The 288,358-nt window shown below is 44.3% G+C and overlaps 2 protein-coding genes and 1 long non-coding RNA gene across 7 annotated transcripts; 2 read left to right on the top strand and 1 right to left on the bottom strand.

Moving 5' to 3' along the window:
• The first annotated feature begins 23,878 nt into the window (after nt 1-23,878).
• On the top strand, nt 23,879-111,769 carry Cd44 (CD44 molecule (Indian blood group)). 4 transcript variants are annotated; one of them, XM_059261011.1, is made up of 19 exons: nt 23,879-24,138; nt 57,768-57,933; nt 61,220-61,353; nt 66,916-66,984; nt 69,482-69,703; nt 74,371-74,496; nt 76,378-76,494; nt 77,875-78,000; nt 80,361-80,474; nt 80,948-81,064; nt 83,768-83,887; nt 85,323-85,445; nt 89,122-89,223; nt 90,909-90,998; nt 91,801-92,007; nt 94,508-94,576; nt 98,782-98,853; nt 100,853-100,931; nt 108,759-111,769. In XM_059261011.1, exons 1-19 carry the CDS (start codon nt 24,066-24,068, stop codon nt 108,961-108,963), a joined length of 2,331 nt encoding a protein of 776 aa, XP_059116994.1. In that variant the 5' UTR covers nt 23,879-24,065; the 3' UTR covers nt 108,964-111,769. The 4 variants fall into 4 exon arrangements, with proteins under 4 accessions (XP_059116994.1, XP_059116995.1, XP_059116992.1 ...); XM_059261012.1 differs by lacking the exons at nt 74,371-74,496; nt 76,378-76,494; nt 77,875-78,000 and having other exon boundaries at nt 23,882-24,138; nt 108,759-111,766; XM_059261009.1 differs by lacking the exons at nt 74,371-74,496; nt 76,378-76,494; nt 77,875-78,000; ... (2 more) ...; nt 83,768-83,887; nt 85,323-85,445 and having other exon boundaries at nt 23,889-24,138; nt 108,759-111,765.
• A 30,469-nt stretch (nt 111,770-142,238) lies between these two features.
• On the bottom strand, nt 142,239-266,015 carry Slc1a2 (solute carrier family 1 member 2). 2 transcript variants are annotated; one of them, XM_059261008.1, is made up of 12 exons: nt 265,862-266,015; nt 188,700-188,839; nt 186,818-186,970; nt 184,770-185,020; nt 179,936-180,101; nt 175,453-175,579; nt 167,853-168,086; nt 162,182-162,376; nt 156,233-156,367; nt 147,064-147,295; nt 143,694-143,764; nt 142,239-142,998 (listed from the first exon to the last, which is right to left on the bottom strand). In XM_059261008.1, exons 1-11 carry the CDS (start codon nt 265,876-265,878, stop codon nt 143,729-143,731), a joined length of 1,686 nt encoding a protein of 561 aa, XP_059116991.1. In that variant the 5' UTR covers nt 265,879-266,015; the 3' UTR covers nt 142,239-142,998; nt 143,694-143,728. The 2 variants fall into 2 exon arrangements, with proteins under 2 accessions (XP_059116991.1, XP_059116990.1); XM_059261007.1 differs by lacking the exon at nt 143,694-143,764.
• On the top strand, nt 216,605-223,677 carry LOC131909400 (uncharacterized). Its single transcript, XR_009378837.1, has 2 exons — nt 216,605-216,678; nt 222,988-223,677. It is a non-coding gene; the product is annotated as an uncharacterized LOC131909400 (long non-coding RNA).
• Nucleotides 266,016-288,358: the final 22,343 nt, after the last annotated feature.

The following is a 288,358-nucleotide window of genomic DNA, read 5'->3' as shown; positions in this document are numbered from 1 at the left end:
ATATGCCAGGCACTGTGATCGGTCCTTTGTGTAATATCTCTCTGAATTCTCACAACAGCATAGAGAAAATGCTCTCTCCAGAGGCCCAGAGAGATGAACTAATTTTCTCAAGGTCCCACAGGAGTTTCAGAGCACAAGTGATTAATCAAATGTCACCATGTTGTGTCTTTAGTGCCCTCTGTCCACCCTCCCATCCACACGGGAGCTCATAGCCTAGACAAGACACCACCGTCCTGCAGACCAATTAGACAAAAGGGCAAGACAGCGCCTGCTGGAAACTTTAACACTCAATTATCATCCACAGGTGAGCATGGGAATGAGAAGTTGGGAAGAAGTGCCGAGCCTGAGGCAGGCACAGAAAGGGCTTACCAGAGACAGGGGTCATGTCCAGCCTGGGGGGACGCAGAATCAGGACCTGCAAGAGGTGGGAAGGCAGGACAGTGGAGAGGGGGGTAGAGTGAATAATAACCTTTGTCAGCTTTCTTCCAGGGGATCTAGAGTAGCCTGGTTGGATTTAGTCACCATTTCAGGACTGCTCAGAAAGGAAACTACCAGAAGAATTGGTCTTAATTGAGGTAGGAGGCACATGGAGCTGACACCATGGAGTGGAAGGGCATGAACTATTCCTTAGCCATCTCATTAGAAGAGTGTAGGAAGCAGTGGCTGAAAGGAGAGTCTACTCCTAAAGGGAAGGCAGTCACTAGCTTCCAGTCGGTGTGGGGTGTAAGGTGATTGGGAAGCCATTGAGAACAGGATATAAGAGGATGCTGCATGGCTTTGAAAATGGACAGGGATTTCTTCCTTATGAAGAGAAAGCAAGGAAGTAAAAATGATCCAGGCAGGGCTGGATGTCACCCTACAAATGTCCCCTCCCCATTCAGGTACTGCTACACTGTAAGGCCATTATTCCAAGAAATTCAGATTAGTTATGCCATCCTCTTCCTTCACAATAAGCTTGCATGCCATCCTCTTTCTTCACAATAAACTTGCACGACTATACAATTGTCTTAAAAAGTGTTCAAATTTCTTTACAACACGGAATAGAGGTTTCTCTTCAAATCAAATAGTAAGACCACAATATGATTCAGCAACCTTATTGTTGGGTGTATACCTAAAACACACAAAATGCGTATGTTGAAAGAGACATCTACAGTCTATGGTCACTGCAGCATTAATCACAATAGCTAAGATTTAGAAACAAGCTGTGTCTGTCAGTGGGTAAATGGATAGAGAAAAGAACACAGAGAGACAGAGACAGAGAGAAATTATTTTGCCTTGAAAAGGACAAGTACTTGGTGACATAAGAAATGTGTCATGTTGAGCAAAGTAAACCAATAAACTAGGCCCTGGACAGATAAATACATTCAATCTTACTTATCTTGAAAAGCCAAATCCATCTGGTGGACAGAATCAACCGCATGTTCTCCTGCCTCCTGGTTACGATTCTCCAGATGACTTTGGTAAACTGGGATTACACAAACTGAGTCTACCTGACTAATTCTGGATGGATGAACTTTCCTCCACAACAACCGTGGAAAGTTGGGCTCACAGAAACAGAAACTAAAATGGTCATTACCAGAGAGAGGGAGTTAAAAGGGTTGGACCGACGTTGGTCAAAAGGTACAAATTTCAGTCAAGAAGAGCAAGATCAAGAGAGCCATTTACAATATTATGGCTATCAGTGGTAGCAATTTGTATACTTGAAAATTGCTGCTGAAGAGATTTTAAATACTCTCACTTCAAAAAACATGAGTTAACACGTGGTAGGTAGCTTAATTTGGCCACCCTACAAAGTATGCATATATCAACACATCAATTGAAGCTGGGTATGATGGTGCACACCTATAATCCCAGCACTTGGGTGGTTAATGTAGGAGGATCTTGAGTCTGAGTCTAGCCTGGGCCTTGGCTTCTGTTTTTTTGTTTTGTTTTTTTGTCCTTGAAGGATGATGGCATAGTTTCCTCACAGAACTGCAGGGGTTAAATGAGTTACAGGTGTGACTGGAGTAGTGTCTAGCCTTCCACATGTGGTACACAAACATTAGCCATGATCAAAATCCCATCTTATAGATGAGGAACACTGAGACTTAGAGAGGCAAGACAAGTTTCTCCAGGTCACATGACCACTTGGCAGCAGAATGATTTCCTTTCTATGGCTCGATCCTATGGCAAACCCAATGATGACATTTGCTCCTGGGCACACACAATCCTCCCTGGTCTCCACAACAGTGGTAATCTTAGTTGCTTCCCAGTCTTTTAGACAAGATAAAAAGGTATCCAGTGAGCAGGAATTGAGAAAAGGTGATCAGAGCCGTAGGAGAAGGGGATGAAACGTTTGCTAACACGTGGGATCCAGAATAGGTCAGGACTCAGCCACTCTTTTCCGTAAAGGGCCACACAGTACATAGCTGGCACTTCGCAGGTCATGACAACCATTCATCTCATCCATGCTAGCACTAAAGCAGCCATAGGGAATAAGCAAACAAACAGTCACTGCTGCATTTCAATAAAACTTTATTGTGGACAGTAAAATTTGAATCACACAAGATTACAATTCCTGTATTACAAACTATTGCTCTCGTCCTGATTTTTCCAGCCATTTTAAAATGTAAAATCGAAGTAAGAGGATGTGGCATAGTGTCCAAACACTTATCTAACATGCATGAGGCTCTGGGATTGATCCTTCGAACACACACACACACACACACACACACACACACACACACCCCACATACACACGTGCACACACCATAGCTTGAGGATTCTACAAAAATAAGCAGCAAGCTAGATTCTCAGGACATGTAGCTCCAGGAAGCAATAGATCCCAGCTGGAACACGAGGCCGGCAATACCATAGGAAAAAAATAGGCTTGTGGCTTGGGGAGATAGTCCCGTCTAAACAAATTTCTGATCTCCACAACAATCCTGACAAAATCCACCCTTCCCCAGACTGGCCATCAGCTTTCCATTACAATCACACAAACCAGGGCGTTGGGGGGGGCAGTCAACTTATAAAGAGGGAAGGTTTACTTCAGCTTGTGGGTTTGAAGATTTCAGTTGGTGAATGTGGGTTTATTTTTGCTTTTAGGCTTTGGGGTGTTGGCAGTGCAATACATCAAAAGAGTGTGGTGTGAAGCAAAACTATTCAGTTCATGGCCAGGACACACATAGAGAGACACGAAAGAAAACAAGCCATTACCCCATTAAGGACATGCGCTCAACACATTAAAGACCTCCTACCAGAGCCCACCTCTTAAGGTTCTCACCACATCCTCCATACGGCCGAGCTGAGGAACATCTAAGACCCAAACTTCACCTCACCTCTGGTCAGCAAAAAGAGTTGGAAGCCTCCCACACAGAAGTAGCCTCCATGGGATAGGCAGAAAGGTGGGCCTGCCTTGAGGGTCTTGGCATTGTATTAGGCAAGTGGCAAGGAAGTACGAATAGGATGTGTGTGTGTCTGAATGGTGACATTTGGCCAGGAAGTTCCTAGACGGGACAGCTGGGGACTTGGAGAGGCTTCTCTCCCTCTCCCCACATACTGTACCTCAGACCTCAGCCTTGGCTTCTGCCTCCAACTATCCCACACTCTCAGCTGAGCAGGAGTTCATACTGGGGCCTGGGATGCATCCCTTTCCTGTCCCAGAGGACATTGCAGACCCAGGAGTGCCCAGAACTGGAGCCACCACCTCCAGGCTTTGGCGGAATCCATGTGGTTTCCCGCCTTCAGGTCTGAGCTTGTCGCTCTTCACTGGAAAGGAAAACACCCCCATCTCATGCAATGGGCACTGTCTGTCCTGCAAGCTGCAGCAAGCAGCCAGTCTTAGTGGCCTAGAGGGTGACAACGGACCCAAGTGCTTGCCTACTTATTTCGTATTCTTTTAAAATTGTTTCCAATCAAGCAGTCTCAAAGTAGAAAATACATGTAAGGCAGGGGAAAAAAAAAAAAAAAAGGCCAAGACTTCCCTTAATCCTGCCTTCTAGTAGCAACTGGTTTTCCTTTCCCTCCAATCTTTTTTCTATGCATAGGCATATTCCTTATGCAAATGAGTCCACCAGATGACTTCTGCCTTGCACATTTCCTTCTTTCTCACAGTTGAGCATGCGTCTCTCCGCATCAACATGCATTTTTCTTCGCCGTCCTTTTGTCCATCTGTTTTCTGGTAGGTCTTCTGTCAAGGGTGTGCAGCCCAGGGAGAGCTCTGCTGTGCCCTGGGCTCTCAGGCCTCAAGTGGATCACAGGCTAGGTCCATGCCCGTAAGACTTGGGGTGACCTCTGGTTTCGCCAAATGAAACAGCCCCAGGCTCACTGTCTGCAGCAAGAAGTTCCTGCCCAGCCCTTCCTGACTCATGGACCATCCTACACTAGTCATCTCATCCCTCCAGGCCTCAGTTTCTTTAGCTGTAAAACGGAATGTTTCCATGGAAGGCTTTGCCAGCTCCGTGTTCCGTGACTAAGCACCCACAGGCTCCCAGGCAGATTCCAGGAGCAGCTAAGAGCCCGGGCTGCTGAGGGGACTCTGCTTCGCCTAGGGAGTCCCTGGGTCCAGCTGGAGTCAGGCAGATGATGGCATGTCTTGATGTGGACATTTGAACACCACTTTGGCAGTCAGCACCCTGTGCTAGCTGTGGTTCCCAGGGCTCTGCAGGTGGTTAAGCTGTCTCAGGCTTCCTGCCCTCCCCCACCCCCCCCCCCGCCCCCCCCACCCACACACTGAGAGAGGGAGGTGGCTGCTCCAATAACCAGCCTTGAGCTCAGTGCTGCTCCGCTTCTCAGTCATAGTATTAACAGCCAGAGCCAGTGGCCAACAGCTGGTGTTTACAGCCTTAGATGCAGAGCCACTGGCTGGTGCCTGGGGAACTGGGACCTGGGGTTGAGGTGGGGTTCAGGCTCTGGGAAGGGCCTAGAGGAGGCTTCCTTCCCTGTCTCCCTTTTCCCTTTCCTCCTTTGTTTCAGGGACAGCAGCAGGCTTTGGTAAATGCGTCTTGAACGGCCCATTGTGAAACGGAGGCTAAGGCAGCTGTTGCCAGAGGCTTCAAGGAAAGAGGAAATGCCTAGAGCACGAGCAGCAGATGTCTTTCCCAGAGCTGGCCTGCTAGCCTCTTGCATTCTCCTGTGGGAGCAGCGATGATAACAGCAGCAGCAGCAAGAGCAATAAGGGCCCCAGGCCACCAGCATCCACTCCACACCAGACAGTTGAGCAGGATCCTTTATTTAGATTTTCTTGGTCTACTGGAAAGAGCTCAGACAGGGTGAAGCCCAACTGGTATCAGCCTCATTTCACAGACAAGGGAACTGAAGCTCAAGTAGGTGAATCTAGTTGCTCAGAATTCTCTATCCAGTGAGCTGCAGGGCTACAGAAAGGACCCAGGCCTATCCGCCCCGCCGCCCCACCCCCAGCTTGCTCTTTTGAGGACAACACCCTTCCACCTCCCTGAATCCCCACTCTTCAGTTACCCAGGAATGGAAAGTCTCCCACTGCAGCTCTGTCCTGTTACACACAGGCAATGCCAGAAGCTTTACCACCCTGTCAGTCCCCAGACATCTATGTGCTAAGGACCATTCTCACCAACAACACATGCAGAATGGTGACTTGGTCCCCGAAACAGAAGCTTAATATTTCATGGATGAGACGAATGACAGATCCTGTGGGTTTGGCATACATCAATCACTGCTTCCAGGAAAGGATGAGTAGATTTGGACCACGCCCACTGCAGTGTGCGCTTCCTCTCCGGGTAAGTGTCTCATCATGCCTGTGTCTCTTCCCTCATCTTCAATAAAGTAACGCTGTCTCCTTCACAGAGTAACTTTTAAAGGCAGAAGAGCCGGTCCATGAAATGCCATTGCGTAGTGTGTGCTTATTCATGTTGGCAATTATTTTGCTATCTGGTCAGCGAGGCACTGGTCAAATGGCTTGAATTTTATTCTTTCTCTACCGACCAGGTGGCTTCCTTTTCTGACTCTATTCCCAAATTGAGAACAGTGCTATTGTAAGGAGCTAATACATTTATATACTAAGATCCTACTGTGTTCCGGATCTGTATTACCATATTAACTGTTCAGTATATACTAATGGTGGTATCTCACTGTGATTTTGTGATTTCCCCCCTGTGGATCGTCTTTACATGTTTGTTGGTCTAATGTGTTTCACTTAAATATCTCTCTCTCTCTCTCTCTCTCTCTCTCTCTCTCTCTCTCTCTCTCTCTCTTTCTTGTATGTGTGTGTGTATGTGTGTGTGTGTGTGTGTGTGTGTGTGTGTGTGTGTGCATAAGAAGGGCAACCCACTGTCCATCACTCTTCATCTTACTTTTTTGGAGATGAGGTCTCTCAGGGAACCTGGAGCTTACCCTTTAGACGAGGCTAGTTGGTCACTGAACCTCTGGGATCTGTCTGTCCCCGATCCTCCAGTTCTTGGATTACAGCTACACACCACCAGCACCTAACTTTTTTGTGGGTGTCGAGGATCCAGCTCAGGTCCTCACACTTGTGCAGCAAGCACTTTAGTAGCTGCTGCGCTGTCTCCCAGTGCCCTGCTTTACCTCTTATTTGCCATTTTTGTTGTATCTAGAGGTCAAAAAGGAACTCCTCTAGCAAGCGGAGGCTTCCAGTTTCCATGCAGGAATTTCTGATCTCAAGTCTGAAGTGTGCTCTCTTTAAACATGATGGGGAAAGCTCGCGTGTTGGGAGCCATAGCCATCAGGTGCATGGTCCACAGCACACTTACAGTTTAAACTCATTATCCTACTTGGTTATCGGAGCATCCTAACAGGGTAGAGAAGGCAGGTGAGGAAATGGAGGTCCAGAGACGAGGAAACAGAGATCAAAGGACATCTTCAGATCATGAGCCCTGAAATCCGTGCTTAGTGATGCTCAGCAGAATCGAGGGCTTGCCCACTCAGCTTCTGCTTCCCTTTTCTCTTCTTCGGAGTCTTGGTTTGTTAGGATGTCCACCCTGCCCATCCTAGCTTCATGAATGTGTCGGAGACAGCGATGGTGGTGCTGTCCCCCTGCTGAGACATTAGGGTGGCAGTCACTTATGCAGAATGAAAGGAGTCTTAGAAAATAGCTCCTTATTTTTTTTAAAAGAAAGCAGAAGCCAGCTGGCATGCCCCCTCTTCTTTAACTGGGACATGTGGTTCCTAGATGGAGTGCCTAGAATTGCAGCATCCTAGGGCCGTGTGGGAACCAGCCTTAGGACCAAGCCAGCAGCAGATGACAGGACAGAAAAGAGAGGCAGAGCCTGCGCACAACATCATTCAACAGCTAATCATTGCCCGATGTGTCTGTCCTTATTTCTTGTAATGTGATTTGAGATTGAGAACTTTAAAGTTTTTGAATATAATTGAATTAATCTCATTGTATGGAGAATGAGATCACAAATTGATGAGAACAGGAAAAGTGAAAAAACTTGATCTAAGAGAATAAATGTTAAAGTGTTACTTCTCTACTGTGGGGATGCCACCTGGTAGGTCAGCCTGGTGTCAGGTATAGGGAATGGCCAGGGGAATTCTGAGAGGGAGACTAGAGAAGAGGAAGAACGAAGGAGAAAGCAACAAAGTTCAAACAGTGAGAGTGGGCCTTTTGTCATCGTCCTGGCTAGTTTTATATCAACTTGACACAAGCTAGAGTCATCAAAAAGGGAGAAAACCTCAACTGAGAGAATGCCTCCAGAAGATTCAGCTGTATGGCATTTTCTTAATTAGTGAGCGATGGGGGAGAGCCCAGCCCACTGTGGGTGGTGCCATCCCTGGGCTGGTGGTCCCAGGTTCTATAAGAAAGCAGGCTGAGCAAGCCATTAGGAAGCAAGCCAGTAAGCAGCATCCCTCCATGACCTCTGCATCAGCTCGTGCCTCCAGGATCCTGCCCTGTTTGAGTTCCTGTGCTGACTTCCTTCAATAATGAACAGCGAGTTGGAAGCATGAGCCAAATAAACCTTCCTCCCCAAGTTGCTTTGTTCATTCATGGTGTTTCGTCACAGCAATAGAAACCCTAACTAGGACAGTCATCATTTCCAAACATGCAGATACTGAGCTCAGAAAGGAACCCAGCCCAGCCCGGCTTCAGCGCTACTGTCCACTCAGTGGCAAGTGGGAGAAACTGAAAGCGAGTTCTTTTGCAGTGGATAGAGGAGCTATTAGTTCATGTCAGGGACAATATTGGGAAGGATCAGGTGGCTACATGTTAATGTTCTTTTCTTCAGCTTCTCAGAATAATAAAGCCAATATTTATTTCCATGTATATGACTCTGAATATATTTCTTATTGAGTTCTAAACTCAGAAAGAGAGGTGAAAGAAAGTAGTCATTAGATCCTTAAACATCATCCTGATAACCAAAATTATAACACCAATAAAAACATTAAGATGAAAATGTTAAGAGTATATATTAAGAGTATATATTGAGAATCAGGAACCTTTAAAAGACTCCTAAAAGAAAAGGGATATGGACTGAGTTCTGACTCAGTTCTCTGACTGTGTGAGTCAACATTCTGATCCTATAGCAAATAACTGAAATAATTGGCTAATAAAGAGCAAAGGTTTCTTTTGGAGGTCTCAACCCATGACTGATTGGCTTTGTGTCCGTGACAACACAGTGTATCATGGTAGGAGCAAGTGTCAGAGGACCGGTCATCTCATGGTCAGGTGAGAGAGAGAGAGAGAGGGAAGACCAGCATCTAATATTTTCCTCTGAAGACATGACTTGAGACCTGCCACAAGGTCTCACCTCTAAAAGGCTCTGCCTCTTACCAATAGCACCCATCTGGAGGCCAGGACTTTATCACGTGAGCCTTTGAGGGACAGTCACCCATTCAAACTATAGTACTGACCTTGCAAGGATGAGAATCATGAGTGAATTAAGAGGAACTGCTGAGCCATTGATTCCAGCCTGGACCACATTTGCCTCCAGGAACTATGTTAAATGTCAGCCATATGCTGTTGAATCAGCCTAGTCTAGAAGAAGCCACAATTAGTTTAACACTAGCCATAATCACAGCATCAATAATACTAGGAGAGACCAACATATTTTCGAATACATTGTATTTTATTCAATTTTCATTAAAACCATATGGATTGTGTATTGTATTAGCTTTGTTCTTTATTTAAAGCAAACGAGGCTTTGAGAAATTAAATATTTTTTCCAAAATCACAGAGATAGAACAGGCCAGCTCTGGGATTTTAATCAAGTTGTTGGCTGTTGACCTGTGTGTGTGTGTGTGTGTGTGTGTGTGTGTGTGTGTGTTGCACACGTGCCTCTGTGTTCAGAGGTCAACCTCAGGTATTATTCCTTGGGAGACATCTACTTCGTTCTTTGAGACAAAGTCTGTCATGGGACCTGGAGCTCTGTGCTTAGGCTAAGCTGGGTGCCCAGTAAGTCCTGGGGGCCTGTCTCTGCCTTCCCAGAGCTGAGATTGCAAGCATGTACCCACAGCTAGCTTTCCTCAGTACCCTTAGCCTGTGCCCACAGCTAGCTTTCCTCAGTACCCTTAGCCTGTGCCCACAGCTAGCTTTCCTCAGTACCCTTAGCCTGTGCCCACAGCTAGCTTTGGAACTTCGCTCCAGTACTAACTTTATTGGCTGTGTGGTTGTAGCTATTCATAACCATGCCCATGCCGAGCAGCTGTCTGAAAAGATAATCTAAAGGAGGCTCTAAGCTGCATGCATAAACATTTCCATTAAAGTTTTTTATATCATTGTAGCTAAAGGAAACAACTTCAGTGTATGTCAGCTAGGATCTATTTAAATAAATTATGCCATATATGGTCAATGGGAGGCTAGATACAAGTAAAAATGATAATTATAAAACTTACATTGAAAAATAAACAATGATGGCATTTTGGAACCTGCTCCCTATGGTGGGATGCCTTGCTCAGCCTTGATGCTTAGGGGAGGAGCTTAGTCCTGCCTCAACTTGATATGCCAGGCTTTGTCGACTCCCATGGGAGGCCTTACCCTCTTTGAGGAGTGGATGGGGGGATGGGGGGATGTGGGAAGAAGGAACGGGAGGAGAGGAGGGAGGGGAAACTGTGGTTGGTATGTAAAATAAATAAACAAATAGAAAAATAAGGAATGAAAAATATAAATAAGCTAAGTGTGATGGCCTGTAATCTCAACACTCAGGAGGCTGAGGCAGGAAGATTATTCTAAGTTTGAAGCCAGCCCTGACTACTTGGAAAATTCCAAGCTGGCTTGAGAAAGAGTGTGATACTTTGTCCCACTTGGTGTTCTGCTTCTTTTGTTGTTGTTTTGTCCACTTGGCACAGGTCGGGCCATCTGGGCTGAGAGACCCTCGGTTGGAAAAAACGCCTTCATTAGAATGGCCTCTAGGCAAAGTTGTGGAGCTTTTTTTTTTTTTTTTTTTAATAGATGATTGAGGTGGAAGCCTCCAGACTACTGTACACAGGATGGTTCCTGGACTCGTGGTCATGGGTCGTATAAGAAAGGAAACTGAGTAAGCCATGTGGTGCCAGCCAGTTGGCACCGCGCCTCTGTGGCATCTGCTTTGGTTCCTGCCTCTGAGTTCCTGTCTTGAGTTCCTACCCTAATTCTCTTTGATTGTGGCCTGTGATACGGAGGTGTCAGCTGAAATAAACTCTTTCCTCAAGTTCCTTTTGGTCACCGTGCTTTATCACAGCAATAGAAACCCTAGGTGGGACAGACCTGTCTCAAAAAAAAAAAAAAATCCAAACGAACAATAAAGGAAATAAAACAGTTTGTACACTTTGTAGATACAGGACAAAAAAAAAAAATCCACCCACATGTAATCAAAAACTGAAAGGAGAAACATGAAAATAAAGCATTACCCTTTAATAATAAAGGGATCTCAGATAAAGGTTTTCATTCTACCAATAATATTTTCATCATTGTAGAGGTATTAAGTTGTAAGAAGAGAATTGGAGGTATGCTGGGGTCACTGTGAATAAAAGCTGGTGTGTGGGAGTGAGGGGTGGGGGAAAAAAAAAGCTAGTGTGTGTGTGTGTGTGTGTGTGTGTGTGTGTGTGTGTGTGTACCAGTTAGTTCAGTGGTGGCAGAAGGGTGACTGTGTATGTAAAGAAGACTTGTTCTGCCTTGGGCACAGCTCAGCCCAACAGACCTGCAGACATTAGCCAGACTTTCAAGAAATCTGAACTCAAGCCAGCTTCTTCTCCTCATCCTCTCCATTTTCCTTTCCTGGACCAACTCACTTTTCAACTTGAATCAGACAGCGGAGCTCTGAGAGCAGCTTCCCACAGCATTATAAAGAGGGAAACCTTGACCCTGACCCTGGACCACTTGGGTCCTGAGATTCCAGGTAGTCGTGAGGGTTTCTGTATCTTGATCAGGTCATTGTAGCATCCCCAAGGTGCAAGCAGAGACACACATGGGACAGGATGGAGAGGAGGTACAGACACACACCACAAACACTCCTTTAGGGGAAGTGAGGTACAGATGAGGAAAGGACAGGAAGAGAGAAGCAGATGCTGAGGTGTGGTGGAGTGAACTTCTTGGATGGCTCTGCCAGAAAAAGGCATCACAGTAAGTTTGTCTCCTTCTGTTCTCCGTCCATAGGGGCATCGTGACAGCGGCATGAAGGGGACTTTTAGGTGACGTCAGGTTCTACTGCTTCTGTCTATTTGAGTCTGGGCAAGCCACTTAACCTTTCTGGTCCTCTGATTCTTTAAGTAGCTTTAGCCAATCCTCCATTACAGAATTCATTGAGATACCCTGCGACATCTCTTCTCTGGGTGTCTGGCTGATAGCATCAACAATGAACTCCATGTTCTCCATTGCTTATGAGATGGGGCTCTGTAAAAGCACTCACGGTGTAGGCCTAGTCCAGGCTCTGCCCCAGAATGCACGGCATTAGCAGCATTTACCCTTAACCCCTGTTATTCTTTCTTCCTGCTCAGCAAAGGGGTGAGAGAAACTTGCTTGTTTTTTCCCAGAGAGTGGTGGGAAGGGACTGCCCTGACCCTCCACCAGAGCCACCCAGCCAGTCACCTGGTTGCGTGCAGTGAGAATAGAGACACTTCTGGGGCCCGGAGGAAGCCACTAGGAGCTGACACTCTGTGGGTGGGGGAAGAGAAAGGGACAAACCCAGGCCGATGAGGTGGCAGGCTGTGCAGATGAACCAAGGTGCGGAAGAAAGGGAGAATTTCAACCCCCCAAAGGCACATATAGTCTGTAACTCATGGGAGGGATCCCAGTCCAGAGACAGGTCTGCAAGGAAAGAGAGAGGCTGAGGGATGGTGATGAAGACCAGGGGTGGGGGGGGGTGGGAGGGAGGGGGGGCAGGGGGGGATGGATTACTCTGATCATCTCCACAGGATCCAGAGTCCCCTAGAAAACAAACCTTTGCTCACATATCTGAGAAAGTTTATAGATTGGGTAAGTTGAGGAAGGAAGACCCACTCTAACTGCAAGCGACACCATCTCACAGGCCAGGGTCCCTGGCTGAATAACAACAGCAAGAGAGTGAGTTGAGCACTTCCCGACTACAGATGTGAAGTAACCAGCTGTTCCACACTGCTGCTGTTGCCGCAGCTGGAACTGTCCCGCTGCCACACCTTCCCAGCCACAGTGAGCTGCATGCACAAACCATGGACCAATGCGAACCCTTTCTTGCTTAGGATGCTTCTGTCAAGTGTGTGGCCATGGTAACAAGAAAGGCTGCTAAAAGAGACAGAAGAAAAGTTGTCTGATAGAGGAGCAGTTTCCGGAAAAGTGAGAGCACTTTCTTTCTCTTGCCTCCGACATGTTCAGGACCTCCCCTATCCTGGGTATTCCTGCTTCCCAACACCAGAGCAGAATAATGTAAATTTTCTACACACAAATGAGGGCAGGCAGTGGCAGGGACAGGACATAGCCTCCTAGGGCTGGAAGGGGGGCGGGGCGGGGCGGGGCGGGGCAGAAGCTACTCTGAGAAGGCCTGGCTTAGGTAAAATTGAAACAAAACTAATTTTGTTTTGGGGGGCTTTCCCTCCGTTTTCTCCTAGTTTCCATGGTCTCATTGCTGGCAAGGAAAGATCAACTAAACTTACTGACCCATAAGCAAAGAGGACTGGTCCTTTTTAGACACACTGTGCGGCACCAGCCAGCAGAAAATGATAGGTAGGACATCCTCTGAAGGACATCACGGTAGTAGCTCTTTCACCCTCTTCCTAGGCTTTGTCACCTTCCCCAACTGGGTCACTTGCAACACTGATGTGAGCTGGATGAAAGGCAGAGGAAGCCATGCCTCAGCTCCCACTCACAGAGAATCTGCAGGGCCTCCTTTTCTGGTCCTGTAGGCAAGACCACATGGGGCCACCCAGCACTCAACAGAGATCATCCTCCAGGCCAGAGTGTGTCTCCAGAGATCTGCCAGACACCTGTTGTGTCTCCTGCTGCTCAGTGTGGTTGTCATGCAGTACTGGGGACTGAAGCCAATGTTCATCCATGGTGGGCACAGGCGCTGCTACTGAGCTACCACAGCCTTTTGGTATACTTTACTTTGAGACAAGATTTCACTAAGTTTCCCAGGCAAGCCTTGAACTCATTCTATAGCCCAGGCAAGCCTTGAACTTTCAGTCCTCCTGCCTCAGCCTTCTGAGCTGGGATTAGAGACCTACACCATTCTTGGCTTTAATGTGGTATTTAAATGAAATTGTTGGATTCAAAAGTGGTCTATTTTTATGTTACTTATATAAAACCTCTAGCTGAAAAAATTTAAATGACAGTAAGAGTGAATGTGATCAAAATGTACATGTGCATAAAATTATCAAAGAATGGATTTTCTAACTAATAAAAACTAAAATGACCAGTGATGTAATGATGAGATTGTGATTATGTTATTTTCAAAAGCCTTTATCTCACAGAGACACATACTGAAATATTACAGATCAAAAGATGTGGTGTTTGTGAAGCCTTTCAAAATAATCCAGCTGTGAAGAAAGAAGCAGAAGATGCTCACAGATAAAATGGGCCAAAATCATTGTTGAAGCTGGTGGATGAGCGATCCAGAACTCGTTATACATTTCTCTACCTGTATAATTACTGAACTTTTCCATCCTTACAAGCCTTTCTGTTCAGTTTGCATCTGCTTTTGGTGTCTTGTGGACTCTCCCATTAAATGTTCATTTATTTGGGGGAAAATTTCATCAACAATCCCACCCTGTCTGCTTTCAGTTTTCTGTCCCCTTGCTCCACACCCCTCCCTTTTCTCCTTCCTTCCTTTCTTTTTCTGGTTTTGGAGATAAACCCTAGCTTGTCTTGCATGAGGCTGTGGCTTAGTGATCAGGTTCTGGCCAATGGTATGGAAGTGGCAGTCTCACTAACAGACATAGCCCATGGAAATGTCACAAAGAGCATCTCAAGGCTCTTTTTCTTCCGCCACATGAATGGAAATGACTTCAGAGAACTTGGAAGCCATCTTGTGAGTTGTAGAAACTTCTTAAGCCTAAAGTCACCTTCCCAACTACTCAGGGGTGGTGATGGGTGTTAGGTGACCCCAAAATAAAATCTCCACATGCCAAAGGCATTGTACATTGTTGAATCGAAATTCGCTGGTACCAAAATTAGATCCATCACACAAAAAGACAAATCCATCTGAAAAGTGAGATGAAAGAGGGAAGAGGATGTACACAGAAAGTCACAAAAAGATTGAATTTGGAGGAAGAATGTGTCAAATACCCACTATATTTTGGACCCTGTTATATTCCAGATCTTACAGTAGATCGAATATACACATTGCTGCATTGTATACTATGAATCCCTCAATGAGTATAAAAGGCATTAAATGAGGAACTTAAGCTCAGAAACAGGGAGTAAACAGTCAAGGTCACTTACCGAGTATGTGACGTTTGGAGTTAGTTGATACATTGAGAATAAGGAGTCTTAGTCTTAAGAGACAGTTAAAGTGACTTCCAGAATGAGGATGGCCAGGAAAGGGGGAAGGTGAAAGAAAACGGTACAGGGAGGGAAGGATGACTGGTCAAACTCTGCTCGACCTTCAGGACCTGGATCAGGTGCCCGGATGCTACAGAGGCTTTCTGACCCATACTAGTTAATATCAGCCCTCTGAATCTCTTTATTATCTTCTCACACCTCTTTACATTGTGGGGTGTGTGTGTGTGTGTGTGTGTGTGTGTGTGTGTGTGTGTGTGGTGTGTGTGTGTGTGTGGTGTGTGTATATGTGTGTGTGTGTGTGTGTGTGGTGTGTGGTATGTGTGTGTGGTGTGTATGTGTGTGTGTGTGTTTGTGTATGTGTGTGTGTGTGTGTGTGTGGTGTGTGGTATGTGTGTGGTGTATGTGTGTGTGGTGTATGTGTGTATGTGTGGTGTGTGTGTGTGTGTGTGTGTGTGTTTGTGTATGTGTGTGTGTGTGTTTCATGTGCCACAGTACCTGTTGGGAGGTCAGGGGACAATTTGGAGGAGACTGTCCTCTCCTTCCACCATTAGGGTGCTGGAGATTATATTCAGGTTGTTAGGCTTGGCGGCAAGCGCCCTTACCCACTGAGCCCACTCACAGGCCCTGTACACTGTTTCTCATCCAGTACATTGCAAACTGCCTTAAAAAGTTGGACTTTTCTAAAGTGCTATAGTTTTATCCCTTTTTTACTTTAGGTTCTTGACTATATTATGCTAATGGGATGCTTATGCTTCCCTAGTCCACGCATAACCCACAATTGCTTTAGCATGACAAGAATCGTCTTTTGTTGTTGTGTTAGATGACTCAAATTTTATGGTTGTTGTTATTGAGGCATTGCCAAGACTATTGTAACTAATATAATTTAATTCCCTCTCATGATCAGATTATTCATTATGCTCAGGATTTAGCTCTGTGATAACGCACACCAGGCTGGGTCTCTACCACTGAGCTACCTACCTAGCACTTGTGTTACTGTTTTTGCATCCTGTAGACCTAATGTACACTATGACTCCACCAAGGAGCCTTTAGCCATTGCACAGGAAAACCTTGGTGTCCTTCGTATCACCGTGACCTAAGCAGTCACTATGAGCTTTTCAGTGTCACCCATTTAAAGTCATTCCATTGCAACCGTCATTGAATCCAATCTTCTCACTGTGACCTGCAACGCTGGGCAAAAGCTCATTTCCTAACATCTGTGCCTCAAATCCAACTAACAACCTGCCCAGCCAGCCTTTGCATTTGCCGTGTACTTGGATAAACTTTTCTCTCATATTTGTGCAAACGTCGCTCAAATGTTACTTCTTCAGACCAACCTTCCCAAACAAGAATTAAAGTTACCCTGGACCCATTTCCTCAACGGTAAAGAGAAGCTAGCCTGTCTTTGGGCTGTTGTAGCAATAGTATCCAGAGTAGGGCCTAGAATACAGAGGTGCTTATGAAACACTCTTGAACTAATGAAGGTAACTGATTTGCCAACATGGATTCCAGCCACTCTCTCTTTGAGGAGAGAAGGCAGGCCTTGTTCATCTTTGTCTCTCGGTGATAGTCTATGCACTGCACAGAGATGGCATTGATTGCACTCCTGGTTGGTGACAGGGTCTGTCACATTCCTATTTGGTGATTGGAAGGCTTTGTTTTCCTTCATGTCATGGTGATTATATCTGTGCCTTTTATCCTTCATATACAGTCACAACCACACTCATTGTAGATGTCTTCCTCTCTCCTTCCCTCTCCCTGCCCACATTCTCTCCTAATCAAGTTTAGTTCAAAAAGACTCTTTGTCAGCCATGGAACACCATCTAGAATCAGTCTTCTGTAGTCAGGGAATGGTATGGCTTTGGCCTGGCTTCACCTGCTAGTTCTGTACCTGTTCCTTTTCCGTAAGTATTGATGTGAAGCCCCATCAGGACTTGGCTGGAGGCTCATGACTCTGCATCAGAGCCCAGAAGTTTTCCCCTTTGGGCGTTTTGAAGAGAAGCTGTTACTGTCTGCCAGCTGGAAGGTTTTGCCTTTGAAATAGATTATCAGGCATGTCCAGGCAGAAAGGGGCTCTCTGACAAAGACTTTGGAAGACAAGCCTTGGAAGACCTGCTACTCATTTGGATCGGTTCGCAACTGTAGGCAAATCACTCAGGAATCTAGTTTCTGTCACAGTACAGGAGATATAATTAGATTCTTTGGGTAGAATGTCACAACGTTAGGAGAACTGAAAGGGGGCCAAGTCACAAAGGGAGCAAGAGCAAGAGAAGATCTAAGCTATACAGTCAAATCCTGAGGTCTGGACCAGGCGGTGGGCATCTCTACCATCCACTAGAGTCTCTCTACTGTTCTTTAGAGTGAAGTGATGGTCTTATATTCATTAAGTCTTTATGGTTGTAAGTAACAAAAACTAGTGGGGGCTAACAGAGGGAAAATGAAGGAAATTGGTGATAAGGGTTTGGGTATCTCACAGCAGCCAAAGAACCACAAAGTGTCAGAATGGAGGGCATATTGTTTTGCTTGTCTCTGAGTCTCTACCTTATTTTTCTTTCTCCTGCTTTTCCATACAGATAGACAGAGGTGTATGGCTGTCCCACAGCCTGTAAATTTGCATTATGTATGTTCAGCTACATTCTACTCCCAGATTTCCTGAGCAGCTCTAACAGGCTAGGCTTGTATCAGGCTGTGCCACTGGGATCATTTGGTCACACTCATAGGAAGTGCAGGATCACATAGTAAAGTTACCAAGTCAAAAACTAAATTTTAAGGTAAGAGAAGGAGTTGTGTCTTGTGGGTTAGGCAATAATAATAACAACATCACAAAAAGAAAAAAATAAAAGCAAAAGAAAAAAAACACAAAAAACTAACTAACGAACCAACCAACCAAACAAACAAAACCAAAGAACCCAAAAAGCATCCTGCAAGTATAGGAACTGAATAAGCATACAGGTACCATGACAGAGAACAGTGTTCATTTCTAGTTAGAACATACAGCTATCTCATGATGATTCCATAGAGAAAGAGAGATAGCACTCCACAAATTCAGATTGTCCAGTGAGCAGTCAATGTAGAGTTGCTATTAAGTCAGCTTTTCTCAATTTAAGAAAACTGTGAAAATCAGCATGTCCTGCCCTCCACCTTACTAACCCCAGTCTTTCTTCCCAGCAAGTGAGCAACAGCTTTCAAAGGAATATCTCTTTATTTTTATTGAAAAAAAATCCATACAATATATTCTAATCATGGTTTCCCTTTCCCACTTTCTCTCAGATCCTCCTTACCTCCCCATCCACCCAACCTCATGCCCTTTATTTCTCTCTCTCTTTAGAAAACAAACAAGCAAACAAAGACAACAGCCTACGGTACAGGAAGGAAAGAAATAAAGAACACATGAAGCACACACACACACACACACACACACACACACACACACACACCATAAAAATACAAGATAGAAAATCATAATATATAAACCAAAGGCCAGAAAGACAAAAAAAAAAAAAAAAAGCCAAACAAAGCAACATGAGACAAAATTATACAATAACACCATTGAGTTCCTTTTGTGTTGGCCTTCTACTTCTGGGCAGAGGGCCTAACCTTAAACATGATTAATACACTCAGTGTGACTCCATTGGTGAGAACTCATTTTTATCTATCTTAAATGAAACTGAGTAGAATAAAAATAAAATACTAATTTGGACTCCATTGGTTTGGTGTTTTTGCCAGATCAAAAATTATGAAGGAACAAAAGATTTCTATTTTTATATTTCTTAATAACAAGAAATTTTATTAAGTAAAGTGAAAGCATGACTTTGGATCAGTCACCTGACTTTCCAAGCTTCAGGGCTGAACTTTCAATAAGGTTGCCGTGACAATCAGATAACATTGGGTTGACACGAAGTAAGACTAACTTCTACAACGCTGGCAGTAACAGTGTTTGTGGTTACAGCAGATGGTGGTAATGGTAGTGGTAATAATGGCAATGGTATTGTCAGTGATGGTAAGGACAATCTTTATGGTGGTTGTGATGTTAGATTTGTCAACTTGATTCACCCTAGAACCACCTGAGAAGAGTCTCAATGATGAGTTGTCTACATCGATTTGCCCTTAGGTATTTCTATAGAGGATTTTCTTAATAAGTTAGCTGATGTGGGAAGACCTAGCCCACTGTGAGTGACATCGTTCCCTAGTCAAGGAGCCCTGACCTTCATAAGAGTGGAGAAATCAAGATAAGCAAGAGCATGCAAGCAAGAAAGCGAATGAGCATGTACACATTCATTTCCCTCTGCCCTTGACTGTGGAGATGATGTGACTAGCTGTTTGAAGTTCCTCTCTGCTCCAAAATGATGGGCTATAACCTGAAATTGTAAGTAGAAATGAACCTGTTTCTACCCAGATTGCTTTTTGGTCAGGGTATTTTATCACAGCAACAGAGACAAAAGCAGGACAGTGGTGATGATGATGATGATGGCTGTGCTGGGAGAGATAGTGATGACAGCATTGGTGGTGCTGCTGCTGATGATACTGGCAATCATTATGGTGATGGTGGAATGGTTATGGTTAACTATTTCAAAACCAAGAATGTGTAGAATTCACCCAGTATTTATTAGTTGTACAATGTATGCATGTGTGCATGCATGCATGAATGGATGGATGGATGGATGGATGGATGGATGGATGAAGAGAATAATCAATTTAAATTCCATACTCAAATAATCACATTTCTAAGTTTGTTACCAACCAACTTGTGGGCTGGGTGCTATTTTGTTAGCCTCCAAAGTTCTATGTGAAAACCTCTTTGTGACTGACATGGCTGATAGAGAATCTAGGCTCCTCTGTCCCTTCGGCATTCCAAGGGTGCAGCAGTCTGAGACACCCCATAAGCTGTGATAGGAAAAAAAGAGAGTAGGAGTCACTCATGCATTTGTACAATGCTTATTTATGGTACATGATAGATAAAGCCAGAGACTGAGATATGTCAGCCACTGCAACTGATATACTGGTGCCCAACACAATCATGTCCCTGAACTCAGGCAGCTTATAGGGTGGTGATTGATCTTTCCACCAAGCAGGCACCCAAGCGGTGGATCCTTATGTCTTCCTTTTCTTAGTATTCCTAAACTACGAAAATGGTCCCCTTACCCTCATTTTGAACCCAAATCTCCCAGAGGTTAAGTCACTGATAACAGCCGAGCCAATGCTCAGATTTGCGCTTTCTCAGCTCAAGGCTGATGACGGCATTCTGACTTCTTTCCAAATCCTGTGATCTCACATCAAGCCCCACCAGTTCAAGCTCTCCATTCCAGTTTCCCACATTCATGGTTTGATTTACAGAGGTGACTGACAGACTGCACAACTGACACCCAAAGCCTGAAGTAAATTATTTTAAGGATTTTCACCTTTATAGAGGCACAAAAAAGATGACGTGGAAGGACTTGTGGCCCGTGGTGTGGGCGAGGTGTTTGAAAAGGGGGATGACAGGGGGCTCAGAGATAATCCAGGAATTCCCAAGGACTAGCCTGACTCAGTAAGTCTATTATTGAAAATGAGTCATTTGTGGCACCGAGGCAAGCGGTCTCAGCCCCTCACTGAGCTATCGGGAAGAGACAGCAAGCCCTTCCCCCCTGGGAAAAGAATCCTAATAATAATTTCTAGCGAATTTGCATGTCTCTCTACAGCTTGCAAAGCCTTTTCAGTCAGCTCCCCCTTTTCTCCCACCACGCACCTTCGGGCAGTATTGTTTACTGAACTAATCACAAAAGAGTCCAGCTGGGCGGGGTCTGAGGTTATCTAGTTTGGTGTTTTTCATTTTTTTTTTAAGAGTAAAATTTTTGTCAAAATGAACTCTCTGATGGTATTCTAACTTATAAAAATGACCATGTGGAATTTCTACTGTAGGACGAGAACAAGGTAGGACGAGAACAAGCTCACTGTGAATCCTCAGCTTTAGACTCTACATCCTTTTCTGAGGGGCTCCCAAAGGAACCCCCAGGATCCACAAAAACAAACATCATTCCTGGTGACTACCTATTTCTCTCCGCACCTCCAAAGAAAATCTTCCCTGTCCATAGTTCAGCAGACGCACTAGGATGTTTATCCAAATGGTGGGCCTTTAGAATCTGAAGTAAATGGTCTCTGGGTCACAAGCAGCAGGGTGGCCTGCTCTTCCCAGCTACTAGCAGAGTCTAATGCACTTGGCATTCAGATGAGGCCAGGAGGTACCTTCTTCATCTCAGAAAGACAGATCCTTGAGTCATGCCCCGCCAGCCACAGACTGGCCAGGGAACTGGTTCAGTGATTTTGCAGATCCATCACTGTCTCTGAGAACGCTAGTGTAAGGCTCTCTCTAACTGTAAAACCTACAAGGAAGTTGTGAAGGGGGCATAATACTGTGAATTAACTAAATGCCATCTAACTGCACCTGCATGTGGATAAACAGTATGTTTGATGCTGTGTGTATTTCCATGTAAAAATCATTTAAAAACTTAGAGTGGCTCTTGGTTTTCTACAGGATCAAGTTCAAAGTTCCTTGTCATCTGCAGCATAGCCCCTGCAGACCTCTCTAGTCATCTGTCCTGCGGTACCCCATTCAGTCTCTACGTCTGATCTAGTATTCAAGCTGTTCCAGTCCATCTATGTATATGCATGTGTACGAACATACACGAATATACTTATCTAGAGTTTAAGAGATGCAGGACTTTCAAAGTCATTCCCTTCTCATCAATTCTATGAAGTGAATACTATTATTAAGCCCATTTTACACTTGGGGAAATGGAGGCACATAAAAGCTCCTTACCTATCTTGATGCCATAAAGTAGTAAGCAACCAGAACAGGACTAAGATTAAGTATTCTAGTCTTGAATCCCAGCTATTCCTTGACAGGAAAACTCCCTATGGGTGACATGTCCCTTCAGTTTCTCAAGAATTCCTTCTCTTTCTACATTTGGCTCAAGTATTGCCTCTCTTGGGATGTCTCATTGGAGTTCCCCCCCAAAATTATGATTTCCTTCTTCATATTGCAGGGCTAGTGGTATCCTAAACACACACACACACACACACACACACACACACACACACACACACACACACTCCATTCCTCATCAGCAGGATATCACTCCCAGAACACCCAAACTTCATACTAAACCTTTTGCTGATGAGTTCTCTTACGTAAAATGATCCAGAATTTACATATAAGCCACACATATTCTTCTATTCTCTGCTAGATAACTTGTAGTACCTAACACAATGGAATGTTGTGTATTATGTATGTGATGCATAGATGTTAAACTGTGTAATGAAAAAAAATAATGAAAAGCAAAATGCTTGTAGTTACTTGGAACAAAATGCAATTCTTATGAATATTTTAATCTATAGATGTTGAATTATTTTCTAAGCATTGTGACAGTTATTAATTGTGTGTGTGTGTGTGTGTGTGTGTGTGTGTGTGTATTTATGCCATGGTATACATGTGAAGGATAGAGGACTACTTGAGTGAGTCATCATGTGGGTTCTAAGGATGGAACTTGGGTCATGTGCTTGGTATTAAGCACATTACCACTGAGCCATCTTTCCAGTCCTGGCCGTATTTTATAGTATATTTCTTCTTGTAGGCAGCAGCTGGCTTGTGACTGTAAGCTAGTGCCTGGGAACAAACCAGGTTTGGTTTATCTTGCTACCCTTGGGCACTTGTTACATGTTTGATGAAACAATGGACAGACAGGTGGCTGGGTGTATTTCCCTCATTTTTTTCCACTTTCTTTCAATAAATCCCACTTTCCTTCAGAAATTCTGGCATGATTCCTCCAGGGTCCGGCCACGGGTACGTTTTCCATGTGTCTCATTCGGCAAGAAGTCCACTCAGCTTTACTTTCAGTAGTTCACATTAAAAATAAACACTGCTTTTGATGTCCAAATTGTAACTCACAGGATATTAGAGAAGATAGGGAATTGTGATTTAAAATATGATTTTTCCTGTTTTCAACCTTGAAATGTCTCCCTTGAAGAAAATGGCAATTGTACATCCTTCTCTGAGATTTATCAGGTAAGACATAAAGGGGGAGGGTATTAAAGTTTGTAGAGAAGGAGCATAGATGCAAACAAGAAAGAAGTGGTAAATGTGTAAGTAGATATGAGGATAGATAAAATTATGGAAGGGGAATGTGTACATGTATCACCATGTTGGAGGATGGATTGGGAATATGATGGAGGGATGTTAGCTTAGGAGAGCTGGGAAAAAGATTTATGGAATGGTAAATGAAAAGTTGTACAGATGAATGAATGTACATAGATAGAGTATGGCTAGGTTAGTGCATATATAGGAAGATGGGTGGACAGGGGAATAAATGGATGGGTGTGTGAGTCCTAGAAGGATGTAAAGAATTGGTAAATCAGTAGATATTTGAGAGCATGAAAGAAGTGTGTTGGTGGGTGGGTGGAAGGATAGCGGTACCATCCTGGGAAAGGAGGCTGACAGCATGGACAAATAGAGTCAGATGGGATTCCCAGAGCTGGCCATCACTAGGTCTCCCTGAGCAAAGATCCACTGAGCATTTTGGACTTTTCTCAGAGGGAAAGAGGAATGGGCACTCCCACAAATTCCCCTCTTTCCAATCCCCAGCCTGGTCTGGAAGGCACCATCCTTCCAACGTTATCTTCTTCTGGTCTCAGCTCCTCCCTAGGATATGTCCAGCTTCCTGGGAAACCCAGACAGTCGTTCCCAAGCCAGGTTCCCAGAAGTTTAGCTGCAAAGGAGAGGCCTGAGGCTGAACACGGAGGAGTGAGGTCACAGGACCCAGTCATGCTCCTTGTCGCAGGCTGTGCTCGCAAAACGCAGGGGGGCTCGCCAGAGAAGGAAACCTGTGGAGTAGCCTGGCGGGTGGGACGTGGGCAGACAGGGGCGGCAGTAATTCTCAGCTGCCGGGGAGAGCAGGGCTTAGGAGCAGCCGCGAAAGCAGGCTGGTGTGTCTTTAAACCTCCCGTTGGCTGCTTAGTCACAGCCCCCCTCGCTTTGGGTGTGTCCTTCGCGCGCTCCCTCCCTCTTAGGTCACTCTTTCAAAGCCTGGAATAAAAACCGCAGCCAACTTCCGAGGCGGTCTCATTGCCCAGCGGCCCCCAGCCTGTGACAGGTTCCATTCATCCTCCTTGCCCCGTTCTCCGCGACCCTCTTTAAGAGGCGACTAGATCCCTGGGTTCCATCCCGCACACCATGGACAAGTTTTGGTGGCAAGCAGCTTGGGGACTCTGCCTCTTGCAGCTGAGCCTGGCGCAGCAGCAGATCGGTGAGTGGCCCCTAGCCGGGGCGGCGGGATGCGAACGTCGAGTGTGGGAGGACTCCCCCAGGATGCCCCTGGGTTGAATCGTCCCGGGAGGGAATACAGTGAAGCGGGCTCAGCAAAGCAAAGCTGGGTTTCGGGGCTATGCTGTTGGAGAGAGTTTGTTCTTGGGAAGCGCCGCTTTGGTGAAAGGAAAAGAGAAAGGGAGAAGAAAGTTGGCTGGGCAGGTTGCCCACCGCAGATTTTGGGCGAGGTCGCTGGCGCTTGCCGGAGCACATGGCGCAAAAGTAACTGTACTCTTGGATGCACGCTGCCGGTGTCCGGACTTACAGGCTCTGGTGCCCTAAGGCTCCCCAGCACCGCTGGGCTTGCCGTGGGCGTGCATCAGAGCAGATCCCGGGACTGGGGCAGAACTGGAGCAGGGACCTGTTGAGCAGTCCTCAAGGTGGCTACAGAGCTGCAAGCCAAAGAGCTGGCAATGAGCTTTTCGGAAAGGTGCCCCGGAAAGCTGAAGTGAGTCCCAGGCTTAGCCTGGTTTTCTGTGCCCTTACCGTCTGATTCCGTCACCAGCTGCTTTAGCTTGTGGGAGCTTGAACCGGTTCTGTGTTGAGGCTTTGAGCGCCCAAGAGGTTCCAGCCTGGGCCAAGGAGAACACATAACAGAAACAATGATTAGACCAGTGTCCAGTGCTTGCAGCCCCCTGGTTCTGCCAGTCTGGGCAAAGTCAGAAGGCAACACGGTTCATACTCGCTGCCTGGCAGCTTCAGAGCAAGAGGGGACCTGTATCAGGGTAACACACGAACTTTAGTGAAGAGACCTTAATATCCTATCTAAATAAGGTTGGTGACTTTGGTGGCTGTGGCGGGGAGGAGTTGGGGTCAGGTATTCCGTATGGCTCAATTCCAAGCATTCCCTTCCTTTGTCTATATATGAACAGATAATTCCACGATGGCTTTGTTTAGCACCAGCATGGTTGAGTTTTCTTTTAAGAAGTGCCAGCTAGGTCGTTAAGTCAGCTCAGCCTACAGTGAGTTCCTCTCAGCAAGAATTTATTAAACCTAGTTGGGTGGGGGTGTCAACTTGGGTATTTTACACATGCTAGATGGAGATCATAAATTTTGAATTCTGATGCAGAAGTAATATAAATAATAATAATAAGAATAGCAACATGACTCTATTGTCCATTTACTGTACCCCTTTACTGTGCCAGGCTCTGTGTTAGGTATTTTACCCATGCTATCATATTTTTATTCTCGTGGTGATTAAGTGAGAAGTGTCCACTATCAAAACACTTTTTGTTTTTAACAGTAGGGAAACAGCGGCTGGGAGAGTTTAGGTGATTTCTAGTATTCACATAGCAAGGCGTGCTGGGTGTGAACTCAGGTTCATTAAGTTCCATAGCTTAGGCTGTCATGAGATATCTGAATGTATGTGCTGGACAAAGCCAATAAGACTTAAGGGGAAAGAGGCGTTCTGGCCAGTGGAGGCGTTCAAAGGGAACCAGAGCTCCAAGGGGCCCTTGGAAAGCAGAAACATCCAGGATGGGTGGGGGAAGGGCAGGGAGAGCCCTGGACGTGGCCTCTGAGGAGAGGAGAAAGGTTCAACACCCACATCTTTGGCTGTGGCTGAGGAGTTGAGTGCCTGTATTTTTCCTAGCCTGTCCCGGGGCTATTCTAAAAAGTCTACTCCTAGGTCTTTGGTTCCCTTCTGACCCCCGGGGGAGTCAGGTCCGTGAGATCAGAAGGTCCTCTCCTTCCTTGGGGTTTTCACCTTCCTGTTGTATACTGTGGCACCAGGAGAAGCAGGGCGGAGAGCCAGTAGTAGTGACTGCCTGGGTCTGGCTTTCATGCCCTTGGAAAGTGGTTGGAAAGGAACTGAGACTCGGAAATGAGATGTGACTTAGAGGATGTGGGCCTGGGTAGGCAGAGGGGAAGGAGAAAGGGCGGAGAAGAGAGACATCACAGTTGCCCCACTCTGGGAGCGACTGGTTTTGGAAGATGAGGAAGCTTTGAGAGCAGGCAAAGTTTCAGAGGGCAGAAGTGGAGTGACAGGAGAGCCTGTCCGAGGTTGTATCAGACGTCAAAAGGAAGTGTCCCTAGAGAGGCAAGCAGCGCCAGGTATCCTGTGCAGTGGGGAGAAAGTGTGGCCGGGGTGGAAGGCAGAGGGAAGGAGTCTCCATAAGCACGTGTCCTTTCCTCCATAGCCAGAGAGCACTGCTAGGAAATTACACCTCCATTGTTGAGAAAGAGGGGAGCATCTGAGAGTCTTGGGGCTTAGGGGCAGCAGGCGTCTTTCTGCTGACTCAGAACATTCCAGAATCCTCTTTCCACTGGCAGTTAGAGCCCTGGCTGAGTCTTCCCATTTGAAGAAATAAGGAAGCCAACTCCATCCTGGCTGAAGTTAGTCTTGATTCATTCGGTTATTCCCCGGCACACATAAGGACATCTACTTCCTCCCAAAGCAGTGATGAGTTGATGTGGCGGAGACGCTGGCAGCTGAGGGAAAAGTTTCTATTTTCTGTCAACTTCCCCCTACACAGGAGGGGATGCTGGAACACATGAAATTCCTGGTCTATGACAGATCTCCTCCCATTCATTCCAGAAAAATGCCCTGATTCACTGTCATAGACTCAGAGATGGGGACTTTAAAGATCATTTAGGAAAAAAAAAAAAAAAAACCCTCCTTTTTCCCAAGAGGAAGCAGACCATGGGAGACAGGGATTGGTGATTTCCCCTCTATGTTAGGGTATGAGGACACCCCTGAAACACTCTAGTCTCTGGAGGACTGAAGGGGTCCCACCCTCTCCCCTGCAGAGCAGAGGAGGAGGGTGTGGCCAATTGGGGGTGTGGCATAATATTGTTTTAGTACCTTCAGTACTACCTAACACACTCACCACAGTCCTATATTTTATGGCTCAGTATACCCAGTTTAAGAATAATGATCATTGTTATCTTCCCTTAAAGGAAATGGATGCTCAAGACAGTTCCACCTTGTTTTAGGGCTTCTGAGGCCTCCTGCGCATCACTGAAAAGCTAGGAGTACCCATTTTAAAATCATGGCATGTTGCTATTGCCATTTAGCATATGAAGTCCTTAAGAAGCACCACCCACTGCTCAGATTCAGTTGGAGTTTAGTGGTAGGTTTTCTTACATAGCCTTGCAATAGCCACTCACATTAGTACTTTCCTAACACCATTTTCTTGATAAAGATATAGAAGCTCAGAGATAATGGGACTCACCCAAGGACACAGGGGTAGAATTGGGGTGCCCCATCATCTAATATCACCCATCACAACCTTTGGAGGATTCCGGAAATAGTGTGTTATCTCTCACTGTTCCTGTCCCCTGTAGTCAGCAGAGTGATCATAAACACTTCTCCTGCCACCCTCCAGCAGACTGTAGATTCTTGGCAGATCTCTGCCTTACCCTCCTCTGCCCCTTTCCCCGGACTCAGCCACAGCTGTCAGAGATGCCAACCTAGTTATTTATTGCTGGAATAAGTCAATTCCTTTATCAGAGGCCGGTTGCCCCTTTAGACATGCTCTCATTTGTAGGCTTGGCAAAAAGGGAGAGGTTGCTCCTTGCCTAAAAGACAAGTCAGGGCAATATCCTCTGCCTGCAAATTAAGAAAGGCCCCACAGACGCTCTCATGATTCCCTCACAGGCATTTCAGATGCAGTGACCCAATGAGAACCGTTGTTATGTACTCTTTGGATGGTTATATATAACCCATTTGAGAGGAAGTCTTGAAATCCCAGGCAGTGGGTTGACACTAGAGAAGTCACAGATCTTGAACTAAAATCCACTGAGCATCTCCAGGAGACACGTGGCCACCCAAGTGGGCAGACTCAGCTCCACTAATGAACAGGAGGTGGTGGGAGGAGAGATGGCTTCCCCAACAGCCTGTCCTGGGGCTGGGGACAAGGTATGAGCTGCAGTCCTGTTTCCTCAGTACCTCCATTTTAGCAACCCCACCCAGAGCGTAAGAGGGAAATGATTCTTGTGAAAGAGTGAGCTGGAGCAGGTGGCAGCAGCTTCCTGGCCCCGTGGAGTTTTCAAAGGGGATCTTCGCTACTTCACAGAGAAGTTCTTGGGGTTTGCACAACCAGAAGCCAATGACTCAGTCTTCTTTGTGCCTCTGCTTGAATGAGGACACAAGTTGTTTCTTTTAGGAGGGGCTTAAATTTGAGCCCCACTTTTCCCTCACTGAGCAGGTTGACATTCTTTTTAAACATATACTCCTGGGGCCAATGTGGAACTCAGTGACAGAGTATTTGCCTAGTATTCATACTAGCTCCAAACTGGCCAGCAAGGGTTTGGGGAGCTAAGGCCATTAGGGAGAAATGGGAAGAGTTCCTCTGCTGTCAACTTTCTGCAGGCCCATGGACTCCCCTAATGTCAAGGATTATATCTCAACCATCTCTGTGGCCCAATACCCCAGTGTTGGACCACAACGAGGGCCAGAAGTGTTGAACTGAAATAATATCTCAAATAGAGAACTATGAGTTTTCATGTATAGAGGCATGCTGACTGACACACTGAATGTGCAAATCTGTTTATGTGTATGTGTTATATGTGTCACCTGTGACAGCATGCTGATGGCCCTGTTGCCATCCTGCACAGGGTGAGGAGAAGGCTTGGCTGGCCAACTGCTTCCAATAGGGCTTACATGTTGTTTTCCCAAGCAGAGAGTCTGTCTGTCTGAGGCTTTGGTGGCTGCTGGCCATGGGGTCAGTGTAAGGAGAGGGTTAGTGAATGGCCGGATGACAAGGGAGTGGGGTGCTGACACCAAACCCACACTTAAACCTCAAAATGAAACACTCTCCAGTAATGGCTGGCTTTGCTAGTTGCTGGCCTGAGACTTGAGTCCTTGGGGAAGAGGTCCACACAACCTCTGACCCACACTTGCTTCTAGCAGGTGGCAGCAAGCAGGGAGAGAGGCAAAAACACTTCCCAGAAGATTCTGGTATCTTCTATGGCCGGCTATCCAAACTGACACCACTACTCCCCCAAAGCGGCTAATCTGCAGGAAGCCTGGCAGCTAACAGGACACCCTATCGGCTTCCTTTGCATAGAGCTTGTCCAGTACAAAACTGCTCACAACTGAAGCAGGTCCGGCTTTCCCTTGGACCACCTTCCCACCAATGCTCAGAGACAGAGAGTCAAACACAGAGATGAGGGGATGATACTGTGGGGACTAGACTCACTGAGCCAAAAACTCCACAAGGTTGGGGTGCATCAGCTGCCTGGGTGTGCCCTCCTGAGGCAAGTGTCCCTCCTTTGTGCAAGTGTGTGCAGACAGATTCTAAGTGGGTGGGGATGGCTTGAGTCACCAAGGAGGAGATTTGCAAAACTCATGTCCCAAGAACCTTCCTCAAGCTTTCAGCTTCTGAAAGTAAAGGTTAATTGCAACACCCCAGGAGGAAGGACTCAGTCACAGGAGCAGTGATTTTGAGCATCCGTACCTTTGACAATGGCTGGAAGGTCATGCATTTTGGGAGTTCTTACACCTTTTGTATTTGCTTTTTTGGTGGCTAATTATAGGTTTCTGAAATATTGTTTACCAATGTTAATAATCATAATAAACAGAACTGACGTTCTCTTTGTTTTCTATATACTAACTTGTTTAAATTATACACCAATCTCATGAAAATCGTTCTTTTATGACCCCCTTTTCACATATGAGGTAACTAGGCACAGAATTTAAGTAAATGGGCAAAGGCCGTATGGTTGTAAAGCGAGGGAGCTGAGATTCAAGGTCCTGTGAGTACAGGTACCCAGAGTCCAGAAGAGAGTGCCAGATGCCCCGATCTAAAGTTGCAGCCAACTGTAAGCCCCTGATACGGTGCGGGGAACTGAACTCTGGTCCTCTGGAAGAGCAGACGGCGCTCTTACCCACTGAGCCCTCTCTCTAGCCCCTTGCCTTTCATTTTAAAACATGATGTCAGAGGAGAGGACTCAACTTGCAAAAAGTGAAAGGGAAAAGATCATGTAATGAAAACTTTTCCCCTTTCACCCTCTGAGTGGCTCACTTATTCTAATACCTGAACAGGAGTCTAGTCCCTTCTTTGTGGTGAGGGGCTGGGAAGGATGATGTAGACTTGGTGAGGTAAATTAATGGATGGTGATAGGGGTATTTGTCCAGATCGCTTCATGGTTTCTCACCTGGGTGAAGGTGGACTTTGCTGACTGATATTTTTTCGTCATCTAACACTGTGGCTTGTGGTTAAAGAAAACTGAGGTGAGAAACAAATGGATAGAAACGAAACACTTAACTCCTTGCTTTAGAGCCTTTGAGTCCAGGTCTTCACTCTCCAAACTGGAGTTGATGGGGAAGGGAGGAAACCGAGAAAGGAGTGTGCCAGGAGTTATGTTTTACACATCCGGGGCACTGAGCACTTAGCTCATAGTAGCCCGTCTTCCCAGCTCCACGGCAAACCAGGTGACCTGGAATCTGTGTGGTGCAGTAGGTGAACATCACTCAGGGAATAGGATCCTTTTCTCTGGGACCTCTGGCTGAGAAACAAGCCATCCAGGATGAGAAGATGTGAAGCCCTTTAGGCACATGTGACTGAGTCCGTAGGAAGGGCTGTATAGGCCTTTTAGCCTTATGACAGGAACTCAGTCAGGATTCCCCATCTGTTTCAATGCGTGCATCTCTATACTAACTATCAAGCAGGTCTGCAGTGCCTTCCTAAAGCACCCCTCCTCCAGTCACAAGCTAGGCAGCACTGTTCCTTACTTCATTTTTAAAGAATAGTAGTGAAGCCTTTTTGCAAGTGTTCTTATTAGAATAACCAGTGCACGAGGGAGAACAGAGTGGTTGCATGCAGCTGGCACTTGCCTTTGGCCTTGACAGTCATTTCACTGTAATCCTAACCCATCTCTGTAGGTTCTGAAAGCATCAAATAAGTATGTCAGGCACAAATGTTGCCAGCGATGACTGCACTCACCCCGTCCAAAATGCTAAGTCTAACAGAGATGAGTTCCAACTTGAAGTCTAGAGAGGACTATTTGCATTGTCATTTATGTAGCTTCCAGAAAGTTGTAGAGTCTCCCCACTGGCCAAGGGAGGACATGGGCTCAGGAAAGCCCAAAGAGTACTGGTGATGCTTGCATGGATGAGGTTTGGAGAGGAATCTGCCAACAGTTTGTGTTTGCTTTGGATTCTCTGTGTTGGGGCTACTCAATTTCATGATACCTTAGAGGTCAAGCTCATCCATTTAGACACTCCAAAGTGCAATTACTCTCATCTATTGCTCACTAGTTGAACCTCCTGATCATTCATTAAAAATCACTTAGAGTGATGGCTTAGTCAGTAAAATGCTTGCCTTGAAAACACAAGGCTTTAAGCTAAGTCATCAGCTCCCATGTAAAAAACCAGGAGTGGCAGTGTGCATTTGTACTTCCAATGCCAAGGAGATGGGAAGATCTCTGGAGGTCTTGGGGCAGCCAACTAAGCCTATTTGACAAGTTCTAGGTCAGTGGGAGATCCTCTCTCCAAAAATCATCCAAGACTACTTCTAAGAAATGACATGAGGTTGTCCTCCTGCCTCCATGTGCACCTGAACACACGTAAACATGCATATACAGTACATGGGTGTACAATGTACACAAAACAATAAAGACTTGATTAAAAAGAAGCAGAAGAGATGCTTTTTAGTTGTAGTTGTGTATCTTCAAAGCTCCTGATGGAAAACTCCTGGCTTATGAACATTTCTGCATATTTATAGCTCTCAGCTATTGGCATATTTCCCCAACTGTAGTAAGCTCTCATTAAATATTTAGACAGTTAACTGAATAAAATTTCTGGACTTAATCTGGAAGAAATCATCATCATTAACTATTTGAGATCTTTTTTGTAAGTTCTGGCTATCTTATTTTCAGCTTTGCCTTTTCTTTTCATTCTATAGAAAACATTTTCCTCCCTAGTGTTCTTTGTAGCAAATCTCAAACTCCTTGAAGTTTCTTTTCTGGTCACCCTCTTCATCTTAAGTGGATCTTTCTTCAGGTTTGATGTGTCAAGCAAGGCAAGGAGGTTAAAAAGCCCATTAGATTTTGTCCACTAGAGTAGGCCTCTTGATTTCCTTTAGGTCTGGCTACTTCTGTGACTCAGACCTTACCTTAAAATCTGACCTTGTAATAGCGAACTCCCAGCATCCAAATCCTGTTCTCAGCAACACTCCAAGAGAAGATGTTGGCTTTTTGATCCCTATGTTAAAAATGTGTGGTGGGGTGGAGGGAATGAGTGCTATTCCTTCCCATCGATGATTTCCAGATCAAGGAGTTGCTCCTTATAACCAGACATTTGTTGTTGGAATAAGGAACTTGCTTTTGGGGAGGTTGGTGTCTAAGACTCTGTGGCTGGGAAACAAGAGAGATTTTGATCCATTCTCTCTCTGTCACGCAAGAGCAGGGTGAGCTCAGGCAGTTGTGCCCAGAACAAGATTCAGCTCATGTGTTCTAAAGTTTCACAGCATACAGAAACACCCTCAGTATAGAAACAATTCTTTTATTTTGTTCTTCTCTGTTACTAATTCACGATACAATGTCTCGCCACCACTTTCCTCTATTTTTTCTGTATGTGGAAGGAGAGAGTACGACTCTAGGTGATCTCACAGTCCTTTACTGGCCTCCTGTGCTGTAAATTCATCTCTCTGAGTTCCCTGATAGGCATGCTTCATAAAATTTAGGGGAAACAATAACAATACTATAATACTATACTATACAGTACCAAAAATGTGGTGCCCAGTATAGATTAAATGTCAGGAGTGAATTATTAATCCATGCCAGAAACAAGCACAATGACCCAGTTGCACTTCATAGACACCAGCAGGCAAAAGGGACTCCTAGGTACAAGGTACTTCCCTCCTTTTACACCATCAAATTCTCCCTTCTTCTTGGAAGTGGGCAGATGCAGCAGTCCAGGACAGAGAAGTTAATAATGCCTCCCAGTCACAGCTTCCACTGCAGAGAACCAGCTCTGGGATCATGGGCAGGATTCGAACAACAGTATACCAAAGGTCCTGGAAATCCAACTTCTGAAGAGAAGAAACAACTATGTCCTTTACTCTCAAAGCTTTGTGAGCATCCTGGATTTCTCAACCTCCCTTAAGAAGTCTTTACAGCATGTTAGTGCAAAATGATCCATGCCCTCGGCGAAAGCATCCACTATAATATATGTATATATTGGCTGCAATGATGGCTCAGAGGTTAAGAGCAGGGATTGCTCTTCCAGAGGACCCGGGTTCTATTCCCAGAAGCCACATGGCAGTTCTCAACTGTCTGTAGTTCTAGTTCCAAGGGCTCTGACACTTTCTTCTGGCCTCGGAGGATACTAAGCTCAGGCATGGCACATAGACATACATGAAGGCAAAGCACTCACATACATAAAGATGATGATAATAGCATATATGTACATATTACACATATTATACATGTATATAATATATAAACTTAAGAAAGGCACTGGACAACGCAGGCCAGTGAGATGATGAGTTTACTGTTTCTACCAAGAGATTCCTAGATCCTTGTTAAAATTTTCTTCTTATCAATCCAGAGAAATTCTTGCTCGGTGGGGGGAAAACAAGAAAACCTCCACGGTGTTACTGTGGAGGTTTTCGAAGTAGGACAGAGACTGAATACCCTGTCTGCTTCCAGCCCTCTACCTGTCCCTGAAGGTCTTCAGTCAGGTTGCAATCCTTTTGCTTGTCCCCACATCATACTCACCTGGAATCCACCAACCACTGGTTGAAATAAAATCCCAGCTAGGTTTATGCCTCATGTCATATTCGTGCCCTTAGCTGTTGACTATGGCCCTGCTGGCTGCAATTCCAACCAGTTACACAGAAGTTGTGTTACTCTAGGAGAAGTGAGAACCCACCTGCAGCCAGCAGATGGCCTTCTCCTTGGTCATAGAATGACTGGGCATGGTCCTTCCTTCATCATTGCTTCTGTTTCCTAAATTGTGTGACCAACAACTGGAAAGGAGGGAGGGAGGGAGATGGGTTTTCCTCAGACATCTGCACATTAGTAGAAGAGCTAAACAAGACGGTGGCGTGTCACTGAGTGGTGATCAGGAAAAGCAAAACTTGTCCCTGAGCTGCTGCTGGTGTGTAGAAAGGTCTCGGGGAATTAGAAGATGTGAGTGTGGCAGGAGAAAGAACACGGAGAAATGAGAGGCAAAGAAGGTAAAACATGAGCAAAACGGCACGGAGAAAAGCACAACTTCATTGGAGTTAAAGGGCTCAGCTATCTGTGTGAGACAGTTCACATTGAAGGGAGGAGATGCAACAACTTCCAGATAGCAGGGTAGTAGTGGCATTGTGTAGAAGGTCTGACTGCCTTAGAGACTCAGAGGAAGTCCCCAACCCTGTCAGACAGGGTTGACAGAATTTGGAACAAGGTGAACGCCAACGTGGTAGTGAGAACTTCAGTATCTTTCCCTGGTTTGAAGAGTGGCAGTTCAAGTGACTCCCAAACAAGTCCCCTGGCATCAGCAACAGGTTGATTTCTGCTCATGTGACATTTATTACTCATCAATAGAGGCTGCCTGGGGTGCTATGTTTAAAAGCCCAATCTTATACAAAGAATGCTGTGATCTATTAGTGATGTCTGCCATGGACAAAAAATAGAGCATTTGGCTCTCTCTTGTCACACCAACGTCACCATACTAGAGCACCAGACTTTTCTAGTTTATGTTTGTGAAAGTCATAAGTAGAGTCCTCCGGGAGTTTAGCCGTTCTTGAGTCTAGATGGGGAGCCATACTGGTGACCCCATCCCCCGCTTCTAGAACAGTATAAAAATAGTCTTTTACCCAGAGGACAGGTTCAGTCACTTGTGCCTTCTCTTTTGATTCATGCTCATTCTGTTTTCCCATCACCCCATGTCAAGTCAGATGCTTGGAGCCAGGAATCTCCTGTTTGAACCAAGGCCAGACTTCCTGGCAAAGGGCCCTTTCTTCACATCACCTCCATCTGCAAACTGAGAAGACAAAAAAAAAAAAAAAAAAAAAGGCGATGCCTCACCCATGAGGGTGATAGGAGAAATAACTGGCTAATGGGAAGAAAGCCTTTGAAGATGAAAGGGTTCTCCATGCATGTTAATTACAACTTTTATCAGCCTGGAGCCTCTGCATTCTCAGCTGCCACTGGGCACTCCTCTGTGCTTCCCAAATGGAAAACAGCAGCCACATTCCACAGACTGGCCCAGCTCATGGCATCCAAGTCAGGAAAGCTGAATTCTAAGCTCAGGCTAGCCAACCTGCTCTGGCCACTCAAGTTTCCCACTACTTATCCCCAAGGGAAAAAGTAGGCTCACTACCTGGGAAGGTAAGATAAGATAGAACCAAGGTATAAACAAAAGGCTCCATGGAGAGTCTACTAGAAATAGCCCCTGGGTAAGATTAGGACACTCTGCTCTAATTCCCAACCTGTGAAAGCTGAATTGTGTGACCTTGGGCTATTGGCTTTATCTGTCTAATGCTGTGGTATACTGTGTGAACTGCCCAGGATAATAATCCCTCTGCCTCCCCTTGACCTCTGCACCTTTGCTTGCTGGAGTGAAAGTAGGTTTGTTTTTGTTTTTTTCTCCTGGTCAGGCTGAAGCACGTGAATAAAACTACAGGGTGCTGTTATTACCCGGGTTAACTTTCACCTTCATCTGTGTCTCCTGTTGCTGGTTGACCCCAATAGTTGAAACTATATTCATCGGAATGCTCACCAATCTTCTCAGAGCTTGCACCCCCTTCTTATCTAAGACTTGGGCTCCGTATTGGCTCAGGCTTCTTAGGTATGCCATTTCCTGAGGCATGAGAATGAATCCAGGCTGGCATAGAGGACTGAGCTGTTCTACACAGATGGGTCTTGATGCTTTTGATGGGGTAACTCAATCACAGCCCTGGAGACAGGTGGGACAGTTATTGTGTGATTTTCTAGTGCTGAGAGTCAGCTTGAAAGGTCCCAGCTGAACTGGATTCCCACAGCAGCACCAAAATATGACTCCTAAGATGGATAAATGGAGAACGAGGAGAAAGAATCTAAGAGAGAAAGTACTGTGGCCTAGGCACTATAAGCCAAAGATGCTACCACGTCAGAAGGAAGTGTTGCAAAGTATATAGCCCCCTTGTCTTCTTTGACATCTTAAAGAAGGAAACCTCAAGGCTTCAAGTGACTTGCCCAAGGTCACATAACTAGTTAGTTAAACCCAGGTCTTCCGATTCCTAGACAGGTCTTTTTTCATTTCTCTTCTTTGAAATAGTAGAGGAGTTACTTAGCACTGAATGACTAACCGAGAAGACCTAGACTGTAAACAGGGAGGCAGCCAAAGGAACAGTGTATTAGTGGCACAACAGGGAACGGTATAGGTGACTATACTCTTTGGGGACCATGTGTTACATTAGAGCTGTGCACTTCCTTGTTTGTCTTATTTGGTGTTCTTTGGATCTTTTCTGACTTATGGGACAACTGGAACAAAAGATCCAGAGCAAGCTAGCCTGACCTTTGGAATTCTGAGTGGAGTCAATGGTCATATGTTCCATGGGTTGAGTCAACAAGATGTGTGCAACAATAGTGTCTGTTAGCCACTGAGAATGTAACTTGAGATGAGAAGCACTTTAGGGCTTCCTGGAATCAACAGTGTGTCTGGGATATAGACACCAAACAAAAAAATGAGCCCTTATTTAATTACACGTGTCCTGTGTTATGAAAGAGATGCCCACAATCTAGTGAAGGCATATAGTAAAGGGATCCCATCTGCTCCAAACCTCTTGAGCCCCATAAACTGACCAGCATTAACTGTGCTTGCAGTATCCCCTGTTCTTTGAGGTCCCTTATTTGTTGGATTTCTCAGAAGTCCACTAGCTCTGTGTGAAAAATACAGTCTGATGGGTGTGGTCAAAGTTCCCCTTTGTGTTATCAGCCAAACCAAGCCCCACTTTGGCTGCCTCACTCCTGGGTTGTGTAAAAGAACAAGAAACGTAAGCTCTCCAGACAGCAAAGCTTCTTGGTAATCATGTCTGCTCTGCAATGGACCGTGGTGGAAAAGAATCATGGGAATCTATGAAATGACTTGAACTTTCAGCAGCATGTGCCAGGGTGGCAAAGGAAGGCAAATTTGGAGAAGCAGAAGGTGCCACATAGTGTAGCAATGGGGAAATTCATAATTCACTTTCAGGTTGTGATGTTCAGCCTGAGTGTAGGATTAAAACTTTTTTTGATAGCATATGTGTTTGAGATAGCATGATGAGTGACTTCCAGTGGTCATGCAGGTACATCTTTTGTGCTCAGACAAGAGGAACAGCTATGCACTCTGGGATATGAATGTCAACCCATTTGGCAACAGGGTCCTAGCTGCTTTCTCTTCTTGGTAATTGCTAACTCATTTAAGATGACAGGAGTAGATTCTTCCAGAATGGTGACGGGGATGCAATGAGAAAACATCCAAATGCAAACACAGGTGATGATAAAAAATATTTACCAGATGGTATAGGCAGCGGCTGCTCTGAATATTCTACTGTCAGCAACCATGTCTGATACAAGAGAGAAAACTGAAGGGTATCTGCTCCATCATGATGATAACATCCTCTCTTATTCAGATGTATCTCCGTTGGTAGGTGAGATAAGGGTGAAGTTACAACTATCACAACCCACCAGAAGCTATACCCCATCGAGGCAGCAAACCACATGCTTGTTATCCACCACCTGCATCCGGGTCCACACTTGTCAGCACATCTCAGTGAGTGACAGAACAATTCAGCTCTCACAGAATAACTCCTCCCAGTAAGAAACGTGGGGGTAGACGATTTCAGGAGCTCAGTGATGTTGCCAAGGCCCATGGCACTCTCTTTCTACCTTTGCACCCTACTATTCTCATTGTCCCTAACAGCAGTTAGTCTTCTTCATGCTGCCCAACTGACATCTGCAGTTCCAAGCATGAAAACTATCCCGGTGTCCATCAGCAGAAGGGATGCTTTCTTCACAAGTGTCTCTCATTTAAAATGCAGAAATGCCTTTCCCAGAGGGCTTTGATGGACTCCTCTTTCATTGGACCAATGGGATCACATGACTGTCAAGGAGCACTCAGGCCACAGTGATTGACTTAAGCCAATCATGATCCATCCATTGGAGATGGGAGTCTGGTCCTTCCCTCTCCAGCACAAGTTCTAGCTTTCTACGCAAATTTGAGTTCAGTTAGATCTATACTGCCATTGTAACAATGTCTGCTATGATGTGTAAGGCCCCAGAAAGTTTCTATCAATCTGGTAGAAGTGTGGTTTGAGACTCAATACGGGATGAAACAAAGAAACAAAGACAATTTCCTATTTTTCTGAGCCACACCCCTCAGGTTTTTCGGAGAAGCTGCACACTTATGGAAGACTCATTACAATTTGAAGCTCACTGGGTCTATGTTTTTTCTGATCCCAGTAGCTAAAAATGTATCCTTTCTTTTCGCCCATAAAAAGAAAAACCATTGAGAAATAACCTTAAACTTGTTATAATTTATAAGAGATAGATTCTGGGCTCATCTTTTGCATGCTTGAGCACCTTATTACTGGAAACTCATGACTTGCAACCCATCTTCGCACTGCTGGAGCTGCCCCCACACGTGAAGACCACTTCTCTGCAGTGGTCCATTAAAAGGGAATTATCCTGACCTTGGATGAGCATCTCTTCCTGTAAGTTCTGAGATGATGACCCCCAAGGGAGATGGCAGGCTTCCCCCTTCTATTACATTTTTCCATTGGAGTGTTTTAATGTGTGTGAAGTGTTTTCAGCTCCATTATCTAGTCTAGTATTCCCATTAACTTGGTGGTTAGCATTATTACACTTTTTTCTAACCATAGCAAAGTTTTAATGCTTTTTCCCAAGTTCACTACAAGTCAAGGTCAGAGTTAATTGGTGTACTTTGAGTATTAGAATCCTAGACAATTCCTTCTGAACTCGTGTCTGTGTCTCCATACTACATGAGCACCCATGGGTCCCTGACTTAGCTTTAGAGAGTCTGGAACTGACTACTAAATTTTATACTAATATTGTTCTGTCACCAGTGGGAGGGACCCTTCCAACTAGTTTCTTTGAGTTCAAAGATCAAGGGTTCAATAAATTAACCTTTTAATATACCAGAGAACAGACAAGAGGATTTTTTTCTGGGCTAATCCCCTGCCCCATGGCATTTAGCTTATGAGACGAACATCCTAAGAGAGGCCATCAGGATTTTTAAAAAATTTAACTGTTTCACACATGAGTGTAATGATTTCGAGTCATTTTTAGTCCCGTCCCCTTCTTTCTTTCCCATTCTGTCTTCTACTGAAGTCTTTCTTTTTCCTAATGGGTTCCCTCTTGCTCTCAAGTTCGTTTTTGTGTGTGACCTACTGGGTTTAGTTACAGTTGCTTACATGAGCGTGGTTGGGAAGTTATTTACTGGGACATCAACAACTTGTCCGTGGCTACAGCACTGAAGAAAGTGACTCCCTATCTCCTAGCAACCACTGACTGCTGACGGTTTCTCAGGGAGGGCTGGGGCCACATTATCGTCTCCTCTATCCATGATGAAATGTTGGCAGGCCCAATCTTGTGCAGGAGGTTACCACAGCCACAGTGAGTTAATGAGAGTTACAGCCCCGTCATGTCCAAGATGTCTTTTTCAGCACATACCCCCATCCCCCAGCTCTTACATCCTTCCCTTCCTGTGGTGATTTTCCATTCCTTTTTGACCACCTAAATAAAGTTCAAGGATGTATGACCCTATCCAAGGATGTTTAGAGATGGACCTCATGGATGGTTTTGTACTAAGGAAGGAGGCTAGGTTTTCCTCTAGTGGTGGAGCTAGAGGAAATGGGTTCTCTGGAGCCAGCATGACTTCTGCTTTACTTTGAGGTGAATTTCCTGACTGTACACCTTGCTGAACTTCATTCAGCTTGGTTAATTAGTTCTTAACTCATCCTTTAGTACTCAGCTGAAACTACGTTCAGCAGGGACCTTGCAGAGCAAAGGCTTGCTGCTAGAATCAGTCTTGGATCCTACCACACCTTGTGCTTCTATCATGACTCATTGTGCTGTGGGGTTGACTTGTCTAATGTCTGGCGTTCTCCACTGGGCCACAACTTCTCTTGGGATTGTGACCCTATGTGCCTTGTTTATTTGTCCTGACCCCAGTAGCACAGTGCCCAGCATGTAGAATCATTGGAAGAATCCGTGCTGAATGAATGAGGTTGGAACTAGAATTCCCTTCTCTGATGGCTTGTGATTTACTTTAGTATTGGAGAGGTTTGGTTGAGATTATGGTTAGACATGGTGAGTTTAAGCTAAGTTTGAAGTTCAATTTTTGGAAAAAAAATCTCTCTCAATTATCTATCTTGCTATGAGTCTACCTCCATATCTATCTATCAGTCGCATATCTATTTGTATTGTTTATCTTTCGCCTCTATTTGTAAGTCTATTGCTTATCAATTAATAGCATCTGTTTAAACCATTGTCATAGTCTCTGTCTCTCTGTCTCTGTCTCTCTGTCTCTCTCTCACACACATACATACACACATATGCACACACAAGTGCTTATGTGTAGGAAGCTCATCTCTCTCCAACCTTCTTTTTTTCTGGCCATCTGTCACCCTAATTCTCCAGTCCTTCCGTGGGTGGCATCATTGAAGAGATTCTCTTCTGTGGTTTTCTGCAAGGGTACCAACTGGGGATCTGAATGTGTGCAGACTTAGAATGGATGTGAACGACAGAGAAGAAGCATTCTTCCTCCAGAAACAGGGTAATTGGGGTGAGGTTTGCAGAAGAAAACTGTGGATACTCCAGGCCCGTCTTGGTGGAGTAGAAAGAGAAGTCCCCAAAGATTGTCTTCAGGGATGCCTTTGGAACAGTTCTCTCTCCTTTCAAACAAGTACATTAGGTAACCCCCAGGCTTCCTTCAGGGGTTCCCTCACGGCAAGGGAAAAAGTGCCCTATTCAGAGTGTGGGCTTCCTACTTCTGCTTTGGAGTGTTACAGTCATCAGCCACCTCTGGATTCCACATTGTTTGCATTGTTGAAAACTTTGGAAAACTCATCTGGTTTTTCCAAACAAGTTTCCCAGACCCTCTGGAAGACGTTCAGAAACAGGCCCCAGCTTCAATCAGGTGGCTATGAAGCAATGTCTCTTAAAGCCAGGCGTTTTGTCTTTTTCTAAAGGCTGGAACAGAAAATGTTTACTCCAGACCACATAATTAAGTCTGGACTGTCAGGATCATCCGGTGTCATGTATATTCAGAAAGCAATGTGGGTCTTGGCGTCATGGCTGGGTTCGAGTCCTGCCACATACCAATTATGCTGCCTTAAGTGATCACTTAGCTTTTCTGTACCTCTTTTTTCTCTTCTCTGAAACAGAAATTTAATTCCTACGGCTTAAGGACTGATGTGATGCTATACACGGAGCTCTTGATAGAATTTCTGGCATGGAACAAGCATTCAACAGTAATAATTATGATCATTGTTATGATCCTAAGGATCCTAGGCCTCTCTCTTCCCCCATTCAGTCCTAACTGTGCTCCTGGAACATTTGAGGAACACTTCCAACCATCCTGGGAAAAATTTTCATTCCCTTTCTGAGCACAACGTTAGCCAATGACTTCTCATTTCATTTGGTGAGGTCAGTACCTCAGAGTGCTGACACTCGCATGGGCTTACTGGAACACTTTCTGGGCAGATGAAGCAGCCTGTGAAGTTCCGGGAACCTTGGCTGTAGCTGGTGAAAGCGAAGTGGAAAGCACACTTTGGGTCCTGTCTTTACTTGCAAAATTACAGTCAATCTCGCTGGCTGCTTGTCTCAGCAGGATCAGCCTTTCCTGCCTCTTGTTCATCCAGTTGGTGGTGGGGCTGGAGGAGGAGTGGCATTTGCCTGTGTGTGTGTGTGTGTGTGTGTGTGTGTGTAGTGTGAGCATGGGATGGGAGCATGCTTGTGTACAGGTGTGCATGTCGAGGCCAGAGGTTGACGCCTGCATGTCTTTATCTTCCTCTGTCTTCCTGCTTTGAGACAAGGTCCCTTAGGAAACAAAATCCCTGGTGACTTCCAGAGATTTCCCCCCCATTTCTCCCTCCCCAACATTGGGGTTACAGGCACAGGCCTCCTTCCTCACTTCTTAGTGGATGTTGGAAGTCTGATCTCAGTTTCTCATGTTTGTGTGGCAACCGCTTTACCTATTGAGCCATCTCCAAGCACTAGAAATGCTTCTTTGCAGTGTTCTGTGGTCTCCAAGCACAGAGGAGCCTTTAGGGGGTAGTTTAATGCAATAGCTTCCTCCTGCTGGAGTTTCTCAGGGCCCACACCCTTCCCACAAGTCCCAGCTTGGGGGCTAGTTTCTAAGTGCATAAAGTCAATGCCTACCTGTCTGTCATTGGGATGTTCAATTCTTTCACCTCCAAAAATACCTGTAATTGCCTCTAACTGCTTAGTTCTGCTCTCCTCCAAAAGCCACTCCCAGCCACACCCCAAAAAATGAGCAAGGCTTTTGCACCTTTTAATAGGAGTATTTGTATTTGAGTCAGCTTCCCATCTTCCTTTTAGTTCATGAGAATTTGGCTCAATTATTTTAGACTCTTGTTTGTAATGAAACAACAGATTATCAAAGCAAAGATGACTTTCCATTATATAAAGACATAATAGATTCAGAGCTCATAGTTTTCCTTGGTATCTGGTGGAGTCAAGGCCAGTTGCTTGCGTTTTTCTCTTTGTGTTGGGAAAGGACATTTACTGAGCAGGTACTATGGTCTACTTCTTTGCTGGCAATTTGCATGCATTTACTTATTGTCTTATACCCATCTATTTTTCTGAGTAAATACGTATTGAATAAACAAGTGACAAAATTTCATCAGAGTCCAAAGAGACTGAGAAGTGGAGGCTCATGGGTAGGAATTGCTTGTTTAAGATGTCTCAGATCCTATGGGCCTGGGTTAGCATCTAATTCCCAGTTGCCTTCCTGCTCCAACACTATCCCACTAGGTCCCATTCCACTCTGAGGGGTTAATTCTATTCTTCTGCTCTCAGGACTCAGAAGCCTAGAAAACCCAAACTTGTCTTTGAAGAATTTAGATTAAAAAAAAAAAAATTCCCCACTGGATCTTTGAGTCAAGAGGCCCATTTCAACAACTCAGAAAGACTGCTAAGGAAGAAAGGAGAGAATGGGAGTTTCCTCCCTTTTCTTGGAGACAATGAGGCCTCTAAGACCACCAGAGTCTAGGGAGCCAGCCCAGGGTGGGGACAGTTCCCCATTGTTCCCGCTGAGCAGCTCCTTAGGCCAGGATTGCCCCAGGACTGAAGAATAGTTTGCATTGGCCCTGAATCCCGAAATTCACTGCAGGGAATTCTGGGGATGTTTGTGGTAATTCAGGAAGATTCTCTCTAAGGAAATTAGCAACTTTGTTGTGTTTCGTGTAATTGAAACCATTCTTTGCCTGCAGCTCCATTGATGGGTGGACTCTGTGCCCTGTGTGCAGCAGGCTTCATTTACTGCAATTCGAGAACAGGATGCTGTTCACGCTATCTTTTTGTTTTGTCTGCTCTTTCACTCGGCAGGCCAGTCCACCCTGCTTGAAATATTCATTACACCCTAGCTGTCCAAGATAGCAGAGCAAAATGCCACTACCCAGCAGGCAAGAAAGAGCCACCCAGGTCCCTGGAGCATTGGGAACGTTACGAAGAAGAGGGCTGGGTTGGAACCTAGAGATCCTGGACTCCACCCACTTCTTTGATGAAAACACTAAGGTCTAGAGAGCTGAAATGATGCTTCAAGCACTCACAGCTTATCAGTAAGGAGACAAGTGCTGAGCTCCATGTCAAATTAATGCGTCCCTCCACTAAACCAAAGAGGCATTTATTTGGTGCCACACTCTACGTCCACCACTGTGGATATAAAGATAAATGAGGCTGGCCCCAATGGGACCCTGGCTGGTTGGATGGGCAGATTTCTTCTTAAAGTACAGTATAGCTACCAAGTACTTTGCCAAGACTCAGGCATTTTGCCAAGTGCTATAGCTGTGTTTCTTCACTTCATCCTTCAAAGCACTCCATGAGGAAAGCATTACCTTCACTTTACTGATGAAGAACCTGAGGCTTAAAGCTTCAATATTCCCTGCATACTATAGCTGCTGAGAGTAGGGCCCCACTTCAGGACAATGACCTGTCTGTTACGATCTTACATTTCACATGGTTAAATTCCTGCCATTTCCAAGTACCAGGAATTAAAATAAACCTGGCACAGATGAGCAGAGTCACACTGTTGGGCTACTCTGGAACCCTGCATTGCCTTGGATCTCTGGCTAAGATCGACAAGGGATAGATACAGCCCTGCTTTCCCCAATCCTGTAACCAGCTTATGATCCAAATGGAATGGCTTGTCCTCAAAGCCAGTTGTCATACACTTACCTTCCAAGTCTCTCTTGTCTACCTTACGGAGTCCAAATTCTAGGGGCATCTCCTCTTGAACTCTGGAGGGCAAAGATGGATTCCAAATTTAGTTTAATCTGGGGATGGGGTAGGGGAGAGATTTCCTTTCGTCAAGTGTATTACATTTCTCATGGCTGCGACAGAAAGAGAGTTGAAGGAAAGAGGATTTCTTCTGACTTGTGGTTAAGGAGAGTCCAGTCCACTATGACAGGGAAAGTGTGACAGGGTTTGTGGCGGCTGGAGTGTGCAGCTCAGGCTCCTCACATTTGGGAAGAAAACAGGGAACTGAGAATTCTGGCATTCCTTTCACTGTTTTCATTTAGTCCCGAACCCCAGCCCATGGGATGGTGCCAGCCAAGATCAGGGTGGGTCTTCTTTCCTCAGTAAAGCTTCTCTGGATAAACCTCCCAGGCATCCCCAGGAATGTGTCTCCCAGGTGACTCCAAGTCCAGTCAAGTTGACAATGGAGATTAGTCGTCATTCCAGGTGTCAGAGCCCATCCAAATTCAATAAACAAACAAACAAATAGAAGCAGCCCCTGGTTTCCTAGGAGACTGAGCTTAAGACCACTGATCACCCGCCATTGCAGCCCCACCACTGTGTCATGCAGTGCCCTCTTTTGTTTTCTCTATGGCACTATTGGTACCTCATCCATAGGTTAGTGGCTTATCTGTTCGCTGTCTGTTCCTCATACACACTTTGATGGCAGGGATTTGTCCTTATCTCCTGCATTCAGGATCATAGCTGGCACGTACATCCATATTTTATGTATGGTCCTCTGAGTCAACACCTTTCACCACGCCCTTATTACAGCATGGTGAGTTCTTTGGGAGGTACAGATTTTATCCCAAGTGACAATTTGCTCTCACCCAGAACTTTCTAGAGCTCTCTGTAGTGAAAGAAGAGCCCCTTGGCAGGTGTGCTCCCTTGTCATGTTGAATGGTCATTTATTTGAAGGGAAATCAACACCTTCTTTTCTTTTGACAACTTGATAGAGGGGTTATTTGTATCTTCCTGTGTTTCCAGACCTGTAGGTCTTCGCATGAGCCATATCCCTTAATAGTGGGAAGTTATGTTTGGCCCACTCTGTGTGAGCGTGTAACAAGTGCTCAAGATTCTTGTCCAAACCCTGTGGCTTAACTTGGCTGTAAAAGCTTATTAGAAATGAGTTCTGGGAGCTTGGCATTGAGATCAACGTTGCTGTCACAAATGTAGTTTTCCAGGTTGAAAGCGCAGGAAGAAGTGTGAATTACAACCCCTTGGTTTACCGGGTGATTGGAAAAGTCCTAATCCTGGGAATCTTTCAGCCCAGAATTTAAAACTCTCCCCACGGAGCAGCCTCTGTTTTTACAATGTTTATGTATTCAAAGGTGTCTGGAGAGTGAACAGCAGCCAGGCTCTTGTATAGGGACAGACATCTCCACACACACCCCTCTCTACCTGTTCACTTTAGCACCCGGCACAAAAAAAGAAAATGAGAAAAGGGAGATAGCAAGTTTGAAATGTGACCTGATCATTTCTGTGCCTTCAACTTTGAAATTGGTGGGGACCTAGAACTCTGCCTATTCGTTACAATGCTTTGTTGTTGCAAATACATATTTTTGTAGCTGTGTGACTTTACTGTTTGTTGATATACTTGAAGACAGTGAAAAAGTAATCTAAAGGCATAAATCTTGCTTTTGTATTTTTGGTTTGAGATGAGGTCTTTCTGTGTAGCCCAGAACTCATTATAATTCCCAACTGTGCTGGCTAGTTTCACGTCAATTTGACACAGCTAGAGTTATTTAAGAGGAGTGAACTCCAACTGAGAAAATGCCTCCATAATATCAGACTGTAGGGAAGTCTGTAATACATTTTCTTAATTAGTGATTGATGAGGGAGAGCCCAGCCCATGATGGGTGAGACCATTCCTGAGCTGATGGCATCTGCCTCCAGGTTCCTACATGGCTAGAGTTCCTGCCTTGATTTCTCTCAATGGACTGTGACTCAGGATCTGTAGGCCAAATAAACCCTGTCCTCCCAAGTGGCTTTTGGTCATGGTGTTTTTATCATAGCAATAGTAACCCTAACTAAGACACCATCTTAACTTCTGGAGTTGTTCCAGCTTAACCCACCTTATTGGTTACATGGTGAGTTACAGATAAAGGGCTGCTGGCAGATAAGTGTTAATATTTATGGGCAACTTAATTTTATTCCCAAACTCATTCAGATAAAGCTTTTGAGTAACAAGCAAAGGTTACTGGAGGTGGAGAGCTAGTAGTCACTAGAGTATGGCTGTCATGATTCCTCCTATGAACTAAAGTGACAATGTGGAGGGACGGGCTGATAATATCAACCTAAGTAAGATCTGAACTAGGTGAGTTTTTGTTTGTTTGTTTGTTGATGGTTTTTTTTTGGGGGGGGGGAATCGTGGCAGAGTAGAGGTATTGACCTGCTTACCACTCCAGCTAAGAAGAAATCCAATCTGTAAGATTTTCCTTTTCATGCAGGTCCCTAAAAGGTCCACCTTGTTTAGGCATAGATCTCTGCCTCTTAAGTCCTAGTGCAGTGCAGATTTCTGTATGAAATTATCTAAGCTTAGGGGAGAAAGTAGTAATTAGCTCCCATCCACCAACTCCATTTGCATGGAATTAGAATATTGAGTCCATGGTCTCCAAACTGTCTAGGAAGAGACATGACTCCACTTCTCACCTGGGACTTCTGGAAGCCAGAGTACAACAGTAAGAGACAGCGTGGCTGCTATAACAAGACAGGAAGAAGCTTGCTTGACACCTAATGGTGCCACCTTGAGCAGGGTGCTTAACTTCTCAGTCCCCGTTTTGTCATTTGCTGTCTGCAAAAAGGCTTGTGAGGGTCACAGCACTTATGTCATAGGACTGCTGTGAGATGAGGGGCACACCATGTGCCCCTTGTGTTAGCACAGCTGAGAAGCCCAGCCAAGGGCTCGGCTGGAGTTATTGGAGCCAGAGTTCCCCAGCCTACTCGGTCCTATGGTTGGTCTGCGTCTTAAGTGTGAATCTCCATGTCCCAAGTAGGCAGCTGTGGCTTTCACACAGTCTCGGCGTTAGCCTGGCTTCTAGCCACTTTCATAAGATGTTGGGCTAGTTGTACCTCACTTACCTCTCAGATGAGGAAGGTTATTTATTCAATTTCCAGAGGTTGTTCAGAGAGTCCTGTGATGTAGACTATTTAGGACATCTGGGCTACCATCCCACACAGAGTAGCAGCTCCATACATTCTGGAATCTTTGCACTTTCACTGGAAAAGAGACAGATAAAAGACAGGACATTCAAAATAGGAACTACCCTTGACTGTAGCTGCAGGTTGTAGCTGAGCTTTATAAGAACTGGCAGTGGTCCTTACATCCTCTTCTAGATGATTCCATCTTAAAGGATAATAAGCCTTACTTCAGTTACTGGGTCTTCAAATTCCATCAGGCCCACATTTTACCCAGCCATAGTCATGGTAAAATACACAGAGAGTTCTGATTTTGCTATTTCCTCTCTGCAAGGTCAATTCATGGTGACCTTTATAGAGGACTTTAAGTTGCAAGGTACTTTTATGTTTCATACAAGGGGAAAAATACAAGTTATAAAATACGAGGTCTACTATTTCTAAAGCATTTTTTTTTTTTGCATGATATATTTTATGTGGGACAACCTTGGAGCTTCAGGACCCTGTGTTAATTGTTCACTGCCTGTTTCTATAGACATCATGTGGGGTGACCCATTTTCCTGGCACATTTCATTTTAAGACTGACCAAATGATGATTATCATTTAATGACTGGCCTTTACCACAGACTTTTCCAGACTGGTTTAGATATTGCCTTAGGGAGTTTTGGGAGTGTCTGGGTACTGGGGTGGGGATGAACAGCAGGCAGATTCAGGCTCTAGGTCTACCTCAAAGCACTCATTCTGGCCCCACCTCAAGCAACTGTACTTTCACTTGTCTGATCCATCATGATTTTTATGAAGACATCATGGCAGTCAGGGGAAGAAGCTGAACACCACTTCTCTATGACTGCTAGTGTTGACTCTCTTTGCCCTGGTATCGACCCAAAGCAAAGGGCAACAGAAACCAGTAGACCCAGAAGATCTGAGGCAATGTCTGTGTTCATTAAACTCTCCCTGAATCTCTCATTCCTTCAATTTTCCATCTGTAAAATGGGTGCATAGCACCCACCCTCCAGGCTTCACAGGACTGTTTTTGGTAATGCATATTTGGTGAGATAAATTCCTACTTGACAATAAGATAAAGATCTCAAAAGTACTTTGATACATTCTGTTCTGCAGAGAGTGAAACCAAAACATGTCTTCATTTCTGTGAGAATTTTGAAAACCTTTCTGAGATTTGAATGTGCCTCAAGTGTACATACCCATACTCTGAAGCCTTTTATCTCGCAAGTCCCAAGGATGTCCTAATGTTTATGCTACCAGATTTTATTTAGACTTGAGATTCCCAATGATTATACTGTTTAGTTAGTATTTATGATTTATAGTCTTCTTTTAAATAGTTTTTTCCAATTGACGTGTATGCATTGTGCATGGTCCTAAATTACATAAGGCCATTTCCATAAAAATATTCAAGGTCTTTTGAGCATATTCTTATTTTATCCCAGGAGGGAGGAAGACTAGATGTGTCCAGGTTGCTATTGTGAGTTGTTCAAGGTCACATAGCTTATAATGAGCAGGTTTGGGTGTGGCCAGGGCATCCTGCTCCCAGATGGAAGTTCTGTCCTACCAGCGTGTCAGGACCCACCAATCTCTTCTGGAATGCAGATATTAGCAAGCAACAGCTTCTCATTCTCCCTCGTCTCTTATGACGTACTTCTCTTCATCTATCATACTCTCCAAGTGCTGCCTGTAGACTTGAGCAGAAACTGTACTCTAATTAGATGATATAGACGTAATTACAGCGGCCCAGAAAAAATGTAATTGCAAGACAAAGTGGAGGTATCATTTTTTCTTTTCCTAACTGCAGCAGGAAAAACCCTGTGTGGGTTTCTGATGCTTTGTCAGTTCACTCACCACATCCTGGGTTTGTGCTAGTCAATCTGCTAAATCAATAGAGAAAAAAACAAAGGTGTTGAGGCCAGAGGACTTCCTGGTTGTCATGGCGACATGCGAGAGCACACACTGTGGTTTCTTGCTCTCATCTGTGTTCCTGGAGGCTTGTTCTCCCAAGGAGGACTTGACTTTACAGAACTCTTGTGTAATGAGGTAATACCAAAGGGCGTTGGACCGAGATCCAAGGGTGGGATCTTCAGCAGGTTCTCACTGCCCATGTTCCCAACACTGAAGCAAAAGGCAAGAAGAAGGCTTCTCCCCAAATTCTGAAAACTACGCAAGGTATTTCTAGACTATGCAATGGTTTGGCTATTTGGAGGACTTGGCAGAAATGGCCAGGGTGACAGCTTCTGAGAGGGTTGTTCTTTCATAGAGCCCCATTGGCTCATGATGGACTCCTTGTTCCTTAGACAAGAGACTGAGAGGTCAGGGTGTTCAGCCAGGCCCCCAGACATTGGGGTGCCTTTCCTCTCTAAGTGCCAAGAGATGAATAGCTCAGTTAAAAGCTCCCCAGACAAATTCTGGAGGAAATTCCCTCTCTCCGTATGATTGTGCATGACTGTTTTCTCTGCTCATTAAACCCTCACCCGCCTTGGGGGCAATTCCGGGAGAGACTGAGTCACTAGGGACTCATGGTCTGCAGTGGGCAGCCAAAGGCAGTCCAGCCACTGACAAGGATTCTGGCCTCGTTTGGAAGTGGATGTTGAACAATATGCTCTTTCATTAGGCACCCATCACATGGGAGTCAGACGATGGGACGAGTGGTGTGGGGACAATGGGAAGGCTGCCAGCCTTCTTCTGCCCTGGCAGGCCTGGTGGAAGCAGGGGCTATCCTAGCTTGAAAGGCTCCCAGATGGAAGCCTTTCTGGGCTTTGAACACATCAAATGAGTGGAAAAAAGAACGACTTGGTCATGATGTGCTTCAGAATGATGCTTCATGACCTCGAGTTATGGATTTATTGGGAACAGCTTGCTCAAAGCTCTTATAAAAAAAAACATTAGGTGACAGGAGCACTGTGGCAGGAGTCAGAATTCTGCAAGTAAGGTCCCCCGAGGTTGTGCTTTCCTCATCATGGTCTAAGTCACCATGCTCAGTCACTAGATTTTATTTTCTCTTTTCTCACAGATAATTTGTTTAAGGCCCTGCATTGTCCTACCTCTAATCATGGATGATCTAATCACCAATACAGTTCTCAAAAAATGATGCTTTCCCTCCCTGCTCCTGATCAGACTTGGCTCCGTTAGGCTCAGGGATTGCATCATCTTCTGCAAATCAGAGGGCAGTATTAGAGCCTTGGATTTTCAGTAACGGACACTGTGAAAGTGAAAACCATGGGATGTGCTCACCAGGGCTTTGGGCTGCCACTCCCTGCCCAAGAGGGTGGCTGTCTCCTAGGAGCATCATCCTGTTGAGGACCATCAATCAAGGGTGTCAGGTTCCAGCTAGATCAGTCTAGAGTATCTACCTGGCTGGTGTAGACGTACTGGGATTGGCAGTAGACGTCTCAGAAGATCACAAGTGTACTCTCTGTCGTGGTGAACCCAGCTGTGGGACAAATCTGAATGGCAGCTCTTCTCCCTAGCTCTGCCTGACCATGGCTGGAACATTTGGGATGTAAAGGACAGAAGACCGGAACTGCAGCTGGGGACTAGACTATTCCAATTCCCGAGAGTCTCTTAGGAAGAGAAAAGGGTAGAATCAGAGACAGTAAGATAGATACCTGGGAGAGGGTAGAAGTCCCAATAGTAAGATGATTCTTCCCTGAAGTGACTCATACCCATGGGGTGAAGGTCTTCCCCTTCCAGCCGGAGTGAAGGACACTAAAACCATATTCAGTAAGCTTAGGGTCTCTTCTCTAGAGTTCTTTTAATGACTACCTCTCCACACTTTAAAAAGTATGAATGGCAAATGGGATTCTGATAGTGTTTGGATTCCTTCCATGTCTAAGCTACCGCTCAACACTGTGACGGGATCAGTCTAACTGTTCCGTCTGTGCCCGGCTCTACCTGTTCCTTAAGACATCTCAATGTATTCGTCAACTCATATGTGAAATGGGGTTAATAAAAGAGCCCATTGCATAGGATTGTCATGAGAGGGAAATGAATTATTAGGTGTAAAATTCCCAAAAACGGAAACCTTACCCAGAAGAGGTGTACTGCCTTTTCTTGTCGGTGTTCTCACAATCCATGATAAGTGAACCGTGGGAACTGGGCAAGTCACTGAGCAGTAGGCACTGGCCTGTCTTCTATTTCTACTGTCTCTAAGATAGCACCTTCTCTCCACACACAGTCTACTGTGAGCCAGATCAACAGCAAACTACCCAATTCTGCCTCATAACCCGTGGAGACATGGCAGAAAGAAAGCAGGCACATGGTTGTCTCATGCTGGCAAGCTTGAATTCTTTTGGGATCATCTGGGGAAGAGATCTGAAGAGTTATCCACCTCTCTGGGGCACAATATTTTTGTAAGTGTCTCCTGGTGGTCTTCAGGTGTGATATACAACTATCCACTTTTAGGAGGTGTAGCTTCATAAATGACTCCCTAAACCTGTGTGAGTGTGAACAGATAGTACCCATTACAGAGGTGCTGACTTCATTGTGTAGACAGGGAAATCCAGCCACGAAAACACAAGTAGTCCTTGGGAACAGTTTCTCTCCTGGAAAACAACAAGTGTTCACAGGAACAGAGCTCCAGGCTCAGCCATTTTTAGTGGCCAGTAGGGAATTCTCAGCAAAGCCTGGCTGGTGGTTCTTAGTAGATATGGGAACCTATCTGCCTTCTAGAGCAGGAACCACCCCCACACATCACCTCTCAAGCAACTTTGGGGAGATGCCCATAATGGAAACTTGAGTGGAAATTACATAGTGGCTCCCTTTCAGATGGTGTTATGATTCTGCCACTTAAGAAATGACTGGGTGTAGGAAGAACCCATTTCTCCCTGACTCTCCAGTGTAAGCAAAGTGTTAAATCGCTTGGGTGATTTCCCTAGTGAAATCTGTCTTTCTTCATCTGAAAGGCTTAGGAAAAACCAGAGATAATGTGGATGGTGCCGTAGGTCAGTTGTGGCTTTTCAGAGAGTGATTTTTAGTCTAGTTTACATCAGGTTAGAAGTCTGGTCCTTCTGTCCACATCAAGTTAGAAGTCTGGCCCTTCTGTCTGGATGACTCCAGACTCCACTTTCTGCTTTGGTGTCTTCATCTCTAAAATGGATTTTCCAGAGTTATTACGTGGTCAGCTCTGAAATCATATACATAAGAAACATTAAATGGAGTGTGTGTATGTGTGTGTGTGTGTGTGTGTGTGTGTGTGTGTGTGTGTGTGTGTGTATGTGTGGAGAGAGAGAGAGAGAGAGAGAGAGAGAGAGAGAGAGAGAGAGAGTGTGTGTTAAAAGGGCTTTGAAAGGGAGCAAGGATGTTATGGGAGAGTCTGGAGAGATGGAGAGATGTAAGGGGGGAAATTATATAATTATATTTTAATTTCAAAACAATAAATTTTTTAAAATGGCTTTGCCAGTGTGTTGGAGAAGTTTCTAAGGCAGTAAACAGGTGTGCAATACCCACAATTTTAATTACTATAAGTTCCACTTTTACCAAGTTTCATTTAATGAGTCCCACAGACTCTGGCAGGCTGGTACTGTGATTGCTTCCAGAAGGCTGAACATCAGAGAGGTTAAGCAGCTACCTAGCCATGCCACCTGCAAAGCGCGGCAGAGGCTGGGAAGACCAGAACTAGGGAAGCTATTGCCCTTCCCATGTGGCCATGGAGACACTCATGTGGTCTCCTTTTCCTGGTCTTCCTGGGGACAGGCAGATCAGACTTAGATGATGGGAGAAGGGATGCCTGTGCCCTGCTCGCAGCCTGCCGTAATGAGCACTCCAAAGGAGTGGCATGACTCCCTGGAGGCTTCTCTCTGAACCAGAAAGTAGTCTCAGTCTACATCTTTCACTGAGCCCATTCTGCCTTTCAAAGGGAGGGGCTTCAAACAGTTCAAGTCATTGCAAAATAAAGGAGACTTATTGGAGACCAGAGGGCTCAGCAGAAAACATTCTTAATGGATCTTCATAAGGAAGGACTTGTTTGAGAGGGGCAATTACCATTTAATATTAGCTTCTTTATGTGCACACATATGGTATATGTGTTCCCATACATGTGCATGTATGCATATGGGTGCACATGTGTAGGTGTTTAGGTGTTTGCACATATGTGGAAGCCAGAAGACAACATGTCTCCCATTCCTCAGAAGCTGTTCATCTTTTTTTTTTTCTTCTTTAAGACAATGTCTCTCCCTGACCTGGAGCTCACCATGAAAGCTAAGCTAGCTGGCCAGTAAGGCCTGGGTGTCAGCCTGTCCGCATCCCCAGCGCTGGGTTCCGGGAGTATAGCACCCGGCCGTCTTTCTTACAGGACCTCATGCTTGTTCAGCAAGCTTTATATTGGCTGAGTTATTTCCCAGCCCTAATGTTTGCCTCTCAAGTCAGATACCTGAGGCTTTTGTTTCTGAAGAACCAACTGCAGATAGATACACCAAAGCTCCTCTTCCCTGCTTGAAGCTTGGCCGGCCCATCATTGCCATGGATACCTGTGCTCTGCTAGAGATGTTCTGTGGTCCATGCTACTTCCACCTCACTCTTTTCTCGTGATACCTGGGAACAGTGTTGGCTATGCATTGGCGGAATAAGGAAGCCAGGAGAGTTACCTACCTTGGGGTTAAGAGAAGAAGGTGACAGTGAAGCTTGTGGGTCCTAGAAGCCCAGTCCAGGTGGCTTTGAACATCTGCTCCACCACCGTAGCTCTGTGGCCTCGGGCATGTTTCTATAGTTTCTCCTCTCCTCCATGCCTCAGTTTCTCTATCTGGAGAGTGGTGATTAATATTACCCACCTCTCAGAGTTGTTTTAAGGAGAAGATTAGTTAACACTTGTAAAATGCGTGTAAGAGTGCTTGGCATCTACAGAAGTACTTACTACTGTTATTGTTCTTGGTATTGTTAATACCCTTTGGGGTAAAAAAAATTAGGGTTTGTGTAAATATAAGGAAGAGAGTTAGGATGTCTTCACAAATTATCAGGGCTTGAATAATACACAGGCCTGAAGGTTTGGCCCATTTTAAGGCCAGAGTGATCCAAAGCTAAGGGATTATCAACAACTCACATGATAGTCGTATTGGAAGTCTGGGGCAACATCATTGCAATTCTTAACTGTCCAGATGCCATTGGGGTTAGGAGCTGGATTCCTTCTCACAAAATTAAAATAAATAGAAATGTGTACTTCGTATTTACTGAGAAATCTTATTCACCCAGTAGCCATAGCAGATGCCTGTAGTATGTCAGGCCTCTGGCTCCACTAGCAAGATGAAAGCTGAGTTACTCTGTCTTGTGCTGTCCTTGATGGCCCATGCACACACACAGTCAAGTTCAGGCACACTTACTGAATAACCACCATGTATGGACATCCTGTCTCTAAAGTGACATTGGTTACTGCACATGGAGCTCAAGGGATTTTTACTCAAAAGTCTCAGCTTGTGTCGGTTTCTCTTGCATTTGCATATTCCATCTGCCAGGTGGCAAGCTAGAATTGATTTTCATAAGAAAGAAACTGCCTCTCATCTCCAAACCATTGTCCAAGCCTCGGCCTTTATTTTGAAACTAGGAGTTAACAGCAACCACCTGGGCCGGGAGCTGGCAGGTGTCATCTGACTGAAGTCACCCCAGCAGCTTCAATCTACAAGAAGCTGATTTAGATGCTTCTCTTTCCTCTTGTATGCTAGACCAAGGAGAGGCCTGGAGGGCCATCTCCCTCTGAGGGACAGGCTCCCTTTGTGAAATTGGCCAACTGAGACCTAAGCTGTAAATGTCAGTAAAAATAAATAGCATTTCAAAGGGACTTTGTGCATTTCCTTCCTGTGTGCTCTCATTGCTTGATCAGCCAAGAGCTGCATGAGTGGTTTCGGAGAGCACACCGGCCCCGTAGATAAGGAATGAGCCATACAAAGCCTCTCCTCATCATTGCATCTGCTTCCAGGGTTTTGTTTTTGTTTTTAACGTACCTGCTTGCTAATGACACAAACCAAGGAGAAGAAACCACCTTGCGTTGGCTTATGCCCTCTCAAGGGTGACTTCTTGTTTCTTTGTTTTCCATCTGTCTGACACTGCTTTGTGGTGTTCAGAACCCGCTTCCTGCTCCAGGAGAAGACAGCTCTCACCTGTAATCACCATAATTCCGAATAATGGGCCCTCTTTTGTCATCATGAAGCAGTGTTTTTAGGTGTGCCTCCTTCCTGTTCTAAACATGATGGACCTTGGGCCAGTGGAAAGCTGCTTCAAAACCCTGTTTGAGGGAATTCAGCACATCTGACAAGAGTTCCTACCTCAGCCATCTAAAAGCTGCAGCCCTGTGGAAGTCGCTCCCCTTTTTCCCAGCTTCTTTTTCTTGACATTTAAATAGATATGCAAAGCTTACGTTTTAGGGTACTGGTGACAATTATGTAACACAGAACTCCAAAGGTTCAAGATACCAAAGAACAGTTCAGGGGGGAAAAGTCTTCCTCTCCTGCTACAGCCCACTTTGAAGTGTAGGACAAAGCCAGGTTCAGGAGGAGCCTGTGGTTCTAGAAAGAAAGAGTCCAGTCACTTCCTTCAGCGTTTTGCTTCTCTGGCTTCAGCTTTCTTGTTGGTAAATGACTTGAACTCTGGAGGGACCAGAGTCTGGGTTAAAGCCACTGCTTTCTGATTCCAGACCTGGTTTTTAAGTCCTAGCCTGGTACCTTAGACTGCTGAGAGAAAAATGTTGTGACGTGACAATTGAGAAGAAAAAGGAACCATCCGTGACTATAGGACAGAGCATTCCATATAGAGAAGAAAGCAGGTTTGTGCTCTCAGGTCTGGAGGAGCTCAGAGTGCCTGATGAAGTCCAGGGAAAACTTTGTAATTAGAGCAGAGCCAGCAATTCCCAGGCTGGAGAGGGAGGGAGTCCATAGCCTGATCACATTGGTCTTGACCAGAAGGAAGTTTATTCTGGGTGTAGCTGAGTACATAGTGTTAGAAGTGATAAGGTAAAGAGCAACACCAGTTGACTGTGAAAACATGCTCATAGTATAAGAATAAGTGGGGAACAGAGTCCCAAATACTGTATATACAAATAGTGTATATTTAACACTATTTCTTCTTCTTCTTCTTCTTCTTCTTCTTCTTCTTCTTCTTCTTCTTCTTCTTCTTCTTCTTCTTCTTCTTCTTTTCTCTCTCTCTCTCTCTCTCTCTCTCTCTCTCTCTCTCTCTCTCTCTCTCTCTCTCGTGTGTGTGTGTGTGTGTGTGTGTGTGTAATTTTCTTAGTAGTTGATATGTGTTTCATTCATTACTTCCCTGGATTTTTGTCAGTTTCTCACGAGTTTATATTAAAGAATAGGCTTAAAAAAATCTTTGCCTATGGAGATACTTTAAGGATGGGGGTCCTTTATGATGTCATATCTCAGATTTAAGCTTGATGTATCTTTCAAAAGCCAGAGTGAATTTTGAAGGCTACATCAGTAGAGATGTTTATTTGGATTTTTGTTGATGCTGTTGAGATAAGGTCTTACACTGTAGCTGTGGTTGATCTGTAACTCATCATGGAACCCAGGCTGGCCTTGAACTTAGGCCTACCTCAACATCCCAAGTGCTGGGATTTCAAGTGTGAGATACCATGTGCAATTATTTGGCTTTTGTGAGCGTGCATGTGTGTGTAGGTTGACATTCATATGTCTGTTCACACATGTGCACATGCATGTTGAGGCAAGAAGAAAACATTTGTTGTCATTCCTCAGGTGTCATCCACCTTGCTTTTAGACACAAGGTCTCTCATTGGCCTGGAACTCACCAAGAAGGCTAAGCTGCCTGGGGAGTGATCCAAGCCTGCCACATCCAGCCCTAGTATTACAAATGCTGGCGGCCATAGCCAGCTTTTTATATGTGGATTTGGGGGAGATTCAACTTGGGTTCTCGTCTTGCAGAGCAAGCACTTTATGGGCTGAGCCATCACCCCAACCTGCTGTTGGACTTTTTTTCCCCCGTTTGTCTTTTAATGTCTTTACTTCTAAGCATTTCTTACCATTGACTTAGTTTTGTGCAAATTGTTCATGCAAAAGCCTCTAACATTTCCGTTTGATCCCACAGATTTGAATATAACCTGCCGCTATGCAGGTGTATTTCACGTGGAGAAAAATGGCCGCTACAGCATCTCACGGACTGAGGCAGCTGACCTCTGCGAAGCTTTCAATAGCACTCTGCCCACCATGAGCCAGATGGTGAAGGCCCTGAACCAGGGGTTTGAAACATGCAGGTAAGAGCCCAGCACCCTCACTGGGGAGAGCCCACCGGGGAGGGGCAGGGCCACAGCTGGAAGGCTCCTCCCTGACAGCTGAATGGGTTTCTTGCCTAAAGAGGCAGCCCTACCTATTCGTTTGACCAAGTCAACCTGAAACCGGTATGACAACCGGAATTTAAAGTCAGCTAAAGACACCTTTGTGAATCAGGCGTGGGGGGTGTGTGCAGGGGAAGCCATTAGGGTCCTATCAGTTGCAACCCTCGTGCCTAATGTGCTCCTGTAGCACTCCTCTGGCTTTGAAGAAACACTCAGTATCATTGTCGGAACCACAAGAAAACATGAACCAAATAACAGTGTTTAAAATAAATAGGTAGCTGGCAGAGTCTTAGCTGTGCAGACTTGACGCAAAGCACGTTCTTCAAACCGCTCCCCCTCCTTTCTCGCTCTGAGCTTTTAGGTTGTCTTCTGTGTTGCTATGGTTTGGCAAAGTAAGTAAAAGGGTATGGAGGTTTTAAAGCTATATTATGTTAAAGGAAGTTGTTATCAGAAACCTTGAGAAGTCTTCTACCAGGTAGCCAAGGCCCCAGAGGACTTTCCTCCAATCATTTTGTTCCATGATCATCACAAGCGGCAAGAAGCATCCTATATGTTTGTTTGTTTTCGTGGCCAGTAGCCTGGATGAGGGGAAGCTTAGTGACACCCTCAGTCAAGTGACTGACTGGTGTGGTTTGATTTCACTAGAAGCTCTGGGTAATTCATACGTGCTCTGAATCCCCACCTCAGCTTCCTTCTTAGGCAGTGCGGTCCCCTTCCCTTTCTAGTGCTCATGCATACGCACACACATGCAAACAGGATGTTTTTAGAAAGTCGAGCTGCAGCCCTCTTCATGGAAGCTAGTAAATGGAAGCTAACTGCACCTATCCCTGGCCCTTCGTTACAGACTCAGGTACCCACCCCTTGAGTGGTCTCTGAGACTCTTGTGCTGTCTAATAGAGTAACCGTCAGCCACATGTAATGTAACTTTATTAAAATCAGGTTATATGAAAATGAGTTCTTTGACAGCACTAGCTGTGTTCCTCTTACCTGGTAGCTGCCCTATCAGTTGGCATAGATTATATAGAGAACATGTTCATTGTTTAAGAATGTTGTCTTGAGCAGCACCAGCCGGACGTCTGTCTGTAAGTGTTCAGAGCTAAGTCCGGGAGAATGTTAAGGGATGAGTGACGGCTCTGTAGCTGTAGAACCTGACCCATGATCTTCATGAAGGATGGCCAGTCAGCAAAACCATTTATTCAAGTCCCAAGGCTATGTTTTAAAATGAGGCCCTGACTAGGTCCCTGGGCTAAAAAAGTGGTTTTAGGAAGCTGGCCTGTGATTTTGAAATGCAGTTAAAACGTACTTGTGAAACACAGAGATTTCTCATCTGTTGAGAGCCGGAGAAGCAAACGCAGAGTGCCAAGCTGCTGGAGCATCCTAGAGACATCCTTCATCTTAATCCTTAAACTGTGCTGTTTACTACTAAGACCTTTTCTAGATGAAGCCACAGAGCCTTACACCTTGTCATGGATCACACCGCTTGAATGTAGAGGAGCCTTGTTTGGTTGTGAGCAGTCTGAACGTGATGATCAAGCCCTCACAAGGGACTGAGTAAGGGGGAGGATGTAAGGACTTGCTAAATATGTCTTTCCTCCGTGTGGACAGTCACTCATTCATACCATGTACATGTATAGAAATTTTAATGTCTCCAACTTATGTATGCAGTTAACAGTGTCAGGTAGCATGTTGTGGTCAAAATTCACAATAACCCACCAAGGGAATGTAAGAATGTATTCAATTCTAGAATGTCTAATATATATACATTGTCAACAACATGCAGGAGGGCAGGGTAAAGAATAGTTTCACTATGAAGTGTTATTTAGAAAAAATACATGAAGAAAAACCTCTGCTGCAGAAATCCATCGTGGCATCCACAACCGGTATTAAATGTTTCAAAACTCACTTTCATAATTTCCCTCAGGTAACTAGGAATCAGATATCTGCCAAAAGACAGAAGGCATAATCTCACAGGCAGGGCCAAAGCCTCATCAGGGACGTCTGTCTTGTCTGCCCCACCCTGATTAGTGGCAACTCTCAGGTCCATGAGAACTTCTCACCACTTAATTGTGTGCCCTCCCACCAGCGAGCTAAGGAGATGCTGGGGAAAGCAGCCTGTCAGTTTGGATGAGGAATTAGTCACTCAGCTTCCATTGCAACACCGACAGAATGAGAGACTTCGAGCTTAGGCTTCCAAGTCCTGCTCATTTCCACGGGTCTTGCAGGGTGCTGCAGGCTGTGCTGTCGTCCCCGCAGGGGAGATTAAAAGAAGGTGCATTTCAGCCTGCTTTGGGCTTCTCAAACCCTGCATCTCTCTGTTCGTTCCCTTGCTGGCACATCGCCTCTTTCCTTTTGAGTGGCATTTTTTTTCTGGCCCACGTGCCATGTTTGGAGGCGTTTCATATTTTTGCTAGATGGCCACCAGGGTGGTGGTGATGTCCATTATATCTGAAAAGGCTTCCAGCCCCAACAAACTCCCGGAAGTACCTAGATCGGTGTAGGAGTGGATGGTGTGTTGCTTGAAGAACTTCGTTAAGTGAGCCACTGCCATCTATTTCCCCAACTACGACTGCTCCCAGTTCAGTGATGGTCGCTTTATCTCCTCAGGTCTGGGTTGCTCACAAAGTCACACGTGCTGTGTGCTCAGCACAGGGGCAAGGCTTCATGTTGGCAATAGTGGAGTAAGGAGTGGGGGTGTCAAGGGAGAAGGTGAGGAGAAGAGGGAAGAGGAGGATGAGAAAAAAGACAAATCTGGAATCTCAGACTGAAAGGAAGGCTGATCTACTTGCCATCTTGGGGGTTGGGTCATTTTATGTCATTTTTGGAAAATATAAAGTTAATTCAGTGTCAAATCTCACAGTGTAGCTTTTTTCTTCTGTAACTCAGGCTTCCTGGTGCCTTTAATAACATTGCTGCCATACATTTTATATGGAACGATTTTTTTTATTCATGAATCATTTTGTTTAAAGACAAGAAAAATCACCAGCTCCCAGTCTTTAAACAAAATCTCTTTGCCTCTGTCAGCTTCGATCTCCTTCACTCTCCTGTGCTATTATTTTTGGATTTTATGGAACTCAGTTATTGAGACCCCTAACTTCCCTAGAGGTGAATAAATGAAGTGTTGTGTTGCATTAAATGTCATTTGATGGGGTATTATGAACTGAATCTTGGCCATGCATGTTAATAACTTCATGTTTTTCCTTGGCAGGTATGGGTTCATAGAAGGCCATGTGGTGATCCCGAGGATCACCCCCAATGCCATCTGCGCAGCCAACCACACAGGGGTGTATGTCCTCACATCCAACACCTCCCAGTATGACACTTACTGCTTCAATGCCTCAGGTTGGTTCTAAGTGCATCATCTTTGGGTTGCCTGTGGGAGCGTGGTTGGCTGACAGCAGTTCAGTGAAAGCTTCCTGAAGCTTCCACTCGGGAGAGTCCTGAGAGTCTCTACAACAGAAGGAAGAGCTAGATTCCTGTATTCGTGGTACTAATGTGCCAGGCTTGAGAAGCAGATGATGGACAATTAAATATCAGTTCTTTCACACAAGGTTGGAGAGTGCTGAAGAAGAAAGCACCATAGGAAAACATACGCTCCGGGGACGCTTTTCATTTGAGAGGTGAACGGAGAGGGTACATCGGAAGGAGTGTTTAGCAGAGCCGTGAGCAAAGTAAAGGAGTGGAGCTCTTGGCACATGGGAAGGCCGTATGAAGCCAGCAACAGGATCATCTTAATTCTACCCAACAAATACCAGGGAATTCAAGGTGGCAAAAGCCCAGTGGTAGAAGGACAGAGCTACAGGCAAAGAAGTTAGAGAGGTAGGGTGGAGGGGTGGCTAGAGCCTTCGGTGTGTTGGGAAATTCAATCAGTTTCTAAAGGAAAGTGGTAAGCATCGATTGATAGTTTGGGCTTGCAAGCCAAATGGCTGAGAATATTATTATAAATGGAGCCAGTGAAAAGGCAAGGAGGTACTACTGACCTTCTTGAAAAGGCCCCTTACCCAATGCTTGAGACCACCAAGGACAAGAAATCTAAGTGAAGATAGGATGCTGGGCTCCCTCCTTTGTCTACGAAACCTTTTCCAATCATAAGCTTAGAAGTCATGCTTACAAGTCTATTCAAGTCAACACAAAAAAATCAAAGAATTCTGTTCACTATACATTTTCAGAATCTTTTGAGAAGACCTGAAACCATAAATGTCAAAGTTTTAAATGCCAACAATCAAAAGTCTGTTCTCAAACTGTATCTTCTATTTCCCTGAAGGGTTGAAACTATGTGGCAGGAAAGGAAAAGCTTTGAGGTGAACTTGTCACATCTTCCAGGACTGTAAATTTTCCTTAAACATGGAAGGAAGATGTTCAGTAGGCTGGGGAGTGGCTGAAGACTTTATCCCCATGAAACCACAGCTACTATAATATGGTGGTAGGATATAAAAACTCTGCAGGCTTTTAAGGTGACAGAGAGCATCAAGGGCAGCAGGAGGCTGGTTATGTTAGTGTCCTTAGGCAGTGCCAGTGCCACCTACCCATTGTTTCATAAGCATCGAGGATCAGAGTGGGGATTCAGAGAAATCTAGAGTTTGGGGAAGAGGATGTATTGAAGCCAAGTAGTTGAAATACAGTATATGAACCCAGTGAATTATTCAAAGTTTTATGGGGCATGGAGACACACATACACAAGACAAGGAGAAAAATCACAGCCAGTTTACCTCTTTCTGTCATATGAACAATACACATACAGGAAGTTTCATCAAAATGGAGAAGTCCACCAGAAACTATACAGGGCACTGTCCATACTCAGTATAGTGAATCAAAGCTCAGACGGATAAACAGGAAGTAGGTATAGAACACCCTGGGTTAAGGTCTTCCATCTTTGTGCAAGAGGTCAGGAGTGAAGGGGTTGACCAGGTGGCAAAGACTCAGCTTGGTGTGATCCTGCCAGCTGCTCACAGTCTTTGGATTCTGATTTTGCTTCTCCTGCTGAATCTTGTTCAGTGAATGTATGCAATAAATCACGCGGCTGTGTTCCCACACTGTCTCGGCTGGTTTACAAGTTGGTGTCACTTTGAGTTAAGGCTCTGAGAAATTAAATTGAAGCAGGCAAAAGCACATACTGTTTTATGGCCAGGAATCGAAGCCATCCGGGCAAACAGCTACTGCAGCTTTTCTTCCTATCCTTCACAGTGCCCCTGAGTTTGGGTCCATCCTCAACACAGGGGTCAACAGTGTTGATAAACTCTCTTCTCCTTAGAGAAGCAGCTGTTTGTTCAGTTGCAAACCAAGAGAAGTGCTAGAGATCTTCTTCATCCCAAAGTGACTGTGTTAAAAGTAGTATAGTTTAAAAATAATACGACTTTTCATTTTTTCTGTTTTCTACATGGACTCTAGGTTGATAAGCTTTTGTAATTTTTCTTTAAGTTCAAAGACAATATCTATTTATTAGTAGCATCTGCACACTATTGTGCTAAGTAAGTTGAGGTAAGAAAGAGCCAGAAAGTGTGCTGCTTCTTTTAAAGGAATTAGCAATTTTCTTGAAGCAATAAAACAGAAAATACAGAAAGGAGAGGCAGGAATAAATGTGGCTGGGCATAAGCATATTTCACATCCTGGCACATGAAGTGAAGATCCTGGCAGCTTCCAGCTTGCTGCCAAGAATGTCTTGGGAAGAATCTTAGATTATACCTAGCCCAGGGACTGCAACCAGGAGGTCCCAGGGGAGAGAGCCCTGTAAGCCAGCAACCGGGAGAAGAGCCAGCAATACCATAGTAGATAATTTCTATAAGCTTAAAACCCATATTTCTGTGACTTCCCAGTGAAAAGTAAGGCAGCCCCCAGGAAAAGGCTTTGTAATTTATTTTTTCTGCCACATGTCTCAGTATCTGAGGTCCAAGGTGAATGAGCCTGGTGACTTCTAGAGAAGGAACAAAGTTGACTGATTCAAGCCCATGTTTTAAAGCTTGTTTTCCATAAGATGTCTCATTCTCTTCTTAGGGTAGAATTAAGGAGCAGATTTTACATTTGTGATTTGTCCATTCACTCATTTACCTGAGAATTGTTTGGAAAATTTACTCATGGAACACCTATAAGGTATCAGCCCCAGAGGAAGTGCCCTTTCTGCCTGGCATCCAGAGATTGGCACCTAGACTGAATAATTATTATCTTAGGCCTTTGGAGCCAGTGGAGTCAAACTTTCTGAGAATACAGCCCTGGGGAAACCCGGTTTAGTATTTCTTTAACAAGCCCCTGTGCTCAGGGACACTCACAGCAGTGCATTGCTTAAGAGAGTGAAGCTCCATCTAATGAGGTCACATGAGTGGACACGGGCATGAATATGTTAACTGCATATTTGGGTCACCATGCATCTTGGCATCCCGGCAAGATTTGACCTCTGTATGAAATTTTAGATGAAATGGAGCATGAAGAGGTTCCGTGGGAACACACTCTTATCATCATTAGACTAGCCTCAGTGTTGTTGACATGCCCAGCTCATTACAACTTCACTCCTGGAAACTCAGAGGCCTGTTTCTGGGGGGTGTTTCACATCCAGATACCAGAAACATCTCATAGATTGACTCAGCCCTAAGACAAAGAGAGTAGGTACCTCCCATATCTCTCCAGTAGCTACGTTGTCAAATAAGGGGGTTTTGAAGAATATTTTTAAGGAATAAAAAGCTAGAGAAATGTCATATTTGACAATCTTGTAAATTCCTAAGAATCAGATCTAGAAGCAGGCTCACCTTCGCCTGCTCTTTTCTTCTGTGACCTGACCTGCAAACGCTGAGTGGCCCTTTGAAAGAATCAATTAACATTTTAATAACTACTCAACGCATCACTTCCCAGGCTTATCCACAGGTTTCTGGAGCTGTTGATATCTGTGGACCATTTTTGGAGATAGCATCTTAGGTGTGCTTTCTTGGAGAATTGGGATATTTCCTTCCTTTCCTGACAATACACGCTAAGTGTCTGTTTTCAGACAATGTTCTGGCCCAAGCAGATGAACTTATTACTCATTCTGTAGAGCCCATGCATCTCTGTGATGGGGTGGAAAGCAGGAGGCGAGTGGTGTGAGATTTATATGAAAGTAAAATGAGCAAGAGAATTTAGATCACAGTGCACATGAAGAAGAAATGGAAAGGTGATGTGCGATGGTGACAAGTAGGAGGAAGGGTGGAATACTGGCCTCACCATTGGTGTTTTTTTTTTTTTGTTTGTTTGTTTAAAGGTTCTCTTTATGAATTTTTTCACAGCAACTTTTGCAAGAATACTTTTCCTAAAACTCACTCTCCTCCTGTTGGATGTCTACAGCCGTCAGCAGCTTTTGCTTTCAAAGAACCGATTGAATAAAAAAACCAGTCTCTTCATATTTAGCAAAAAGGGTTTCGAGTAACTGAGAAACAACCACTACCTGTCTGCCCAGTTTCTGTTTCTGCCTGTGTTATGAGTGTGCAACCGTTTATCACAGGGAACTTAAAAATGCTTGGGACCTGCTTTCCTTGTGACAGCTGGCGCAGTTTTCTGCCCCTCACCCTCCAAACCTCCATGCATGTGTGCATGCATCCACTTTTCCATCAATTTCCTTCTTCTTTTCTCTTTGTCTGAAAGCAACTCCAGAAGAAACCAACATAAAAAACTGTCATCTAACATTTAAGTAGACATGCACACCCTAAAAGCTGTTGTGCAGTTGAATGTGATGGGATGACACTCTTGTAAGGCCGGCACTTAAGATGTTTAGACAGGAGGATTATGAGAGTAAGAACAGCCCATGCCTCAGAAAAACAAATGAAGGGGGTAGCCCTATAGTACACAAATGGAACCAACCTTCGCATTAAAGCAACACCACCTTAGAGCTCTCTCAAGAGCTCCACACTCACTGACGGAGCATCTGGGCATGACTCGGGTGGCAGGTTAAGTTGCTGTCGTCTTCTTTTAAAATTCAAGAAATAACACAAAGTCAGGACTTATTGGTCCTACCTCTGAGGGGGTCAGGCAGTATTGGCCAAGAAGTTCCTAGAAACACCTGGAGGTGACCAGCTAGCCCAAGTCATAGCATGGAATCCTAAGGAAGAGGTGAGAGCAGAAGATAAAGATAAAGAAAAAATAAGCTAAGTGTTATATGCCAAGGCAGCATGGGTGCCCATGCCAAGGTGGCCAGCCCCAGCTGCATGCTGGGAAGCCCAGCCCATGGAGGAAGCACTCATAAATATCAGCAAAATTAATGAAGCCATTAAACCTTTAATAAAAGACTGGGAATTTGTTGGTTACTAAATAGTTTGATTATCAGGTAAATTCATTGGTTAGGCTATTTTAATCTTCATAGTCTTTTGATGTTCATGTCAATCATGTGTGTTCACTACAGTTTCCCATCATCCATGTTGGTATCTGGGATTACAAGTCATTTTTCATGATGGCCTATACATGCTTTCGTTGTAACTTTTTTCATCATGATTACACATTTCTTTTTCATTAAAAAGGGTTTTAGAGTCCTCTTTGATAGTATGCTTAGAGGATGGCCATGTCTGTCTTATTCTTAATTAAACATGAAACATCAGACTCCACAAAGCCAGATATAGAGTGCATGCCTTCCTCTGTCCTTGTGTAGCCCAGTCTATTTCCCCAGCTCTGGGATTACAGTTGTAAACACACTTGTCCTAGAACACGTGTGTGTCTTAATGAATGAAGTTCCTGGGGTGGGAATATAAGTTTATCGGAACTTTTGAAGTTAAATAAGATTGTAAAAACACATCAAAAAGGGTAGAAAAACTCCTCATAGATTTACCAAGAAAGTTATTTAGGATAAATTGAAGTAAAACTCTGTTCTAATTGATGAAGGGGACACATTAGCTGTGAGGTTGGTTTTAATTATTTATTTTTATTTCAAGCTTTTTTTTTTTGTCCTTCCCATAGCTCCCCTTGAAGAAGACTGTACATCTGTCACAGACCTACCCAGTTCCTTCGAAGGACAAGTTACCATAAGTACGTACCCCTTCTAGTTTCGGGTGGTTTGTCTCACTCTTGGGAAGGGCATCTGGTGTGTTCTCCACTGTTAACATTCAAGTTGGCTATGAAGTTGTTTCTCTAAGGGGAGAATGGCTGTGATTCCACACCTCATTTTCATTCTCATGTTGGCTTGACACTGTTCTCTGATTGACTCCAATGCCCCATTCCTGAGACATCAGTCATTTGAAAACCACTTTCCCACATTGGGAACCCATCTGTGTACTCCACAGCACCATCATTTACTTAATCATTCCCTTCTCCATAAACATGCTCTGTCTAATAGAGCAGGTTCCAGCAGTCTCAGGGACGGAGACACCCCCATGGGAATTTTCTTGTTGCTATAACTAAGTACATGCTGATGAAGGCTACAAGCTTCCTGCTATGTGTTTCAATATCTCTTATACCACACCCACCTCAGATCATCTATAGAAAATTGCATGTACCAATTTAGAAGATGAAAAACACTCATCAGAACTTCCCAACAGGTTAACTTATAAATCCTAGTGCTTTTGCTTCTTCTTTCATTGGGAAAAAGAGCAATGTTGAGAGAGGCTTATTTCTGCTTCCTTGGAGCCAGACCCCAGCAGAGTGTGTGGACACAGTGGCCGTGGTCCTGGGATGAGTGCTCCCTGGACTATGTAAATCCAGCCTCTCACTTGCCCTGTGCCCTGTCGCAGCCAGAGGATGTCTCACATGCCAACAGCTACCATGTGATATAGAGCGGCAACTGTTCCTGAGCTTCAGTTTTCTCTTATGTATAAGATACAACATGTAAGAATTATCATGCAACTTTAACATGTCTCATGCGTGCCTGGCCCATATCAGATGCTTAAGAAGTGCTTAATTCCTATGGTTCCTGAAAATTTCATCCCAAGTCCAGATTTCTGTAAGTTTGATCAATACCGTGGTTTGATTATGTCTACCCCAAGAGTTCGTGTGTTGGAAACATAACTCCCAGTGTCACACCATAATAGTAATTGAGGTTGAGATTCTTGAGAAGTAAAGGTAGGATTGGATGGAGTAAAGAAGGTGAGGCTTGATGACATCAGAAGCTTTATAAGGTGAGGAAGAGAGGCCGGAGCTGGCTCGCTTGCTGTCTTACCACATGATGCTCTCTGCCATGCGACGGCAGACAATAAGAAGACCCTCAGCAGATCCCGAGCAGACATTGGGGTGGTGTTCTTGAACTTCTCAGCCTAGACTCAAGGGCTATAAGCAAAATAAGCCTCCATTCTTTATAAATTATCTGGGGGTGGAAAGATGGTTGCTCGGTGTTGAAAGCACTAACTGCTTTTGCATAGAACCTGGGTTTAGTTCCCAAAACCAACATGGATGTTACAACTCCCCAGTTCAAGAAGGTCTAACACCCACTTCTAGCCTCTGTGGGCTCCAGCACACACATGGTGCACATAAACTCATACAGGTGCACACACACAAATATTACATAAACAATGTTTTTTAAAATGATAAGGCAATATTAATTGCCCTGACTTGAAGTTCAACGGAAAATGCAGTCATTAGCAGTCAGTAATCTTATCAGATCTTTCTCTGCAGACATTATCAGGGTGATTAAGACCTTGGAATGTTTTCCAACATTTGTTTTACTAATAGTTTCATTTAAGCAAGCTAGATGAGTGAAACAAAAGGAATCTTTGGTACCATCCATGCAATTCAGCAGAAAATATTCCCAGAGAAGTGCACGCAAAGTAGCTCTGGCCAACTGTTTATCAAACCAAAGATTCTGCTGTGTGTGTGTGTGTGTGTGTGTGTGTGTGTGTGTGTGTATGTGTGTGTGTGTGTGTATGTGTGTGTGTGTGTGTGTGTGTGTGTGTGTGTGTGTGTGTTTGCTAATTTTAAGGTTTAATTTCCCTGAGGATGATTGAAGCCCTCGCAATATTTAGATAAACCAGTTTTCTAGCCAGACGTAGGGGTTTGCTTAAACTGACAAGATTCTTTCCCTCTTGGAAAGAATCTTTCTAATGGATTGCAAATCTATCTTCTTTGTGGAAGCTATACAAGTACTATTTCAGATCCTTTCTGGAGATGGATGGAATTAACAGTAACAAAATTTGCACATATTTCAGAAGGGACTGTATAGAGGGGGAGAGTTGTCACCGATGGGGGCTCCAGTTATTTTAACTACTATGCTGGATGCTAATCACAATGTATCACATGACCCCAGGCGGAAGGCAGTGCCATCCCTTTACCAGTGAGGAAACTGAAGCTCCCAGGGTTACCTTGTCTGGAGCTATCCAAAGCTCAGATTCAAATGTGGGGACTCCTTAGTACCTCAGCTTTCTCTTCCCCCTTTTTCAGAGCATCTCACCCACTCTGTCTCAGCACTAGACAGACTAGATGTTTTTAAGCAAAAGACAATAGCTTCAAAGTCATGCTATACGACAATCCACTGTCTTTCCCATACTCAAGATGTATCAGCCGTGAAGTGCTGAAGGTGCCTCTCTGTCTCCTTCAGCTATTGTCAACCGTGACGGTACCCGCTACAGCAAGAAGGGCGAGTATAGAAAACACCAAGAGGACATCGATGCTGCAAATTCGACAGATTATGATGTCAGCAGTGGGTTCTCCAGTGAGAAGAGCACCCCAGGAGGCTACGTTTTCCACACCTACCTTCCCACTGAACCCTCAACTGGAGACCAGGATGATCCCTTCCTCATCAGGAGCACCCCGGCCACCAGTAAGGAGAAGGGAATCACCGTGTTTTTCCTATAGCAGTTCTTAGACAAAACACCAATGACCATCTGGAGTGATGAACACTCCAGTGTTTGTTTTCGGTCCTCCCTAGACATCTAGATCTGGGTGATGTCATTTGGGGTGTCGGGCTCCTGGTCGGTGTGCGTCTACTCTTCCTCACGTTTCCTCCAGATTCAGTTCTGTAGCTCTTCTCTTGGGCTAAGGGCTGGTACCTCAGGGAAGTGCTTCTTTTCTCTTCTTCCTGATGACTGAGCAATGCCTCAGACTTCTCCCAGAAAGAACCTTTGGTGCTGCTTGTCTCGTCCTTGTTGTCTTCCACTCTGCCTAAGACTATTCCACTAAAGTTGGGGCTGCAAAGCCGGGCGGTGGTGGCGCACGCCTTTAATCCCAGCACTCGGGAGGCAGAGCCAGGCGGATCTCTGTGAGTTCGAGGCTAGCCTGGTCTCCAAAGCGAGTTCCAGGAAAGGCGCAAAGCTACACAGAGAAACCCTGTCTCGAAAAACCAAAAAAAAAAACCAAAAAAAAAAAAAAAAAAAAAGTTGGGGCTGCAGAGTGTGCACTCCGTTCCACAGGTTCCTTTTATAACCTTGTCTTAAAATCCGACGCTTTAACCTGATTTTTTTTCCCTCACAGTTCTGATTGTATAATATCCAGTCATATTCCTGAACCAGAATTTTCTAAACCATTCCTTTGTTTTTGGTCTAAGGAAACAAAATGTGAAGGGTTTTCTTTTTTCAAACATACTTTTATTGAATCTTTGGGAATTTCACATCATGCACCCAGACCAATCCCACACACTTCCAGTCCTCCCAGGTCCAACTCTCCACCCTAATAACCTCCCCCCAAATAAGAAGAAAAAAAACAACAAAAAAGAAAAAATATACCAAACCCAATTTGTGTTGCCCATATAGTCACCGGAGCATGGTCAAGCTCCCAGTGGTGGGAAGGGGTTTCTGGGCACCTTTGTCGGCTGCAGAGCTCTAGATTGCCATCTGTTAGGGAAGATCCCAATGCTCTTGGGGTGTGTGCAGGTGACAGCAGAGGAAGGCTGTACGTGTGCTACATTGGATGACTTTGGGTTTGTGCAGCCGGGATCTGTTAGAAAGGTGCTCAGAGCTCCTTATCTCCTCCATTCCCCTCTCTGTACTTCCTCTGTTGCTTGTTTTAGAATGGGGTTTCAATTGGCTGGGCTCCTTCTGTGGAGGATTATTCAAACCAAAAAGGGCAACTAAGTCTTCACTGGGTATCCTAGTATGGTGTGGATTTTCTCAGTTCCTGGCTGCAACTCACCAAGGGTGGACTTTGGCTTCTTCACCGTTTGGCAGGAATGTACTGGCTTGTGAATATTCAAGATAGGTCCCTTTTTACTCAGTCACTCAGAAGTCACTCAGAAGCCAGGAAGCTTCCACAGCACTCTGATGTAAGCTGAACTCACTCAGCAGTGTTTTCAATTCTGTTATCAGGTTGCTGAGTGAGGGGAAAGGGTGATGTGAGCAGGTGCAGGATTCTAGTCATTCCCAGAAAATTCTTTGAAGTCTGTCCAAAAAAATTCTCCATCAAATTCTGGGGTCTTAGAGATAGCTCAATGGGTAAAGTACTTGCTTTGCAAGCATGAGGACCTGGGGTTTTTATCCTCAGCATCCACATAAAAATCTGAGCATGACAGCATACACTTGCAATCATCATACTAGGGAGACAGAGACAGGAGAAGCCCCCAACTTGCGGCCAGCCAGTTTAGTCAAATGAGTGAGCTGCAGGTTCAGTGAGAGATCCCATCTCAAAGAATAAGGTGGAAAACAATCAAGGCAAACATCTTTATGTCAGCCTCTGGCCTCCACACACACACAAGTATACAGACTTCAAACTTATACACAAGGCATGTCTGTTCAAGCTTCCCACACCCTCCTGTCATTTACTCTCTGATGACCTGCCACCTTGTTGTCTGCAGTGTCCTGGGAAATACTTCCCCACAGTGGCTTCTGCAGAGCAGGCGGGTGGTGTTGCTAATAATGTGCAGCTTCTTGGGTCCCCTGCCCTTTTGATGCAACTTATGTTAGAGGTACTTATGACTAGTGCGTGCAGTTTTGTCAGATGTTGGCCAACACAGTAGTTAGTGGCCTCATCAGGAAGCAGAACAGTTCTAACTAAAGTCACATTTCCCACCCAAAAAGAACCTTCTGATGAAATCTGTCACATAAGGATTGAAGGCAGCTGGAATCACAGCCTATCTGGGGTGGGAGTTTCACATGTAATTGGCAAATTATATTATCATCCTTAGCCCATTCCCTAAGCACTGCTCCTTCCCCATTCAAGCTGGCCAGTCAGCAAATCCATTTTTGAGGACCTAGTTTTGTACCTGACCCATTCTAACACTTGAGACCCACACATCTACATAAAAATTTGGGTATGACAGCATGCGTCTGTAATCCTAATAAAGGATGATGGCAGAAACCCCAGAGCTTGCTGGCCAGCTAGTCCAGCCAAATCAATGAGCTCCAGGTTCAGTGAGAGATCCTATCTAAAAACTAAGGTAGAAAGGAATTGAGGCAAACATCTTTATGTCAACCTCTGGCCTCCACACATGCACGAGTACACAGACTATCTGTTCACAGAAGGCATATCCTTTCAAGCATCCCACACCCTCCCAGGTCATTTATCCTCTGTCAAAAGAGAAGCTAGGGTGAGTGAGGTTTTCATCCATTCACTCCACATTGTGTATCTTCTCTGCTCCAGACACTGCTCTAGTTTATGGGGGTCAGAGGTGGATCCACCTTCGTAGCTACAACATCCTAGTTCAGAAATCAAAAGAAAGGAGTGTGTGAAGCTTAACAAAAACATAGCTCAGGATTTGAGGGAAAAGGAATTTTGCTTTCCTCTTTACAGAGCATGTAGCTCAGTTCCTTTTAATGGGCAAGGAAGAGAGGCTAATTCGCCCATCAGGGTAAGTTTACTTGGACGTAGCATGTGGTGTGCCAGAGTTGGCACTGATAAGCTTTCTGAGTAGAATCCTACTTTCGGAGTCCAAAGAGGAGCTTCCCAAGGGCTTACTTATCACTGTTGGGCGGAGGGTCGAGACATAGTGAGAGGGAGTGGATGCAGATTAGCATGCAGCAGGGCAGAGGTTGAGAGCCAGGCTGACTGCGGACAAGGAAGAAGCTGTGTTTGGCTTAACCAGCTCATTCCTTCCTCAAGGGGGCTCAGTGGGTGGCCACAGGGAAAGCTAGCAAGAACAACAGGCTCTGTAGCCTTGGGTTTTCCCACTGGCTGTTAATTATAAATGTTATTTTTGGAAGAGTCTGCCTGGAGGTGTGTCATCGGCCCTTTCTTATTGGTCATCTGGAATTCTCTGGAATCAAGAAGCCTGAACTAATTTAGAAATAGGCTCCTGCCTTGGACAGCTCTACTTCCTGTCTTCTGGGTGTCAAATGAGTAATTTGTTTTCTGTCTCGCATGACCTTAGCTGGGTGGGGCAAATTGGAAACTGATAGCGAGGCTGACACTTCTTTCATTGTCTCCTCTCACACAACTCTATTTAGGAAGATGGAAATAATGCCCCTTTGTCTTCTGCATGGCCATTTCTGGGTTAGCTGCTTTTCTCCAGGGTACTTCATGGTGACGGCCAGAAACTAAGCATCTTTAGTGCCATTTTTTGATAGTGGGAAGTCTGTAGACTCTTGTGGGTGCCTTCCTGGGGACATTGTGGGTAACTTCTATCTCTGCTCTCACTAATGTGATCTTTGGTACTTGTGATGTCCCAGTTCTAAACTGGAGTTCACATGGGAACCAGTAGGTTCTCCATGGTATGAAGGAACCACCTGCAGTATGAGAAGACCACAGATTTTCAGAGAGGTGTTTGATTTAAAACATTTTCTTTTTAAAGCCCCAGCTGATTCAGACATTTATCCCAATGACATCTGCCATTTTGTTTCTATGGAGGAACATTCTAGAAACCAGTCCAACTTGAAAGTCAGATGAAAGACTTTTTTTTTAATTAACGAATGTTCTTTTTATCCTTTCTCTAACTTGAATAGAGTTCAACAGTTCTTTGCTTCTGTCGATTCTATGTGGGAAAGTGATACATAGACACGTACTGAAGGAACTTTCATCTAGTGACAACATTTTAAATACACACTTTTTACAGAATTCTTGCCCAACTGTGAAGTTTAACTTGTATTTGATGAGTGTGGGTGGAGCTTAGAAATGGCAGTTGAACAGGCTACCTGGGTACAATGCTGAACAGACAGAAAAGATGCAGACATCCTCAAAGACCCTCTGAAGATACGTGAACGGAAGTCATTGTAAGCTGGGTTGCACTGAAGACCTCCAGATCATGGTTGAACGAGGCCGTCAGTAGAACAACTCTTTCCCCACCACCATTAATTTGCTGCTTGAGTTTGCTCTGGTCATGATGTGACGGAGTTTGAATAGAAGACAGAGAAGCACTGAATTGATGCCCAAATCTGCCTCTTTTTAATACTGTCCTAAGATTTTGTGAAATGTTAGGAGGCTGGAAAGATAAAAGTGGACCTTAACTTCCCTTTTTAAAATCCTCATTCTATAATAAATAGAGATATTCTATACAGGGCAGAGAGTAAGGTTTTATAGAGTACAGGGGAATCTCACTAAATGATATTTTCATAATTAATCTAGTTGCCTCAACTGTGCACTCAAACAGCCACGCAGCATCTCAGAAACAAAATAATTGGATATGGTTTTGGTTTGGTAATTCACAATCCACGACTCAGACTCAGGAGCCCACCACGACAGCAACTACAGGTAAACTACCGTGTCTTTTGCTTGCCACCTGTCTTCAGTGAGGTATTAAGGATGGGTGTTCATTATCATATCCAGACAGCATCCTTGCTGGCATCACGTTCTGATATCATTCAGTGGCCACAGAGACCTGTGGATCTAGTGTCTCCTAAATGCCCTGTTTTCATTTGGCAACATGAATACAGAATCAGATTATTTTTCCTACAACTAGGAGAGTCATTCATGAGGTGACCTCCAGAAAGACATCTACTGACCAAATAATCATATCAATAAAAGAGAGAAGTACTGATTCATGAATAAGAAGTATAGATTTTTTTTATATTCTTTGGACACTGAGAACCTTTTATGAAAAAAGTTCTGAGAAATGACAATGACCTGTTGCTTTATAACATTATGTAAGGGTCACAAGTAAGCTCTGGAGACACTTGGTCATTAGCTCTCAGGTATTTTGACTTGGCAGTTTTGCCTGGGGAGTTGAGAAAGGGAATCAGTCTATAATAATGGGAGGTAATAGGGATTTCTTCTTTTATTAACTTATATGGGCAGATAATATGGCCATATTTCTAAATAGGCATTCTCTCTGCAGACAAGGTGTCATAAAAATGGAAAAATGGCCTTATTCAGTTTCCACCTTATAAGTGTCTTAACTGGTGAACTATATCTTTCTTTCCACAAACGATCATGTAAGGAAACTCTGCTGATGTTCCTGCTGTGCTTAGCACATTACAGTGATTAATATGGTGAGGTGGGTGGGTGTAGGGAAGAGATGGCAGAATAAGGAAAATGCTTGCTGTTTGTTATGCTGATATGTATGATGCATCTTCATAGGACAAAGAGTGTGAACGGAAGGGTTCTGTGGCTGTGTTTCTTCTTGAATTGTTTCTCAGCTTTCTTGATAGCTGGCAAAAGAAATCTCATTGATTGTTGTATTTGGAAACTTATTGATGGCTTCAGCTTTCTCTGCTTAAACTTATCCTTGTCTTGTGGTTTCCTGTTATTTTATATTCCCGTGTGTATCACAATGACATAATTAACATCCTTTGGGAGTGTTCAAATCACGACTATTGCTTTGATATTGGTGGAGTCATTGGGTCCCTTCATTTCTCCCTGTTTTTCTTGGTACATTATACTATTTTCTAAAAATGGAACTCAAAATGGACTGCTCTTTCTTGCAAAGTACAGTGTTGACATGAAAATGGTTATGGGCAATGTCTCTAGGGTACCTGCATCTTCCTTGGAAAATGGTGGGAAGACATCTTCTGTGTCCCTCTACTTGTCCCATTCTCGCTTGCTTTTGGGATTCATGGGGTTACGTGCCTGTGACTTCCGGCAGAATATCATCCCCTAAACTCCTGGGAATGATATTGGTTGGCCACCTTCAGTTGTGAAGAATATCAAAGGGCTTGGGTTCCTAAGAGCTGGCCACTAAATCACAAATGCTCAGATTTGGAGAGGATCTTAAATTGTTTAGTTCAATATTAAATTGCTTAAAATATCACCTGATATTTTAATTCTAGTTTTTAGAAGAACATTCTTATTCTATTTTATAGACTGAAACTTTAGACAATTCTCATGCAATTTTTGAGACTTCTCTGTTGCCAACTAGATTTCAGACAAATATCTAGCACAGGTTTTTCATATGAAGATGGAAACATGAACCACTTGATGTTTAAGGCCCTCCACCTCTGACATTCTATGGACTTCCGTTTGGGCTCCTGAAAGAAACAGAACTTCTTCTTTCTCTTTTCCCCCCCTTTCTTTCTACTACCAATGTCAAGAAAAGATGAGTCTCTGGGTAGGGAGAGAGTGAAAACATTTACCATGCTATTTCTTAGGAACTGATAATTAACATTTCAACAATCAATTCAATCATGGTTACAACAGCCTTGATGACCACCTCTGAAACACCGCCTAAGAGGCAAGAAGCCCAGAACTGGTTTTCATGGTTTTTTCAACCATCAGAGTCCAAGAGTCATCTTCATACAACAACGAAGATGCCTGGTAATGAGATACAGATATGTATCATATGCCTGCTTGACAGCCTTTAATAATTCTCATTAACCTATGGGGTGTGGTTAAAGTCTAAATGTCATTCTGTCTTATAAATGTACGTGTCAATTTAGGAAGGATCATGAACTCTGATATCTTTATGTTGTTTTAATATCACTAATACATGGTTTTTCTTCTCTATACTTTATTGGAATCATCAATATAGCCTAGGATAAAGTTAATTAGGAAATTGGGAAGTGGGGCAAGTTTTTGGTGATAACAGAACATTTCAACCCTAAAAAGATCATCTGGGATCTTTTGTTTAATTAATTAATTAATTAATTAATTTATTTATTTAGGATCTCAAATTACAAAAGTCAAAAACTTTTTTATGAGAACGTAAAATAGCATAGGCATGGGTACCCAGATATAGAGGGTTTTTATCATTGATTTAGTCTTGGGTTGAACACCAATAATAAGAAAATCATATAGTGATCCCGTAAGGTAGCTTGAATCACTTTCAAAAGTTAGAAGAATCCTTTTTAGTAAAGAGACACCTTTGCAGTAACTGCTGAGAAGAGGTCCAAGGTTTCCACTTTCTTTTTTAAAGCAGCATCCAAAAATTGAAAGCAAGAAATTCTCAAAATCTGGACTGTGGGCCACAGTCATCGGCCTCTTTGAACCCCTTTTTGGTTGATTAATAAATGGCAAGAACATTTCTGTTACCTGATTTTTTTTTTCCTCTATGGGAAATTTTGTTGAGGATGAACAATGGTCCTTCTATTCGCATTGGAGATACAGGATCCAACGAAAGATAAAGACTGAGAAACTGTGTACCTTTTTAGAAATGTCAAAATGAAACCCCTCACTTCATATAACCAATGAACCCTGATAAGAAGTAAGAATAAAAGAAAACAAATGAATTTTAAAAATATGATTGTAACTATGGAATTTTAGGAACTTGACATAGGGGTTTTTCTGAAAGCGTCTTGACAGAGCAAATAGGGATACATGAAGCCTTCCTATTCCTGTCCTGACACCCTAGCTTTAATAGAATATTCTAAAGCTATAATAAGAAAGACATCTGAAAGCAAGGGGAATTTTGCATGGGCCTCTGTTTTGTTGTGTTTTTCTTTGACTTCTTAGGTAAGCTCTACCTATAGTTATTCTTAGCCTCTTTAAAGACTGTTGACTCGTAAAGATCATAGCCATTTGTTTTAAGGTCCACGTATTAGCTTCAGAGATGAGGATTTACAGATACACAAACCTACTCTTTCACTTCCTTCTTAAAGTCTTGGGAACTCCATAATACCTCCCATGCCTGGCTTTCCTCCTTGGTGAAATGGGTTGCTTGGTAGCCAGCTCAACTACTAATGCAAGTCACCACAACAGGTACGGAGTCAAATACCAACCCAACAGGCTGGGAGCCAAAAGAGGAAAACGGAGATGAAACAGACAAATACCCCAGTTTTTCTGGATCAGGCATTGATGATGATGAAGATTTTATCTCCAGCACCAGTAAGAATAATCAATTACGGTAGACTCTTTATGCCAGGCTTGCTGAGGGACCTAAGTGATATATAGTAACTTTCTTGGGAAACAGATGATATGAAGAATGAGTGAACCTATTATTTTACCTTAATTCTGTTCTGATGAGATTTTGGAGGAGAAAATAAAATTTTGTGAGTGGAAACCAAAACACATTGTTGGGAAAAATAGCATCGTGAAGTTTCAGACACTGCGTGTTCTTCCTGTTCTGTTTTTCAATGTTTGCTCTTATAGAATATCTGTATTCTCTAGTGTGGCTAGGGAATAGCATATTAGCACACCACAACAGATATTCGCTGTGCCCCTGCTGTGCCAGATGGTGGGAACACAAAGATGAAAAGGCCAGAACTTTTGCCTACAGGAGGCTCATGGACTTCTGGGACAGATGTTAATGTCACTTGGAGTATGGGAATTAAAAGTTGCACATGAACCTGAATTGAAAGCCTGGGAGGCCCTAGAATGGCTTAAAACATAGGAGCCAGAGCTCAAGAACTTTCTTAATCAATAAAAAAATATGGTTACAATCAAAGGAAAAAATTCAAAAAGTTTCAGCCTTGCTGAACACCAATGCGACAGAACGATAGTAGAAGGAAGAATAAATACCAGCTAAGCTTTTAAAAAGACAGTGTTAATTAATAAAAAGCAGATAGTACACCACTCTGTAGCCACATGCCAATTTGTGAGCTCTATAAAACCTCCTAAGGACATTGAGAGGGAGAATGAAGAGAAAAAATTTCGTTCTGCCCGATGCCCGATTTCCCTAAATTTGTCATAAGCTAAGATTTTGCTAGACAGAGATGAGAATCATAAACCTGATTCAATTAACATTTGGAGAGGGGATTTGGGAGTACTGTATCAGCTCTCTTAGACAACAAGAGCTTTATCCATCTATTACAATTGGAGGATTTCACTTCCAAGTGAATAGCACCTAGCGAGGGCAGAGTCTAAAAGCAGCTTGTGGATTGAAGACATCTGAGTGTGGGACACCAGTTGAGCAAATACTAGAGACAAGCTAGATTTTCTCTATTCAGACTTCAGTGGTGTATTCCTCAGGCTGGAGACTCTGCAGAGCTTAGGAATTTTAGAAAAGCACCCAAAAAACCCCACACATTGAGCATTACTAGGACACTGTCTTCCGCATTCGGGATGTAGCTTCCTTAGACAACAATCTCAAAGACCCACTTGCAAATGTGTTAATATGGACACACTCCAGGGGACAAAGTTGTCATGTCATTTTCCTCCCCCTCATCTTTATAGTGTATATTCAATTTCAGTTCACTTTTCTTCCTAGCACTTATGACCCTTAATTCAACAGGATTCTCTCTTTCTCCTGGAGGCTTGGGCTAACTACCACTTTTTCATGCTTATTAGAAATGTGGTTAATGACTCAAAAATATTTTCTTAACATGTAAAATGGTTTTGTGTTATCTGGGTGTCAAAGTAAAATTTGAAAAAAGACGAACTTGCAAATAGCCTTTTCACAGAAGATATAGTTTCTGGTTGTTGTCAAAATGGATTTTTTTGCCCCTTCTGTCCCCAGCTTCCTATTTTGCATGATATTGGGGCATTGGTGAACTGACATGTCTTTATTTTCCAGTGTGCTATGCTGACGGTGGTTGGTTACTTCTTACTCTTTTCTAAGAACGTATGCATCTTGGTCCTCTTTCAGTGGCTGTGGTGGCTTGCTTACAACATATTCTGTATTTAATGAAAATCTCACGGGTTTTTGGTATATATTTGGAAAAAAAGCAGTTAAGCCAAATGACTCTACAAGGCAGAGATTCTTTCCAAAGACCATCTACATGAAATCTTTGGTTCTTGTGGTTATTTCTTTGCCCCAGCAAAATCACTATCAAAATAGTGATTCCTGTGTTATAACTCATCTACCAATCTCTTCAGCTTGAGGATCTACAGCTAGGACACCTGCCAGTGACACCAACGAATGGCTTAGACTTCCAGGTGCAGAGGGCTCCTACAGTTCGCATGGATGGGCAAAACTCTTCACATCTTTGGTCATTCTTGGTGGAGGGCTAGTGTTTTCAAAGCTGTTCTTCCTGCTGCTGCAACCTCCTTGACTATTTTATGCAGAAGATCTCATGTTCTAAACCCAAAGGTATTCTCTGAGAGAATGTGAAGGACACTGAGATACAAAACAAGATGGCGGATGAAGCTGAAGGCTCTCTCCTTTCTCTCCATTTCCACTCCACCATCTATACAGCCCTGTATAGATGAGCTGGCGTGTAGACCACAGGAGAGTGGCATGTACAAAGCAAGCAGTGAAGGCCCCAGAAATAACAGTTTTCTAACTGCCTCACTCATCATTATCACAGTTTCATCCACTCCATGGGTTTCTGACCACACAAAACAGAACCAGGACTGGACCCAGTGGAAGCCAAGCCATTCAAACTCGGAAGTACTACCTCAGACAACCACCAGGATGACTGGTAATGAGTTATGCACATTTTGTTAATGATACTTTCCCTCAAAGCCTATGATGCTGTGAAGGTCAAACACCCAGATGCAGTGGGATATTTAATTAATTAATGTCTCATCACAAATTCTTAGCGAACTTTCATGAGGGTACTCAACTCCACATGGGAGTCATTTATCAACCATACTACCTGGTCACAAGGTATTTTATGTCACTTTGTTATAAAAATTAATATGTGTGAATGGTTTATGAAACTGTCTCTGACAAAGTGGTTATTGTTGAATAATAAGTAATGTCAAAAAACTTGTACCTGTTCATTTTCTCTGAGGATAGATCACTGAAATCACTCAGATTTATTGAGAGTAAGTACTTAGAGATAGTACTTAGGAATGGGACCAGTAGATAACATGTACTTTAGTGGAAGTAAAGGATTGTTAAAGACTATTTGGTTAAAAGTCACAGTGTACTTAACCGTCATCATAACAGATGTAGACAGAAAAAGCACCATTGATCATGGAGAAAACTCGACTCAGGAGCAGCAGCCTCCTTTCAATCACCATGAATATCAAGATGAAGAGGAGGCCCCACATGCTACAAGCACAAGTAAGAAGGATGATGCTCTGAAGTACTGGTACCCAAGTTAGCAGAGGTGTTGTTTAGCTGTTGACCACAACTTTTGTCTCTGCAAAGTAATTTATCCACAGACCATGAAAGGAATCACATCTGCACACAATTTTTTAGAAGTAAGGAAGAAAGATGACAAGTTGTCAAATTTTCTGAGAGACCAAAATGCTTACAAAATAAATATGAGATGCTGGTTTTGTGTGAATGATTCCTAATGGTTCTGTTTTGGCAGTTGGTGTGTGTTTTCAGAAATGTGTGGTAGGCGCGTGCTTGCTTCACAAGTGGGCAGATCTTTGAAATCATCTTTGATGAAGATCTGTGATACACCCAGTTTCTTTATTCTCACACTCTCTTCCTTACTCTGAGGCAGAATGGTACCACTGTGTCCTTGATGGAAAGTCAGGGCTCATAAGGTTTCTTTTCAAATTCTAAGCTATCCTCCTTTTGTTAAAAAAAAAAAAACAAAAAAAAAAAAAACAAACTCAGAGCAACTTGGGAAAGGCCCTGATGCTCTTATTGTTATTTCTACTTATAGACAAATACCTAAGATTTTCTAAAAACCACGGGATTATGAACCTAGGACAAGAAAACAAAGAAAAAGAAAAAGTGAAATATATTCATCTTTCATCTGTATCTCAGAGAGATGCCTATTTTATTTGGAATATAACTGATCCTTGAGATAACATCTTGTATCATTTTAAAAATTATGGCTCAACCACAATTTTCAAATCCTCTTAAAGGGGAAATGTAAGAAACAGCTACTTAGGAAACAAAGAGCTGAGGAATTCCTGGTTTGATGGATATGTTCAGACAGTCAAGGAAAAGTTTGAGACATGGGTTAATAAGCTCTGGGCATTGTACCGCATGTCTGGCAAACGTTGCATTCTATTCTTTACCTTAGTTGATTTGATATATGCATAAAGATTAGGGGTTGAGTTAATGAAGAAACAGACTGTTGGAAAAAAGAACAGAGAGGAAACAGGGCCCATTCCAGTCCCCCTGGGTTCGAACAGCTGTCTTATCAATTACTGTAAAACAGTTTGCACTTAAACAGAATGCTACTTAAGAAGCTTGGAATAAATGCATGTAATGTCAAAATATGATGGATGTGGGGCATCATTACTAGGTGATATTTGAAAATCCAGATACAGTTAACCAAGAGAAGTTACAGTCAATGCTTGCAAAATCCACATTGGTAACCTCTGGATTTCATCAATGGGACTTTACAACTTCTAGAAAAGACTCAGCCCTTATGGTTTGCAGTGGAAGTTCTCTGTTCTCCTAACCCACTCCTGACTATACTGAAAACACCAGGGCATGGTTGGGCACTTGAAGGATCATTATACCTACTTAATAACTGATAAAGTGAATGTAGACATATGTGCATGTTTATGAACACACATGTGTACTCCTTTATTCTTTAAACTTTGGGTAGCATGGCTGTCCAGTTTTTAATGTTGACTTTTTAAAATAATTACATTAAAAATTGTTCTAACTTTGTTATTTGTTGGGAGATAGTGACTTAACTAAGGGGAAATAACATATGATTCGGGCCTCCCTCCCTTTGGATAATCAATCCCAGGAATGATTTGGAAAAGGCAAAGGCAAAATTAGCATGAGTTTCATTTTAAAAAGTTATTTGCTATTACAAAATCTCACACGTCATTTTCTAAGATAATGAGATACAGTGAATTTTATAAGTCAGGAAAGTTATTTTGGTTTGGTAATTTATAGTCTCTAATTATCCTGATGAATCAGAAATTCACTATGAGCTGTTGCAGATGAAAATGTCAGTGGCTTTCTGACTTTTCCAGGAAGCAGCCTGATGGGATTTTATCCCAGTTATCTTGCCTTTTTAAAACAGCGCTTGAAAGGTTAAGCCTGTCTGATACTGTTATTATTTATATAATTCCTCAACTGGCTAGAATAGTCTTTTCTTCCACTGAATTAGCTTTGTTAAGAAGAGATTTTAGCCTTTTAAAATGTCCCTAGACAATCACATGACAGGTCAGTGTAGTAACATCTCAGGCATGCCAATAGCTTGCATGCCAGAATGTTTCTGCTGAGTGTGGTCATAGGTCATGCAGCCTCTTTGCAAAGGTCTTCTGCTATAATAGTGGTGTGAGTTGCTAGATAAGACATTTCCCACTGCAAAATGACCAGAGCACAGAGATTATTCTTCCAACAGAAGCTCTTTCTGGCAGAATATGTGAGGCCGTAGACAATATTAAAGCAAGAATAATACTTAGAATCATAACCCACAGGCTAGAGTCTAGTCCTGACTTTGTGCTACTCTGGGTACAGGATTTTTAGCAAATGAAACTTGTTTTCCCATCTGGAAAATTAAAGGATTGGAAAATTAAAAGTTTTATTTCCAGATTCTGCCTGTCAGAATATTAGTTGCTTATCTCCTAAATTTTATTGTCTGTCTCTGTATCTATCTGTCTGTCTGTCTATCTATCTGTCACCCATGTATCTATGTGTTTATATATGTATGTATCTATGTGTATATGTATGTATATAGCATGTATCTATCATCATGTATCTATGTATCTATATGTGTATGTATGTATCTGCCTACCAGTCCATCACTGCTCTTAATGTAGAAAGACATATCAGGGGGTTTATTATGAAACTGAACATTATGGCTCACCATCAGCATTCTCCTCACAGCTTGGGCAGCTCCTAGTAGTACCCCCGAAGAAGCAGCTACCCAGCAGGAGCAGTGGTTTGAGAATGGATGGCAGGGGAAGTACCCCACCACACCATCTGAAGACTCCCATGTGACAGCAGGGGCAACTGGTAATGGAGGGTTTCACAATGTGGGTGGAAACTACCTTCTGAGTTCAATGCTGGGCATTGAAAACACAGGAAAAAAAAGACACTGAAGGAATTGTCCAAGGTGTTGAGCTTCTTAACACATCATATTGAAGTAAACAAAGATCCAGACTGTAAGTTCTCCTAACAAGCTACATGGCCAGGCACAGATGGAAGCACATGAAGGAAGAAATAGAGCTAGTCTGGAAGTGTGTGGTTTTGTATCTAGTTTGCAGCATCACATAGTGAGACAATGTCAGAGACGCTAGCTAATTAAAACCCCCTTTCTGCTTTCCGAAAATCATTTACTGTATAACATGAGCCTTTTTTCCCTTATGTTTTTGTGAAACACTAGTATTATAAGAAAGAATTCTGTTAGAAATCTAGTGTTGGGGTGGATCCAAGCATTACAAGAATAAGAAAGGTTCCTGGGTGATGTCCTCTGACCTTCTGTTCTTACCTGTTTTGAATATCTCCTCAAATGTACAACTGTTTGATCACATTAACAAATAAGCCATCTTCTCCGTTCTGGAACTGTGGAGTTGTGGGAAATAGACTTGAATCTTAGCATCTCTGAAGGATGCCAGAGGATAGCATGGGTCTGCAAGCTCCTGCGCATGATGCTTTTATCTGAGTGATGAAGCATTGTGATTCACCCTGCCCTGCAAAGTGTGTGAATTCCACATTACCACTTGGTATAATTGGAAAATATCTCCATGTTTCCATCTGCGATCTGATACGTAACTTCTTTGCAGTGCGTGGCAACTTGTAAATGAATCACTAGCAGAGCAGCGGGTTTGGTGACTAGTTCCTTGGTGTGCTTCTTTCTAGGGGATGCTATTGTAATCTTTCATCCTATGCCTCTCCAGTGGCACAGAATGAAACAAAGGTGTAAACCGCATGCCCACATGCCGTTTCTCATTGAGAAAAGGCAATGCCTCTAATGGACTCCATCTATGCTTTTGGGAGAAGTAGCACTTTCATGCGCATCACTTGGGAAGCCTTTACCTGATGTCCTTTGTATCTCCCCAGCAGCTCATTATGCATTTCACTGTGGGATGTGCTTGTCTCAGAGTGACATCATGCACTTGAGCTCTTACGCCTCTTCCTTTAGGGGACTGTGGCAGCATGCGTTGAGAATGACTTCATCTTCCCTTGATGCCTATAACTCATCCTCTATCCATTACAGCACTTCTTAATGCTATGCTTCCTCCAACCTGCGTGCGGGTGACCAAGAAAATGAGCACAAATGAAACCAAACCGGGGAAAACACTCTAAACTGATGCAGCCCCTTTGTCCTCAGTACTAGAAAGTTCTCTAGAGAATAAAGTCTTTTTTTAAAAAAAAAATCAGTCTATATATCCCTGCCCAAATGTCAATTAACATCTTGACAATTGTTTGAACTGCATGGTCACACCAGCCTCAGCCCACAACTATCCAAGTCAAAGAATGACAACACAGAGTCAAGAGGACGTCTCCTGGACTGAGTTCTTCGACCCGGTCTCCCATCCAATGGAACAAGACCACCAAACAGAAAGGAAGGGTAAACAACACCTGAGACCTTTTAATATATTATTTTTCTTAGACTCGACTAAATGCATTTTCCCTCTGAAATGTACCATTGATTTTAGTTCAGTCTACTTTCCTATGCATCCTATGCGCCTTCAAAAATTAATTTGATGATACAAGTTGGTAAAGAGTGGATATGCACATCCCTCTACATACAAAGTTCTAGTTAGACAGTGAAGAATTTGGCAGGAAGATTAAAGAATAGTCAGTCTTTGGCTGATAAGAGTGGAAGTTACTTATCCTAAGGGAGAGATGAGTTGTTTCTTATTTTAAGGTGGTTTTACTACAGAGCCTAAGCTGGTCATCAGTTCTTGATGATCCTCCTGCTTCAGTTTCCTGAGTGCTGGGATTGCATGTACTATCATGTCCAGCTAAGGACGGGATATTCTTAAGATTCCTTTCCTTTTTAAGTACAAAGATTTCAAAGAAACAATAAATAATGGATTCAGTGACTGTCTCCACTATAGACTTAAAGATAAATTTTGGTTTTCGTAGACAAATCTAAGTGGTGGAAAAAAAAATTGGTGAGTAGTTAATGTAAATAAACAACATAATGACTCAGAAAACTTTAAAGTTATTTATTATTGCCTCATTTAGAGATAATGTGATATTGAAGGATTTTGGATTTAGACCACTTTTGGCCCCCCTTGAATGGCTATGAACTTAATGGATAGACAACTTGTACAGGAGACAAAACTCCTGTTTTCCTATTGCCTTTCATTCTTATTTACACACAAGCCATTTAAAAAGAGAAAGCAAAAGATATTAGTTGTGGTTTTGCAAGAAAGGAAGGTTGTGAATTACTTGACTAGTTGTTATACTTAAAAGCAATTTTCCTTTGCTGGAACAGCAGCAAGCTGCTTGAGGGAAACCTGAAGAACTGCTAGGCTCTGAGCTCTCAGAACTCAAGTAGAAGATTGTGTGGTTCTACTACACTCATGAGTAGAATTACTTTTTTTTTAAACAAAATATCCTTATGACAAAAAAATGTAACATTCCAAAAACCAATACAGGACTTTTTTTTCCAGAGAATTTTCATTTAGATGTATTTTCTGGATATAAATTGCCAGCCATATGTTCTACACATATCTGACTGAAATACATTCTAATAGCTCAGTGAATCTATCTCCATGTTGAATCACTACACATTTATCTCCAAAGTAAATCCAAAAACTTCTGTAGTTTCCTTTTTAAAGAAACACTATCTTACCTTAATATTAGTGAACAGATTAACAGCATGTATGTGAGATATGCACTAGAGGTGTAAGACATCATGGAGACACGAGGATGTATAATTCATATTCATGCTTGAAAGAAACTTACAAGTCAGCAGACAAAAGAAAATATTTAACAGCACAATAGATCTGACAGCATGAGTCAGTAATGGATAGAAAATTCACATTTTCAATAATGAATACTAAAGAAATCTAGAGTTACTTATTTTAAATCTAGAGTTATTTATTATAAATAACCCCACACCTCCCAACGACCATTAGAGAACAAAGGACTGAATGCGATTTTTCAAAAAAGCGCAAAAACCTGGCTAGTCAGAAAAATGAAGTGAGATGGAGGATTTTTTTAAAAGGAGACTCGTGTGACTAGATCCATAAAGGAAGAAAAGCCAAGGAATGAGTATATCAGTGTGAGTGGATAAATGTGTCCTAAAAGAGAGGAAGTGGCTAGGCTGGGACCATTTTGTTGAGTTACTGAAGTGCCACAGGCAAGACCCGGCACCCAGTTTTATGTGCTTAGCTCCTGGGGGTGGGGCTGAAGAGACTCATGTTAATAAGTAAGTAAGTAAGTAAATAAATAAATAAATAAATAAATAAATAAATAAATAAATAAATAAATAAACCCAGTAAAAGAATTCCAGAATCGTCCAACCCAAAAAAGAGAGAAAGATTGCATTCCATAGGTAAATACATCAGGAAAAAGCTGTTAGGTCTCATAGGCAGTCCAAACATCCAGAAAGGAGTTTTCAAGCTGGACTACAGGAGGATTTCTGGTGGTTAGATAAAGGCCAGCATTCCTCAGGAATTTGTGAAACCAGTTCCCATTTGCCAAAAGGAGTCATTTCCCTTACCTCTGGCAGAAAGGACCTAGGACTTTCCATTTACTTACACCTGTGGCTACATATCAAAGCCCAAGTTGGCCTCCAAGATCCCTCAATCACGATTCACAAGTACTTGTTATAACATTTCCAAGCCCCCCACGCCACTCTCCTGGCTCTTCTCTCCCCCAGCTACTCACCCCCTTTATATTCTTTACTCTTTAACGCTCTCACTGCGGTCTATTCTTTATCTCTTGCTATCTTGCTATCTCCACTATCCTCTCCCGCTCTCTCTCTTTCCTAGCCCTGGCCATGTCCAGTCTGCTGGCTGTGCTTGGTCTATATTTTTCTTTCTCTGCTCTGGACTCTTCCAGATGCCTCAGTCTGTCCTCTCTCTCATATCTACAATACGAACCTGAACTATATCATGGAGTGGTCATGTCGACAGTTTCTTTACTGTGTTTCCTCACACACACAAGACAGCTTCAGCCATACAATGACATGATAGTTCTCAAAGAATTTTCCGTATAAAAGAAAAAATGAACAAGAGTGGATGCAAGCCTTCAGCAGACAAGGCCTTTTTCTGGTAGGGTATCCATTTGAAATTTTGAACATGGATAACTGGCCTTTCTTCTTTGAAATCCCGTTGGTAGAATCAGCCACACGTTTTTCTCTAACAGAGATCTTGTCTGTCTTTGCTTTTAGCATGTAAAGGCTGGAGTCCCAAAGTGGGTGCCCCACATCCCAGTGCTTCCCACTGGAGCCATTTGGAACTGATTAGATCTCCCCAGAGGCAGTGGTGTGGGCGGATTGAGAAAATTGTAGAGTTAGCAGTATTGATGGTGCTTATGGACTGTTTGGCCTCTATTTCACTCTGAACTTGTTATTCCAGCCCACAATAGATCTGTGATAACCATCAGAAAGAGCAGCCTTTTTAATTACTTCAGGGAAATTTTTCACCACTCAACACTATAATCAGAATTCCCAAGATGTTTCCTTCTTGTATTTATGCGGAGAAAGATTCTTGTTTGTCTATGGGTACTTCCTGTTCCTCAATGTATTTATATTGAGTAATGTATACATGTTTTTGTTTTTGTTTTCTGTGTTTAGTTCGTGAAGCAAAAACAAAAGAACAGAAATAACTGAATAAGGGAATCCAATGGCTGTTTAAAAACTTTTTGTTGGTATTGTTTTGTTTTGTTTGGCCTGGTGAGCAGGAGGCGACAACATGATGCTTGTGTGTGTCATTTGTCTTCATATGTCTGACTGTGCTGGTCTGTCTTGGAATGAAACAAGTCACACATGGGGTACATTTCTGTCCCTTTGTCCTCGAGCCTCATCGTGTACCCATGTAACTTCCTTTCAGACTAAATAAAACAATCAAATGTGTGATAGCTTTCATCTAGCTCTGCCCTAGAATGAATACCATTTATATCTTGTGATATTCTTGAAGAAACAGTCATTTATCCCAGTTCTTGACATGTGAACCTGTTTATTTCCTCTTTCCAGGCTGAATGTAGAAATGTCTTGGCTATAAGGCAAATGGCCCTCGGGCAATGGCGTAGGGAATAAGGCAGTAACACTGATTTAATTCCTTCAGATACGGATTCCAGTCATAGTCCAACCCTTCAGCCTACTGCAGCTCCAAATACCCATTCGCTGGAAGACTTGAACAGCACAGGACCACTTTCAGTGACGACTTGTAAGGATAATGACACACAGCCCCTTTGTTGACCTGTCTTCATACTTCACATCTGCTCACACTGGTCACGATGTCACATTTGGTAGCAGAATGGGCCATCTTTGCTAGGTGGCTCAGCTCAGCTAGAGAGTGAATCTGTTTTTATCATCTGTCTTTCTTATGGGGGTTCTTTAAACCTGACTTTATCTTTATTCAGGGTTCCCTCCAGAGTCGATGACTTTTTATTAATAGGAGGTTATGGAGGTTTAATTCATCTCCATTTTTCTTCTCTAACTCTTCATGTGAGTGACACCAAAGACCATCACTAGTGGAATGGTTACTCTATGTTTTAATAGACTCTTTTTGATTCCCACTCTTCCTCCAGTCAAGGAAGGAGAAAGACTTCTTTCATGATTGTGTAATATGAGGGACAGATCATCAGAGTGAATAGAGAAATCACATTTAGCTTTGAGAGGAGGAGTGAGGTATGTTGTTAATAATTGACCAAGGTGGTGGAGTCCCTGGAATCAAAAAGAGCCATTTGCTAACATATTTTTTTATCATTAAATATCTGCCAGGAAGAAATATGAAAATTTTAGTATCCTTAATTTTCACCATGTGTATAAGGATAGCCCAAGGATCAACTCAAATTTATGAATCCAAATTCACAAATTCTTGGCAGAATATCAAAGAAATCCCCAAATTAAGAAGGCCTCATTTCACTGCTTGCTACACATAATGGGCAGAGTCCCTTATAGGAGCCCTTTAGGCACAGAAAAAAAGGCCAGCAGGCATGTGTTGACTGCCATCAATGTAAACAACACAGTGTGAGGCATCAAAGGAGACATAAATGACCCTTGCCAACACAGGACTTGTATTTCCATTTTGTGTTACTGTTAGCCTTTGTTCTGATGTTGGGTTTGGGATTTGGTGAATGTCTCTCTCCTGGTTATATTTACTTGTTGGCGGACATGGTTGATGCGTGTACTTTATGGAGCCTTTGCACCTGTGCCTCAGAGGTCACTCAGTACCTCAAGAATACAAAAGAAAAGAACTCAAAACAGTCGAAGTGATTTCAGATATGGGCAGTGATTCAGTCTCAAATTGATACATGTCACTGAGGGCCCTGTGTTTGCTGAGGCAGGCATTTCTTTGGTACAGTGAAGAGAAGCCCTGTAACAGGCGAGATCACAGCCCTACTAATAAAGTAGTAGCTGAAACGCAATGCTCTCTACAAGGGAGTCATGTATTTCCTTGTGAAGTTGCTCTAGAGCTGAGCTGCTTCTTTTGTGTTCACAGACACGCTCACTACATAGCACTGTTTTCCTTATAACTTCTTTGTCCACAACTTGGCAATCTTGATGGTCGAAGGAAAACTGAAACGACAGCACCACTTTCCACGGCTCTGTGATTTTCGTTATTCTGGGATCCTTGGTGTGGTTGGGTCAGGGTGGTCCAGGGAGAGCAAAGCTTTGGCTCAGGCTTCACTTTGGAACTTCACTGAGAGGCAAAGAAGCTAACTAAGGACAAAGTATAATTTTTCTGTATATTTCTATCCATCAGCAGATGATGAAGGGCACAAATATCATCCTCCCATTGTATCTGTCCATCTGCTATCCTATAGCTAGATCATTCTTGTAAGTGGGTAACAAAGGACTTGTATCATGGTTCCTAAATAACACTAGCTCCATCCCTCATTGAAACAGCACAGAGTTATTCTCAGAACTTCTCTACATCACATGAAGAACTGAAAGAAGACAAAAAGCACCCAACAACTTCTATCCTGCCATCTAGCAGTAAGAGTCAAATCAACTGGCTTTGGCTATTTAGCGGAAATCAATAAGTTATGGGTACTTTGCGGTATCTTTGGTGGTGGTGCATCCATTGCTTGTTTTTATATGTTAATTTTAATTAAAAGGTGTGTCTGGTGGTGGTCTCTGATTCTTCTGCTTTATAGACCTTTCAGAAGCCATTGTACATTACATACAAGCTTTTCTGCTGAATTTTAAAGCTATTAGATTAGTAACCTGGTTTTGAAAATGATTATTGTTTCTATAAGATTTCCCTGATATTTATTACCTTAATATTATTTCTATTTTGTCTTCTGGACCACAATTCCATGGTTTTGGTGACTAAGAAGCAATACCCTTCTGGCACAGGAAAGAAATTAAGTCAGTAAACTCAGGTCTTTTGGATCTTGAACTTATTATTCCAGTTGCAGACAGAATGGTTTCATCTTTCCCTCCAATGGTTTGTTTCTTCCCCTTCCTCAGAGGTGGATCCAACTGAGAAAAAAAGCTCAAAATCCTGTAGCACCTGAGTTGAGTTCATGGTCACAGTGGGATTAACCTCCCCTTGATGACTCAGACAAATCTTGTAACAAATGCCTCTTCTGGGTAGTAGACACCCAAATCTCTTCTGTTGCGTACTATCCGGCTGGTGTCTTTTGTACAACATCGCTTTTGTTCAGTCCCATTTGCATTTGGTCTTGGAGAACAAGGAGAAAGTTGTCTCTACAACTTTACCTCCCAAAGACAAGCACATGGTGGGTGGTGACCATACAGGTATGGGCTTGTCATTGACTCCACCTCCACGCAGCTAGGAGTGGTGGTGAAGAAGGAAGAAGAAGTTCGAGCCTTCCCAAAGACGCAACTACTTCTCTGGAAAGCTACACTCCTCACTACCCAGACACAATGGAAAATGGGACTCTCACCCCGGTGACTCCTGCTAAGACTGGGGTCTTTGGAGAAACTGAAGTGACTGTTGCTGCAGACTCCAACTTTAATGTTGACAGCTCCTTACCAGGTAATTTGGCCATTTGTCATCTGGTCTGCTCCTCTGGAGAAACAACATATGTTTTTCCTATCATAGGGGATATTTTATGTGCAGGTTGTGATTAGATTATTATTTTTTTTTTTTGCCATGGAAATAGTTTTCATCATTGGTCATCAATTCTAGTGCCAGCAAACTTGGACTTATTTGAGATAGAATAATGCCTCCATTTCCTGGTGTAATCTCCATTTATTTTTTGTGACTTGGCTCTCTCTCTTTCTTGCTTTGTCTTTTCTTCATTCTGAGATATATTAACTTGAACCATGTGAAACTGATATTTTTGTGGATCAAAATAGTTTAATATCAGCAATTTCATTCAATTCAGCTAACATATTCTGCCTATTTGGTAAAGCTTAATCAAACATTCAAATGATTTTTATATACTAGTATCTTTTCTTTGAAATTATCTTTAATTGGTGATGGACTGGTTCATTTCATTTTTGGTGAAGGGTTGGTGTGTAAACCTTTTCTACTTATGGTGTGCTTCAAAGTTCATGATTTACTGTTAATAAACTGGGATCCTCACTTTTATTGTAATTGTAAACATATGACTTGTTCAACTAAGTCTGACATGGATCAAGAATGAGATCTTTCTCTCAAATAGGCAATCCTCTTTACTTCTCTTCTGTATTTCTTTGTTTGTATTAAGAAATTAACACTGTAGAAAGGGATAATACAAAGCACTCTCTGTGACTAAGAAACTACTACTCCCACTAGTGCCAATAGTCCAGGTACCTCTTACCACTCAATCACTAACCCATTAGTAATTAATAACCTTAAATACACACACACACACACACACACACATTGTAGAAAGACCCTACCTCCTCACTCTCCCAAAAGACAGGAAAATGGTCTCATGAGAATCACATGTGTAGAACAGACGGCCGTGGTGAAGTTCTGATTGACAGAGGGAAAGAAAACCCAGGATGTCATATGCATGGCATATTTCCTTTGGTTTTCCACTCCAGGGTTTCAGGAAAAGGAGCTTTAAAAATACCCTTCAGCAGTATTGGCAAGTCCAAGCCCCCTTACACTCTGCAGGCTTTTGCGTAGTGTCCTAATTAATAACCTTCTTTCTTCATTCAAACCTCCAAGTGCTGTTGTTAATTCCTACAGAAGCAATCAAATCTAGGAGTGCCACCAATGTTCCCATGCTAAAATGACCCCATCCGTCATGCAACTTAATGGATTTCAATTTGAAATGGCAATCTTAGCTGTAGTTCCTTAGGTGGCTTGCAGAGTCTAATTGCTAGCAAATAAAATGCTTTCTACCAAATCAGTACGCACAGGTACTGATCCCATCTGATCAATGTCAGAAAGGCGGTCGGTCATGTCTGGATTTCCTTCCGTTCTCTGTGACTTTAGTGATGAGTAAGAGGCCTGACTCTCATTCCCCGTTCTCTTCCAGAAGACTCACAAAGTACATTTCTGTCCATACATCTTTCTCAATCTGTACACTTAATGTAAAGCACTGAATCATGCAATGGTAGTGGCGGTGATGGGCCTGGTGATGGTGATGGCTTTGGAAATGGTGATTTTGGTGGTGGGACTCTCAGTGTGGCATTCCGGCAAGTGCTATTGTCTGTTATTATAACCATTATCCGAGGAAAAAAGCTGTCTCTCTCATAAAGTTAGGAGCAGTTACAAGCAGCCCTCTCCTGACCAGGGAATGGTGATGAGCAGCTCACTGTGTTCTCTTTCTAGGTACCTTTGTAATGATCTCTACCAACTTTAGGAGCCCTACTTCTCTGTGTGTGTTTCCCATATGGAGAATCTAAGATTTGATCTTTGGATTTAAATTTAGCCCCTCTTGAGCTTGTCTCCACCTAAAGTTTTCTGGTGATGGATATTTGAGAAGATGGGATCATACCAGTAATTTTTGAAAATGCAGGCAAAGCTTTTGAAAAAAATACCAATTGAGATTCCCCAGCTCTATGTCATTCACATTATTTCACTGTTTTTGTTTTTGTTTTTTGTTTTTTTCACTTAAGTTTGACCTTTCTCCTCTCTGGATAATTTATTTTTCCTTTTGAGTCTTTGCCTCATTCATCCCTAAGATTCTTTTGTTTCAGACACAGAGAAACCTCTTTCATGCTGCATTGTCTGAGCCAGAGTTCACCTATTTAAGTGATCATATTCCAGTATTAAAACCCTTATCCATACTAAGAAGTGTCCCATTCAAAACCCAGCCCTGTGGAAGCATCATACTATTTTCCCCAGAATAGTCCTTAGCTAGGCTCTTGGATTTCTACCCACACCCTAAAGTAATTGGTCTTCCAGGATGGCCTGTGCCGACTCAGTCTCCTTCATTTTGATTAAGGCTCGAGCCCACTCATCAGTGTCTTAAATGTGAGCAGTGACCCCTTCGTTGTTAGCAGACGGTGTCTTTCTGAAAACACGACCCATGGAAGTAAAGATGACAGTGTGAGTGACACACAGCACTGACATTTTTTATTGCCTATTATTCTAGGAGATGGAGACTTGACCATGGACCCCAGGGGGCCTTCCTTCACTGTGACCCATGGATCTGGATTGGATGGTGAGTTTGAAATGTTTAGTCACTTACTATTATAATCACTGAACCTGATGATTGCTAATGAAGCATGAGTCAGTGTCCCTAGAGAATTGTTTTACACTTTAAAAAAAATGTATTTTCAGTCACAGAGAGGGCTTATTAAGTCACTTTGCTGGGCCCCACCCTGAAGTTTCTGATTCAGTAGGTCTGGGGTGGAGCCCAAGCATCTGTATGCCTAATAAATTCCCAGTCACCCTGATACTGCTGGGATGGGTCCCACACTTTGAGAAACAGCATTCTAGAAAAGGAGCTTCCATCTGAAAGGGTCTGGAAGAATTCACACAGTACTTCTGTGCTGGTTAGTGTTATGTCAACTTGACACAAACTAGAGTCATTGATGAGGAGGGAGCATCAATTGAGAAGATGCCTTAGTAGGATCCGGCTGTAGGCAAGCCTATGGAGCATTTTCATTATGATTGATGTGGGAGGGCCTATCACACTGTGGCTGGCACCATTGCTGGGCTGGTGCTCCTGGGTTCTATAAGAAAACATATTGAGCAAGCCACAAAGAATAATCCACGGCCTCTGCATTAGCTCCCGCCTCCAGTCAGGTTTGAGTTCCTGTCTTGGCTTCCCTCACTGGACTGTGATATGTAAGCCAGATAAACCTTTCCTCCCCAACTTGGTTTTGGTTATGTTGTTTCATTACAGCAATAGTAACCCTAACTAGGACAACCCCCATCTACCATTGCCCCCATTTCAGAGTAACTAAGAGAACTCTTTCAACATAAAATTGCTTGGTTTGATTCTCATTCCTCTGGCTATAAATTGAGCAAGATGATCACAGGGTCTGAGATTCAGTGTCTTAGCTGATAATCTTGAGATAGTGTCACAGGGTGCCCTTTAAAGACCAATGACAGAATGAATACCAGGAAAGTGTTTAGCACAATTCCTGGCACCTGATAAAGCAGCTAGCATTTCAGAATTTACTGTATGTCAGAAAAATTAAGCAAAACTTTTCATTTGTACACATTGAACTACATGAAATTGATATTTCAGTAGGGTAAGTAAGCCCAATGCCAAAGTTTAGAGTTCATTTTCTATTAACTCATCTAATTACCTTGCAAACCCTATAATATATAAAAACACTATTATCATCTCCTTATTACAGATGAGGAGACTAAGGAAAGGTAAGAGAAGGTAAACAACTTGCCAAGTTGATATGACCAGAGAGTAGTGGAGCCAGGTTTCAGGCCTGGGGTCTCATATTGCCTTTCCTAAGTCTGGTCTGGAAGAAAATTCCATAATGACCATAATTACTGCCAGACATGCATTATTAAATAGATTGCTGTTGGCCGTGACTCAGATCAACCCCTGAAAACATTACTGCAGGCAGCAAAATCTAACATGAGGCAATCTTACTTCTAATCCCTAATGCTGGGGTTACAGAGAGGCTCTCTAAGCACTTCCTACCACGAGCTCCTGATGTTCACAAATCTATGTGGTCCACAGGAGCCAGGAAATGCATATAAATTAGCATCCTATGCTACGGGCTTGAGTTTGGGACAAGTGCTGCCTCCTGGGTTCAAGCAAATCTGAGGATGGATATTTACATGATGGCTTTGATAACAGCCCTTAAATGTAGGAGCTCTGGGGTATAGGGTTCATTAGAAATGATCCTGAAGTAGAGAAAGATGTTTCGAGCTCACCGGGTCCTTAGCACAGCTAAGGTCTTCTCCAGCTTTTGTTTTCTTGTCAGTAAAAACAAAGATCATGTCACCTAGCTCAGTAATCTAGGTTTTGTGTGGAATGCAAGGTATTGAGAACATAAAAGGTTACTATTTGAAGGCATAGCTCCAAAGCCAAGAGGCCCCTACTACTGGGAGTGTGGTCTGTGGACCAGCCGCAGAGGCTGCACACAGAAGCTCGTGGGAAGGGCCTAATCTTGCCCTATCCGGATACAAACTGGATCAGGGTCTGAGTTGATCTAAGCCCCTCCCCTTCAGCTGGCTTATGTGCTCCACTCTCCACTGTTTTTCTCACCGTTGAAGCCAAGTGAATGGTCTCTGTGCCCACATCTGTGGTTGGGCTCCATCTCCAAACTGGTGTTCCCAGTGTCCTCCCTTGCAGAACTTGTTCTCCAGGCCCGCTCCACCCTGATTGGATACGGAGCTCTTGGGTGCAAGGGAAGCCTGCTGTCTCTGGCCCATCCTCTTGGGCTTTCGCTTGAAGTGAGAATCAGGTGGGTGGAACTGGTCTTTTTCCTCTGGCTCCTCTGCAGGTATCCATTGTTCCAACAGGAGGTTTCATCCTGTGCACACACCTAGATCTTTCCTTGCTGGGAGCACTTCTTTGGAAAAGGAAAATAAATAGATTATGATCTATTAATGGCCTCCCTTTCAAATATCAAAGGCTGCCGTGAGTCAGACAAAAGAGACCAGTGGGAGTGACTTTACCTTTACAGTGGTTTTCAAGGCCAAAGCTCTCCAGTCTGGATGGCTGATACATCATGACTTGTGCTTGCACAAACCTGCCCATTGCCAGGACACTGGCAGCTGGGTAGAAAAATTACCTTAGACTCCTTTGAGATCTGTGAAGCAGAGGCCACTCTCAGAATAGTCTGGGGGCTGTGGAAACAGCACAGAAATTACTTGTTTCCATTCTATGGGAGCTCCAGCAGAGCACCCAACTCTACAAGCTGAAGCCATCCTATATAGTTAGATTTTAGCATCCACTCTGCAGAGTCTAAAGTTCGACTCTCTCAGAAAATATTTTCTTTTAAGCCCAGTCATCCTAGTCAATGGGCTAGTCAAAAAGTCTTGCCTGGGTTTTTCTCCCCTTGGTGACCTTCAGGATTCCAGAACAGGTTGCTATTTAGTGGCAAAGAGTAAAGGAAGAAAGAAAACAGAACACCATGAAGTTTCTTTTGAAATGTGATGTCTTCCTCGTTTTAAAAAGGCATCTGAATTCTGACTCATAGACTGTCTGTCTCCCAGTGCTTCCTTCCAAGTTGAGCTTTTTGTTCATTTCCTTATTTTGTCTTTTAACAGTAGAAAACATTTTTTTCTATTATGTTTCACTGTATTAGCCTAGACCCTAGTAACCTTTTATTTATAGACAGAAAAAGCCAGTGCCCCCTCCCTCAAAGCAATAGTAGTGTTCATATTAGTGCCTATAAATATTCATCCTAGTTTGCCTCCTATTGCTGTGATAAGACCATAACCAAACCTTTCTTTGAGGAGGAAGCTTTATTTGCCTTTCATATCCTGAGTCATGGTCCACTGAAGAAAGTCAAGGCAGGAACCTGGAGACAGATACTCAAGCAGAAGCCATGGAGGAGAGCTACTTATGGAGTGCTCCCCCATGAATTGCTCAACCTGAGTTCTTTTACCACCCAGGACCACTTGTCCAGAGTGGCACTACCTGGTGAGCTGGGCTCTCCCATCACAATCATTAATCAAGAAAAATCCCCCATAGACTTGCCTACAGGTGTTGTGATGGAGGCATTTTCTCAATTAAAGTTCTTTCTTCACAGATGACCCAGGCTTGCTTATATCAAGTTGACAAAGAGCTAACTAGCACAATGCATGTGATTTTTAGATTCACTTTGGACTTTCTGAAGCAAATGAATACATTAGGGATATTATTAACACGAAGACGTTGTTTCTGGAGGTTTGGAGCTAAGCTTGAGATTTTTGTATTGGTAGTAGGCTCCCTAGTGATGGAGTCTTGCTGGTCTACAGGACCACAAATTGTAGGCAAGCTCTTAAACACAGAACGTTGTAACTACACACAACTACTATTATCATATACTTCTTTACGCCTCTGTAAGACAAGAATGAAGGTGTTTCTGTTATGATCCTCGTTTTATAAGTGAGAAAACAGAGGGTCAGAGATGATAACTTAGCCTGGCACAAGTTGCTGATAAATTAGGTTCTAAACTCATGGTCGACCAACACTGGAGCTCAAGTTCAAACACTGCCCATCACTGTTCCTTGAAACAAAAATAAAATTTGTAAGCCTTAGCTTAGTCACACTGAACTTTCTTGGGAGGTGAGGAAAGAGATAATATCTTTTGCCTAACACTTTATAAACGTCTGTGTCTTGAATCTATTTATAGTGTCTAGTGAGGCAGTGGTTGGAGGGTAGCCCAGGAGAACGCTCTGGAAGGAACTCCTGGCTATACATTCCAAACCTGAGCTGAAAGAGCTTGTTGCTTTTCCCCTTAGGACACTCAAGTGAGAGTCAAGACGGTGGAGCCAACTCAACTCCTGGTCCTGGGAGGAGACCTCAGATTCCAGGTGAGTTTCACACCATGCAGCAAAAGTAAGATAGTTACAGTAAGATTCTCAGCATGTCCTAGGAGAGACTTCATCAAACGCACGTCTGGCACCTCTTTGCAAGCTTAAGGAGAAACAAAATTGTAATACTGTCTTTGTAGGAAAGGAGGGAGCCCTCTCTTTTACCCCTCTAGATCCCTGTGTCCTGGATGAGCTCACACTGAGGCCTCCCTCAAAGAACTGGTGTGTCAGTCACTAAAGCATCCTTCCCACATGAATGATCATGCAGAAGATTCATGGCACACCCGGGTCCTTCCTATCTCAACCCAGTTTCTCCTATATTTCTAGGACTGGAGATGAAATGCGTAATTCCCTTTGCATTGGCAGGCAGGGAGGAAATACTGGACTGTCTGTGTTGGGTGGAGTGAAAACATTCTTCTGCTCCCCAAACTACTTTTCCTTGAGGAACAGTCTGTTAATTCAGCCAGAGGAAACTTTTTAGAAAGTATTACATGTGCAGGGAGGGAGCTTTGACATCTGACTGTCCCATGTTGCAAGATTTAGCATTTGATTCAATTTCTTCTTTTAGCTTGGGGTTGAAACTGAGCATGTGTAAAGGGGGGATTCCATAAAGGAAGTTTCTCTTAATGTTATAAACTACCCCCTTTAACTCTTTCTTTGGGGGAACTCCAAAGCAGCTTCTCTCGTGGGCCTTACTCCTTTCCTCTGCTTGCTGGCCATCTGAGGAGGCAGAACATGTAGAAAGAGGGAGTGGACTTTTAGGGAGAAGCAGGCAGGGGTGGACAGGCTGGATTCAAGCAAGTGGATTAATCCCAGTATAGTGAAAAGGAGTGTGGACCACTCAGTGCTGGAGGTCAGGCAGAGTGAGGCAAAGAACAAATATGGCATCATCCCCACAGTGCCTCTACTTCCTTGAGGTGAGCCAAAGAGGATGCACAGTCTGACTGAGGAGGAAAACAAGACTTCTGAGGAGAAGTGGACGGTGACAACTCTCTGTCTGTCTTCTTCGTCAAGCCCTTGTTTACTGCACACATCTGCAACTGAATTGATTTAACTTGTCAGTCTTATTGAAGCCTGAGTTTAAAACATGTGCATAATATTGCATTCCTCCACAAGTGGTGCACAATTATCAAATAAACTTTAGGAAATACAGCTTAGCAAATGGATGGGAATGCAAATCACTTACTCTCTCACTTCCTGAGAGTATTTAAGTCACCATCTTAACATGTTCTTCCTAATAGTTTTTTTCAAAGTAATTTATTTAAAAACTGCTGTATGCTGTGCAGTGAACATTCTCTGTTGGTCAGTTCCACTCTCTCATTAAATATCTTTCCCTTGATTATAGCACATAACAAAATGACTTATTTATCTAATCCCTCACCATTGGACATTAGGTCAGTTTCAACTTTCATGGTTATAAATAGCACAGTGATGGACATCTTTACAGCCAACATTGAGCTCCTATAACTTTTTGGAAGTATAACTTCTAAATCAAAAAGCATGAGTATTTTGGGATCTGCTGTCAAGTGGAGCCGAATAACTGGAATGAGGGTAGAAATCTACTTTAACACTCGCCATCAGAACGTCCTTTGCCCACTAAATTATGAGTTCCATCTTTGTTTTGAATGATATGTAAGGCAGATGCTCTTACATAGACATGGAATGTTTCTGTCAAGAGAAATAGAAGTTTCCTTTAATCTACTTAACATTTCACCAAAAACACGTACAGGCTTCAACAGGCTGTTTGATATGTTTTTGAAAAGATTTTTCTTCTGGCAGGACTTGACTAACTTGATAAAAGATTAATGCAAGAAGTCTGTTGGATGGATCATCTACAGCAAAGCTTGTCTTAGACTATTCCAGCTGTACCCGGTGGTCAGACCGCTCTTTAGAGTTGACCGGGGTTTTATTTAGAGCAGAACATTTTTTAAGTTGCATTCTTTATTTCATAAAGTATGTCTGTGAGGCTCATGTATGTTCTTTGGTTCACTCTCACCAGAATGGCTCATCATCCTGGCATCCCTCCTGGCACTGGCTCTGATTCTTGCTGTTTGCATTGCTGTCAACAGTAGGAGAAGGTAAGAGAGGACCCCTTCAGCTTTCCACTTTGAGGGGTGCTGTAGCTTGGGCTTTCTATCTGCGCTCTGATTGTAGCCTTGGCACCTGGGGCTTGTTAGACATACAGGGTTTCCCACCAGACTTCCTGCATCAGAGCTTGTATTTTAACTAGATCCTGGGGAGTCCTGTGCATGTCATAGCTTAAGAAGCCTTTCTCTGCCCCATTCTTCATAGAAATAAAACACCACAGTCCCTCCTTTGAAACAGTAGTTGAATCCTACTGTTCTTAAATTTTCTGTGGTTAAACCCTATGGTGACTATCTGATAAAATTATGAAATATGTCACTGGGAAGTCATATAAAGTATATATTCAGCCATTGGCTCATTAAACAAGCATTTACTAAGTTCCTTCATGATCCACAAAATGCTGTATAACAAATTAAGAATTGGTCTTCTTCCTTTGACCACTGAAAGCTTATAGAACCTTCTAGAATCTTTGCTCAAACTTGGCATGGTTCTTTTGTTTGTTTTGTTGTTTGTTTCTCTATAAGGATGTTATTTTGTGTTTTCTGAAAGTTTCAGTTGAAGGGATTCAGGGTGTTGCCTAGGAAAATCTTTATCACAGTGAGGTTTATGAAGCAATGATGAAATTTCCTAGGCAAGAGAGTATGTTCAGCACCACAGAACAGGCAAATGGGCTCCTCACATCCCTGAAGCCCCTCTCCTCCACCTTAACAAAGGCTCAGAATTCGGAAAGTTATTTAAGTAATGTATATATTTAATTAATTTATAACTAGCCTCCCACTAGAATGCTACCCAATGTGCAATGCAGAACCATAGTTACTCTAGCATCAGGAGATGTGAACTTTAATTCAGATACTCCAAATAAAATCTAAGTCTGTGTTCCTTCCCAGACACTTGAAAGATTCATTGTATTTCTTCCCCAAGCGTCTGCTGCAGACATTAAGCTTTCATAAATATCCTTTGTGATTGCCTCATGGAAGGTTAGTCTTCTTGCTAATCTGGCTTGTCTTTGCAGTGTCTCTAAATCATCTTACAGCCTCCCCCCAAATACCTCAGATCCTGAGAAGTCTGGAAAGAATTGTACACTTCGTTGTTGTTGTTGTTGTTGTTGTTGTTGTTGTTGTTGTTGAGAAGCAATAAGCAACTATTTCCAGTGCCCAGCACAGTCTTTATAGGCTTTCTCAACATCTGCAGAAACCAAGTAATGCTTTTTCACTGTGCTTGGAGCTAATTAAAGTGCTCACGCAAGTCACAGCGTTGCTACCCACATACTTCGAGAGCATAACGAAAATATTAGTCATGAGCACTGACCACATACAGAACCCAAACTGGGGGAAATCTAAGAGATCTCCTCTGGGCTCCTACGACTAGATAGGAACAGGTTTATTTTTAGTTCAACTTAAATATGTAAGTTGGGGAAGCCCTTCAAAGAGGTTTTATTCTTCCTCTTGGCTTGCTTGTTTTCTCTTGGATTATTTTTGCTCAATTAAATATGAATTTCCTTTTGTTTGGAATCAGTCTTTGATTCCAAACCCTAGGATGTATCACGTATACAGTCCATAAGCTTTGCAGATGTCACCATGGAGATGTCCCCGATGCTGTTGATGTGGGAGGCCCTCCCCAAGTATCTCAGCTGTCCCTGAGAGCAGTTAGAGTCTGCACATTGTGGCATCTTATCCCACATGGTTCCCTGTCTCCTTCTGGCCTCTCCTCCTCTTGTCTCCAGGCCAGCCATCACCCTAGCAACAGGCAAACAGGGACAGGCAGGATCTGGCTAAACCAGCCTCTCACCGGGAAAGCAGCTTCATGGACGCCATAAATTACTGTGTCCTGATTTGATAATTGAAAACAGATTTGCCACACTGCTGAAGGGTGGTTAACGGCCGCACAGGCCTGTAATGTGTGTTGTCTTCCTAAAGCTAATAGCCCATCTCTAATCCTGTTAGGAGGCAGGAGCCTTTCTGCTTTGAGCACTGCATTTAAGAGAGATATGGAACCCTATTTTCATCAAAGAAAGTTGGGTGGAAAATGAGGCCTCCAGAGGGGATTCATTTATTCAACAGCATCCTTTGCAGGCTTCTGTGGCTGTTAGCCCTGCTGAGGAATGAGGAGAAAATGAAGACCTTGTCTCTTCTTTAAAACAGTGAGACTTAAATGTGCTGGGGCCTCAGACCTACTGAGAGCTGAGAAGATGGTTCAGTTAGTGATATATTGCTTAGCACAAGTGAGGGCCTGAGCTTCATGCCCCCAGAACCTACACAAAAAGCTGCTCATAGTGTGGGAGCTAACAATTCCAGCACTGGGGAGGCAGATACAAGAGTCTCTCCCTGGAGCTTGTTAGACAGTCAGTCTAGCCAAATTGGTAAGCTCCAGATTCAGTGACTCAGAAAGACACCCAACATCATCCACCTTTGGCCTCCACACTCATGTGCACACTTGTGCACACACAACACACAGACACATGCACACACACCTGTACACACACAGACACACACACATGCATACATCAGACCTACACATACACACACACACACACACACACACACACACACACACACATACACACACATCCTACCAATTCCACCCAGCTGCTATCAAGCACATCCTTGGTGCTCAATGCATCAGCCACAGATACTAACACCCAAGGTCCATGGCAAAGTTCACTGAGAGTCACAGCATCTTAAAGGTGCTGTTGGGGAAGAGGATCAGAGAGGTGGCTTAGCAGTTATAAGCACTGGCTCTGGACCTCTGTACTCTGCAGGCACCAGACACATATGTGGTACACATACATACACGCAGGCAAAGCACTCATGCACATAAAATAATAAACAAAACCATTTTTTAGGAAAGATACTGATGGTGGGGGGTGTTTCACAATTTCCTTAACTTTTCCCACCACTAACATGATCCATACCAGGGCCCTTGAATTACGGCTTTCTGTACTTTCTCTGCTCCTTGTATGGGCAGGTTGCATCAGGAGCCAGTTGGGTTGGTAGATATTGGATGGGGCCCAATAGCAGCAGCCTTTAGGTGCCTTCCCCTTGAAGAATTTCCATGCTGTGTCTAGAGAGGAGAAAAGCCACGGGACCTTGCCAAAGAAGGCTTCTGAACTCAGGACTGCTCTTGAAAGATTCTGTGCTGGCTGTGCAGAACCAGCCTCATCAGCCTTCTCTTCATGAGAATAATGGTCTTCAAGAACCTCTCCTTAGTAACACGTCTCCAAGATTTGGAAAGCTTTGCCTTGTGTTCTACAGCACCCAAGCTCCTTGTGATCTTTGTGATCTGTGCTCGCCTGAACTGGTTCTGCAGCCTAATACCATCCATGAGACATTCTCCATACCCACTGTCTAATCTACAACCATAGCCACTTTAGACTCATTCTACTGCAGAAATAAGAAGTTTCCCCCTCAGGCAAGATTGTTGTTTAGAAACGAAGTGAGTTGAAGGAAGGGAAGGTCATATTATAGAACAGGTCTCGAGGCACTCAGGCTGCCATCAATAGAGAAGAGAGCGGCATGACAAAGCATTCGGCTGTGTGCTTTGAGGTAGCTGGAGGATTCATCATAAGGATGACTTTTGTTAAACTTTAAGAAGTGAATTTTAAATTATACTTATTTTAAATTTGACGGCATGTAAGACTGGGTGGGCATGGTGGTACACACCTGAAATCCTAGCAAGCTGAAGCTGGAGGACTATAAGTTTGAAACCGGCCCTGTCTCAAAACAAACAGGTCAAACAAACAAGCAAATAAATAAATAGCCACAAGTGGCTGGTAGCTACTTTCTTAAATGGCACAGTTCTAATACACTGCAAAAAGCATTCATAAACATCTGAATGGGTTTTTAGATAGAAAAGCCATAAAACCCATTACCAAGTTATTTGTCTAAGTTGAGATAAATTCCAGGATACTATAAAAGTAAGTGTAAGGGCTAGTTAGTAATAAGCCTGAGCTAATGGCAAAGCAGTTATAATTAATATAAGCCTTTGTGTGATTATTTGGGTCTGAGCAGCTGCAGACTGGGCAGGAGACAGGAAAACCTCCAACAATGTTATATAAATTCAGTGCCCCCCCCTGCTTTGCCCACCATTTCCAAGGCTGGCTTGCTCCCTCTCCTGCATTTGCCGAGTGCTCTATAAGTGCTTGCAATTCAAGGGATGCAATGAATTTTTGTGAGGACCTCCAGTCTCTAAGCCATGACTATGATGATACCAGCTACAGTGTGGCATAAGACACCACTCTTTGATTCAGCCTGTGGCTTACAGAGCCTCTTCAGCATCCATCTTCTCTGCTGAGCCCTATAACTAAGAAGAATGAAAAAATAACAGTCTTTTGAAAGTGCTCATTAAATGCCCAAAGCCCCCAGGACTGCACTGTTTCTTAGGAAAAGCCCGAGTAACCTTCCTGAAAAACCTTAGGCAGGTAGTAGAGACAGAAATCTAGAGGGCTGTGGGTCAAAACAGTGGGCTTGCCTACACATCTTCTGTTACTTGCCTTCAAATCAGTTTTTTCCTTTAGAGCATTGATTCTCAACCAATGGGTTGCAATCTCTTTGGGAGCTGAACAATCCTTTCTCAGGGGTCACCTAAAACCAACTGCATATTGGATATTTACATTTACATCAGGTTTTATTAAGATTCATAGCAATAGCAAAATTACAGTTATGAAGTAGCAACAAAATTAATTTTATGGTTGGGGTCACCACAATACAAGGAACTGCATGAAAGGGTCGCAGCATCAGGAAGGTTGAGGACCACTGATTTAGAGTAACAACATTAATCTGGTCCTGCCTGCATGCACAGGCATATTTTTATACTGACAGAGCACTTCCCTCTGCTTTTCATTCTACCTCTCAACTCTCTGGTTGATAAGCAAGAGAGACTTAGTTAAGTTAGGCGACTTTCCTCTGAGAACACAGGCTATGCCACCTGAATTTGGAATAACACAGCAATGCGCTCCAGCCTTTGAGTCATCTTACCAGTGCATAGAGGAAGGCGGGAGCTGGGCTGGGCTGATTAGGGTCAGAGCCTGGTCCCTAGCAGCTCCAGCAGCGAACTTACTCGCCCATTCCCAAAAGGCCAGTTCAACAAGTAAGTCCCCATGAAAAGCAGAGAAAGGAGAGGTAGTCAACATTGGGAAGAGGAACAAATAAAGCCATCCGACCCACCCACCCCGGTCCATCTTCAAAGTTCAGACATGAGGTTAAGGTTTAAACAGAGGGCAAGAGGTATGGACAGCTAAGTGACTCTGGTGAAGACATGATCCCACCCATCCTTGACCCAGCATTGTCTTGGCTCCAGGCTGTCCTGCAGGGCAGTTGTTACAACTTCTAAGAACTATGTGAAATCTCTATCCCAAAGACAAGGCTGACCCCAAGATTTAGCCTTTTTCTTCCCCCAAGTATGAGATTCTTAGGGAAATTCTAATTTCTTGAGGTCCCTTGTTTCAACAGTGATAACCGAAAGGAGGGGCACAAAGGTCTCTATAGGATGTCGTCGTCCCTGTCAGGGTGGTTACAGTGAGTGCAGCTGAAGAAACCACTAGAATTACTACCACATGGTTTTCATCCTATTAACAACCACACCACAGCCAGCACTTCCTGAATGCTTACTATATTCTAGGTTCTCTCCTGATTATCCCAGGCTTTGTTTTGTTCAATGCGCATTTTTCATATACTGTAAATAGCAACAGTAGACTGACTATTGAGTGCCCTCTGTTTGAAGTACTTGTCCCCATCCTGTGAGGCTGATAGTCCTCACAGGGCATAAACTGAGGTTCAGAGAAGTCAAATGAGCTGCTTCAGGTCACACAGCTTTAAGATCTCAATATGGAGCCCTTCACCATGCACCTCGCAGTCTATGTGGACCTCACCTACATGCCCAGCCCTCATCCATTTGTTTCACAGTTGGAACATCTTTCCATTCACCCTTCCCCACACCTAGGCAGGAAGATACAGGGTCTGTTTCCTGTTGAGACAGTATATTTTCCACTTCCCTAAACAGGAGATTAAAGTTTATGGCCTTGGCAGTCTTACAGGGGAGAGCCCATGATCACAAATAATAGACGTTTTGACTCTAGACCACAAAATATTCAGCAGCAAAGAGAAGTGTTCCAACTTCATTCTGTTTCCAAATCTTTGGCACTGGCAGGGCCAGCCGGAGCCCAGCCTTTTCAGTCCGAAGCCCAACATTTGAATATGGACTCTGTCATTCTTACTTCTTCTGTGACCTCAAGCAAGCCCTTCGAGTGCTCTGGACCTCAGTCCCCACTGCTGCAAAATGGGACAGATAGCCGCTTTAATAAGGGTTATAGCAAATGACTTGTACTTTGCCTGGAATTGACCACACATTTAATAAGTGCTCATCCATTTTCCCTCGTCATAGTCGGGAAGCTATAAAACTTTGCTTCCATTAGCCGAATCTAACTGCTCTATGCACAGCAGTGATCAGGTTACAACAAAGAGGAAGCTTTGAATGAGGCTGTGTGGGGCCAGGCTGTGCTCTCAGAATCACAAGGGCAAGGTCAGAGTCATACTTTTCCATAGAAGTCCTTCTCCTGCCTGAGAATCTTGAGTAACACTACTAAGAAACCTGATAGTGACAACAAATGGTTTTCCTTCCGTTGGTATTGAATGTCCTATAGCAGGACTATGAGATAGTTAACCAACCTTAGGGGGAAAAATCAATATGGCCTTATCCTTCTGGACCAGTCTTGGTTTCTTACTCTCTGTACGTGTTGTAATAATACTGACAAGGCAATGGGGTGTTGGCAGAAAGAGGAAGTAGCGGAACTTTCTTGAATACACAGATCAAAATGATTTATGATCACAGTCGTCATAGTTTATCTGAGGCCGCGGAACGTTAATGCTTCAGAGGCAAACATTTGCACTGGGCAGTACGAAGGAAGGAGAATCCGGACTCCACAGTCAGACGGATCAAGATTTGAATACTGACTCTTTGCTTGTTGACTAACTTAGAAAGACTGCTGGATTTTCAGACCCCCAAGAATGTCTTCAACTATAAAGGGGATGGGGTAGAATAATAGCTTTGGGTTCCTAGAGTCCTGATTCTCAAAGTTGACTGTAGCAGAAGCCTCCACAGTGTGGTGGTTTGTTTTTTGATTCAGTACCTAGAGCATCATGCATGCTAGGCAAGTACTCTACCACTGAGCTATAAATCCCCAGACCTCTTTGCCTTCCTATTTTATGACTGGGTTTCATTGAGTTATCCAAGTTGGTCTTGAACTCATTTTGTAGTCCAGGAAGGCTTTGATCTTGTGATCCTCCTGTCTCAGCCTCCAGAGTAACTGCAATTATAGTCTGTTAAACCCCAGATCCTGGGTCCCACTGCTTTCTGATTTATTCTTCAGTAAGCAATAGAGTTGATAATTTCCATGTCTGAGAAGTCCCCAGGTGCTTCTGCTGCTAGGCTAGGGACCTCACTTTAAGAAGTGCTGGTGTCAGCTGGGCAGTGGTGGCACACACCTTTAATTCCAGCACTTGGGAGGCAGAAGCAGGCAGATCTCTGTGAGTTCAAGACCAGCCTGGTCTCCAGAGGGAGTTCCAGGACAGGATAGGAGTACACAGAGAAACCCTGTCTCCAAACAAACAAACAAACAAACAAACAAACAAACAAATGCTGGTGTTAAGAGTTAGGAAGGCCAAGTAGAAAAGGCACCATGCTCAGTGCTTAGCACATGGGAAGACAATGTTAAGTTGTCCTGACGATCAAGGCGCTATCCCCAGTGGTGTCAGTCACGACGATGATGGTTGGTGGGTCGATTGATTGTGCGCCTTTTCTCAGATGATGTTTTTAAAAATCAACAGATGTGGGCAGAAGAAGAAACTGGTGATCAACAGTGGCAACGGGAAGGTGGAGGACAGGAAGCCAAGCGAGCTCAATGGGGAGGCCAGCAAGTCTCAGGAAATGGTGCATTTGGTGAACAAGGAACCATCAGAGACTCCAGACCAGTGTATGACTGCTGACGAGACCCGGAATCTGCAGAATGTGGACATGAAGATCGGGGTGTAGTGCCGACACCATTAACTTGGAAAGACACCAAAATTGAAGACATGTCATCACTGGGAGCTGGGACCCTTAACAGATGCAATGTGCTACTGATTATTTTTTATTGGGGATAGTTTTAGCTTAAAATTGTCTATTCCTTTTACTTTTTTAAAAGTCCGTTCCAATTTTTCAAAACAGCATTGCTTTCTGAAATGAGGGCCCAAAGAACACTCCATTAAGAATTTGACTTTTCCAGTTCCTTCCTAGAGGTCTTGCATCCCCAGGGTATGCTATGGATGGTTTCAGCAAATGCATATTCTTGGTCCCTATTGAACTTTTTCCCTACCCTAAGTCCCAGGTAACAGCCACCAGCTAGGGACTTGCCCCAGGGCTTAGAGGAATTGATCTCTGGGAGGAAATTTGAATGGGTCCATATTTCCTCTTCAGCAGTCCAGTCCTTGGGCATTGCTTTCCAGTGGGGTGGGAGATCAGGTGTACTGGTTACACACCCTTTTTATAGACTCCCCTCTCTACTGGAAAATTTTCAGATGCTTCTGAGAGATCCCCAAAGGGTGACGCTATTTATCTGTAGTAAGCTATTTATCTTTGTTTTTGAAATATCAAACCCTGGAGGTCCTTTGTTCAGTATGACTTTTTTTTTTTTTAGTTTACTTTGTCAGAAGCATAACAGGGTATAAGTTGATTCATAATAAACACCTGTCCATCTTCCATCTTGACCTATTGCGCTGTGGTCCTTCAGTTTCTGAACCACGAGTCTTGAGTCCTCATGGCATATCAGGATGACCCTAGAATGGTCCTCCTAAACCTGGTTAGAGCACCTGTGCCAGACTCGGATTCACCCAGCAGAATCTCATAGAAGATCAAGGAAGGAAACACTGTTTTGTATCCAGGGCTATCAAAAGAGTTTCTCTCCTACTCTGGAATCAGAATTGTGAGTAGGAAAGATTCAGTCCCTTCTGTGATTTGGTGGCCACCCTTTTCTTTTTCTTAAAGGGTACATTAAGTTTCTATGTCCGACAGTTTTTAGGGTCCTATTTCAGAGAAGCTGATCCTATAGTGGCTTCACACAAGAGTATGGTGGGGACTTGTGACACCTTATAGTAAAAGGAGAAGCCAACAGAAACTCAAGTGTAGACAGTGAGCAGTAGATTGGCATAAGGAGGGTGTGGTATACAACCCATCCCACTATTTCCATGGATGTGTTTGTTGACATTTCACAGACCAGTTGGCACTCAGAATGATTTGCTTGGGAATCCCCCAAAAAGCCACAGGGCTGCCCACTACTGGAATCTTATCACCGGATAAGCAGCTTTATGATTTAGCAAAGGGAGAATGGCATTACCCTCCAGCCTCATATTTTTTTTTACATACTGGGTAAATGTTTGGTGGCATTTATTCATCTGCCAGAATGTCCCATTGCTCCTGGATCTTCCCAGGTTACTTGTAGAAGAAATTAAATCTATAAAGTAAGGCTTCCTGTAAAATGAGACTTCCTTCCTAAGGCTCCCATGATGTTACTGTTGACTAAATTTATATGTTTAATATTTTTTTTTTCAAATAAAAAATAAACAAGAGAAAAATCTCTGCCTAACTCAGATTTGAGTTTCTATCAAGAGTGGACTCAGGCTTTATTTAAAGGAGATGCACAGACTTTCCATACTCATTCCCAGCCTCAGCTCTTCCTATGCACAGACTTTTCAACACTCATTCCCAGCCTCAGTTCTTCCTACACGCCTTTCAGCCTCCCTCCTTCCCTGATCGCCTTTCCCCCAATGCCATGGCTTCCACAAACTTCCTTTTTCTTCCTCTGTAAATGCTATTAGTCAGTTCTGTATTTAGATGCCTAGTTTTCGTTTTCTTTTCCAGTTGAAATAGACATTAGGTGACTCTTTGTTTTTCTCCACTGGTGTTAGAATGTCCCCTGTTCTTGTAGCTGTCCTGGCCTACCACACTCACAACAGGCTCACTGGGGCTCTTTAATCTGTATGTAGCAAGCCACTCTAGGATTGGCTATAAATGGGCTCTTCCAAGCTCTCCTTGATCCCTAGATACACAAGGAGATCATATAAGTCTCAGAGCCAGAGATGATTCTCTACCCATTCTAGACATGACCACCAGTTGGGTTAGGGTAGGATATTCTTTGCCAAGATGGTTATGGTTCTGGGAGCATAATTTGACTTGGTGTTATTCCTACCAATGACTTGCTAAGTGATACAGGCTAAGTCATTGAACTGGGATCTTGTTAATACAAATAAGGGGCAAGCATTTAGTGATTTTTATAAAGTAACATGAACACTTCAGATGCCATTTTTACCAGCAATTGTGAATCTCTCATGTATCCTGAAGGCTTTCTTTCAATTAGCCTTGGGTAAAAATCAAATGAGGCAAAAGATACCTTCACATCTGTATTTTGTAGGTTCTAGCTAGATAAGATAGATGTTTCCAGATCCTTTTTTAAAAAAAGCTTTACATTGACATCCATAACACAAAGAACTGGCTTTAGAGCTAACATCCATTCAAGACTGTTGTAACAAAGTAGAAGGAAGAGCCACCTTCTTTGGAAAAGTAAAATGTTCAGAAGAACAGGAATCAACCACTCTTACATACTATGTCTTTGTGTGAGTCTTCTGTAGTGACTTTTCAGTCATAGCCTTATATATGTATGATGACTTTTGCTATTGTCCCTTTGATTTTTCAGAGACCAGCCTTTCTTTCTCTGGTTTTTGTATATTTATTGGCTGACCAATAATAATGAGGAAAGCATGATGTGTATATTACCCAACTGAAAATGTACTGGAAAACATTAAAAGGTCATGAGAAATGGAACCCACGGTCTCTGATGTGAAGGGCCTGAGAAGTGGAGAGGAACAGATAGTGATTGTCCGGATGTCTGTCTGAGTAATATGCAAGAAGTCAGAGGTTTCTGAGGTAGCTGGAATCAAGCTCCTTTTTTTGTTTTGTTTTGTTTGCATGTGTACAGAAAAAAACATGCAGGAGTGGTCGTATATTTGGAAGCCTAAGGTTGATGTCAAGGTCATCCCTGATGGGAAGCCTAAGGTTGATGTCAAGGTCATCCCTGATGGGAAGCCTAAGGTTGATGTCAAGGTCATCCCTGATGGCTCTTCCACCTTATTCATTGAGGCAGAGTCTTTAAATCAAACCCAAAGTTCTCCAATATGGCTAGTCTTGCTAGCCAACTTGCTCTGGGGTTTCAGGTGAACCACTATGCCCACCAACATTTTATGTGGGTTCTGGGGATCTGATCTCCAGTCTTTATACATGTGGTATAAATATTTTAACCCCTGAGTCATTTTCCCAGACCCGGAACTCTTGATTACCCTGCCTCTATCCCCAAGTGCTGGGATTACAGTGATGTACCACCACACCAGGTTTCCTCTTTCCTTTTTCTTAAAGAAAGAAACAACAACAATAAACCAGCATCTAGATGAGCTTCCATCACTTAAAATTAGTGTTGAGGAAAAGCTTGACCCCATAGGCGATCTGTTGTTCAGAATAATGTTAAGCAAGTCAGATGCTGTGAAGTGTGACTTCCTAAAATACCCAGAGCTGCCTTTGGGCTCTCAGTTTAAGAGAGTAGTGGACATACCTCCATTCCATCCATCACAACAGCTTCTTGACCACAATGGCAGTGGGACTGTAGCTCAGTTGAGAGATTACTTGCCTGGCACACACAAGGGCCTGGGTTCCATTCCCAGCACTACACATATTGGTATAGTGGTAAATGTCTGTAATCCTGGCATTTGGAAGGTAGGGGCAGTGAGATCAGAAGTTCAAGGCCATTCTTGGACACATATTGAAAATGCTGGTCCAGCTAGCGTACAGGAGACCGTCTCTTAAACAAAAGGGCAGTATAGAAATGAAGAGCTATTCCCAAAAGGAGCTTGTAAGAGGAAGTGGCAGCAACAATACTTTGAAGTTGGAAAATGGTGGTTAATTGGTAACTGGTTGAAAAATTTGGAAGTGTTCAACCCTAATCAATTGTGGGAAAAGTTGAGAAACAATCAAATTTATGGGCTGAGTGCCACAGAGGCTCAGAAACTGGCTAGTTATCCTGCAAATGATAAGGAAGGTGGATGAGCTTAGAGCTCTTGTAAAAAGCAGGACCCCGGCCCCCTCCCCTCCCCTCCTCCATGCAGTCTAGTTTATTGTCCTTTCATAGTCCCCACAGAGAAGCAGAATTCTAGTCTCTGGAGAGGGTAAAATAGTTAAGGGCAACAAGGGAGACACAGTTGGCAATATAAATCATACACACACACACACACACACACACACACTGAAGCTGTGCATATGGAAATGTTCAAATTCCCTGGTGTTCTCCCTCTCCTTGGCTCCCAGAACACTGGCAGAGAGTCTTGCTTCCTTCAAGAAGTTTCACCTTTCTAGGGAATTTTATAAGCCTGGAAAAAAGTCTCAAGGTACTAATATGATAGTGCCACAGAGAAACGGGTAGGGACGTTCAGTAAGGTTCAAGTCTCAGACCCCATCAGGCACTCAGCTTTCTATGCCTTGCTCTGCACATTGAGAGATGGAGGTACTAAGCTCTTGCAGAAAGCACCTAGCATCAAACACAAGGACCAGAGCAAATAAGATGCAGAAAGCCACTTGGAAGAGATAGAAACAGTTCACTGAGAAGAAATAGAGCAAATAAACGAAACTTATCATTGGTAGCCTCAGTAAGAGAAGAGGTGAGGAAGGGAGGAGAGAACGCTCGGGTAAGGAGGGACACTCACAGTGTATCTCAAGATGGAGCTTTCAAAGACTCCAATATGGGGGTTGGGGAATTTAGCTCAGTGGTAGAGCACTTGCCTAGCAAGCACAAGGCCCTGGGTTCAGTCCTCAGCTCCAGTGGGGTGGGCAGGGTGCCAGGGGACACCTTCAATGTGAAAGGACAGAGTTTTAAAATAAGCCCAAGAGAAGGTTTGTAGGATAAAGTTCCAGAAATATCACGGCAAGGGCAACGACAAATAAATGGAACAGAGACATACATCCCAAAGACTGAGCTCTGGCAGGGAATCTGACGGGAAAATCACAAAAGACACAGAAAGAGAAAACCGTGGCAGTGGAGAGGAGAGAGAATGCGGAAAACAAACAAGAAAATGTCTCAGAATTTATGGATACAAAAATCTGATTAAGGACCAGATGAATGTTTAGTAAAATAGGCAAAACCAAAACTATATCAAGTCATTGTCTCAGAAATTCCTAACATTTTGGAGAAAGAGATGATCCTGTATTTTCTAGGAAGAAAAAGTGGGCCTTACATAGAGAACCAAGAGTCAAACTAGGGCATGGGCATGATACTGAAGAGCTGGATAAGACAGTGTGCACCCAGAATCCCAGCTTTCAGGAGTCAAAGGTAGATGGGAAGATCTCACATGTGACAGGCCAGCCTGGGCTCCATGGAAAGGCCCTGTCTCAAAAATCAAATCAAACAAACGAACACAAAAGAATCAAGATACAATCAGAGTTCTCACTCTTCGTTTTGGAAGAAAGAAAGCCAAGAGACATGGTGGAATAAAAGCTCCCTGCCCAAGAGAAGCTTCCCAGATGGGGTGTGCCCCAGAAGACCTTCCTAGAGACTTGGATATTTCCAAAATAATCTGTGGTCCTCAGACTACACTGAGCCTGGCTGAGTAGTAAGTATCTATGTCCCTGTAGTACCCTCATCAAATCAAGGGCACTTAGCATTGTAAAAGTAGTTGTAGGCCTTCAAGAATACAAAACTGGAATTTTTCACTTTAACTAAATGAACCTTGTGAAGGCGTTTTGTTTAGCATGAGCTAAATTAAACTCATTTAACTATACTTAAAGAAAAATTGGAGGGAATTGTTTCCAGGCTAGACTTGCAACTAAGCTGAGATACAAATTAAGGGTAAAAAGAGAATGGAGACATTTTAGATATGCACAACATCCAAGCCCATTCACTCTCTCTTAGGCAACTCCCAGCGGGTACACGCTACCTCAAATAAGTGTTGCCAAGAAAGGGAAAGATGTGAGGTTGAGGAAATAAAGAGAATTCTTAAAATGGTGGAGGAAGATCCCAAGGGAAGATGATCCATCCAATCTAGGGGGAAATCAGTCCAAATTGGAGAATGGACTAAAAATGGAAAGAATACATGCTTTGCCTCTGTTGACTCCGAATTAAAAAGGAATTCATGTTTTGGTTGTATCAGCTAGCTGTTAATGCAGTAAAGATGAGCTCCAAAATTAGATGCTTAAAATAAATGTTTGCTTATTCCTCCCAAGTCTGCGGGTTGATTCAGTGCATCTGCCGATTAGGGCTGGCTTGGTTGACTCATTCATGTTTATGTTGTTGATAAACTGCTCAGAGAGAAGCTGCCTGATCTAGGATCACTTCATCTTGGATGCCAAGAGTTTATTTCCATATGCCTCTCACATGCTACCAGCTGGCTTGTGTAGACCTGGCAGAGACCTAAGAAGAAAACGGATGCTTACATAGATAGTTCTGGTGGCTAAAGCCCAGAACTAGCTTTCTATGATTCCACCATACTGTATTGGCCAAAGCCAAACCTAAGAGCAGCTCAGATTTAAAGAAAAAAAAAAAGATTCTATCTCCCAGTTGGGAAAAGAAACAAAGACACCTTCCAAAGGAAGCTAGGAAGAGACCAATGACAAGAGCTTTCAGTGTCATTGGTTAACAGTAGGTGTGTTGAAAGATTTTCATGGCTCAAGGGTACCTCTTACATTTACGTTTGTGTTCATGTTTATGTTTAAGAAACACTGGGCCATGATGGTAATAGCATTAGCATGGAAAACCATGAACAACTTCATAAATGCCATGCTATATGGAAAAGGAAGCAGCAGGCATGTGCAAGTATGTGTGTTTGGGAGGGTGCCCAGAGCATCAAAAAGAGCATGAGCTTTGGAGTCAGGATTAAATGCTGGGTTTTAATATTGATTCTCTCACCTACTTAATACAATCCTGCTCACATGTTTTAAATAACTGGAGTCTTAGTTTATCATCTGTGATAAAGGGGTAGACAGGAAAACTGTCATAGGGTTTCTCTCGTTAGCCAAGGTACTTTGTGTTGCTTGGTATGTTATAAGCTCTCAAAAGTGTTAATTCCAGGGCTGGGAAGATGGCTCAGTCAATGAAACACTTGCTGTACAGGCACTAGGACTTGATTTGTCTTCTCCAGCATCCACACAAATAGACAAGTGTGGTGGTGGCTCTCGGTCTGTGACCCCAGGACTGGCAGATCTCTGGAGCTCATTGGCCAGCCAGCCTAGCTTAATACACCAGTTCCAGATTCTGTGAAAGAACCCGTCTCAGAATGAAGGTAGAGAACAAGCAGGGATGTCCAGAACATTGACATCCACCTTTGGTCTCCTCCACATACAGGGACACATACCCATAGATATTTCATTCATACAGTACAAACACACATGCACACACACACACACACACACATACACACACACACAAATTCCTACCTGCCATGTCCACATATACATGTATACATAGGTGTTTGGTCTTTCTTTTCCTCATCCCTTCCAATTTCCTGACCTCTGATCCTAATTGTGTGGTTATTAACTTAGGGTGACTATATCCAGATTATTTCAGAATCTGAGGCACCTTGTGAGGGAAGCTCATTGATTTTCACACAAGAGCTTTTGTTTTCAAAGCAAGACCTGAGCTCAAAGAGTCACCAAAGCAAACAGCTGGTATCCTTGATGTAATATTGGCTACCCAAGATGTGGCTACACATTAACCAAAATTGGGCACCCACCCATGGCTTTGATGTCATCCTCAGGAAGTTGTCTCACCCCACCTTTACTCAGAGTGAGCACACCCCCCACCTCCCTAGCAGCACCTTGACCTTGTCCACATGTTGCTGATATAGTTCAATTCCATCCACTTCCCCATCACTCTATCTCTTCTACTATGGCAGACCTCTTGAGAACAGGTTCTGTGTTTCGTCCCTCCAAGTGGCAACAAAAGTCCCAGCTCAATTATGGCCTAAAAAGTTACTATTTACTACTGATCACTTACGGATGTCTGTGTTTATGCATTCAACTAGCGAGGAAGGAATTCTTATCCCATTTTTAATGGATGAATCAGCTAGAAACACAGAGAAGTACATTGTAGTCTGCAAACCACCCAAGTAGAAGTGGTAGAGTTACGACTGGCCTCTGATTTCCCATGTCTTATTGCTTCTTGTCCTAAATGTGCTAAGTTGAATTTGTTTACATTAAGAGATCATCTCCAAACCTTGGGAGCCAGTCCAGCACTCTTGAGCTCTCTGTGCTTAATGGGGTCAGTGGAGGCTTCCAAAAGCTACTAGGAAGGGATGGGAGTAAGCGAAAAGATGCGCCGTGTCGGCTATATTGACAAAGGAGTTTATTTACAAACCCATAAAGGACCTCACAGACGCTGCATTTATTGGAAGGAGAAGGATCAGGTCATGTGGAAGTGTAGGGAGTTGTGCCATGATGGCCCACGCAAAAGGTCATGGAAGAAGGAAGTGTGATCCAGTGCCCTGGCCTCGGGCTCCATTCCTTGCCTGTGCTGACATCTGGTCTTCAACACCAGTAGTTTGTTTGCTTGTCAGGGCTCCCCCTCTCCCGCCCCCTCCATGCCACCCGCCTCAGGCTTGCAGACTGCTTCTGACTTCATCATGTGGTGACTACTGTTTTCCAGCACTCCCATCCAAACCACTTCCTCCATCCTCACTCCCCGAGGAGAAATGGCAAAAACTCCAGGAAAGGCAGCTAACATTTAGTTCAAACATGATAGTCTTTAAAATTAGACTCTCAGCTCAAAGCCAACTTTGGCATTCTTTTGTTTACTGGTGTGTATCTTAATTCATTTAGCAACCCTGTGCCTTGATTTTTCTTATCTATAAGATGAGGATAATCACTTCTATCAGAAAGACATCCGGGAAATTAAATGAAATAAGATGATGGAATTTGGTAAATGCACAAGGCTTTTCTGCTCCTCCTCATTCCTGACAGTTTCAACACCATTTTTGTGTGATACATAGTAGGGAGCTGGATAGAACATGAATCATCATTGGAAGGGAAGTCAAAGATGTTCCCAGAGTCTCCTGAACTTCTCTTAAGGCCTTCTAAGAACGGAACTGCTGAAACCCTAGTTCTCTCACTGAGATTCAAATAGCATTCAGAGAGGAAAGGGGGACTCACCCTCCAGTTTTGAAGTGTTGAGGTAGGCAGATTTGCTACTGTCGGAGGAGGGAATGGGTATCCCTTTCCAGGGTCCTGCCTCAGCAGCGCCTAGGCAGACAACTTGAAACTCGTCTGCCCAGAAGTGGAGAGACAGGTTCGGGGCAGTGGAAGGCAGATCAGAATTCTCCTGAAGTCACTGGGGTTCTGTCAGAGCTTTGCTTTCTACTTTCTCCTCTGTCACTTGAAGTCTACCCAAGAACCGAAGAGAGAATTGCCAGGAAAAGCTGTCAGAAAGAAAAAAAGGAAAGCTCCAGAAGAAGAGCGAGTGGGACTTGACCAGTTATTCAGGAGCGATTAGCTAACAGCTGTTTGTTGTCTCATCTGAGAACACAGTAGCTACACAAATAATAATAGCTCTAAAGCAATCGCATGAGTCGGGTTGACAATATGAATTTCCAGGGCAGGGTGGTTAGCCACTCTTGGCTTCTCTTCTAAACCTTTGAAGCCTGGGTTTGGGGACCACTGAAACTCAGAAATACAAAGTCTAGCCTGAGCTGCAAAGCCATTGGCAACGCTGGGATCTCTCTTTGTGTAACACCAAGCTGGAATCTCCCTGAATGAGCAAAGAATCCCTGACACCTGCAGCCATGAACTTTCTAGAAACTTGTCCTTTTCTTTTCGGCCATCTTATTGGCTATCTCTGGCCTGTTGATAATGTGCCCCCTAGTGGATTTCTCAGGAACCTCTTTTTTACCTATTTGGAAGTTGAATTCTGCTACATGACTTTAATCCTTGAATCCTCAAGGCAAATCCATAAAGACAAAAGAGGGTGGGTGGGTGGGAGCAGTGGGGTCTTTTCACTAAAGACTTGTGTGGAGGAGCAGTGTTGCTGGATAGTCTGGGTGGGAAAAGGTCAGAGTACAATTAATGATCCATGTTCTGACTTAATCAGCATCTTGTACTTTGAAAAAGTTTCACAGACCATGGGGGAAACAGTAAGTTGCAATGTGACTATCATTTTCCAATATCCACTAAATTCCAAGCAGCGTGATGCTCTTTGGACACATCCTTATCTGAGGGATACAAATAACTGTAATCAGGACTTTTCTGAGGAGAATATATAGAAGGATTTTTACCTATGACTAATGACCCTGAGTAACAACTACCTTTCAGGAACTGTCTTAGACATGGTGTAGTCTAACCTGAGATATTCAGCTTCTCTGTAGACTGATAGATACAGAGAATAGAATGTGGCTTACTGAGTAATCAAAACTAAACACATTGCTATCTTAAAGCACAGAGCGCTCTCTAAGTGCATGCTAAAGTAAGAAAAATGAAGTGAGACGCAGAGCACCTCTGTGAGGTAAAGCTCCATTTATCCCCATTCTACAGAGAGGAAAACCATGGCATGCAAAGCATGGTCACCCCACTAGTAAGGGGCAGAGCTGAGCTCTGCATGAACAGCCTGGGCCAGAATACATTTGCTGAACTCCTTCATCAGTCTGTTTTTACTTGAACACGTCAAATCCTTTTTGTGGGGTGGGGTGGGGGCACAGGTGTGTGTGAGGGGGCGAGGGGTGCCTGTGGCATGCAGAAGTTAACCTTGGGTGTTGTTCCTCTGGACACCATCTGCTTTGGGGTTTTGTTATTGTTGTTTGTTTGTTTCATTTTGTTTTGACACAGGGTATCTCACCGGTTTGAAGCTCAACGATTAATTGAGGCTAACTAGCTAACATACTCCAGTGATCTACCAGGCTCTGCTTTTCAGAATTTCTAATGTGGACTCTGGGGAGCAAACTCAGGTCCTCATGCTTGTGTGGCAGCAGGCACTTTTAACCAGTTGAAACTTCTCCCCAGCCTTTTCAACAGGAATATTTCCATTGCAGTTCCTAAAGAGGACTGGTGTCGACTATGGTAAGTCATTAGCCAAATTTCAAAATGATCAAAACAGAATGAAATTACTCTACAGCAAGGTTTGTCTGCTGGACAAACAGGTTGATTATAACAGGTGTCCTGATTCCATTCCTGTCGTTGTGATAAAACACAGCCTAGGGGAGAAGGGGTTCAGTTTGACTTACAGGTCCAGGTTACAGTCTGTCATTGTAGGAAAAGTCAAGGAAGGAACTTCAAACATCTGGAAACATCACATCTACAGTCAAGATAGAGATAAATGATAAATAAATGTGTATATGCTCCCTTGCTTGATTTCTCTACTCTCATACAGTTTAGAGTCCTCTGCCTATGGAATGGTGCCACCCACAGTGGGCTGGGTCTTCCCACATCAACTGACTTAATTAAGTTAATCCTTCACACATATTCTCATAGGCCCACCCAATGTGGACAATCCTTCGTTGAGACTCTCTTCCCAGTGTTTCTAGGTTGTGTCAAGCTGGCGGTTAAAACTAGCATTCACAGCCGGGCGGTGGTGGTGCACGCCTTTAATCCCAGCACTCGGGAGGCAGAGGCAGGTGGATTTCTGTGGGTTTGAGGCCAGCCTGGGCTACAGAGTGAGTTCCAGGGAAGGCACAAAGCTACACAGAGAAACCCTGTCTCGAAAAACAAACAAACAAAAAAAACCAAACAAACAAAAAAACCCTAGCATAACTAGCATTCACAATGTAGTACAGATTACATGTTGGTTTGTATTTGAGGATCTGATCAACACTGTGCTGGTCTTAGCTCTATGTTTTCATTTAGAATTATTCTTTTGGTAAGACAGCTTTGCTAGAACAAAACCTAGAATTAGAAAATAAAGATATAAGATATAATTTATTATTTTGATTTTTTATTAGGCTTTGAAAGAGTTAACATTAAAAATGCAAAAAGTATTGGTTGACTTCATTTCCAGAGAAAAATAGTCAACATCTATCTCCTGGAAAATTCTTTATGTCCAATCATGCACAAATGAGCAATGACAAGAAACAACAGGTAGCAGAAGATAAATCGATCTCACCAGTTACTTCAGCTGTCCCAGTGATTTGAATGGTAACGCAGTATCTGGTTGCCTCTGGTGTACACCATAACTGAGATTTAAGTGGGGGATAGATTCCTTAGACCAGCTGCCCAGAAGCTTGCTGATTGTCACCATATCGTTGAGGATCTAGCTCAAAACATGCTCAAAGTGTTTTCTGAGCCACAAATATACTCTAAGTGTGTTAGCAAGTCTAATAGTGGATTGTAGTTTAAATGATGTCAGTGTGGCTGGATGGGCTGAGATATCTCTTCTATCTATAGAGTCTAAAGACATGTGTCTTAGATGCTGTCTTAGATGAGATATTCCTTATTGTCTTGTAACAATAAGGTGTATGATAAATTACCACAGAGGCAAGATAGGGTAGATATTTTCCTTTTGCATGGTAAGTCCGGGTATTAATCCTGCTAAGAAGAGTATCACAATGAGGTGGAGCAATTGTACTTGTTGTCTTGGTCAGAACAGGGGCTTTCTGAGAGAAATTAATGCTAGAGATGGTAAGACTGGTTGGGTTTTCAGTGACCCAGGGAAAATCCCTCCACAAGCCAGGGTGGAAGGTCTTTCCCGCCACTGCCCAGGGACAAGCTTCAACCTGGAAAGCCCAGAGGATGCAAAGGCGGATCCTACCCTTCTCCATGAGGAGTGACCACCACCCAAGGAGAAGAAAAGCAATTGGCACTCAAGGTTGGAACATGGGAAAGCTGACAAGCTGAAATGGGTAGATATTTCACTCTCTCCATGGGAAAGGGTTTGGGGACTAGGCACAAGGAAAGCTCTGAGGATGGTCATTGAAATTAAAGGAAGAGAGATAAGGGAAAGAGTTAAGGAGAGATGAGGAACATCACTTGGGAAGGTGCTCTTCACACTGCCCATTCCAGAAGAAGCAAACACACCATTAGTATTCAGTCATACACACACACCAAGACACATGGCATGACATAGACATGTGTGAGTGCATGGATACACACACATAAGCTTCTGTGACTTTGGGGGTAAGGAACTTATTCCCCTTCCTCCATCCCATCTTTACTAGCAATACACAAAGCTTTCAATCAACTAAAAGCTGAGTATTCCACTATTATGATCAGCTTCACATTCTCAGTAATAATCCCATACCTGGAAATGCCTGGCACATTCATGCTTATTCATTTAGGTGGAATAAATGTACAAATGAATGACAGCTAGAGACACCCTAGATATCAGGAAAAGAGATGCCAATTCACTGTGGTGGTATTGTGTTCCTCAAAATATTGTGTACCTTAATAAACTTATCTGGGGTCAGAGAACAGAAAAGCCACAAGATACTTGGGCTAGAAAATATTAGCACACGCCTTTAATCCTAGCATTCCAGAGACAGAAATCCCTCTGGATCTCTGTGAGTTCAAGGCCGCATTGGAAACAGCCAGGCATGGTGACTCACGCCTTTAATCCCAGAAATCGAGCCTTTAATCCCAGGGAGTGGTGGTAGAAAGCAGAAAGATATATGAGGCGTGAGGACCAGAAACTAGCAGCATCTGGCTGGTTAAGCATTTGGCTGGTTAAGCTTTCAGGCTTCTAGCAGCAGTTCAGCTGAGAGCCATTCCGATATGAGGACACAGAGGCTTCCAGTCTGAGGAAACAAGACCAGCTGAGAAGTTGGCCAGGTGAGGTTAGCTGTGGCTTGTTCTGTCTCTCTGATCTTCCAGCACTGACCCCAATAACTGGCCTCGGGTTTGATTTTATTAGTAAGAACTTTTAAGATTCCTGCTACAATTCACTGCTTGGGTTTTAGACCTCTTCCAGGATACCCAGTTGCAGTGTCTGGTTGCTTCCAATCTAAGTCATAACCTAGAACTATACTGGTATATATTCCGCAGGTTGGGTAGTACAGTGTCACCAGCACGTCAAGGTAGAACTAGCTAGTGGAGCAATGTCATGCTTCTAGGGAAGGGGTAGCTCACCCCTGGTCTAGTGCTGTTAGTTAAGAAGGGGAATGTGCTATTAATCCCATTTGAAAGTGAGTGGGTGATTCAGCTTGATGATTTTTTAAAAGTTTCCTTCCCTTTTCCTCCCCTTCACTTCTTTCCTTTCTTTCTTCCCCTCCTCTCCTTTTCCCTTCTTTTTATTTTACTTTATTGAGCCTAGGTGTCATGTAGCCTAGGCTGTCTATGTAACCAAAGGTAAGCTTGAACCTCTGATCCTCTTGCCTCTACCTCCGAAATGCTGGGATTACGCTATGTGCCACAAGGCCCAGTTTCAGAGGTGCTGAGGATCTACTGAACCCAGGCTTTATACATGCTACACAAATACTCTACCATCTCAAATGCCTTCCCAGTCCCCTATCTTAGACTTGCAGTTCACCAACACTAATTGAATACACACACGTTTATGTAGTTCCCTAAAGGAAACTCCAATCATGGCAATGTGTCAAAAGAGCATAATCTCACAAATACAAAGAAGGGACACGAGGGGAGGAAGATGTGAGCAGAACTTGGAAGGCAAGGAACACAGAGCAGAGGAAGCTTGCTGGAGTCAGTGTAAGAAGCTACAACCTACGGTGTGGGCTGAGTGAAGGCCTCTATGACAGCCTTGGGGCTGAAGATATGGCTCAGCAGTAGGAGCACTTACTGCTCTTCCAGAGGACCTGGGTTCAGTTCCCAGTACCCACTTCAGACAGTTCATGACCATCTGTATGTAACTCTAGTTCCCCTTCTCACCCCTGTGGGCACTGTATGTATGTGGTGTACACAGACTCAGGCAGGCACATGCATGTACACATGACCTAGAAGATAAACAAATCATTGTTTTGGGTTTATGTTTGTTTGGTTTTTTTTTTTATTGCTTTTGCTTTTAAAGGGCTGTCTTATGTCCCAGTGCAACCTGCAGGTCCTTCTGTTTCAGAGACACCAAGGGGGCAGAGATGATGGAGTGTAGAGTAGATGAGGAACATAATGCATCCTCTTCTAGGGCCTTAGACTCTTGAACAAAAGGCAAAGGGTGAGTAGGAAAGTCATCAGGGTAGCGAGGTTGAGGCTGGGTCCAGTAGCAGAGCTGGTGTATGGAAGCTGTGGTGGTTGCATCCTGCACAGTTAATCTGCCTCCCAGACTCCAGATTTCTGAGGTAAAAGACACTGGTCATCACCTTACTTAGCAGACATTGTGCCTGAGAATATCTTACTTAATGGTTTCTGCCTGAGTTTCTTGTCAAATGGAGCTAGGAAGGTTCCTAGGCATTAAGTGTTTAAAAATTAAATTAATGGACATCTATCTGCCTATCTGTCTATTTATATATATATATATATCATCTATCTATATTTATTTATCTATCTCTATCTATCATCTATCATCTATATCTATTTCTATCATATCTGTTATCCATTTCTAGCTATCATTTCTTTTTCTATCATGTATTTCTATCTATCATCTATTTGTATTTATCATCTATTTCTATCTATCCTATCGTGTATTTCTATCACCTACACACACACACACACACACACACACACACACACACACACACACACACATATATATATATTTATCCTCCATGAATCTATATATCTACCTACCTACCACCAATCATTCATGTATCTCTGTATTTATGTTTATACATAGTGGTCTATGTATAAACATGATCAATAAATGTTGAACAATAGCATTCTCTGTCAGCTCCACTTGACATTTTCCCAAGCAAGATCCTAGCTAGAGAAATAAAATTTATCTCTTCAGAGAATGGCCATCCTGAGGAGCAAGAAGCAAAAATTTATTATCAGTTTATGCAATTAGAGAAATCAACCAATCTGTGATTGCTTTTCATAACATGGCTGATTTTTAATTGTTTGATTGTTTTGTTTTGTTGCTTTTTGGAAGGAGTTGTTTTTGTTTGTGAATTGTGCTTATTTATTTGTTCTTGCTTTGAGACATGGTCTTGTTAGGCAGCACTGCCTGGCTTTGGAACTGGTTATGTCAACCAGGCTAGCTTCTAACTGGCAGAGATCCACCTGCTTCTGCCTCCTGAGTGCTAGGATTTAAGGTGTGTACCACCCATGCCCAGCCTCACGTGGATGTTTTTAAAAAATAATCTTACTTTTAGTTTGAAACTGAACCAGAAAAAAACATTGTGTTTCTTTGATTCTGAAGCTTTTGTCAACTTTGGTAAAGACCTGCAGATCTAATCATCTTAGGAGGGGCTTTCCCTGGCTCTGTCATACAAGGGAGTCTTCATTACTATCAAGCACATCACTTTCTAAGACATCATTTGTTACTGATGCTTAAGAAGTCTCTTATTTTGATTTCTAAGGAGCTGATGGCAGAGAGGAAATATCTAAGCTGAAACACAAAATGCTTTTCATACAATAAATTTTGATCATGTTGTTTGCCCTCTCCCAACTCCTCCCATCCTCCCTACCCCCCAACTTCATGTTCTTCCCCGCCTTGCCTATGTGCTCTCTACCTCCCTACCCCCAACTTCATGTTCTCCCCCATCTATGTGCTCTCTACCTCCCTACCCCCCAACTTCATGTTCTCCCCCCCCCTTGCCTATGTGCTCTCTCTTTCTCTCACTCTCAAAATAAAACCAAAATCAAAACAAAAGTACCAATATGACACAAAATTCCCCTGCAAAATCCCACAGAAAAACACATGGGATTCACTTTGTGTTGGCCAGCTCCTCCTGGGCAGGAGCACTGCCGTGTAGAATGTTGGATATACTCAGGGACAACAACAACAGAAACAACAAACAAACAAAAACCCTAACTTTCCATTTGCCAGCGGGCATCATTTGCAAATGTCTCTTGGTTAGGAGTAGACCCTCATTTTCTCTTATCCCTCTAAGTGCTGGGACCGCATCTGACTTGAACCCATGCAGGTCTTAGGTGTTGCTACAGTGCCTGTGTCCTGTTGTGTCTGGAAGACAATTTCCCTGGAGTCCACCTCCCTTGGCCCATGTAATCTTTCTGCTTCCTCTTCTGACTTGATCCCTGATCCTTCAGGGGAAAGATTTGATGAAGACATCTAATTTTGGACTGATGCTCCAAAGTCTCTTACTCGCTGCACCTTGTCCAGGTGTGGAAGAGACGTGTTTTTAAAGGCCTCTGACTGTAGCTGTTAGCATATGAGGGCATTTCATCCAAATACATTAATAGGGACTGGGGAAAAAATGGCACTTTAGTTAAGGATACTTATTGCTTTTCCAGAAGACCAAGGTTCAGTCCTCAGTACCCACGTGGTGGCTCACAACTGTTTGTAACTACAGTTCCAGCAGGTCCCATGCCCTCTCTGGCCTCCATAGACATTTCGCATTTAGGCAAAGCACTCATATACATAAAATAAAAATAAAGCCTTTAATACCAGAGAACATGTTAAGATAAGTAATTCTGGGATCAAGAGATGGCTCAGTCAACATAATGTTTGCTGTGCAAGCAGGAGGACCTACGTGTGATCCCCAACACTACATAAAAATCTAGATATGGTAGTGTACACTTGTAACTCAAGCACTGGGGAAGCGGAGACAGTTGGATCTCTGAGGCTCATGGCCAGCCAGTGTAGGTGAACTAGAGAGCCCCAGGTCCCAGTGAGAAAGCCTGTCTCAAATAATAAGGTGGACAATATCTGCCCACATATACATTCAGCTATACATTCAGACATGTGCATACACAAGTGTATATCTGCACACACACGTGCATATATACATAGCTATGTGCACACACACACACACACACACACACACACAGACACACATACACACTCACACATACCCTGCCTCCTCACTCCAAAAGAAGAAATGCAATGCCAAAGGAACCACGGACCTCAACTAGAGAACTCTCCCATGCTCTGGAGACATGCCACACATGCTACACATTCACACAGACTCACATATATACATGAATAAAAAATACTAAAAATTTTTGAAAATAATATATTCATTGATACTTTACAATTCATAAATAGTAGACTAAGATGAGATGGGGTCTAGATACTGCTGAGAACAAGAGACAGGCATAGGCAGCCAACGAACTCCACGACCAAGATGCTCCCAGGAGTTTCTTACAAGTTCTGCTTTTTTAGAGCTGTTAGTGGAGAAGTGTGAACATCATTTTTCATGAACATGGTGCGGAGGAGAAAAGAATGAGAGGAAAGGAAGCTACTGGGAAAAGATCCAGCCGAAGGAGCTCCGAATGGCTCTGCTGGGTTGGGCACATTCCACAGAAATGGTTTTTCTCATGACATTTGTCTCTGTGAAGACATGAACACTATGAGCTGGGGACTCCCCAAGGGACTCTCCAGGAAAGAAAAGAATTGCTTCATCTCAGAATCCATTTGGAGGGTGAGAAGTTCAAGATCCCATCCCAGTGAGCAGCGTCTTTGGCCAGGCTGAGCTTGTTGCTGTTCCCTGAGGAAACCCTGTGCCTTCTCTCCTTGCTGAGCCCAGAGGCTTGCTACACAATGGAGAGCATCTGGAAGATCAAATAAAGTGAGCTAAGGACAGCCATGAAATTTCTCTAGAGTGAAGATGCCTTATCCCTGACTAGTTCGGGGAGGCCAAAGTCTATGAGCAAAACTCAGGTTTGGGGGGAGGCAGCTGAGCTGTGGACTCCACAGTCTGTGTGGTATAGACAAGGAAAGGCTAACGTGGGGGAAAGGAGATGGGATTTTTTTCAGCTTAGCCACTAAGAAGTTGGGATTGATAGCACAAAGTGGTGGTGATGATGGTGTTGATGCTGTTGCTAAAGATTATGATGATGATGATGATGATGATGATGATGATGATAATAGCTATCTTTAATTGAACCCTTGCTTTGCTCCGAGTACTGTGCTAATACTTTAAGGATATTCTCCCAGCAACTCCTCTATGGGGCTAGAGAAACAGTTGAGTTGGTAGAGTGCTTGCCGTATAAACATAAAGACCTGAGTTCTATCTCACCAACTACATGAAAAGCTAGACATGGTGTTGTGTGTTTATGATCCCAGAATCGGGAAGGCAGAGGCAGGAGGAGAGGCTCACTGGCCGACCACCTAAGCCTGACTGGCAAACTCTCAATTCCAGTGAGAGACTACCTCAGCACCTCAAGAAACAAGCCACATGGCTCCTGAGGATAGACACCCAAAGCTGATCAATGGCTTCCACATGCTTACGCACACATGTGAATGCACACTCATGTATCCTGCCCCCTCCTCCCCCCACACCGCCACCATTAAGGTCACATACATGTATCCGCTCCATCCTATAGAGAAATAAAGCAAAGTTAAGTGAGCGATCAATGGTCCCACAGCAGTAACAGGATGTATGTAACCTTGACTAGTCTCCCCATTACCGATAGCTCACTTAAATAGGGGTTGGTATCCTCATTTGCAAAAAGACGCAGGCTAATCTGGAAATATTCCATCTCCTTCAAGGTCCTTTATCATCTCACAGTGGGGTATGATCTCTGTCTTCCTCTCTGAGATGAGAAGTTAATCTCAGATCACTTGGGGAAGGAAGCCTATGTTACAAAAAAAAAAAAAAACCCAAACAAATAAAAAAACAAAACAAAACAACAACAACAACAACAAAAAAAAAACTTTCTGCTCAGCTGGAGGCCAATTGGAAACTCCGTGGCTGCTCCCTCTGTTAAGCATAATGCCACCAGTGCCCAGAAGACATCTGAGGACTGCCAGAAGCCAGGGAGAGGCTTGACAGAGGCAGGTTTTGCAACCAATGAGGGCAATCATTCTATATTTGCATTTCCCCTTAACTGGAAGCTACTAAATTGTTTCCAGACAATGTTTGGAAAACTCAAGTCGCATTACCCTAAACAACAGAGGAAGACTTTGAGGTTTTGCATATTCCTTCTGACTCAGGAAAGCAGGAGGGAGGAGCAGTGGAAAACTTTTTTTTTTTTTTTTTTTTTTTTTTTTTTTTTGTCTGCTTTGCGGAACACATCATTCCGCTGGGAGCATGGTTGGCTCTGTCATCTCCTATCACTTGAATAAGCTTCATGAACCAGGATCCTGACTTTAGCTCTGTTTTTCTTACAAGGACAGGGAATCTATGGGCCCTCACTGCCTCTGCGAGAGGATGAATTAACTCAGCTTTCAAAACTACCAGGAAGACACTAAAGCTAGATTTTCCTTTTTGCCAAGGACTCCCCAGTCTTCACTCCTGTATGGCACATGTCATCTGCATAGACAGCCCAATCTCCTGGCCTTCTTGCCTGGGCTGAGACTTCTGACGAGACCTGAGCTAGCTGGACCCTGTCTTGTGTGATTCTGCTCTTCAGTGTGTGGAGCCCGCACTTCCTCTTTGCATTACTATGCTTGGAAGGAGATAATACCTACAGATTCCTGCTCAGGGGCAGCCACACCACAGTGCATCTTCTTCAAGGCCACTGTCTTTTAGGGTTTACCACCCCCCACCCTGGGGCAGGAAGGTTGCAATATGCCTAGTGGTCGTGTTTTCCCCAAATCCTAAAGGCCACACTGATGGCATTAACAGGTGGAGCCTTTGGAAAGTGATTAGGTCTTGAGGCTGGAACCCTCACAAATGAGATTAGTAGCCTTGTTAAAGGGACACCATAGATCTCTCTTGTCCTCTGTCTTCCATATAAAGACACAAAAGAATATAACAGCATTCCAGCCTCATGGGGATCTGCCCCAGAATCCATCATGTCCCCTGGACTCAGAGGTCCGACCTCGAGAACGATAAATAATTTTCTGTGGTTTCTAAAACACATAGTTTATATACTTTGCTGGAGGGTAGGGGAGGAGCTATTGGTGACTCTTGGGTAGGTAGAAGGGTTTTCTGTGACTCCTCTGTCGAATGGCGATTCACATCACAGTGAACAGCCTGCTGCTAATGGGCAGAGCCCATGAGGCCTCACACATTATTGCTCAGCGAAGATGTCAAAAACCAAGAAGGGCCTGCCTGGCTCCTCCATTCTCCTTTAGCACATCTCAAGTGCGCTCCCATGCAGTCTGAGGAAAGGGGACCTCATCTTTTAAACTTAGCCCCCCTCCTGTTAATGTCTTTGCATGACTCAGTGTCCCTGTTGGAGAATCGGACCCCCTAAAACGGGCAGCAATATTTTGATTCCAAGGTGCACTGACGGTGGCCTGCAGTGGGCCCAGTGAGGAGGCCCAGGAGAGTCTAAATAAGAGCTCTTCAGCTGCACATACACATGCTTCATCACCATTACCATCATCATCATCATCATCATCATCATCATCACTATTATTAGTATGTCTCAAGAGTGCACGCACCAAAGCCTCCTGGGCATAAACAGACAATACAGATGGATGTTCACATCAGCTCCACTTGACACAAAGAGTGACCTAGAAATGAAGCAAATATCCATTGGCAGGAAGTAAAGTAGCAAGACTCGCTGTACTTCATGTGGTATCATATTACCAGTGAAAATACACAAGTGCCAGGTATGTGAAACAACATGGATGGACTGAGAAAGACTGTGCTAAACAGAGAGAAAAAGCATGCTAAGAAGATTACATGTGACCTGGATTCCTTTTGTAAGGACCCAAAGCTAGTTTAGGTGTTTAGTTTGGTCACAAGGGTGTGCTTTTAAAAGAGATTGTGGATGAGCTTGGCTCTTTTTCTTCTCACCTCAATCAGGAAACTCTAGTCATTCTCATTCTCTCTCTCTCTCTCTCTCTCTCTCTCTCTCTCTCTCTCTCTCTCTCTCTCTCTCTGTGTGTGTGTGCATGGCCAGAGGTCAATATCAAGTATAACTGGTATTTTTTTTTTATGGTTCTCTGTCTTATTTTTTGAGGCAGAGTCTCTCCCTGGAGTTCACTAATTCAATTAGACTGCCTTGCACATGAACTCCAGGCATCTTCCTCTCTCAATTTTCCCCATACTGGCATTCCAGGTATATACCATGATGCCTGGCTCTTTATGTAGGTGCTGGGGATCCAAGCTCAGGTCCTCACGCTTGTAAGCAAGTATTTTACCTACTGAGCCATCTCCCTAGTCCCAAATTATTTTTGAAGAAGCCAAAGAATAGTCAACATGCAAGTAAGCAGCTGAATGGGCAGGTGAGGATATGGGGTAAAAGAGGGTCACGTAGGCTTGCATTCTAAGTAGCATTATGGCTCGGATTTAGGTGACATTTATCCTGTAATAATAAGTTATACATATATATGTATAGTATATATGTGCACATAATATATACAAATATGATGTATATGCATATACATTATACACATATATGTGTATATATACATATATGTATGTAGTTAGCTTACCTAGATGAAAGCATTAAACTTCATTGTTAAAAGCTTAGAGGTTTTCTAAACTAAGCCCATTATTTCAAATGTCCTAAAGACTTGCTACTATTGAAATTTGGATTTGGAATGTCCTCCTAAAGGTCTGTGTATTCAAGGCTTGGGACAACAGAAACCCATGGAAACTCTGAAGTGTGTGTCTGCCAAGAGCCTTTCACTCTCTAGGGTATGCCCTTGAAGGTGAGTGTGGGTAGGAGCCTGCCTCTTCTTTCTCACTCTCAATCTGGTCATAAGGTGTGAAGCTTCTGGCCTCATCCAGTGCTTCCTACCATGTTGTGCTACACGGCCCCAGGCCCCAAAGCAACAACATCGACTGACCTTGGCCTCCAAAACTGAGCCAAAGAAGTCTTTTCTCTTTGTAGGTGGATTTATCTCAGGCATTTCCTCCAGGAACAGCACCTAACAGCCATGCTTGCAGAAGTCTTCAGTGTCCTAACTCCCAGTCTACAATTGCTCCTTTTATACTCACCCCAAATGAGTGTTTCTTCTTTCCTTTCGTCTTCATCGGTGACAAAGCAACCCTGGGCCCACACAAATGGATGGATTCCCACCTATGACCCAAGAGTGATGGGATCTTGGTCCCACTCAAGTTTCTCCCACTCTTTGTCATCCTTGGAAGGACTGGCTGACCTTGGCTGATTTGTATCTACTCTAAATGTTGAAATTTGACTCTGGTTTTGGCTGTTTGCCATCCTAAAGAAAAATGACAGCCCAGGAATGTACTGTTCGCCTTGTTTTCTGTAACTGAGATTTTTTTTCTTTTTTTTTTTTTGGTGACATGATGCAAGTGGATGAGAAACAGGCTTAGCGCCAAGGGAAGTAAACATCACATGAAATATTCATTCTCACCAACAATTTAAGCAAATTGTCGTCATTAGTGACAAGAATTATGCTGTGTCACATCTATGAATTTTGATTTTTCAGTATCAGCTATGAGCCTCTTCCCTCTCCCAAGAATGGAGGAGAACGAATCGATCCCATCTATCAGCGGGTGCCCTGCAGTGTGAAACGTGAACCTGTCACTATCTGGGTGGACTTCTATAGCATAAGCACCTCAACATGTCCTTAGCAATCCTTCCATTGAAGACCTTGGGTTTATTTCTTTAACATGACCTTATAATGTTCACCATGCAATTCCTTGGGGATAACTGTTCTTACAAGACTAAAAAAGATTGCTGTGTTGGAATACTAAGAAACTGTTTGACAATGTCTTTTATGGACTGTTTAGGGAACTTAAGGAAAAATTTCGCTTCTAGTTTCTTGCCATGCACTTGATGAAGCTGCACTTTCTTGCCGCCTTGAAGTTGGGCAGAGCTGTGCCACTTGCTTTGGCCATTGAACCACGAGCAGAATTGAGGTAGCTAGCATTCAGGGGGAAACACCGAGGGTGGGTGTGGGCTCTGTTGTCTTTCTTTTTGCCTGTGTTGGTAAACATGGAAATGGTCTCCCTCATACTTCCTGGGGTGGTTTGTATGTAGATCTTTTCTACCCAAGGTTAATGTGCTGGAAGCTTGGTCCTAAGTGTGAAAATGTTGAGAGGTCTCGGGACCTTTAAGAGGTAGGATGCAGTGAGAAATGATTAGGTCATTCGGGATATCATGCTCAGAGATCACTGTCTGCTAGTAGGGAGCGGGTTAAGTACCACATGACTTGACTGGTTACCTTCTGGACAGGTTGTTATTACACAAGCTGTGTTCTATTCCTTGTGTTTGTCCTCTTCTGCACACTCCACTGGCCACTCTTGCTTTCCTTTCTTCCATGTGATGTCATCTGCACGCTATGACATTATGAGGCCCTTACTGACCACAGCCACCTGAACTCAGACATTTCAACCTCCCAGAAAATGACCCCAAACAAATGTCATTTCCTCATTCATATATTCATGTCAGATGTTCCAGAGAAGCCCCCAATGAGGACTAAGACACTCTCTGGATGAGGACAGGGAGGAGCAGTGATTCTGGCTAAGCAGGGATTGATATGCTGCCCCAATAAGATGCACACAGGGGTTTTAGAAGCCTCTGAGGTCAGAGGCTAACCTGTCATGGCTGGTTCACCAATGACACATCCCAATATCCCACTCCACTAGCTCTGCTTCATTAGACATGACTATTGGATACTGAGGTCTTCCAAAAACTGAGTTTTTGTAATACTATGGACTTCAGTCCCTAATTTGGTGATCTTCCTACCACAAAGATCACTAAAGATGTAACTAACACTCTGTAACTAAAGAATAAAGTGAGAAGTCAAGAATAGGCAACCACCAAGAGAAATTGGAATTCACATTTATTGATGAGAGATATATATACAAGGAAGTTAAAACACTTAGTGAAATATTGGATTCACAGGTTATTTCCAGCAAATGAAGAATATCCAGTTATTTTACATATGAAATGTTACAGTCATCAGTCCATATCACAAAAAAAGCTGAAGACAAACACGGAAGACCTCAACTACCCAAGATGTGCTTTGCCAACAAGGTATTTCCTAGTACCATATAGAAGAAACAATCCCCAAATTAGTTGAGTTTCTCATCTTTTTGCATTCATTAGTCTTTAAATACCATGTGCTATTATAGATACACTATGCTACATGACATCAGACCAATGGGGACTGTGAACTTGAGGGAAACCATTAATCTTAACTTTCATTTGAAGATAATCCTGCCTCAAGTCTACTTTCCTTTTAGTACATTTTTCATGCAGAAGTTGAAGGACCCAGTCACCACATCCCCTCACTCCACACATCTGGAGAAGCCCCTGGAAATGAATGTGCTTCACATCTTCATGATCTTTGAGAAGGGGAGGGGCACTCTCCAGCACGTTGCTGTTCCTTCTATCTTTGTGGAGAGGAAAGGGGTCACAGGGACTACAGATCTCACAGCATGGTACTTAGTGAGAATGAGGAGGAGTGTGGTTTGGGCATCAGCATCGAATTGTCCTTGTTAATCTCATTTTCACCCACTTCACACACGCAAACAGAGCATACTGGGTAGAGGAGATCAGACTCCTGTCACATACTTGGGATCAGTGCATCAGAGGTTGGTCCTCTGCTGTTGTCAAGGCTGGCCCCTGACCTTGCTGTGCTTCTAGTATTCTGTTGTTTTCTGACAAATGTGTAATGCTGCCAGAACTGTGCTTTTGGGGGGGAGGGGTAATCACCTGCCTGGCAGCCAATCAGTGAGTGCATTCCTGTATTCTGACTCAAGAAGTCAAGGGGAACGAGGCTCTTCAGAATCTTAGGTCGTGAGCATCATGTCCTGATGAAGATCTGACAACCAGAGAGGTTGACCCTATCCCAAAGATATGACTCAAACATGCCAAGGGGCAGATGGAGCCCCCCTTCTTTTGTCTCTTTAAGACCAGGCCACTGGTGAGGGAGGACCGGAGATGAATGTCCTCATTCTAAACCTCCCTCAGCCTTGACAACCTCAAGTTCCACAGGTGCACTGAGTGGAAAGGACGCGGGTATAGGATGGATGACCTTTCACTGTGTGGCAAGATACACATTCAACCCCATTCCTGCTTGGGGTTGTATTTACAAAGGTGCAGAATACATAGATTTGCAAACAATCATCAGTAAGTTCTTCACTCAGATCACATTAAGAAAGAGAAATAACCCCTAGGAGATACCTAAGACAGAAAAAAAAAGGGGGGGGGGTGTTCCAAATGGCAACCAACGTATCCATTGCATTTAGATAAACAGCCAAGAACAATATTTAAATTAAATTACATCTATACACCATTTCACTGAAATTACACACAAATACCTACGTTATCGCTACACAAAGTGCATAGGCACTGTCTTCATGCATGAACCAAGTGTCAGTGTGTACACACAAGAATGTCATGCTCTGATCGCTAGCTGTACTTGAAAACAGATACAATCTTAGCCAGTTGAGGGCACGTCTAATCTGTTCGCTGAATGAGGAGCAGGTTCAAATACGTCCTAGTATGTGTTCTATGGAATGGACTACCCTTTCACACGCGGTAAAATACTAGTCCTGCCGCCATCTCAGAGAGTGCGTTTAGCGGAGGAAAGACACCTCGTGTTTTCCGTGGCTACTGGTGTACCTTATGGGAAGGTTACATAGTTTGATGTCTACCTGAGGATAATCTATTTGGGTTTATTCTAAATAATCTCAGTGTGACTCTAACTCCCACCTCCAGCCCCCCAGTGACACAGCACAGATTCTGAGCGGATACTAAAAATATGTTGTCTTTAATTTCCTTTAAAAATATATGTTCAATTAATATAACAATGTGAGGTTTTGCTCTCATTTTCTTGGCAAGACTCAAAACGGCACCAAACCTGTCCCAAATTCTTGTCTTACCACTCATCTCCAGTCTTTCCTACTCAACGTTTTCCTAGGCCAATCTTCACATAAACATTTAGGAATGCATGGGAGATTCTGGTATAGAAATGATCCCACTGTTAGCACCGGCCTTTATTCATCTTATGAGAAAGTAAAATTAGAATGGTTGGTTGGAGAAGCAAGGTCTGGTGCTGGAAGAAAAGAAGTCAGCACCGTCCCTTGACATCGGAGGGTTAACTGTCCGGATGCATATCCTAACTACCTAAGGGGGTTAAGCAATTCCTTGGCCCTAGTTTGGTCAGGGTTACTCATGGTGTCATTAAGAACTGAGTTCCTAAAGTTCTTGAATGTGGCTGTATGCTCAGGAAACAGTCGATACCCCTAAGTTGCTATAGAAACTTGTGCTCTAATTAGTTAGACTTCTATCTATGTGGTTGTATAGAAAATATCATAAGAAAATATCTGTCTGAAAAATTACAGATACTAAATAGATTATTTCAGCCTACTCTGAGTCTTTATGATTTTTGAAGAATAGATACAAATATGCACAACATTATTAAAGGCTAAATTAAGGTTAAACTTGTAATTAATATCCAGGACTATAAATATTTCTCTTTATAAATAATAGCAAAGGACTTTGGAGATCCATGTAAGAAAGAATGTAAGATTGGGCCAAAGTAACTTTGTCGATTTGGGGTACAATACTGATCAGAGGACGATACATTGTCCCTAGTAACACAGATTCTTCCCAGGATCTAAAACATATCTGCTGGCATCAAGATAAAATTAGATTCACAGTTTGCCAGCTCTCTCCTCAAGTGGTAGAAAACAAATAGAAAAGAATATACAAAGATTCTCCAAAAAGTAGGTTTGTTTTAATATATACAAATCTCTGTAGTGGCCAGATGATCTGGTCTGTGTTGTGCGGTGTGGAGATGGGATGCTGAGCTCTCACAGAGGAAGGAAGGAAGGGAGGGACGGAGGGAGGGAGGGAGGGAGGGAGGGAGGGAGGGAGGAAGGAAGGAAGAGGAAAGGGTTGAGGGGAGCTGTAGAAGAAACTGGGTGCCAAAGGCTTTTAGACAGGAAGTGAAATATGGAGCAGTAAGCCACCAGGGAGCCGAGTTTCAGACTGTGTGTACTAGGGAATTGGCTCCAGAAACCTTCGGGATATGTTTGATCAACCTCCTTGGCTCCTGAGTGTATCTGTCCCCTACCAAAGGCAGCAGGCCATTTCCCGGCAGGGTAAATGGTTGCCATGAGGAGAAACGGAGACCAGAAGAGGCAAGGCTCTGACTGCATCATCCCTGTGTCCCAGAGGATGATGACAAGGATAACAACAGTCGGTTGTTAGGTTCCAAAGCTCATCCGGGGATTGGGGGTGTCACCAGAGGAACCCAGATACGCTGCCACCCATTGTCTAGGTCGTGTGCTGACTCTGCAGAGCACAAGTCTGTTCCAACAGCAGATTTTATTCTCAGCACAAAAGCTCCTCAAAATACAACCAGAAAGACTTCCAAAAATACCAGAATGGGTAACTGGATCACAGGCTGAAAGATAAAACAAGACTGGGAGACTTGTGTAGAAAAAAAATGCTGATGGGAAATGATTCCGGGTGGATAAGCGTGAAGCTTATCCCCAGGAACCTCACCTCTCACTTTTCAAGAGTGACCTTAAGTGGGTCAATGAAGAAACACTGTCTTTCTGCTCTTGCTCTAGACCTTCTGCCACCTTGAGGGGCGGGGTGGAGGGGGGCACCATCACCACCAACAACAAAAATTAACCCTATTAGACCTAGTTTTCCACCTTGCTCTCCTAAACTTGAAGAGCTGAAATCTTTTCTGGCAATGAAGATGTTCACCACACTATGATATGTCAACTCCACTCTAGCAGACATTTGGTCAGAGGGCAATCATGCCAACTATGGCTTACTACAACAGAAGCAGAGAGGATAAGCCACCTCGCAACTTTCTAACTACTTGGAGACTCTGTGAGCACAAAAAGGGCACCAGCAAATGGGAAAACTCCTCTCTTATAAGTGGCAGCATCTCTCCCTACAATGTTATGTCTGTTGTGCAAGCAAACCAAGAGGAAAGGTTTCGAATGAAATGAATCAAATCTGCCTGCACATCTCCCCAGAGGAAAGGCCCATCTCCCCGGCTCAGGAATGGATATACATGTCTGCACGCATGTGGAGGAAAAGGTATGTGGAGACGGTTGCTGAGGTTGTGTAAATCTTGCACCAAATGTCAGGAGTGTTCGAGCTTGTTTGCCAGAGCCTCCCAAATTCCCATCCAGGATTGGCAATTAGGACTGTTTGGGGAAAATGATGTGGGCTGAGTATTTGGAGTGGGCTCTGTTGCCATAGCAGGTATGACGCAAGGCCTCAAGTGCAGCTGTGAGGTGCCTGGTCCCTTACGGTGACTCTGCAGAACATTTCCCAGGGCAGAATCGCTGCTCCTGTGAGGACAGTGAGTGTAGGTTAAAGGAATCTTTACAAAGGGATGTTTATTGGTATCTCAAGACAGCAGTAAACTATGGGTTCAAATGGCCACTCTCCAAGCTTGTTGTAAAGCGTGGAATGAACAGAGGCTTGAGTTAGAGTTTTCCCAAAGGGGATGAGGAAAAAAACATCTAAACTGATCACTCATTATTGCGTATCTTTACAACTTAAAATACAAATAAGCCATGTTTTAGAGCAGGAAGCCTTTGAAGATGGAAGGAAGTAAAGCAGAGATTAGAAAATGGCATGTGCAGATATAGAAGGGGACTTCAGTCATTTGGTCCAGTCCCTTCTCTTCTCATACGGAAGCCAAAGAAGAATGGGCGGACAGTGGCTTGTGTAAGCCATTCAGCTACAAGTGAGCAGTGTCTAAATCAAATGCTTCCTCTCCCAAAGCACGTTGTTTTTAAGCATCCCTGTGTCGTTGCCTAATTATGGTTTAGGCAGTGAGACTGGATATTACTCAATTAAGATCTGCTATCTCCTCCCGAACCAACCCCCACATAACCATATGGCCATTTACTATCTGTCTGTTGAGCAATGAGACAGAAGGAAAGGGAAGGGAGCAAAGAACTGGAAAGAGAGTTTTGGGGAAAATCCGAAACCGGCCGGTGTTTTTGAGCAGGTTTTATCTCACTCCACCCATGGAAAAATAGCTGTCACCTTTGCCTCCTGCCTTGGCATGCAGTGACCCTTCTTTGGGGTTTAGCCAGAAATTACGATAGGGTGCCAAGACCACGAATCTTCAGTGACAACTTGATTTAGGAAACCCTCACTTCAGACAATTTAACTTCATCTTCCTGTGACCCTTGGCCCTGGAGTCCTGTAAGTATCCCCGTACCCGAAAATCCCATTCGGTCCTCTTTCTTGGCCTACAGTGACTTCAGCTGGAAATCAAGCAGAGCGAGAAAGTGCAAGGCAGAGGACAGAGAGCAGGAGCTGGGAGAGCCGCCCTGGGGTGTAACTGCTGCAGTTGTAGTCATCAAAGGCCAGAGCTGCTCAGACTTGTCTCTCAGAGTCAGAGGCATGTGAACACCTATTTGAATTTATTGCTCTGTTGCATGAGGGAAATAGTGCTTAGGCAAGAGCCTGGATCCTGACAAAAGTGAAAATTTACAGTAAACTTTTGCTTTGGAGGACAAAGGGGAGATTATTTGTAAAAGCAAGGCAGGGTTGGGTTTTCTTCTGGGGACCCCACAGATAAGTTTCCCAATTGATCAGCGCTGAAAGGGCCTCTAACTAAACGCACCTGCATGTGGCATGATTTTCCGGCCATGGTTGGAAATTACCCGAGATCCAATCAGCTGAACATTGAGATCCCCATCATCCCCCAGCAGGAATTGCTCCACAAACTGATTTTTTCTACCCCCTTCTCTGCTTTTAGTTTTCACCCAGGGACATTTTGATACCCTTTCACTCTGTGAATGTCCAAGCTGCTAGAGAGAGGAGAAAGGACTATTTGTCTTTGATGGAGCATGAACATTTCTATAGGCAATGAGGCCACATAGGCTTTTTTCTATACCCAACAGGAAGTAAAAAACAGAATCTGGTAGTGCCCCTGTGGTCCTAAAATCACCTCAGGACTTTCCTGAGGTTTTGTGTGCCTAGCTCATGATGGCTTTCCATATTCTCTAGCATGCTGCCTATGGAGAGGCCACCCTCGGAAACCTACAGTTAAGCTCCACCTTCAAAACAATCATCTTATTCACCGACTGGGTTGGCTTTGTTGAATTTTCATCAATAGCTGGATAATGATTCCTCTTGCTTCTCAAAGGGGAAGGATGAGAAAGGAAAGAACGAATGTCCGCTTGGTTGGTTTGCTTCTGATTTTGATTCTTCAAAAGTATCAACTGCATCCGTTTAAGGACTAGGGTTAGCAAGGCCCCAACATTCAAACCTCCCTGGAGTTAGTGTATGTGACACTGTGTCACATACAGTGTGTGTGTGTGTGTGTGTGTGTGTGTGTGTGTGTGTGTGTGTGTGTGAGAGAGAGAGAGAGAGAGAGAGAGAGAGAGAGAGAGAGAGAGAGAGAGAGAGAGAGAGGACTACACATAAAAGATTAGGCATTCAGATCTACAATGACTGGATAGTACACGCACAGTGACAGGTACCCTATTTAGACTAAGGCTATTAAAATGTACTTGGGATCTGTCTGTTCTGCTTATGGCACCTTTTCTAGGCAAAGGAATCCCCAGTGGGTATGTCATGGGAAGGATGAATGAGGCCTTACAAAAACAAGACATAGTCTTATGTCAGTTCCACCCACATCCTAAATTTTCAGGGCAGTCTCCAATTTGATGGATTGTTTATTTTCAATATAATTTATTCAATTTCCAGATAAATGTGATTTCCTTAGCATACACTCATGAAACAATGCATGTAGTCAGAAACCAGCAAAAGCTGACTAGAGAAGCAGTGTGCCTTGGCTCCCCTGAGAACACTGGCCTCTTACACAGGTTAACAGGACAGCCAGGGACAAGTTGAAGGCAAAACAAACTAGAAAGATTTTCAGACAGAATATGAGGCGACAACACACATTGTCATCCTGTGAGTGCTTGTGAGAAAAGGTCATGAACAAGTATCGAGGTGGTCTTCCATACGAGGAGAACCATTGTACGGAATGGCCTCCCCCGACACACAGAGCAAACCAAGCGTGCTCCTGGATGCTTTCCCTAGACACATCTACTCAGGGTAGGAAAGAACCCCCACCAGGGTGGGTGAGGTACCACTTACAGACTGTCTAGAATACCACAACGAAACCAAAGACTATCATCTTGGTCCCTCTTGTCTTCTATAAGGGATTCATTGTCTGTCCTTGCTACCCTATTAACTGTCCCTCAAATGAAGGTGAAACAAACAGCATTCAAACACCACCGGCCAGTTGATATGGTGGCACCATACAGTCTTTAGGACAGAGGCTGAGAAAAAAAGGTTATAAGTTTGGAGCTAGCCTGGGCTGCATAGCAAGACCTTGTTTCAAAAACCAAAAACCAAAACAAAACAATTCACTTAATACTGCTCCATAGTGATCCTTACTTAAAAACAAGGTTTATGAGATTAAAACCAAAACCAAAAAGCAAAGCAAAACAAAAAACCAGGAATCTCTTGTCTTTTGTATGTTCCCAAGCAGTCTGATTTGAAGGAGAGAAGTCATGAGAGAGGCTAAAAGGAGAGGCAATGTCTCAGTACCCTTTTCAGAGATGCTGCATCCTATAACTATTTATGAACGTCTCCCCAACTCTACTTGCCTCAGAGGACACATGTACTCTGCCCCATGGGCCAGGTTCCATCTGCTCCTTAGAGTCAAATATGTTTTGTTTCTCAGTGGTTCAAGTTCCCAGCTAACCCTTAAACTCAGAAATCTTAGGAAAATACTGTGGGTTATTCAACAGAAGACATTCACAATGTTAGCTTGTACAACCGATCATTAAGGGTTCGTTGGCTGTGTACCACAGGCAAACCACCATGCTGTGCCGATTATATTATTTCTTCCTTCAGACTTTCACAGCCCTTGGAAAAGATTCTGTCTGGGAAGCTGTGTGGAGCCAGTCTTTGTCCCTACTGATGGTTTGAGGCTGCCTGCACTCTGTCCTAGGTATATCACCTTTACAGGATTTTATAGAGAGGTTTGCTTTCTGCTCCTTTCTCACGGAGATGTATCCTGTGATGGTTTTCAGGCCTTTTATATAATGGAACACTTTCTACATATTATATATCAAAATGATATGAAAAGAGGCATAGCCAGCATGTGTCCCTTTGTGCGAAGAAGCTAAAATGCTCAGCCGTGTAGATGGATGAGAATGTGATGGAAGCGATTTGGATGTTGACAGTATTTTTTGTTAGGAACTCAAAGGAGAATCTTATGAGTTAAACAAGTAGAAACAGATCAGACAATCACACTTAACTTCACTTTGCTTTCTGAATGCAAGTCAAACAAGTGAGTTTGAATATTTAGGTCTCATTAAAATTTAGGTTGACTACATTCCTTTACTTTTTTCAAGGTAAACAGTGGTTATATGCAAATAATTCCTAGTTCAGTTTCAAATTTTAAATTCCCCATTTTTCATACACACACACACACACACACACACACACACACACACTCGCACATGCACACACGCACACAAATAGGGAAGGCAGAGCAGCTCTAGGCTCCCTGGTCACCTATCTTCTGAAAGTGTGGGCACCCACTGAAGTCTTTGACTTAGACAGAACACAAAAACTTTAAGTCATCAGCGTTCCCTACGACAGACAGAAGCTCTCAATCAATGCAGGTGCCAACTCTACAGGTCGGAGGGGAGGAACTTCTAGAAGCTTCTAGCAGAATCTTTTGTGCAGAACAAGGTGAGCCATGAACACTTTAAGAAATACCACACTGAGCGTGCTCGGTGTCTCAAGTCCCTGGAGTGTACCACACTGCTTTCGTCCTGTCCCCCTGGGAAAACAGCATCCACAGCTCTGCACTGGGACAAAGGGAAGCTGGCAAGAACGTGTCTTCTGTTCAAAGTGGCTTCTCCAGCAGCATCCATTCAGACAATAACACAAGTAAGAGAATTAGACAGTTAGGAAGCATTATTTGGCAAAGACACAGCACGGTGCCTGTCATCACGGGTATACAATAGCTCCTCTAAGCCTCGGCTAACAGATTAAGTAAACATAGAAATATATGCATTTTTCCTTTCGTAAAGGAAGCCTGTTTAGAGCATCTTTTTACCATGAGATACGCTGGGGAGTTTATTCAAGAATTGGCTGAGAGTCAGGTCATTATTTTTCACGTTTCCAAGGTTCTTCCTCAACACTGCAGTCAGCTGACTTTCCATTGGCCGCCAGAGTTACCTGAAAACAATTACCATCAACATCCAACTTACAGGCCACGAACCACAAGAAACACCACTCATGGGTCATGTGGAGAAGCACCAGATCCAAGCTTACAGTATATGCTGAAACCATAGTTTTAAATGGCATTCCTTCCAAATTAGTTTTGAAGCCATCCTGGTGTTCAGCAGTGAATAGAGAATTAAATTATCTGTATTTGCCTGGAGGGTATTGGGGGATCACAGATGGTCAGCATTGTGGGGACAACATCAACAATATTTGTAGGGCTGTGGGGTATCTCAGTACCCATAGACCCATCACATATTACTGTAGTCCTTAAAACGCAGTGAGTGCCACGTGCTACTCCATACAACCAGACAGAAAGAAATCCAGAATTAGGCAGCTACTTCTACTCATGCATGTGAAAGGTTCAGCCACAGTGAGGCCAGGTGAATTTCATACATGTTCAGTCTTAATTACTGAAATGATGGCATTTTGGCTCTACTGAATAAGTGATCTTGACTTTAGATATGAAAAGGGGGGAAAGATTTAAAAGTGGAAGATCAGTAGCAATGTATTCCAAATCATTTCAATGTTGACACTGAGGAACCTATAATTAGCAAATCATATATATATATATCTGGCCCAGAGCAAACTGAACCTTTATGCAGGAGGGAAGTTTTCCCATCCACTTCTAAGCAGGTTTCCTAGCTTACCTTCTGTCTGTCTGTCCTCAACGTCATGTGCAAACTTAAACCCACGACTGATACTCCACATAATGAAGAGACTGGATTTATGGAAGCATTAGAATATGGAGACATGACAAATGCAGCAAAGTTTGAAAGAAATCTGACCTCCTTTTACCCAAGTGGAAATGAAATGCATGCATCAAGAGCATGCAGCATGCTAGGAACAGAAAACCAAGCGACCTTCGTGAACCATGCAATGAAAATAAAAATCTATCCATTCTTCCAATTCCCATTAGCACACCCCCACTCGGCCCCCACACCATTGCTTAGAAAGCCCATGCAGTTAGCAGTGATGGCTCACATGCTGTTACTTCGACAAGAATTAAGAGGCTATCGCATAACTCCGCACTACCATTATGAGGTCAGAGACTAGCATGACATAACAGTGCTTCAAATGGTTAACGTTTTGACCAGAGCTGCAGCAAACTGGTTTCCCCCCTCAATAAACTGTCAAGAAAGACTGCCAGAGATGGACTGGAGAAATCTGTCTATTCCTTGTGGCCTTGAATGTGTTTATTTGGCTCTCAGTGATCAATCAGATCAATGGCAGTATACAGCTATCAATCACAATGTGGCATCCTGGAAGCACCATACAGCATGAGGGATGTGTTCACTTTTTGTTTGTAAATACTGGGACCTGTATTTCAGAAGCAGCTGGAACAGTGGTTTTTCTGGCACTCCTTGTCCCTCTGCTGAACCCAAGAAAGTCTGAAGTCCTCTCACTAACCCATTCTACCCCTGTCTTGCTCAGTCAAGGGTAGGGCCTTGGCAACAAGCATTGACACTCTTCCTGCTGGGCTCTAAAAACTGGACCTAAAAAGTGGTGAGGCTGAGAGTTGACCAGAAAGAAGTTCAAAGAAAAGAATAAATGTGACCCAGACACTTCCAGAAAGGATGTGCATCTATGGACAGAGCCCCAGCTGCTTCCTACTTTGGTGACAACACAGGACACTGACTTAGAGCGAGAGGGCTGACGATCTGATCCTCTTCAAAGAGCTGAAGCCAATCACCTCACTAAAAATGCAAGCGTCTGAGATATTTATGAAACTAACACACCCAGATACATTATCCTCAGGGCCTTCTCAGGTTGGGTATTGACACCATCTAAATGCTAATTATCCAATACAGATGCAAGTGGTTGATTGGGTAGTCAATTTTATGGAGAGATTGAGCAACTAGCTCTATGAAACTGTCCAATAAAAAGAAGGCTATCTAAACAGGACATGGAGTCTAGATGCTAGTGGGGTGCATTCAACAAGTATGTATTGAGTGCCTACAACAGCCCAGGCACTGTTTGGGGAGTTTGGACATGATAACGTTGGATGGAGAACAAGTGCCTCTATCTATGGGCATGCTTTATAGTGACAGGATCAATTTACTCCCTTTACAGTCTGCAGTTTTCTTTAAAACATGTAGTAAATACTCTTGCGATGTTTTTCTAATTGGTTTTGTTTTGCTTTTTGTTTTTTCAAGACAGGGTTTCTCAGTGTAGCCCTGGCTGTCCTAGACTCAATCTGCAGACCAAGCTGACCTTGAACTCAGAGATTCATCTACCTCTGTCTCCCAAGTGTTGGGATTAAAGGCTTGCACCACCACTTCCCAACCTTTTGCAGTCTTTAGGAAAAGAAAAGTAAGTCTGAATAGAAAGACATTTCCATCCCTTTGCTCCTTACTTTTCAAAACATGTTCTTGACAGTATTATGAAACGCTTTGAGAAGTCCCTCAAAGGGTCCCAGCATTGACTAGGATTCTTTCTGCACATAACAGTGAAACAAAAAATATATATGGTTATCCCACTTTGTCTTATCTTATGTTTCCTTGAGCGGAAATGGTCTGAGTTCAAACCTTCTCTTTTGTATTATACTGCATATTCTTGTTTGCATAGCTCCAGTACGTAGGGTCTTAGAGGTATGAGCACTCAGTAAATACTTGGCGAATGATCAAAACATGGGATGTCATGGAGGAAGGAGAGGACACACCACTAAATCATACAAGGCACACAATAAATACTTGATGAACACAAGATAAAAATCATTCCGTGAGAATATTGACCCTTATTGATCCAAACTAGCATTTTTTGTGGAAAGGAACTTAACACGTTCACTTGGGTGTGAAAAACACTAACATTGCAAGAAAATGGATTATTGTCCCATGGTCTCTCTGAAATTTTAAAAATGGAAATCATTTTGTCTTGTCAATTAATTAATCAATGAGTAGTCTCACTCTGCAGTTTGTAGCAGAGCCCCGGCTCACCTGCATATGTACTTGATGTAGAGGGAAGAAGCAAGACTCTCTGCTCTACAGGTTCTCTGGACCTATGATACAGCCTGGTAAATGGAATTGCTTCTGTTAGCCTGAGCTCTCTGGCAGAAACCATGGTGCTATTTGGAATAACCCAAGGCTTAATACAGTAAGAAAGATTAAACAGGATTTTATCAGCAGGAGTCAAAAAGGCAGAAGGGATCTCTGTTGATTCAAACCGGCCTCAGCTGCTACACTCAATCATTTTAGCAAGCCAACCCCTCTCTTATCTGACAGTGTTTCTCCATGTTTGCATCACTCTGGTCACAACAGTCTGTCTTTAACAATGTCAAGTTAGTTACAGTGAAGGCCAGCTAGAGACCATCAAGCTTGAAGACTTGGCACCCAACAGCTTGGAGGAGAACCCAGAACACCCACAGTGCCAGAGAACTGGAGTGTGATACTTAGCATTTTTAAAAGACTTTCAGGATAACTGTTTTAAAGAACAGTTATTCTTGAAACTGCATAAAAGCCAGAATAAAACTTACCCTTCCATTCAAGAATAAAAAAATAAATAAATAAATAAATAAATAAAAAGAGGAGAGCCAATCAAACTTTAAAAAAAAACAATAAAAACAATTTGTAATACAGAGTAAGGAGGAATACTCATGCTATATAAAGTCAATGCTATTTGATAAACATTTTTCTTGACCCTCCCTTTAAGGAAGAGAATATTTGAAGGCCATCAAAGTTCTAACAACCATAAATTCTTGGCCCAAAGTGTGAAGAAAATTGACCAAATTAGAGTAGTGAGGTGGGTATGGGAATCTGTTGAGACAAGCAACTGCTTGGTTGTTGTTTTTTTTGTGGTTGTTTTTGTTTTTGTTTTTGTTTTTGTTTTGTTTTTTTGGTGTCAGACGTGTGGATTTCCCACCATGCTGGATGCAGAGTGGGATGATCTGGGCCTCACAGAAGCTTGGGTTACGTGATTCCTTACAAAAGCGTGGTAAGAATGGATGCAGGGTTTTGTGTTTATAAGAAGTCCAGCATGCACTATTTATATGCAGGTCTCAATGTCCAGGAATGGGAAAGGTACCTTGCACTCATCTATAATGACAGAGTTGTGTGCAGCATACACACACTGGTTAGAGCTGCTTTCCCTATGGTTCTTCGTGTCGTCGTAAATGGACTGCGTCTTGGTCATTTCAATGTCTTCATGCATTCGATGTTGGGAGTCAATGGTATCCAGCTCAGACTTGGAGAGGTGATAGACAATCCCGGCCCCAAAAGAATCCCCCACAACATTGACGGACGTTCTCATCCTGTCCCTAGAGATGAAGCACAGAAGTTCAGTGAGGAATTGCTCTTTCTGTGAACCTAAGAAAAACATTTCAGAGTGTTGCTACAACCAGCGAGTATCCAGAATATCTCTCCTCATGTCTTATGTTGCAAATTATAAACTTCAAAGAAAAAGTGGTTGTTAATGATATAAAACTCATCTTAGCACCAGGAAAACTCAATTGAGTTCTTAAGGGTAGTTGTGCTCTCTCGTCAGGAAGTATGAGCCAGTCAGTGTAAAGGAGCCTTTGGCCACATTTCCTCTACCTCCAAAGTCCTATCAGTGGAGGTGTTGGAAAGCCACCAAAGAAGTAAATGCGTGAACAAACCAGTAAATGTGAAACATAAAAGGGAGGGGATGAGGCAGTGCCATTGCCAGCATAGTAGTTGAGGACGCTTGCTTTCCGTTCAAATTCTATGAGTATGATTAAGTTACAGGAAGAGAGGAAACCTTAATTTTAAAATTAGAACAATGACCTAAAATAAATCACATAGTTGTTGAGGACGCTCGCTTTCCATTCAAATTCTATGAGTATGATTAAGTTACAGGAAGAGAGGAAACCTTAATTTTAAAATTAGAACAATGACCTAAAATAAATCCTAATTGCTGTGATGCAATCTATCTGTCCTTAGGAAGTAAGGATAATGAAGCTGCATTGGAGGACTCTGGCATGGCTCCCTTGCAAGTCCAGACACCCTGATTTCAACCAGGCAGATCTGCCCATGGTGCCGAGGGTGCATATCATGTGATCAGAGCTGAACTGGACTACTTGGGTGTGTCTCTGTCTTTAAATGTGCTAGTCCCTCTTCTGCACTTGAGAATCTGGCTGAGGGAGGTAGAATGAAGATTTAGGCTTGAAGACACCCAAGGGCTGATGGTTAAGAACCCCCAGCATAAGTGTCCAAGAAGAAACACAAGGTAGGAGTTGACAAGGCATTAGATGAGACTAAGAACCCCCACGGTGCTATTGCCTAGCAGGCACCCTAAAACAGCAGAAATGTACTGTAAATTTCAAAGGTAAAAGAAGGATGTGGGCAGTTGTACCAAAGAAATTATTCCTGAGAAGACATACATATTTAATTTGACTAAGATACTACCTAATATATACATGCATCAAGATATTATGTGGTACCTCTCTGAAGTAAGTGTGTGTTTTGCATTTTAAAACGTAAGATTATATGTATAATTTTTTAATATACAGCAGATAAAATAAATGGCTGGGATGTAGCTCAGCGATAAAGGGCTTATCTAGCATGTGCAAGGTCTTGGGTTTTACCACAGCACCATAAGAAAAGTCATAGAATGCACTCCAGAGACAGCCTGGTTTGGAGTCAAATGTGGTCTTTGTCCCTTACCTGCTGGCAGCTCTGAGCATCTTAATATGTGTGGGCCTTCTCAAAACCGAAATGACAAGAAATGGCCAGCACATAGGGTTGTTAGGAAGATAAAATAATATAAACAAAATGCTTATCACAGTTTCAGACACTTGCTAAAAACTATAAAAAAAAGTTATTTAAATGGATGATGAGGTATGTATAATATCACTACAAGTTTTACTCAGTCAATTCAAATGTATTTTTGGCAGGTAATAGGCAGCACATCCGGACATGCCTGGCTAAGCTACCATCTCCCCCTGAAAACACTGACTTTATTTTTACTCCGACTCCTGTAACAGGCAGCATGTGGCAGACAAATGCCAGTTATCGCCTTGAGTTGACAAAAAAGAGAAGTAACTCTAGATTTTAGTAACAAAGAGACTGCAGTTGACCCGCTGAGAGCAGTTTATAAGGACAGAGACTGGCTTTTGCAGTGAGGAGAAGTGGGGGCATTATGTATGTACAACCACCTTTTCCAAGAAGTTGGAGAAAGCAAAAGAATGGTTGATGACAGAGGCAGAGAACACGGGGAAGGATTTCTGGTTTGTTTTTATTTTAGAAGGGAACTATTTGAAGCTGATTAAATATTAAACAAAGCCCACTGAGAAGGCAAGCCTAAAGGGATGGAGAACAGATGATGAGCTCTGGTGATGAGTCTTGAATAGATTAGAGAGGATGGGATCCAAGGTGGAGATGACAGTCATATCTTTTGGTAGAGGGACTCAACTCTATCACTACAGAAGAAAAGGGAAATAGGGCAAATTTATGAAGATGTTCCTCGGGAAGCTGGCAGGAGTTAAAGGATGTATGTCAGACAGCAAGATGCCAATTTAGATTAAGCCCCATCTTGCCAGCTTCCTCTGCTGCTATGAATCCTGGGAAAATTCCCAGGATACCCAATCAGGAGATCAATCATGGCTATTCTGTTTGTATGCTTTTGCCCCTCCAATACCGCAAAGCCAAGCAACTTCTAAACCACCAGGGAAATATCTTACTGACTCTAGGGAACTATAACTCTGGCCCAAAGAAGGATATGAGAATTTCTGGTTCATATGTGAAAAGTTTTCCCCAAGCAAATAACTTTCATTTTCTGTCATGGTAAATCTTAGCCTCTCGGGAAAGTCTGTCTTTCATGTTGACCTCAGAAGTAGAGAAAGAAAGTGGGGAGAAAAGGAAGGAGGAAGGAGGAAAAGAAGGGAGGAGGAGGAAGAAGAGGGGAGGGGGAGAAAGAAAAGAAGGCAAAAGAATGGAAGATAAAAAACAAAAGGAATAGATTGTTGATGCTGCCTCTGGGATTCTGTCTGCCAGGAGGGCAGGAAAGCAAAGGAGATGGGAACAGAATCTTGCATTTAATGAATCCACTCTAAATGGCACAGCTCTTCTTCCTGGGCTGGCAGGAACCAAAAACAAGAGGGGGCGGAACAGTCCTTCACACCAATCACTGGGTCTGGCTCATCTGAAGAAAAATAATTGCCAAGGTACTCTGGTTCTTTTTTCTCTTGGTCCAAGTCCTCTGGCAGGGAGATGTGAGACTGTCTAAAGGTCCGAGTTCTCACAGAGAGTCCTGGATCCCTCAGCTGTTCTGGGCCTTTGTAATGTGTTGAATCCTAAGAAATGATCATTGCTGTAGGTGTAAAAGAACCAAATGCTGGAATGCTGTAGAACTTCACCAAATAGAAACAAAACGTAATATGGGCTCTCAGAGGACAGGGTGCTGAGGGGCTGTCTTGAGGGGCTCTGTGTGGCAGCAACAGGTCACATAGGGTTCCTGACCTGGAGCAGGCTGGCATTGAAGGACTGGAGTCCTCTGGGACTCAGGAAGGAAGGACATTCACCTAACTGTTGGTTAAGATGTGACTGGATGTGATTGGATTTCATCCTGCAGTGCATTCCTGCTCTAACAGGCCGGTCATCAAGCTTTTCCTGTACAGGTCTCTCATTTGTCAGTCAGAACAATACCCACCAGAGGGGGAGATAGTAACTGCCAACATGCCATCCAAGAGGCTCTCCACAAAATCCTTTGCATATGAAAGGCTGAGATGGCACGAAATAAATGCCAATCCATCAGTTGCTCGTGGTATTGCTACTATTACTCATGTGATGAGTTCACTTCCTCTTTAATTCCCCCACCAGATGCATACTCCTCATTTTGCACCTGTTGGGATCTCTTGAGCACACCACATCTGGTTGTTGTTTAGAAACAATCTTTACTAGAGCTTTTTGAATACTGAGACCATGATTTATAGTGTCTATGGAGGAATTGGCTCCAGGACCTCCCACAGATACCCAAATCCACAGATGCCCAAGTCCCTTACACCAAATGTCCTAACACTTGCTTATAACCTACAGGCATCTCCCTACATGCACTAAGCCACCTCTAGATCACTCACAATGCCCAATACAGTAGGAATGCTACATAAGCATCTGTGCTGTTTTGTTTGGGGAAGACTCATAAAACAAAAACAAAAACAAAATCTGTACGTGATCAGTTCAGATGCAATTCTTTAAAAAATGGTTTCTAGCTACACTTGAAGTCTGAGAACATAGAAACCAGAGAGAGCTGTGGGCATTCAGTGTGGCCTGGGGCAGGGTGGGAGAGTTGGGAAGTAGGTAGGAGCAGGAGGAAGAACAGAATGGATTATTCATTTGGATTAGAAGCAGATGAACTTAAGAGAAAGAAGGGATTGTTCGCTGTTTAGCAAAACATCTGGCAGGATTCTCACAAAGAAAAGGGAGGATTCAGGCGTCATCTAAGAGGAGGAGGGAGTCACAGAAATCCAAACTGCAAAGGGTAGACAAGAAGCTGGGGAAGACTCAGAGAAGAACAAGACGATTTGGCAAGACAGGATGGTTGAAAATGGTCATCAAGGCAGGGGCGATCAGGAGAGGTGCGGGACACTAAAGGGTTGTTTTTCTTAAGGAAAGAGAGTCTCGGCATTAAAGTTTTCTTTAGTGTTTAACGCTGACACAGGCTCAGCAGTTATGAGCCTGGACTGCTCATGCAAAGGCCCTGCGTTTGAGTCTCAGTGCCCGTATGAGGTAGCTCACAGTTCCAGCCCCAGGAGTTCTGAAACCCTCTGCAGGCCCAGCAAAACACACTTACATGCACATGCTTACACACAAGCATATACACATAGAGGAAAACAAGGCAAATCTCTTCTTAAAATGTAATTCCTATGCGGATAGTTCAGAACTATCCCCGGGGTCAGAGAACACTGAGATTCAGCTGCAGGTGGAAGAGACTTTCCATTTTCATTTTCTTATTCTCCTTAGCTTTGGCGACATATCGAAAAGAGTCTTGCTGTGCAGAGCTTTACATTCACCCAGCCCCTGGGTCTGTGACTACCTTGCCTTGAGTCAGAGACCCACTGGTTGGGAGGGGAGGCCTTGCTGGAACGTGGATCACATTCTACAGCGAAGCTGACGTAGATTAGAGATAAAGTAAAAGCAGAAATGAGGGAAAATCTGTGTGCATGAAGAATGAGAGCCAAAGGCTGACATAAACACGACTTTCTAGACTCTTTAAAAAAAAAATGGTGGATGCAGGAGATGATTTTCTTTTCCATCAGGAATGGAGTGGAAGTTAAGTAAGTTTTGTATGTAGTAGTAGTAGTAGCAGTAGCAGTAGCGTGTGTGTGTGTGTGTGTGTGTGTGTGTGTGTGTGTGTGTGTGTGTGTGTCTGTGGTGTTTAAAACATACACACATGTCTTAAGTAAGGATCAGAAAATGCATCTTCTCAGGCCTAGAATACCCAAGAAACATCCAAGCTGTCTGTATTTGAACGACAGTTTGGTTATTCAACATCCACCAAATAGGATAAATTACATCTCTCGGTTACCTCAACTACAGGGATCATACACTATTAGATTACTTATAATTTGCTGTAACTTTTAAATGAACCACTGCTAAGTGATCAGAACAATGTCTAACACTTAATACACTGACAATGTAATTTCATGGAATGGATGCATAAGCTGTCAATGGTCACTCAACATAGAATGCTTAGACACCCACAGTCAGGAAGATAACTGTCAATGGTCACTCAACATAGAGTGCGTAGACACCCATAGTCAGGAAGATCCTGGCTGAGGAGAAACTCCCTCCCTATTCTAACTCATTTTCCCAGAAGTAAGATCCCAGGGCCCCATCATCAGCACCACCTGAGAACTTGGTATACATGTCAGTTCTTGGACTCTATCCTACACCTCCTGAATCCACATCAGATTGGTTGCAGACTTGATTTGAGGACCAAAACTCTGCTCCCTCCAGAAAGGGATACTAACACATGGAGTGTCCCACAGGATGGGGACTATTTTAGGTATCCTTTTTAGATGTTTTAGTCACACCTACCCTTACTTAGCAAATCTGAGTCCAGAAAAGATCTCCCTAATAGAGTGTCATATGAGGAATGGACCACATATTGGTGTTGGTGTCACTGTATGTGGCTTTTCCTTTCTGGCTCTCACTGGGCCCAGTAATTGATTTTAGTATTGGGTCTCAGTTTTTCCTACATTTTCCCTCCTTACCATCCTCCCATACTTTCTTATAAATATCTCAGTTTTGATACAAAAGGTTTCTTGGGCCCAGGAGATGGTTCAAGTATTAACCAGGCCTGCCTTTTTCATACTTCAAGACTTGGGCATTTTGAAATGCTCTAGAACCTTGGTTTTCACCATGACATTTACAGAGCAGCTAACCTTGCCACAGACAAGCATTGAGGGCTTAGTGGGCTGTAATAAGGCTGGATTGGCTCCAGCAATTGGCAAACACCGTGACACATTAAATGTCACTGGAGGCTCTGTTCCATTTTAAATTGAAAACTTGCTAGCAGTATAAAAATCTTCCAGACTTTACTTACAGAAGAAAACACTGACCACCATCTCTTTCTTTCTGCTCTTCCTCCATCAACTACTTTTCTAAAGACCAGACAGCCTCCTCTTGCACCCCTATCTCAACCCAGCCTCCAGCCCTCAGCCCTACTTACACACCAGGGAGTAGCATCCCAAACCTTGGAGCTTAGCAAGCTTAGGCACTTGTTTCCAGAATGTTCTCTGGTAGGAAAGAATGTGGCATCTGTACTGATTGAAAACAGATCTAACCCAACTCTGATGCACATCTTCCCAAGATTCTCCACACTTCCTTCTTCTTTCCTTCTTGACTACGTGGCCTCAGCCCTTCTGAGATCAGAGCCTTAGAACTAGAAAAAAAACTTCCCATTGATGCATTTGTGCTCTTCTTTCCCATTCCAGTTCCGGAGAGTTTTGTTTGTTTGTTTGTTTGTTTGCTTGTTGCATGATTTCATCAAGAAAATTAATCTAGATGGAGCATCATTTTTGTTGGTGGTCAGCCAACTCCTTCCTGCTGGTGCACTGCAGACATACAGTTAGGACACCATATTCTCCCACACAAGTGTGAGCATGTGGGCACTTGCATGGGGTGATCAGAGAGGATCCAGCCCTCCTATTCCATTTGCTAACATTTAGGTCAGACACAGGCAGGGTCTTGAATATTTCATGAAGTGACTCCCATCGGCTTGAGAGCAGGAGACCGCCAAGAACTCCAGGGCTCACAATGGCAGACTTGCTGGGGCTAGAGAAATTGGGATTTTAGGAGTAGCTAAGGCTCTGATCCTACTTCATTGTCCTACTTCATTTGGTTACTGGTTATAGTTTAATCATGGGAGGGGAAAAAAAGAAAACAGGGCAAACAAAAGGTTCTTGGCTGTTAGTACATAGACTCAAGAATGTCTCTGTCCATTTGTAGTACTATAACAAAACACTTGAGACTGGGCAATTTATAAAGAACAGAAATTGATTTTACTTAGAGTTATTCAGGCTGGGAAGTGTTAGACTAAGGCACCAGAATCTGGTGTGGCCAAGCTCCTGTGTCATTATATATGAGGAGGTCACAGGACAAAGCCAGAGGAAGAAGGGACTGAAGGCATCACTGTACAGTGACACCAGTGTCACTCTTCCTGGAGCAAGCAGTTCTTAAAGTCCCACCTCTTAATTCTGTCCAAATCAAAGTGAAATTTCAATGTAGGTTAACTGGCGCACTGTAACAAGTGCTGACGAAGATGGAAACTGTTACACTGTCCAGCACTCAATCACTTAACAGCAAGAGTGGACATGATACATTGGTATGATTTTCAAAGAACAGCAGTGTCCTCAAGGCCCTTAGAGAGACTCTATTCCAATCTCCCTGTTTAGGGGTGATCCAGCCAGGGTTGTTCACACTTATAAATGGGCTATTAATCTTCTATACTAGTAAAATGTTCTTCACCAGGAAATGCAGCAGCCAAATGCACATGGTCAGATTCAAGCCTCCCTATGTGGCCTCCAAGGGTGTTGTCCATCTTACCTCACCTCCCATCACTTAAAAGTCTCCACGTTGTTTGTAGGCCCCAGTGCCTTTGCACAGATGGTTTTGATAGGGATGTCCTGTTTCTCCTCTGAGTAAGTATCTTGCGCTTCTTATCAGTTATGACTGCGCATAGCTACCCCTGCCTTCTGAAACTCGATCTGACTGTGAACAAGAATGTGAAGGGCTCCAGAACCAGGCAAGCCTAGGCTCAAATCTCTGTTCATTCCTGAGTCCAAGCCTCAGACTTCTGACCTACAGTACGGCAATGATAAGAGCAAACTTTCAGGACTGTGATAGCCTATTACAGAAGCTGACACGTAGTGCGTACCCAAACTCAGCAACTGCTTCTGCCGTTTTCTCATAGCCTCCCATGTTGTCCTTCCATCTTAGACTGACACAAATAACTCTCTCCATCATTGTGCTTTTAACTGTATGTTACCATAAATTATGTTTATACCTGTAATTTATGTACGTTAAAAAGTACCCACTTATTTAAGCAAATAGTTCAACCAGTTGTGACAAATATAAACACCTGTGAATATGGGACATTTCTATCATTCCTCAAAGGGAACCACTGATCATTTTTCACAGCTATGGCTTATAGTGTCTTCCCCTGGAGTTTCATGAAAATGCAATTATACAGTGCACATTCTTTTGTATCTGACCCCACTCACTCAATAGAGTATTTTGTGATTCTTTGCATATATCGTTAGCCGAATCATTACTGCTACATTTTCTTTTTGATACAGGGTCTCACATAGCCCAGGCTAGCCCTAAACTCACTATGTAGCCAAGGATGATCTTGAATTCCTGATCATGCAGCTGCACTTGCTCAGTGCTGGGATTGTAGCCATGGACGGAGCTGCCTGGCTTATGCAGTGCTGGGAATGGAAGCTGGGCATACACTCTACTAAGTGAGCTGTAACCCAAGCTCCCTTCAATGCTATATTTTATCTTTGTATTATGATCTATCTGATTCCTCCACTAGACTATGAGGCCCTCAAATTGCTTTTTAACTCTTTGGTTCTCCTGAGTAGACACAGTAACTTTTATAGGAGAGGGGAGAAGGAGGACACATGGAATTACCAAGGGAGACTGGCTAATGTCGTATTGCAGTCTTGTCACCTGTCTACTCCCGGAAGGCAGCATTCACAATCCCCAGAAGAACCCAGCCCACAGGCACTTACAGGAGCCAGTCCACCGCCACCAGCAGACTAATATCCTCCGTTGGCAGGCCCACCGCGGTTAGGATGAGGAGCATGGTAACCAGCCCGGCACTGGGAATACTGGCTGCACCAATGCTTGCCAGGGTGGCTGTGAGGCTGCAAGGACAGAGAAGCCCAGGTCACGGGAAGAGAAAGAGTCTTGGCAAACATCTTTTGCAATCTTAGAGATAAGAAAAAAAACTTCCAATTTTCCTACAGTCATTAAATATCTCTTCCTTTCTTTCTCCTTGGAATAAAGAAATGTGAAATATTCTACTAATATCCAGGAACTGAGCTCAACAATAATGAAGGCTTATAAATTCATGGATTGTATTCGTATCCCCATAGTGATACCCAAATAGCCTAACGTACACAGTACTAAGGCAGTTGAAGTTCTAAAAATAGGCATGGAAATATTAAAGATGAAGAAATAAATCACCTTCTTCCATCCTATGAGAAGACAACTGCATTCATTTTGGTATATGCCTCCACGTGTCTGTGAGTGCCACAGACTTTGGACTATGTGGCAAGAATCTAAGGAGATCATTGCCAACATTAACATGAGAACTGATGATATAAAATGTCCAGAACCAACTGAGTGGACATCAGGGGAAGCAATAGACATATTCCAGGAGACATTCAGTTTCACTTGCCTGGACACTTCTCCCAAGGCTGGAAAACACATTATTCAGAAAGAGGGTGCCACGTAATGACAATGGAATAAAAGGGAGTTTCTCATGCACTTGAAACTCATCAACGTTTCAAGCAACATCAGGAGCATACCTGGCACCATTTTGAACTCTCCCCGAAGTTCAAAGGTTAATCTTGGGTCCAAGTGTCCTGTCTACATACCAGAGGGTTCCTAAGGCTCACCAACTGGCAGTGACTTTGTGATCTTTGTACCTGTCATTTTATAGAATTGATCATTTCTTTTTTCTTCTTAAATGCGTGGTGTGTGTGTGTGTGTGTGTGTGTGTGTGTGTGTGTATGCACATGTACATGTTAGTGTATATGTGTAGAAGTCAGGGGACTGTCTTAGGTGTCATCTTCAGGTACAGCATCCACTTCCTTTGAGGCAAGGTTTCTCATTGGCTTAGAGCTCACCAGCTAGCCACTGTGTCCCAAGTATCTGCCTGTCTTCCACTCTTAAACACACTTGCCACCATGCCTGGCATTTTTGTGGGGGTTTTGGGATCAAACTCAGGTCCCTGTGTTTATCAAGCAAGCCATCTCCTCAGACCTAGAGCTGTCACTTCTAAATAGAATGTTACTTCTTAAAACAGGGCTCCTCAGTGTGATTTTGTGAGTGCTAACAATATGGGGGCTGCTTGCTTTGTAGTTAGAACATTGGAATGTTTCTAGAGCAGGTACTCAGGCACCAAATTCCAGGCTCTCAGAAGCTTTTAACGAAGTCAGACCATCAGTGTGACCCAGCCTAGAATCCCAAGACCTGTAATTGAGAGGGCTCTGAGGGAAAGGAAAGTCTCTGGAGCTCCAGCGGGTTGGCATACTTGTTTCATTTTGTCACCCTTCTCAGGTATTATTACAGACGCCTGCCTAGGTGTGATCTACAGAACATGTCTGTGACCTTCCTTGTCACATCAGCATGGAGCTGGTATTGGGTTCTGGAGAACTCCATGACTGAATCCATTTGAGACAGCAGACAGTGCGCAGCAATTTTTTTTTTTTTTACTTAAACAATCTAGGTTCAAATCCTAGCTCTATCACTTATCAAGCACATGACTTTGGGCAACAGCATCTCTTTGTACCTTGACTTCCTCATCTGTGCAAAGGAGTAATGAGGGTGTCTCATTTATGAGGTAGTCAACAGCTTTTAGGGACCAGTAAGTGCAAAGGCACTTAAGAGAGGTTGGGCATATTACAACCCCCTAGCCAAATAAACTGTCATTCTTATCAAGAACTCAGTGACAAGGTGAACAGTTTTGGGAGTGAAACTTCCCTAAAGCCCCAGACAGCTGGGACTCCTCAGACCTTCCCCAATAAGGACAGAACAGAAGGGAAGAGGGGATTCCCATGTTCCAGTCATCCTTAGCCTTGGTGTTTGATTTACAGCACCGGTTGCTTTGGTCATGAGTCACTCTTACAATCACCGTGGCCATTTCAATCTGACTAGCTTTTGGTTCTGTGAGGCAAAATCCTGTATGTACAAAAATTCTTGTTGAGAGTCAAATCTTAACAGTAATTTTGCCCTCCTACAGACAGTGTTGTCTAGAGAATTCTCAGCCTGCCCTTGGCCCCTTGACCTGCTCTGCTTTCTCTAGTAATCCACTCCCCTGGCTGGCTTCTCCAGAGTCAAGCTCCTGGAAGCTCTGCCAAGTTCTATGTACACAACATCAAAGCAGAATCTCACAACAACCATGCAAGGTACACAGACATGTTCTTTCACCAGAAGACAAGCAGGGATTGGAAGTGTGGGCAACTTAGGGTCACTCAGATTCAATATGGTATTCTGGGATTTTAACACTCCTCTACTTGATTCTGCTACATGCTGGCTCTTGATGACCCTGGGAGGTCTATGACTTAATAAGAATACAGAAAGTTCTTGGTCATTGCTCTCCCACATGAGGGAGAAGAGAAGAGGAAGGACTTAGACAAGGGCACATCATAAAGCTAGACTTGGCTATTTTCCCCCCAAAATATGTTGCAGGCAGAGAACTGCACATGAGCCATGTGGGAGCCTGTGGAGGCAGACCTTCAGATGTCTACAATTAAGGAGGATTTGGCTAAACGTGCCCAGAGGCCAAGGTTTAAACATACATGGCCAACCTTATCCTTTGCTCGGTGAAATTTCCCAACAGTAGCATTGTTAACATAAAATAAGTCCCAAGTAGATAAAATTATGTAATGCCAGTAAAATCCCAGTCACTTAGTCACTGCTCTAATTTTAATAGCATAGGATGCTCTGGAGGGTAAGCGTGGTTGCTGTCAAGCCCAAGAATGAAAGAACATGAAGCCATCATTTCTTGGTCAAAGGCTTCATTAAGGTAAGAAGCCCTTTCACCTAAGAGTTTTTAAGCATGGAAGTTGGAAGTCTCGTATGATATCTGTTAGGACAAGATTCATGTTTGATACTCTGATCTGAAATAAGCTTCCCATTGTGATTAATTTGTGGTACTCACTGTGTCCCAGCCACTTTTTCACCTACTAATATAGGACTACTGTTTTATCTTATTGAATGTCATTGCTAGTAACAATTTCAATAGCCCCCATCTATTGATATGTGATATGTGCCATGTGGGATGCTTTCAACCACCCTGATTCTGTGATTGCTGCCTTCATGGTATAGATGAGGAGATGGGAGTTTCCACTCTAGCATATACAACACAAGGTGTTTGTAAAGGTCAGATAAATCAACACACAAAGGCAGCCTAATAGTATCTATCCAATTATAGCAGAGGCAGTGTGACCCACATTTAGGTGGCCTTGGTTCAAATCCTACTTCAGCACTTATAGATATGATCTTGGGCAAGTTTTCTTTTTTTTTCTCCATGCTTTATCCTCACCAGCTGATATATACAGACCCCATTACCCAGTTTTTAAAGCCACTTCAAAGGCCACAAATTAAGATCTTTAGTAAACAGAAGAATATATCCAAATTTGGGAACTTGAATTTTAACCATCCTCTGGATGGCTAGAGTCTCTGAGCCTCAGATTCCTCATCTGCCAGAGGAGATGGCTACACAAAGCATTGTTTATATTTCCAAATCGAATGTTAAACCTGGTAAGGTTTTCTTTTCTTTGTTTTCTTACTTAGTTGTTCAGCCAAGCTTTGATGTGTATGGAATGTTCATTAAAATCTTCTGGAATGACTCTAAGGAAATGGAAGGAACTGGTAACCCAACAAAAATAACTCTGAGCTGCCTAAAAGGCTCCCAGATAGACAAATGAAGCACGGCTCTGGGGTGTTAGTTCTTCTGGGGTGTCAACTCATAAAACACTGAGAATTTCAATTTCCAGTGCCTGAGTATGACCTTTCAATAACTTCAACACATGGAGAAATCAGACACAAATGACCCCCCTCTTCTCATCTCTTACAACTGGCACTTAAAGTAATCCTAAGACCACCAAAGGCCTCCTAGAGAATGAGCTGTAGGCCAACCAGACGCCAGCTGTCACCAGAACTTCTAAAGTAGAGAAGGACCTTATTGACAAAAGTTAGAAGGAAGCAAAGGCCACTGTATGAGTCAGGACACAAAGGGTATGGCCTCTTCTCCATGTGCAATAGAGAAAAGACCAACAAAACTAGTCTTCCAACAGCTTCCTTTGCGTTCAATCCAGAAAGGAAAGGGGTAGAGAATGGAAAGAGTTGCCTAAGGGGTCAACATGTGACTCCTGCCTACAGCATCCACACCCTGAAAGTTAGATTTCATATAAACACCCTTAGCCTCATATTACTGTTCCAGTGAAATGGGGACAAAAGCCATCCTTCCTTTTCAGATTGCTGGGAATGTCTGAGGTGAGATATGAAGAATGCCACCTCAGGGGCACCACAAGACTGGAGTTGCTCTCATTGCAGAAGATGAAAGTTATTTCCACATCAATCTAATCTTTCCACGAAATGAATCAGTGGGGCTGTGGTTGTTACACTTCTTTGGATTTTCTTTTGCCTGCAAATACATTGATTACACAGAATGCCATCCACCTGTTGCTTGTATTACTGATCTCATAGAAACTGAGACAGAAAGGGAATGTAATTCACAGCATCCCAAAGTAATAACTTTAACCGTCTTAAAGGGACAGGCAGTGGTGGTAGGTGACAAGGCCAGGTATGGGCGGTGAGGAGCAGGGGCGACCAGTAAATGGAAAACACCTGTCTTCAAAGACACTAACATTCTAATTATTTTACAGCACATTGCAAAGCAAATAGCAAGGCTCAGAGTTGGCTTCAGCCCACCAACTGCCGATTCACAGTCCCCAATTCTGAATACCTTCCTCATTTGTAGATGAGGACATCAAGCCACTGTGAGTGGGAGTGGGACATAAGTGGGACCAGGAGGTAGTTCATTGGCTTTTTGTTGTGTTTTCTACTTTAACTAAAGCCGGAAACTGTCTTCTAACTTAACAGAAGCTCCCAGTTGGAGTCGAAGTGATTTCATGGTATAGTGTCAGCACACTGAACAGTTTGAAGAATGAAACTGTCAATGACTCTACCGACAAATGAGATCTGAGTTTATGGAGAAGCAGTGCATTTTAGATGACCTCTCAGGACAATGTTCTCAACGTTAAAACAGTAGTAAATACAGGTAGTAAATAAAAGCATTAGAGAAAGCACACTGTGTGATATTTATTTACAGTAAAATGTTCTATGTCACACCGAGGAATCTACCATCATGCCTTGGAACACTGAAAAGAGCATATTTTGAATATTAATTTTGCATGTTTATGTGTACAAAATGGTATCTACCTGGAGATCAGAGGACAACCTAAAAGAATCGGTTGTCTCTTGCCATTATGTGGGGCCTGAGGATTGACGTCAGGTGGCAAGTGCCTTTATCCCCTGAGCTGGCTCATCTACCCAGAAGGGAACACATTTTAATGACAGAATAATTGGACCTTGATTAGTAAATGTCACCCCAGGCATAGCCGTGCCAGCTCATGACTAGTGGTATAGCCTTGGACAAGCCACTCTACTTCCAAGCCTGATTTTCCTTGTGTGTTGAATGAGTGTACAAATAACTGGTCAAATCATATCTGGGCTCTGACGTGAGTGCGCATATGTATATGTAACATGCCACTAGCCTCTTCCCTTCCTGTCACATTCTTTTTCCTTTGAAGTTTGCCAGTACTTCCTTCGCTGTGTCTCACTAGAGCTGAAACTCCAGCAGCTTCCATCCATCGAGTGAAGTTAGTATGGAGCGAGAACGAGGAAGACGGATGTTTCTCCGTTTCTTCTGCATGTGCTTTGCTCACCTTACAGTCACAATCTGCCCTCCATCCAGGATGACACCGTTCATTTGGGCTATGAAGATGGCGGCCACAGCTTCGTAAAGGGCTGTACCGTCCATGTTAATGGTTGCTCCAACCGGAAGGACGAACCTGGTCACACGCTTATCAATCCCCAGATTGTCTTCCAAGCAACGGAAGGTGACAGGCAAAGTTCCAGCACTGGGGGCAGGAGAGAGAGAGAGAGAGAGAGAGAGAGAGAGAGAGAGAGAGAGAGAGAGAGAGAGAGAGAGAGAGAGAGAGAGAGAGACTCTGCTTTAGAGGCAGGACAAAGCACAAACCAGAATGACATTGCAAATTTTTGTTCTTTTTCTAGTCAGTGTGACATGCAAAAAAATAGTAACTAGAAACATTTTTTTAAAATGAGTTGAGAGTTTAAATTCAATCTTACTAAGCTGCTGATAGGCAACAAAATATTTAGTTGGTCCTGGCTTCTCAGAGCTACTCAGTGCCTGCCAAGTCCTCTATCCCTCAGTCCCTGTTTCCATCTTAGGATAAATCTTGAAGCACATCTGAATGTGCATATGAATTGGGCTGCATAAGAATTATGTCAGAAAGCAATCAGCTGTCAACAGCAAAACAGAATGAGGAAGCTCTGAATGACCCAAAATTTCATACCAGAAATGCTGTTCCAACAAAATGACTGCCTGGATAGCATGGAGCCCCTGGGAACTGTCCTGAGTTGGGCTTACTAATTTGGAGAACGTTGGACAAACATGTTGTGCACCCTTCATCACGAACCCAAGCTTTGAACAATCCACTGGGGAACTTGACATGCAGTCATACTCCCAGACATGCAGTCAAACTCCCAGAGACATGACCACCAGCCAGTCCTCAGTCTCCACAATGACAGGGCAGGAAATCTTGGGATCTGTCACTAAAGGCGGTGAGGAGTGACTTCACTCTCAATCCTCCTAGGCTTGGGCTGGTGATCCAATCACATGACCCACCCTTAGAGGCTACAATATTTGGCATGCTTCAACAACTTCTAAAATAGAACACCTAAGGGAACAAGATTCCTCAAGGCCAGAATATTACATCCTTTTAGACAGTAGTTCGAAGGAGATTGGGTGGACTCGTTCAGAGTTTAAATAATGTTGAAATCAAGCAAAAGAGCCAAACAGCATGGGATTGTTTTGTGGTTTGTCTTGCTTAGATTACTTTTTTCCTGTTTAAGTGAGTTGGAAAATTTCCAGTGCAGGCAGCATTTGGAGGTACTTTCAAGCCTTAGTCAGAATTACCTCTTCATACTAGTTACAATTGAGTCTTCAACGAGACCAGACAAATTCACAAAGGTCTCAGTTTCTCAGTGGGAGAAAAGGTCAGCTTAGAGATGTGCTGATTCCAGGACCTACTCCGGACCATTAAATCTGAAAGCTACATATAAAATAAGAGACACTCAAGTCCACAGCTTAAGCTGATCCAGGAGTCATCTTACCAGACAAAACATCCTTTGTGATTACAGGTCAGGGCTCTGTAATGCTTCCTGTTGGTCTTAGGGTAAGGAGAAGTCAATTAATTGGGCCAGGGCTGTATGCATCTCATTTACAAAAGCCTTATAAGCCCAAGTAAGAAGTGAGGCTTTGTTCTCATTTGCATTCAGGAAATACCGTGTTCCTGGCTTGCCGCCTCAGCTGTTTTAATTAGAAGTTGGTGTCCTCTTATTCCTCTTACCCCTTCTCCCCATTTCCTGGGACTGTTTCAGGGGGTTTCCTAGACACCATAACTGAACCAAAATGACTACTCAGTCATTTTTGATGGCTGGGATTTTCAGTCATATGGCTCAAAGCATACTTCTGGGACCACTAAAATATATTAATGTTACTTGTTATATCCATTGTTTTCCAAAATGTCATCAAAAGGTCTTCGGACAGAGAGACTGGGGGAATGGTTTATGAAGCATGAAAACAGTCCCTATTCTTCTACTGAGCAGGTTTTATATTTACATCCTCCAATTCCACATACAGTCAACTAATCCAAACTAGGATTTGAGAATTTAGTGACTTCCTTGCTGACAGACTGACTCTCTACCACTGCCTTTTAGCTCCCATCTGAGAGGCCCTAGGATGATGCTAACAATAATGTCCAATACTTGAGATTCTTCCTCTGATGAATGGCATGCACTGAAGCCAGATATCTGGGACACATTCCTCTCTGATACCAGCCTTGGTAGCCATCGAGAAGATTCAGTTAGCCACCCTCGGTGTTGCTATGGTTGTTGTGGTGGCCCTGCTTGGGATGGTTTGGAACCTTTGGGATGTAAGGCTTAAGTGAATAGAGGCCAGTTGGATGGACTTGGAGGTTTTCAGCCTTGGCTCGGCTTCTGGCCCCATCTCTGCTTTCTGATTGGCACCATGAGAAGCCAACGTCATGAGCTCCCGCTGTCTGAACGGACCTGCTCCAGTTTCTATCTCTTACCTGCCACAAGGGACTGTGTCCCCTTGGACCCTGAGCCAACAGAAACCTTCCTGCCTTAGGCTGTCTCTGGCGGGTGCTTTGCTGTAGCGCTGTGAAAAGTGACTAGCCAGGTCCTCTGTCAACACAATGAGGCAGAGCGGCACTTAGGGGGTTGTTCCTGGGCGCTGGATTTTTTTCCCTTTCTGCCCATTATGGCAAAGAAACCATGACTCAATTCTTGGAATGTGAGTCTTGCCCATTGTCTTTTAAGAAGGGGAAACTCCACATCCAGGCAAAAGCCACATTTTAAGTGAAGATTAAAACCACGTTTTTCTCCCTATAGTACAGAGTAAGGCAGAGGGGACTGGGTCTAACATTTGAGGCTTTATTTAGATAACTAAAGCATTTAAGTTTGATTTAAATGCCAGGATATACCACCCATATCTCTTTAGGATTTGTCTTGTCTTTTAGAATTATAAGGATAATGGTCTGACTATTAAAAAAGAAAATAATATTTTTAAAAATAATTTAAATTCACAAGAATATTAGAAAAACGTAATGCATTATGCTATAATTGTGCATAGAAAAAATATTTTAGCAAAACTGAATTTCTAAATAAAAAGGAGTATTTACAGCTTTGAATGTATACAAATAAAAAATTCCAGTGTCAAACATCATTATTTATTTTCAAGACAGATATCTAGTAGGGAGGCTTCTTATCTGTAGTGTGTGATGTAAGAGTTAATAATTCATATGCATAAAGTGAGCTTGAAAATCATCCAGGAAAGGATGAATACCCACAAAGAAAAATGAGCTGGCTCACACATGACTCAAGAGGTAAGGAATGGGGAGGAAAAGGCAATAAGGAATAAAAAGATGTTTTCCCTCAACTGTAATCAAATACATGCACATTTGCTGAGTGGTTTTCCCACCAATACGATTGGAATGCATCAAAGCAACACAGAATCGGAATCCCCAGCTCTGGAGAGTGGGTGGGGAAAGAGACTTCCTCAAACACAGTTGGTGGGAACATTAAATTCTAGACTTTCTGAAATGCTAACTGGTGATGATGCATTTAAAAAACTACCAGTGCGTACTCCTTGACTCAGCAAGTCCAGGTCTAGAATGTATCCTGAGGGGATCATCAGAGAGTCTGGCAGAGATGATTGTCAGCGCTCTATTTAATGGGCATGCTTTAGATTTACATGGAGTGCAACAGAGTATGGTATATTAGTATTTCATTTTATTTTAAGTGTTTGAGTGCTTTGTCAACATGTATGTATGCACATGCCTGGTACCTAGGGAAGCAAAAGAGGGTGTTGTAACAGGAGTTACAGGTGGCTGTGAGCTGCCATGTGGGTGCTAGGAACCAAACCCAGGTCCTTTGTAAGAGCAGCCAGCATTCTTAACTGCTAGACCATCTCTTCAGCCTTTTATATCCTGTATACTATAATGAAGTTCACAAAAATAGTAGCGAAGATCTATATTAATAGATAAGATTTTCATGATCTCTTGACCCATGGAAAAAAAATAGAAGTTCCTAGAGTAGCATATGTACATAGTTTTTGTTTTAAAGGAAGATTTGTAAGTATAAGGATTAACTACAGGGTTATTACATACTGTCATTAGCAGAAGAAATTCTTAGTCTGGTGAGGTTCATTGTCTTCCTCAAAATTTTATCCTCTGTCTGAACTTGGTCACTATTTAGGCATACCATAACAAAAATAAAAGTAAATAAGGTTGAGGGGGAAACGGCTACTTTTTCTCTGAAGAGAAGCGTTTTCATGGGTACAGACATTTATCTACAGAGAACTAAAGCATAAGGAAGTAAAAGGGAAAGTTTGAAGTGTTTCCCTTCATCTCCAGAAACGGGATGCCAAATCTGGCCCCCAGTATTGTCCATGATTCAGTCTTTTCTGAAAGCTCCTATTCTATTCCTATTGAATTCCCGCTGGCTTGCAATATGCAAATATAATTTGGCTTCCCATGCAGCTGTTGGGTTGCTTGAGGTGACTTGGTCTGCCTCAACAGGGGCTTTGGAACCTCCAGCCATGCTGTGCCACTCAGTGGGCACCTCCCTAGCAGGACATGGTGGTCACAGGCTCAGCAGCTGGACCTGGTGGCCTTCCAATGCGGGTTTTGGCATTTGCTGGGCTCTGAGTTGCCTGTTTCTTGATCTCGGGCTCACTTTTGTGACACACAGACAGATATCAGAAGAAAAACATCGATTTCAGTCTGAAAGAGTAAAACTCTTCAGTCTTTGAAATTCTACAGTTCTAGATTTTTTTTTTTTTGCTTGTTTTTGTTTGTGTTTTGGCTAACTTTTGTCCAAGATTATATTCAAAACAAGGTTTTTTTTGTTTGTTTGTTTTTTTGTTGCCGATATTTGAGGTCCTATTTGATTTCCTAGGCAATGGAAATAGATAATGAAGCCGGAGCTGCCTTTCTATCAAGGCCATACCATTTAAGCTGGATTTGAGGAGGGAAAGTTAGGGAAGAATTGTATACTAAGAGGTTTATACTAAAGGCAAAGAATTAGCTGGTTTCTGCTTGTTGGGGAAAACAAATCACCATTTACCCTGTGAGAGTTGTTTCTCCTGGTGCTGGCGAGACAGAGCTCCAGTTTGCAGAGGACCTGGGTTCAGTTCTCAGCAAACAACTGCTTACAATTCTCTCTGCTGGCCCTTGAGGGCACCAGGCATGTATGGAGAGCCCATACATATATGCAGTCACTCACACATATACATAATAAAAAAATGGACACACCTTTTTCAAAATAAGTTGATTCTCCCACTTTTGAAAAATTATTGGGGAAAACCTCAGTAGAGTTTTGTTTTTGTTTTTTAAATAGTAAATAGTAATTTTCCAAATTACAGGTGGTATGTTAAGTGAACGACATCATGCTACAATCTCTGTATGATATTGAAGGCTATATTACATTAGTGCTTCAGGTAACACGTTAGGCAGTTAGGCATGCAAGCTTACACCATGCAACCCCCTGAACATTTAATATGAGGTTATGGTTGTAGTCCAGCTGCTGACCAGTCACAAGAGTAACCAGAAAGGAGCTTCAGCATTGCCCAGGACAAGCCACAAGTTCAAAGTGTTTACCTTCTAGAAAATATTTTCATATGATATGAAAGGTGTTCTCACTGAATTCAGGGAAGATTTGGGGAAACAGGAAGTGTCAAATAGAACGAAAGAACCAACATGGAGAAAGGCGGCTTCTCCTGCCCTCTACCTGGAAGCTGTTCCCAGGGCAGTGATCCAGGCTTGGAAAATACCAGCAAAAAAGGAGAATGGGTTTTTTCTGGTCACTACAAAGTAAATCAAGGGGAGAAAGATGCCCCCATGGATGATGAGGCCCACGATCACCGTGATCATGTACATCCCCAGTTGCCTAGCAACCACTTCTAAGTCCTTGATGGCAATGATCTTCCCACAGATCAGGCAGGCGATACCCAGCGGGGAGTACCTGAAAAACACAAAAGAAAACAATAACATGGAAGAGATCATTAAGCAAGCAATTCAGGACCTAAATCCCGCCTGGGAACCGCACCTGGAGGAAAACCCTTTCTTGTTTTATTTATTTATTTATTCTTCTACACACACACACACACACACACACACACACACACACACACACACACACAGTGTTTTGCTGAGAATGAGAATGAGCACAAGATTCAATTGAATTGACCGGCTTAACTGTTTTATGGATGTAGTGACGCATGTTCTGATGATTTAAGTTCAAAGGCAACCTTTATTGCTAAGGTGAGTTTTAGGAATAAAGGGGGCATGTCTTGTCATCTTTTAACGAGATAAGTTAACACTGAGTTTTAAGGCTGAGAGAGATGAATTGTGTCTCTGGAATCTTGTTCGACGCCCTTGTTCTTCAATTCCTTCCTAGAATTTGGGGTCTAACTGAAGAACTTTCTGGAAATGTATAAATTGTGATTTGTAAATGTCCATTTTTTTTAAAAAAAAAATCTTGGATGTTAGGAAATATATTTAAAATGATGAAGAGAGCAGGAAAAAGACAGGGAAGGAATAAGAGAGAGGGGGCTGCCAGAATAAAAGCACCTGAGCCAAGGAGTGCATTTAGAGAGATGTGGTTGGGCGACTTTTAAGCCTGAAAGGGCTTCTCCCCACATAATAGCAATAACGCTGGCATGGTTCATTGTGTTTCAAGCACTACAGCAGGACCTGCGCACTCAGAGCCTCACTTAACCTGACCACAGCCCTAAAAGCTGCCTGTCAGTATTATCGCTCCGTAATTAAGGAAACCGTCCTTTGGGAAAGTTCAATCACGAGTCCAAACCCACAAAGCCAGAAGGAGAACCATCCTCACTTTGTGAAAGCCCAGAAGTGGGGGTTTTTCTCACCAAGCCAAACAGCTGCCTTTTAGTGCACTGTCCCAGTTCCTTGTAGGTAAGCATACAACCGCCATATGCCAATTTATCCCACATTGACATTCGTATGCTGTCATTATCTTATAGAGGGCTTGGAAACTGTTCTGCTCCTATTCGTGGGAAAATGCTCTCATCTTGACTTAGTTTTTGCTTGTCTGGGACCATTCTTTACCATAATTAATTATTATAATAATAATTAGTAGTAGTATTTAATAGAGGTGTTACTGGGCATGAATTTGTTCACACTCTGATGGGGTCTGACTAAAATAAGATATATGTAGGAAGATTTATACCTCATTAACAATTATAGACATATTTTTGAGAATGACAAAGAAGGAAATAAAATTCCCAGATAGGGATCCCAACAGTGGAGGTCAGGAAAGAAAGGACTGCCTAAGCAGACTCTCTCTCTCCCTTCCTCCCTTCCTCCCTTCCTTCCTTCTTTCCTTCCTTCCTTCTTTCCTTCCTTCCTTCTTTCCTTCCTTCCTTCTTTCCTTCCTTCCTTCTTTCCTTCCTTTCTTCCTTCCTTCCTTCCTTCCTTCCTTCCTTCCTTCCGTCCCTCCTTCTAGCAATCAGGCCTGCCCCTGGTCCTTTCCTAAGTTAAAGAAAGGCTGTGGAGAGCAGATGAGAGTCCTTAAATGCAGAAAACATTGACTTTGTCCAGCCTTTCACTGACTACAGGACCTCATTGGGTGACATGGTCTCATTTTTCCGATGTGGGCATCAGAGTTAGAGGGGCTGACTCCAGCACCACCAGGTAGCTGGGAAGCTCAAGCTTGAATGTGTAATGTCTACACTGCTGAAATCCCTCCCCTCCCCTACTCAATTTGATTCCTTACTCTTGGAAAAACTTCATGACAGCTTCTGTTTGTACAAACCTAGGCACCAAGGCCTCTCCTGGTCCATGCATTTTTTTTTTTTATCCAAGTCTGAGCTAATGAGGCTTTCTAAAGCCTCTCACAGGCTACCCAACAGCAGATGGTCTTGCGAGCAAACCTTGTTCAGAAAGAGCCACTTTATGTGGCATTAGTGTGCCTCTGCTCTTCCCGGTGGAGCCTGATCCTTGCTTGCTTTCCCCTGGGCTGCAGGCTGGCCATGGTTGAGGACAGCTCTCTCAGCATTAATAGGAGTGTGAAACAAACCTTCTGTCATGTCTTTTAACCCTCATGTTTCTTCCCATTTGATATTCTTCTAGTATGCCCATAATCACAACACCTCATAAATCAGCTATGGAGTCCCAAGGGCCAGCACTTTGTCATTGAGACTGTAAATAACTGGAAAAAAAAATGCTTTCCTATAAAGCCCTGAAGGGTTTATCTTCATAAACCAAGAGGTCAATTCTTTTCCTAACACCAATCACCCTTTAAGGCTGTCCAGAGAAACATAGATATGAGCTATTCAGGATGAATTTTCTTTCACCCCCCTCCTCCTCTCCTCAGGTCAAGTAATTTGTAGACGGAGGAAACATGTTTTCAAGGCACTTTGCCAAGGAAGATCAGCTACAAAGTTCCCCAGGGGCAGTACATTTGAGCCAGTCAGATGGACGAGAGAGAGGCAAGGCTTACCTTGGGAGCACCCATCAGGTGGGGTTTGGGCAGTGGGGGTAAGCACCAGCTCCCATTGTAGATAGAGAATATTAACCAGATGCCACAAGGTGAGCCATAAGAGTTGGGGAATGTGAAATGTGGATTAGCCCCTGCTACTCCAAACACTTGCCCACCCCTAATTGGATAAGTATTAATGGGATATAAGAGAGACTTGCCCTTGGATTTAGGGCCACACCTGGCTTGAACTGTATTCTTGGGTTTCCATATCAATGAATGAACTCATTGGAGATGAGATACCATGGAAAAGGGGAAAGTGCCCAAAGTCCAAGGTTACCACTCAAACTCCTGAGATGAAACAAACAAGGCCATAATTAAGTGCAAACAGAGGCTTAAGGCTCCACCCAACAGTTCTGAAGTCAAGTGACGCCCAGTAATTATTGGGTCCATTTCCAATTCAGGACACAGTCACTGGGACAGAAGTAGGGAGTGTTTCCATGCAGCCCACAGGTAGGTTATATTCTCAACTCTGTGTCCTGCTTACAAGGTCACTATCCCTATCCCGGCAAGCTTCCTGTCCCAAATCAATGAAATCCAACCCATCAGTGGCCCACAGAGTCCTGAGGCTCTGACTCCCACCTGCCTGCCCACCTTCACTCCTTCCACCATTTTAACCATTCTCACTCCAGTGGCTGCAGATCTTTGTTCTGATCCTCAAAAGCCTTCCCCTCCCTGCTTACCCTCCTCCGAGTCCTCTTCTCAGCTTTCACTGCCAGGCCTGTACCGTGCCTCGCTCCCACACAGCTCATCCTGGCCACTCGGGCCTCCTTTCTCCCCTCTTCCCCACAGCCCGCTTTTGTTGTCTGCATCACCAACTGAATTCCTGTTTGTTTCATCTTGTCTGTCTTCCCTTCCCTCCTTTCACGAGAATGTGAGGCCCACGAAGGCCGGAACTCATCATTATATCACATCCTTGTCAGTTTAGAAAGGATTACTTATTGAAAGAACAAATGGATTGAAAAAAAAAAAATCTTTGCTTTACCAACCTTTCGTAGGATCCCTCCCTCCATCTTTACTCTATTTGTTTCCTTCCTTTAAAACACTGTTTCAACAAAGAACCCCACTGAGTCAGTTTAGCAAGCATCCCTATCCTCAGTGTGCGGCTCTGCATCTCTGATCTACCATCCTCCAAGTGGTATCTGGCCAGTCTGGCCTGACTTCAACAAGAATCCTGCTAGGTCTTTAGCAGAATCCCTGTGACTCTTGATGTGCCCCCACTCCATTGGTTATAAATTCCCACCTTCCCAGTATGGTTAGGAGCTGAGCCCAGCCCCTCTCCATCACTGTAAAAGCACATTGCTGTGGTCCCTATCCCCTATCAGGCAGCCCTGCAGAAAGCCCTCCTTCCCAGCTTAAACAAGCACCATTGAATGCTTCTTCCTTTAGTAGTACGGAGGGCGGAGGACCAATAGTCAAGCACTAGAAACAAAGGAAGGGCAGATACCTCTTTTTCTAATAGAAGGAGACTATGGGAAGTTTCGCTTCCTATTCAAGTTTTTCAGGGTTTGGAAAAACATTTTAAATTTTTTTCAAAAAATGAGGTTATGGAACTTGCAATAAAAACCATGGGGTTTTCAGACTTCTTGAAGGATTAATATACACAGAAATGCAGGAGATAAGGATTGGATTGATGGTGATAATGGTCACAACAGAATAACCACAGGCCTATTCACAGAAATGCTGTGGTCCTTTTGAGCACAGAACAGTTTCAGTGACTGGGGTCACCATTTCACCTAATTCTCAAAGCCACTTCGTAACACGGTTTTTACAATTATTTTCTTTTACCAATCAGAATATTAGGATTTAAATGGTTCTAACTTGCTTAAAGTCACATAGCTTGTAGCCAGAAGCTCCTAAATTTTATCTACTTCAAACTCGAAAACAAACTGAGTTACAGACTGTGGGGCAATTCAGCTTTGCGACACTAGGCAACTTAACAAACTTTTGCTAGGTGTTATCATCTGGAAAAAAGTATCTATTTTATTAGGTATTGTTTGAATGAAAAAGTGTGAACATGGAAAGTTAACAGATTAATACTAAGCATATTGAAAAAAAACTGGTAAGTCTCAATTATGACTTAATGATAATAATTTCTTTAATAAATGAGTTAATTTAATAATATAATTGAACTTGAACACATGACAAGATAAAAAGCATTCCAATTTACATTTTAATGATCATAATTTTTAAGCCAGACAGGGAGGTGCGTACCAGTGTTCAGAGGGAGGATCAAGTCAAAATTTTCCTTGGCTATACAGCAAGTTTTAGCTAGCTTCAGCTACAAGAGATCGTATCTCAAAATAATTTTTAAAAAATGAAACTAACATTGCAAATTATATTATTTTCACAATGCTAGATTTTGCTTTTTACTATTCGTACTACTGCATAAAGTATTTGATTGTACTGGCTGGTTTTGTGTGTCAACTTGACACAAGCTAGAGTCATCAGAGAGGAAGGAGCCTCAGTTGAGGAAACGCCTCCATGAGGTCCAGCTGTAAGGCATTTTCTCAATTAGTGATCAATGAGGGAGGGCCCAGCCCATGGTGGATGGTGCTGTCCCTGGGTAGGTGGTCCTGGGTTCTATAAGAAGGTGGGCTGAGCAAGCCATGGGAAGCAAGCCAGTAAGAAGCTTCCCTCCATGGGATCTGCATCAGCTCCTGCTTCTGGGATCCTGCCCTGTTTGAGTTCTTGTCCTGACTTCCTTCAGTGATGAACAGTGATGTTGAGGTGTAAGCCTAGTAAACCCTTTCCTCCCCAACTTGCTCTTTGGTCATGGTGTTTCGTTGTAGCCATAGAAACCCTAAGACAGTGATGATTTCTGCTTTGAGGGGTCAGCTAGCAGTGCTTGTCTATGTTACCCTGAACTTTCCCACAGGCTTCATGTTATCAAATGGTGATGTTGATGAGGCATCTAGAGAATGATAGGAATGGACCTCTTATCATAAACACCTGTCTGCCTTCCTGAACGAGGTAGTAGAGGCCCGTAAGGAACCTTCTGCAGGCCTTACTTACAGCCCTCTTTAAACCCAGGGACAAAGTGCTAAACCTTTAGGGGTGAAGGTTTTGCCAAGTGTGGAACTTCCTAATCCCCATCCCCTGTTCCAATGCTTCATCAGCTTTCCTTGAAGAACCTCACTTCCTCCAAGGACTCTGTGGAAATGACAGGGGTGTGAAGGAAGGAAGGCATGTCACTCATACCAGCTGCGTCTTTACTGCAGGGATGGGCACATTGCTGGAAATTCTAGGCAGCAAGGACACGAACTACTATTCAAGCAAGAGGCTGGTGCTGCTTTATGTGTCGTTACCCACCAAGCCAGCAGAAGACTCAGCTGGACCTAAAGGACACAGTATTCCCAAGCTAGCTTGAGTCTTGCACAAAATAACTACTCAAACATTTAGCATCGCCTGAGGAGCTGAAAACCCAGCACCATTACTTACCACCTTCCCTTTATCCCTTTCTCTTTTAAAAGTTCAATGAGGTGATGAGGTGAACGTGCCAGAACTAATATTTTGGTTATCTTATTGAACTAAACCTCAAAGCCTCCGGTTGGCCGCTCATTCCTGAAGTTTTAATGAGAACCAACCACAAACACATCACTGCATTGGTTCTGTGGAGGTAATGCAAACTTCTTTTCATTCTCGTCTTGTGGGACATTATTATCCTGTTGATTTTCCTTTTCTTCATTTTATGTTATTTTCTTAGCCATTTCAATGAACTGAATATATCGCCTCCCCCCCATTTAAATGTTTAAATCCTAATACTGGGCATGTAGAAGTGGGGCCTTTAGAGGCAACTAGATGACACCCTAAGAAATGAGACTGGTGTCTACTGAAGTTTGAACAGTTCCATCCCCCAAATTCCTCGTGTTGAGTCATAACCTCAGAACAGAGGTTTAGGAGATGGACCACGTGGAAGAGAGCCCTCTTGAAGGAGTTAGTGTTTCGGTTTTTTTTTTTGTTTTGTTTTGGTTTTGGTTTTTGGTTTTTCGAGACAGGGTTTCTCTGTGTAGCCTTGCGCCTTTCCTGGAACTCACTTGGTAGTCCAGGCTGGCCTCGAACTCACAGAGATCCGCCTGGCTCTGCCTCCTGAGTGCTGGGATTAAAGGCGTGCGCCACCACCGCCCAGCTAGGAGTTAGTGTTTTAATAGAAGAGCCTTGGTGAAGCCTGTTCATCCCTCCACCATGTGAGGGCACACATAAAGAATCATCTACAAGGATCAGCCCCTCACCAGATACCAAATATGCTAATGACTGATTCTATACTTCCCAGTCTCCCTACCTGTGGTTTAAAAAAAAAAATTCCTTTGTAATTTTACACAGCCTGTGGTATGCTGTTATAGCAGCAGAAACAGACTGAAACAATGCTCTAGGAAAGAGACGTGGGATGCTCTTTCCCTCCCCCCTCCCCCCCCCCCCCCCGGGTTGTTTCTTTCACAACTCAGATGAATGTGTTAGAAGCTGACCACACAGACACCTTGATTTCAGACTTCCCATTTTCTGAACTGGGAGAAATATCTGGGATGCACAAGTCACTTAGTATATAGCACTTTGTTAGAGCAGCCTGAGCTGGGATGAACATGTAAAACAATAAAACCCTTTCTCAAATTAAAGGACAAATCGATGGCGACACATCAGATTTGGCCCAATGACCACCACTGTGGGAGGAAAGGGAAGCCAGAGAGATAGGAAGAGAATTTCCACCCCCTTCCCCCTCCCGTTCTGGTCCACACCCACTCTTTTCATACTGGGAGGACTCCACTGTCCTCTGGGGACGCCCAGGCTTTGTCTGGCACCATTCCGATGATGTCAGACTAAGTGGACTTACCACATGATCATGATCACTAGCTTCATTACGATCTCATTCAGGATGTTGAAGAACTCCACCATCAGTTTGGCCTGCTCGCCCATCTTCCCCATGGCAATACCAAAAGCGATGAAGAACCCTATCAGACCTGTGGACGAGGAACATTACTCAGGACAAGGGACCAAGTGTGTGCGTGCTCCTTTCCCCTCACTCTTCAGCGTGACTGCGGTACTGGACCAATTCTGCTTGCCAGCCACCCACGGATAAATCAGGAATTAGAAGAAAAAAAACATTACATTCCACACTAAAAGCCACATCCCCATCCTTTAATTACTGCTTTTCTTGACATTTCTCACGTGTGCAGGCTAAACGCTAAGCAGTTCAGGTGTGAATTCCTTGAAGAAAATGAATTCAGTTTCATTCCAAAATGGAAGGTGTTGCCTGCTCTTCCTCCTCACTTAGCAAATCATGTGTGAGCAGCTCCCATTACCACACAGAGTAGCAGAGAGGAGCCTGGCGGGACTCAGGGATGGTCACGCAAAGTTTGCAGCCACTATTGGAGCGGCAGAGACCATCTAGTCCCTAAAGCCCTTGCTGGAGAAATGTCTAGACCCTTCTGGTGTTGTCCTGAGATAACACACGGCGGGTACACGTCACCCTGGGACTCCCCTCCAGCTACACAGCAAACGTGGAATCGAGAAGATAAGAAAACAGGAAACAAGAAATCCAAACTAGCTAGGAAACCCCAATTAATCGCCCTTCTAAAACCCAACTTGTCATGCTCTCTTTTATTAAGCTTTTTCAGGATAATAAAGCCAGAAAGTAGAATTAATTGTTAGATTTTTGCCAATACCTATCTTCTCAGCCATCTTCTCTCTTTCCTTGACATCCAAGTTCAATCACACATCAGCCTCCAGGGTCAATCCTAACCCAAGGCAGGAAGGACTTGAGGAGCTCACTCTCCACCCTCTTGATGGCAGCTTTGTTTCACTACATCCTGAAGCAAATCCAACACTCAACCCCAGGCCTTCTGCCTCATCACCTGTCTAAGGACCTGGTGACCTGTCCTAGTTCTTTAGTTCCTCAAAGACCAAGCCTGGTGACTCCAGAGATTCGCTCCCCCCCCCCCCCCCCCAGTATCTCAACCTCAACTCAACACGCCCAGGGACTGGACAAACTGCGTGGTTAACAGTATTCTCAGTACTGCCTGGGGACTGTCTAGATTTTCAACTGCAATCAACATGTGCTTCTGGACCCCTGATCCATCCCCAGTCTTGGTGACCTAACTCTGACTCCATACATGGAGTATAAGTCACAGTTGTTATTCTCCCTCCCAGCTCTGGAACACTGTCCATTTGACTTACTCTGAAGTACTGGCCATCTTCTAATCCCTCCCCAGCCTCTTCCCTACTGTACCCTGCCCCAGTTTAGCAGGCCTAATTTCCAGTCTTTCCTTATTATATCCAGTTATGCCAAAATTTTGGCTTATATCACAGCATTATAATTTGATTCTCTCAGACATAAATTCCTTTTCTCTGAGCCCCTGACTATTCACCTCTTTTTCTCATCCCCCAAAGAAGCCACCCTTCTCTACCCCAAACATTCATCAACCTAATTAACTACACTTGGTAGGAGCCCAGCTCTTTCAGTGAAAATAATGAAGCCCTTGTATTGAGATTGCTAATATTTGGAATTTAATATCTCCCCCTCCTTAGCTCTCGACCAGAGGGATTGATTAGTGACTTCACAATTGAGTTATTGACCCAAGGAAGATGGGGCTCAATGAAGACTGGACACAGGGTAGAAGGAACTAATTTTATAATAATATGGAAAATTGGGTCCCAGCTCTTCCTTCACCCTTCTCTCAAACCATGGGGGGCAGTTTATTGAGTATGATGACAGAGAGTCCATCTGTGAATACTCAGGCTGAGAAGTCCAGTTATTACTTGGTGAATACTATTTGATAATGTCCAAGGTCTTAAGGTCCAAAAGAATTAGAATGAAGGCTCCCCTCAGAGACAGCAGACACTTGAGTATCTATGAGTTTATAAAAAACAAAACCGAACAAAAAAAGATTTTTAAAGGAGCAGTTGACACTGGTTTAAGCAATTGGAGTTAAGGACCAAGAGCTGGTTTGGGAGTTCATTTGCTTGGCTGATTTTTGAGACCAGTCTTGATTGGTACTCAAGTTGGTCTTCGACTAATCATCCTCCTGTCTCAGCCTTCTAAGTACTGGAATCATAGGTGTGCTGTACCATGCACTATAGCTCTCTAGGTTTCTTGGGAGAAAAACATGTCCTTGAAGAAGTAGAAGACAGAGCCTGGGCTGTATCTTCCTGTATTACAATGCTCAGTCCTTGGGACTTTCCAAAAATCAAAGAGAAGAAATACAGAAAAACAAAACAAAAAACAAAGCCACCAACTCTGCCTTTGCAAGGCCATGGAAAGAACCTTATTTTAGCTGTGATTGGCAAATGGGAAGTTTCTCAACAATCTAACTTCCCTTGGCTTCACAGTGCCTGGCTGTGTACTTGGATGGAATGCAAGATTCAGCCTGCCATTTCCCTGGGTAAACATTGCCTAATTGAAATTGCTCACTGGAACAGGGGTGTTTCATTTGAACAAAGCCCTCTTAGACTTGGTCGTTGGGGTTGAGCGAGTTGCCAGTGTTTTGAAACTCCCCAGCACAGCCAAAGGGCATGTGACTTTCTAGAATCCATCAAGACTCTGGAAAAGACTAGGATTGTCTGAATGGTTCACTCCTAAGTATCAGCCTGTTATATCTTTAACCTTTTGGAGAGGAGGGGTTACTTTGTCAAGGAAGGGTCAAGGAGGTGGGATCTAAAGTTATGATCCACCAGTAGGGACCCTGAAAGGACAGTAGATATCTCTACAGTGGAGAGAGGGACTCCTGGGACAGCTACAAAGCCTCCTTCTCAAAGGGACTCTCACAAGGCCTCCTTCTTCCTCCAACCACCTCTGGACTCTCACTGATTGTCAGCTGTGTTTACTGATTGCTGGTTGCCTGGCAACTCGCTCAGCTTATCTCCTCCCTCACCCTCACTTATCCAACCTGCTTTCTTGCAGGCCAAACACAAAAGATCCGCTTCAGGCCTGCAGTCACAGGGCTGCCTGTTTCTCTGCCTCTCCTCTCTACAGTATGAACATCCACTGGAGAAAGACCACCAAGCACAGAATAATCCATCAAACAGGACTCCCAATCACGTTCTGAATTCCAGATACATATGAACTTTTTTTTCTTAGTTTTAGAATAGCCCAGGCACTTGAGACATACTTACACTAAATTACTGTTATTTGTTATTGACCTAAGATTCAAGTTTATCTGATAGTAGTCCAAGGAGACAAGGGCATTTGACCTCTGAGATAACAAAAGGACAGGACCACTGAGCTCATCCCTCTACAGTTCTCACCTGAGTCCTTAGAAACCTTGTTTGCAAGATCTTGCTTACAAATTCATATTTTTCCAATTCTTTCCATCTTATGGACACATGTCCCATTGTCTTGACATCATAATATTAGTGAGTGGTGGAATTTGAGGTGTGTGGGCCCACCCTGAAGCCTTATATGGTTGGGTGGGTAGTAACACTGGGCAAATTTGGAGTGAATGCCATGAGGGAAACCTCACCCCCGCACTTCATGAGATGTTTTCTGGTTGAGTTCCTCCTCGGTTCTTCGTCTGCTTTTAATAATGCTCAGAGCTTGTCTGGACAGAACTCGGGGCATGTGCTAGTGTGCTTTATATGCACAGCATCATTTCATTGTTACAACGGTCGGTCTACGAAACCCATGCCAATTCCATTTCAACTTTCCTGCTGAGGCTCAGAGAAGTGGATCAACTTGCCCAGGGGTAGACAACCAGTGATCCCTAAGCCCACATCTGTCCAGCTGAAGAGAACCTTCGGATGGAGTAGGGAGAAGGCACCACACTTGAGGAGAGAGGTCCCTGAAATCCTAGAAAGTTAAACCTGATGCTCTACAATATCCTTTTGTTCCCCAATCTAATGCTGGCCAATACTGGTAGCTCTGCATTTGTTATAGACTAAAAGCTGGGATGGGGCAACCAGCAAGGTGCTCCTGCAGAGTGACATAAAATGATTAATAAATAATAAATAAGGATATCTCACTTCCTAAAACGGTTAGTTCGATACGGTGACTTGACCACACTAGACACAGTCAAGGAATGTGCCTGACAAATGTCAACCGCTTCCTCTTTTCCCATCCCTGATTACTGGCTGCCATGTCCCTCTGGATTCTCCCTCTGCCTATCCTTCTGTCCCTCTTCCTTCATGGTTCAGCTCTCAGTCTCAGTGACCCTCATATTGTTCCCCAGAGAGAGCCTCCTGCGCCACCTAGAGGACCGCCGAGTTACTGGGTTTTCGAGAGGAAAGCTAGGGAGAATGAGAACTGAATGAATAAGGTAGCTGGGAGAAGCTGGCCGCTGTCAGGAATAGAGGTGATGGGCACCACCAGCCAGTTTGCCTACCTAAGACATTCATCCCGTCTTTGAACTCCAGGCCCTTCTTTATAACGATCTTGGTTTCTTCAGGAGCCTCGTTCATGGTCTCATTCAGCATGGAGAGGACCGCCTTGGTTGTATTGGCCTCCTCAGCCTGAGGTGGCACCAGGACTTTCTTTGTCACTGTCTGAATCTAATGGAGCAGGGTGGAAAAAGCATAAAGGTGAGGTGTGGTCTAAAAGGTCAGCAACAACCTAGCCAACCGTATATTTTAGGATGTTAACTACAACTATGAAAAGCCAAAACAAGGCTCATAAAAATGGGAATTAGTTTATGTTTATGCTCAACAGAGTGTTGTCTCATTGCATATGCAGTAGGATGCAACTGTCCTACTGACAAGATCATTACAAAACTGAGGAAATTCATTTACTCCCTAAGCAGTACAGTTGCTGAAGCTGGGGGATATGTGTCTGTTTTTCCCTCCCCATGACAACACCCCTGTGTTTGGGGAATGACGTCATGTGTCCAACTTTGGTGCTCTTCCAAACTGCGAGACCCTGTTCCTTCTGCTGTACAACATCACCAGAAGCCTGTCCTAGGCCTTGGGTCCCTTCTCAAACCAGGCTCTGCTGGAACCTCCATCTGGACATCAAGGGTGACAACTGCCAATAGCCATCTTTCCAGGATCCTGTGGCTCATATATAAGGTGGGAAACCATCCTCTTCTTTCAGGTAGCGAAGCCAGCTAACCCTTGCCTAATAATCCCCAAGCATCACTCAGACTATTCCTCGACATCCGTAGAAGTAGTTCTAATTTTAAAGGTGTCAGGCATCCTGCATGCAAAAATTCACATCTTAGCCTCAAAAAAAAAATACCACTTTCGAGGGCATTAAAATAGAAATCATTCAAAATCCTCGAATGTCGGTGCTGGCACATAGAAGGTGACAGATGGCTGAACCTTGAATAGATACAGAAGAGGATGCCTGGAGAAGTCAACTGACTTCTCAGACGTCATAGGTATTGGCAAAGCTGACACTTGAACTCAGATGGCCTGACCACCATAGAGTTCTTCCCACAGCCTGCACCATATGCTAAGTTATGAGGACTTGATCCTTCTGTGGCTGGGTTTGACAGTTAGCCATGCAGAACGGAGATGACGAGAGCAGGAGGGAAGGATGGGCTGGCTTCTATAGGCAGAGGCACGTGCCTTCCATGTTAACCTGGCCATATGGACTTGTGCAGGCGAAGAGGAGGCCTGAGACTGGCTACACAAGGAGAGGGTGGCCCAGGCTCTGGTCAACAGCAGCATGAAGAGAGACCACAGAGGTGACCAGAAGGAACACTTCTGGATGCAGCTGCCAGATTCTAGCCAACAAAAGTGGTGACTCATCCTGAGATTGGTGAAGAAGCCAAAGCTTGGATTAATCTGAAGTGATTATTGTGGACCCAGGTAAATGGTGACAGCCAGGATCCGGTAGGAGGCTGGGAGTTAACGGCTTTGTATCTAGCATGTCCTGTAACTAACCTGAGGCCTGATTTTTACTTAGTCAGTGGAGCCAGCTTCAACATGAATCATGTTTGACTCCAAAATCTAGCTTGGAAACAGCACAGGAAGGGGTTCCAGTTGAAGCTGAGGAGACAGGCACACTGGCACATCGGTCAGGTCTCTGTCCAAGGTCTCACAGAGCCTGTTGCAGTTGGACCATCTGAATACCCGCTGTAGTACCTGAGTTAACTTACCAGCATCCCTTACTTGAAAACTCACAAATGTCTCCTAATTCACCTACACACCTTCCTTCCTACCAGCCTCTCACCTTCAGCTGCCATCTTATAGCTTTGTCTATACCCATCGCTGTCACACTGGTTATTTTTCAACAGAAAACCAGCCATTTCCCTGACTCAATCTTTCTTAGAATAAGAATGTGAATTTGACCTGAACCCACCAGTAACTGCTTGAGCTGAGTGCTGCCTGCCTACATGTTACAGGAAACATGTGGAAGGGTATGTCCTCTCAGCCAGCCCTAAACAACAGGTAGGAGGCCTCCTTGCTTTTACACATACAGGGTCTGACTCAAGCAAGCCGGAATGACCGAAGGCTGCCTCCAATCTAGGAACAGTTCTACTTCCTCTTTACATCTGTTTCTAATTCTGTCCAGGAATCCCCCGTCACCCAAGACAGGCAATTTTAAAACACTCCCTGCCAGGCCACAGGGACCCAGAAAGGACTCTGGTAACACCCCTTCCTCCTCCATCTCTGTCAATGCTGTGTTACTCGGTAAGAATGGTACCCTCTGGTCAAGGCCCTTGGGGTCAGGGTGAAGATCTACACCCATTCTCACGGCAAGGTAGAAGACTGTACACTGTTATTCCTCATACTGCCCCAACTCAAAGGGATCTTGATCCTGGTCTTAGCTGGGAGAACCAAAGCTAAGTTGTCATAGGAAGAGGTAGGGTCAGGCAGGGAAAGAAAAGGTCCTGATATAGTCTTCTATCCCCTAGGGTCCAGACAGCACCCTTTGCCATGGGGTAAAGACCATCATCATCCAGGGAAGACCCCAAATGTGAATATGGCCAACACTACAGAAACTGAGTCCAACAAGATCAGAGCAGTAACTGAGTCCTGGAGCTTCTGGTCTTGTTTTCCAGGCTGAAATGAAGGTGTCTGAGATGTGACCAGGCACAGGAAGTAGATTAGATCTGTTGGATATTTCATGCCCTCCCATCTGTTTTTTCTTAGCTAATTTCCCAGGATCTATAGGTCCAAAACACACATTTTGAAATGTTCAAAATGGACTCGGCAGCCTATGGTGGTATTGTGTTCCCCAAAATATTGTGCACCCTAATAAACTTATCTGGGGTCAGAGACAGAACAGCCACTAGATACAAAGGCTAGAAAATGGTGGCACTCACACCTTTAATCCTAGCATTCCAGAGACAGAAATCCTCTGGATCTCTGTGAGTTCAAGGCCACATTGGAAATGGCCAGGCATGGTGACACACGCCTTTAATCCCAGAAAGGAGCCTTTAATCCCAGGGAGTGATGGCAGAAAGCAGAAAGGTATATAAGGTGTGAGGACCAGAAACTAGAAGCATTTGGCTGGTTAAGCTTTCAGGCTTCTAGCAGCACAGTTCAGCTGAGAGTCATTCGGATATGAGGACACAGAGGCTTCCAGTCTGAGGAAACAAGATCAGCTAAGAAGTTGGCCAGGTGAGGTTAGCTGTGGCTTGTTCTGTCTCTCTGACCATCCAACATTTCACCCCAGTAACTGGCCCCGGGTTTGATTTTTATTAGTAAGACTCTCTAAGATTCCTGCCACAGCAGCCACTTATATCTACCACTCCAAAGCAAGCAACTTCATCCTCCTAGGTGAGTCTAGCAAGCAGACGGACAGGGGACCTCAGTACGATTACTTTCTCTGGCTTCTAGTCGCTCTACATCCTACTTTCCCTGTCTAGAATGATGTTCTTTAACTTAAGTCCATATTGACTTAATTATACATATTTATGGTGTATAATGGAATATTTCCATACATGAATACATATGTGTGTGTGATGTTTCCATACATGCAGACACTAATAATTATCAAATCAAGGTGATGAGTATATCTCTCATTTTAAATATTCATCATTTCTTTTTAAAAATAAATTTGAGAATCAGAAAAATCCATCCCAGCCTGGTATAATGTGGGCTCAGTGGGAGTTGGCACTGCACTTTGAGGGCTGGAAATCCAGATTCTTCTGCTAAGCTGCCTGTCTCATAACTTCATTCTTCAGTGGCTCCCTGAGAAGGGCTGAAGGAGACACATGGGCTTAAGTTTAGTCTTTTCATGAGCTAATGGGGACTGAGGTGTGTGTCAGCCTAAGCTGGCCCTGTGGGAAGGAAACAAGGTTGTGAGCGGAGCCTTGGCTGGTGACTCAGTGGTTTCACTTAGCAGAATTATCTATTTTTAAAAGTTATAAGCTTGTGTGTGCATGTGTTGTGAGTGCATGTGTGTGTATATGCGTGCATGTGTACATGCGTGCATGCGTGCGTGTGTGCGTGTGTGCACATGTGTGTGAAAGTGCACGTGGAGGCCAATGGTTGACATCAGTACCTGCCTTGGTCTTTCTCTCTCTTGTGTTTTGAGACAGGGTCTCCCAGTGAACCAGGAACTTGCAGAGTCAGCTACATTGTCTGGTCAGAAATCCCCAGGCATCCTCCTGTCCCTGCCTCCCCAGGGCTAGGTTTATGGATTCATGCTGTTTTCACAATTAAAAAATTATATTCAAATGGGCGGTGGTGGCGCACGCCTTTAATCCCAGCACTCAGGAGGCAGAGCCAGGTGGATCTCTGTGAGTTCGAGGCCAGCCTGGTCTACAGAGTGAGTTCCAGGACAGGCACCAAAACTACACAGAGAAACCCTGTCTCAAAAAAAAAAAAAATTATATTCAGTGCCCTGTGTCATCTTGAGGATGGATTATAGATTCTCATTTTGTAGGCCCCATTAAATCAGCATCTTTTTTCTTTATGGACTGCATAGAGCTTTGAGATAGAATTGAGAACCATCAAGCAGTTTAGAGGAATGTGAACAAGACTGGTAAAAATGTGCTTATGTGTAACTCAGAGACAGGAACAAAGGGAAACAGGAAAAAGTGAGTCTCAGAGTGACAAGACCTTAAGGGGCAGGCCACAATGATTCTGGAAATGAAGCCATCTGACTCCAACCCTAGAATCCTTCCCCAGAGCACTTCGCACAAGACTTGGGCCTGGCAGAGATAAATAAATATTAAGACAATCGCTATTCGGAGTTAAAGCTGTCCCTACGCTATCACAGATGAGGTGGGAGATTGGACAGGGATGACACTGGGGGGCTTGGGTTACCTGCTGGAAACAGGCTTGCACCAGGTTCTCCGGGAAGAGATTTCTAATGAGATCCAGGAAGGCATCCAGGCTAGACACCTCGTCGTTTTTCTTCCCGGGCCCCAGCTGCTTCTTGAGTTTGGGATTGCCGGGGTGGATGGCCAACACCAGGATGACCCCCAGCACAGCGGCAATGATGGTCGTGGACATGTAATACACCATGGCTCTCGTGCCTAGGCGGCCGCTGGCTTTAGCGTCCAGGCCTGACAACCCTGGGTTTAGAAGAAATCCAGAAAGATCAGTTCTGTTCTTTTCTACCTACGTCCCCACCTCTATGTATCTGCAACCCTTGGTTTCCTATCGTTCAGATACATTAGTGGTCAACTAACTAACAGTCCTCCTACTAGATATGTGACCAATTCTACACTTTACATTTCTATTTTCTAAAGATATTTTTTGAGATTCTTGAGATCTGGGGAGAGTTGGTGACAACTGGATCAGTTTACAGATGGCTGTATGATTTACATACCATCAGTCACTATCACACATGTGAAAATAACGTGGAAGAGTTTTCCATTTTTAATTCCAAGATAATGCCTTTTCCGTTTTTGTGACCTTAAGTTATCTTCTCTGAAGTGATGGTCTAGCTGAGGTCAATGTATCTCTTGTGTGTTACTATTACTATTTATTGTCCTTATTTAGGAGAATCAAAAGCTGGGACATCAAGGTCATGTTCAAATGTCTTTAGAATACATTACTAGAGACTTAAATGGAGAATCAGCATGGTCCTCCCCTCTCTCTGCGTTAAAACCTAGTGGTCCTCACGTCTAACCTCATGTGGCTACCAGGGAGCACGTGTAAGAAGCAGCTGCCAGCCACAGCGTGTGTGCGCAGCATCTGAACTGAGGGAGGTGAGAGGAAACTCCAAGTGAAGTCATACAGACCTCAGCCTCCAGAGGGTTTTCTCCAGATGTTTCTTCAGTGTGCCCACTTCCTGGTTTCAGTTCCTACCTTCGCTGAAGAGAGAAAATGAACCCCTTTCTGGGGATCTGCCTTGTTTCATGTGGGGGAGGAAGTTGATGTGAATCTCTCTGAATCAACCTGACCCATGTATGACCCACTTCTCTCTACAACCCCAAGTCTAATTCTGGGCAAAGGAAGCCAGGTCTCTCCCAGCTGGCCTGCATGAGATCTGCTGAACAGGCCAGGAGGACATTTTCTCTGGTTTGGATAGAAGCACAGAGTCACTCAACCCAGGGTTTAATGATGGCAGACTCACTAGGTCCCTGAACACTTGAACCTGAAACCCAGTGTTTCTGGTGAGGCTGCGGGGCAGCTGGCCCAGCATCTGAGTCAGCTGGAGACACTGAGCCCTGCTTGCACAAGGGGGATCGGTGCAGAGGACAGCTCTCAGGGTCACCTGGCTCTTTGGCACCTAGCTATGAACCACCTTGGCAACTCAACTCTTAACTCCAAAGTACTCAACTCTTAACTCCGAAGTAGTCACTAAGCAATACATCATACCCTGTTTCAATAATATTGTCTGGTAAGAAAAAAATTATCAATATAAGTTCAAACATAGGAAAAACTCAAATAATTAATTCTTTTAGCCAAAAATATAATAAGAAAGCATGTTATCACATATTAAGGATATAATTCTTTTAAAAACCCTCAGCTTTTATGCCTAGCATTTAATCTCTTTTCAATTCATATCTTCCCATATACTCAAGTAAATAATAAAGGCAGTGTACTTTTTCAATTCCTATATCAGTTTCTGAATAAAACATATTTTTAACATACTAAAAATGAAATGACAAGATACCATCACTTTTAATATATAGCTGTTCCTTTATATCTCTGGCTATTAGAAGGAAAGGCCGAGTGAATGAGAGATGCTATTTTTTCTATTTTAGGACCAATGATGCATATCTTAGAGACAGGACAAAGCTCAGAAATGCAATGATGCAGTCATATCAACTGTCTCAGCCAAATAGAAATTCTACTTTGAACCCAAAAGCCAGGGTAGGGCTACGCTGCACTTTGGGCAGGTACCAGCAAGGAGCTCTCACCTGTGATTAAACTGGAGATGATGAGAGGGAGGATGAGCATCTTCAGCATCCTCATGAGTATGTCCCCCGGGAAGGCTATCAACATGACCACATCAGGGTGGATGGGAGACGCCAAGCGAAGCAACCCGCCACATACTGCCCCCAGGATGACACCTGTTGAAGAAGCGGAAGAGAAAATCTGAATTCAGTTTTTGCCCTAGTCAAATGGACAGCTCAAAGGATTCCTATCACCGATTATCATCTTTCTCATGTGTCTGCCAAATGGACTATGAATATTACAAAATTAAGACATTACATAGGGAAACTGATTTTGACAACTAGCAAGATACCTTTCTGTAACAGCTCCAACTATTCTAACACTACGGGAACCCAGAGAACATTTTCAACACTCCACAGGGAAAAAATAAAGACATGACTCCAACATCTTTTGAGATATTGATTGCACGGAGCACCACAAATTCCCAGAAGAACCCATTCCCAGCAGGCAGTATCGTCTCTTCTCTCAGCCAGATCTGGCAATGTGATCTGGTGTTCAGTGTATGTCTTCCTTTTTAGCAGGAGGCCAGAGGCATAGGACAGGGCTCCAGTGATCTATAATCTGGGAGGAGCCAAGTTGAGAAAAATGCCAGCAGAGATGCTGTTTGCTTCACAGACTCCTACATTCCACCAGAAAAACCCTTAGACTGTTGAAAATGGGTGGCCAAGATAAGCCACAAAAGCAAAAGCTGCAATCTAGACCATAGCACCCTTGGTGATGGGCAAGGAGGTGCCAGTCACATAGGTCATAGAGTTGAATCTGGGGGCGTGCAGTGAGGGATACAGCTGAAGGACAGAGCTTTTCCTTTTCCTGAAGGACAGAGCATTCCTCCACATGTCAATCTTCAAGTCTTACGATGAATGCTATTGGATTACATAGTGGGTGGTTCTTAAAAACCCAGCCATGGCTGTGGTTCCCTGTTTCTAAGGGAACTAAGGCAATCACAGTTTTGATTCTAGCCCACTGGCAGCTGAGATGGCACAGGGGACGGGAGATTGGGGGGGGGGATGGAGGGGGCTGCGAATGATGGTGAGGAGGTGGGAGGATGAACTTTAGTTGCTTCTCTGTGTAGCCTAAGTGAGAGCCGAAGAACAAGGAGAGAATTGAGAAGAGAAACTGTGTGGCTGTCATTACAAGAAACTGCCATTTGCTCTGTGTTTCAACATACCCTGTAGAAAACCCAAGACCGAGATGGTGTTGACAGCTCAGACCAAAGAATCACACCAGAATGAGGCCTGAAGCAGGGAGGCAAACCTCCCAGGTGACTCAGAACGTATCTGAGCATCGGAAGGAGCCTCTTCCATACTCCCTGCTTCAACTTTAATCGAAGTCAATGGTGCTTCTGGCAAAGGCCTGACTTGTGGTCCCTTTTAGTGAGGTTTTCTGGGCCTGTTGTCCTTATCTTGATGTAAGCATTTCTCTAAATGTGGTCTACTGCCTGCCTGCTCCGAGATCACCAGAAGGTCTGCAGCATTGCAGATTCCTTGGCCTCTCTCCCAACAGCTCAGAACATCATCTCCACAAGTGTGGCCGGGAACCTGCATGTTCACACTCACAGGAAATACACACACACACACACACACACACACACACACACACACACACACACACACACACGTCATGGAGAACCACAGACTGCAGAGCAGAGCAGACAGCTAGAGTTGGTTTAGGGGTAGATTTTGCCACTGAGGCAGCAGTGCCTAATAGGGCCTCGATGGGACACGGGGCTTCCTTTCCTGAGGGAGCACTCTCTGGGAGGATAGCTCCCCCACAAATAAGGAGAGCATGGGAGAAAGGGGTGGAGAGCCCTCGGGAGAAAGGGGTGGAGAGCCCTCGGGCACCTACCAAACACCGTCAGTGAGAGCAGGAGGTTCTTCCCCAGCTTGTCGCACATGCGCAGACCCAGGTTTCGGTGCTTCGGCTCCTCAGAGCCGAGGTGGCTGTCGTGCATGCGCACTTCCACCTGCTTGGGCATGTTGTTGGCACTGCAACAGAAACGAAGCGCGTGATTAGTGACTCCCTGGGCTGGGGCAAAAGGGGTCTCCTGTGGGCAAAATGGGGGACAAAAAACGAGTAATGGGGGCACATGGACACTTTCACCCCCCATTACCCTGGATAAGAAAGGGAAGGACCATGAAAACTAGTAGGGTTTCCCAAGAGTCACGCCCATGCTGAGTCTGGGAAGGGGGTGTCTCTACTCTGTTTTAAGGGGATAGGCTTTAAAATCTATAGGACATTAAGTTTCGAATCCAGATATGTCAAGTTCTAAAATGTGAGCTTTTTCATTCTCTTAATGGTGGGAGAGGGGGTTTTTTTCAGAAAAGTTGTGGCCTGAATTACATCAAAACTAGAATGCCCCCGAGTTCAAATCTTCCACATCCTACACAGGTGAAAGCCACACCTGCAGGTAACTCGGGCCTTCCCTCTGTTTCCGGAAAAACCACTGTACACAGCTAAAAGAAAGTTCAGTCAGTTGCGGTTTTGAAATGTCACTTGTATAATCAGAGCTCTGCTAAACTGCCCATGAGTCAAGGCCACTCATGGTCAAGGCAGTATGGCTGCAGGCCGCGTTTCGACCACTACCATCTTTGGATGCAGCTCAGCCATTTTCCAGATGACCCGCCCCAAGTGAACACCAGCGATCGTGGGTGCCCAGTAGAACCCCTGAAGGGGAAGTGAGAACCTTGCTGCCCCCTCCCTGCTGCAGCACTTCCTAGGCCAGTAAGATTTTTAGAACCAAGCGTGCACGTCTTCACTTTGATAGACTGAGGACATGTTTGGTAGCTTCTGTTTACAAACGCCATCATTTGGTGGATGAAAACAAAACAGACGAAAAGGCTGTAACACCTGGAAGGAGACATCATCGACAGACAGCATGACAAAGAAGTAGGGCATTACCCTTGCTCCGGTCCTCTTACTAGACTAGACAAACCTTCATGGAAGTGATGTCTGCCTGCAGAGGGATGGCTTGCCAGGAGCAGGACGCTAATGGGGAGAGTGGGGGCTTCGGGAGTCTAGTCCTCACTCTAGCACTTGCTAGCTAGTGTTCAGGGTGTGCCTCTCTTTCTAACCGGAGGCACTGGACAGGGCTCTAAAGATCTCTAATGTGGGAGGAGCCAGATTACATTATAATCCCCAGATTATAATATGGGGAAGGAAGGCTCTGATACTCCTTCATGAAAATTCAATGAAGGGGGACTGGAGAAATGGCTCAGTCAGTAAAACGCTTGCCCTGCCAGCAGGGAGACATGGGTATACATCCCTAGAACTTGCATTAAAAATCTGGTTGTGGTGGTGTTCATTTGTAATGCCAGGGCTTGGGAGGCACAGGCAGGTAGATCCCTGGGGCTTGTGGGCTAGACAGTCTAGCCTATTAGTGAGCTCCAGACTAAAGGAGAGGCCTTGCTTCAGAAAAGAAAGGCTGATGGTACCTGGAGAATGATCTTTTACCTCCACATGCAGACATGTGTACACACATGTGCACCCTCCACCTGGACAACACACACACACACACACACACACACACACACACACACACACACAAATGTTCAACAAAATACGTGGTGCCTGCCGTGGGCAGTTTCTTTCTCCAGAGGGCAGGAGGAAGAGACAGGACTCCTCAGGCTCTTGGCAAAGAAGCCAGTAAGTGAAAGGCTCTATCCAGCTGCCCAGCATCCAACAAGATGCTGAGAATTTAGCTCAGAGCTGAAACTTTGGCCCAAGCACAATGGCTCATTTTTCATAACAAGCTGTTTAATGTGTTTGCTACCAAAATGCCCCCCAAATCAGGAATAGGACTTCATAGCCTGGCAGAGGAGAGTAAGTATCCAAAACCCAAAAGCTTCTTAGTGGCCCCTATATTCTACTTCCTACATTGCTGTTTCAGGCAACCTCTGACTTCCTGCCACGTGTGGGCACGTAGGGTCACTCTGACCACCCACAAACAGAGAGCAGTATGGCTGGCCCCCTGTGTTCACCAGGGTCAGTGAGCAACCAGGACCACTTCCTTCACTGCCAAGTGGAAACAGGTAGAAGGTGCTTCCCGCAGCAAGCAGGACAAAAGGATCAGAATGACCTCTTTAACACAGACAGACCATAGTTCTTGGTGAACATTTGGGCTCTATTTCCATTTTTAAACAATTCTCCAGACAGAACTGTAAAGTAAAATGAAGCTCAAACCTTAGAGAATGGCCAATGAGGGATGGAGGCCGCACGTGTTCTGAGATAGTGAGCACACTCTCTTAACCAGTTCCTCCCCAAACTCTGGCAACCCCTCCCTCGAGACCATCAACCCTCTTGCCTTCTGCTTTGATTGTACCCTGATGCCATGGAAATTAGAATCAGGTCCACTCTCTCTATCAAAACAAGTACTGAAAGCAAACAGTCTGGCAAGTTCCACATGGCGTCATGAAGCGTTCGGCATCAAAACAGCCACGGCGAAGCGGAAACACCCAGACATTAGGTTCATCTGCACCCGGCCCCTGAGAAGAGGCTCTGTGTCTGTTGCACACATGTCTTTGCTATACAAAATTGGTGCCGCTTGCTTAATAGTTTGCTTTTTCGGCTGTGACAAAAATGTCCCAGAAGCCCTGAATCAAAACAGCCACATCAAAGTGGCAGCTTCAAGATGTCAAGAGTCCACAAGTGCTCACTTAGAAGGTCTCCGACTGGCTTCCTTAGAATTAAGCAGATGTTCCAGGCACGTGGAAGACAAGTTTTAACATATAACTTTATTTATCTAATTATTGTTATTGTTGTTATTATTACTGGGGGAGGGGCATCATGGCACTCGTGGGGAAGCCAGAGAACACCTATCATGGGGCAGTTCTCGCCTTCCACCATGGGTTCTGGGGGTAAATTTCAGCTTGCTGGGCTTGAACGACAAGCCTTTTTACTCACTGAGCCATCTTGCCAACACGCAAAATAGTTTTTAAAGTAAATTAGAGCCTCAGTTGCAGTCAGGGATGCAGGGAGCTCCCCCCAAAACTATCTGCAAAAATTCTGCAGCCAACTGTTGCATTTCTCAGACCATAAGGGGAGCCTATAAAGGAGAAGATTCTAGAATATTAACATGAAATATTAATACCAACAATTGTTATATACCATTGTGCAGAGCTGCTTCTGAGCCTACATACCTTTAGAAAATATGCATATGCTGGCTACTTAGCAAACAGCAGCAATACCAAGTAACATGCATGGATTCATTGACTATTCATCATGCTTCTGACACTATGTTCAGTGGTGAGTGCCTTTGCCTAGAAAGGGGGAGGAAGTGGGCTGGACTGTAATTATCTGCTTTACGTCTGTGCTCTGATAAAGCCCCACGTGGGTTGCTACTGGGAATCACAAGGACTGCACTAATCCAGGTTGGGAAGGCATAAGGGGTGTTCAGAAAAGGTCTTGGAGGGGCTGATTCCTGACCTGGATCTTAAATTCCTGCATCCTTTACCAGTCTGTGAGCCGTGAGAGAGCAAGCCTGTGACCTTCCACACGAGCACTTGCTCTAACAAATTGGGAAACGAAAAGATGCCCTCTTTCTTCTAGGAAGGAAGCCTTTCTACAGACGTCGGAAACACATTGTTTCAGCACGCTCTCGCTATTCTTGCCTTTAGTCCTTGAATTTTTCTGGGATCGCAGGGTAGTCCCACTCTGGAAGAGCTACTGAGAACGGTGCAGCAAATAAAATAAAGCCAGACCAGAAAGCTCTTGTTCTCATGGTGTGGACACGTCGTGGGGGAAGGACCAGATGGTGATGGCACTGAGCAGAAGTAAAGACATGATTTTATGTCAAGTGGTCAGGGCTGGTGTCATTATTAGGGCACATGTGAACACCAGCCTGGAGGAATGAGTCTCTTTGAATGAATTCTGAAGTTCGTTCCCAGCTTAGCACGTAAGTAGAATAAATACAATACAGCCACCTGGAGAGCTGCCCTAGAATTTAAAACTCCCACCAGGTGAAAATCCTTATGTCTACATGTTAGATTTTAGCATGGTCACTGATTCAGGTGAATACCAAAGAAGTAGTGCCGGGGTCTGTTACCATCATGAAAGTGCAGAGTTTCGATGCCTGTCCCAACCCCTACTGAGATATATGGCTACTAGAAGGATGGACAGACAGAAGGCCGAAGGTCTCAATAGTGTAAGGGTTTGCTTCCAGGGCAACGAACAGAAAAGGCAAAACCTGATCTATGTAGTTCCCCTGGATCAACACAGTCACTTGAAGTGTGTGTGCTCATCTTCTTGTTAATGTCCACTCACTGCGCAAAGAAATCAGGGCAATAAAGAGTTCAAACACTAAGGCAGGGAATTGGGGTACACAAACCCCTCAGTGCCAAGTGTTCTTCACCATTCCCACCCCAACCCCTGAGCTGCAGCCACAGAGACTGTTAGTCGCTTCTGTTCCTACTTGGGTACATCCTGGATGAAGGAGCTGGCAATCATTTTTGAACATTGGAGGCCGGCTCAGCCAGACCTCTCCCATGGCCTCCATGCCCAACAAAGTAAGGCCATGTGACAAGAAAGCTGGGGGTGGAGAAAAACTAAATCTTTACAGTGAGCTTACAGTTTCTTTCAACCTTAGCTTCTCCACTGTATTATTTAAACAGCTGTGAATTTTGCAATTGTTACCCAGCTCCTTCTCACACATATGCACGCAAGTCCTGTTTCAAGGGCAAATCCAGCTTATCCTGCAAACTGTGCTCCATGACTCACAGGGAATGCACAATGGAGCCATGCTACGTTCTCTCTGTCCCTGCTTTTCATTAGCGCTCCATTTTCCTCGCTCTGCCAAGAGCCTCTAATAACGGGCTTATTAGATGTGGTGTCGGATTCCTACTTCCTGCCGCACAGTCTCGTGTCGCCTCACGTGGCACCAATTCTTTTTCTTCCTCCCTCACTCTCTCAATGAGGTGGCAGGAGAATGTTCCCCCAGAAGCTGGAATCTGCTGGCACGTTTTGCCTGGAGGTTGTGAGGCTACAATGCACCCTCCATCTGCCCTCCACTGCCCAAGTCCAATGCCAGGCCTGAGGGCCTGGGGAGACACAGTGGGGCACAGACATCTCCAAATCACTCTCCTGGGAGGCCAGCACTTAAGAACAAAAATTATGTTTGCTGGGGGCTTTCCCCTTTGTGTTTCTGCTAGTGGTACTTCATCTGAGTACCATATACTGTGTGGCAGTGAGAACAGCTAACACTGTCTACCAGCCAAGATTTCCCTGGTTCCCCAAAGGACACTCCATCCTTGCTGGAAAGCACCATGAACTCTAAGATAGGCTGGTATTTTTGACAGCATGCAAGTCCCTCTGTGCTTGCTTCATCCTATGAGGCTCGGCTAAGAGACATGGTGGGAGATGCTCTGGCCAAGAAGTCTCTCTCTGACAGTTGTGGTGTCTTCACAGACCCTGCACATACCACCTAAAGGGCTACAGACGCCAAAGTCTCCTCCAGTCCCCTTTTCTGACCCTTCTCCAGCCCCTGTGCCCATTCACCAAGCCAGAGACAGGCTTTCTGGAAAGGTCCCGCTGAGCATGAGTTACTCCAGACTCCACCAGGGGAGCACTTCCTCTAAGTTGCCTGAGTATCTGGGAGGTAGGAGGCTGGCTAGAGCCCATCTTAAGTGGTCCCAAGTCAGTAGGCTAAGGCTTTCTGGGAGATAATACTTAGAAAGGCATCAAAAGAGATACAGAGTGGACACTGGATTTAGTTTCTTTCCTTTCACTTAAATGCCTCCAATGATTCAAGAAAACCGTTACAATTTAGCCACATTTGAGTTTTAGTAAGCCCACTTGGCTAGAAAGTGATGCTTCTGATTTCTTTTTAACCAAATAAGTGGGGCCCAAGAAGTTCCCACAGTCTTTAAAGTGGAACAACCAGACAACCTCCTGAGAAACATCAGCTTTCTTTTTCAGTGATAAACTGTGACCTAAAGCAACATGGGAAGGAAAGGGTTCATTTCATTTACACTTTCAGGTAAGCAGTCCATCACTGAAGGAAGTCAGAGCAGGAACTCCAGCAAGAACCTGGAGGCAGGAACTGATGTAGAGACCATGGGGAAAATGCTGCTCACTGGCTTGTTCCCTATGGTGCTCAGCCTGCTTTCTTACATCATCCAGGACCACCTGCCAGGGTGGCATCACCCATAGTAATCGGGGTCTCTCACATCAACTATCAAAAGAAACCGCCCTACAGACCTGCATACAGGCCAATCCTATCGATGTGACTTTCTCAGTTCAGAGTCCTTTTTCTCAAACGACCCTATCTTGTGTCAAGTTGGCATAAAACAAGCCAGCACACCAATGAAACCTCTATACTTTTTGGAACTCCTCTTCAGGAGAGACACTTAAGATTATCTTGACTTCACACATCTGCTATTTCCATAAAGACTTACTCACCAAGGCACAGTTAAGTTTCTACAGTCTGGTGAGGGTTGGGTTGAATGTTTGACCATTCCAAATTGGGAATCACTTCTAAAAATAAAGATGATGCCATGGCCTGGAAGCATGCTGGTCAGCCCAGTCCCCAAAGGCATACTTCCAGAGTAATTGTTACACCCCTCTGGTTCATGGAACATGAGAATATATCTAAAAACTTCACACAGCTCCAACCAAGTAGGGAGCCCACAGGGCATGTCCTGAGCCACAGGGTACTTGGCCCCATTTCCACATGAACAAAGGCCATGTGACTTTCAGCAGTCTGCTCTGGCTGAAATACCTTTGTCATTGCTCCGTCCAGCTCATCCTTCTTAAGCTAGTATCTACTTCACCTTCAAACGTAGGCATGCTTTCATCCAAAGGCATTCACTGACTCTCAAGTTCGAGTTTTAGGTCCTCCCTCTGCAGGGTACTATATCACCTGTGCTTTCAAGGCCTCTCTCACAGTTTGCGGCTTGTTTTCCCCATGAGAAGATAAATGCTGGAATAAGACTCTCTTATATATTAGCTTTCTCCCCACAGGGGCATGATTGCTGGAAAAATAGTATGTTTAATAACTATATGTTGGACGGATGGATAGATAGATAGATAGATAAATAGATAGATAGATAGAAAATATAATCTAGTCACAAGTTCTGTGTGATACTCAGTTTTGAGAAACATAGTGGTCCAGAAGTCTGAGAAAGGGAGAGAAGTGGGAGAAGAAGAAATGGAAAGCAGTAAAGTCCTATCCTACAAGAAGCAAGGACTATCTGTATTAGAAACACCAGCGGCTAGCAGGGAGGGCCAGGTCAGTGCACAGCCATCTTCTTTATCTACTTTATCTTCTTTATCTACCGGTAGCTTTGGTCCAGCTGCCCCGCCCTGTGTAACTTGTTACAGCTTCAGGAAGCTAACATAGTGTCAGACCTGAAAGCGCTTCTACCTTATCTTATTTGCTGTTTGCAAGAAGCATGAGAGGTGGGGTGATAGACACAGAGAGTTCCCTGTCAATACCCACTCATCCCATTCTTCTAGAAATCTCTTCAGAGAGGCAGTATGTCCACCAAACCGTGACTTCTCAGCATCCCTTACTGAGATGCCAGCAGAAACCTTCTAGGTCAGTATTTTTTTTACTTTCCTCTTTGAGCAAATGTCATCCTGGATGAACACAGATTGAAACTACCCCTTCCTCTTAGTGCCAGTGACTGTTTAAAAGGCTGATAAATAGGCGGCTTCTAAATAGCTTCCACCACCCAAGCAAGCATTTCACTCTTCCCAGAGAATTGGTGTCGTTTCTTACTGTATCTTTCTTATAAGCTATTAAATTGGTGGCTATTGATTGGTTCAGTTCTTACTGATTCCACCAGTCAATTCAGCTTACTGCCTACATGCTCAGTTCTCAACTAATTTGATACGCTAATGTTTCCGTAAATGAGGCACTACCAAGAGAGTTCTTTCTATAGAGGAAAAGGTTATTTCTCACACCCAGAGCCTGAGGAGACAGCTTGGTTCATGGTGCTCCATGTTAACGCAGTAGAGTACACCTTCCATCTTTATCCATTCCCATCTCCACTTAAAAATTTTAAGGTGTGTGTGTGTGTGTGTGTGTGTGTGTGTACAAACACAAGGGTAGGGTGGGGATGTCGGTGCACATGCATGTGTCACAGCACCCGTGCAGAGGTCAAAGAGCAACATGGGAATCAGTTTCTTCCTGTCACCATGTTGGACCCAGAAATCAAAGTTGTCAGGCATGGAAGCAAGAACTTTTAGCCATTCAACTGTCTCACGGGCTCCAATTTCCACTTTTTTAGTAGGCAGAGGCAGTTCATGGAGTTTGAGGAGGTAGTTCTCACCTAGAACAGAGTTCTCATAGACTCTTTCAAGTTTTACTTGGAGTGGTTCTTTCCCAAGCCCCCAATCTACTTCTCATGCCTCTTCAATCTTATATTGTGCAATTCATCCCTGTCGTATGGCTTGCTTCATGCCTGCCCTACCATACTACAAACTCAATGGAATAAGTGTAAGTACTAGCCCAAGTCCTGGGTATCTATGGATGGATTCTGGGACTCCCGGAGAGAGCAAAATTTGTAGATACCAGAGTCCATTATATAAAATTGCCTAGTATTTACATGGAAACCTACACATCTTCCCCTGAATCATGCATGACGCTAATGTGAATGTGCTGTGACTTGTGATTCTGTGAGGCTGAGAAACAATGACAAGCAGAGGGGTGAGGTCTGTACATATTCACTACGGGCATAATTTACTTAAAATATTTTTGACCCATGGCTGGCTGAATCCATGGATATGAAATCAGTATTAGGTATGAGGTGCATGGTTACAATTGTTTGAGGGAGTAATGATTTGGGGGCGTTAGAGTGATCTATGTCTGCAGGATCTGGGAGATACCTGTGGAAGGAAGCAAGGGAAGGGATGATCTTCCACTGTCAAGCATGGAGTAAGAGGTTCCTCTTCTGATTATTGTTTTAGAATGACACAAAGAAAGCCTCAGAAAAGATGTCTGAAGCCCCTTGGTCTACAAGTACAACAGGAGTCCCAGTAGCATCTTAGGATGTTGCCAAAGGCAACAAGGGCTTTTAAGTGTAACAGGAGGCCACAGCACCACTTTGTATGCACACTCTAAAGTTATTCTAAAAGAACCACACACCAACAGCCCTAGAAGTGGTTAAAAAAAAAAAGAAAAGAAAAAAGAACCTACCATATTGGCCACTGGATCATCAACACTTGACCTAAGCATCCCAGTTAGAAGGTTTTCATTCCAAGTGTCCTGGAGGAAAGGTTTTCTCCTGCTCAATTTATAAAACCTTCTATTTGAAGTGTGGCAAGCTTTCTTCATGAGTCAATGGCTTACCTGGTTGGTTCTTAAATTATGACACCCAAACTAAGATCACATCTGTCTTTGTTGAATCCTCTATATTATTGCATGCACAGTGACAGCCATCTATTGGGTGCTGAGTAAAACTAGAAGATTGAATTAAACATTAAGACAAAACACAGTAATGGCATTAGATGAGGTCTGCAGTGTTTCTTGAAAGGAGACCTCTGGACTCAAATACAGAGTTGAGTTAAGACAGAAATGTCAGGCTTCTTGTGCCCTGCACATTCTTTCCTTCTTCCTCCACCCACACTCTCCCAATCTGTCTGAGGCTCCATTCAGCACTCACTGAGTCTTTTGTTTCTTATTTGAGAACAGACCCAACTCTGCTGTCCATTAGTAAGAGACTAATACCATCTTTATGGACAGAAAAAGAAGAGGGTTACATCGTACACTACCCAGAAAACTTATATGGTAAGGTTTCATTTGGAGCACTTTGGTTCTTTCCTTATTTCATTGTGCAAACAAATCATAAACCTTTGTCTGGAAGTGGTAAAGGGTTGCCATGTTGGCCACTGGATCATCAACACTTGACTCCTGAGCAACCAGGTTAAAGGCCTTTCATTTTAAGTGTTCTGGAAGAAAGTTTTGCTCCTGCTCAACCTATAAACCTTAACTTGCAGTTTGGCAAAGGTTTTGCCTTGAATCATTGGCTTACCTGACAGGCCCAAGGCTGTTGCTTTTATATTTGAATTAACAACACACAGAGGCAGATTTCATTTCAAAAATCTGATTTTTACCTCTTAAAATATGGAAAATAGAACTAATCTGTAACACACTCCTGAGTGGTAGCTATAAGTTAGAAATAAGAAGCAAATATCCTTAAGAGTCCACTACCACTGGGCAGTGGTGGCACATGCCTTTAAGCCCAGCACTCGGGAGGCAGAGCCAGGCAGATCTCTGTGAGTTCAAGGCCAGCCTGGCATACAGAACGAGATCCAGGACAGGCACCAAAACTCACAGAGAAACTCTGTCTCAAAAAACAAAACAAAACAAAAAAAGAGTCCACTACCACAGTCCTCACCAGTCCCCATTGCCTTGATAAATGTCAATTAACATTTAGCAACAAGCACCCTGTGCTGTTTTCCTAACAAAAGATAAATTGACTCCTGCCTGCCTCCTCTGAAGTTAGGGCCTCTTTCTATCATTGTATGAATTGAGTTCTATCACTGTATGAATGAGACCATCCTCTGCATGCTTAAACAAAATTCCTGCACACAAAGTGATTATGTATTCAACAGGGGACAAAAGTTATAACAGTGAATTCTCTTGATTGTACCACGGATGTCACATAATTTATAACTCTGAGTAGCTTCCCTGGGGACAAACGTAAAAACGAAAGTGATCTCACCTTCAGGGCAACGCAGAAAGACCAACATGTGACTGGCCCATCATAGGAAATAGAGGGTCCTTCATCCTCTTCTCTGCCTATCTCCTCATTATCAACAGTTCAAAATTAGATCTCTCTAGAGTAATGACTCAGTGTGTGCTAAGACACCCAGCCATGATATCAGCCTTTTCTTCACAAGTCTACAGTGGTGTTGGTGCTGCAGACTGTGGGCTGGACCCACAGCCTACAAGGGCTGTCTTGACAGCAGGAGTTTGCAGCATCTCTTAAGACAGTCGGTTTGTACACTGTGAAGAATGGCTGTTAGTCATCTCATTGAAGAGGAAGCAGGGTTTACTAACTTGCTCTTTGTCAAGTAGCCGAGAAAGGGTAGAGCTGGGAATCACAGCTCTGCTCTGTCTCCAGCTAAGCCCAATTCTCTTCACTGTAGTATGGTGGCTACAAGAACCTCAAACTTCAAGGTGAGAATAATATTTGCAGATATTGCTTTAGTTCCTGGATCACAGACCTGACCTCCATTATCCCTTTGTGCGTGTGTGTGCGTGCGTGCGTGTGTAGGGAAGAATTGCTTTGTTTTATTTTACTGATCTCAAGCAAGCTTCTCATTCTCTGGTCTTACTAATACACGCAATCTCAACCTCACAGCTGTTAATTCACCATAAACATCCACAAAACTTATGGAAAGCAATGCGTCTGCTTCCCAAGATGATAGCCACTTAGGGGGCTTCAGGGCAAGTGCTTTAAACCCAGGCATAACAACTGTGTTTGCACAGCTAGTACAGTTAGGTGAGGTCACCAGGACTGAGCCAGAGGCTCTAGGGCTACTCTGACCTGAAATCATCCCTCACCTTTGGTTCTCAGGTGATGCTGAAGAGCTTGGACCAAGCATGACGTTCAGCTTAACCCTTGCTAAGAGCAACGTTCAGAGGATGGGTTTGAAAGTGCTATTTGCCTCTGAATGATCGGGACATCATGTTTCGGAGAAAGGATGACAACTCATAACTTAGTCCCGGCATTCATTCTACAGCCATGCAAAGGAAAATCCCATCCGGTCCCGTCAGCCCTTCCTCAAAGATGCTGATGACAGATTTCTTGATGCTCTCAGCACAGATCTCTTTGAGAGAGACCCAGATAGATCAGCTCGTTAACATGTGATCTTTTATTTAAATTTATTTCTAACAAGATACATAAGCACATAAGAATTATACAAATTACCATGTGATATTTGAATATGTGAACACGTTGTACAATGTGTAGATTGAGTGAAACATACCTATCTCCTGAAATACTTGTCATTTCTCTTTGGGGAAAGCATTTAAAAAATCTTTCTTATAGACTTTTAAAACATACTGTACATTATTATTTTTCTCTCATGAATAGATGTTCCCACTCGGCAGGTTAAGAGGTACCGAAGATGCTATCAACAACTAAGAGCTTTGGGAGACAGTGACTAGATTCTGCTTCATCCTCAGAACAGCAGCTCTGTGGGCTGGCAGGGTAGGGATGTGTTACACTATTATTATCCTCAACTTATGAAGAAGAAGCTAATAACACTTAACTTGCCTAAAATCACCTACAGCAGAACCAAGGAGAAACTTATTTCTCCAACTTCAAAAGCTCAGGTGTTGATACTGTTTTCAAGTAGTCGGGTAGCCAACTCAAACCCTCCTCCATCCTCTGATCCTATATTTAAACCTTCTGATCACCTGGGCAGGAATTGCAAATTCATGGCTCAGCATGGAAACGTTAGCTGTTTAGCTAACTGTTTAGCCCCTGGTTTAGAAGACTGGCAAACCAAATCTCCAATGCTACCTAGTTCTCTATGGCACTTGGGGATCAGAAGATTCTAGAGCTTGCTTTCTTGATTCATGAAGATCCCTCTTTGTGCTGGAGTTTGTAAGTGGATCTCAGTGATGACAGTGAGGACAGAGAGACAGGGGGATGGAAGAGCACAAGGGCTCTCCGGCGCTGTAATCACTGCAGAGCATCTGCTTAACCAAAACCCAGGGAGAGTTTTCCAGAGTTGTTGAGAATTTGATGAGTAAATCTTGGGGCACACAAAAGTTCCCACAGGCCCCTCTCTGGCCATGGGGGACTTGAGGGGAATCCTCACACCAGCATGCACCCAATCTGAAAACTAGCAGTTCAGGCAGTTCCTGCCTGCTGAGCCAATTCAAACAGAAGCAAACTGGGTAATCAGCGAGACAGTGATCAAGCGTCCATTCAGTCCTGTTTTCAAATGCATTGAGGGGCATCTCATATCTTTGCGTGAGACCAACATCTGAGTCATATTAGCAGCAAGGAGTTCCCCTGAGTCATGTAACACCCGCCAACCCCAAATCAGCTCTTTGCACTAGCTTGAGGACACGCCAAGGCTCTTCCCAACACTGTCACATTCCCAGACATCAAAGACTATCCATCCATCTGTGTACACTTGGGTCCTGAAATATACTATGCATCCCAGATGCCTGGAAGGTGGAGCCCCTCAAGATTGCAAAAGGGCTAGAGGAAACAGACACATACCCCAAGGCCACCTCCAGCTTGTTATGTGAACTTGTGCATGTGACACTTTTTATCTGAGCCTTGGGCTCATCTATTTTTCGGGGGTGAGGTTGGGGTGCATGCCTGTATATGGTCATGTGCAAGCCAAGGAGGGATATCGAGCATCTTCTCTGTCTCTCTTCACTTGATTTTCTTGAGACAAGGTCTCTCACTGAATCTGGATCTCATCATTTTTGTTCCGCTAAGCTGGTTGCTTAGTGATCTCTAGTGATCTTTCCGTCTGCCCTCTTGCCCTGTGCTGTGCTTACGGACAGACACGTGGATACTGGGGATCTGATCTTGGGTGCTCATGTTTGCACAGTAAGCACTCTTACCACGTTGAGCCATCCCCCCAGCTCTTAGGGCTCAGCTACAACTGCAGTGTCTGTGTAGCCTACCCGGGCACTGACTTTCGGTTCTGTATGTGTTTATGGAGAGGAAGCACCAATAAAGAAGCATCCTACCATACATCACTGACATACAACCCACAATTATGTCTAGTTGTTCAGTTAGTACTAGTGGAATTACCACCAAAGTCATTTTGTTGTCGTCCTGACTTATTGCATAAATAATGTTGACAGCCAGCATCCATTGAATGCTTCTTACATGCTGGATGTGATTTGCTGAGGTTTCCAGATATACGGGAGAAAAAGATTCTATGCACCTCATAGACCAAGGATCAGTAAACTGCAGTCATGGGAAAAATCCCAGCCCAGTGATTGTTTCCATAAACAAGGTTTTATGAAAACACAACCAAGACCAGTGTTTACCTAGTGCCTATGGATGTTTTTTATTCCATGAGCATAATTGTGGGTAGTTGAAACAGAAATATTAAAATATGTACTAATTGACCCTTTACAGAAAAATACTTTGACTTCACATGACAAACCTATTGCTTTGGCCTGTCTAGGGCCTGATGCTGCTCCTTTCTTTCTAGCTTCTTGACCCTCCTTCTTCAACTCCTGTCCTGTGGCTTGTGAGGAGCTGAGCTTCTGTCCATCTCAGTCTGGGTACATCAGGATGTTCCCTTCATGACCACAAAGATGCATAGGTAATGCCTTAGCTAGGGTTACTATTGCTGTGATGAAACACAATGACCAATTAACTTGGGAAGGAAAGGGCTTATTTCACTCACACACCATATCACAGTTCATCATCCAAGGCAGTGAGAGCAGGAACTCACTCGGTGGGAATCTGGAGGCAAGAGCTGATGCAGAGGTCATGGAGCGGTGCTGCTTACTGGTTTGCTTCCATGGCTTGCTCAGCCTGCTTTCCTATAGAACCCAGGACCACCAGCCCAGAGATTGCACCACCCACAATGGATTAACCCCTCCTCCATTGCCCCCATTAATCACTAATTAGGAAAATGCCTTAATTTTCTTATGGAGGCATTTTCTCAACAGAGGCTCCCTCTTCCCTGATGACTCTAGCTTGTGTCAAGCTAACATAAAACTAGCTAGTACAGATAGAGACTGAGATCAAATTAATCCAGCTAGATTCAGTCCTTAAACTTTTTTTTAAACATAAATAGTAGGGATGAGAAGCTCTTGTTTTATGAGGATTCTGAGCTGCTAAAATGCAAAAACAGATCTTTCAGAACATCTAGAGGCCCATATGGAAGCCACCTGCTTGTATTTGAAGACAGAGAAGGCTCTGATGATAAGATTTAGCCTCTGGACCTAATGGAGTCTGAAGTTACCTCTAGAATCATCAGCTAATAACCTACAGTAGTCTCCTTCATTTAAGCCAGGTCAGGCTAGACATCTGCCACAACTAAAGTAAAACAATTCTTTGAGAGAAATGTAATTATTCAATTGTTTCTCCCACTAAGACTTAACTGTTAAAAGTCAAAGCTAGTGAGGCACAGAACCTACCAAAGGGGCCAGTGTTCAGAGCTCTTTGGAACCTGCCAAATGAGCCAGCATCCCGTGACGAGAATGTCTTTCTGTATGCTGTGAATATATGTTGCTCTGATTGGTTGATAAATAAAGCTGTTTGGCCTATGGCAAGACAGTTTAGAGACAGTCAGAAAATCCAAACAGATAGACAGGAAGAAAAAGGAAAGGCAGAGGACACACTGCTAGCCGCTGCCAGGAGAAGCAAGATGTAAAGATACTAGTAAGCCACAAGCCACATGGCAAAGTACACAGATTTATAGAAATGGGTTAATTTAATATATAAAAGCTAACTAGCAAGAAGCCTGCCATGGCCATAGTTTTAAAAATAATATAAGCCTGTGTGTGTTTATTTGAGTCCGAGCAGCTGTGGGATCAGTGGGTAAAAGAGATTTGTCATGACTGAGGGCCAGGCAGGACACAGGAAAACTTCCAGCTACAGTCCTGAGCTCTCCGTAACCTACCAAAGGGGTCAGTGTCCAGAGCTCTCTGGAAGAGCTAGCTAAGATCAGGGACAGATACAACAGGTTATTTTCATGCCTTTGAAGAGGGAGCCTTTCACAAACACAGAACTACTCTCCCCAGCAGCATATTGGCTTTTCATGGGGCAATTTGGAGAAAGGTATAATAAACAATGTGGTCAGATGTCTTTCAGCCCTTTACTCTTGCCACTTAACTGGAAAAAAAAACTGTTGGGGACAAAGTTGACTGCCTCTGGTAGAGAGTTCGGTTATCCAGCAAGTCATCATATGTAATCAGGCTGTTTCCCCAAGGAGATCAACACTGAAAATTGACACTTTTCTGTGGTAAGGAATGAGTTAGGGCAGACTTCCTGAAGCCCAGGTTTCATGAATGGCACCCAGATGGAACTATCCTTGCCAAAGGGTATCTTCTTCTATGTTACTTTGAAGAAGACAGCATCCAGGAGATGAACAGTGTAGTATATGTAAAAAAAGCCATCAGAGACATCTTTAGTGTATGGATCTATATACTCCTTCCCTAGCTGAAGAACTTGATAATGAAGTCTGGGTCTCAGATGGGTATCCCTCAAACTCACAAGGCCCTCTGTTAGGAGAGTATTGGTCCTGACACAACCCCAACAAGAGATTAAATTCAAGCACTTTTGCATATTTTTAAACACAAAGAGGGATGGATAGCTGGCCAGGAGGCCGTCTATCTGTCTGTCTGTCTGGATAGATTCAAAAGAAATAGATTATGGGTATGCATAAATATATTTTATTGTACATACAAAGATTATAACCAATATTTCTGGGACAATCATAGTTCAGTTGATAGTTGTGGCTCCCAGGGATAACTCCAGGAGTATTGCACATGAGGAAAGGGTCTCACCAATCACTACCTAAACTTTCACATGCTTCTAACATTTTACCATTCAAGTCTATTACTTTGTAATATTATGATTAAAAGTTCAGAGGAAATTATCATGAATATATTCAACGGCACATCTTCTTGGGGGTTAGCCATCTCTCAACCATCCAAAATGTTACATAACCATAACACCATTTTCTCAGACTGTCTGGGTAGGCTTTTAAGTTTGGTGATATCTGCTATTGTGGACACTCACATTGATGAGAGCTCTCGGCTCACGTGTCATTTCTCCAAGCAGAGAGAAGGAACCACAGGACCCAGCTCACGCCAGGCACATGTCACATGTGACCTGCTCGTTTGGAAAATACCCCAGCTCAGTGCCAAGCCACAGCAAATGAGAAAAAAAATGACATAAGGGAGTCCAAAAGTCCAGTCACAAAGACCCCCCTCCTGGTCCATCTGGGCACAGCAGGGCCGGGACAGAGCATCCTTGGCACAGAGATCAAAGCACTGGCCACAGTCTGGCCTTTGGTGCACCTGACACCCTTGGAAAGAGCCAAGCTCCAGGTCTGCTTTTCTGAAGGAAGTGGACAAAGTTTAGACTTCAATAGAATGAGACATGAAACTGCTCAGCTAGCTATACAGTCTTCAGTAAATCACTGTAACCCCCAAGAGCCTGTTTCCTTATCCACCCCGGGGGAGGCGGGAATCTGTTAGGGAGGTTATGTTATTAGGTAAGTGTGTGCTGCAAGCCACCCTCAGCACTGCCCATCCTCTTTTTCTCCTCCACGGCCATCTCTGAATTGAACAGTCATTGACTGAAAGAGACGACATAAAACTCGGTTCAAAGGAATGCTTGGACCTCCTAGAAAACACCACCAACTCTGAGGTGGCACTCTGGACTCTTACAGAACAAGTGACATAAGGGTCAGTGTTCCTGTGCCTTCTAGAATTATAGTGTGTCACCTAGGGTCAGAAGGAAATTATATAAGCACAATTCTAGAACATTAGCAAACACAGAAGACAGCAGTTCAAGCAACCAGTGAGTAGAAGGCTACAGTGAACGTCTTTGAAGCTAGAAACCATTAGGGGAGATGCATACTGAGTATCTGGTAGAGAAAGGGAGAGGGGATTGTGGGAATAATTTTGAATTGAAATAACATCAGGTTGCCAAATTATCTGGACAGAGTTTGGGCTCGTTCTAGAACAAGGTCTTGCAGGTCCTCTAAATTGCTAAACATTAGCCCTCAATAGCTGTTCAGAGGAGATCTATAAGCCCAGGCCACAGATAGACTAGAGATACTGAGACTTGAAGTAGACAAGGGGGCACAGAGATGAGCCTTGGGATGGGGGATTTCATTGACAAGTTGACCATTAACTACCAACCCACCCCAATAAACGAAAGTATGCTTGACTACTATCTGCATGCCAGCCCTGGAGGAGAGGCACTTCTAGAATAGTCCTATTAATGTTTGAAATGACACTGAAAAATCCACCAATGCAGAGCAACACAAACAACATGCAGAAACTTCTGTCACTTTAGAACTCAGGACCAAGCAAGTGCAATCATCAACCTTTGTACATTCTGTTGACAAAACATTTCAAAGGCTGATAATGGGAGATGGGGAAATGGGAAAAGTGGGAGTGGGTAAGAAAGCTTGATATGTAAGCATGAGGACCTGAGTTTGAATCCCTAGCACCCATTCCAAAAGCTTGGTCTGGCTGTGGTACCTGTAACTCCCACATTGGTGGGGGCAGGGACAGACAGATCCAGAGAGGTTGCTGACTATCCAACTTTAATTAACTCAGTGAACTGCTACTTCCCCGAGAGACTCTGTCTCAAGGCCATAAGGTAGAGAGAGATAGAGGGAGTAATGTCTGCATGGACCCATACACTCACACAGTCATATGCGTGCACCACACATACACACCATGCACGCACAAACACCACACACATAATTGCACATGCACAAAGAGAAGAAGAGAAAAGGGTGGTAATGTCAGGGCTGGGGGGATGTTTTAGCAGATTAAGTGCATGCCCAAATTTGGCTCCCCAGACTGAAAACCTGAGCGTGGTGGCATGCATCTGTAACTCCAACACTGGTATGGGGAGAATCAGCAGATGACTGAAGCTCATTGGCCAGCCAGCCTCACTGAGCTGATGAGCTTCAAGTTCAGTGAGAGACCCTGCCTCAAAAAACAAAGGAGGAGGGAAATGGAGGAGAGATATCTGGTCTACCTCTGGCCTTCACCCACAGGCACATACATGTACATGCATGTGTGCACACACCTACACTAACAAGTGCATACAACACACAGATACACGAGTGTATACACACAGATGAGAATATCTATTATGAGCAAAAATACAGATGTTTAATGTGGAAGTCCAAACAGGTACAGGAGCTGGAGAGTTTTCAGAGTTTCTGTCAAAGCATAAAGTATGTGACTGGTATACAAAAATACTCTCCTTACAATTTTAGAGAAATGTATGTGTTCCTAAAGTGTCTAGTCTTTGAAGAAATACTTCTGTGGTAAAAACTGGGGGATAAAGTAAAGATGGGGTATGGATGGTTGAATATATTCTATATATGCTGGTTAAGCAAAGACTAAGGACCCCTTAAAAAGATCACCAGTGAGCTGGCATAGGAAAGTATACAAGATGCACTTTACATGGAGATTGAAATCTGTATGTGTATATGAACAGTTGTATACATGGAAAGAAATTCTAGAGAGGAAAGGGGGAAAAAAAAACATTGGCAGTGTTGCCTCTGAGAGTGGAAGATGATTCCGGAAGTAGATAAGTGAAGAGAATTATCATACATTTTCTGCAGTTTTAAGTAGAATTGCATTGTGTTGTGTTTTAATTTGTTTAGTTTTGAGACAGGGCCTTGCTATGTAACACTGGATAGCCCGGAACTCACTGTGTGGACCTGCTTGGCTTCAACCATCCTCCTGCCTCTGTCTGCCTCCTGAGGGCTGGGATTTCGGGTGTTCACCACCACACTCATCTGGGCTTTTTTCTTTTTAAACAATGTTGCTTCTGCATTGTGCTGCACAGGTAAGACTTTTGTTGAGAATGGTTAACGGATCAGCTAGAATGGAAGAGGACTTCCACTTTGAAAAAGATGAGTCTAAGAAGCCACCGGTACAGAGGCGGAGGCTGGCAAACCCTGGCTGATGGGTGTTCTCCTCGCTCCGGCTGACTAGGTACAAATACTGACAAAAGATCATTTTCTGCCCCAGCAATCCAGAGTTTACGTGCTTGAGAATCAAAGCAAACAGTGTGTCTAGGAGAGATGGGGGATAGTCTCTGACAGAAGGTGCCTCTCGGCCGAGTGTGCAACCTCTGCATTCTCCACTTTCAGCAGGAAACATGGCATGCTCATTTCTTTTAGTGACTCCTTTTAAATTAGAGAAACTGTAAAATTGTTTCCTCACCTTAATTCTACTGTTCCCTCTTCAATAGCAGAGCTGGCGACACCCACTCATGCGGGAGTTCCAGCATCAAAGCACACTTGCCTCAGACTGGTCTTATACATGCGTGTTCAACCACGGCACAATTTCTGACAGAGTAATAATGGCTCTAGAGTGCGACTGGAGTTCACAAGTGGAACACCCATCTGTGTCCTACCCTGTACTTACCATGCAGCCTCAGACGAGTCACCAAAACCACCATGTTCATCACATCCATGTGTCTGTAATGGCAGCATCCTAGCTGAAAACTTAGATAACCCATTGTCTTTGGGTCCTAGCTCTCCATTTCTACACACACACACACACACACACACACACACACACACACACACAGGAGGGAGAACACTTCAAGTTACCTTGTATATTAAGGACTGATGAAATTCACAAACATTGTGAAATCTCCCTTGAAGGCTGCTATGCATAGATGATCAAGTGATCATTTCCTAGCAGAGAAAATGTTTGGGACACCAGGAATTTATCTGAGAAGTGGTCCTGACGGGAATTTAGGCCGTCTTTTTTAAGCCATAAAAAAGTTTGAAACCCAAATATGATGAAAATTGTATTAACCAACATTATAATAATTTCTTTATACACAGACCCACTCAACAGATATCATGGGGTATCTGCTCTGAGTCTGGCCCTGTTCTGCCTGCCAGCAGCAAACACCACAGGGACACATATATTAACGGTAGATATAGAGAATGACCCATGGGAATAAATACCACAAAGAACACTGGATAGATGGAGAATAAAGTCAACAGTTATGGGAACATAAGGAGACTGGGTGACATTTAATGCATGACATGAAGCAACCATGTGGCATCTTGGAAAAAAAGCAACAGGAAGTACAAAGACCCCCAAAATGGGAGCAAGCTTAGAAAGTTCTGTAATGGCCAGGAAGACCTCCAGTCAATGGGACCGCTTGTTTGCTAGGTTTCTTGGTCCATCCCTCACAGGGCAAAGGCAAGACTAAAGGAAAAGGCATCAAACTCCCTCTGCAGACAAACTGGAAGAATTCCCCAGACACAAGACCCTTCCTGCTGCCTTCGCTAGAGGTTAACCCAGGGTAGTGAAGACCCCAGTCCTAGGTCAGCTCACTGCTCTGGTCTAGCAGGAGAGGTACCTGGAATTCTGAGCTCTGTGACAACAGGATCAGATTCCACTGCACTGAGATGTAAGTGACCTGGAGTCATTTGTTGTCACTAGGAGGAAATGAGAGAATTGGACCATCTCATTAAGCTGAGTATCTCTGCTTCAGGGAACAAATAACCGACCTATAATTTTACGTTGTCCATAAGTGGCGGGAATGTTGCAAGAGTAAAAATGATGAAGAGGAGGATGTCATTTTAAGTATCATACATAAGCTGCTTTAAACATCATACTGAATCTACACACACACATACACACACACACACACACACACACACACACACACACACACACACACACTGGTGATGTACAGCTCTTCTTCACGCCAGTATCATGTACACTACTGCTCCAGGAGGATGCTTGGTGCTAAGCCTATCCCACTTCATAACTCTCACTAAATCCCAGGGTTCCAGTTACAGCTTCACTGTAAAACACCCCATAAACAGTGCACGCCTTGCTGCTGTTCTTGCAGCAAGTTTCCCTCTCTACTCCCTCTAAGCCAACCACAACCATATTTGGGAGGGTTGGAGCCTCCACAGGCTGGCAGGAGAGCATGACAGAGGCAGGAGTGCAGAGGACCAGGAGTCAAGACTTCCTTCCTAAACTAAATATATTTGAAATACTAACCATAGGCAAAGACTGAAGCTGGTAGGGTCAAAAACATACCCTTTACCAACCAGACTCTGTCCCCACATCAAAAACAGAAGATAATTGTTCATTATATGGTCTTCAAATTATACAAATAATGTGCATTCTTCCCCTAGAGAAAGCTATAAAAGTGAAAGTGAAAATCAGCACTCAATTCCATTGTCAAGAAAATGTAATAGTCAATGTTTATACCAATGGTCTATAATGTTCTGTCCTCATTTAAATTCATTTATTCTTTTAAATCTCACAACCATTTTATAAGGCTGGGGTTGCTCTAAGACCCACTTTTCAGATGAGAACACTAAGGCACAGATAATGTAAGGCTCCCAGAAAAGGAGCTGAAGCATAAATCTATACCGGGTTCTTAGTGCATCTTGGCTGCCGTTTTCTGCTTGAGACACCTACCCCACCCCCCAGCTCCTGCTGCCACAGGTCCAGCATTGCAAAGAGGACCTACGCTTCGGCTCCTTGCGTGGTTCCTACTGCCAGCTCTCCAGCCTCAACGAGCCTTTCTAAGAACAACATATTGTTGATTGGATAGCTGTCCAGACAGGAGGAGAAGCAGGAGGAGAAGCCACTGTCCAGTCGACTTCATGAGCATACACAGAATCAAGGGGATTTGATGGTGTGGAGCCAGGCCTGACCACGATGGGTCTGGTGTGGTGGCAGAGACGTCACTTAAACAAGAGAATAACAGAAGACGTGGTCAGAGTCTAGGCTCTATTAGGGCCTGGTTATCCAGTTGTCACCAGGGGCTCATAAGATGCACTTCCTAACCATTGAGTGACTATGAGAGTAAGAACCATGGGTAGTGGCATGTGTTCCCTTCAAAAAGCATAAAGGAGGTAGGAGGCTTTCTCAGTAAATGACAATGAGACTCATGGGCCAGTTGTGACCACACAGATGGAGAAAAGATAGTTTTACTCCAGTGGCCACTAACTGACATCATACAACTTGGACCGAGGTAGAACAAGGCCATGTGCTTTAAGCAGGCTGAGGAGAGAGCTGTGAGGTAAGTAGGGTCAGACGATGGAGATGACCCAATGCCAGAGGAAGGAGTCTTGACTCTGGAAACTCGGTTCCTGGATCTGGAATAGGGAGTCCATGCCATCAGGCTCTAGTTAAAAAGCTGAAACAGCCTAGACAGGAAGCCATCAAAGAGAACTCTTAAAAATTATGACAAGGATGCTGACGTGGACCTTTTCACAGCTGATGGCTTCTGGCAGGGGTAGGGTGCAGAAGGACTCAGTTTTCTTTATGGGGCTGGCCACTGGAAGTTTGACCATGCTCCAGTGAGTGTATGTACAACACAATTTTACTTGGGTTTTTTTCTTTCTTCTTTTTTTGGGTGGGATCACATGGGTGGGATGCAGACTCGGGAGAACTGGGAATCAAGTGTGGTTGGGGTACATTATGTGAAATTCCCAAATAGTCAATAAAAATATTATGTTGGGGGAAAAAAACTGAACAAAGGCAACTGCTCTCCAAAGGAAGGTAAGAAAAAAAAAAAAAACTTAAGCCAGGCAAGGCTTAAATCTATAAAACAGCTACTTCTGAAGGGAAAACCCACAACAGTCAGGCACAAAGGAGCCTAGAGAGCTAAAGCATTGGGATGTCTCACAGATCAACCATTTCTGGCTTTTGAACACACCATTGGGGGATTCTCCTCATCTGCCCTGGCCAGACTGACAAACTCAGTGCACACAGTCTTTTGAGCAGGCCCCACAACCCTATCTCAGTGGACTTTATGTCACTTTAGAGACAAAAATGGATTAGAAGCAGATTTTCCTCAGGGGCAAAATCCAGCTCACTAAGAGCAGCTGCCTGGGGCAATGTGTTGAGAAGGATTCTGGGATGGACATAGACTCGATGTGAATGGGTCCTATGATTGATTAGCTGGATTTGCCATACACACAACCTTGAGGCCCATCTATCGGTGTACCCATGATGGCCATGCTTGCTTTGTGGAGGTGGGCAGATCCTATTTCCTTATTGGCCATCCAGTCTAGTTTTCCCGGTGAATTCTAGGCCACTGAGAAACTCCATCACACACACACAGACACACAAGGTTCCCAAAGAATAAGAACTATAGCAGAGGTTGTCTCTGGTCTCCACATGCATGTAGATACATGTGCACACTCATGCACCTGCACACACAACATCCTCCTCGTCAGACATCTGGCCAGATGTTTCTGTTCTCAACATGTGTCTCTGTGGTCTATTTACTGTGGGTTGGAAGGAGATAGAGAAGACAGTCTTGGGACTCAGGAACTCAGGAGCTGAGCATATAAAAAGATCAGCACGTGCCTTTAATCCCAGCACTTGGGAGGCAGAGCCAGGCAGATCTCTGTGAGTTTGAGGCCAGCCTGGGCTACAGAAGGAGTTCCAGGAGGACAGGCACCAAAACTACACAGAGAAACCCTGTCTCAAAAAAACTAACTAACTAACTAACTAACTAATTAACTAAGTAAGTAAATAAATAAATAAATAAATAGATAAATAAATAAATAAATAAATAAATAAAACACATTCCTGTTCATTGCATACTTATCTTTTTCAGCTGTGTCAGAAGTCATATATTGTTTGGAGTGGTCACAAATATGAACTTCAGCATAAATGTAGTTATTGTACAAATCCCAGCCCTACCACTGAACAGAACTGTGAGTGAGCTGTTCAGTGTCTCTCGCTCTGTTTTCCCCCTCTATGAAACGAGAGCACTGGATGGGGTCCCCTACTCCAAAGGCTGAGTACTAAGCCTCGTGCCTCAAAACCAATGTCTGAGATGAACCAGGAAATCCGGATGGCTCACTCCTGTTTTTCATCAAGGCAGACTGATGGTCAAATTGCCAGAGAACATGCCCAGGCCCTAGAGGCTGAGCAAGCCTCTGCATTTAATTCTTACTCTAGTTTGTTTTTCACAAATGAAGAGCCTAATTGACTCTCCTGCCCTGCCTTGCTGTATCCTGTAGGCATGGGAGACAGACAGAGGCATCGCCTTCATTGACTGTCTGCCCCAAGTGCAGCATGATGGGATGTGCTTCCCAGCCTTTCTCTCTTTAAGTCCACACAATAACCCCAAGACACACACGTTTACTCCAGGTTAATTGAGAAAATAAGAGAGGCTGGCATTGTGAAACTTGTTCAAGGTCATGAGGCTAATAAATTGCAGAACTGGGTTGCAATCCCAGGACTCTAGGGCTGTCCTGTGCTCTGTCCTGGCTTCTGATTTGAGCTAGACCTGAGCCTCAAGCACCTGGGGATCTTGGCAGAGATACACACGGTGATAAGATTTCACAACTCAGAAAGCTTGGCTTAGGCAACAAGCCCTTTAATGATTGACTCCAATAGACTTGGATGACTGATCAAGCCTGATTAGAAGATGCCTGAGCTAAGACTCAAACTTCTCTTGTATCTGGACCTACCAGCCACTGAAGCCCCCCTCAAAGCTCAGCCAAAAAAATGTTAAGGAATTGAAGATTCCATTACTTCAGCTACACTAATCTTAAACCTACCAACCCTCTGAACACACACCCAAACCAGCTAACAGGGTTTGTTTTTGTTTTTTAGAACTGAAACAGTAATTTCAATGTCATTTAATTAAATCTTTAGAATGTTCATACAGCCATGCAATGTATTTTAACTGTGTTCACCCTTCCACTCTTCCCCCTAACTCCTCCCAAATCTATCCACTCAGTGCACACCCCCACCTAATTTCATAACTTTTTAAAAATAAGTCACCGAGTCCAGTCAATGCCGCCTACATACTAATGGATGTAGTCTATCTTTTCTTAAGTAAAACTGACTGTCCCTCCTCTGGAAGCCAATGACTGCCAAAAGCTCTTCTTCTAGGGCTGGGTTCATGAGCCCTTCCCCTCAGCCAGTTAACACTTTACATCTCTTTCAGTGTGTGTCTTGAACAATGAACCGACCTTCCCACCGTCCTAATCCAACTAAAAGCAATCTCCCGACCCACCCTTCCGCTGAGAGACAGATAACAGCATGTTGATGACAGCTAACACTTATGTGGATCTGGCATTGCCCTCCAATACCTCAGGAAAATAGTTCCTATCAACCAGTGCCCCTTCACAGAAAATTGAGTGGGTTGCTCAGGTAACTAGTGAGGGGCAGAAACAGAACCCATTCCAAAGACCTTGGCTGGGGAGCTGGTGCTCCACAGTCTACGTGGCGCCATCCTTCAGGGGGTTGGGGAGTTATTTTCATTCCTTCTCTACTTCCTAGAGTGGTCAGAGTGCTCTTAATGTCCCTGATGGGACCTCAGTTTCCCCAGAGGCTGTGGAGTCTGTTTAGAAGACATGCCGGGCCACAGAATTTTGGTAACAATATAAACTTGTGTTCCCCCAGCCTTTTCAACCTACTCAGCCCTGGTTCTGATGAAATTTTAAGCTGAAAGTTGTCTGATATGCAAACAACATTTAGTGAACCCAGCACTCAGGAGGCAGAGGCGGATGGCTCTCTGTGATCTACAGAGCAAGATCCAGGGCAGGCACCAAAACTACACAGAGAAATCCTGTCTCGAAAAAAACAAAATAAAATAAAATAAAAGATGTGCCCGGTGGGTAGCATCCTGGAAAAAAGAACCTAAGCCTAAATCCAAGAGAGTTTTATCAGACGCCTTTCCAGAAATTTCTCTTCTGCCCTGAAACTGGCTCTCATCAAGGTGCAGTTTTGTAACTAATGCAGGTATTATGGGCTGCCCCAACTAGGGGAAGAGATGCTATGGTGGTTTCCAACCAGGAATACTGCTAATCATAGCTGCCCCACAACTGAGACTATCTGGGTCCAAAGGCAAGTAATACCAAGCAGAGAAGTTCTACTGGGGCAGAAATTACAGCCGGCAGAAAGCAAAATGAGCCCTACAGAATTCCTCAGACTTTCATCCTACCCATCTCACCACTGACCCCCACCTGTACACCATCTTCTGAGGTCCAAAGGCAAGTAATACCAAGCAGAGAGGTTCTACTGGGGCAGAAATTACAGCCGGCAGAAAGCAAAATGAGCCCTACAGAATTCCTCAGACTTTCATCCTACCCATCTCACCACTGACCCCCACCTGTACACCATCTTCTGAGGTACTTGCCATATTCAACATGCACACAGCCATGTGCCAGAAGACAGGTCTTGTTCCACTAGAAACATCAGACATCTTCAGAGAATGTTTTTTTATTCCAAGATACATATTTTTCTCTCATTTAAACATTTCTGAAAATGGAATGTGTCTTATAATTAACGTGAGTTCCCTAAAATGAAATGCTGGTATGGAACTTACAGAAACTCTTATAAATTAAATGATTACACATTAGAATCTAAGAAACATGGTCATTTAAGACACACTGATGCAGAAATAAATACAAATCAGTGATGGGGTGTGACATAAAATTTCCAGAAATCAAACAAACACAAGGCTTTGAAGAACATTTCCCCTCTATTGGCTGCTTTGGACAGTGTGAGTTCACATTCTTCTACCGGATTGGTAGAAAGGCCTGAAGGGTAGACTTGGCCTTCAGGATGAAAGACCTATGACCAGAGGTCTGTGGATGATACCGGCCATGACAGGCTTACTCAGAGGACTACAGCACCATGGAGCCTCCTCCCCAGCCCGACTCCAGGCACATCAGGCCTCCTTTGTCTCTTTTCTCCCCTAACTAACACCAGTCCAAGTGACCAGCCCATGGCGGCGTAGTGTGAGCCCCTGGAAGACATGCACTGGTGAGTTCTGTCTGCCAGCTGTTGCCGCACTGCAAACAGCTGGGGTCCAGACTCCACTTCAGAGCAAGGCTGGTCACGGTACAGACTTGCACCCTAGCTGATTGTGTCCTCGGGCAAGAAGGTCACAGTGGGAAGTCACTGTCTCAGGCAGAAAGTAGAAGCACTGCCCACTGTGGTGTGTGTGTGTGTGTGTGTGTGTGTGTGTGTGTGTGTGTGTGTGTGTGTTTAAAATACAGTAACATTTGTTACTAAAAGAAATAGTAAGCATTACTTAATTTCTTAGCAAACTGAATAAACATTTATTTAAGCAAATCTAATTCACTTACTTTCAGGTCCCTAGGAAGACAGCAAATCAGAGGAAAGTGACTTGAGCCATTCAAGAGTGTAGCTTCATGCAAACAGGTACATGTGATACTATGGGTAGCAAGTCTAACTGGGTTTGCACTCTCTGGAAATTGGTAGGGAGTATTTTAAATTGTATTCATGGGTCTCGTAACACAAGGCTTGGTTTGCAAATATGGTGCATGAAACTATCTCTAAGAAAATAAGTGGCATATGAAGGCAAGCATTTTCCATGCTAGTTATGAATCAAGAAGACTAGGAACAGCCCAGTTCAGTCACTGAGAAAAGGTTAAGCAAGTGGCATTGAAAGAGTGAAGGATGGAACCCTAAAAGACAGAATTTGCTATCCACATTCCCACGTGGTGACTCCAATGTGTTTAAAAATCTGAGCACAGAGCACATCCGGTACACTGTCCACGCTGTTTAGGAGTGGTCATACGAAGGATGCCCAAGGCCAGAATGGAGTTTAGGATAAGAATACATATCAAAATGGTCTGTGTGTTTTCCTTAAAATAAAGACAACCTTAAAAGCCGGCATGAGAGCAAAACTGGAGAAGATAATTCCAAATGTTTCCTTGTATATTATGACTAGAAGGGGACATGTTTGGAGGTTTGGAATCGCACCACCTCCATCCAAAACAACAAGGAAGTCCTTGTTCAGAATCCAGGCAGGTTTTTTTTTTTTGTTTTTTGTTTGTTTGTTTGTTTGTTTTGTTTTGTTTTTTGGTTTCCTATGTCACTGCTAATCAGCAGTTTCTGTTTCATCAAGGTCTTTTTAAAAAACCACTTTCTTAGACTTCTGAAGCTATAAACCAATGTGTAAAAGAATGAAGTGTTAGAACATTGTTCTAATTACAGTGACCCCCTAAAACTGTGCTAAGAACCTAGTAAAGATGTTTGGCAGAACTGGGAAAGCCCGGTCATTTTCTGTCTGCATCTGGAAAAGGAGGGGTAACTTGAAGAGGAAGGTTAGCTGAGGGACTAAGGTGGGCTGCTGATCCTTGGAACATCCACACTGTGTTGTAGGCAGGGAAAGCACATTCTCCAGGTGAAAAGATGAAGATCAGTAGACGAGATTCAGACCCAACAGACACATGTTCATTGAGAAGTGTGTCGTGAGATGCCTGGCCCATCACTGCGCACAAAGGTTTGGGACTTACATGTCTGACACACCATCCAGAGACATTGCGGAAGCACAGATCATACAGGCACATCCTTTCATTCACAGAGCAAGGTCTGCTCTGCTGGAGGAGGCAGCTGCTGCCAAAGACCAACGTTGGCTCTCACACATCTTTAATAACCCACACTCCTTCCCATTCACCCTGCTTCCCCCTCCTTCCAGCCCTCCCTCCCATCCCTCCTTCTTGTCACTTCCCCTCTTTTCTGGGTGTACAGTCCCTTATCACTGGCCCTCACAGCCCACCCAGCCATGCCCCACCACTGATGTCTGACCTGACCATTCTCCCAGCTGCAGGAGAGCACTGGCTTCTGAGTTCCGGGATGAGCTCAGCCGTCCATCCCCAGCACGAAGTTGGGCATTTTAAAGCTTACCTAGCCCATGCTTTGATGTCAAAGAAGTCACAAGCTGTCCTATTGATGGCTGTCACCTGGCTCCAGCCCCCAAGGTTACTAGGTGTTTGTTTGTACATTGCATAACACACAGGAATTGAAGGACTCATAGGGACCATTTGGGGCCTTTGATGTCCCTCTTCTCTCTGGGAGCAAGAGTCAGAGCTATCTCCTCTGTGGACCCTGTGAGTTCCCATGGGCTAGCCCACAGTCCAGCAGCCAGCTCCTGAGTCCAGTAAAGAAACCCAAGCCCTGCTCAGGTCACCACATGCTTCCCTTCTTTAACATTCTCCTTCCAAGTGTCACCATGAACCATGGAATCTCCCAAAGCCATGCTCACTTGACTTTCAGCCTGACTTCGAATCTCCACATCCGTGTCCAGGACTAGTCCAGCATCTCAGCCACCTTCCTGGCTTCCGTTGTCAATGATCCATGGTTTCATGTATTTAGCAGATTTTGCCCAACGACCTCGGCTTTGCCTCCTAAGCACTCCCATGCCCTCTTCCGATAGGAGAACCCTTCCCTAGACTGTGTCCTTCAGAGTGCTACTAGTACCTTCAAGTGTCCCTTGATCTACAGGAGAAGGGGCTCTGAAAGGCTGGAAAGAGATGTGTGCCCTGCGTCATAATGTAAAACTGGGGACCCAATGTTCTGAAAAACCCACTGTGAAGAACTCATCCAGGAGCTGGGGAGGTGGCCCAGTAGGTATCGCGCTTGCCACACAAGTGCCGGGGTCTGAGGTTAGACCTCTAGAACCCTTGCGAAGCTGGATGCAGTGGTGCCTGTCTCAATCAGTGTTCCTATGGTGAAATGGGAGCTAGAGAGTAGAGTTCCCAGGAGCTCTAATGCTAGCTAGCTGGTGAAGGTGGTGGCAAACAGGAGCGTCTGCTTCCAACGAGGACGAAGGACCTCCATATGGGTGCTGTGGCACATTAGTGCACATAGTCATACACAAAAATATGGAAAGAAAGACAGAGAGGGAAGGAGGAAAGGAACGGGGAGACTGAGAGGGGGAGAGGGAGGGAGGAAGGGAGGGGGAGGGAGACAGAGAGAGACTCATTCAGCTTCACCTCATTTGGCTCCCAAGGTCATGGAGGCCCAGAATCTGTCTACTTTCTTTCTGAAAGCACTACACATCCTACCCATAATGGGCCGATGAGCATACTCTCTAACACGGCACATGGCTGGCCTCCTGAGCTTCAAGAGAACACTTCTTGGCATTGCTCCCATGTCTCTGGCGAGCACCCCGAACTGTGTTGGGGCAACGTTTCAGGCTCAAAGAGGAGCAACGTCAATGAGCTACATGGCTGGATGTAGTCTTACGACACAGACGACGCTGGTCAGGCTATGGTCAGACGCTGGTGCGAGTCCACCTGGGGCATAGAACTATCTGACTTTGATGTGGCGTGGATAATGGAGCCTCTGTTTTCATAGAGGGATACCCACACCAGGGATCTCTGCCCCAGAATATGGACAGCATGGACATTTCATAGATGAGCTGATGTCTGTCCTCCACTCCAGGTCCCCTAAGGTCCTCATCTCCCAGCTAGTCCTCATATATGTGTGGCTGTTTCATAGAGTATTTCTGGCCTCACTGTAGGCCATTTCAGTCCCACTCCAAAAGTTTCACAGGCAATATTGTGTCTGAGAAAGAATGTACCTAGCTTGGCTCCTAATCACCATTATAAATAGACATACAGGATAAGCTGAATTAGTGTACATGGTGACATCTGCTGGAGTGCCACCCAAGACTCACTCAGCTCCCCCTTTGACACTTATGAGCTGCAAGACCTTGGGCAACTTGTCTTAACAACACTGAATCCCAAACACCCCATTCACAGAAGGGATATCTCTGATAGTGAAAACAATGCATGGGACTGTGGTAAAACTATAATCAGCTGGTATATGCAGTAATGCCTAGAAGAGAACATGGGACACACTGACGATTACCACTACCACTAGTATAATTATATGATCCTTTCATAGAATGGCAAGAATATTGCCATTCTATTTTGAGCCCTTAATCCCATTGAGCATTTTGCTTCTGAGGATTGCTGCTGGAATCACAGCAGAGGCATCATGACGGACTGGATTTTCTGTTCCAGGCCTCTTGGAAGCTTGACTCCATCTACATCTGGTCACAACCTCTACATCCTCTTTAGCTGACACTGATCACTTTTGGCCACTGAGGCTAGCTGATGGTCATGGAGGCTTCCTATGTGCTAGGCACATTGGAAACACTTCCCAGGTATCTGAATTCCTTAAATCTTTCCACACCTGTAAGTGGGAACTACCGTATTCCTGTTCACAGAGAAAAAGAAAAAGAAGGAAAAAAAAAGAAAAGGTCCAGAGAAGCTGGGTAACTCCCCTCCGTTTGTACAGTGGGTCTAGGGCGGCTCTGAGCCTGATGGTTGAGCTTGTGTGGGGCTGTCATTATTGGGAAGGTGTGCTGACTCCCCAGACAAGAGTGTAAGTGCAGCATGGGTAAGGAGAAAGAAAAGAATGTGGAGGAGGCAGGAATGGGGTGGGTGAGCGATGGAAAAGTAGTCATCTCTGGGAACGTGCAGAGAAGACAGCTGGTTAATGGATTAGTCAGGCATCGCCCAAGCAGGGCTGAGTAGCACTTAGATTCCACCCTTGAGGACAGTGCCAGCCTGCTCTCCACCATGCAGGTCTGAGTAGGAGGCACTCAGCAGCCTGACCATGAGGGAAGTGATGGGGACACAAAACACATGGAACTTGGGACAAGTCACTAAGAGCAACCCACCCACAGCAAAGGGGTCTGTAACGTGCACAGTTCATTAGAGATATTCTTGAGATTGGGAGACAGAGAACAGACCCCTCCAAGCAATGGGCTTCTAGGATTCAGGTTCCTCAGGTATACTGCTACTAATCTGGCCATCTGGGAATGATGGACAGGACTGACCCTGAAAGCAGATGCTTTACAGGAATTGCTCACAGTGCACAGAAAGGGACTTGTCCCAAGCACACTTTGCCGATAGGGTTTCAAGTCAGGGCTGAAGCTGATGCAGGAAGAAAATCATATATTTGTTGAACACATGTCCCACCTGTCATTTGTTCATCCCTTCTCATTCCAAGCTGCAGAAAGGCCAGGGCTGCAAGGCTGCCCAAGGTCAGCAAGCCCACGGTACCTGTGAGCTATGTCTCTCTTCCTTGAAAGAAGAGGCTATCCAAGGCTGAAGGTTAACGAAGGACGGATGGGTCAGGCAGGAGGGCATCCTCAGCCAGGGGACATGTGTGGCTTGTCACTGCCATTCTTACAGTCACTACACTGGTTTTGATATTAAACCCTTGACATTAATTCAGAGGTGAGTGGAAATGCATCACAAAATCCAGGCATACGGAGACAGTCACTGGAATCTGACTGCCATTCACTAGCCAGGCATTGGGCAAGTGGCCAGACTCATTCATGCCTTTGTTTCTCTATGTAAAACAAAGAGCATGTGAACACCTCTTGTACACTTGAATTGGTGCACTCAGATCCCAGGACAGTGCCTGGAACACTGTTATGTGCCTTCCGCACAGGGGCCAATTCCATGACTGTCATTATGTCTCTATCTCTGTCTCTGTGTGTGTCTGTCAGTCTGTCTCTGCCTCTGTCTCTCTCTCTCTGTCTCTCTCTCTCTGTCTGTCTCTCTGTGTCTGTCTGTCTGTCTCTCTCTCTGTATGTCTGTCTGTCCCTGTCTCTTTGACTCTGTCTCTCTGTATGTGTCTGTCTGTTTCTCTCTGTGTCTGTCTGTCTGTTTCTCTCTCTCTCCCTCCTTCCCCCTGTGTATGTCTGTCTGTCTGTCTGTCTCTGTCTCTGACTCTGTCTGTGTCTGTCTGTCTGTCTCTGTCTCTCTGTCTCTCTGTCTGTCTCTGTCTCTCTGTGTCTCTCTCTCTGTCTCTGTCTCTCTCTCTCTCTCTCTCTCTCTCTCCCCCATCTCCCTCCCCCCCCCCTCGCACTCTCTGAGCATGGCCAGTGTGGATGTAAAGGTGTATAGGCTTTGCAACCCTCAGTCCTTGAAACAGCCCTTTGAGGTGGGCATCACAGAGAGCTTCTGAGACCAAGCCCATCACAAGACAGTGCCAGGATGGTATAGTCTCGCCACCCAGGTACACAGTTAGACAGGCCAGCAACAAGAGAAACTTATGATCCCGTTTCACGGGTGATATCACTGAGGCAGAGACATGTGGAATGGGGAGCATATCCTGTTCCCTTTGTGCAACTCACACAGCAAATATTGGTGAGACAGGAAACAATACTGAGGCACCATGGAATTAATGGGTCATTTCCCCTGGTTCCCTTAGAACTCATGAGGCAAAGACATGCCTGGTCTCTTGGGCTGGGATGTGACATCATTCTGTCAGATCCTCTAACTCTAAGCACCTCAAAGCCCTTGACATTGCTCCTAGCCATCGTTTGGAAGACGGTGTAGCAAGTTTAAGGACCACCCCACGATCAGACACTGTGTGTATAAGAAGACTAAGGCGGCACACCCACACCAAGCGCTGTAGCATCCCGAGACTCCAGTCACCGAAGATTGCATTCAGTGTCCCATGTGCTCTTGCTCACCTGGAAAATGCTCCTCCACCTTCAAACTCCTGTTCAGGTGTCATTGTCTCTCGAGTCTCCCCTGGCCACCCCATCCCTTAAGAGAACTGATGTTGCCCACTCGTGAAGAATTTCTATTTCGCTGTGAAATATCTAAACATACTTCAGATAGTTGAACCTCTGGGTGGCTGCCGTTGTAGCTCATCTATCTGCTCATGTATCTATCGTCTTGTTTCTCCTATTAGGTCACGACCTGTCCAAGCCAGGTATCTCCTTGAGAATTAGCAGTGAACAGACGGTCCACATCTGTTTTGCAAGAGGGTGAATTCTCCCCACCCCTGGGGGGACACTTGGCAACATCTGGGCATTTTGGTTGTCATACAGAGAGATATGCAGAAGTATTTTCATGGATGCAAGAGATGTCACTAAGTGTCATACAAAGCACAGATGAGGCCCATCCCTCTATGAGCCATTCTATGTGGCCACTCCCTCTACCCACTAAAGAGCTCTCAGCACTTAATACCTCAGAGTTCACACTACCTGAAGAAACTGACTTCACTTTCAAACAGTTTCTGTATCTCTATGGAAGGACTGCATGTTCCCAAAAACATGCTTTGCCAATAAAATGTCCGAACTCTCATGCCCTCTGTGTTTCTGCCATATCGCTCCAATGACCTCAGCTCAGCAGCCACCTGCTGGTGTCCCTGACTTCACCTAGGGCCCATCAGAAATGAGAAGGCCAGTCTGCCTGTGTCCACACAGCCTGATGCACCCCAAAACAACCCTCAGCATTGATCAGCAAGCCTAGATTTGTCAACAAACTAGCCCAGGGTGGTCCAGAGCTCCGTGACCCATCAGTCCCAGTTGCTGGTCCTTCCCTGGCCCACTTCCCACTTCATTACTGGGGTTTCCTGCAAATAAACTAAGTGAACTCAGATCCTTGTCCTAGAACCTTCTCCTAGGAACTCAAATAAACACAGGGTAGAAGTCACATCTGTCTACTTCCAAGCAGAAGCTTTAAGAGCGTTCCCATGGTTCTGTCATCCCTCTTTTGTCCTTTTCTATGAGAGACACCCAGACAAGAGCTGCTTCTTGGCGTGGATCCCACTCCTAGCATACACAGTCAAAACCTGAAGTTCACATTTCAGTTGTTGAGAGCCATTGAAATTGAGGGATGTTTGTTACTGCAGCATAGCCCAGTGAAAGCTGAATGATACAGAACTTCTTACTCTTTCAAAACCTTTCTAGCTGACTATAGGAGACCCAGGCTGCTTATCTTCCAAGTGACACTCTTTATAAGGAAAATTGGACAGCACAATCCTGTTAGATACTGGAATTTGGAGACAACCATCTCCCCTTTCCCTTTGTGGTGGCGTCTCTTTGTAATTCATGGTGTTCTATGCAATGGTTGGGGCACTGGGGAAATGTCTACAGGTTGGGCAGTCTGACTTTGAGCTAGCGAGTTCTATCATGACTCAGTTTATACTCAGCACAGCCACCGTGGGCAAGTCCCTGCCTCTTCACAGTTCCGATGCAGGCTCTGACCCCAGAGCCCATTCCATCTGCATGACTCAGTTTCTATGATTCAATGAAGACAGAAATGAATGTCCGCTTCTTCTGTCCCTGCTTAAGCCATCAGTTTTTAGAACAAGCTTGAGTAACACCCACAGTTTCAGGGGAATAATTAGTTTATCCAGCCCACAAATGGTTCACTTCTTTTCTTAACCAATGAGAAGTGAGAGTGGCATTTCTCACTCCCTATGACCTTGACATGTGTGGACTGTGAACCCCGGATTCTACACCAACTGGAGGCCTACCCCAGACCATCTTTCACACAACAATCCTCCTTCCTCAGCCTCCATTAGCTTCACAGTCTGTGAGTGCCACCTCGGCTACTATTCCCTCTCAAGGGGACAGCACAACGTGCGTTTGAAGGGAAAGTTTTGCATTGCCTCCATCATGAAAAGCCAATATCTCCTGCCATGACTTCAACACGAAAAAAAGTTACCAGGAAATATTTTTGGGAAGACTGGCTGGGTATTCTTATTTGCTGGCGCTTCTGACACCTGCCCCCTCTATTTAAAAAGGGAGGCTGAAATAATCGGGACGGTGTAAAGACACAACAGGATGTTAGCAGGGTTTGATCTTCGCTGTGATCAGAAAGATCAAGAGCAACCAAAAGCAAGTACTCTCAGCACGTGGTGGAGTTCCTCACCAGGGCACTGTCGTTCACCAGGGCAGCCCTTTCACCCTCAGGGTGGTGCTATCATTTCCACAGAGCCTTACACAAAGATGGCTGAGCCACTGACAGCACCGGCCTTGCAGCCTGTCCTCTGCAGAACTTCACCCGATCCTCCTACCTCCCACCTGTGTGACTCTGGCAAAGCCACTAAGGCTCTCTGAGTGCCTTCCTCACCAGCACATCAGGGATGGCTGTGGTGCTTGGTTACAATGTGGCCAACAGTCACGCTCAGTCAGTTATGGCTGTCATTAGTATCATCAGCTATGTCTTTTGTGTGTATGTGTGTTCCTGTTTATGCACGTGTGTGTGTGTGTGTGTGTGTGTGTGTGTGTGTGTGTATGTGTGTGTGTGTGTGTGTGATTGCAATGCACAACTACGGAGACCAGAAGTCCATGTGTCTTCTTCTCTCCCTCTGTACCTCATTTTTTGAGCCAGTGTCTCTCATTGAACCTGCAGTTTGCTGACTGGCTAGAGTAGGTGGCTGGCGGGGCCCAAGAATCCTTTTGTCTCTGCCTGACCAGCACTGGGACTCAAGGGTGCATTGCCTCACTTAGGGCATTTACATGGACGCCGGAAATGCAAACTCACGTCCTCATGCTCATGCAGCAAGGACTTCACCATCGAATCATCTCAGCAGCCCCAGGCTAGCTATTACGATACCCATTCTGTAGCTGACCAATGAAAAACCCACCTAAGCAATCTGCCCAAATCATATTGTCTCACTCGTCCCACTCCACTGTGCTACGTCCTTACGTGGCAGCAAAGGTTGTCACCTGCATTTTAAGCTGGGTATTTTGATTCCAGTCCTGTATCTTCCCCAACTCCGTGGGCCTGCTTCGTGGGCCACACTACAACACAGAGGATACTGGTGCATGGCTGCAGGCAAGCCATCGGGGTAGGTTCAGGAGCAGGTGGGAGGCACGTGCTACGCCTTCATTGTAGTGGGTAGCCATTCCAGCTTTGATGTGGAAGGTCCAACCCCCATTGGGGCTTCGGTAACTGTAACACCTACAAGGCGGGGCTGAGAGAGGACCCTGAAGACCCGAGATCCAGATGCGCCGGCTCTCTTGGTTCCTGGACCCTGGACGCTGGAGGTAGACCGAGCAGAGTTCTCCAGGGAACACCATCGGACTGCGCTACACCTTTCCCAGACTCTGTAAACTATCCATTCACTTGTAAGTTACCCCACAAAATAAACCTCCCTTTTAACTACATGGAGTGGCCTTAATAATTTCACCAATACTTCAGTCCCATCGTCTGCAGCTTGCCCTGTAAATTGCAGACCTGTGGGGGGAGGGAGAGAGGGCAGTTGCTCCTGGACCACTTGGAGGAGGATCCGAGCCTGGCTGTGAGTCTCCGGGTGGATGGATGCAAACAGCGTCAGTGCTTCCTGCTTTTATTTTTAATGTTCCGTTTATAGTTTTCCCACCTGTGGCTCGCCAGCTGCAGCAAATACATGAAAAACCGCGACACAGCACGCTACCTCTATTGCTCACGTTCCTTTTAGTGTTCCTCTTCCAAGGTGGGGAAGCAACCTTTTTACATTAACTATGACTCTGCCATCTACTTAAGAACCGTGCAGTTGAGTTAGAACAAGGGAAAAAATGGTTGAAAATAAACCAACAAACCCCATGATGTTGTAAGTCCATTTACCATTTTATACGGTACTACGGTCTTAGCTATCCTGGGGTGCATGTGGCAAGCAGACTGCAGGTGGGACACACCAACAGCAAGGTGTGCTCTGCACCACAAGTTCTTGACCAGAAGTGTCAGTGAGGGTTTACTTCTCAGTTTTGCTCACTGGGCAGCCACAGGATTCACCCCAGACCATTCTATGTCTATAGAAGATGCTATTGGAGAAAAGCTGGGTCAGGGGCTGGGGAGATGGTTCAGTGTGGGAAAAGGACTTGTTACACAGTCAGTATAAGGGCATGAGATCAGAACCACAGGACACATGTAAAAGCTGGGAATGGCAGTGAGTGTCTGTAACTTCAGCACTGGGGGTCAGAGGTCAGAAACAGGTGGACCCTACAAGCAAGCAATCTGCCATAACCTAAGTGAGCTTCAGGTTCTGTGAAAGACCTCCTCTCTCTCTCTCTCTCTCTCTCTCTCTCTCTCTCTCTCTCTCTCTCTCTCTCTCTCTCTCTCTCTGTCTCTCTCTCACACACTCTCTCTCTCTCTCTCTCTCTCTCACACACACACACACACACACACACACAAAGGTGGAGCATCACAAAGGGAGACATCCAACCTTGACCTCTGGACACATGAACAGCCAGATTAGGAGAAAAATGGAAATCTTTTGATATGTCTAAAGTGATCTCAAAATAAAAACAATGAAGTGTTTAAGAACAGAGACGCCAAATGACAGCAAGAACCAAATCACTGCTGTTGTCCATTTACGAACGAACAGGGTTATCTTGGAAATTATAATCAAATTATATTGCTTCCACTTACATAAGTGCTCATCTTAATTTAACTTCAAGTCTGTTCTAATTTGTGAATAATATTTTTTTGGAAGCTGGCAACACTTAACACTGAGCACCACCTGGACCTGCCTCGGTAGGACAGACTCCTCTCACGTGCTCCATGGTGTGGTTCTGTGTCTGTCCCTCTCTTTGGCTCACGTTTTCAGCAAATCTATGTAACTGCTACAGGTCGATGGGGCCGCTAGGAAAGGCAGGGGAAAGGCCACTTGTGAGCAGAAGGAGCCTTCAAGACATGCAACAATAGTATGAATACTGGAACGGGTGAATGGAGGTGCCAGTATCCTCCTGGGGACCAGGAAAGCTGAGAGGCAGAAGGCTAAGGGAGTAGAGGAGGCATCAGGTGTTCACACTGATGGGACATGAGACACGCCCTCGCAGTTAGTTAGTTCATTAGCTCACACATCACAGCCCTGGGAGAAAGGGGCCGTCTTCATCATTCTTACCTCACACATCAGGCCACACAACAAGTCAGCAACAGAGCCTAGATGCAGCACAGAAATTGTGTCTTTCTTCCTTAACTTTCTTTTTTCAATCAATATTAGGCCCAGTACCTAATACCTGTTACTCATCCTCTGAGATGTCTTCAAGGCTGAGAGTGGGTTGGGAGTGGAACAGACTGATGGCACAGAGCACCCAGTAGGCGTCAGACAGACTGCACAGTGGGTATCAGCGCACCCCATGGGTGTCAGATGCTCGGCGTACAGTGGATCACGACAAAGAAGGAGTGAAGAGATGAGCAGGAAATACCTGAGGCCCAGGAAAAGCAGTTGTGTCTCCAGTACCACACTCACTGCTAGGCGGCCAGAACTCAACACCGTCCCTCTGCTGACGATGACCATCTGCACTTCCCTCACAAGTGCAGAGTCACAAGCTGCAAAGGCCATCACACAGGGGCCAGGACCTGAGCCTCCAACACCCTCCCCAGCAGGCTTGTGGGCACACAGAAGTGTGGATTTGGCCATTGCTCAGGTCATGTTGCCTGCCCAGTGTGTCAAATCCAATCAGTTCAGACCGTAAAGAGGCAGAAGACCTTTTATTATTTGGTTCTGTTCGGGCCCTGAGTCACCCATTTGAGACACTTACATGTTCTAACTTCCCTGAAAAAAAAAAAAAAAAAAAAAAAACAACTGTAAACACCCACTTCTTTCATCCGAGTGTGAGTTTTCTTCAAGAAATAAGATTTCTAATCCATTTCTATAAGCGACCATTGCTAAATGTGAGAACATACACACGTGCACATGGCGGGCCAACAGAACGAACATCGTACAGAATGTGGGAAGCTCTTTTAAAAGTTTTAGACAGAATAAAGCCACACTGAACCAGGCAAGTGCCCATCGATTCAAATTCATGCTTTAAACTGATTTTATATTTGAAGACATGCTCAGTAACACCGCAGTCTCCCATTCTAAGAGCCCATTCTCAGCTCAGAACTCCAAATTCCAAAAAAGTAACATATTGCATTTAAAAAAAAAAAATCTAGGAAAAGGCAGAACCTCCCACGACCTACACAGAGGGCTCATGCCTATGGCTGGATGCCTCCACAAGGCTTCCCCTTAGGGACCCATTACTCTGGAACGTTGTTTGGGTGATGGCTCCCAGAACGGGGGACCTTGACTCCTGGGAAGCCATTCATTCTAGAACAGCCCACGGCTGCTCCACCAGAGACAGAGGAAAGGCCAAGGGAATGTGGCTGCAGGCCATTCCAACTAGCAGCAACTGGGCTTGATTCACCAAAACCTACACCTGCCAGAGAGCTCACCCTTTGCATTCACATTACAAGTCTGAGTTTATGAGAAACTCTGAGCACCCAGTGCTCCTTTTCTTGAAAACTGAGAGCAATCAACACAAAATTAAAACATTTCTAATGCACGGTGCAAGGATGAGAGGGATAGAATGGTTCTTTAATGTAGAACAGATTCTTTCGGATGGATTAAATCTCGGGAATCATAGTTAAGGCTCCTCAACGCAGTGAGAGCGAAAGAAGACTTCTCCAAGCATGTGACCCACGGCTGTCTTCAGTTAAACTCTGTTAAAAGTCACATCTGGGAGAAGGCAGTTAAAGCTGGAAAGGGTACTCGGCCAACCTATGTGATTTTAACTCAGAGGAGAAGGGGAACCTGAGAGCGGATCTGAAACCCACTGTCTGTGGACTAAATGTGCTAAAATGTACGCCACACAGAAAAGTAACTTGGCACACAGGAAGGGCTTTGGAAAGGCTAGACCCTTCTGTTGCTGGTGCTGCCACTGTTATGATGAGGTTGCCCTAACTCACAAAACTTCTGAATACTTTGCCACATTTAGGCAATGCAGATCAAATAGACAATATACTGCTTCTTTTTCTTTTTCTTTCTTTCTTTTTCTCTTTCTCTCTCTCTTTCTTTTTTTGAGCATTCATAAACTCTTGAGAAAGCAAACTCCCACCCTCGAAGAGACACACATTCCTGCCTCTGTCATACTGTTTGGGAGGGACCACCTAGCAATTTGGAAGCTCAGATGACTTCATTTTAGGCTTGAGAAGATGCCAAAGACTCTCCCTGAGAACCAGCCTAGAGAGACAGACATTCAATCGAGTTTTTCAATGAGAAGCATATGTCCAGGGTACACACACACTTCTTCCCCTCACGTATGGAAGGAACAATTCGAAGTACATTTTGTCCCAAGGACTGACTCATGCTTCTCCTTTGAGGTTTAACTTTTTCATTTAAATCCCAGGATCCTGCCATAAACAGGCAAATAGAAAGATTGTTCTGAGAACAACTTCTGTGCAGTCTAGTAATGGAGTGGCAATTACCAATGGAAACCACTGAAGTCTGGTGAAGTCCAGGCATCCACAGAATTGGTAAGAAGCATTGCTTCTGTTTCTCCCTTCTATGATCATCTCTCTAGTGACAAGTCAGTTCCACTCAGTCAGCCAAAGCCCGTGACCCGCATGCTCTCACCAAGTAGGGCTCATTATATTGTTAAACAGACACAAGATGATTCCAGATAGTCTATGAAAGGTCAGATCTGTTATGAGTCACATATTTCCATAACCTGTCTGATCATATCATGTAATCCCTTTGCTAGCTTTTGAAAACCCCAAGAGCTCACTGGCTTGATAAGAGAACCCACAGCAAGCAGGCTCTCTAACTGTAGCTGTTCAGCATGGGATGCCAATACTTGGACCTCTTCGGACACAGAAGAGAGGCACATGCTTGAATTAAGAAGACCCTGGCTCCCTGTAGAACTCCACCAGGTTCTACAGAAAGGCTCTGGAATTTTTCTTCGTTTTTGAGGAATAACCTTGGGTTGTGGCCCTGGTCGGCATGCACACTAACCTTCTCTGACTGCTTCAATCCTTGGGTCTCTTCACGGACACATGCAGGAGGGTTAGTCTAGGTGATTTCTCGGTAAGGAGTTTTAGTTTAAATCCCAGCTAATCTGGGCGGCTACAGGGACTGCTCTGATCTCTTGACACATCTTAGTTCAAGTCTACAGAGAGCAGCAAAGTCAGGGCAAACAAACAGAGCTATCAGCTCCTCTCCTGTCCTCTCTTCCACACAGTTCTCCTCCACCAGCAGCCTCCTCGTCTCCTGCATCAACAGAGTCCTAGCAGAACCCAAACACCAACCTAGGAAGGGGGTGGATGAGCTGGTGGCTGTCCCTGCAGAGCCAGGGCTAAGGCGGCTTAGCGCCTGAGTGTTCGCCCCGTGGCAGCACGCCCTGCTTGTTTTCGGTGCTCTGGGTATTTTTAGCATCTGTAGGGAAAAGCTCAGCCACACAGGGTGGCTGTTATGCTACTAATGACACCCTGAGCTCCAAGAAGCCGCAGTCATTGCAAGTGCTGAAGCTTCAGGTGTGAGAAAACAACACTTCACTGAAAAGTCACACCCACGCGGAGGCGGAGGGGAGGGAGGGAAGAGGAGTTGATGAATTAAGCTGGAATGAGCTCTGGTGTGACTTACCTAACTATGAGAACTTTCAAGATTGTGGTAGGCGCCCATATTTCTCCTCTCCCTCTCTTTTGTTTTCTTTCTTTCTTTCCATTCCTTCCCTCCCCCCCCCCCTTCCCTTTTGTCTTCTCAGCCTCTCTTTGGAGAACCACCCATCTCTATGTGCGCCACAGAAGTACATACAATGATCCATAGCGAGCCAACCAGAGTGCACTTTTCCTCACTGGCCACACTGGGAATGAATGGAACTGGAGTTCACCAAGGAGACTCTTCCCTGGGGCCCTTCCTGGAAGCATCAGGAAAGAGGGAGTCAGTTTTCATTGCTGTGATTAACTGTGAAGGCACCATATGCCCTGAGTTGTTAGGACCCATAATTGCCTGAAACAAAGTAACTCAGAAGCAAGCCCAGGCAAGAGACACGGTAATGTATATCTGTGTTACTGCTTGGTCCTGCTGTATCAAATCCTGCAGAATCCCTGGACACCTCAGTTACATCGGCTCTCTCCCTTTGTGCCACCAAGAATACTTGAAGGAATCTGGATACAGAGCTGTCATTAAATGTTAATTTTTCAAAACTTTAGACCAGAGAAAATGTAAGTCACCCACAAACCTGTCCACTGATACCCACTGTGCTGGCTCAGAGGCCCCTAAATTGTTTTATCTCCCACAAGAAGTAGAAGACACTAAACCAATCCCCCTTTGCACTTCCAGAAAATAACAGGCCCCCACAGCACCAGTTCATTGGCTGCCTTTCCAAGGAAAGCTAAACATCCCCGATGGCCTTCAGATCCTGGACACAGTGAGTGAACACGGGTCTCTGAGCACACAGTCCCTTCACGGAGGAGAGATGGTTATGATGATGAGCACAACAACATGTCAGTAGCCTCTACACATCAGCCTACAAACTCACATTCTCTTAAGGTTAAATGCTCACCGCCACCTTATGAGGCATGTATCTCAATGGGCCCCTCTGACAGATAGAGACGCTGGAACTCAGGACTGATCAACCTGTGCAAGATCACACAGCAACTAAGACGTGAATCAGGCCTCGAATTCAGCCATTTGTAGCCAAAGCCCGTGTTCAGCCACTGCATTGATCTTTCTACTGAGTCACCTGCTGATTGTGGACCTTTGTTGCTGTCACTTCACACTGCCCACCTTCCCTGGGTGACATTTAACGTCCTCACCACAACGGATAATCGACTTCTCATGAAAAAATGTCCTTATTACCTGTGAAAGTACAAATCACACATCTTAACACATATCCTACAGTATGGATGAGTGACTAAGATTCTGTCTCAAACACTTGAGATACTTATTTCCAGGGATTGAGCACATGCTAGGGTGAGAACTCGCTCTTCCATTCAGCTATATCCCCAGGTCTTCAACGTTCCCTCTGAATCAGTCTTCAGTCTGATTCAGCTTTTCCCACCAGGACACCATGAAAGCTAAAAATCTACAGCTAAGGAAATCATCAAACACGTAGAAGAGAACGAGCGTATTAAGAGATTTATCACAGTGTTCCACATTATGATGAAATCTTGGAAATAATATAAATGTTCAACGATAAGGAACTTATTTAGTCAATTGCATGGTGTGGCTATGACTTGAAAATACATAAACTGACTGAGTCATTAACAGTTACATCAAGGAAGAACAGAGTAGGAAAGATATCTGATGTGTTCCTAAGTAAAAACAGCACACTTCAAACCGTATGTATATGTTTTTGTTGGTTTGGTTTGGTTTGGTTTGGTTTGGTTTGGTTTGGTTTGGTTTGGTTTGGTTTGGTTTGGTTTAGTTTGGTTTGGGGTGAGGTGGTTTTTTGACACAGGGTCTCACTGTGAGGTTCAGGCTAGCCTCTATTCACTACTGTAGCTGTGATGCTTAGTTTTTTTGTCAATATAACATGAGCTGCAGTCGTCTGAGAAAGGAGAAGTGCAATCGAGAAAATGTTTCCATCAGATTGGCCTAGGGGCAAGTCTACAGCGTATTTTCTTAATTGGTGGTTGATGTGGGAGGGCCCAGCCCACTATAGGTAATACACCCCTGGGCAGGTGATTCTGAGTGGTATAAGAAGGCAGGCTGAGCAAGCCAGGGTAAACAAGCCAGTAAACAGCACTCCTCCATGGTTCTGCTTCAGTTCCTGCCTCCAGGTTCCTGCTTTGAGATCCTGTCTTGACTTCGCTCAGTTGATGGACTGTGTGACCTGGATGTATAAGTGAAATAAACCCTTTCCTCCCAAAGTTGCTCCTTGTCAGTGTTTTATCATAGCAACAGAAAAGCAAATTAGGACAATATCCAGGCCAGCCTCCAACTCTCAGTCACCCTCCCATCTCTTCCCCCTCAGTATTGAGGTTACAGGGACGGGTCCCCATGCCATCACATAGTTATTTCAAATGACAACCACACAGACTTAAAGGACATAAAACTGACAGCAGGAGGATTGCAGTTGCTTTTGTTGGGGTTTGTTACTTTGTATGTTTGTTTTTTGGCTGAAATGTACATTTTGTTTTACTTTTAAAAGATTATTTTCACCATGGCATTGTAAAAGAAATAAGCCTAAAAGTGTTGTAAGGTTCAAGGAGATGAAAATGTTACTAGGATTTCAAAGCAAATGAATGGCCAAGCTGAAGGTACCAGGGCAGGTGCAGATGGCAAAGGCAGATGCTGGGGTGGGGCCAAGTTCTCAGCTCAGTAGCTATGGATCTTGAGCTGCTCGGCCTCTCCGGGTCTTCCTTTCCCTGTCCACAAAACAAGGATGCTACTGTGGTGTCTCTGCTTACCATGGCTGGGCTTTTCAGTTTGTTGCCCATAGTCCACCAAGGTGTGAAAATAGCGAGATGTTCATTCCAGAAATAAACAACTCATAAATTTTAAGTTGCCATTCTGAGTAGCATGGCCACATCTTGGGGCAGCCAGCCACAGCCCACCAGGACAGGAGTCATCCTTCATCTCATGGATGCATACTGTGGATGCTACCCGCTTTGTGTCACTCAGTAGCAACTCAGACAGCAGCCAGATTATGATCATGGAATCCTACAGCCTTTGTTTAATTAATCCTTATTCTACTTAATAATGGCCCCAAGGGAAGAGGAGTGATGCTGGGTAATGTATTATTATGGTCTGTTATTAGATATCATTAGATATTGTCAGTTTCTCACAAGCCTAGTTGACAAAGTATTTTCACAGGTAGGCATGTGTAGGAGAAAACAGTTTATCTAAGGTTTGGTACTGTCCACTATTTTGGGTATCCACTGGGGGGGGGGTGTCTTGCAACACAGTCCCTCACAGACAGGGAAGGGTGAGGGATGGAATAGTACTGATCATCGGGTGTTCTGGAGATCACACCAACCAACATATCTGATGCATTTTAAACAATCCCTGCCACAGAATAAGCTCTGCTTTAGCCACAGCTACCACCCTGCAGCATACTACTCAAGATGAGCACAATCAATTACTTGTCTCTGAATTCCCATTGCCTACCAACAGATTTGCCTATCAGTAGGGGTCTACTCAATGCCTGTGCTGTGGTGCCCGGTGGATTGTACCAGGTAATGCTGATGTTCTAAAGAACAGCCACCATGAAGCCATCTCCTCAGCATGCACACTATACACCGTCTCCTGCCAGAGCCTGTCTGTAGGCTCTCTAAGTGCCCAGGGGACAACAGTGTCCTCCTGACGTGTGTGGAGCCTTGACAGTTGAGCAGATGGAAGGCGCCACTGACAAACTCCATTGTCACAACACAGGAGAGTTCAGCAGAGGCCTGTCCTTTCCTCCTCTGTTCTAGTCGATCCTTTCTGCGGTTGTCCAAAGAAGAAACACACACCAGTGCAGAGTGTGGTGTTGCTGAACATAGCTGTCTCGTGGAATGCAAGGACATGAGACAAAATGGCAACAGAAGCTCTCTTGTCAAATGTGATTTGCATCTGTGGTTGGGTTAGAATCAATAAAGCCAGTTAGAGCTGCGAATGATTTTTTTAAATGATACCATAATAATTTTATAGATATTTGAACTGCAAAGTAATAAAAACCATTCATGTGCCAAATGAGCTCAGATGTCACGGGGGACACAGAAAATAACCATCTTCTTGGCTGATCTGAGTTCTGATCTCATCTTTGAGCCCCTAGAGGCTCTAAGAAGAAATGTATAGATAATGGACGTGTGTCTCCGCCCTCCTGAATAAGACAGACCCACCCACTCAGAGGACATCTGCACTGCACATGGCCATAAATCAAAACAGCAAGCACACATTGGACCCAAGAGTCCTAAAGGAGTCTCAGAGCTTCAGCTTTCTGGCCTGTGGGTTAAGGATATCAGATCATAAGCCATGGAAGACACTTGTCAGCTGGCTGGAGAGGCCTAGCCTCTTGCCCGCATGGGACCTTCATCACCATCCTCATTTCCAAGTCTCCAGAAAGGGAAGAAATACCATCATAGAAGTGTGGCCCCTTGTATATTTGTTCCACTGGACAGCTACACAGAGACTTTCAGCCATAGGATTGGAGAACTTAAGAGGATTTTAGAAATCTGAGTCTTACCCTCCCATCCCAGAGTCTAGAGGAGAGGAGGAGGTAGTTGGTGGTGGTGGTGGTGGTGGCAACAGTGGTGGTAATGGTGGTGGTGGTGGTGGTGGTGATAGGGGTGATGGTGATGGTGATGGTGATGGTGGTGAAGTGGTGATGGTGGTGATGGTGGTGGTGAAGATGGTGGTGATGATGATGGTGGTGATGGTGGTGAAGTGGTGATGATGACGGTGGTGGTGGTGATGATGGTGATGGTGATGGTGGTGGTGGTGGTGGTGCTGGTGGTGAGATAGAAATCTCCTTGGTCCCTTCTAAGTTGAAAATTAGATAAATGAATCTCCCAGTTGAATTGGGAAAATGCTTTTCCAGAACACAGAAGGGAGGTAACAGGTGTTACCAACCTCAGGTTCCATAACATGACAAGTTCATTTCAAATGAGTTCCCATTTCATCCTCCAGACAACCCTGCAAGGAAAACTGTATTGTTTACTTCTATTAGATGGGCAAATGGAAGCTCGGAAAGGTTGAAAGGTTGAGCAAGTTGCCCAGGGCTCAGCTCTTGGGCATTCAGCTCTACATAGGGAGTTACAGGCCAGCCTGGGATACAGTGAGACCCTGTCTCAAACCCCTGTCTCAAAAGATAGATATATCATAAAAGATTTCAGGAGCTCAACATTGGAGAAATGCTGAAGAACAGTCCAGGGATAAATCATCTTCACAGCAATGGCTGGCACACGGAGGAGCTTATGGGCATTGATCCATAAAGTTCCTCACTACTAAAATAAATGTTTTTAGCTAAACCCATCTTACACATGTGAAAACTGAGGCTTGGAAATCTTCAGTAAATTGTCTTAAAATTCTCTTGTCTGGGAAACTTACCCTTCACTAAACTCCAATTTTTTTTATTGTCAAATAAAATGAGGGGCGGGAATTTATAACTCCATACATTGCAAAAATACAGCTGCTTTCTTCTTCCATTGTCTTTCAGAATTCGAATTTGAACTTGTTTCTGGTCAGCCAATTACTGGAGATGATAGCCTTAATCTGTGGGAGAGCACTACCTAAGCAGGAGTGAGTCAAGCCTTGGGAAGGGGTTATCTAAGCGGGGGTGAGTCAAGCTGTTCCGAAGGACAGAGGAAAGCAGGGAGGAAGAGAGAGGGTTAATTTAACACTCTACTTCTGGAAACATGCTTCAGGGGACCAACCTTTTATGCAACTCTCGAGTACCAGGGGAACAGAGTCTAACCAGTGAAGAGGACCCAAGGAAGATGGCGGCTCCTGGAGATCCTTCCCCATTAGATGGAACAGCAAGGAACAATACCCACTTTCCTGAACAGTGGCCACATTTCACCTCCTCCCAAAAACACTGGGTGTGCTTATTAATTGTATGCTGGACACAGCTCATTAATAATTCACTTTAGGATGGTTGACAGGAGTGCTTGGTTGCCATGGTAACAACAGCAAGGCCTGTTTGTTTTCTTGTCTTAAAACAACTTTGTGGTGTATCTGGGATGTTTTTTTATGAATGTTGGATTTCTGGAGACATTTCATGTGTTTGAGTGAATGGGATAGGTACAGAAAAGATGCCTCTAAAATGCAGTTTATAAGCTACTAAATGGCAGAACATTACAACAGGGGAAGCAAAATGCATTTCTCAGCTTCATACTGCCCCCTTCTGGAAGGAAAGGGAAATAACAGAAATGCATCCTATTACTGGATGCAATTAGCTATGAAACTTTAACCATATCAAAAATTCTATGTGATGTATACTTAATCTTTTTCTTTAATTGCTTAACATTTATTTTCAATTATATACATGCATGTGTGTCTGTGTGTGGGTATGTGTACATGAGTTCCAATGACCACAGAAGCCAGAGGCATCCGATGCCCTGGACCTGGAGTTACCGGCAGTTCTGAAGCCCCTGAGGAGGGTGCTGGGAATCGAACTGAATGTGTTCTAGCCATTTCTGACTTTACCTTTTATGGACCTACAAGATGACATTAAAAGCTTGCATCACTCTGGGTCCCTCTGGCCTCGCTCTGTAGAAACACAGATAGATGCCTTCTTCAAGGCTAGCTAACAGCACACGAGCCTGTGCCCCCCTGTCTGTGTCTCCCAGCAGTCCCATGTGTGACACTCAGGAATGTCTGTGGAAGAGTCAGCGAGAAAATCTGGACAACGCGGTAGCTCTCCGGCCTTGGTTCCCTCCGTACAAACACTTCAAGCCACAGTAGCTCATGAACCTAAGTCACCGGTTGTCTCGGTTTCCCACTGGGCTTCCTAGAGGAGAGTGAGACGTACACAAAGGGTCTATTCTCCAGGCTGGGCACATAGGTTTCCCCATCCTCTTCAAGTTTCTCCCGGGGGGTTGGGTCTCTCTTAGGCCGTCAGCTGCCCAGGCTGCAGTTTGTGTTCTGCCAAGTGAGGATTTTCTTCAGCCAGTGACATTCACAGCTTGCAATATTGACTTCTAATTTTAAATGGCCATTGTGACATCCAGTAACTGGTTCGCCTAGTTGTACACATTCATTTGGTCAGTGGATGACTTTGGCCCTGCCCCAGCAGAGCCCAAGGCAGAAAGATGAGAAGCAATCCAACCGGACTTAAAACTCAGAAAACCAAACAGAGAAACACTTAACACTGAATTTCACATGTTTGGCCACAGCCTGCAGGAGGAATATGTGTGTTCACTTTTTCCCTGTGATCCAGACATACACATGCATGCACAGGAATGCACACTTGAACACACACTCATCGGCCTGCAGAAAGCAACCCTCACCTTTCCACACGTGATGTACACTGGTGCCTCCTTATCACTCATCCAGGGGCATATGCTGCCAGTTCAGACATACTGTGTTCTTCCTGTACAAGCATACCACTGATAAAATTTAATTTCTCAGGTAAGCACACTACAAGCCCCATAAAATAACTGACAATAAAATAGAACAAACAGAACAACATACTGTAATAAAGTGGTCGTCACCCCCCACCCATCTGGGAACAACTGGACTCTGGTCATTTCTATTCCATGCCATTCCATTGTTTTTAGAGTTTGTTTTTGTTTTTTCAAGTAAATCACCATATCACTTCACTGCACAGTTTTGGGACCTGCCCTTTGAGAAGCACTAGATGGAGCCATGCTCCCCCCTCCCCCCACCCCACCTCACCCATGTAATGAAATGAAACACACTAGAGGTTGACAGCACACAGCAGATTTGGGAAAAATCCCAAAAATATGTAAGGGGCTGGGGAGGCGGCTTGGTGGGTAGAGCATTTGCCGTACAAGCATGAGGACCAAACTTTGGATCCCCAGAATCCACATAAAAGCTAAGTAGGTGTGGCAGCCATCCTGTAACCCCAGCTCCGGAGGCAGAGATGTGGAACCCCTGGAGCAGAAGCAGTCTGGCTGGCCAAACTTTCCAAAACAGAAGACACTCAAGCCTCCTCACATGGACATGCACAACTGCACACATGTAGCATGAATCTTAAATGGTCTTATTAATAAAATCAAACCTGAGGCCAGTTATTGGGGTGAATGCTGGAAGATCAGAGAAGCAGAACAAGCCACAGCCACCTCACCTCATCAGTTCCTCAGCTGATCCTGTTTCCTCAGACTGGAAGCTTCTGAGTCCTCATCCAAATGGATCTCAGCTGAACTGTTGCTTAAAAGCCTAAATGCTTAACCAGCCAACTGCTTCTAGTTTCTGGTCTTCACGCCTTATATATTTTTCTGCTTTCTGTCATCACTCCCTGGGATTAAAGGCTCACTTCTTGGGATTAAAGGCGTGTGTCACCATGCCTGGCTGTTTCCAATGTGGCCTTGAACTCACAGAGATCCAGAGGGATTTCTGCCTCTGGAATGCTAGGATTAAAGGTGTGTGTGCCACCATTTTCTAGCCTCTGTATCTAGTGGCTGTTCTGTTCTTTGACCCCAGATAAGTTTATTAGGGTGCACAATATTTTGGGGAACACAATATCACCATACACACAGGTGTGCCAAAGCACAAGCAAACACTCATACACACACACACACACACACACACACACACACACACAAATATATATATATATACCCTCAAAAAATAAAGCAAATAAATTAAAAAGACTCATCAATGGTTTTTTGTATTTGCTGCCTGTTGGAGCAAACAGAAGTTGAGGGCAAATAAAATACACTTTCAGAACTAAGTTCATCTCTTTCTTTCTTCTTTATTACTGTGGTTATGAGAAAAAATCAATATCATGAATGTGACTCAGTTATATTTCTGTGGACAAGAATAATGTTTTTAATTTTTTTTTATATTTTATGCACATAGTCCTGGGTTACATAATGACATTTTCATGCACGTATATACTTTATGTTGAGTATATTCCCTCCATAGGCCTTTTATCCCCTTTCTCACCCCCACCCCTCCTGTTAGTTCTCTCTGTTCCCCTGGGTAGTTTTATTTCTACTTTTGTGTCATACATACAGACATGGTTTTATGTATCTATATAAAATCTAGACACCAACCACACTTGAGAGAAAACACTAAATCTGGCTTTCTGAGACTGATTTAATTTGTTTAGCATGATAATCTCCAGTCACATCCACAGTATCAGCCTACTATGGCCCACTGGTCCAATATAGCCTGTCAACTGTTTATGTAAATAAAGTTTTATTGAAACACACCCACACTCATTCATCAGCGTATCATCCATAGCCGTCATCCATACTTCAATGGCAGAACTGAATAGCAACAGCACGAACTGAACTGGCATTCACAAACCCTAAAATATTCACTAGCTCTTTGAGGGAAAAAGTCAGGCCCTGAACAGAACATTGGCTCTGTAGGGCACTGGCTCCGGAATCTCCCGTGGATGCCACAGTCTGCAGATGATAAAATCCCTCATATACAATGGTGAATGCAGTATTTTCACATAACCTATATACATCTTCCTGTGCGATTTAACCACATGCTTAGAACACCCACTGTAGTGTAAATGCTATGCTAGGTTGCCATTTATTTATGGTAGTTACTACATTGTATTGCTTAGAGAATAATGACAGGAAAGCATCTGTACAAGTTCAGGGCAGACGCGATCAAGTATTCTTTCATCTATTAACAGATGTGTTTGGTGGAATCCATGCATGTGAAACCCACAGACTCCGAGGGCTGATGGTGTCACTGGCTCGATGCTGATCACCATCCTGTGAAAAGAGTTTTACCGGCACACATCACAAATGATGCATGCTCTCAACTTATCCGAGGTCACCCAGCTGGGTCCCACGTAAACAGAATCAGAATCTGAACCTCAGTTGATCTTACAGCGAGGCCTGAACCACCATTTCTACCTCATGCTCACTTTCCCAAACATCCAAATACTTACCCTGTCTAGATCTTGATGCAAATCCCACTTTTGTAACCTACCACCCACCTAAGCACCAAACACCCCAGAAGAAAAGGGAGACAGGGTTGGGTGGCCTCAGGCATCTTCCAGGGAACTGAAGGGTTTAAATTGCACTTCCATTTCAGGTAACAGTTCTTGCCTTCTCGCCAGCATGCCAGGAAACGCTGCCCTCCATGCTGCAGTTAGTGGAAGCTGTCTCCACCTGTCCACACCAACATCAAGGATTTTCGTTGAGTCGGTTTTCTTTTTTCAACTTTCAGATCCTAGGGTTTCAATCTCAGATATCTCAATTATCCAAAGCCACTTTGAAATCAATGGAAGGGAAAGGTTTCCTGGGCTGTTTTTGAGGGAAAATGCAAATAATGAAACTGTTTGCAGAGTGATACCTTATCTCGGTAAGCAAATAACGACGATCACTCATAACCATCCTAGTGTGTGTATGTGTGTGTGTGTGCATGTGTGTGTGTGTGTGTGCCTGCACATGTATGTATTGAACACTATTCTCAAAGGGTGAATAGGATTCTTTTTGCTAATATCGGCTTTAATATTTTCCTATTGTGAGAAGTCAATTGCTTGTGTAATTTTCCGTCCCTGGTTGAAAAGAACACATTTGTCTTGTGGGATTTTGAGCACATTGCCAGTCTCCCACTAACTTCTATAGGAAGGCACACAACATGGCCTCAGGCTAGGACAGAGGAAAACCCGGGATGGCTTAGGGGTCAGATGGAGAAGATAGCCGACCAGCTTTGAGTAAAAGAGAGGCTGCAGCGCCCCCCTGTGTCAGGGCAGTGGAAGTCCCTGCGGGACAATCCTGTACAGACTGAGATTTCCAGAGCCAAGAAGCAGTTGAAGCCTTCTTGAGTTTGTTGTTCATATTTATTCTCGCCAGATCAGACATCTGAAAGGCCCAAGGCCCATCCTTTGGCTTCTCAGAGATGGGCCCAGTGTTCCCACACTTACTTGTTCCCAAGGGCATCAGAGGGTCTTGGGAAAACCTACTGAGGGGCTGTCCTGGTTCCTTCAGTGTCTGGCCAGCCTTGGCATCCTCAAACCTCCTTTTCTGGAAGATTCAGAACCAGTGAGGTCACACGTTTGTTTGGAGGGGAGGGTAACCAATGTATCATTAACACATTTACATTGAAGGATGTTTACTTTGGAGGGCCCAATTTTGTGTGTTGGGGGGAAATATGGGCATCATTGGGCTGAAGTGGTAATGGGTGATAAGTTATATCAACCACCTTTTTCAAGCACTTACGCGTTCCAACACAAGTCAAAATGACAGGAGGCTGGTATTTCATCCCCCAAGCAGCTGTGGTTATACCTAGTCTATAGTAACATTGGATGAGGAGCCTGAATTTCCAAAAGGCCGAGTCACATGTCCAGGAAACAGCCTGTGTGAAATTCAAACATCTTGAGGTTCCTCATAGGTGTCAGGTGTCCTACACTAAGGTTCAGGCCAGAGTGTCACGTCCTGTAGCAGAAAACCCAGGATTCACTTTCTGAACACAGAAGCTGTGATGTTCTGTGTGGCTGCCAGACTGTGAGTAGCTGACTGTAGTCCAGAAGGCCTTCCTAGTGCCTAGTGGAGGGCCAGCCAATCTCCAAGCATCTGTTAAACGACTGGCTGGTGCCACATTTTACAGCCACCTGAGCGATCTGTGTTACAACCCAGGAGGGCTCTCGGTGTTTACGGCCCCCACATTGAATGAAGCCATAGGTAGTTCCTGATCTTCCTCCAACACTAATAATGGGGCTCCTCCTTCCCTGATCCCTTCAAGGACAGATGGCTGGAAGTGGTACCCAGCATACACAGCCCATCTAGAGGGCTCTGACAACCCAACGCTTTCAGTCCTTTCTGCTGTCTCCTTGTTCCACGCAAGGATGGTAAATCAACTCCGAAACCTGAGTTCATTACCAAGTCTTGAATTAAACTGAGATTTGGCAATGAGCAAGACATTCAGACAACATGTGAAAGGACAATTTAGAAACATGAGGGAAGAGCCACCCACCACCTTTCCCTCCCAGTCTGAACACTCCCTTCTGACTCTGCATCTCCCCCAGAAACATAACCAAATGAAATTTATGAATAAAATAAAAAGGATCATACAGGTGCTCTATGACTTGCAGTGGATTTATTGCCCAATTTACCCTCAGTAAGTTAAAAAAAAAAAAACTGTCATTTGAACAATCACCTAATATACCTGACGTCTGTACATCACAGCTTAGATAAACCTATTGTAAATGTGCTGGGAATTTTACATTGGCCTACAGTTGGACAAACGCATCCAAAGCAAGGTCTAATCTAAAATAGCGTTCAACATCTTACACAATTTACTGTGTACTGTATAAGGAATAGCAGAATCCATGTACAAGTGTGCTCTCACCACCATGATGTCAAAAATCACCAGTCAAGACACCTTAAAGTCGGGGACTGTCTGTTTACCTAAAACGGGCCAAGCACCCTCCCATTCGCTTGAATGTGAACCTGCCGTGTTTCATGTTTAACTGAGTGCTCTCTCCCTTGGTACTGTTCTGACTCTCTTTCCAGTACCTCTTCTTGCCCCATTGAACAAGTCTCACTTCCACTCCAAGATCAAAAGCTTTCCCCAAAAAGGCAGACCTCCCACTCTTCCCTGCTCAGGTAGATCTGGTATCCTGGCCTTCTTGGGACATTGCAGCCCACACATTAGGTAGACACCCGTCCCTGAGACGATGTCAGCTGGGCAGAGAGGGACCAAGGACATTCAGGTCTCCAAAGCCTCCGTCTGCTGTGCAGGCACCACAAGGAACAGGCTTCCTGTTGTCGGCATCTATAACCTTGCTCCTATAGATGATGGGTATACAGAGAGGGAAGCTGGAACTTAAACACGCCAAGTGAAAAGGGACCTTGCAGATACATGAAAGTTCAAATAGCTAACTGAATTCTCCTGATTGGGAACAACAACAGCAAAAACTAACTTCAGTTCAAAGAGTGTGAACTTGGTCCTATCAGAAAGGCCTGGATGATCCAGCCATAACTGACCACATGGCCAGATGCCCGCTTGTCTCTGAAGAGTACGTTCTGGTGTCTCACCTTCCCTTAATTCCAAAGGTGCTGTGAGGTTGCCAACCCACTGGCCAAGAGCAGTATGGAAACCCGAGTGATGAAAGCTAGTGATTGCGTCATTCTAGTAGCAATGACCAAAGCCATTGGTGGCCCCTGCATCCTGGAGAAGTCCAGTCTACATTTCAGTTCTGTTAGACAAGAAGCCATTGGTAAAGGGAAAGGGCTTTTCACAGAAGCATAGGTCCTCTTTATGATGCCTGAGTAACTCAGATGCAAGCTACATCATCTGAGAGGAGTGTGTCTCCCCTTTGGGCTTGGAGGATACCTAGCTCCTGAGGACCACTGCCTGCCCTCAGAACCTGGGCACCATGTGGTAAGTGATGGTTCCAGAGAACCTGTGAGAGGAAAGTTCTCACAGGAACCAGAGACAGCCCATGCTTCTGGCTTAATCCTTCACAGTGATTAGCTTGAAGAACAGCCCAGACTGAATAAGTATAGGCTATTCCTGAGAAGTTAGGACACTGAGGACCATGTCACAGGTCATGGCAGCTCCTACTAGAAAAACCAGAAAAGAGGGGTGCCCTGTGAGGAGGACAGAGCTCAAGCCAGGCACTCCGACTGAATTAACTCTCAGGAGACTCCCATAAAATGTTTCCAAGATTTTTTTTAAAACACTGAAAACAACTACTTTTATAATTACCATTATTTTATTGTATTTGTCTTGAATAGGATCTGTACATTGGCACCATCCCTATATGATGGAGACTGGGAAACAAAGAGCCAGGAAAGCAATCTTGAATTTTTCCATCTCTCTCTGTCACTAAGACATTTAGAGGAGCAGGCATCCAGCCTAGGGAGAGGCCCCAGCTTCACCCACACAGAGAAGGGGGGCCCAAGGTGAAGGAAGGACACAAATCAGTCAGATAAGGGTGGATTGTGGACTGTGCAGAAAGGAGGAAGGCTCGGGGCTATCTGAACCACAGCTGGGAGCTTTGGGCACAATGCTGTGATTTTTGTATGTGTGTCCCTCCAAAGTCTACATGTTGAAATCCTAATCGCCAAGAGATAGCATTAGGTAGTAGGTCACTGAGAGGTGGTTAGGTCACAAGGATGAAGCCCTCATGAATAAGATTAGTTCCCTAACAAAAGGAGCAGACAGCTCATTCTCCCCTTCCTGTGGACATGGGGAAAATACCATCTGTGAGAAAAGGTAAGGCCTTACAAGACACCTGCCTCCATCTTGGCCTTGGACTTCCCGGCCTCCAGAAGCACAGAAAAGAAGTTTCTATTATTTATGAACCACTCAGTTTGTGGGAATATGTGGAAGCAGCTCAAACAAATGAAGATATGAAGGCATCTCATTTTCCTCTTTTCCCCAGTCCTGAAAACTCAGAAGGCACACTGTGAGATAGACTGGAACTCTTTCTGGTCCAGCAGCCAGTGAGAGCTGGGATCAAAACACTAGCCTTTCCACTAACTTTTTCTCTGAGTTTCAGGATAATAAAGAGGCAGGCCAAATATTCTGGAACTTTCTGAGTCCATGTTGACAACCATTAGAAGCTCCATATTATCTCCAACCGTGTGTAAGTCAATTTGGCATCTGCTCCCAACTTTCACATGCACTGAGCACTCGCAGTTTTGAAAGGTTGGAACGAGATGGTGTGCCAGTCCAAGGACACGCAACCTGAACTCGAAGTGTCAACCTGAACTCGAAGTGTCACCCGCACACCGCAAGCATTCCGTTCCCAAAGGTCGGTGTGAAGTCGGCAGCAGCCCCTCATTCTGCCGACTGAAGGCTGCTCCAACAGGCTGGGCAGGGTCTCCAGTGTAACTGTGTCAGTGACTCAGCCCACTGTCTGACTGTATCTGGGAGGCGATGTGAATTCCCTAATCTCTCTCTCTCTCTCTCTCTCTCTCTCTCTCTCTCTCTCTCTCTCTCTCTCTCTCTCTCTCTCTGTGTGTGTGTGTGTGTGTGTGTGTGTGTGTGTGACGTGTGTGCAGTGAAGGCCAGAGGAGGACCTGCAATGTCACTCCTCGGACACTATCCACCTTATTTAGTAAGTTGGGATCTCCCTCACTGTCCTGGAACTCATCATCTAGGCTGAGCTGGTAGGCCAGCAAACCCCAGAGATCTGCATGTCTCTCTGCCTCTCTAACTCTGGGATTACAAGCTCACACTACCACTCCCAGTTTTGGACTAGGGTGCTGGGTCCTTGTGCAAGGCAGGCACTTTGCTGACTGGGTCATCTCCCCAGCTCTGCCCCATCTTAGGAGTGCTGAGTTAAGGCAAAGTCTTCCCTCACACAGCAGCAAGCTAAAGCCACTTTCCTTACTCAACTCTCAGCCCAGTGAGTGCAAGCAGAGGAGGGTCTTTCAGAAGCGTCACCCGGCAGCCTCGTGGGTGGGAGGGACACCTGCCTAGCCCTGCAGCATCTGCCCGTACCTGAGCCGCCTTGCTCTCAGAGACACACCATTTAGTCAAGTGTATTTCCATCAGCCTGGAAGTTGCTTCCAAAATAAAAGTGTTTGGCATGCAATCTGTTCCTACAGTGTGGAAAGGGCAGGTCCACCCACAATTGCCTTTACTGTGTCCTCATGTTTCCTCTCCTCCTTCTCCTCCCCTCATCTTGCCATCTGACCAGTTTAGTCTCTCTTTAGCCCGAAGAAAGCCAGCAGTTGACATTCAACAGACAACTCAGGCTTCCTACAAATAGTTCCTAAATCATAAGGGGAACTAAAGGACGTGCCTTTAGTTATTCAGTCCAATTGCCGTGCCTTTGACCTACCCGGACTACTGAGCCAAATTGGACTCTTTCCTCTGTTCATTCTGAAGATTTTTTTTTCAAGTCTTCACCTGACTTTGTCATGTGGACATCACTACCGAAGACTTTGGTACAAAATCTGGATGGCCGTCAAAGAAGACAGTGGGGTGTCTGTGGAGGGGCAAGGCTAGGTCTTAAAGCATGATGGCTATGGTTAGGTGATAGTGTCCCCTCAGAGGGGACAATTCTGTCAGCTGCATATTACCACTCATAATGGTGGGTGGATGGATGGATGGATGGATGGATGGATGGTTAGATAGACAGAAGGATGGACAGATGGATGGATGTGGAGTTGGAAACTCCTTGCTTAAAAAGACTCTGATACTATATGGAGACTATATTATAAAAAATAAGTATTTGCTCTTTGACTCAGGTTCCTGGCAGGCAATACTAAAATCTTTAGAACCCCATTGGAGTTCTAATAGTGTTCTTATTTTGGATCTGCTAAGTGTCTGTGCATGCTAATGAGATACCTGGTGGCTGAGGGGCCCCTAGATAGCTTCAAATAGGGCTGTTCACTAGAAAGATCCAGGGTTGGAACTTTCAGCACCACCCCAAGTTCACCGGGGGAGACTGGAGGTTAGTCACCAAGGGGTGATGATTCAGTCAACGGTACCTACACAGCTAAACCTCTGTAAGAGAGGATGCAAGGGCCTTTTACGTTGGTGAACACAGTAAGTTGTGGGAGGGTGTACCAGAAAGGCAGGGGCACTCTGAATCCTACTCCTGTATGTGGCCTATGCATGGTTCCATGGCTGTTCACAGTTGTGTCCTTTACCACAAACCAATAATATCAATTCTGTCCATCCTCTGACCTGTTCTAGTTATGAACCGTAAGGCAGGGCCTTAGGATCTACCTAGATTTACGGCATCTAAGACAGGGGTGGACCTTTAACTCTGACACTAACTTTGAGTATATGGTGTCGGGATGAAACCGTCCATAAGATCCCTCCTGGTGTTGAAATAAGTGCATTTGGAATAAGATGTGTAGTAAGTAAAACAAGTGAAAAATTGAAAGCATAGAGAAGGGGGGAAATCTCCCAGCAGCCCACAAATGCAAACACACCACTCACACCATCAAAGACACCTGGGCTACTTTTCTAATCTTATCGCCAATGGCTTTATGGGAAAGACTTGGCAAATATGCTGTGGGTGCACAGCACGTGTTACCAAGTAGTCTGCAAAGTCAGGAGGCTGATGGAAAATCCATGCTGAGCACAGCAGGCTGCAGGTAACCAGAGTTACAATTCCAACAACAATGACCGGGAGTCGTCCATGTCCCAGGCATCGGGCCCAGAGTGTGTCACATACACCTTGTGTGCCAAACTCTGCTGAGTAGGTGGCATTGCCCCTACTTTTGAAAAGTCTTAAAGAGGTTCGTTAACTTTCCCAAAGTCTTAAGCTAATGAGTGAAGAGACAGGAGGATTTTCTTGGTTTTAAGCAGGGATTCAAACTTCTTTGGAACTGTGCAACACTGACTCCTAGACGCTCTTTTACGCAAAGTATTTATTTCATCGTCGACTACTCTAGCATACAGCAAAATAGCAAGTGTTCTTTAGGTCTGCTCTCCTCTCTTATCTTGCTCACTGTCACTGTGAGGAGCCCTTCATATAAGCTTGTTCCTGCATGACTCCCTGTTAGAAGTGGCCACACAGTTTGCCGGGAACAGCGCAAACTAACAAGTTGAAGCAACTTGTTAATAACAAGTTCCACCAAGCACTACGCCACATGCCCGTGAAGCTGGCTGGCCCTGCTTCTCTGTTTCCGTTTGTTCCCAAGTAATCTGAGATGCTCTTGACGGAGAAACTAGAAGTTTTTATGATAAAGACTCCTCTAATAAGCTTCATCTCCAGAGACTCTCACTCTTTTATCCATTCAACAAACATCCTGTGAGCCAATGACGGAAGAATCCCAAGGCTTCACTTGAAATGCCCTCAGTGAGACATTAAAGTTACAGCTGGTGGAACAATGACTTTCCTGCTTTCAGAAAATGTGGGCAAGTGGCCCCCTCACTCGTTTGCCTCCGTAGCTGAGCCACAGGCAAAGGGGAAAACCCTTTGGAGGACATATGGACCCAGGATCAATCTTGGACTCCTAAGGGAGTGTATCCTTTAACTAAAACAGTGTTTCCGTGCCTACATTAATTTTATTGCCAACTGGCTTGAAACACAAGCTAGCCCTCTGGGGTGCCTAGTTAGTCATTTTGCAAAGAATATCTGCTTTCATGCCTCCATTCTTGAACTGTTTATTCTGGGACTTCTCCAGCCGTTCAAATGTTCTCTGTGTTTCCTTGGGTACCTTTCCATCAACCTTAGAGCAGACTCCTGCTCTATCCTATACTTGTCCTTCACCTTAAATAAGTTTGTCGATAACCCAAACAGAAACAGTTTGCACATACCTGAATCCAGAAAAAGGGATCTTTCTTGAACTTTGCTGAGGAGAATCCAGGAGGGCGAGCTCAAGGTGGTAAAGAGGATCCAGGGCCAGGGTAGGTAACGAAGACCAAGACTGCCAACTCCCGTACAACCCCAAGGCTATCAGTTGGTTGTAGCCCCCCCCCCCAAATGCTGATTTGACAACTCAGGGTGACTTGGAATGTGCAAACTCAAAGTATCAGGGCTTCTTTTCTTTAAGATCTGGGCAACAGCTGGTGCTGGCCTGGGAGAGGACGATTTGTCCTCTGGCTTGCTTCAGAGTGTGAGGAAAATCCCCATTGCCCAGCCTGTAGCCTTACAGCTCCACTGCGCCCTCTGCTGGACAAAATGGTTGGGCCTCTTTGGGGAACAATGGTGCATGCATTGGGCCTTGATATCTGGAGCTGACTAGCAATGTATTAAGAGTCTTCTGACAGAGGAAGACAGTAAATGGGTGAGCGCCTGGTTCTCAGAACTCACAATGACTTCTGGGGCAGAGGAAACTAGAAAACACAGAATTTATGCTTTGATTCTATTTTCACTTTAAAATCTGAAGCCTTGGATCTGAATCTAGCGGTAGTGGCCCCGCCAATGGCAGAGGGTGGCTGCAGCTAAGGACTGCTCCGGGAGACTCCTAACTGGCTTTTTGTCCTGTTGAAGGTTCCTGGAATGGTTTTTATCCTCTTATTCCAACAGAATCAAAATACAGAAAAACACAGCAAAGGACCAGAAAACTGAAGCAAAGGACTCCGCTCCAGTGTATGTCGGGGGATATGTATGTATGTATGTATGTATGTATGTATGTATGTATGTATGTATGTGTGTATGTATGTATGTATGTATAGGCATTCTTTTTCAGGCTAGCAGCAAACACACATACTAAAGACATCATTTCTCTACCTGCAGGAAGTCACAGTAAGGGGACTCCATTGGGAATGATTAAATGCTCTGAGATGCTCCTTAGCAATCAAAAGCAACAATTTAGCCACAGCACTGGCAGCTTCTGGTAACTGTTCTTCTTCTAAATCGGCTTTATAAGCAGTTAAACTGTCAAGCCTTGAGTTTTATTCACTGATGCAATTTAAATACTATCTTCGACTTAGAGCTCGTCTTTGTATCTGAATGTCTAATCCATTCCACCTTCTTGTTTCCCTTCGCAAAGGATGAGGAAAGAGAATAGACAAGGTTCTGAAGGGAGGCAGGCTGTCTCAGGAAACACGAGGCCTCAAAGATGTTCATCTGACTAGAACCCACTGTGTTCTGAAAGAGGTGGAGAGACCCGGGGAGTTTGTAGACTTTCCCAGGCAGCAGAGCGGGGACACAGTGGACCATGGTAAATCCATTGTTGGCTTCAGGAGATGAGCTGCTGCCCAAATGAGGGCTTTTGTAACCTACTTCCACCCTGCTAACTCTTAGCAATGAAAAGGCTGGTTATTGACTGCGGGGTAGGGATAGTCCATTGACCAGCACCCTATAAAGATGACCACCTCCCAAGGAGCAAAAAAACATCTCTTCCCAAGCCCGGCCCTATCGCTGGTTTAAGCCTATTTCTTCTCTCCTCTCTCTGCCCTTGTGAGTCTCTTTCCCAAAGCAGACAATTCAATTACACCAACATTCACTGGAATGAAGATAATAAGCGGAGGTGAAAATAAATTAGGATAGTCCCGATCCTCAGAGAGATCTGAAAGGCAGGGAGCAGGCAGACCAGAAGAAACTTGGCACGATCTGATCTGATGAAGTGCTGAGAGAGGTCTGAACGAAGCAGAGCAGGACAGCCTCCCTGGAAGAAGCTCAACTCAAATGTCACCCTTTCAAGAATCTATCCCCATTTCCCCCAGACTTAGAGGGCCATCTATATACCCAGTGGATGCACTCACTATGCTAAGATCTAGGAAGATGCAACATCAACTGGTCTTCCGTATTCCAACAGTGCGTGAGAGCCAAGGGAAGAAGAGGATAAATGAGCAAGACACCTGAAAGCTGTAATTGCTGCAGTGAAGGAAGAAAACTATGAGGGCCGGGGTAGTGCTAAGGAAGAGAGAACCATTCTCGATGGCACAGGGGGCGGGAGAGAGGGCCCCTCCAGGAAATGACATTGAAGCTGATCACCAAAGAATGCTCTAGAAGAAGGCACTAGCCAGCTGTGGAATGGTGGGGGAACAATGGAAAGAAATGGTCTAGGAAGGAAAATGGGTATGCCAGTGCAGGTACAGGAAGATCTGAAAGGCGGGAAGCTATGACGCTTCCAAGAAAGCGATGGCTGTTGCCTGGGCTATAGTGATTCCTGTGGCTATGGAGAGAAAGGGCCAGGCTTAAGAAACCTTTTGGAGAGAAGGGCATGCCCGGTAAGCTTGATTATTAGAGCTGAGATAAGAGAAAAGGCCAGGGACAAAGCTGGCATTAATGACTTCAGAGCCTTGGCGTGTGGTAGTTCTGTTGGCTGAGGTGAGGGAATTTGGAAGGGAGTAGGTGTGAGTCTGCGGAGGAAAGTATCAACAGCTCCATTGTAGTAATGTGTCCCCATGAACCCATGCGTTGCACAAATCGGAACACCAAGCAGGCCATGAGATCTGTCAGCCTTGGAGTAGAAAAAGACCTGAAATGGTAACGTTCTTCTGAAGGTATCAAGAGGGTAGTGGCATGGAAATGTTCCAGAAAGGATCTGAAGAGAACGCAGAGCCAAAACCATGACTGAAATAATATTGAATCCAAGGGGTGTAGAGGTAGCTCGGTGGTTAAACTGCCCACTACACAAGCATGAGGTACAGAGCTCAGAACCCCAGCACCCATATTAACGATAAAGTGTAGCCGCATACCTGTAAACCTTGCACTTAGATGAGCAGGGAGGAAGAGAGGAGAGGATCCTGGGGCTTGTTAGACAGGCAGTCTAGCAAACTGATGAGCTTTGAGCTCAGTGAGAGACCACCTCCAAATAAGGTGGAGAGTGGTAGAAAAAGATGTCTGACACCAACTTCTGGCCTCCACATGTACATATAGGGATGTGAGCATTCACATGTGCTATACCACACACACACACACACACACACACACACACACACACACACACACACACACACCAGAGTCCAAGAAAATCCACACAGACATTATATAATGACCTGGGTTGAAGGTGAGAAAAAGGACAACTCCAGCTAAGGAGACGTAAGAAGGCTCATAACAGGTGAGTGGAGAGGGAAATGGCAACCACTGCCCAATAATGCTATCCTACACCAGCTCCTGACAACGATGTTACAGACGCAGGATGAAATGGCTGCCCACATCTTCAGGCCATGAGGATTGATGATGTAGACTTGCCCATCTGGGCAGGTAGTATTTCCTTCTTCTCCACTCTGAGTCATCTTATGGGTGCTAGTCTTATGTCAACTTCACACAAATTAGAGTTATCTAAAAGGAGGAAACTTCAATTGAGAAATCCGTTAGATCCAGCTGTAAGGCATTTTCTTAATTAGTTATTGATGGAAAGGGCCCAGCCCCTTGTGGGCGGTACCATCCCTAGGCTGGTGGTCATGGGTGCTATAAGAAAGTAGACTGAGCAAGCCATGAGGAGCAATCCACTAAGCAGTACCCCTCCATGGCCTCTTCATCAGCTCCTACCTCCAGGTTTCTGCCCTGTTTGAGTTCTTGTACTGACTTCCTTTGATGATAACCAGTGATCTGGAAGTGTAAGCCAAACAAACCCTTTCCTCTCCAAGGTGCTTTTTGGTCATGGTGTTTCGTCACAGCAGCAGAAACCCTAACGAAGACACTATGCCATAGGACTGGTTAAACATGCTGTAGGAAGCCTCAACCAAGAATTCCCAGAGACACCTGCTTTCCCCCCACAGGAAGCCCAAAGCAAGCAATGAGCCGATTCCAGCTCTTGTTCTTGTCTTCGACACAGTCTTCCACCAAGATTAGTCGGAATGTCTTCACTGACCCAGCCTTTCCCTCGGCATATACACATGCTGCATTCACACACCCTCAAACTAAGACAGAGGACCCAAGGTGCAGCTCCACTGCCCTGTGTGTCACATTTCCTATTCACCACCTCTTCTTGATTACCACTCAGAATAACAGTAATAATAATAGTAACAACTTTGGGGTGGAGGGATGTCTCAGGCATTGAGAGTATTAAGGAATTTGCAGAGGATCCATGTTCAGTTCCCAGCACTCATGTCTGGAAGCTCACAACCACCTGTAGCTTGAGCTTCAGGGGACCCAATGTCCTATTCCACAGGCACCTGAACACGTTTGAGCGTGCACACACACATGCACACCTGAACACACACACATTTATACATAAAAACAAACCTTTAATAAATGCTTTTCATTAATTTTCTCTCTACCAGTTCAAAACCTACATCAGCAGCATGACAGAGCCATCACTGTGCTGACTCTGGTCTGGCAAAGATGGCCTTGGAACTGATTCATCCAATGGCCACTTTGCAAAACTTGCCTTTTCAGTATGTCTGTAACAGGCGACATCGTCAGCCACTCTGAGACACCGCGTCCCTTCTGATCCCTACATCCCAGCGTGTCCCAGCTTTAATGTCACTCATCCCCAACCTTTACAGACATTACAGTTCACCGGGATCCTTCCTCAGTGCCATTCTTAATTCGTGTCATGATCAGTCAGGATGAGTTTGTTTACCTCTCCCATTACAGTTACACTCCATAAAGACTAGGATTCTCACGTGAGCGTTTCTGCCTGCTGTCCCACAAACACGAAAATGTTAACCGAGCCCACGAGGTAAGTTCCTTATCTTCTTCTCCCTTTATGAGGTCATCCCTCCCCTGAATTTCTTCTCTGCACTCATCCTACCCCCTATTTGCTTCAACCAGAAATCTGAGAGCTAGCTTTCTGCTCTGCTTGCCTCCATAGGCACTTGGTCATTGAGTACTCCTAACAGCACCAGAATATTCACGCCATGCCAAATTCTTCCCACTATCTCCTTAACTTGTCCACCTAAACCATCACTGCTATCTTCTCATTGGTCCGGATGACCATGCTTCTGCCCACTCAGAACCCACCAACATCATTATAGTAAGAAAGACTCAGCAAAAACCCACATGTCTAAAAGAGACTGGTTAAATGGATTATTACATAACCTTCTGTGATCTATTATTAGGTATTGAAATACATGTTTTATATGTAGCATGCACCCCACATAAGTATACCTTTATATACATATGTACCACAAACTTAAACAACTGAAAGCATTGGGTGAATAAACAGCCAGATTCAGTAGTTTGTACAGAATGTCCAAATTTGCATATTAAGATTAAGATGTTTACATATGCATAGAAAAATGTTCCAAACATGAAGAAGATTTCAAGAAGACAAGATCAGCGTGGGAGATATGCTTTGCCTTTATGCCCTCTGATGATATATGAGGCTTATATGTTTGCTTTTAAGAATGTCCATATTTTAGCCAGGCAGTGGTGGCGCACGCCTTTAATCCCAGCACTCAGGAGGCAGAGCCAGGCGGATCTCTGTGAGTTCAAGGCCAGCCTGGGCTACCAAGTGAGTTCCAGGAGAGGCACAAAGCTACACAGAGAAACCCTGTCTCAAAAAAACCAAAAAAAAAAAAAAAAAGAATGTCCATATTTTGTCTTATGGGGGGGTAAAATTTTTGTTAAAAATAATTTTTGACAGTGACTACCAAGTCTTTCAGACCTATCCAAGTCTTTCAGACCTATATGTTATTTCTATATTCAAAATATACTAAGTGTAGATTGAATCTAATCAGTGGCCTCGTTACCGAAATACTGGAAATGCGTACCATATCTATCTTCCATGGCAGGAGTGGGTGTTACTTATTTATAAGAGGTGTGGAGAAGGAAGGAAAGTGATTCTAATGAGACCAGCCGGCTTGCTTTACTTTCTGTTGCCCTGCAGTTGTGACCCCTTGAACTGAGTTGTACTGCTGAAAACACATCGTGACCACCAGTGCCTTAGACTCGGAACACAGCTGAGGGACATGAGAAAATAAAGGGACACCCACAGAGGTATCATCTCAAGGACTTGGGGTGCGCACAAACGTGTTCTTCTATCTCAGGAAACACCTTACTATCCACCAACGGAACAGAGGGGGAAATGCACAGGTGACTTGGCAGATGTTGACAAAATGCCCAGTGCGGGTCACTAGAACAGCACAGCAGGTGTTCCAGAAGGGGCTCACCAGTTTATGGCTCACTTTCCTCAGGATGAGGACTCCAGGATCACACTGCGAGGAAGAGAGAAACCGCTGCTGTCGAGCCTGCAAGCGGCGAGAGCAGTTATACACTGGCTCTACGATTTATTGCTATTTCTGGCCCAGCTCCTTAACCTCACCACTCCAGACAGGACTCAGACAAACGGAACCCCAGTGGATTTCTCTCTCTAGGACATTCCAGATAAGCATCTTCCCACTGGGCCAGGCTTCCTCCGAAGGACTTGAGCTGCTGCCTGTGTGGGTTCTAGCTAAAGCTAAGGAAGAGGACACCCTCTAATAGTTCCTATTTCCTCCACAGGGATTCATGTCCCCTTCCATTTCCCCCTCACCACACTCTGCTTTTAAGGTATAGTTTGGTGGGTTGGCTGAATTACTTTTAATTGTAATCGACAAATAGTTCTATGTACTTTTGGCGTGCAATGATGTTTCAATATGTATATATTACTAAAGGACTAACTCAAGTTAATTAGCACACTGATTAGCTCGCATATCTTTTTTCTAGTAACCAGACTTAGACTACAGTCCTAGCAATTTTTAAATATACAATACATTGCTGTTAGCTGTGGTCCCTGTGTTGTGATCTGGGAACTTGGGACAGGGAGATGGCTTAGCAAGTAAAGTGCTTACTGCACACACCTGGGGACCCCCAGCACACACAAAAAGGCTGAGTAGAGCAGGTGTGGTAGCTATTTGTAATCCCAGCACTTGGTGGGCCTGGACAGGGGATCCTTGGAGTATCTAGATGAATTAGTGAGTTCTGGGTTCAAGTGAGAGACCGTGCTTCACTATAATAGGTGGAAAGCAATTGAGAAAAACACCCAACATCAACCTTGGAACAGCACACACATATAAAAACACACACACACACACACACACACACACACACACACACCTTTGAACTTATTTATCCTGTCTACCTGAAATTTTGGAAATTTGGTATTTATTAACTGGCATAGCATGTCCTTTTGCTACACATGATAGCACTGAGGGGAAGGCTGTCATCTACTTCAATACACAGACTGAAGGCAGCTGAACTGGTTCTGTTGTTGATTCCCAAACACTTATAAGACAAGGGAAGTAGCTACTGCAGTACACTACCCAATGCCCAGGCCTTCAACTGCAGAAAAAGGGCAGGAAAAGGGGACTCATTGGCTTGGTTGTTAGGAGAATTAGACAGACAGCTCTTCCAAACCCTTGCGTTTTACCCACATAGAGCCATGCCCCTGCCCCATCACAGCTCCACTGAATGGCTGGCTAATGCAGGGTAGAAACTGCATCTTCCCTCAGTCAGGGGGCACTCAGAAGTGCTCTAGATCATCCCATAGGGGGGATGAGGACTTGTTTGAGTTTCCACTTCTCCTTCTGCCCATCCCTGCTTCCTTTACTCCATCTAGGGGCTTTTAGCCAACTCCACAGACTTCCCGTAAACTGCACACTCGTCAGCCTCCAGCTCAGACTCTGCTCTCAGTGACCCACCAGCATCAATATTCTAAACCCAACATGTCAAGGCCTATGAAAAAAATCCAAACCCAAGTGGGTTAGCTCAGATAAACTCCCTCAGTAATCAGTTTTTTATTTGAAATGCTTGCAATTAATCTGTGGCCATAGCACCTAATTTCATCTGAAATGTTTATGGTCATAATCTTAAAACCAATGTTTAGCTCAATGCTACGAGTCCATGATGATTTAAAAATGTTGGCTAATGGATGACTTCGAATTTCAAGAAAACACTGGGAATTAGAGTCGGTCTATAATTCCATCACTCTCGAATCCATTCTTAGAAGTTGGTTCAATTTTTATTCCTGGCATTTGTTTTCTAGACCACATGTGGCATAGAAATATAAACAACAAGAGCTGAAGCCATTTCCAGTGCCATCGTCCCTATGGGACACCTGAGATGTATACTGTCAGGTGATGCCCATCCATTTCCACCCTAAGTGAGCACTTGGCTCAGAATGGCTTCCCCCTACTTTTCTGTATAATCTGGTCATCACATCCCAACTGGCTATTTAAGTGAAGACTGAAATAAAAACAAGCAAACAAACAGACTGCTAAGGTCTGGGAGGCTGACTTCCCCTGGCACTTAATAGGGGATGCTTTCCTTCCGCCCTGTGTCCTTCTGCCTTATCTCCCCTCAGCATTGCTGCCTTGTTTGAAAGCCCTCTGGTTTGAAGTCCACAAACTGGAATGCAACAATAGTTTGCCATTACCTAAGCTTCCTCTTACATCATTTTACAGCGCCATTTTCTCCAAAGCATCCTTACTGGAGATAAGCTCATCTCTTTCCTTCTTGTGCATAACCTATGACATTTGTCAGAATCTTGCTTCTTTGGGGGCGCTTGCTTTCTCTTATCAAAATGACTGGAGACACACACTCACAAAAATGGGGAAAAAAGAAAAGGAAGGAAGGTTTATTAAAGCTGGAGGAAATGGGGGGTAATTGTGAAATGTTGAAAATGCTACATTAGATGACAAAGGGGGAGGGGCTTGGAACCCAGTGACAGCATTTAACCAAAACTTCTCTAAGTCTCAGTGTCTGTCTATAAAATGAGCACAATATTATGAGCTTTTTCAAAGATTAAATTAAGTCATAGACATGCAGTCATGGGAAGCTGGAATAAAACTAAACGAACGTCCCGACTTAGATCTGTCTAGGGTGACATCTTCCATCACTTCAGTGTATGACAATTGTCTCATGACTATCAGACTGTGTGTGGGGTGGAGCGAGTCTGTTTAATCAAAAGGGAATGGGGTGCGGTGCTGTTCTGTGCTCTGCTCTGCTGTGGGCCCTGGGATTTCCTAAGGGTGGAAGGACTTCCAAAGGGACTCACATTTCCACAGACATTTACTGCTCTTACTGACCCCTGCTGGGTGATCAACAAACTCTTAAAAAGGGTTGTGGGGGGGGGGGGGGGCTAGAGAGAGGCATAGTGAGCAAGAATACTTGTGTTCTTCCCAGGACTAGAGTTCAGATCCTAGCAGCCGTGCTGGGTCATTTACAACAACTTAACTCTATCTCCAGGGAATCCAATGCCCTCTTCTGACTGTCTCCATCATGGGCACACATGTGGCAGACACCAAAACACACACAGATACAGATAAAAATAAATAAATAAATCTTAAAATCATGCCACACAGATCCAGCCTCTGAGTCCTTGCCCATCCAGAGGGTGTCCTGAGGGTCATCACTATTTGCACTGGGCAAAGTAAATGACATCCAGAAACTGAGTAGGTTAAGTCACTGTCCACATAACCACATTTGATGACTGCTCAGCTACGTCTGCCACAAAGAGGCACAGAGGCACAGCCTAGCGACTGGCCCATATGATCGTCCCAGGGCAGTTTGAATGCACTGTGTAGAGATGAGGCAATGCCATTAGCTTTGTTGAAATCAATAATTACGGAGGAACCCTATTAAGAGCAACTCAGGGCAAAGTTTAAACCGATAGCAAGAAGTGGTTAGGGGAAGGAGTGGTTAGGGGTTAAAAAGAAAGAAGTTGGGGGCTGAGGAGATGGCGTAGAGGTTTCTGTTCTTGCAGTGAACCCGAGTTCTGTTCCCAGCACCTACCATGGTCACTCATACCATCTCCATTTCCAGTTCCGGGGTATCCAATGACCTCTTCTGACTTCTGTGGGCACTAAACACACATCATACACACATAGACACAGACACACATACAGAGAGAGAGAGAGAGAGAGAGAGAGAGAGAGAGAGAGAGAGAGAGAGAGAGAGAGAGGCATTCGTACACATAAAATAAGAATAAACAAAACGTTTAAAGTGTCTGGAATTACATGGTATTCTGACAAAGTCTTCCAAACTTGAACTGTAAAAGCACTTAGGCATGGTATATGGATATATACCATGTATGTGTATATATACAATAGTATATGGTAACAATGTGGGTTCCAAGCTTGCACTCTCAGTTACTGCCACAGAGAGGTAAGACATTGTGCATAGAGCATGAGTGACATGGCCTCCCAACAATGGTGCCCTACTTGAATGACATGCTCTGTCTCAGGGTTCTGTCACTCCTCATCTAGCTAACCACTGCCACGGAGAGGGAGAGGAAGGAATGTAGCCCACTAGTTAAAGGCTCCATGACCCAGGATCACTGAATTTAAGGTCTAAGAAATTTGGAGCAAATTACTAGATTATTTTATGGCACAGTTGCTATATCTGGAAAAACAGGACTAATAATAATGCTTGCGATAGCATATATACTATGAGAATTAAGTAAATTTGTAGATACAAAGTGCTTTAACAATCGCTAAAGCTGTGGGGCCTGCTGGATGGCACAGACCTGTAATCTCAGCTCCTAGAGAAGTTAAAGCAGGAGGGATAGCAAGTCCAAGGCTATAAGTGAGTTCAAGGCCAGCCTGAACAACTTAGTGAAATTTTGTTTAAAAACTGGGTGGGGGGAAGGAGGTGTGTGAAAAGAGAGAATGGAATATAGCTCAAAGGTAGAATGCTTGCTGTCAGATGCAGTCTCTAGTACCAAACACACACTCATACATTCAGGAATATAAAGATATACACCCACACGTACATAAAATACTGGCTTATAATCACATAGTAAATGTATTAAGACAGAAAAGTGAATTCTTTGTCAACAGATTTCCAATTTTCTGGAGCAGCTAAAGTCAGGAATTTGGGACTAGAAAGACAGCTCAACAGTTAAGACCTCTGGCTGCTCTTCCAGGGGACCCAGGTTTGATTCCAAGCACCCACATGGCAACTCACAACAACCTGTAACTACAGTTCCAGGGGATCTGACACCCTCTTCTGGCCTCTATGGCATGCATGGAGTGCACAGATGTACCTGCAATCCAAACACCCAAACACATAAAACAAAAAGAAAAATTCAAAATTAGAAATTGTTTTCCAAGTAGGCAAATAATTCAAACATTTTCAAAATCCACTGAGAGCCGAAATAAGAACACACTTCTGGGCCACATGTGGTCTGTAGTGTCCAGCACCTCACATTCAAAGCTATGCAGGAAGCAAAGCCAAGGCAAACAGAGGCTCTGAATCTGTCTCCAGTTCCATGATCCTGAGAGAAAGCAGAGGCTGGGGACCAGGAGTGGGAGCATGTGATTCAAAGTCCCGTGCCAGATTCAGAACAGCAAATGACAGATGGTCGTCCTGACCAATGTAACAAAAGGAAGTCCCGCCTGCCATTTAAACGAATCCGTTAATATACATGACACACAGGGACAATATCTACATCTTTGTCCCCCAAGGACCTCACACAAGGTCCTTGCCATCATCCATCCTAGAGGGGACTGGGGTTGACACAGATCGAGTCCAGCTGCCCAAGTGGAGTTCATTCCCTTCCTTCTCTGTTCAAAGGCCAGCCCTTGCTCAATGAGTCTATAATCCCAGGCAGCTGGCGACGTCACCCAAACCTCCAGCTGACAGTTCTGCAGACAGTGGCCACATCTGCTTGTCTAAGTGAGGCATTAAATAAACAAATGAAAGAAAATATCAGTGCCGTTGAGAAACAATCTTGAAAATGCAGCAAAACTATGAAAACAAAGGGATACCCTGGAAAAGGTGAAGAGTCTGCTTTCCCTGGCTGTCAATAGAGCCGAGGCCCATTGTCTTCTCTGATGTTATTTGAAGCCAACCAGACAGGTTCATAGTGAGATATCAGTCGTTGTCTCCTCTGCCGACAAATATGCAGCCCATCTGCCTCCAATCAATAAGAGAGCACGTGGAGATGGAGCCGGTGAGATATTTTTAAACACTCCCCCTAATTAATTCATTGTAAGGACTTGGCTCTGCAGGGTGAGGGGCGGGCAGCAGGAGGGGAGAGCCATCCCACAGCCCTGGTAAATAAAGAGATTTGCTGTAATCTGGATTCCAAACCCTTTCTCCGAAGCATGCCTCCTGCCCCACAACAAGCTGCTAAGGGCAGGGAAGGGGTGACTGTGGGTAAGCAGACACCGTCTGACGTTTGTGAGATGTATTGTTCAAACCGTGAGGACAAGTTCTTGAAATGCAAACCTAACTAAGACTTTTTATCCTGAGATCTGTGCTTCTGACTACTAATGCTAGAGGATTTTAAGTTATCTGTGTTTCATTAGATTAAAATAATGATAGCAGGTGATCAAAGTGAAGACTCCATTCATTCCAAGAGACAAGGCAATCCAGTGAGGGAAACAATTCACTATAGAAAACAACTGAGCTTGCCGTTACAGGGAGGAAATTCAGACATCTTTACAGCTGATACAGCCATGGGGAAAGGTGCACAGAGAATTGTCAAGAAATTAACCTGTGTTTGAGTTCCGAACTGTGAAGCAGCCAGGCATATCTGGAACTGATACAGCACACTGACCCAGAGTTGCTGTGTGAATAATGTTTGTTTGTGTGGCCAGGTCCGACACATCACAAAGTGCAGAAGCCCAAGGAGAGGACGCCTCATTGTACGGACAGAAAGGGGAAACAACGTGACCCTTGGGTCTGAGGCTCAGACCTGCCGTTCAGTTTGTAATAAGCTGCCATTTCTACTTTCCAAGTCTCATTTGGATTTAGAAATTATTTCTGGAGAATTAAGCTTTCAACTGCTCACACGAGACTGCCTTGGTAAACGTGGAATGGCTTTGTCATAGCTCCACTCATATCCGTTTCGCCCAAGGAAGACAATTTCTATATTCTTGAAAACGAGAAATGAATTCCAGTGGAGCCTGAGGCATACAATACGCAAGCCCTCCTAGATCCCATCTCCTCTGCCCTCCACTCACCCCGTAATAAGCCCACTCTACCAGCTCATCCCCCTGCTCCCTTCAATTTCATTTTCAGAGGAGGGGGTGGGTAAGACACTCACTATGTTTAGCATCGCGCGCTGGGAATCATAAATTCAGGGGTCTCCCTTGGCAGGGCTTTTTTTGCTGTCAGCAGTTTTCTGTTTCCCTTGCTCTGGAAGTCAGACTGAAATCCAAGCCCTCCTGATTGGTGCAACCCTGACCCCTTGGCTCCTGGGAGCTGATCAGAAGACAGATTGCCAGGAGTCTCTGATATATGCGGAGACCTGGCCAGCCCTGGCCCTTAGAAACATATTTCTAAAATGGTTGTCTCTTCAGCATCTGGCCACTCCACTTTGACCCAGTCAATAACAGACACTCGCTTGCCTGTCACCAGCGACTTATAATCTCTTTCCAATTTGGGTCAGGAACCTAAAAGCCATCTCAGTAATTCCAGCCGTGCCTAGGACTCAGGAACAACAACAACAAAAGCCACGCAACTGTCAAAGGAACCTTGCTTTCATAGGAAAACCCTTTCAGAACCTGGAAACTAGAAGAGTTCCTGCTGAATTTTACAAAAGCCACGCTGGTATTCCCAGTGCAACATGATCAGAAACTTCAGATAACCAAACAGTGGTAGGTATGGTCTATAAAAGGGCAAGGATCAAACACATCAGATATAAAATATTCTAAAAGGCAACTTGCCAGGGATATACACAAAGATTTTAAAGAAAGCCGACAATAAGCACCAGCCATGCCTCACACGCTCATTCCTGACAACTGACATTTCCAGATGATACCCCAAAGCCCTGCCAAATCCCAGAATCTTCCTGGAAAGATGACATGACATTGTACATAGGTTTTTTTTTAATTGGGCCCTTAAGTCTATTTTCATTGGATTGCCTACTTCATAGAGTTATTGAAAGATGTGAATATAAAGATATACAAATAAGCTTTGAAACGAGTGCTAAACAGATATATTTATTGCCTCTAATAATTCTATAAAGCATAGTAATTAGCATATGCTGTTGATGACAACTTGATCACCAAATAAACATTCACCAGATCGATTGGTTTAATATACCATCCCACTCCCCTGGTATTTTGGAATAGAGTTGAGCTGAACATGTATAAACTGAAAGCATGTAATTACAGTGCTATTTTGGCATCCTTCTAAGCAATGTATATTTCAGAAAAACAGCTTTAATATTGTTAGAAGACAAAGGCTAACAAAAGAGATCAGCTTGGGGACTCTTCCTGAATTTCCTTTTCAAGGTGCATTACCCAAAGATATCAGAAGGGGCAAACGGATCTCACCAACCCATGAAAACAACCTGGTAATAAAAGTCCTCCTCTGGGAAAGCCTTCTGAAAGTCATCTCCAAGGCTATTTGTGTCTCTTTATCTCCACCAGAGAAGCTAGCAGGTGCATTCCACCCAACAGGGATTCCGCAAAGGCTTCTGGGAGACAACAAGGGTTTTGAGAATGTCTCCAACTGACCAAATTACTGCTCTTAAATAATAACATTTTTCTACATTTGTTTCCCAGTTTTCAGATTTTTTTTTCAGATTCTTTCATCTCTTAAATACAAGTTCCTTTGACAATCATTTCCTAACCCTGCACAATGCACCAGGATGGCACTAATTGGACTAGAGTTGGTTTTCAGTCTTGCAAATCACATCTGCTTTACTTTAAATGTCAAACCACTTGGCAGCTCTCACTTAGGATGAAGGAAAAGGCAGTACATTTGAGCATTTTTATTGCTGTCTCTACCTTCTCCCTTCTGGCCAGCAGAGTGGAGAGTAAGTTGGGTGTAGCATTTGGAAGACAGATATTTTTCGAAGAGGTTTTCCAACTGAGACTCTGAAGGCTGAAGTAATTGTAGAAGGCTCCTGTAGGTAGCCAGAAATACCTTTATACTTGTTCTAAGATGAAAGCCTTTTAAATCAAACACAGAGGGATGCTGATGTTAAGCCACATGGGTTCTTAATACTTAACTCTAGAGATGTGTTTGAACACAAGATACCACCTTCCTTGGATACAAGTACCAATTTGGAGCATCTTTTTTGGGTAAGTAACCATTTCAAAGGTCCACACTGGCAAATAGGGCGATGTGGAGAAACTCTGATGCCAGGCACCTTTGGAAGGACTCTAAGGAAGAGAGAAATAGATGAACGGGTTCTTTCTCTTGGATACAGTTTTAGAAGTATTTTCCTTGTCTAGGATTGGAATCTAGAAGTCTGGCTGTGAACACCATCTTTCCACTCCTGCTTAGAGATCTACCACCCACCACCTCACTAAAAGCTTATGGAGTTGGTGATTTCTTTCAAAAATGCTCCAGAAAATACCAGAACCAGGGTCTCAGTGTAGAGTCCTGAGAAGCTCCGGATACTTGCTTTGGACATCATGTGTGGATCCAGTGATCTCTTGCAAGCAGCTAGTGCCATTTTGTGAAATAACCTAAAAGTTGGGGTCCCCGACCGTTCTTCTGATTCACTCCTAGGCTCTGGAAAGCCTGTAAAGTTTTTGTTGGAGACAGGACCAGGATGCCTTGGAATGAGTATTCAAGGGACTCTGTTGCTCTTGCATCCCCCATGTCACCTTTGCTAAATACAGTTGTCCTTCTATATTACAGAAGTGATCACCATGCCAACTGCAGCCTCAAGAGGCAAGAGGCGACCCAAAGGCCACAGGCAAAATAAAGAAGCCAGTGATATTCCCAATAGAGTCTGGAAACTCTTGTCCTGTTTCAAGCTACAGGTTTTCTCCCCTCCTCTCGGGAAGCACCCAAATCTCTTCCACCCTTCCTTGCTGCTGGCCAGGGAGATTCCAACGTCCAAGGGCAAAGATCTCTTGGGCCGGGGCTTGCCCCCGCCCCCCACCCGCGCCCAAAGCTAGAGTTCAAAGCCAGGTGCTGCTCCTCACCCCGCCCGGGCTCTGGTACTGGCTCATTCATTCCAACCGGTCCCCACCTTGCAGCCCAGACAGTGTCTCCTGCACCACGGACAATCTTTTATTGTCTTTAAATCTCTGAAATAACCCCAAAAGGGTTTATTTTCACACTTTTTCACACCCCCATGGTACTTCGCCATTAGATCCAATTCTCTGCCTCCCGCATCCTCAAAAGACAGCTAATCCACCAAAGAAATCAGTCTCCTTCCCCACCATCTCCAGCCTGGCTGTCGCTCTGCCACGGTTTCAGAGGTCCGGAGACACAGTTCTCTGTCCCCATCTGGGATAGGGCAGCACCACCCCGCGCGCGCGGCTCCCGCTTCCCAGCAGGTACCCAGAAAAATCCTCTCACCCTTCGGTTGATGCCATGGCGTGGGGAACGCCCCCTCCTCCCGGGCACGGTCTGGCGACGGTGGCGGCGAGCTGGGTGAGCCCCGAGTGCGGCGGGGAGCGGTATTTAACGGGCAGCCTCTCCCCGCCCTCGCACCCCCCTCCTGGGTAAGCCCTTTAGCGCCTCGGCGCGCGCGGGAGGCTGCTGCGGGCGCTAATCCACGTCCCGGCTCTCCACCGCGCGCGGTCCGCGTTCCCGTGCGCGGCTCGCGGCCAGCGCTCCGAGTGGCGCTGCGGGGATCCCACACTGGCTCCTGCGAGATCGCGCTGGCCGCAGGGCTGCAGGAACGCGCTCCGCGCGTCCCAGCCGCTACCTGTGTGTGTTTCACCCGGAGGCAAACCGGTGCGGCGAGTGGCCGGCACCGAGGGGCACCGGGGAAGACCGGGAGTGCGAGTGCGGGGGAGTGTGTGCGTGCGTGCGCGTGTGCTGGTGTGTGCGCGCCGGGGGAGGCGGTGGAGGCCGCTGCGCCCTGGCTCGGCGCCGGCCCGGGAGGGATTGCAAGGTTTAGCCCCGCCGGAGCTGGGGATTTGCAGGCGATCCCTCTCTATTTTTGTCCAGAGCTGACATCACCCGCGTCGCAGCCTGGGGCGACTTCTTTAACCGTCGCCCCTTCCCCCCATCTTCAGACGCTGTCCCTCCTCTGTCGTCCCTCCCCCACTAGCCTCCAGCCATAAATTAGCCAAGAAAAAAAAAAGCCCTCCGGTAGTCCGGGAACGCTTTGGACAGCCGGTGGCAGGAGCCCAGGATCTAAGGAGTCTCTATTGTTTCCTCTCGAGTCTGAGTGGCCCCAGGTCACCTTTTGCTGGGCCAAGAGCAGAGACCCGGGATGCCCCTCCGTCCCCAATCCTTGGAGAAGCCTTGGCGCTGCCCATCTCTCTCTGGACACCTGCTTCATCTCACATCGCACAGGCGGGCACACCCACCCTTATCATACCACTTCTGGGGTAGGGAGTACAACAGAATCCTAGCCGCAGAAACCCTCAGGTGGCCGGATGGAAGCGCGACCCAGCTGCGGGTCCTCCTTCACCAAGGCCCGAATAAATCTCGGGCATTCAATTATTCATCTAGATTAATATTAATGCGATTCCCCGGGGACGGGCGGGGTGTGAGGGAGGCCATGATTTCAGGGGGTTTGTTTTTTAATCCGAAAGAGGTCTGCCTGGAGGGCTCGGGCTAGGAAGGAGCAGAGAAACTGTCAGAGCCGAGGGCTGGGGACACATCTCCACCCACTCGGCTCAGTTCTCCACAGGCCTCTAAGTCTAGGGGGCGGCGCGCAAAGACAGATGGGCTCCTGCAAGGGAGAGTCCAAGCCTCCTGCCCAGCTTTGCATAATAATGACAAGTTCAACGCAGCTTTTATTATCTCGGCGACTGGGACGCAGCAGACACCTACAGCTCCGCCACCTGCTGACCGACCCTGTGGCCACCTGGGAGGCAAAGCCTTCCTTTCCTGGGCTGGACAATGAGACTCAAAACAACCGCTTTTGCAGGGCGGTGATGAGCATTAAACAGACTATTCTGAAAGGTTTGCAAAGTGTAAACAAAGATGTCAAAAGGTGTGAGCCTGTCTCTTGGCACCTGTCAGGCTCTTCTGGGCTGCATCTCAGAACCCCAGCACTCTAATTTCTATTCTAATTCTTCCTGGTCCGCTCCAGTGCTCCTAGCCGGGAGGAGCTCTTCTCTTCCATCTTCGCTTCTCTCCGTCAGCGGCAAACTGAAGGCACCACCTTCAAATTCACTGTGGGAAGAAGATAAGTAACTGAATGAAAGACACTCAAAAAAATGTTCAGCTAAACCAGGCATGATGCATGCCCGTAATCTCTGCGCTCAGCAGGCTGAGATGGGGAGTTCTCAGGTTCGAGACCAATCTGTGCTAGAGAGTAAATCCTTATCTCAGAAAGACCCCCCCCCCAAAAAAAAGAAGAAGGTTCAGTTAATTTTAAGGAGTCTTGGAGGATTGTTTCTTGGGCAAAAGATTCAAAGAAGACCAGGCAGATGAGAGAAAAGGAGAAGAAGAACACGGGGCGGGACTAACAGAAGTCAGCTCCCTTCTCTTACCTGCCAGTTACATTGACCAGACCTGTTCAGCCCCAAGAGTCCGAAGACTACCTCTGGTCTGGAGAGATGGCTCTTCCAGCGGGCCCAGGTAAGATTCCTAGCACCCAGAGCAGTTTCTAACTGTCTGTAACTTCCCTTCCAGGCGATCTGACACCCTTTTCTGGCCTCCACGGGTTCCCACATGCTCCCAGTGCACAGACACATGACACATAAAAATTAAATTTTTTTTGATGAATTAGAATTATTTTAAGCCGGGCGGTGGTGGCGCACGCCTTTAATCCCAGCACTCGGGAGGCAGAGCCAGGTGGATCTCTGTGAGTTCGAGGCCAGCCTGGACTACCAAGTGAGTTCCAGGAAAGGCGCGAAGCTACACAGAGAAACCCTGTCTCGAAAAACCAAAAAAAAAAAAAAAAAAAAAGAATTATTTTAACATGGACTTTCTTTAAAGAATAAAATCTTGGATTTCCCTTCACACTTGAGCTTTTGACTTTCGTTAAAGAAGAAGAAGAAGAAGAAGAAGAAGAAGAAGAAGAAGAAGAAGAAGAAGAAGAAGAAGACTGGCATCTTGAAACCTGGCAGTGTGTTGGCATTGCCTTCTCAGAAGCCCTGTAGACTGTGACTTTGCATCTGAGGTTGCCATTTACTATTTAGGGATTTTCTTTGCGTTTCTGCTGAGGTGGCAGCTGAAGAACAAAGCCACGAGGATCTCTCCCAGACTGGATATTAAAAACCCCAGAAGCACTCCTCTGTCACCAGCATCCCCTTTAAGCAGAGCCTAAGTGAACTGCTATATAACGGTTATCCCTCAGCATCTATGTAGTCCCAGAGGGCTCAGCAGCACCATTCACCAGCACTCTGCTGTCTGCAGGCTCCTGAGGCCCCCAAACACAGAACAAGTTAAAAGATGGGGAAATGAAAGCAATGAAATTGTTTCTATTAAAAAAAAAAAACTAATCTCATTGAAAATCATTCTTAATTATGTTTTCCATGGTGAGGACCTTAGAGGATTCAGGTGAATGGGTCATTAGGCATGCAGGATTAGATAGGTATAGCCATTCTGGCTTGCCACGTTCCCTGTAAATGGCTGTATCTGGATGCCCTGACATCACCTCCTGTGTTAGAGAGACATTTGCATTCAGCTGCCTAGGGAATTAGGTCTATTAATCATGTGGACTATGCCACAGATGATTCCGGCTCAGAAGGAATTGGTTCTCTGTCAGTGCCCCAAGAACGCTGTGAACGTCCAGTATGATTCCAACACTGGGTGTGAAATAAGATATTTTGATAGAGATTTAATTTGGTTTGGTTTGGTTTAAACTAGTAATATTCAGGCTGCTTTCTTGAGGTTTCGGTTCTGTCAGTCTAGAACTGATTTGATATTATTTCCCCTACCCCAGGCAAAAGCTGAATATTCACATATACAAGAGTAAATCGAGATCTCTATCTCCCACCTCATCCAAGCCCCCTCAAAATGGACCAGAGACACTTAGTGCAAAACCTGAATATGTGAAACTGCCAGAGGCAAACACTTCAAGATCTCGGCATATGCACGCCCTTCTGAAAAAGACCCCAACATCTCAGGAAGTAACAAGACCTGCCAGACAGGACTCTTCAAAATCCAAAAGCTTCACAAAGTGAAGAAAAGCCTACAGACTGGAAGAAAGTCTTTGCCAACAACACATCTGGCAGGGGAATATATAGAATCTATATAGAATTTAAAAATTAAACACCAAAAAGTCATGCTATGGGCAAGTGAATCGGGTAGTTTAATAAGAAGCACAGGTAGCCAATAAATATGTGAAAAGATGTTTGACATCTTATCCATTAGGAAAACTCAAAACTACACTGAAACTCTACATCACCCTAGTCAGGATGGCTATCATGAAGAAAACAAGTGATAATCAATGCTGCTAGAGATGTGGGAGGAGAGAAACACTTACACACTACTAAAGTGAGTGCAAATTAGTGTAATCACTATAGAGATCAATATGGAAGTTCCTCAAAAAAGTAAAAATTTAAAAACCATATGATTCTACTGTATCAATCTTGGATACACACACACACACACACACACACACATACACACACAAACACACACACACACACACACACACACACATATGCATGCTGTGGATATCTGTATGCTGTGAATTTGTTGCTCTGATTGATTAATAAATAAGTGCTGATTGGCCAGTAGCCAGGCAGGAAGTATAGGTGGGACAAAGAGAGAGGAGAATTCTGGGAACAGGAAGGCTGAGGAAGAGATGCTGCCAGCTGCCGCCAGAAGAAGCAAGATGTGAAGGAAAAGGTACCAAGCAATGTGGCTAAACATAAATAACAATTATGGGTTAATTTAAGTGTAAGAGCTAGTCAGTAATAAGCTTGAGCAAATGGCCATACAGTTCGTAAATAATAGAAGCGTCTGTGTTTAATAGAAGTGGCTGTGAGCCAGGTGGGACCAGGAAAACTTCTGGCTACACATGCAAAGAAATTTTAAGCCAGCATACCACCGAGGTAATACATACCCATGTGTATTGATATACTATTCAAAATAACCAAGGTATGGATCCAGCATAGATGTCAATCAACAGATGAATGGACAAAGGAAATGTGGCATATATTCACAGTAGAGTTTTATTTAACCATAAAGAAGACTGAAGTTACATAGTTATCAGGAAAATGATATAACCAGAGATCACCATCTAAAGCAAAATAAGCCAGACTCAGAAAGACAAATATTGGATGATTTCTTCATATACAGAATCTGGAATATATATGTGAATCAAGCATGGGTATAACTTTCTCAGTAATCCACTTTTACCAGCCAGGCTCTACCTTGTGAACGATCCACAGTCTCCAAAGCATGGAAATTTGTATTGAAAAATATAAGCCCATGAGAAATATTTAAGACTCAAACCACAACAGCAGCAATGGCCGTCTTAGGGTTGTCATGAGGAGTAGATACAATAACGTGTAGGATGATCTCAGCCTCATACATCAAGAGGTCTCCCAGGCATGTGCTCACAGGTGCACACACTGAATTGTATTTACTATTTTTAGCTTACTTGTGAAGCTAGTCTCTCCAATCCAAAATATGACTTGTTTAACCCTCATGGCAAGCCCTAAATCCCCAGGGAGTGGATGGAGCCTTGATTCTGAGAATGGAACAAGTCCACCCTACAGGTATTGGGAACATTTTTTAGTGTTGCATTGGTCTGACTCCTCAGAATTCCACACTGCAGAGATGATAGAATGCTCTGACATTTGCACATAGATTTATCTTCGTAAGTCAAGTTCATGTATTCTCTGATATCAATGTAAAAACCATTCTCAGAACTGAATAAAAAAAATCAACTATGTGCTCTCTGATTGGTGATTTAATGGATTTTTTTAAGAAAAGGGATTTTTTTTAACGCCGGGCGGTGGTGGCGCCCGCCTTTAATCCCAGCACTCGGGAGGCAGAGCCAGGCGGATCTCTGTGAGTTCGAGGCCAGCCTGGGCTACCAAGTGAGTTCCAGGAAAGGCGCAAAGCTACACAGAGAAACCCTGTCTCGAAAAACCAAAAAAAAAAAGAAAAGGGATTTTTTTGCCTCTTGTTTTATTGATTTGTGACTTAAAACCTAACGGAAATTGAAGGAACTGACTTAGAGTTGCATTAAGGTAGTGTTTGAACATCTTCCTGCTGGTCATAGCATTACCATAACATTTACTGAGGGCTTACAATGCACGGAAAGGCCCCCATATTCAAAGCTTTGGTTTATTCTCAAGATAACTTTCTACAGAAGATATTAAAGCTGTCCCCAACTCACAGAGGAAAAATTGAGGCCAAGGATATTACAAGGGTTACTCTTGCTTTTTTAACTCTTAACTTCCTTAAGGTTACAAAATTGTTGGTTGTTCTCAGTCTGGATCCTAGCTAGAAAATGATGACATATTCAAATTAAATAAATAAAGTTGAGCTTAGTTAAGAGACCATTTTGAAGGGTGCACAGAGAGTGTGGGGAAACTCCTCAGGCTAAGGCAAATCTGCTCTAGTCACAGTGTAGCACCATTATCCATTCAGAGCTAGAAAAGAGACTACCCACAGCAAACTTTCCTGTCTGACCTTCTTGGACTGCCAGCATGCAAATAATGACCCAGAGACTTTTTATTAATTATGAAAGCTTGGCCTTAGCTTAGGCTTTTTCCCAACTAGCTCTTATAATTTAATTAATCCATATATATATATAGGTTTTTCGAGACAGGGTTTCTCTGTGTAGCTTTGCGCCTTTCCTGGAACTCACTCTGTAGTCCAGGCTGGCCTCGAACTCACAGAGATCCGCCTGGCTCTGCCTCCCGAGTGCTGGGATTAAAGGCGTGTGCCACCACCGCCCGGCAATTAATCCATATTTTTGAATCTACGTTCTGCCACGTGGCTCAGCTACCTCTTCTTAGTACGGCACAGTCTACTCGCTCCAAGTCAGCTGGTGAAATCCACATGCCTAGATTCCTCCTCCTCCTTCCTCTCTCTCTCTTCCCAGAAGTCCTGCCTATTCTCTCCTGCCTAACTACAGATTATTTAGCTCTTTATTAAGCCAATCAGAAGATGCCTTAGGCAGAGACACATCTTTACAGTACAAACAAATATTCTGCAGCAGTTACCCACCAGTTACTGTAGCATGAATCTTAAAAGGTCTTATTAATAAAATCAAACCTGGGAGCCAGGTATTGGGGTGAATGCTGGAAGATCAGAGAAGCAGAACAAGCCACAGCTAACCTCACCTTGCAGATTCCTCAGCTGATTCTATTTCCTCAGACTGGAAGCCTCTGAGTCCTCATCCAAAATGAATCTCAGCTGAACTGCTGCTCAAAAGCCTAAAAGCTTAAGCAGCTCTAGTTCCTGGTTTTCATGCCTTATATACTTTTCTGCTTCTTGCCATCACTTTGTGGGATAAAAGGCGTGAATCACCATGCCTGACTGTTTCCAGTGTGGCTTTGAACTCACAGAGATCTGGATGGATCTCTGCCTCCAGAAGGCTAGGATTAAAGGTGTGAGTGCCACCATTTTCTGGCCTCTATGTCTGTCTAGTGGCTGTTCTGTTCTCTGACCCCAGATAAATTTATTAGGGTGCACGATATATTGGGGAATACAATGTCACCACATTTCCTCTTTTTTGTCTAAAATTTAAAAAGCTTATAACTAATACAAGTAAAACTATATCCAATAAGTACAATAACTATATACAATATATATAAGCAATAAATACTTAAACAATGTCTAGTCCATTTGCATTTGACAAACTCAGAGAAAATAATTCCATTATCTATCCTATTTTGGTAAGTCCAAAATGTACCTGATTCACTTTCTATTCTAACTTACATTACTAACAGAACTATCTTATAATGTCTTTCAAATTTATACACTTACACCTCTTTAGTGAGTTTCTTTTCTAAAAATGTCTAGTCCCTTAAAATTTGACAGATTCAGATGAAAAACTCCATTTTATATATATTAACATTGTCCAGTCCAGTAACATTTGATAAACTCAGACAAAAAATTTTCATTACTTATTCTATTTAAAAACAAGTAGTTCCTTTTAAAAAGAAGATTCAATAATCTCCCTTTTTATCTTATCATATCCATATTCTCTCTTTTTTCTTTTTATAATAGATTCAATAATCTACCTTTTGTCATTTTTATATCTTCCCCTTTTTCTTTTTAAAGTAGATTCAATTATCTACCCATTTATCCTATTATTTCTTTATCTTCTTTCTCAGAGTAGATTCAACAATCTACCTCATATCTATATTCTCTTTTTTCTTTTTTTTTAAACAAAAACTCTGAATCTAATCTCCTTGTTCAGCTTTTTTCCTAACCATTAACAATTAACAACTTGTAACCAACCATCATAAACAATGACAATTATCCATAAGCCATTGAATGACCAAAAAACACCCACCCCACCTCTTGGGAATGTGGGCATAGTTTTCTTAAAATTACTTCCTGCTTTCTGGGGGTAAAGACATCTTTAGGGGATCCTGAAAAGAGAATTTTTGGGTTAATTGTCAAGTCTTGGGAGAGGAAGCTGTATCCTTTGTTGTCCAGTCTCTGGGAATGATGGGAAAATGTAGGGCTTGTCTCAAGTCCTTGCTCTAGTTGTCTGTGAATCTGGATCATCTTAGCTAGCCATCTCGAAATTGTCCAGAACAATTTATTGACCAAAGCCGATCTTTCCATGGTGTTAATCAGCTTAATGGCTTTATCATAGTCCATGTGGAATCATTGTTGTGGGGTCTCATCATGCTTTTGAAGATTTCAAAGTTGCTGTTAAGTGTGGTCATGATTCCCTGCAGAAGTGTGTGTGTGTGTGTGTGTGTGTGTGTGTGTGTGTGTGTGTGTATGTGTGTGTGCCTCCTCTGTGGTTTGGAGCAATCACAGTCTGATAAATGTCTGTTTCTTGGAACCATGAACATTCTTCCCTAGAAGAGAAAATCTTCACAGCAATTTCTCCCCACCATTTGTCATGCAAAACTTTTCCAAACTGACCTTTACCGATGCTTTCTTGTAACATGATGGTCTTGGCAATTCTTCTTTGAACAACCAGTGGTGAACCCTTCATCCCAGGTAGCAGCATCACCACAGTCATCAACATGATGAGAAGAAGCCAGCAACTCAGAACAGCAGCCGCTGCTTCCATAGTCCCACCACCGTTTGTGGCTTGGCCCCGGCCGAAGCTTCTCCTTAGTAAGCCTCCTAGGCCAGCCTCAAACTCGGGATCCTCCTGCCTCTGCCTCCTTCAGTAAATCCAACCAGTGTGCCACTGCAACTGACAACGTGTAGCTCAGGTCTGAGCTGGGACCCACAAGACCACAGGCAAGTAGATTTTTCAAGAATTCGTACCATGAACGTTGGGCGCCAGATGTAGCACGAATCTTAAAAGGTCCTATTAATAAAATCAAACCTGGGAACCAGGTAGTTACTAGGACCCCAAAGAACATCCAGTGTAGAAAAGGCCACCTGACAGAGGCCTTGTGGCTGTGGCAATCCAGTGGAGGGGACACAAGGCTAAACCCTTCTACCCCACTTCATTTCCATCCTTCAATCTTTACAGGGTTCCTTAGTGATTGGATTTGGAGGGTGAGACCTGGGAAACAGCTCATGGAAAATCCTGTTTTTCCTCTTCCCAGAAAACAAGGGAGGAAGAGGCCAATGCAGAGGGATCTCCATGGCAACCAAAGAGGCTGGAGTTTGAGTGCTAGCTATCTTCTTGTAGAGCCTTGTTTTGCCCCCTCTTTGCTACGATGTCTATTGTGGCAAAAGTGTCGTTCACATTAGGACAGGCTGCCCCTATAATATGCAAGGACATTCCACATTTCTGGCAGAGAAATCTGTTTGGTCAGTTTCTAGAGATCAGAAAAAAAAATGCTCATTTGTATCATGGAGGAGTCACCAAATGGCCCCAGAGGGACCAGGCCTAAATTCCATAATTCTCTGAGGTTTTCTCCAATGATTACAGGAGCTTAGTTGAATCAAAGAGACTCATCTTCCCATTGTAGCTTCTGAAAATTCTATTTCTATCTTGCTTTACTCCTAAGTATTTGAGATTAGTTTTTGCCCCTCCACACAGGGGCCAGAGAGGTGGGCCTCCTAATATAAGAAAGCAAAAGGTCTTGTGTGCTTTCCCATAAATGACTGATGAATTAGACCATTCTCCCTCGCGATGACAGGATGACAGCAGAGGAGAAATGTTTTAAACTTCAAAGTTTATCAAAGAAAATGACCTAAAGAGAGAAGTAAAAGCCAGTGATCCCAAGATTACCCATTATAGAAAGAACATAGACTGTTCCCCAACAGACTCCAATGTTTATACACTTACTTGGTCTCAGGCCTCTGGTGCTCTTTGAGGAGGTCGTAGAAACTTCATATATAGAGAGAGGCAGAGCTGGAGGAAGTGGGTTGCTGGGGGCGGGCTTTGACGGTTATAGCTCTTCCTGCTTAGCCTCTCTGCTTCCTGGACAGAGCCACCTTATAACATACAGCAGCACCCCCCTTCCACTGTGGACAGAGCCTCTCACAGCATCGCCCTTGTAATGGACTCTTACCATCCTCAACTGTGATTCCAAATAAAACCTTCCTTTCTTAATATCTGCCAGATACTTAGCCACAGCAATGAGAAACGTAACTAATACATCCTCTCAAAGGGGACTGTCATTTGGAATGTCTGAGGAACTATGCATTCAGTTCTTCCCCCTAAGGCAATTACTGTTGCATCTGCCCTGTTCTTTCTGGTGATCGATGCTCTCCAGAACTTAGTAATGAGAAAACCGCCCACCACCAGCTCATTAGGTAAAACAACTGTGTTTGTGGTTCTTTGAAAAGTCAGAACTATCCAGAGATCAAATGTATTCTTTCCCAGTGTCTAGGCAGGTGTTATTGGAAAGAAAGACTATGCTGTGGAGGCAAACCATCCTGTGTTTGAATCTCAACACCTCCATAAATAACACCAAACATGACATTGAATGTGTCACCCAACTCTTTTGACTCTAAGTTCCCCTTCTACATTTGCAAAAATAGAAATAATTCTTGTAGCTTTAAAAATTTTGATCTATAAAACAACTATCGTGGGGTCGGGCATATACTGTGCATTCATTAAATGTCTGTGCTCTGACCTCCATATATACTTGAGGAATTGTAAGCTATGTGTCTGTATTGTCTTTGAAACTTTGTTCCAAGATGATGATGCTGGTGGCCTTGGCTGACTGAGGGTCATGCTCCAGAATCTTGGCAGGGGCTGTAGGGGCTGTAGCCTCTGCCAGGGACTTGATTTCTCCATAGAGTGAGTGCTCCCATGACTTTCCTCCCTCCTGGTGATAAAAGACCAAGAGAGGACCACCATGAGAAGAGGAGGCTGTGAGAAAATGGCAAGATATTGGTGCTCATGCCCAGCAGGTATCATAGTGGGATCATCAAGAAACAGACCCTGGATACCAGGAAGTGCACAGACAACATGAAGGCATGGCCTGGCTCAGCCATGCAAAGGCAAGGAGGTGGGGCACTCCCAGCTGGGCAAGGTGGGAAGTGAGTAATAGTTGGCAGAGTGATGGGAGCAGGAAGAACCGAGAGAACAGGTGGTGGAGAAATGGTTTGTGCGCTATGAAACAAGGCGGAACAGGAGACTTGAAGGTGGTTGCTCTCATTGCTCCCTGGGAAAAGGGGAGCTATACCACCCATCAACAGAGCCAGTAACAAATGCAAACGCTAGTGGGCCTGTGCCATCTTCCTTCGAGGAAACCGACTACTGTGTGAGTCACTGTGACTCCCAGAACTGCGTCTTAGTCCAGGAAGAAGAGCAGTGCCTGCAGAATGGACACCCACACCATTCTGGACATGTCCTGCTGTGCTGACTTCTCATCATTGGCCTAGCTGCTGACCTCTCTAGCTGGCTGTTGTGGCAGTTCAACCATGAGACTGGACAGCAATATGTTGAATTGCAGTTTTACTAAGCTGCATCTAACTTTGGCCAGAGATTTATTTCCTCTGGAAATTTTGGGTTAGACACTTGAAGACACCCAGAGGCCCCACCTAATGTGTGGCTCACCCCCAGCATGAGCCACTGTGATGTCCAAGTAGGAGGTGGAGAAACCGACAGTAGAACAGATTGAGCCCTATGAAGAGAGGTAGATCTGGAGACACGAGGAGCATTTGAAGCCACCTGAGACAACGGTGAAGTCCCGGCCTATGCTGCCACTGAGGGCCATGTCTGGGTCCATGGCCATATAGTAGCAAGGGTCTGTGTCAATGTCTATAGCCCATGTTACCATCAAAGACTATGTGAATGTCCCTGGTCTGGACTGCTACCTGGGACCACATTGATATCCAAGGCTTCACAGAGTTGGTCCCACCCCTCACTGGCTACAGCATTCAGGAGAGTAGGCCCTTGAACCTCACCCGGAAAGCACAGCCAAAGCAGGGCTGGCCCTGGTGACTGGGGTCCAGGTGAGCTGGCCCTGAGGCATAAGAGTGGGAGAACTGTCCCTGTCCCTCATCTGCCATTTGGTGGCATGAGCATGGGAGAAATCTCCCGCGCCGCCCCCCCTCCCAGTCACTCCTCAACACCTGCATCAGGTCAGAGAGCTGGCTGGCCTCAGGGCATGAGAGCAGGGAAGCTGGCCCTGCCCCTCACCAGCTACAGCACTCAGGAGAGCGGGCCTTGCACCTCACCTGGGCAAAACAGTAGATCTGGTCTGGTGGTGTGGGTGCAGGTGAACTGGCCCTGAGGGTGTGAGAGCAGAACTGGCCCTGCTCTTTGCTGCCTGTGGCATTGGGTGAGCACTCACCCTGGTGGTGAGGATATAGGAGAGCTGGCGGACTGACCAACTCAGCTACCATCCAGGGCTATGAGTTGGCCCTCCCCATTTAGGAACTGCTGGAGCATGTGAAGGGGCTGGTCCTGCAGAACCAAAGCTGCAGGTCTCCATGACACAGGACAACAACAGGATATCCGAGAGGAGTCCCAGTGAGGATCCTGTATTGGTAGTGTAGAAGAAGCCAGAAGCCTCGAACAAGACCAATGACTCATTGCAATAAGCACTTTAAAGTAAAGATGTATGGACTAAAGGATATACGGTGTGACTCTCAGTGACACACTACAGCTTCCACAACAAGACTTTTTTTTTGGTGGAGGGAGAAGTTGCAAGGGCAGAAAGCAGATACAAAGGGACGGGGAAATGAGTGAGATTGGGGTGCGCGGTATGAAGCCCACAGAGAATCAGTAAAAAGTTAAACAAAAGAAACTTTGATCAAACTGGAGCAAGGTGGCACACCCATGTACTATCAACACTCAGAAGGCTGAGGCAGGAAGATTGCCAGACTGAGTAATGTAATGAGATCCTCATTACAACCAATAAATAAATACATACATACATACATACATACATACATACATACATACATAAATAAATAAAAACGAAACTGCCAAACAATCACTAAAGCTGTAAGGTTAGACATTTGATGATTTTTAAAAATTAATGAAGCATAAGTTCCTTTCATAAATGAAGAGAAGTATAAAGATCAGTAGGGTTTCTATTTTTGAGGAAAGTATGTTAAACTGTTCTCTACATTGGCTCAGAAGCCAAGATCACTCAAGACGAGAACTAGAGATGCCTGGAATTAAGAGGTCTCAGAAAGAGAAGAGAGACTGGAGTAAGAAAAAGCAAGATGGCGGTTTCTACTGGTGGCACCTGCTCACTCCAAGAATAAGCATGAAAAGAATGGGCACTGGAGCCATAATATGATCTTCAGAATTAAACCCGCCGGGGAACCATCCATCCCAAGCGTGTTTGGAGCACTAAGAGGTTCAAGTTGATTTCATCAGCTTCTCTTTCCATTTTGAATGGCTGTGAGTAAGTCATTTAATCCTCTGGCTGTCCGTGAGTGTAGTAATGAATGGGATCTGTCACACAAAGCCCTTGGCACAGCTCCAGGCACATGGCAGTAACAATTATCACCTTTACTATGCCAGCTTCCTGGCTGTCACTAGTTTGTCACTCAGAAAGTCAGTCGTGGGCTTTGAATTCAGCCACACAGCACCACTAGCAATGAGCCAGCCTGCAGCCTTGTCTTTACACCGTGGCCACCGGATAGAAAAGAAAGGCAGTTATCCTGTCACGCATGTGTGCGAACTTCAAGATACAATTTGAGTTCATTCACTTTTCCTTGTGAGCACACTTAGCAAACGACAAATGAAGAAGTTCTATTTTTGTCTCACTCTCTAAGCTAATGAGAAAAGAGATGTTTCTTCATTTCAGCTTCAATTCACACTGATAGCTTCGTCTAAATATACTCTCTATGGGCATAAACCCTCTCATTAAGCACCCAGAAGGTTGAAACATTTCACAGTTACACTTATTGCCTGATGAATTCTAATAGAAAAGAGTGAATTCATTCTTGCTGAGTGTAGATGAGATTGTCAAGAAGACAATGTAAAAAGGGGGAATTGTGAGGTCTCTGGCTACCATTCCCAAATCAGTATGTCTAGCACAAGATTCCCTGGGGCTCAGTGTCAAGGTTAGCTCAGATTCACTTGTGTGTGCCATAAAAACCACAATGTTTTAAATGAGAACAGCTATCTCTTTCTCGGCAGGTTGATACTGTTAAAGTGGGGAGACCTTAAGAGTGATTGGTGATATTTGAATTTCTATACCCAGTTTCTCCCCAATCTTGGCAAAAGTGAACTCTTTCTTCTGCTGGGACATTATGATCTTCAATAGTGATGTCCACCTAAACAGCAAGAGGCGAAAAGAGAAATTTATTGTCTTCTAAGGGATTTCTTTGCTTAATAATCAGTTCATTGTGGTTAAATACTTTGTTAACCAGGAAACAGACTGGACCAAGGACCTGGGTCTGGTCCTGGTGCCTCCAGAAAACCCAAAGATGTTCTGCTTTCTCTATTTACTTCTTTGAAAATTCCTTAATAATCATGAGAGAGGCTGTGCAGCAAATCCCAAAACACTTTTTCTTAAAAGATGACCTCCATTAAAGAGAAAGCTAGCTCTTCAAGAGGATTATAGACTCACAGATCATGTTTTCCCACTGAAGGCTAAAGACCTACATTATGCCTTGGCATACTCCAGAAAGCCGGGGCTCTCCCCAGTTCACCTCAAAATTCCATCATTCCCACCTGGAGACTGTTTTGTTTGTGGCACCATTTCCCCTTCAACTGCAAATAAACTTCCTGAGTCCAGTTAGTAGCATTCTTTCTCTCTCCAATGTTAAATCACATTCCTAGAAACCGTAAGTACAAGAACATAAGCGGGTGTTTATTTGTTTTCCTCAAAGATTGCAATCTGGAATTTTATTCCTCATCTGAGAACATTGTTCCCCAATTTGATGTGCTGGTTTTGTTTGCTTCCTTGACAAAGGTCTCTCTCCCAAGACTAGACCAAGCTTCTGGCTAAACACTGAGTGAATTGGGTTACAAACGTGAAGTGAGCCCTTAAAAATGCAGCCATTGAGACTGTCTTCTTAAAATGCTGGGCCTCAACTGCACATCCGGGCAGAGCCCAGCCAGGGAAAGCGGCAGGCGCTGCCAAGGAAAGCAGAGAGAGACCACACTTTGCTACCAAACCACTCCCAAATGTTCTCCTCTCTCCAGCAGTGCAGAAAACATAAACTTCCCCAAGCCCCAGGGAGCCCAAGTATACAATCAGAATTACCACAGGATCCCAAAGAAAACGAGTCAGGTGGCGCCAGCCTTGCCCCCTCACACGCTGTGGCTGTCACCTTTCTCCTTAGACTCATCTCCCTCATAGAAGATAATTCTGTGTTAGAACAGTGCAGAGTCGGGCCAATGCTGAGTCCTTTACATCCAAGCTAAACAACGGGAAATCCGAAGTCAAAGCCAAGGGATTCGGCTGGTGTAAGCCTCATGACTAACGCGTAGCGCACGTTCTAGGAATTAATGAAAATCGATGGGGACAGTGCAGCCTGGCAGTGCACTCTGATCTGATGTTCCCGCGCTTCCAGCATGGCCCCACGTCATGTGACTCTGTCTCCAGCCTTACACTCACCACTCCGCTTGCTGTACATTCCTCTGAAGCCTTAGTGATTTTCTATTCTACAAACATGCCAGGAGCCCACCTCAAGATCTCTGCACGTTTCCCCTCCCCCCTCCTGAATGTTCTCCCTCACTTTCCTCCTCATTCTAGTACTTACAGCCTCAGCTCAGCTTAAGGAGGGCAAGACCATTTTCCCCATCCCTTCTAGATTAAATAAGAGCCCCCCAACACCAAATAACACACCCTTAAAGCATGCTGCCTTTTCCTCTCCAGTACTGATCATTCTCTCTCTCTCTCTCTCTCTCTCTCTCTCTCTCTCTCTCTCTCTCTCTCTCTCTCTCTCTCTGGTATTTATTGGCTTAATTTGTTTTTCATATGATATATTTTGATCCTGTTCTTTCTCCTCACCCGACTCCGTCAAGATTATCCCCACCTCCCTATCTACCCAACTTCATGTTCTTTCTCTTTCACATAAAAAAAAATCAAAACAAGCAAACAAAAAACCCTAAACCAAAACATTAAATAAAAAAGAAAGAAACAAGCAAAAAGTGCACAAAAACAGGGAGTCCATTATGTGTTGGCCAAACATGTATGGGCATTTGGCATGCCCTGGAGTCTGGTTGATATACTCAGTGTTACTACATTGGAGAAAGCAGATTTTCTCCAATGTAGTGACACTGAGTATATGCAAATAGCTTCTTGGGTAGGGGTGGGACTTTACGCCCACTTCCCCTTCTCTATGCTGGGATTTTTGTCTGATTGAACTTCTGTAGGCCTTGTGCACGTTGCCACAGTCTCCCTGAGTTCATATCTGATCATGCTTTCTACTTCTGTGTGTATGTCTCAGTTGGCATGCCTCTTTTTCCGCCATGAGTGTTGCCCTAATCCATACCATATAGAAAGCATGCAATAGACTTTGGTTGAGGAATGAACAAAAGATAGGTGGAAAATAGATTGACTCATAATCTCTGCTTGAATTCAAGATGGAAGAGGTTTTATAGAGTAATGGCTGATAGAGACAGTAAATGTAGCAGGCCCATTGAGTTTTTAGCAGGTGATTTGATAATACGAAAGTTGTTAAATCCCCAAACTGTGAAGATTCATATTCAAGGCCTGTTTTCATGACTCCAGAGGATGGTGGGTATTGTCCTGTAAAGAAGAGGTTTTTGGGAAGAGCAGACTATGACTGTGCAGCTGAGCCTAGTTCCTTTTAATAAGTCCAGTATATACACCACTCCCCTTCCCCCACATCTGCACAGAGAGGACTGTATTTTAAAAGTCCCTTCAAGCCCTGGCTCCTTGCCTCAGAAATTTGTCCAGATGACTCTTACCTTCTAAGATCTTTTGGCCCTTGGCCTCAGAGGTTTCTACTCATCCTTTCTCATGATTAACCCCACTCCAAAGCTACTTCCATATGCTCAGACCTCAACCGCATTCGAACACTTTCTTTTTCTATACCCTCCTGTAGCTAAAGTTTTCCTGCCTGGCCCACGGTCAGGGCAAATCTCTCTCACCCGCCAGTCCCACAGCCGCTCAGACCTGACCAAGTAAACACAGAGACTTATATTGGTTACAAACTGTATGGCCGTGGCAGGCTTCTTGCTAACTGTTCTTACAGCTTAAATTAATCCATTTCCATAAATCTATACCTTGCCACGTGGCTCGTGGCTTACTGGCATCTTCACATGCTGTTTTTCATCATGGTGGCTGGCAGTGTCTCTCTGACTCAGCCTTCCACTTCCCAACTTTATTCTCCTCCTTGTCCTGCCTATACTTCCTGCCTGGCCACTGGCCAATCAGTGATTTATTTGCCAACCAATCAGAGCAACACATTTGCCATACAGAACATCCCACGGCACCCTCCCTACTCTGTTTACATTTCTCATAAATGGCTTCTTGAACTCAAATCTTTTCCTCCTGGGGAACAGAAACAAAACAAACCCTGCTCTAATAGCAGAGAGTATTTGTAGAGTGCAACAGGCCAAGTACTAGTCATATTCTTAGCCCTTAGATGCATCGTCTCTCTGATTTAAAACCACATCACTCGCATTTACAGAGGAGATACTACTGTGTGCTAGATAGAGACTATCTCCTGCTCAAGGTCACATCATGTCAATGACAGAGCTGCGACTGGGTCTTCTAACCTCAGTCCACTAATGCCCTTTCAGAGCATTGCTTCTGTCTTTTTACTCTCCTGACAATATGAAATGACTGCACATTAGGAATAGAAGTGTATTATTGGAGGAGATGGGTCAGTGAGTCAAGTGTCTGCCTTGGAAGTAGAAGCATCCGAGTTCACCTCATCCCAGAGCCCACCTCAAAAGCTGTGCAGAGCGCTGTTTGCTTGGGAGGTGGAGACAGGAGAATCCCTGGAGCTCACTGGCCAGCTAGTCCTTCTTCACTGTGAGCTCTAGATTAAGTCAGAAACCTTGTATGTATCAAAACACAAGATGGAGAAGCTGCAAAGAGTGGCACATGGCTTTAATCTCAGCCTTCCAGAGACAGAGGTAGGTTTACCTCTGTGAAACTGAGGCCAACAGACTCCATCTCCCCAAGGTATCCTCAGTTGAGAGCCACTTTCTCAGCTTCAGATCTGTCTCCAGAAGAAGAAGGAGGAGGAGAAGGAGGAGGAGGAGGGGGAAGAGAAGGAGGAAGAGGAGGAGGAGGAGGAGGGAGGAGGAGGAGGAGGAAGAGGAGGAAAAGGGGAGAAGAAGGGGAGGGGGAGGAGGGGGAGGAGGAAGAGGAGGAGGAGGAGGAGGAGGAAGAGGAGGAGGAGGAGGAGGAGGAAAAGGCATGATAGAAGAAGACACCCAGTATCAAGATCTGCTTATTACATGAGATGTAGAATGGGATTGCTTGTATCTCAATCCACCACAGTCACGGGATGACCCTTCATGTTAATGTCATTCTTCAACATGATTTGTCTTTAAAAGGATAACACCACAGCCTTGCCAGTAATGCCCAATCAACCTCTATATACAAAAGCCAAGCCAATGGAATATTGAATATTAGGGCTTACAAATGTATATAAGGACCAGAAACAAGCCTGTGAGGTGTCTCAACACGTGAAGGCACTTGCTGCTAATCCTGACAACCTGAACTCGGTTCCTGGACCCACACAGCAGAAGGAGATAACTGACTGACTCCTGAAAGCTGTCCTCTGACTTTCACATGCATGTCACTGCATGTGTGCATTTGTGCAGCATGTGTGAACACATGCACACATAGCCAGTAACAGATAATAAATACATGTTTTACAAGACAAGTTAAAAAGAAAAAAAAAAAAAAAAAAAAAAAAAAAACAGAAGCAACTACCGCACAAGAAATGAGGACCACACTATTGGGGACAAATCAGGGTCCTGTTGGCCTCTCCCCAAGGGACCCTCAGCTGACGGCCGCTTTTTCACAGTGGCTCTCCAGGACTTGTCGTGGCTTTACATGTGTCAGCCTAAGGAAAGCAGAGCTTTGCTGCAGAGTCCCTTGCCCTGTGTGGGTCTGGGATAACCTGGGCTTAAGAGAAACACGAGCTTTAGAAAGAAGAAAGATGTGGTGGTATTGTGTTCCCCAATATGTTGTGCACCCTAATAAATTTATCTGGGGTCAGAGAACAGAAGAGCCACTAGACAGACATAGAGGCCAGAATATGGTGGCACACACACCTTTAATCCTAGCATTCCAGAGGCAGAGATCCTCTGGATCTCTGTGAGTTTAAAGCCATACTAGAAACAGCCAGGCATGGTGACTCACGCCTTTAATCCCAAGAAGTGATGGCAGAAAGGTATATAAGGCATGAGGACCGGGAATTAGAGCCTTGGTTAAGCTTTTAGGCTTTTAGCACAGTTCAGCTGAGATCCATTTGGATAAGGACTCAGAGGCTTCCAGTCTGAGGAAACAGGATCAGCTGAGGAATTGGCAAGGTGAGGTGGCTATGGCTTGTTCTGCTTCTCTGATCTTCCAGCATTCACCCCAATAACTGGCCTTGGGTTTGTTTTTGTTAATAAGACTCTTTAAGATTCATGCTACAGAAAGTGATGGCTGTCTTCATACTCAGAAAGTTGATACAGTCCATGGGACACTGTAGCAGTTCACATCCCCTGTCACTTGAAGTTGACCTTGGAGCCAGCTGTGGCAAAGTACCCAGCCCCGGATCCCCCAGAACCTATTGTAAACCTCCTTCTGGCTTCTGTGAATACTGGACCGTGTGAGAGGGCCTGGATCCTCCATCAGGCCACTCACCTTAGAGGCTAAGGTAAGCAGAAGACAAGCAGGGTTTTCATTCATCTGCATAAAACTCAGTGTGTCTCTCTTCTGCCAACATCATATCATTTTCCTTCCTGAGTGCTGGCCTGGTTGATTCAAACCCACCACTGGGAGCAGAGGCATCGGCTTGGCATGCACGGTTCCAGCAGTGCCCACTGCCGCATATGGCCATCACAATCCCTCATTTTAGGTGACTCTTGGGAGTGAGTTCTGGTTCTTAGAAAAACCTCTGATGGATGAAATGCTGAATCTCCACCTTATAGGAAACCTCTCAGCCTTCGAGCTCTATTGGAGAATTCCACACCAGGGATGGAGAGCATTCCAAAGCAGTCAGATATGGCCAAGGAACAGGCGTGTGGCTGAGCCTCATATGCTGACTTGGGTCTTAGTGTTGTAGACGCAGAGACATTGCTGGTACCTCAAAGAGGGCAAGAGATGGTTTATTCTTAAGTCAAGTATGAGTGACGATGGCTGGGTACATGGATTAAGGTTACCCCCAAAGACATCTTTCTTTGTGGAAGCTATTATGAGATAGTTTATTACTTACAGAGCAAAAAAGTTATAAATCAAGGCATTTTCCAAATACATTGATGGGGTTCACCAACGGGTGGGTCACAGCCAAGCAGGGAAACTCTGCTATAGGTTTCAGATGCTATCTAATGACAGCTTTTGGATTGGTGGAAGATAGTTGTTTGCTAAAAATACATTTTAAAGGTTATGCTAGTTACAGGGATGTCAGGTCAAACACAGAGGTGGGCAATAAATGGCTTTTGAAGGGACTAAAAATAGCTCAAGGTCATTGGCTTTGGCCTGCAACAGTTTAACTCTATGATTGTGATTTTCACTCATTTGGCCTTGTAGAATATTTAATTAATATTTTTCTGTGTTTTCTGGAAACTTCAGTTTACAATGTGAATGGGTACTTAAGTCTACAAGGGCAGTACTAACACTGCTGGAGAAGCCTGTGGCCATGAAACCACGAACCAAGCGCCTTGCAGTGGAGTTGTGTGACTTCACAGGAAGCTATGACCTAGCGTCTATTCACCTCGGATAGGGCACTGATAGCAAATGAGAGAAACTAGCCCACCAAGTCTGGCCTAGTGAACCAGTGAGTTGACTAGAGCTACTTATGGGAGCCTGGGTAAGGGACTGCTAACAGAAACATAAGTGACTCATGGGCAGCAGCATTAACAGAAATCTCACCCCAACATTGGTGATGATTCAGGAAAGCTGGATCTTTAGAACTCACAGAACAACTTACAGGAGTCTCTGTGGGTCTCAGATTTCCCCTCCCCAGCAATTGTTCCTGCTTTTACAACCTGGGGTGGTGAAAGGGAGGGGTACATTCCACATCTTGTAAATTTCACAGGCCTTGTAAGTTTCACTTGCTTCCTAAACCTCGTAAATGGCACTATACAGTAAAGAGGTTATAGAAAAGGTGTAGAAAATGATGGTCTAGGTTGGTTGGGGATGGGGGTTCAGATCAGGAATCGAAACAGACAGGTAATAGACACGTTAGAATGGGTACCCATATGTGAAATGCCCACTGAGGCAGGTGCAGAAGTTTTATGAAGCTGTGCACAGATGACTACTCAAAGCCCTGCCCAGTATTATAGGAGCCAAATAATACGACATAGGTTTAGTCAGCTTTCCTGTCCTGTGACAACATACCTGAGATGAATGACCTAGGCTTTACCGTGAAGGAGCTATGTGAACTCTAGTGTATCTCTCTCTCTCTCTCTCTCTCTCTCTCTCTCTCTCTCTCTCTCTCTCTCTGTCTCTCTCTCTCTCTCCATATATCTCCAGCTCCCATCATGAGGGGGCATTTTTCCCCACCATGTGCTCCTTCCATGATGCATTATACCACTATGAACTCAAAGCAATAGGACTAGATGATCATGGATTGAACCCTCTGGCACCATGAGCTAAAATAAAATAAGTCATTCTCTGAGTTATCTGTCATACCAATCAGAAGGAAATGGGAAGACAGGACCTTGAGTCCAGACCTCTTTGACCTAACTCCCACCATATTTTTTGGTGATCCTAGCTTTCTTAAAATACAGTTTTGTTTTGTTTTTTAAATAACTTCATGACTATCTGAAGAATCAATCCTCCAGCCTCAGAAAGGCTGCTGGTGACTCCTACCTCAGAATAAACCACTCTCCAATTCCCAACCTACCCAAACTGCGTGAGAATAAATGTGTCTTCTTTTAAATCCCCAAATGTTGAGTAACTTGTAATCAATCCATTGCCCCTTGATGAAGCCATGAGGACAAGAAGAAGGGTTATGTGAAGGGCAGGAGATTACTCATGGAAAACCTCAGAAACATATGAAAAGAGAAAGTAGATGTACTTCTCTTCTGGCTCAGAGAAATGTATGGAGGCACAAGGGTGAGGGAGAAAGCTGGACTGCAAACATACTTTTACTCCTGTCTTAGGGCTGAAGCCAGCAAGGTTAAAGCTCTCTGACACAGGTAGCAGGAGAATAAAGTTCCTGTTTGGATGGATAGGAAGCCAATGTCTTCCAGGACGGTCTGTAACAGGCCTGGGTTCTCCTCTCTTGTATGGGACAGAAAAGACTGAGCATTCCCCACAAGCTTCCAAA

The sequence above is a fragment of the Peromyscus eremicus genome, chromosome 4 (assembly GCF_949786415.1).
Source record: "Peromyscus eremicus chromosome 4, PerEre_H2_v1, whole genome shotgun sequence".
In the NCBI taxonomy this organism is placed as follows: Eukaryota; Metazoa; Chordata; class Mammalia; order Rodentia; family Cricetidae; genus Peromyscus; species Peromyscus eremicus.
This window is presented reverse-complemented; position numbering and strand designations above follow the sequence as displayed.

Bases quoted from the DNA above. Each gene is read 5' to 3' on its own strand.
- Cd44 (XM_059261011.1), top strand. From the start codon at position 24,066: ATGGACAAGTTTTGGTGGCAAGCAGCTTGGGGACTCTGCCTCTTGCAG. The intron at 69,704-74,370 runs GTAAGGAGAAGG...TAATTAATCTAG, and splicing joins CAGGAGCACCCCGGCCACCA to TTGCCTCAACTGTGCACTCA. The intron at 94,577-98,781 runs GTGAGTTTGAAA...TTTTCCCCTTAG, and splicing joins CCATGGATCTGGATTGGATG to GACACTCAAGTGAGAGTCAA.
- Slc1a2 (XM_059261007.1), bottom strand. The intron at 186,971-188,699 runs GTAGGTGCCCGA...CTTCTTCAACAG, and splicing joins GCTCTCACTGACGGTGTTTG to GTGTCATCCTGGGGGCAGTA. The intron at 168,087-175,452 runs GTAAGTCCACTT...TGTGTTTTTCAG, and splicing joins CTAGTGATCATGATCATGTG to GTACTCCCCGCTGGGTATCG.